The sequence below is a fragment of the Lissotriton vulgaris genome, chromosome 10 (assembly GCF_964263255.1).
Source record: "Lissotriton vulgaris chromosome 10, aLisVul1.2, whole genome shotgun sequence".
Lineage (NCBI taxonomy): Eukaryota > Metazoa > Chordata > Amphibia > Caudata > Salamandridae > Lissotriton > Lissotriton vulgaris.
The window spans coordinates 1,128,081,002-1,128,369,359 of NC_141698.1; the positions used below are offsets into that span (position 1 = coordinate 1,128,081,002).

Consider the following 288,358-nt stretch of genomic DNA (forward strand, 5'->3'; position numbering starts at 1 on the left):
TCCGTCACTCCGCAAACTTCGGCATTTCTTCAAAGCCACCTCCGTCCAAGCTCCACCAGGGCCCTCGGCAGGGTGTCGTCGCCTCGCTCAACCGAATTCGGGGTCTGGGGTGCCCCTCAGCCTCCGATGTTCAGGATAATTTCGGGCTTAGTCCCGGAGCCGAGCTCTCAGGCGACCATCGCCATCGGCGCCCAAGCCACGCCCCCCACAAGTAATCAAATGCATGTGATAAAACACAAGCAGATAATAATGATAAAACACATGCAAATAAAAATAATGAAACACTCACGACAAAAAGTAATAATGGAACATTCACAAATCAAATGCAAGGAAATAGAACATAAGCAAATAATAATGGAACATTCACAAGTAAAAGTCAAGGGAGCAAAACATAAGCAGGTAATAATAATGGACGTCCAATGGAAGAGGCAGGGTCTTTGGTGTTCGCATGGACAATACCACGAGCATGCACTACATGAACAAACAAGAGGGCACAAGATCACTGTCGCTGTCCAGGGAAGCTGGAGCTGGCTAATAACACACAAGATAACTCTTCGGGTGGAACATGTTCCCGGGACAAGCAAACTCTTAGCAGACATCTCAAGTAGAACCAGGAACAGCTGCCACGAGCAGGAGCGCAACAGGATCTTCCGACTCTGGGGCAAACCGGCACTAGATCTCTGCAACAAAGAACCGCAAATGCAAGTTCTATGCAAACTGGTATCCCCATTCAAGATCGTCGGAGAATGCTGATCAGATGGTTCAGGATCTATCCCTACTCTTTTCCCCCGATCCTGCTGATACCAAAGGTTGTCAGCAAGATGAAAGTGAGCAGTGTTACCTCATCTCATCTCGGTAGCTTCCAGGTGGCCAAGGCAGCATTGGTTCACCGAGCTTCTCTTACTATCGGAATCCTACTACATTCACCTAGAAACAACCTGAACACTTTTGATGATGAACCAAGGCCAGGTCCTTCATCCAGACCCTACTACTCTCCACTTATGTGCATGGCTTCTAAATTGGATGAAGTCAAAGTTCTGAATATGCCTCAGAACTGCAGGGATATTCTCCATAAGGCAAGGGTGGAAGCAACAATAAAAACAGATACGCTGAAATGGAAACGTTTCTGCCAATGGTGCCAGAAATCGAACTTACATCCTATAAAAGCATCACCTGAGCAGATACTACCCCATCTCCTCTCCTCAGCTCAGTCAGGGTTGGTGCATGCATCTGTTAAGGTGTATAATGGAGCAATATCAAGACGCTCATCACGTTCTTTCTCTTTATGCTTGAGCAGAATCATCAAACAGTTCATGAAAGGATTGTTCAAAGTCTTTCTTCCTGTATCAGCTCCTCCTCCGGACTAGCACCTGAACATAGTTCAATCTGAACTCATGAAGAGTCCATTTGAACCCATACACAGAGCAGACCCAAAATGTCTGACAATGAAGGTTGCCTTATTGCTAGAGCTCACTTTGACCAGGAGGGTAACTTAGATGCAGGCTTTCACACCTCAATAGCCCTTCTTGCGCTTCACAGACAATTCGGTAATTCTCAGAACCAATCTAAAATGAATTCCCAAGGTCCCTTTGATTTTCACCTCAAAGAACATATAATATTGCGCACTTTCTTCCTGGTTCCAATATCATCAGCTGACAGGTCTATTCATATGCTGGGAATCAAACGATATCTAAAATCTAGATTACGTCATACTAAACACCTCAGGAGAACTGACCAACTGTTAGTCTCATGTGAGCACACTAGTAAGGGTGCTTTAGTCATGGAGCAACCATCGCTCGATAGATCCCAGATGCAGTCCAGTTCAGCCGCTCATAGTCTGGCAAGCCTCTCACAGCAAACCAAGGGCACACTCAACTAGGGCAGTTTCCATCTCAACTGCTTTGGTTGCAGGAGTGCCGCTGGAGAACATATGTCATGCTGTGACTTGGAAGAGTGTGCATACATTCACGCAACATTATTGCATGGAATGAGCGCAGATCACTGATGCAGCGTTTGGACAGGCTGTACCACACCACTTATATCAATGAGGTGAGCGTCTTTTGGTTCTATCGGTTTCCTTATGTATATATGCACATTTTAATGTGTGAGGTATATTTATTGAATGGCATATGAATATCTTATGTATATATTTTTTGCTATTTGTGCAAATACAATAAGGTATACAAATACAGTAACTGCTTTCTGTTCTGATTCAAGCATTTGAATCTATGAAAGATCCAATACTGGATAAGAAAATGAGTTACTTACCTGTAACTGTAACTCTCCAATAGTGATATATTTCATAGATGCACATGCAACCCACCCTCCCCACCTGAGAGGCTCCCCTTATAGCTTGGGATTATTATCCCCTCTTGTGTTTGAAAATCTGAGGGACTCAGCCTCTCTCTAAAGGGTGCTATTAACTGATTGGCTGAAATGTGTTCCTTTTTTAAAAGGACATAGATAGGATATTAAAGTGATTGTTTATTGCCTTTATTACCCTAGGATAATGATACATACTACTTTATTATGTTACCGTGGTACTCCCACTTGGACAACGGGGAATGATTCAAGCATGTGAATCTATGAAAGATACCAATACTGGAGAAACACAGTTACAGATAAGTAACTAATTTTTGTATCCCAGAAGATAAGCAGAGTGTTTCATGGAAATGCCATTTTATTTAAAAACCTAAATATCTTGCTCAGAATATTTTAATTGAGGTTGATGGCTAGATTCAATGATCAGAATGCAGTTCCCATTTCCAAACTCCAGCTAATGTTTTTGTTAACTTCTTGGTTTTTATTTGCCACAGAGATGATGAGCTTTAAGGGGACGAGGAAGCCTGTAAAAATAAATCTAATCCAGCTCAGGGATATTTCTGTCTGACACGCCAAACTGTGCCATGAAAACATTTACTTTGTAATGCTAGTTTCCCTGTCGTCTTCACTAAAACAATCTTCTGTTCTGAGACTTAAAATTGGAATGGTGGAGAGGATGGCATGTACTTGTTGGGAACTATCTGTAGATGAGCACATCTTAAGTCTTAGCTGTTGAGTATCTGGGTTTGTGTCACAAGGCCTTCATTCTTCATTGTTGCTGAAGCCTTCGTTGATGCGCCAAACTGGTAGGTTGCGGGGATATGTTTGGTGTGTGGCAGAGATAGAAAGTTGCTGGCAAACTATCTGTCCAGTAAGATCCCTTGTGGAAGTGGTAGTCTCGGAGAACGTTGTCTGCCTTCTCTGTATCACCTCTAATACGTGCTGCACCTGCCGATAAAATGAGAAATACAATGCTGATAGTACTTTTTTTTAAACATGTTTTATTAGTTTCATGTCTAATACAAAACATTACAGTAGAATGAAATCCCGATGAAGCCACATAATTATTAACACTGCAGTAGGTAATATAAGGTACAGAAGTATAGTGTCTAGGCGTCCCTGCAGGCACAAGAATAGTGAAATCTGTTACAAACCGACATGAACGTCCATATCGGGTAGGGCAATTGTGCAGTTCCGCACTATGCATAGTGTATCTGCAATATTACTATAATGAAAGGAAAAGGAAATTTTAATCTTAATTAAATAACAAACAAACAAAATAAGATAAAACTATCCCTCTTAAAAAAAAAACCCCGCCACCCTTCCTCCACAAGGTCACGGTCGGCGATGCCGTTGTACATATACTGTTGGAACTACTAGAAGGGCGGGCAACGCCACAAGTTAACAGGGTGAGAATACGTTCAGTGGCATACCGCAGTGTGGATTTGTATTGCATCTCATAGCCATGACACCAACTCCCAGTACTGTACCAACCTGGATGAAACCTATGTCCCTTCTGCTTGTGCTCTTAATCCTTCCAACATTACTTCCCATTCAAGAGAGATCGGTGTCTTTCTAAATCCCTTTGCCTCTTCCCTACAGAATGCGGCGCCCTCTGCCGCAGCCCAGCGCAGGACCTCCTCTCCAGATGTGTACCTCAGGAGGGAGACGGGATTTCCATTTTCTAGTTATGTTACGTATTGCTATTATGCATGCCAAATTTATAAAGCGGTATTGCACTTTGTTAGTGGTTATCCGGGCATGTAGCCCTAGAATGCATTCAGCCGCTGTGTTTGTGATAGCATTGTGTGTGGAGGTTTCCAGTAGATGTCGCACCAATTCCCAATAATGTCTTAGTTTAGGACAATCCCATACCATGTGTTGGAATCCCGCCCCGCTTAGTAGACAACGCAGGCAGTGGTGCTGCGTCTGGGGAAACATCTTGTCTAGTCTACGAGATGTGAGGTATGCGCGGTGTAAAATCATCGTCTGTATAAACTTAAATCTAGCATTCCTTGGGATTTTTTTGGGGTGTTCTTGCACTATCGCCCATTCCTTATCTGAGAGGTCCTTCACCAACTCCTCCTCCCATTGGGTCTTCAATATGTGGAGGGTGAGCCTCGTGTGCGTACTAATGCCATTATACAACCATTTTGCCAAGTGTCTCCCTCTTCCCATGTAGTACATCATCTTTTTCAAATCATTGTCAGGGGGGGGGGATATACCCCGCGGGGCCCAGGTTTTCTTTACAAATATGGCCAGCGCCATGTGTGTGAGAAACATAGAAGTCGGAGCACCAGTGCATTGTACAAATGTATCATGGTCCATAAGTGTCCCGTCGTCAAATAAATCTGCAAGTGTACTCACACCTACCTCCAGCCAAGGGGATAGGATACGCCTCGTCAGTCTGCCCGTAGCCAGTGGAATCCCCAACAGTGGAATATTTCCGGAATATCCACCACCCGAACGAGTGTATCTCAGTGCCGCTTTCCAGCATCGTAGGGCTGTCTGTAGTAGAGGGGGGAGGATTGCAGGGGCACTACTCCCCGGAAGTAGAAGAGCGTTCAATCTGCCTCTTTCTATGTCATCTAATGTGTAATCTATTTCATGCAGGTTACGTCCTGCAGTCCAGTAGGATAACCCTTGCAGCTGACAAGCATAATAATATGCACGGAAATCCGGCACTCCCAAACCGCCAGCAGTAGAGCAGATCTGAAGTTTTTTAAGGCTAATGTGCCTTCTACCCGTACCCCAGATAAGATCGGTCAATAGCGTGTTAAGCAATGCAAAAGTGCTTTGTGGTGCCGGTATAGGAAGGTTTGTAAAATAGTAGAGCAAGCGAGGTAGCATAACGATTTTCGCTATTGCAGCCCTGCCAAGGACGGAGAGTGGTAGCGTCGTCCAGAACGTGAAGCTAGACCTCAACGCCCTGATAGCCTTATTCAGATTCCCGTCTAGCATATCCACGGATGTCCAATAAATTTAGATGCCTAAATAGCGGAACGACGTGGGTGTAACCTGTATTGTAGAGCCCCCAATGTCTAGTTCCTCAACATGCGCCTCCTCCATAAAGAAAAAGGCATGCGTCTTGGACGTGTTTAAAGCCAGCCCAGATACGTCCTCAAATCCGCGAAACGCTTCTAACAGTGGAGCCAGCGGGGAGTAGAGGTCTGATAAATACAATAAAATATTGTCAGTGTAGGCGGAGAATAGGTGTGTGGTGTTACCCAAACGGATCCCCAAATCTGTAAAATCACGGCGCAGCTGTATAGCCAAGGGTTCGAGCGCCAATATTAAGAGGAGGGGGGACAACGGGCAGCCCTGACGAGTGCCTTTGTGTATAGTATACGCTGCCAAGATGTGGCCCCGGGTCCTATTCCGCGCCGTTGGCGCCTCATACAGTATCCTCACCCATTCAATATATTCCATCGGAATGCCAAATTTCTCCAGTGCACGGAGCATGTACCCCCACTGAATGGAGTCAAAGGCCTGGCGTAAGTCCAGGGAAACACATCCGGCAAGCGGGTAGGTCCTCGGGGCTTCGGTCAATAAATAGTGTAATTTCCGGATGTTAAGGGATGTACTTCGAGCTGGTAAGAATCCAGTTTGGTCATCGTGAATTAATCTTGGCAAGTGCGGGACTAGTCTGTTAGCGAGTATCTTACTCAGAATCTTGTATTCTGTGGTCAATACTGACAACGGATGATAGTTAGCCATATTAGTGTGGTCTCTGCCCGGTTTTGGGAGTGCAATGACCAGTGCCTGTGCAGATGTTTGGGGCAGTGAGCGCCTGTTCCATATTTCTTTATATAATCTCACCAGTTGCGGCACCAACAACTCCGCATTCGTGTCATAGAACTCTACGGGCAGGCCGTCAATACCAGGTGTTTTGTTGCGAGGTAGATCCCTTATAGCCTGTTTAATCTCGTGCATTGTAATGTGACCGGTCATACCCTTGCGGAGTGTTTCCGGTATCGTCGGGTATGTCAAATCCGATAAATACTCATATATCTGTGAGTTCGTCTGGCCCACTAGAGGGCCATACAAGGTGGCGTAATAATCACGGAACGGGGAGTTAATTTCCCCCTGTGTAGTAAGCATGCCGCCTGTGCTAGACAGAATGCGGGGTATTGCCACAGGCGGGGGGGCATCTCGCAATATTCTAGCCAGCAAGGCTCCTGCTCTATCTGACTCACCATGTACACGTTGTATGAATGCCGTATGATCAATCACTCTCATTGTCTCCAGCAGTTCTGCATGTTGTACACGCGTTTCCTGCAATGGCTCTTTCTTCGTCCCATCCACAATTGCAGCCTTCTCTAGATCGCCCATACGGTTTTCCACCTCCACTAGCAACTTGTGAAGTTCTTGGCGTGCCCCTACCGTTGTACCTATGGCCCTACCCCGCACCACTACCTTGAATGCGTTCCATTCGATTAATGCATTAGACGCTGTATGGCTGTTTTCTGCAAAGTAGTGAGCTATGGTGTCAGAAAGAGTATGCCGGAAGACCTGGTCTTCTAATAGTTGCGGCCATAGCCTCCATGTGGGAATTGGAGCAGGAATCCTGCCCCATGTGATGGTAGTTTCCAAGGGGTTATGGTCTGAAATTGTCTTTGGTAAATAAGTGGAGTCTAACAGCTGATTGACTATACTACCCGTGTAAAGGAATCTGTCAATTCTTGTATGAAGGCCGTGCACACCAGAGTAATATGAGTATTCCCTGTCAAAAGGATGTCCTAAGTGCCACACGTCCCTCAGGTCCCAGCCTAACAGCCAATTAGTGAAAGCGTCTGCTTGTTTCAATACAGAGGTGCCCTGCAGTGGGGGGTGTGATCTATCTAGCACCACATCCATGACTACATTACAGTCTCCTCCCAGGAGCCAGGGGCACCCCTCCCAACCAGCTAGGGCCCCACTTAGCATGGGCCAGAATTGATCCTGTTCGTAGTTGGGGGCATAAAAAGTACCCAACACCACCAAGTGGCCATCCAAAGACCCTTTTATAAACACATATCGACCCTGCTTGTCAATTCTTTGATCTTGGGCTATGAAGGGTAAACCGTGTCTGATCCAAACTGTGGCACCCCGGGCATAGTTAGAATATCCAGTGGAGAACACTTGGCCTCTCCATTTTTTCTTAAGCTTCGCTATCCCACTGTCTATCAGGTGTGATTCTTGAAAATAGGCTATGTGTACTTTGCGGCGTTGTAATTGAGCATGAATCCTGTGCCTCTTGTGGACCTTGCCCAAACCCCTTACGTTCCAAATGATAAGTTTATACTTTCCCGGTGTTTGCATTTGGCAATGTAAAAGAGCAAGTAACAGCAGTACAACATATACCTACAGGTGTCCAATCTCAAGGTAATAAACAAACCCAGACCATGACCAGACCCACCCCCCTTAATACCAGGTCCAAACAAAAACAAGCATCGGACCATAACTCCCGCTAACATATCCAACAGTGTTAGAAAACTTTGCATTGTAGGAATAACAAGCATAATCACATCAAACAGGATATGCAAAGAAAGTACATTACGCCTTCGCCATATGGGGGTTGCGGCGCCGCCTTGCTTATGGTAGCACTTAATGGGCAGTTGTCGAAACAAGCTACTACCGCCCCTGAGCATAGTATGATCGCCAATATATAGTATAAAAGGAACTGTACTACACCTCACATAAAGGAGTAAGAAACAAGAGTTACAATACATGAGTGAGTCCGTCAGCCAAACAGGTTAGTTATCAGCTGTGGCGTTGCCGAAGGAAACAGAGCCACGCTGCCCTCAGAGACTAAACCTTGAGTGTCGATGACGAATGAAGTGGTTGTCTCGTCGCATTCGTGAGAGTGGCCGTGGCCAGCACCGCCTGCTGCTTGTTCTGTTAGGCCTGTTGCTGAGGAATCCTTACAGTGTCTCTGGTACTCTGCTGTTTTCGGCCTCGGCGCATGGACGAAGAGGCCACCGATAAGCTCTTCCGCTCCTCCGCAAGCAGGGTCCGCTCTTCCGCGTTGGTAAGTTCCATAACTTCCAGCCAGTCCTCGACATCGCCCGGGCTCTCAAAAAAATAAGACTTCTGGTCGTGTATGACTTTGAGTTGAGCAGGAAACAGGAGCGCATATTGGAGTTGTAAATCCCGGAGACGTCGTTTCACTGCCAGGAAGGGAGCTCTCTGTTTTTGTACCATCACAGTGTAATCCGGGAACAGCGAGATCCGGGCGTTTTCAAAGTTGATCGGTGCGGCCGTTCTAGCTTTCTGCAGCAAGATGTCATGATCGCGAAAGTTCAAAAATTTAACGATCAGGGGCCTCGGGGGGACTCCGGGCCTCGGGCGACCTGTTGGGATTCTGTGCGCCCTTTCTATGCAATATAGCAGAGACAAGCCCTCAGTCGTGATGTTGTCCTTGAACCATTGTTCCATAAACGCAACCGCGTCCGGTTCCTCGCTCTGTTCCGGAAGGCCAATGACGCGGACATTATTTCTGCGCGCCCATGCCTTCCGCGTCCTCCACCCTGTCCATCAAGGTGGCCACCTGCGTCTGGAGCCTTTTAACGTCTGAATCCGTCTGCTTCTGTTGGGCACCAAATCAGCCAGAGTCAACCCCTGTTCCTTAACAGTATCCACTGTTTTGGCATGGTCAGCACGAAGCAAATTTAGCCCGTGGACAGTGAACCAATTTGCGTCTCTAGTGCCTTGCGAGTGTCCAGCAGCTCATATAAGATGGTATCAAGCTCATCTTCCTGGGCGGGCGCCGCAGTCGGGGGCACATAGCCAGAACCTGTTGCCTCATCCGAACTCACCAGATCTCTGGGAGTGGTGCGCATTGTTGGAATCAGGCATCTTCAGTTTAGGGCGCCCCACCTTGCCATTGTCTCACCACCCAGCGACACCAAGGGGAGGCAGAAAATAGAGGAGTGGTTCGCGTTGCGAGGGCAAACCAACAAAGCGGGCACCTGTATGTCAATGTGTTCGTGTATGGGGGGAAGGGCGGGCAGCTCCACTCCGCAGGGAAGGTACAGACAAGCAGATGTATCCCCTCAGGGCCCCGGTGATATGGTGGGCCCTCTGGTTGGACCGGGCCCAGTCACCGATGGCGCCGATGGCAGCAAGAGAGGGGATGGGCAGTGTGGGAAGCCCAATAGAGGAAATGAAAAGCCCAAGCAAGACGCTCACAGCGAGGGAGCTCTCACCGCCCCTCACCGCGTGGAGGTATGTAGCAGGGCAGACAGCGTCACCGGTCACCTCAGGGAAGCCACAGCGGGAGGTTACAGCCTCGTGGAGTCCGTCAACGTCCTTCTTTCACACCATCAGGAAGGCCGCAGGGGATCCCCAGGCTCGCGTAGTAATGCGATCCGGGCGACAGGCAGGCAGCATGTCCGGACACCGATCGCGTTCACCGTTCCGGGGCGGACAATCCCAGCTTCACACCTGACCGCCAGTCCTCGCGCCCACCTCCAACTCCTGTATCAGCTGCCCGTGGTCCCACAGTATCAGCGCCATCTCGGAAGCTCCACGCAGCAGCCGATGCGGCCTGACTCACAGCCGCAGCGTCCACCCGATCACGAGCCGTAATTCACCACCATCGGGCCGCTCCGCAAGGTAGAACCCGGTTCCATGAAAATTGGTTTGTGCACCTTGCTCCGCTCCACCCTGGCAACACAGCACAGGCAATTATGGGCGCATTAGATCAGGATTTCGAGCGCTCTAGGCCGGAGCTCGCTTACTTAGCGTCCGCCATGCTCGGCAGTTGGCCACGCCCCCCCAATGCTGATAGTACTTAAAGAAAGAAATCCTGTCAAAGGTCTAGCAAAGTCTTGTGGTGAGGTAATATAAATTTTATGGTCAAGTTGTGTTCCCTAGCGAGTACCCCACCGACTCCATGTACGAGTTAAAGTGCATGTAACTTCCCTCCTGTACCAGCTATGAAGACGCAAATACATTTGCGTCCAACGTTAACTTGTCCTCTTTCAGACCCACCATGAATGGGTTGGATGGTCCGTTCCTAAGTATGCTATGCCAACGTCTTTTTGTAGTGTACTCCTACGTTTTTCAGCCCTGGCTGAAGTAGGCCCTGAATCTCTGCCACCGAGCCTCTTCTCTGGCTTCTGACTCCGAGAAATCTCTGCCCAGGCAGCCCCCGTATCCGTGAACTCTGACTTACTTCTAGCGCGGCCCTCCGTGCTCAGCTCAGCCTGCTGCCTGCCAAGATTAACTATAACCTTCGAGTTATCTGTTTCCCTCCCCGAAAATACATTCCTTCCTGCTAGCTTCAGTAAACATCCTTCCTCAGCTACAGGGCTAAAGGGCCGACCTGTCTCTATGCAAGTAATTCATAGCCTCTGTTGCCATGCTTCCATGGAAGGCCCCTTGCCCCACGCTTCTCATACAGACACCCAGGCGCTTATACACGCACTCACAGCAAGTATAGAATAGCTTCTGCCCTAGAGACCTTTCTGCCCAGATAGCTTAGTTCCTAAACATCAGATATCAGATATGATAGAAGCACAAGTTGATCTGACATGCCAGACTTCTGTCTCTTTCCGTCAGTGTAAATGTCAAGTCCCCTGCACCCCTCCAGTTACACGTCATCCAGCTGCGCGCGCATCCAAGCTTCCGATTTCTGCTGACATTGCAACATTCTGTTAGCACCACCCCTTGGTGCCACCCACTTGTGTCACCTATCAGTGACGTTTCCAGAACACACCTCTAGTTCACGCCTCTTGATTACGTACATGTGACACGTGTATATTGTTATCTTGTCTTCTCTCAGCTGTTACGCCTCTTGCACTGTTACTAATGGAATGAAATAAGTATATAAGCTATGTACTGTTAATAAAATGTAGCGCTCTATCCCTTCTGACACCCTGTGTGGTGGTCAGAACATGATATCCTGATTCCTTTATGAGGAATAAAACCCTTAGAAACTCTTACACCACGGACTCTGTTTTCCTTCATTCTGATTGAGTTATTATTGGTTAAGTACTTACCTGCATAGAAATTAAGAGAGTAAATTAATTATTTACGTCATTTTGGCGCCCGAATAGGGACCCCTCCCCCACCTCACGCGCCGGTTGGCGCGTTGCATACTGTGTCCCCTGCCATCAGTTAGATGGAACACACGTGTACTGGCAGGATTTCCTGCATCTCCCTCTGACCCACGGAGGTGACGAAGACTGCAATCAGTGCCCAGACGAGGCGGTGAGGAGTGCGGAGGATCCCGACCAGAGCCCAGCCGAAAGAAGCAAGGTCCGAGGTGTGAAGAGGCCCACCAGTTTTCCGAAGTTTTCCGAAGTTTTCCGAAGTTTTTCCGAAGTTTTCCGAAGTTCCGAGTCGAGTCCAGTCGAGTTTTCCGAGGCCTTCTGTTTTCCGTGCTTCCCGGTGAGTACCATTGCTGGGTCGTATCTAGACGGGTTTGGGTACGCAAGTCCGGTCTGCACTGTTTTTAGGCAGTGTATCTGTACTGTTTAGCAGTATATCTAGTATTCCGAATTTCTGAATTTTTGCACTGTTACCACAGTGTATCTGTACTGTTTAGCAGTACATCTAGTATAGTAGGGTAGTCATCTATGTTTTAAATGTTTTTGTAATTAATGTCGTGGTATGAATGTGATTGTTTTTGTGCATTATTGTGTTTTCTTGTATAAATAGTTACAGTCGAAATTAAGTATCAAGGATCGAGCATTTCAGTATCAAGTAGGCACAATGCCGTTTTTCAACAAGTTAAAGCAGATAGGAACTAGGAAAGGGATATTAGAGGAAGAGATTCCAATCCCCCCTAGGGACACTCCAGGTAATTTCATGTATAATAAGCATGGCATAGACGCCATCCTGTATCTAGAGTTATGGACCGATTATACCAAGCACCTAGAGGAAAGATACCGATGGCCAGTTAACGGAACCTGGGATGCCGAGTGCATCATAAAGGTAGAAGAAGTATTACGGAAAAAGAAAGCCAGACAATCTCAGAAAGACGCCATAGAATTTTGGCGTAAGGAATCACGTAAACGTGCTGAAAGAGCACTCCGTAGAGAAGACAGACTTAAAGAATCAGAAAAGGCCCAAGAAAACGAATTAGTTACTGAAGGAATTCGAGTAAAATCAGAACAAATAGATCGCATCCGAAATAGCCAAGTGAACAACATGTATCTTTTGGCCGAAGGTACCCCTGACGCCATTTCAGAAATACCGAAAAATTTGCCGTCACCATTAGTTCCAACTAAAGTAATGCACAAGACTACTAAAGACATATTCCTAAATTCCTATCTAGACGATGTAGCACCAGCTTACACCAATCTGCCTGTTCGTGCCCTGCCTACAGACAGGGACGGGGGTGGTATTCCGCCCCCAGGTCACGTTCCGCCGGTACCACAACAGACTTCTCCTGTTCCGCCAGCCCCGCCACTTCCCGTACTCAAAACTGACCTACCGAAACCACGTTTGCCTGATCCACCTAAACGACAAGTTCACGTTCAGATACAGACTCCCCAGGGAGGTAATGTACAAGCGTCCGCTTCAGGAGGTGCGACCGCGGGTCCTCAGACCCCGCCACCAACTCACAGATTCAATGTCAAAGATATGCAGAGTCCTCTCACGTACAGGTCTCCCCACTCCTCTAACTCATCCCGCCTTGACGCATTAAAAGAAAATATGTCAGTCTGCAGATATGATCCAGTACCCGGAAAGGACGATTTAATGATATTGGCATCATTACGGTTAAGATCCGCTACTGATAGCTTGTTATGCTATGCAGGAATGAAGGATCGTCTAGACAGAATATATGAGTTCGTTCAGACAGGAAAGGACTCTGACAGTATTAAGGATGCCATGGAGAAACAGAAAGTTGGCATGCAAGCACTGGTACTACGATTTTTCATAAATTGTCTAATAAGAGAACGAGACAGGCCCGGAACAGATCAGAGTGAATTAGACGCATTGAACAAGTGGGGTCAAAATATAGCTGATGGAAAACATGACAGACAAAATTGCATAGACTCTATGTACAAGAAGATTAAGAAAGCAGTGATAGCAGTACACCAGAAAGAGAAAGAAAAGGCTTCCTCCGAGGAGGAAGAAGTACCGGAAGAATCCGAAAGAAATATAGGAACAATAGCATATGTAGGTAAGGGAACTTACCTTAGGAAGGGTATCCGTCCGGAGAGCAAGAGAGCTTTCTTCTCTGCCTTAACAAATCCGAATTCTGCTGAGCATCAGTTCCAGGAAACTGATAAAAGGCTTCGAGATCGAGTTGGGTACCATGTACTCAATTCTATGGATGAACAAGAACTAGCCCGATCAGCTGTATCATGGGCCGAAAATGCAGACATATATAACGATGACACAGTGGCGCAGACATTTCTGAATCTCTCCCCCGACGAACAGAAATTAGCAGGTGTATACATGATTCAGCACCTTCTCATTAAATACAGAAAACACTATTCTGATCCAGGTCCCTTACACGAGACACTAGAAGCACTACTGATGGATAGATGGAGAGGCCTAAGCACTAAATTAATTCAAATAATTCTAGAACAACGACACAGATATGATACCTTTGTAAGCTCTGAATACGTTCCCGCCCCACCTCCAGAAAGGAAAATGTACCATATGCAATGCGGGGGTGGCATTGAAAGTCAGAACCCCTTACGAGAAGTGCACCCTGTTATGGGTGAGGATAAAACTTTGAAACGCGTGTATGTACACACGCCTCTGACTAAATTAGAACTGTTAGAAATGAAGAAACTAGTACCATGCCATGATAAAGACCCTGCAGGTTTTCACAGAGAGCTTAAAGACATGTTACTGATGGGAGATTACACGTATGATGACATCATGAAAATGTTGAAAGTATTATTGCCTACGGGAATATTCGAGAAATTAAAGGAAAAGGAATGGGAGGTGGGAGACACAAAGATAGCATGGGCAGAAATAGAGGAAGAGGAAAAGAAACGGGTTCCAGGGTTAGGCCTTGGGGACAAAACTAAAGCATTACCAGGTTTGATAGTACAGGTCCTGCCCAGATTATTGACAACTAGAAAGGAGGATTGGGATGCAATCTCGTCCTGTAAACAGAAACATGATGAAGATACTAGTGACTTCTATTCAAGATTCGAGAAATGTTTTATTATTAATAGTGGCCTCCAGCCAAGTAGCGAGTCGTACCCACATCTTTTTGTATCAAAGTTAGTAGAGAATTCCCTACCGTTAGTTAAAAATCGAGTGTACAAGGTTGAGAGTACATGGCAAGCAAATACGCCATCTCAGATGTTACAAATGTTACAATATCACCAGAACAGAATTAGAGAAGAACAAGATCAGGAACAGAAACGTATGAAAGACACAAAGATGAAAATGTTAGTAGCTCAGACAGTCCCATCCGACGGACACAGAAAAGGTACGACCCAGACAAGTCACACTACGGCTCCCGTTAAAGGGACATGTAACTACTGCAAGCAGCCAGGTCACTACGTACACGAATGCCCAGTTCTGAAACATAACATAGCGACAGGTAAAACTAAAGAAAGACCGCATCCGCCTAGACAAGACCATAACCAGCATCAGTCTACACAGAATACACAGCCTATGCATGCATCCGCACAGACAGCACAGACCGTAGCAGTACCACAGCCACAGCCCATCGCCGCAACTCAGCAAGTTTCACAGCAGATGTACCAGTATGCCCAGTCTGCTTACCCTGAATATTCCCGATATACATGAAACAGCCTAGAGAGGGAAGGTGGCTTGCCTCTTATTGAGATTCCTGTAGATCAAGAAGGTCCTTATGTACACAGTCAAGTATTGGGAAAAGACAGAAAGTTTTTAATTGACACAGGGGCAAGTCGCACTACAATAAGTCATGATGAAGTTCCAGGGGCACCCCTCTCAGGCTCACAGAATGTTTCCCTGGGTTTTTCAGGACAGCCTATTGTAAATGAAGTATCCGAACCAGTTCCCCTGGCTGTGGGTCCATTATCACGCGTTACAGACTTATTACTCACGAAATCATGTCCAGAAAATCTATTAGGAATTAAAACATTGAAGGCTCTAGGAGCTATAATCTGCTGTTCCCCGGAGGGAGTTAGACTCTTTCTGCGGGATTTCAAGGGTCACTATGTTCTGCGTGAGTTTGACGTCAGATTGAAAAATGTACCTGATTACTTGTGGGCAAAAGGCCCAACTGATGTAGGATGTATGCACATTACACCATACCGCGTTACACTCAAGGCAGGTGTTGTATTACCCAGAATCAGACAATACAAGTTACCACCCGATGCTGTAGTGGCTTTACTGAAAATCATTGAAGAGCTCATTGCCCAAGGAGTGGTCGTCGAGACCGACTCCAATATCTGTAACTCGCCCATCATTCCGATTCTTAAACGTACAGATCCCAATGCACCGCCAGTATATCGGCTGGTGATTGATCTTCGAGAATTGAATAAATGCATTATCCCACAGTATCCTGTGGTCCCCGATATCTCATCCTTATTGACTGCTATTGATTCAGAAGCAACGTTCTTTACTGTAATTGATCTCAAGAACGCCTTCTTCAGCGTGCCTATTGATCCAGAGAGCCAATATCTCTTCGGATTCTGTTTAAATGGACGCAGTTTCAAATTTTCGCGCGCACCTCAAGGATTCACAGAAAGCCCCAGCATCTATAGTCAAGCACTGAAAAGACAACTAGATTGTATTCAAATGCCAGTTAACACCGCTTTACTGCAATACGTCGATGATCTGCTGATCACCGCACGAAGTGAGCCCGAATGTGAAAAAGCATCATTAACAGTTCTACACTTTCTGGCCGACAAGGGACACAAGGTGTCTCCTTCGAAGCTACAATTCTGTGTTCAGCAAGTTGTGTACTTGGGTCACTTGCTGTCCAAAGTGGGGAGACAGCTCACTCCCGATCGCATTCAGTTAATTGCAAATATGCCACAACCGCAGACACAAAAGGAAGTGCGGGCCTTCATAGGCCTCACCTCGTACTGCAGACAATGGATTCCCCAGTATGCATTTCTAGCCAAGCCACTCATCCAGTTAACGACACAGGAGGCAGCGATTTCGACTGCCCTCCCTTGGACTCAGGAACACACACAAGCTTTTGAAGACTTAAAGAAAGCCTTATGTCAAGCACCAGTTTTAGCGACACCATGTTACAACAAACCGTTTACACTTTTTGTTACAGAACGTGATGGTACAGCGTTGTCTGTCCTCACCCAAGACCAAGCAGGTTCACATAAGCCTTGTGCTTATTTTTCTAGTACATTGGATTCAGTAGCCCAAGCACTCCCTGCGTGCTTAAAGTCAGTAGCAGCAACAGCGTTAGCAATCAGACAGAGCGATTCAATTGTTCTAGGTCATCAGTTAACAGTACAAGTTCCACATTCTGTAGAGGTTTTGTTAAACAGAACCCAGACTCAACACTTGACTATAGCACGATTGACAGGTTATGAATTAACACTATTCCAGCCACACATAGAAATCAGACGCTGCAGTATCTTGAACCCCGCAACACTATTACCAACAGTTATGACAGATCCAGCCCCACATGATTGTATAGAAATCATTAATGCAGTAACAAAGCCACGACGAGACTTAACAGATGTTCCATTGAAAAATCCAGACCTGACACTTTATGTGGACGGTTCATGCATGAGAACAAGTACAGGAGAATTAGTGGCCGCGTATGCCGTGACCACTGAAACTGAAGTTAAAGAAACACACCGTATTGACACACTGTCTGCTCAAGCAGCAGAGCTCATCGCTCTGACCCGAGCTTGTATTCTAGCCAAGAACAGAAATGTTAACATATACACTGATTCCCGTTATGCCTTCGGAGTTGTACACGACTTCGGAGTCCTCTGGCAAGAACGAGGTTTCCTGACCTCTCATGGGGCCAAGATTCAACATGGTCCCCTCATTCAAGCACTGTTAGAAGCAATACATTTGCCCTCGGGCATATCAGTCATGAAGTGTAAGGCACATACTAAAATTACAGATTCTGTTTCCCAGGGTAACGACCTGGCAGACCAGACAGCAAAACATACAGCACTAACTCACACCCAGATTACTGACATAACAAAAACAATAGTACCAACAAAGTGTATGGCAGTTAGAGATCCCGCCCTAGACGTAATTGATATCCAGACACATGCTACTCCAGAGGAGATAAAGAAATGGACTGAACTAGGAGGGATTCAGACAGATCAAGGTTGGGTGACGAAGGGAAAATCTATATGGTTTCTCCCTGACTCGATGGTTCAAGTCATGATAAATACAGCACATAGCCCGGCACATCTAGGAGAGAAGGCGATGTTAGACAGTTTACAGAATCTCTGGTACAACAAACACTTACGAGCAGCAGCAAAACAGAAAGTGCGTACTTGCATGATCTGTTGTCAGTTCAATCCAGGTAAAAGCGTCCCTGTAGAGCAAGGAGGATTTCATCCTCCCGATCACCCTTTTGAAGTCCTCCAGATGGATTATATCCAGATGAATAGCTGTCGAGGTTTCAAATATGTCCTTGTAATTGTTTGTGCTCTGTCCCGCTGGACCGAAGCATACCCAGTCCCAGACTACACTGCTCCGACCACTGCCAGACAGTTGGTTCGTGAATTCTTCCCACGGTACGGTTTGCCCCGTGTCGTGTATTCAGATAACGGACAGCCGTTCTCGTCCGAGTTGATGAAACAGGTTTCCCTTTTGCTAGGATATCAGTGGAGGTTCCACTGTGTCCGACATCCCGAAGCAGCAGGCCTTGTAGAAAGGCATAATCAGACACTAAAAATCCGCCTTGCCAAGATCTGTCAGGAAAAAGGGGTCGACTGGATAGTCGCCCTGCCCGTGGCACTATTCTACATGAGAATGGTCGCCCATTCTAGATCAGGGCTATCCCCGTACGAAGTGGTCTTTGGCAGACCACCGAATATGTGGGGGACGCCCATTCCGAAGAAAATCACTGATGTTGATTGTAATATGTTGACAGATTACCTTGCCTCCTTGATGTCTGCACTCCAATCATGTCGTTCACAGGTTGCCGCAGCCTTCCCTGACAACACCGATGTAAAGGCGCATGAGGTCCGTCCTGGGGACCTGGTACTCGTCCGGAATTTCGACCGGAAAAGTCCGCTGGAGCCCCGTTGGAAGTCTCCGAAGACCGTCCTCCTTACAACTAGGACCGCTGTGAAAATCGAGGGGAGAAAGGGGTGGGTCCATACGAGTCACATCAAACTTTGCAATGAACTAAAAAACGGACTGAAACAGGACTCTGACTCGTCCACCCCCACCAAAGACTGTGCTGAAACGAAAGACTTTACCGTTACCGAACGAGAAAAGACTCCCCAAGAACTATATCGAATGAAACTCAGATCTAGCAAGTCAGACAGTTTAATTGTTTAAGTCCTCCCCTAGGTGAATCGGTTAAATAGTTTCTGACATGTATCCCCTAGATCGAGATAGAGAGAGAGAAGCAAAGAAACGTACATACCGTAAATCACTGCGTAGTCACTGTATAGTGACGTTGTTAATAATGTTTTTTCTAAGTATTCTAATTATTATTGCCAGCATTCTGCTACCTATATATTGGCCTATTTTCAGGCGTGAACAATCTGCTTACAATGTCTCTGCTGAACACACTTTTAGTGAACTTCCTGCACACGAACTCTCTTACAGACTTGCGCTGCGCAACAATACATTCATTAGTATGTTACATCACTCCCATCAGACAAATAATGCTACCGACTGCTGGATATGTGGCCGACTCCCTCCCTACCAGAATTACAAGGGAGCTCTGCCCCTCTTTCCGTACCCGTTCACTCACAATGGCTCCTGTGGAGCATGGTTTAAAATAATTAATTCCTTAGATCCTGATATTGCTGTTTTCGATGGGGGCTGGGTTTGGGGAAACTTGAACTTAGTCCTGCTCAACGTCTGTTACCCTGATAAAGAGGGACTTCCCACTCGAATAGGAACTGATCTAGAAAATGAAGTATATGGATTAGGTAATTACACAATTAGCCTTATGATCCTTACTGTTGAATCCGAAGCTGCTCCAGTTCTGCCCCATATGTTAGTATTACCAGTCACAGGTGAATTATGTGTTAGCAAGAAAGGTTCAGTACACGTAGGACATAGTAAATGCACTACTGTGGTCGAGTTCAGTGACCATGGTAAATCATCCTTTAAGGCTACCAGTCATTCCTACTTTGTTTGTGGTCATACCGCATACCTTCGTCTACCTCCAGATTGGGATGGTACCTGTTACATTGCATTCCTTCTGCCACCTGTTTTTCTAGCTCCCCCTGATTACCATAGAAATACGAATCTAGCACCGAATAGACCCAAAAGAGATATTCCCCTTGTCGACTACACAGAAACGGCATGGGAACAGTACACTGATTTCAATAAAGGATTCTTTTTCTTCCTAGGACCTGTCCAAAACAGTAAATTGATACGCAGATTAACCAGAACACTTGAAGCAGTAGTACATGAAACTGCCTCCGCCTTAGGTAACTTAACAGAGGAGCAATCTGCTATGCGGGTTGTTGTCCTTCAAAATCGTCTTGTAATTGACGTCATCTTGGCAGATAGAGGTGGAGCCTGTAAGGTCATCGGGTCAAGTTGCTGTGTTTTCATCCCACAAAATGCACCATCTGTCTATCAAGCTATTACCCGTCTGCATAAAATTGCAAAACAGATACATCAGGATCCAGGCACCTGGACTTGGTCCGGTTGGTTCTGGACAACGTTAACAGCTTGGGGATGGAAGATCTTATCCTTCCTAGGCATTGGCCTCGTTATAGTATTCAGCTGCTGCCTGTGCCTACAGTGTGGGCCAGCGATATGTGGACTGTGTGCCACATCGTGCATTGAACATTCCAGTTGTCTCTCAAATAGTCAAAGAAAGAAAGATGAACATATAATGTTACAAGAACAAACTGATCGATTTATGAGGATCGATATATCATGAAGGGTCCGTAGGGAACAAGGAGGGAATGAGGTAATATAAATTTTATGGTCAAGTTGTGTTCCCTAGCGAGTACCCCACCGACTCCATGTACGAGTTAAAGTGCATGTAACTTCCCTCCTGTACCAGCTATGAAGACGCAAATACATTTGCGTCCAACGTTAACTTGTCCTCTTTCAGACCCACCATGAATGGGTTGGATGGTCCGTTCCTAAGTATGCTATGCCAACGTCTTTTTGTAGTGTACTCCTACGTTTTTCAGCCCTGGCTGAAGTAGGCCCTGAATCTCTGCCACCGAGCCTCTTCTCTGGCTTCTGACTCCGAGAAATCTCTGCCCAGGCAGCCCCCGTATCCGTGAACTCTGACTTACTTCTAGCGCGGCCCTCCGTGCTCAGCTCAGCCTGCTGCCTGCCAAGATTGACTATAACCTTCGAGTTATCTGTTTCCCTCCCCGAAAATACATTCCTTCCTGCTAGCTTCAGTAAACATCCTTCCTCAGCTACAGGGCTAAAGGGCCGACCTGTCTCTATGCAAGTAATTCATAGCCTCTGTTGCCATGCTTCCATGGAAGGCCCCTTGCCCCACGCTTCTCATACAGACACCCAGGCGCTTATACACGCACTCACAGCAAGTATAGAATAGCTTCTGCCCTAGAGACCTTTCTGCCCAGATAGCTTAGTTCCTAAACATCAGATATCAGATATGATAGAAGCACAAGTTGATCTGACATGCCAGACTTCTGTCTCTTTCCGTCAGTGTAAATGTCAAGTCCCCTGCACCCCTCCAGTTACACGTCATCCAGCTGCGCGCGCATCCAAGCTTCCGATTTCTGCTGACATTGCAACATTCTGTTAGCACCACCCCTTGGTGCCACCCACTTGTGTCACCTATCAGTGACGTTTCCAGAACACACCTCTAGTTCACGCCTCTTGATTACGTACATGTGACACGTGTATATTGTTATCTTGTCTTCTCTCAGCTGTTACGCCTCTTGCACTGTTACTAATGGAATGAAATAAGTATATAAGCTATGTACTGTTAATAAAATGTAGCGCTCTATCCCTTCTGACACCCTGTGTGGTGGTCAGAACATGATATCCTGATTCCTTTATGAGGAATAAAACCCTTAGAAACTCTTACACCACGGACTCTGTTTTCCTTCATTCTGATTGAGTTATTATTGGTTAAGTACTTACCTGCATAGAAATTAAGAGAGTAAATTAATTATTTACGTCAGTGGCAAGATAGATAAAGGCAAGAGAATAAAGGTAACAGAGCCAGTCAAGTCCACATAGAAGGTGAAATGATAATAGGGGTCCAATGGTTAAGCTCTAAAGTAAGAAACCAAAGAAAGACCAGGCATATAGGAACAGACGCTCAAACTCCAGCATTGCTGAATAACGTTCATGCACATTTCTAAACTTCTCTAGCGGTGGTGGCACATAGGCTTCTGTCTGTTTTGTGGCTCCCAACTGTCAGTCCCCATACGCCAGCGAATCTCCTTTAAAGCTTTGAACATTGTTTATAAAGTGATATACAGAACTCCCTTAGTTTTCTGGTCTAGAAGTGTATTTTGTCTTGCTCAAACCTGACTGCAAATGAAGTTCCTCTTGTGGTTACAGAAGCACAATATTGACCTGAGGTAAACACGCTTTCTCTGCTAAACTTTGGAACTCACTACTTTGCAAATTGCAAGCTGAGCCCAATTTGAGCTCTTGTAATCTTGAGCTTCTGGAAATATGGCTTTTCCATAGTTTTTCTTTCTCTAGCTCCTTTCTGACTAGCTGTCCTCCTGCTGCTGTAATTTTTTTGCTGTGCATTTTAATACCTCACCCTTCTTGCGCTCCACCTGTTTTTTTTTTCATCCACTTGTATTTGATTACTTAGTGTGAGAAAGTGCCCTCTTTCTGCATGGTAGCCCCAACTTTTTGCTGAACTGCTGATGTGCTTTGAGTGAGTGTGCCTGGGGCTCCTGCCATTCGGGTGCCCAGGGCCTATGTTCTTTCCCTAAATCTGCATTAAAAACAAAACCTAATTGGTATCTCTGGCCACAGGCCAGCCCCTGGTAAATGGTACCACAGGTACCCAGGGTACTGTGACCAGGGAAGACCTCTAAGGGCTGCAGCACTTATTGTGCCACCATTAGAGGCCTTGTACCTTTACACACACACACTGCCATTGCAAGCTGTATGTCTTGGTGCAGAACAAAGTGAAGAGCCAACATGGCACACATCCCTGTGTGCAATGCCTAAAACCACTACCCCGGCATAGGTCAGTCATCCCTCTAGCTGAGTGCCCTATACCAGTGGTGAGGGTACAGGTGCATGAGCCCTGAACCCTTGCAGTGTCTAAGTCCATTCTTAGACATTGTAAGTGCAGTGCTGCCATTAAGAGTATATAGTGCTGGGAGTTTGTCAGTACGAACTCCACAGCACCATAATGGCTGCACTGAAAACTGAGAAGTTTGTTATCAAACTTCTCAGCACATTAAACCCACACTGATGCCAGTGTGGGATTTAATTAAAAATGCACAGAGAGGGCATCCTAGAGATGCCACCTGAAAAACGACCTACTACTAGTGTCCAGGCTGAGTGGTTGCTTTCAGCTGCCACCACCAGACATGTTTCTGGACCCCTGGGTCGAGAGCCTACTGCTCTTGGGGGCCTGAAACAATGCACATCCTGGAACTAGGTGCTAAGCCTCCTCCCCCAGGATGGGCAGGGTCCACGATGGGGAAACTTCAAAGGCTTTCCGCCTTTTTGAGCTTCCCCAAGCCACTTGTTGCTTTCAGCAACTGGTCCCCATTGGTTCTAGCCCCCACTTTGGGTGGGAGAACCGGTGGGAAAAACAAGTGAGGAAGAGAGGTGTGCCAACCTCTACCAACACCACCCCTCAGATGGGGGAGGCAAGGTGATATACTACTCTCAGTCCCCGTCATCTTGCAGATGGGGGGACCCAGCCAACCAGGGAAACGCTCATGCCCCCTCCCACTGGAAGGTGGCATAATTAGGGGTGTTGCCACCCTAGGGAAGGCACCCAATAGTCCCAACCTTTTACCTACCTGTAACAACCCTACATCTAGTGTTTAGGGGCACTCCTGAACCTTGCTTCCTCAGACAGGAAACTACAAGAAGAAAAGAAGAAGGAGGACCGAACAGCCATCCCAAAGCCTACAAGAGGAGTATGCCCACTGACTTGGCCCCAGCCCTACCAGCCTGTCCCTCACCTCGAACCTGCTCCAGCGAAATCCCTGTGTGTCCTGCAGCCAGCAACCTCGAGAAACCCGGAGGACCTGCCTGCCTTCAATCCCGAAAATTCTGTCTCCTGTGAACACCGGATTTGTTCAACAACAGACTTCAGCTCAACAAGGATCCACGGGTATGCACCACTCTACACCCGATGCCTACGGCCGAGTTCGAGTGGCCCAATACCGAGAGGAGGTCTCCCCGGCGATGCTGACCCATGATCCCTGACCTGCCTCAAGCCTCCAGCCGACGCCTGCAGCCTCAAACCAGAAGGTCCCCTCCAACCGCGACCAGGAGCTGGTAAGAAGATCCGAAGGCACCCCTGCTTCCGACGCCTCGCGGCCTTGGTTGGCCCGACCGACAGTGCCTAACCAACATCCAACTTACCTCTCTAAGTAGTGGTCACCCCCAGAAGACCGTCGTCCCTGAGCCTGCAGTGCTTTTGCAAACTGGAGACTCCCCATTGAAAGCTACAGGGCACCAGATGCCAAAACAGCACTCTGCACCCACCCTTCCCAGTGCCGCTGAGGGTGCATCTTTTGTGCTGGCCTAAACCCCCATTTGCCCTGAGCTTAAGTCCAGGAGCTTTGCTCCCACAACCCAGTGGCCTGCTCATCAGCAGCCACCAACCAGAGGCCCCCTATCACTCATTGAATAACATTGGGCCTCAGCACTCCCTAGTGCTGCTGAGGGTGTAACAAGAGTGCATCCTTGACCCTGGAAGACCCCTGAGTCTAACCCCAGAATACCAACTCCCACAACATAGTACTTAACCTTTGAACCAATAACACTATTTTCCTTCCATAGGATAACATTGACTGTTTTTCTATAAAAAGTTTCTAAGTGTGGAGTTGGAAAATCCTTGATAACCTTTTACAACTGTACTAAATTACAAAAACGCTTTTACACCTGTTTACAGGAAATGTCCCAGTGTAGTATCAAGGTATACTACACTGTGTAAGAAAAGTAATGTACTGGTCATTTCACTAAAAAGCCCATTCAAAGTAAATGTACTGTATTTACAAAGCATTGCATTTCTCAGTAACAGACTGTAAATCAAAACAAAGTGCATTTACAATTACAATCCAAACTGTGTTACAACTGTATATTTACTGCAAAGTATTTATCACTTACCCGTGCCAGGCTTGCTTGGTTCTAGGAAATAAAATAACTAAAATAATATTTTTATACAAACACAATTGGTCTGAAGTTCAATCTTTGAATGTGTGAATTCAATTGCTGAGTGTGTACAAAAAATGCTTAATACTGTCCTCTTATAAAGCCTTACTGTTTGACCACACTTCCACAAATAGAGAATGAGGTGCTATCTACGTTGCCTCTGCCTACCTTTTGGGTTCCACTGGACTCTATGCACACTATACCTCACTTTGGTATAGTGTATACAAAACCAGCTTCCTACACTTAGCAGCAGTTCTCCTGTGCGGCATATATACATTTAACCTGACATCATTTTTGGTATGTGTAGCTGTAAATACAAATGCCTGCATACTCCTGCCATCTAGTGTTGTCCTTGGATGCTTACAATTTGTTTTCGTTCTAGGAAGTCTTTCGAATGACGAGATGTGACTCCTCCCTTAGTTGGCTGTGCACATTATGAGAAGCTGGCTTGGTATTAGGGGTACACTTACATAAGTGGGCACCTTACACCAATCCAGACAACCCTTATGGTGATTCTAGTGGTCTTAGACAACCGTAGAAAGCTTTCTAAGTGGTAGCTGTGGAGAGCAGCCTTCAGGCTTAGTCCAGAAGGAGTGAAAAGCAGCGTGTTTTACCAGAACTTAATCTTATGGGTATAGATTAAGTGAAAACGAATCACACTGTGTATTTATAAAAATATGTATTTATTATAAGACACTTACTAACACTTACAGATATCTCCTAGCTGGAGATATACGCAATGAACACACACTTTGCAATAGAAACAGGCGAGTAGCACAAAATACACAGTGGTCACCAGGGGAGACCAAACTATATACTAAAATAGTGGTATGCGAACCATGACTCAAGCCAAGACTATACTCAGAAGACATAGAAGTGCAAGGACCAAGGGCTCCACGGAGGCCGTGTGCAGAGTGGGAACATGACTGCGTGCTCAATGTAAGTCAGTAGGTAAGTCGCAGTTGCAATTTTAAAGAGGGACCCTTCCCAGTGCACCCTGAAGAAACACAGTCGAAGACAGAAGGTTGGAGATCCTCCCCACCATGGATACCTTAGGAACCAGGATAACTAGACCGGGGATGCCAGGTGCATAGGTGTGAAGTGGCATTGGAAACTGCCATCAAACTCAATGGAGGACTTCAGAAAGATGCCGCTGTTGGAGAAGGTGTAAGTGTCCGGTGTAACCCAAAGGTGGATTTAAGATGTGAACAACCTGCAAGTAGAAAGGACAGAGTCTATGCCACTCAGGAGTGACCAGGGGGCACAAAAGATGAATGCCCACCGATGTGGAGTGTTGCGGGAGATCTGACGGTGACCTCAAAACTGCAGTTGTGTGGACCAGGTGGCGCTATGGAAGACCAAGAGCCCTACACGAGCTGTCCCATGTCGGATGTCGAGAGCTGAGCAGTCGGTGTCAGGCGGGAGCACCAACAAGCCTTGGCAACTGCAACCAACATGGAAGTTGAAGAAGGTGCAATGTCGGGACCAGCAAGGTCCAGGAAACTCGCCACAAGCAGGGGAGTACAAAGAATTCGAAGGAGAACCTCAAGAGGACCCACAGGCTGGAGGCACTGGAGTCGCGAGAGGACTTTGAGCAGCTCACCAAGAATGTAGGCCCACGGTGCAAGTGATTGCGGTGAGGATGAAGATCTTGGTCACTGGAGATGTTAGAGGTTGGGGCTACTTGGAGCCTGAAGATCTTAGTGGAAGGAAGCCAACAAGCCTTTGAAAGTGCAAGTCAACTCAGTGCACAGGGGTTCGGTTCCTGCGGCTCCGACGAAGGATACTGGTCTCAAGCTTGATGAGAGGACACGGCAGGCCTCGAGGGATGTGAAGAACCATCACCTGTCTTACTGAACCTTTCGGAATCCGTGGAAGGCCAGCATCAGTAGAAAGGTCAGCTTAGTTGTGGTGCCTGCAGATGCCAGGAAGTGACTCCTTCACTTCAAGGGAGATTCCTGCAGGTGTCTTGGATGCCGACAGGCCTTGAAAGGTTTCTGTATGGTGCACATGCACAGAGGTTGCAGCAAACGAGCAGGGAGATGAGATCAGGAGCAGCAAGAATCTTCCCAGTTGCAGCTTTGATGCCCAGAGCAAAGTCCAGAGTGCCAAGATGGTTGAAGAAGAAGTGGTGTCTGAAGTTAATCTTGTCCCACGAGGAACCTGGGGACCCACCCACAGGTAAACCCTTAAATACCCTAAGGAAAGGGGTTGAACGATTCAGGGGTCCCTTTCTAAGGAGGGGCTTAACAAGGGGGAGGCTACTCCCCTGTCCTTTGCCCAGGTTCGAGACAGAGCGGGAGCCAATGACTCCTTCAACTGGTTTGAACTGGACTATGCATGGAGTGCCCCCATCCTTCCCAAAACACTAAACCCTGTCTGGGAGGTGGTGACAGGAAACTTATTTTCCTGCCTTCACCTGCTCGAGCTTGGCTCAGCAGCAGGAGGGCAGAATCAGGTCTCTGGCCGGCAGCATCCCTAGCTAGCTGTCCAGGTCTGCAAGATTGGTACCGGGAGCACACGTTTACAGTGTGGGGGTATGATTCCAACATGTTTGATACCAAACATGATAGGATTTGTTACAACCAGTTTCGAGATGGTCACTGCGTAATGACTCGGTGTCCCTCTATATGTTTTAGGGCTGTCTCACTTACAACCCAGAAGAATGGACTCTGTAGGCTGGAGAGGTGTCCTGCTCATGCAGTGGTACCCTCCCACGTAGAAACGACCACCCTGCCTTCAGGATTGTAAGGCCTGTCTTAGGGGTGACTTATAGGCTTTAAGTGCTGTGACCTTAGATATAGATAAACCTATATCTTTCGTAAATGGTGCTAGCACCAGCTTACACAGGCTACAATGGCAGGCCCGTAGTTACAAATTGAGTGGTCTCCCATGGCTGGCACAATACATGCTTCAGCCCATGTGGGACCTCTGCTGTACCTATGCCCTGGGTACCTTAGTACCATATACTAGGGACTTATAAAGAGGTTGCATCAGTGTCCAATCAGTACTTACCAAACCAATTTGGGGGGAAAGCAGAGACTGGGGTCCTGATCAGCAGAATCTCAGTCAGACTAGTCAGAAACCACATTACATCAAGCAAAAAGTGGGGGTATCCATAAAAGCAGATCCTACTTTCCTACAGGCATGGACGTCAACTCCATATTTTGGTTGTTTTCTTCTGCCTTCTGGTTGGGGTCTGCTTTGTCAGGACTCTGAGTGGATGCAGCGTGGCGACCTTTGTCTGGGCCTCTTGTAGTTCTTTCTCAACATTGTGTTCGACTGCTTCGTTGCAGAAGCCGATCCTCTCGCCCACGTGGGGTTTCTGCCCTGGTTGGGCCCTTGGCCCCTTTCGGGCTCTTTTCCACAGATCTCACATATGGAAATTGTCTCAGAGTGATGGGAAAAACAACTTTGATACTGTCTACAGAATCCCATCTGTAACTGTTGGCTCGCCATGGAACAGCAGCGAAACAAGACCTCTGGTATCTTAAGAGAGGGCATCAACCTGAAGGCCCTCAAGGAGGATGTCAATGCCGGGCAAGTAACAGCTTTTAGTCAAGAACCTGAGTCACTGTCTGACTCAGAGGACCCACATCGGCAGCTGACACCGGCCCAATGCCAGGACATACACGCTGTGAGTACCACATTCCAACAAGCCACTCACCCACACGCGGAGAGCAGGGCGTTCAGCCTTTATTTGGAGTCACAGCCTCATGGGCCATCACTGCACTCCAGCAATGGTTGGCACCGATATAAGGCTTGGGATACGACTTTGGTTTGCCTTATGGCACAGAGTCACCTGCAGAAGATCGGCCTTCCTCAACGCAGACAACCTCTTCAGTGGCCACCATTGGGTCGGCATCAAAGGACATTTGGAGCCAAAACAAGCATCAATGTCAAACTACTTTGTAGCCAAAACAAGCATTGACATTGAAAGTGACTTCGTAGCTGATACACACGTTAATGGCGAAAACGACTTTGGAGCCGAAACACGCGTTCATGTCCAAAGCGACTTCAAGACCCAAAAAAAATCGGAGCCCAGTCGGGCATCCACAGCAGACTCCAATAACATGGTGCTCCCTATCCTTCAGCAGGAACTAGACTCTCAGCAGTGGCGCATGTTTATCCACCCCCACATAGACAAGATCATTGCCAAGCCTCTAGCTCAAGAGCAGCAGACTCTCCCTCGCAATAGGTAATTGTAGGAAGCTGGCTCTGAATATGCCATACCAAAGTAAGGTATAGTGTGCACAGAGTCCAGGGAGTCCCCAGAGGTGTAGCAGAGGCTAAATTAGGTACGTACTAACAGCTCTCTTTGTGGTAGTGTGGGCGAGCAGGCTTGTTAGGCTTATCCAAAGGGTGTGTTAAGCATTTATTGTTTTCACTCACTCAAGAACTGATTACACATACTCAGAGACTGAATCCAGACCAATTGGGTAAGCATAAAAAAGTATACTTAAGTTTTGTTTGTAGAACCAAGCAGGACTTGGCACTAGTAAGTGAAATATAATCGCAAATGCATGACTTTACATGGAAATGCAGTTGCAGTTGAATTTGCAAACATGACAGGTTTGTATATGATTTAAAAACTGTTTAAATTAAACTCTAATTACTTTTGGAATACTTTTAGATTACTTTTGGATTACATCTACTATTCAGGGTGGTATGCCTAGATGCCACACCCGGGCTCTCACAATACAAGATTAGTGAGACTTTTTAAGGTTTGCAGTTTAGTTACTTTTTCTTTCATACAAAAGTTCAGCTCTACAACATTTTTAGGAACAACACTCGTAATATTGGTTCCTATGGGAGAAAAAGGGTTAACAGTTCTCAGATAAATAAGCAACTTACGAATGGGAGTTTTGGCGGTTAGGACCAAGGTTCTCCAAGGTCTGGGTAGGCACTCGGGGGCAGATTTAGAAGCCCCTTGCTCCACTTTTGCGTCACTTTTCCCATGTTACAAATGACGCAAAAGTGGCGCAAGGGGCTTATAAATCTGACCCTCAATTCACACCATCAGCGGCACTGGAACAGCAGGGTGCAGAGTGCTGGGACCAATGTTAGCCAGTGGGGCTAAGGGAGCCTTTGGTCATAGCCTGCTTATGTACACGCCACTCGGGTATGGGTGCAAAGCTCCTGGGGTTACGGTCAGCAATCGGCACTATAGCTGCACCATCAGCGGCACTGGGGTGGTCGGGTGCAGGGTGCCAAGGAGACGTCGAGGACACTGTGGGTTCCTAGAGAGATCTTTGGTTTGGCAAAGACGTTGCTGGCTCGGGCAGGGAGACTTCCTGAAGGTGACCACCAGCAAGAGAGGTAAGTTGGGTTCTTGGAGGATGACTGGACACTGTTGGTTGGGGCACCCAAGGCTGTGGGACGTAGGTTGCAGGGGTCTTTTGGCGTCAGGTCCTTCTTACCAGCTCCGATCTCCTTTGGGAGGACCCTTTCAGGTTGAGGCTACAGGCATCGTCTTGAAGCTTGAGGGAGGTCGGGGATCTCCAGGGTCAGGATCACTGGGGAGACCTCCTCGTGGTATTGGGCCACTCTAACTTGGGTTGGGATGTCGGGTGCAGAGTGGTGCAAAATCGCGGCGGCACCAGGATCCGGATTCTGTGGATGAGTCTTTGCTTGAACAAATCCAGTCCTCATGGGAGAAAGAGTCAATTAGATGAGTGCAGGGCAGGTCTTCCGGGCTCTGGGGAGTTGCCGGCTGCTGAACACTCTGGGGTTCTCACTGTAGGCAGGTTGAAGTCAGCACAGGCAGGTAGTGGCTGGGGCCAAAGCATTAGGTATCCTCTTCTTCCTGTGTGAGCATGGTTCTTCGATCCTTCTCCTTTATTCCTCGAATCTGAGGAGGCAAGGTTCAGGGTCACCCCTAAATACTAAATTTAGGGGTGTTAAAGGGGTGGGCAGGTCGAGACTAATGGGTCCCTTCCTTTGGGTGGGTACACCCCCTGATATGCCACCCTCCAGTGGGGAGTCGGGGTCAGAACCAAGGGAGCCAGTTGCTGGGCCAGCAGAAGGCAGGGACAGCTTACAAAAGTGGAAGGCCTTTGAAGCTTCCCCTCTCGTGGATCGAGCCCATCCCGGGGGAGTAGACATGACACCTCTGCCCAGGATGGGCTTTACTTCTGGACCCCGAGAGCAGAGGCTCCCTACCCTTCTACCCAGGGGTCCAGAAACCTGTCTGGTGGTGGCAAATTGCAGGCAGCCATTCAGGAACCACACCAGGGCTGGTTGTTTTTCAGGGGGCATCTCTAAGATGCCCTTTGTGTGCATTTTACATTAAATCCCACACTGGTATCAGTGTGGATTTAATGTGTGTGAAGTTTGCTACCAAGCTACCCAGGTTTTGGTAAAGCCGTTATGGAGCTATGGAGTTCGTAATGACCAACTCCCAGACAATATACTCTTTATGTCCTAAAATGGACATAAACACTGTAACGGCACAAGGCTCATGCCACTGTACCATCACATGGGGGATAGTGCACCCTGCTAGAGGGGTGACTTACCCAGGCCCCAGGCAGTGGGTTGAGGTATGGCACACAGGGTTGTGAGCCATGTTGACTCTTCAGTTTTCTCTGCACCAAAACACGCAGCCTGGAATGGCAGGCGGTGGACGTTACGGTGCAGGGCTTCTAAGGATGGCACAATAAGTGCTGCAGCCCTTAGAGGCCTTCCCTGGTCACAGTGCCCTTGGTACCCATGGTACCTTTTACAAGGGGCTTCCTGTGGCCAGAGACGTGCTAATTATGGGCAAAACATTCAGCTTTGGGAAAGAACACGGACCTTGGGAACCTAATCGGCAGGGACCCAGGGTACACCAAGTCAATGTGCATCATTTGTCGGGCAAAAAGTGTGTGTGTGGGGGGTAACCATTAAAAAAGGGGCACTTTCCGACAGTAATTCACTAGATTTATATGAGGTCCCATACATCCAAGACCCACAGGATGACCTATGGGATGATCCTGAGGTGATCCCTCCAGGGTCCGACGACCCTGACCTGTACCCTACCAAGCCTTGTCCTCCTGATGACACCACATCATATCATGAGGTTTTCCAGAAAGCAGCTAACTTTCACAAGGTGGGCTTGCATTCCATAACTGAGGAGGAGGCTTTCCTAGTGGAAATATTATGCATTATCATACAGAGCAGGCAACTCATTTCCAGCCAATGCTTAGGCCTGAATTGTCACCCCAAGGGTCGACAAGAAGCACAAACCTTTACTCTCTGATTCCCTATACATCACACGCCAATTTCCACCCAACTCATTTGCAGTACATGCTTCCCGTAAGAGGGAGAATGCCTAAGGTACTCGGGATACCCCGCCCCTGATAAAAAATAGGATGCAGAAGGGAAAAGTGTTGCCAGCCACGCCCATTGGGATGAAATGGGGGCACTTATAAGCACCTACCAGATCAGTATAAGCAAAGGGCTCAGGAGATTGTGTTGGTAGGGCAGACCATCTCTAATACTTCTATCAGATGGCCCTTGATAGGCACTTCCGTCCTCTCAACTTCCTGAATCCCTTTACGATGTCATGCTTATCTACCGCCCTAAACCTGATGGGAACCCCACAGCATGCCTCAAGATGTGTCCCTTGTAGTGCTCCGCCAGCGGCGAGGACAGATTGCAGGAGAACTACGAGGGACGCACCTGAGGCAAGTGTGACTACATGGGCCCCTCATTTCCACCCTTCCTATAGGACATCCCAACCCCTAACCTGGGGTTTCAAGTTTTCACAGTAGAGTTTGACAAAGGCCAACCTACCAGGTGGAATTATCTTACCTGATGAATGCCATGGACCCTCCTGGCCACTTTGGCAGAAACATGTCGACATCACTGATGGGGATGGGGTACTGAACCCCCGTTTCCTCACTCAAGCTTTTTATGTTAAGCAAACCCCATATAAATAAAACTACATGCGGACATTAATTTTTTTAATCACTCACTTCTTTGTACGGGCCCCCACTTAGTTGTAGAAGTCTCTCCAGGTGAAGGCCCGCTCTCTATCAAAAGCGGTTTTTAGAGAGTGAGGCCTGCCGATGATGAAGCACTTGGTAGTGTGTGAGGACAGTGCTTCCAATTTTTTTGATATTCCTAACACCCCACAGAAGAAGGCCTTTTTCCGCCAGGTTCACCATCTGATTTCTCCTGAGTGCTTAGAACTGGCTAATTTGTCGCTTAGGTCAGCCATAGTCCCTCGGGCATGGAAACATGCCAAAGTTATTCCATTACAAAAAAAATCCTCTCTGGATCCGGGGGAACCTAGCAACTACCGGACAATTTCCCAACTCCTCTTTCTAACTAAACTAGTGGAATCCCACGTGAATTCTACTCTTGCTAATTTTATTGAGCAGAATGCCATTTTTGACCTGTTACAGCATGGTTTCCGAAAGAGGCATAGAACTGAGTCTGCGCTACTGGTTGTGTCGGAGGCTATTCGCAGCAGCTTGGGTGTTGGGGACTCGGCGCCACTGGTCCTTTTGGACTTAAGTGCTGCGTTTGACACAGTTTCCCATGACCTACTCCTGAAACGCCTCCTGGAAGTTGAAATTGGGGACGTGTCTTTGGCCTGGATTCGGTCCTTTCTGGAAGATAGGTCTTTCCAGGTTTCAGTTCCTCCATTTAACTCACAGAAGTTTGTCTTCCAATGGGGGGGTGCCACAGGGCTCGGTCCTAAGTCCTCTCTTGTTCAATCTGTATGTTAGACCCCTGGCAGAGGTGGCAAGAGGCAGGGGGCTTTCCCTGGTATCGTATGCGGACGATACCCAGCTGGTGATTGCTTTCTCTAAGAAATGCAACGCCAGCTTGGGGAAGTTTAAAGATGATCTCCTGGCCATCTCCGACTGGATGGCAGCAAATTGTTTGCAGTTAAATGCCAGCAAGTCGGAGATCCTGTTGTTCGGCAAGGACCGGGAGCTTTGGTCTGAGCAGTGCTGGCCGGATCATTTAAAACCTGCCCTACTACCCAAGGAGGCTGTGAAGAACTTAGGTGTTTGGTTGGATAATGATCTGACCTTCGATAAACAAACAAAAGCCGTGGCCGGGGTTTGCTTTGGCTGTTGCGAGGTCTAAGACCGCTGCTGGGTTTTTTTCCTCCCAAGATGCGCCAGACCATTGTACAGGCCTCTATCTTGTCCAGATTGGATTATAGTAATTCTCTGTACTTGGGGACTAACAAGGCAAGTATCAAGCGATTGCAGAGGGTTCAGAACGTGGCGGCCCAGCTCATGGGGGCGCTGCCTAGGTCCTGCTCGGTGGCGCATGTACTCCCCAAACTCCATTGGCTGCCGGTTGAAAAGCGCATCGAGTTTAAGGTGTTGTGTTTTTCTCATAAGATTTTGACACATCAGGCCCCAGCAGGGCAACTTCATCGGCTGGCGCCCTATGAGCCGGGGCGTCTATTGCGCTCCGCTGATCTTGCGGAGCGTCCATTGCGCTCCGCTGATCTTGCGCTGGCTCGCGTTCCGTGAGTATGGAAAGCGAGGGCTGGAGGTCGCTCCTTTTGTTTCCTGGCAGCATAGCTTTGGAATTTGCTTCCGGTCTTTACGAGAAACACTTTGAATCATCTGGCCTTTCGCAAAACCTTAAAGACCTGGCATTTCCCTATATCGGCCGTCTAATTCGTTACCCTGCTCCCCTTGGTTCTTCTGTCCTGTGGTTTCTGGTTGCGCTGGGACACCTCATTGCTGGGGCAGCCATGCGCATTATAAATTAAATAAATAAATAAATAAATAAGTATTGCGCCTTTTTCCATCTTAGAATCAGACACTTATTCAGGGTGGCTTTTTTTGTGTGTATCTGTCTTACTTGGAGGCCAGCTCACCCTGAATACCCCGTAGCCTCTTGTTACCTCCCCTAGTAATCAACAGGGTTAGTAGTGTGTGTATATGTTCTGGACACATGCACAGCGGGTTAATGGCAAATACCAATAGAAATAACCCAGAGGGGAAAGTATCACCTGCCCAATTCAAGGCAGACCATCCTGTGCAAACCGCAGAAGACTCTGTGCGATAAGTAGCTAAAATTAACAACAATGCAATCCCCTAGACGTTTTTGGGCTGCGAGCCAGCCCAGCCTACTTGAAGCAAAAGCAGAATGCCATCAGAATTACGACTTTTACCATCTAAATGTGCATTACTCCAGTGAGTAACTTTATTTTTCAGTGGCTCTGTGGTCTTAGAAACCCAAGGACCTAGCTGGGGGACCTTGGCCAACATGACAACTTATGGGGTGGCTGCTGTTGGTAGCAAGTTGTGGTGCATACCCTGCCATGCCCCGAAACGGCTGGCATCTGGGCCGTAGGTTGCCCATCCTCTTGACAGCCCCTTCTCGCCATCCCTCCCTTACCATATGAATTAAACAGATTCTTAGAATTATCTGGCTCAGCTTAAGGAACCTGGACAGAGAGCAAGGGTCGTCATGGCTGAGGTAGTGTTCACCCCATAAGCTGCCAAACACTTGCATGCTGCATCCATACCATCGTAAAGTGGTTAAAGGTTTGCACCCAGGAGCTGACTGAACATGTCACACATTAATTTGACCCTGTCCGATAAGGCATCCAAATAAACAGGCTCGGTAGTGGTCTGTCGATGTCGGTATAGTCCCTTCCACTGGAGCCTTCAATCTAAGAAGGCGTCTGCAGCCCATTACTGCTGGGTCCAGGTCTGGTGACGAGGGACTGGAGGACAACACACGTGAATCTAAAACAGGAACTTGGCAAACCCAGGGAATTAGATCAGAAACCCACCCATGGTCAGAGTAAGTGCAGTCTGTGCTAGGCTGTACAAAAGAGGGTGGTGCTGGATCAGCTATATTAGGTGGAGATGAAAGGCGCCGCTCCTCCAGTACAATTGCCTTCGCGAAGACCTACACAGCTCTCTGAAGGAAGCCATCGATTGTTGTTTTTAACCATATTTTGTTGGCATTTAATTCTCATTATCACAAACATTACTTTATGACAAATAAGTTCTTGACATATATAATAATTGGTCTGTGAACAATCGCAAATCCTTGCGCTCAAGAAAGATAAAACTGTTCCCGCCTCCCCCCGCCCCCCCACATCCCCCCCGGGTTGCATTGGAACAAGTAAAATATTGTGGCAGCCTGTTAGTAGCTGCATATAAATGTGGGGCTCAGCGGCCGCACACAGTGATAGCCGGGATTGTGTGTGTTAAATTTGGTGTTCTCCTAGGCCATTGCCTTGGGCCGCGTCAGCGGCTCTAGGGGAGACCCCTCTTCCGTATCTTCCTGCCCAGAGGCTCTCAGTTCATCCACTAAGGTTCCCCAGGCTTTGGCCCTGTCCATCTTGCCAATCCCCTGACTGGCTTCCCTAAACAGCAGTCTGCTTTCTGCACCCACCCATCTTTCTAATTCTCTTCTCCAGGTGGTGGTCAGTGGACCTCTTGGGGCCTTCCAGTTTCTATCTATCTCCTTCTTGGCTAGGACGTAAGCAAGGTCCTGAAACTTCCCCATCACCTTATTCTTGGCCGTATGTGGAACCCATCCCAAGAGGAAATGCTCTGGTGATTGTGGTAGCTCCTTATCAATCAAATCGCCTATAACCTGTCGTATGTCTCCTCAGAAAGTCTGCAGTGGGGGGCAGTCCCAAAACACGTGGAATATGTGTGCCTCCCTCTCCCCACATCTTGGGCAGGCTGCTGTTTCTGCACCAAAGTATTTCCTGATGCGGGCCGACGTTAAATAGGCTCTATGCAAGACATAAGAGGTAATTCATTTAAAACGTGCGTTCCTGGACGCCTTTGGTAAGCGTTCTAGAATTTGTTCCCAGTCCTTCTCTGGTATTTGCTTACCTAGGTCCTCCCATTGTAGCTTTAGGCCCTCTAGAGGCCTCTGCTCATCTGTCTGTATGGCCTTGAATAGGCAAGACACCGTTTTAATTCTACCCGCTTAGAGTGCCACATATCTGCACCCCACCAGTGCCCACGGCTCCATGCCCCTGCCCCTCCTATGTTCCCTAATCTTGTGAGTCAAGGCCAGGTGCTTCAGGAAGTGACCACCAGGGAGGTCAAATGTAGCCTGCAGGTCCTCGAAGGGTATGAGTGCGGAGTCCCTGTACAGGTCTCCCATGTCCCTCAGTCCCGCTTCTACCCAGTCCTCCAGCCCCGCCCAAGAAAGAAGCCATCGATTGTTGACACATTTTATGTAGGATTAGTCTCCGCTGACTCCAGAGCCCCCTTCTTGTGCTTCCTCATAATTTGAATGAAATACAATAAGTCAAAGCTAAAGGGACTAGCAAATTACAGTTAATCCATGCACTTGAGGAAGCCACAAGCCTAAGGCTCAGATAAGCAAATGTTTATCAAAGCAACTCCAAGAGAAGTAGGAAACCTTTCCCATACATAAAGTACAGTATCTGCAAAAAGATGGGATCAAGAGAGTGGGCCCAACCAGGCTTCTTCCAGTTCAGGACTGGCAAATAAAGGTCCCGCCTTGGTCCGAGCTTTGCCCAGGTGTGTCCCATGCTGAGGGGTCTCAAAGTGTGCTCCGCCCTCTCCTGTGAGGATTGTGAGACCTGTAGCCCACAGGAGACAAGCCATAGCACGCTCCTTTAGGCATTGGTGTGCCAGCACAGCAGGATCTCAAAGTGTGCTAGATTTTGCTGATGAAGTCTCCCCACCCCCCTTCTGAGAGGGTTCTGGTACCTGTTGCTCCCCCATGCATCAAGGCAAAGCAGGCTCCTCCAGGCGTTGGTCTCCCCTATCAGAAAATCACTCAGTACCAACCCACAAAACATTTGACAGGTCGAAAGGACAAATGTGGTCTTTTTTATGACTACATTACATCCTAAACCCTCATGTGATGCAGTAGATAACCCTTTAGCAGATTCAGTCTGGACATTTACAATACAGATCAGTCAGATTCTTTTGAATTTTAGCCAGTATAAACTACTCTGGTTGCCCTCTATATGGGTCGAAACCTGCAAGCCCTTGTTGCCCGAAGTAGCAGAAGCGTTTACTGACAGAATCACAATTTCAAAGTCTGTGGCTAGCAGTAGGTTAGTAGTTAGTGAGAGCCTTCCAATTCCTCTCCTTATCTATTGTAATGAGTATCTATTCATTAACACCAGATGGAGTCCTCGCATCCTTTTTTTTACAATTTTACTCTAACCTTTATACTATTTGTAAGAGAACTGTGACTACCCATCCCAAGGAACAAAAAACCTTGTCAGGGTGAACCCTCAAGTCACTAAATTAACCTGAGCTCACCCCCTGGTTGCTGCGACACAAAGCAGACAGGCTTAACTTAGGGCATTGTATAAAGTATTTATGCAGTCCCAAAACAGTAATAAAGTCAAAGTGCAAAAGAATAAAAATCCCAAACCAAATTAGAAAACAAAATGACAAAAATCCAATAAAGGGATAAAAAATATAAGTTTTTAACAATCTAAGAAAATAGTGCCAAAAAGCACAAAACGGCAAAGACAGTCTATGGTTGCTGTTGAGCAGGACCTGAATGCAATTTCAGGCTGACTGTGATGGAGCGTGGGTCGGATGAACCAACCATGATTGTCTCGATCAAAGATTTTACCTTCTGACTTAAGGCCTGATATAATAGGCTGCCCTCCAAAGTGAATTGCTGGTGGACCTTAAGTGTGGCCAAACTTCTCTAAACATCTGTGTAGAGGAAGGGCCATTGGAGAAAAGGCTGCAGGCCACCAGCTCAATTTAGTTGGGCAGACATGTAGTTGTTTGTTTTACTGTTTCTTACCGCCAGATAAAACCGCTGGTAAGGAACAGTAAAACATTATAATGCTCCTCCAGGGGGAAGGGGACTCCTACCCATGCCCAGTGGAGCATTCTTTTTTTTCTTTTCAAGAAAATTGTGTTCCTGGATTTTCTTTTTGAAAAGAAATAAGAATACTGTTTACTACAGGGCTGCGTCCTTCTGATGCAGCCCTGCAGCAAACAATAAAATGCACTGGCAAAAGATCTGTGGCAGGATCTGAGTAAACAATTGTAGCGCCTGCAAATCTAGTAAAACATATGGGAGCGAAGTATCTCCTGCTGCACCAACAAAAACAATAGGCACACCAGTAAAAGAATGATCTAGGACAGTGTTACCAGTAAAAGAATGATCTAGGACAGTGTTAGCAGGAAAAGAATGATCTAGGACAGTGTTACCAGTAAAAGAATGATCTAGGACAGTGTTACCTGTAAAAGAATGATCTAGGACAGTGTTACCAGTACAAAAAGGATCTAGGACAGCGCTACCAGGAAAGGAAGGATCAAGGACAGTGTTACCAGGAAAGGAAGGATCTAGGACAGTGTTACCAGTAAAATAAGGATCACCAGTAAAAGAATGATCTAAGACAGTGTTAGCAGTAAAACAATGATATTGGACAGTGTTAGCAGTAATAGAAGGATCGAGTACAGTGTTACCAGTGAAGGAAGGATCTAGGACAGTGTTAGCAGTACAAGAATGATATAGGACAGTGTTAGCAGTAAAATAATGATCGAGGACAGTGTTAGCAGTAATAGAAGGATCAAGAACAGTGTTAGCCGTAATAGAAGGATCGAGTACCGTGTTACCAGTGAAGGAAGGATCTAGGACAGTGTTAGCAGTACAAGAATGATATAGGACAGTGCTAGCAGTAAAATAATGATCGAGGACAGTGTTAGCAATATAAAATAATGATCGAGGACAGTGTTACCAGTAAAAGAATGATCGAGGACAGTGTTAGCAGTAAAAGAATGATCTAGGACAGCGTTACCAGTAAAAGAATGATCTAGGACAGCGTTAACAGTAAAAGAATGATCTAGGAAAGCGTTAGCAGTTAAAGAATTGTCTAGGGCAGCGTTACGAGTAAAAGAATGATCGAGGACAGCGTTACCAGTAAAAGAATGACAGAGGACAGCATTGCCAGTAAAAGAATGATCGAGCACAGTGTTAGCAGTAAAAGAATGAGCTAGGACAGTGTTGCCAGTAAAAGAATGATCGAGGACAGTGTTAGCAGTAAAAGAATGATCTAGGACAGTGTTACCAGTAAAAGAATGATCTAGGACAGTGTTACCAATAAAAGAATAATCTAGGACAGCGTTAGCAGTAAAAGAATGATCTAGGACAGCGTTACTAGTAAAAGGTTGATCTAGGACAGTGTTACCAGTACACAAAGGATCTAGGACCGCGTTACCAGGAAAGGAAGGATCTAGGACAGTGTTACCAGGAAAGGAAGGGTCTAGGACAGTGTTACCAGTAAAGGAAGGATCACCAGTAAACTAATGATCTAGGACAGTGTTAGCAGTAAAATAATGATCTAGGACAGTGTTAGGAGTAAAAGAAGGATTGAGAACTGTGTTACCAGTGAAAGAATGATCTAGGACAGTGTTACCAGTTCAAGAATGATCCAGGACAGTGTTAGAAGTAAAAGAAAGATCTAGGACAGTGTTACAGTAAACAAATGATCTAGGACAGTGTTACCAGTAAAAGAAGGATCACCAGCAAAAGAATGATCTAAGACAGTGTTAGCAGTAAAACAATGATCTAGGTCAGTGTTAGCAGTAAAAGAAGGATCAAGGGCAGTGTTAGCAGTAATAGAAGGATCGAGGACAGTATTACCAGTGAAGGAAGAATCTAGGACAGTGTTAGTAGTAAAAGAATGATATAGGACAGTGTTAGCAGTAAAATAATGATTGAGGACAGAGTTAGCAATATAAAATAATGATTGAGGACAGTGTTACCAGTAAAAGAATGATCGAGGACAGTGTTAGCAGTAAAAGAATGATCTAGGACAGCATTACCAGTAAAAGAATGATCTAGGAAAGCGTTAGCAGTAAAAGAATTGTCTAGGGCAGCGTTACGAGTAAAAGAATGATCAAGGGCAGCGTTACCAGTAAAAGAATGACCGAGGACAGCATTGCCAGTAAAAGAATGATCGAGCACAGTGTTAGCAGTAAAAGAATGATCGAGGACAGCGTTAGCAGTAAAAGAATGATCTAGGACAGTGTTACCAGTAAAAGAATGATCTAGGATAGTTTTACCAGTAAAAGAATGATCTAGGACAGCGTTAGCAGTAAAAGAATGATCTAGGACAGCGTTACTAGTAAAAAAAGGATCTAGGACAGTGTTACCAGTACACAAAGGATCTAGGACAGCGTTACCAGGAAAGGAAGGATCTAGGACAGTGTTACCAGGAAAGGAAGGGTCTAGGACAGTGTTACCAGTAAAGGAAGGATCACCAGTAAGCTAATGATCTAGGACAGTGTTAGCAGTAAAATAATGATCTAGGACAGTGTTAGGAGTAAAAGAAGGATCGAGAACTGTGTTACCAGTGAAAGAATGATCTAGGACAGTGTTACCAGTACAAGAATGATCCAGGACAGTGTTAGAAGTAAAAGAAAGATCCAGGACAGTGTTACAGTAAACAAATGATCTAGGACAGTGTTACCAGTAAAATAATGATCGAGGACAGTTTTACCAGTAAAAGAATGATCGAGGACAGTGTTAGCAGTAAAAGAATGATCTAGGACAGCGTTACAAGTAAAAGAATGTCTAGGACAGTGTTAGCAGTAAAAGAAAGATCTAGGACAGCTTTACCAGTTCACAAAGGATCTAGGACAGTGCTACCAGGAAAGGGAGTATCTAGGACAGTGTTACCAGTAAAAGAAAGATTGCCAGTAAAAGAATGATCTAGGACAGTGTTAGCAGTAAAAGAAGGATCGAGGACTGTGTTACCAGTGAAAGAATGATCTAGAACAGTGTTACAAGTAAAAGAATGATCCAGGACAGTGTTAAAAGTGAAAGAAAGATCTAGGACAGTGTTACAGTAAATGAATGATCTAGGACAGTGTTACCAGTAAAAGAAGGATTTAAGACTGTGTTAGCAGTAAAATAATGAACTAGGACAATGTTGGCAGTAAAATAATGATCCATGACAATGTTAGCAGTACAAGAAGAATTAAGGACAGTGTTAGCAGTAATAGAAGGATCAAGGACAGTGGTACCAGTGAAGAAAGGATCTAGGACAGAGTTAGCTGTAAAATAATGATCTAGGACAGTGTTAGCAGTAAAATAATGATCTAGGACAGTGTTACCAGTAAAAGAAGGATCGAAGACAGTGTTACCAGTGAAAGGATGATCTCGGACAGTGTTAGCAGTCAAAGAATGATCTAGGACAATGTTACCAGTAAAATAATGATCTAGGACAGTGTTAACAGTAAAAGAATGATCTAGGACAGTGTTAGCAGTAAATTAATGATCAAGGACAGTGTTAGCAGTAAAAGAAGGACAGAGGACAGTGTTACCAGTGAAGGAATGATCTAGGACAGTGTTTTCCAAACTGTGGGTCACCAGCTGTTTTTTTATGGTGGGTCGCAAAAGTCAAAGCAATAAATAAAGATGCCTTTATATTCTGTATTTATCTTGTCACATTTGCTGTACTTCAATTACAGAGGTCAAAGGTCAGGCCATGCTGCTGACAAATTGGTGTTTATATTTTTACCGTGGGTATTGGTGCTGACAAGCTCCTCTCACTTTTCAGTTAAAGAAAGAAAAGCAAAGTGGATTATGGGACAGTGTTGAAAGGTGTCCGGAAGTGTGGAATGAAAGGCTGTAGGATGTCATTTTTTGTAACACACAGCAAAATGTAAATACTTGCAAATGAACTGTACCCATTCAGGAGTTTGGAACCCCAAACATTAAGCACATTTTTTGTCATTTGAAAGTGTGCTGGAAACAAAGATTTTATTGGGATCAAAAGAAATCTAGGCGCTTTACTTGGTGTTGCACACTTCATAAATATTGACTGAACCACAATCTCAACACATCATTTGTGTGCAATATAGTTTTATCAGTAAAACTGCATGTCTGTGCAAATCTAGTGACCCTTTCAGTGGAAAATGTGCTGTCTGTAAATGACAGTGGTCTACCACACAATGCGGGGTGCCTCGACCCCCAGTAATGTCTGCCAGGCTCGGATCTACCTCGGCTGAGCTGGTGTCAGACATGGAAAGGGGCTGCATCTAGCTGGAAAGAACATGATGCCTTGAATGAGTGCTGATGCGCCTAGGATTTTTCAGAAACTTCTGTTTACATCTTTCCTCCTGCTCCAGTCTCACTTCTTTTTTGTTTTTACTGAGTTTTATACAGCGCAAACTTGACCCGAAGTTATCGGGTATCAGATCGCTGTATACGAGCACCAGTTGCGTTACATGAGGACACATTCATTTTTGTTAGGCACGGGGAGATTACGTGATTTGCCCAGAATCACACGATATTGCGCGTCCCTACCGAGACTCAAACCTGATTCCCCAGCTCCGAGGTCGACCGCCCTAGCCGTTAGGCCAACTCTTCTCCCCTTCCCATTGCAAAGAATGATAGGTGGCGATGTTTACCTGAGATGGCTGGACTGTCCCAATGTCAGAGATCCAAATGTTCCCGTTATCGATCTCGGTGCAGTCCACGGTGGTAGCAGCGACACTGTCCCGTGACCGCCCATTGCAAAGAATGGCGTCCGCCTAGAAAACAGTGACAGAGGATGTGATTAGCTGATTGGCAGCCGGGCCCATTCCATGAACTGGATGAAGGAGTGAGTGTTGATCCATTCTGTGTCCAGCAGCCCCGAGGCGTACAACTACCAGATCCCTAGGCGAGACAGGAGGGTATGACATCTAAGGAAGAGGACTGGGATTCAGGAGCAGAGTGCCCAGGGAGATGGGAGATGGGATGGCCATGCAGTGCAGATTAAATGTGCTTTTAGTAAATAGAGAATAGAAAGTTGGCCGTGGGGAGATTAGTGCCAGCAGGATGAAGGTTCCATAGTTTGGGTGCATTTGCTAAAAGTTTAGATTTCTTGTAAGCGACTGGAAGTATGTTGGGATGGGACTGTCCTCTGTTTGGTATGGGTATATGTGCCTCTGCCCTAAGTACCTGATGGAGTTTTTATCTGGTACCATAAACATCATTTTCGGCATTGGTATCATTCTAATGGGAAACATCCTTAACATCGCGGTCAGTACACCACGATGCTGATATATCACGGTCGTTACAACAACCACGATGTAACCACGCAATGCCATTACAGCGCAAGTCTTTACATCGACTTGCGCTAGATGGCGTGCTAACATTACTTATAGTGTAGTTTACTATCCCAACATCTTCCCTACTGTTAATTGGACTGGAGTTGGAATAGTAAATTACACTGTTCTAATGTTAGCACGCCATCTAGCGCAAGTTGATGTAAAGACTTGCGTTGTAATGGCATAGCGAGCTAACATCGCATTCATTGTACCGACCGTGATGTAACGGCAGGCGTTGTAGTAACTCACATTGTACCTTCATACATCCATTCTAATCTGGTGTGTGAATATTGGCCTCTGTCAGTCCCTGACCATGTGAGGTCCAGGACCTGTAATGTGACCGGGAGAGGTGCACCAACCACGCCCTTACCGTGGATAGAGGATTGCAGTCACCCTCAATGGGAACTCTTTGCCGGAGATCATCTTGTCCGCCGTTTGGTGAAGTGCGGATGTGAGGGCTTAAGGAGTAGATTGGTGTTGTGTGAAGGTGTGAGGTTAAAAATAGGGCAAGAGGTACTTCTCAGGAAAAACTTAAATGAACAAGTTCTCTTACCTATATTAAAATTGTGTGGTGATATCTAATAGACTTTAGTTATCTTAGATAGCTAAAGGTCAACGTGTTTCTAGCTTCCATGTAGTCATAATAATGTTGTAGTAGCTATTCATCAGGACCAAAATCAACCTAATCTACTTAGTGATTTGATTTTTAATGTATGGGTTCATTGATTTTCTCTCAAGCACAAATACCTTGGTCAGTTATCTGTTCACAGGATTTTTAGACACCAGGTATGCTAAAATAACTATGATAAAAATAACAAGTGAAAATGTAAAAAGTAAGAATAACTATTTAAGTCAAATAATTCCTGTCTCGTAAAGCAAGTCAATAGGAAACATGCATTATTGTTTAATGTTGAGATTAATGGCAGTTGAGATGTTGGGAATGGAAATTTTTGTAGAGTAAACAATGTATTGTGATTTTTACAATTGATTTGGTTTTAAATGTAGCCATCTGTTATGTTGATTGACAGCCCAGACGAAACAATTATATCGCAAAACACATGTTGGTTGAATGTCTACTTTTTTTGAGTCATGCAATATTTGTGAAAACAATTGAAATAATACCACCAGAAAGTTGAATTGTACCAAAATTTGGACAATTGAATGAAATAAATGTTATCTGAAGCAGCTAAATTGATGGACGTCTTTGATCTATTTTCTCTAAGAGAATTTTGAATTAGTTCAAGCCCAAAAATACACTTGATGGTAACCAGTGTTCTGGGAGGATCGCTCGGCATTTTTCCTTTTAACTTGTGTCAAACTGTGCAATACATACATTTTAACCCCTTGCATGCTGATGACGGCCCCCAGCCGTCATGCACTACGGCGCTCGTGTGTTGATGATGGCTGGGGCCGTCATAAACCCGCCCACTTGCGATTTTGTCGCACAGGCGCAGAATTGCGTCCGCATGCAATGGGTTAAACCTTAATATCTCAAAAACTACTGAACTGATTTGCACCAAATCACAAAAACCATGCTTTCAGGACCAAGACCTAGCTTATTGACAAATTTGAGTTAATTCTGTTCAGCCTTTGTTGTGGTATTGCTGTTTGATTTTCCTTTGGAAAATTGCACAGGGAACGCTCTATTTCTTGTTACATCTTTTCCTCCACAATAGTCAATCGTGCGTTGTTAATAGCGTTGTCACCTGGGCAATCATGTCAAGGGCATTAAAACAGTGGAAAACCCTCAGCAAAAGCAGATTTGTTTTTCACAAATAAAATATGACTTTAAAAGAGCAGGTAGTGGTAAAAAGTACTGCCTAACTATTTCTAAATAACCCCTCATTCAGAAATAGAACTTTAGCATACACAAGTATTTTTCATTTTGAAAAAAAAACCAAAGCAATATGCTGTGCAAATTCCTGTTCAAATTACGCCTCCTGGGACTTTCAGAATAATATTGCTAATGAGTTCCCAAAGCTTCCCTGAGTGCATGGTTACTAACCTCAGGCATTTGTTGATGAAATGAGCTCGCAGTTTGAAAATATGTAGAGGTCAGAAAAAGTATTGGATGTGTTGATATTGTCTGCACAAGAAATGAGCATTAGATCTACAAACGCTGTCTTGGAGTGTTCCAGATATAAAGGGGGTTTGCAGGGTGTATAGCAGTTACCCTGGAATGTTCCAGTCATGAAGGACATTGTCGGGTATGTGCAGGTTCTCTTGGAGAGTTCCAGACATGACATGAGATGCAGGGTATAGAGGTGTTGCTTTGGAGCTCCTGGTATAGAGTGCGTTGTAGGGTGTCTCAGAGTGTTCCAGACATGAAGGAAGTTGTTAGGTGTACTGATGGGGCTTTGGCATGATCCAGACTTGAAATGTGAAGTACAGTGTTTTGATGTGGTCTATTTGTCTTTCAGACAAGAAAGAGTTGCAGAGCCTACTGATGCTGTCTTTCGAGTGTTCCAGATAGAAAACAATGTGTAGGATGTATAGATGATGCAGAGTGGGTGTTCCAGACAATATTGGAGCTGTTGGGTGCATTGGTGTTGTCATGGAGTGTTCCAGGCAAGAAACAAGCTGTGAGATATGCAGATGTTGTCTTAAAGTGTTCCAGAGATGAAACAACGTGTAGTGTGTATGCTTTGGTGTTTAAGACATAAAAAAAATAAGGTTCAGGGAGTGCAGTTGTTGAATTGGAACATTTCAGACACGGTAGGGCGTATAAGTTGAAATTTGGAGTGGCAAGGAATAAAAGAACTTGTTGTGCTTATACATGTTATCTTGGCGTGTACCGGACCTGAAACGAGTGTAGGGTGCCCAGGTGTTCTCTTGGAGTATGCGAAGCATTTTTCCCAGAATTTTTGGATCTCCATTACCCCTTGTCGATTAATGGCCCTAGGGCTGGCTCTGGGTTTACCAGTGTTTTGGTACAAACTGAAGACTGTATCCAAGAGGCAGACAGCCAGGTTAGGAATGAGACGGCTTTGCGGTATTGATGTCTGAAGCAACGCAGGGCTGTCACTTGATGCAATGTCCACAAGTTCTTTTCCAAGTCCTGGGGAAAGAAGAAGCTCGCTGCAGAGCAGCCCCACTAATGCAGTCCTGGACTTACAAGATGGCTCAAGGAAGGGGACAATGACAAGTAAGACCTGGATTATCAGAATTAGCCATAAGAAAACCAGACCCAAGCTGCCTTCTGTAAGATCAATCATGTTACACAAAAGCAGATGAGGTTTAGAGTGTCACAACACTACTTTAAACAAAGTATCAATGTCAGAGACAGTCACTTGTGTAGCAAATCTCTCCCTTGGCACCTGGAGTTGCATTACAGTGTATACAAAGAGAAATATTCCCATCATGTGTTGATATATGCTTTATAGGCTGTATGGCCTGTGCAGTCACCTGGTCTTCCAGCTGGGTGCAGAGTTTGCTGTGGTGAGTCGTGTCCGCTTCCCTGTGACAAGCCTCCAGGGCTACAATGGGACCCACCTGAGAGAGGACAGAGGGGAAAAATCGGGTCACAAGTGTGTGTGAGATTGTTCGGTGTTATCTCCTTGTGGAATGAGAGAGTGAATCTCACCTCCACACCCCTTACTTCTCTCCCTCAGTATCCACACATTCCATCTGAAACACCATTGCTCCTGTGATCTCAGACTCCCACAAACCTCTTGCAACACTTGACACCTTTACCACACTCGCACCACTGGCACCAGCCATCACCATATGGCACCAGCAACCTAGAATGAGCAGATGGGCAACAAACTGGAACAGACATCCCCAAGCACCTCCCTCCCTTATAGACTTTGTAAAACTGAGGTGATTTTTTTAAAAAACAGGCACGAGCTCAATGTGAATGGTCATACCACATGGTATTATGTCCAACCCAAATGCACTGAAAGACCACAAAAAACGACCCTAGACATTATTCAGATCAACAAGAAACATACCTGGGCACAGGTACCAACCCCACCCTAATTGTATGGCAACACTCCTAGCTAGACACATGCCCCATGCCCAATCCACCATCCAGATGAAATTGAAACATGTCCAAACTAAGGTATCAAATCACATTTTAACTGTAGGGACATTTTTTTTCTTTTGCAGGACACTATATTTTTGCCGGCTCTCTGTGCACTTTGACCCTACTAACCAATGATGCAGCTCTTGAGCTCCTCATTTAAAGATGATTAAGTTGGCATATCTTTAACTTGCCTATAAATCCCTAATATAAGGTACAACATATTCCCAAGGGCCTTGAGGTTAAATGCCACTAGTGGACTGCACACCTACTGCCTCGGGCCGGGCATAAATGTGCCACATTCAGGCACCCACTTCAGAACACTTGCTGGACCTGCGTAAGATCAGAAGAGAACTGGACCTGGGTCAGTGATCGGAGAGGAGCCCTGAAGGAGCAGACCTGCTCCCTCTTGTACGCAGCTCAAAGAAGTGGACTCCAAGGTTCATTAGCTGGAGCTCACCTTCAAGCTACAGGGATACAACAAGCGGTAAGAACCCTTTACCTGGAACTTGGGGAGAGGATGTGTCCTAATGGCTCGGGCGGTCAACCTCAAATCTGGGGAACCGGGTTCAAGTCTCGGCAATGATGCTGAACATCCTGTGATTCTGGGCAAATCAATGAATCTCCCTGTGCCTAACAAAAATGAATGTGTCCGACTCTAACAAAACTGGTGCTTATGTAAAACGCTCTCATACTCGATACCTTTGGGTCACGTTTGCGCTATATAGAACTCCGGGGCAAAAAATCTACCCAGCTTACGGTGACTACTGGACCCTGCTGTTTGCCTCAGTGACTCACTACTCACAGGTTTATAGACAAAGTGCATCCCCAGAGGTCTTGGGGAGCTTTAGAAGTGTACTCCTGTGGGCGGCTGGAACTTAGAAGTCTGAGGGTAAAATCTTTGACCACGACGAACCTTGTTGATGTGTCCGACCCGCCCTTCATCACAGTCAGCATCAGACTGCACAATGTTTGCAGTAGACTGGAACCCATCACGGGTGCTATGTGCTTTTTGGCACTTTTTCTACATAAAACTTTAAAAAACCCCCATATCTCCAGTTCCCCATACTGTATTATTGTCAGTTTTGTGTCATTTATTACATTTTATTCGATTTTTCTAAATTGTTCTTTGTTTTTTATTGCTTTGAAGTTTAACTTTATTACTGTTTTGGTACTGCATAAATACACATTGCATAAGTTTTGCGTGTCTGGTCTGTACGGTAGCTACCAGGTGGTGGAGCTTAGGTTAATTTAGTAACTTTGAGGGTTTACCTTAACGAAGATTGTGATTTGTCCACCTACCTCAAACAATCCAATTTCCTACCATATACCCAGATAGATTTTCCAGACCGCATACCGATGAAATAGAAACAAGTCACCGGTTTCAGACCATCGCAATTACATCGAAAGCCATACCCAGACACAGATACCAAACCCAATCCTTGCAAAATGGAAACATACACATTCTAAGGATATGGAAACTTACAGTCCTTATGCTAGAAAAAACGACACCGGCCCAAATACAGGTCCAAGACTGCAATCAAATGACTCAGACATCATTCTAACAAAATCGAAACAAACCCAGAAATCCAACCCCATTCCAATGGCATGGCAACAGTCGAACACATAGGTGCCACATCCCATCCTTAAGTAATGGAATCCAACTCAAAGATGCCAAACTCCATCCTTGCAAACTGAGAAATACCCAAATACAGGCTTGACACCTCATCTAGATGAAACGGAAACCAGGCTGGACACAGGTCTTGCCCCGCATCGTAATGGCATGCCGTTCCATACCCAGACACCGGTACCAAACCCATCCTAACAAAATGGAAGCAAACACAGGTAACCAAACCTACGCTAAAAAAGGAAACATACCCATATGCATATGCCAAACCCCATCCTAATGATATGGAACCATACCAAGACACAGGTCCCAGAGACCATACTAGTGAAATGGAAAGGCGCCTAGCCACAGGTTCCACTTCTGCTCTAAAGGAATGGAAACGCACAAGGCACAGGTGGCAAACTCCCTTCGTTACAAAATGAAAATATTCCCAGGTTCCGATGGACCACCCCATCTTAACATAATGGAAACATTTGAAAACATGTCCCACAATCCATTCTAACAAAATGTAAATTTACCACACTCAATAAACATTATTTAATGTTTAGAAAATATATAAAAACAGTACATATTTATTATTTAATTTTAATGATAAAATATTTTAGTTCCCTATTATGAATTAAAATAATTATGTAATATTCTTAGTAAAATATAACGAACTTATGTTTAATTCTATTAATAACTTTTATAATTATTAATGCATTATCAGTTATTTTTCTTTCGGTGGGAATTTATTCTTTACTTTTAAGTTCAGAAAAATATTTTTAGATTAACACTTTTCATTAAAGATATTTAATACTTAATTGTATAACATTTTAAATAGATGTACTTTTTTTTAGAAATGTGTAACCTTAAATTATAATGATTTATATTTTTATCTATTTTAAATAATTTAATTTAACATGCTTCCCTGTGGGATTTTATTTTAATTCCCTACCTCATCTATTTTCTACGGGAGGCTGTTGCAGTGCAGCACTAATTATTGGCCATGTGTGGTGCTTGGTTTACTAGGTTTTTTTTCGTAACAACTTCCTTTTGAATTTTGTGAATAGGCAAAATTAGTATACTCCTCAAAAGTGTAAATTACTCAAACGTGTAAGTAACCTTTGTGAATCTGGCTCTTAGTCTCTGCCCAGTCAGGGCATGAGGAGGTAAAATATGTATTTGAAGTTGTGCCACCCCAGGACTTATGATTGCTGTGGTGTATATGCTAGTGATTTGAGTGGTATGTTTCACCAGTTTTAATTGATCAGTTGCAGTTAGATCTCTCACTCACTACACTCCTCCAGAGGCATATTTGCTTTTGTTTGAAACAATCTTTTGCTACTCCCCTGTACCATGTGTCCAGTCTCACCCTCATTTTTCTGCATGCCAAAATGATTCTCTGTGCTCCATGATTGTCTGCCTGGAGGCGCGGGTGGGCTTCTACGTCCCTTCCCATCGCTCCCCTCTGACGCTCACCATGGTCGCTGTCATGACTTTCTTGATGATATCAGAGAGGTCCCCTGTGCATCTTCAGTTGTGTAAAGTCCTTCAGCTGTTACTTCCAAAGACCCAATTTCCTTCCTTAAACTTGTTTTGTTTGAACTGTTTAAGGGTGTTTTTCTGTGCTCTTCCTCTTCTCTCATGGTGTCCAACCTGCATCTATTAATGCCACCTGATGACGTGGTCTGCAACTCTTTTCATTGCCCAACTTCTGCTCCGGGGTTGGGTCATGAGTATTCTTGAATAGATCGCCTTTGCCTTGTGTTTTCCAAATGGCTTCTCACCGACCTATGACAGTTCTTTGCACTATTTAGCATATGCTCTAAGTAAAGGACACCAGGGTTTGACATACATTCTCTTCTCCCTGCACCTTCCCAAGTGAAGTCTCACCACGGCCACCCGGCCGATACCCTCCTCCCCGGGCAGTTTTCTTCCTGTGCATTCCTTTTAACGCCAGACTTTCTGGATGGATTTTCATCCTGAACTTCTGCACTGTCCTGTCTGCTGCTTGATAGCTGTGGCATGTCCAGATTTCTCACCCTTATTTACAAGAGTCACAGACCTTGGGACAGAATCTGGGTTCTGTGCACTATTTGCTGGTCAGAGGGGGGCGTGGGACCCTCTGAAGCAAAAAAGAATCTAGTGTTAAGAGAAATGAATCCCCGCTTGCAGTTACTATTTTCTTGAGCCTTGAGAATCCTCTCCTCTCCTTCAGCGTACCATCACACAGGGATAGGTGCGCTAATACCACCACGATTGGCCCTAGAGTTGACGCTCCGCTCTTCTCCATCACCTACATCATTTCCCTGCTCACTTAGCCTTGCATCTTTGGGGCTGTATTTTCCTTCTGTCCGCGGTGGCGCTCTTCACTTGTAGACCACTCTTATGAACTCTTTGGTGGTCCCCAGCCTCTCCTACGCGCCTCCTCACTTGCTTGGCATCCGTCTCATCGCTCTTGACAGGAGTACTCTTGACAACATTTGTTGGCTTCCCAGAACATGACCTTGGATGTGCCGATGATGGGCATTGGTTAGGTGGACATGAACCCTTTGATACAATAGGGGGATACCTTTGCTCTGAAGAAGTCTGGCTTTCAAGAGAGGTCTGTTGGTTTCGCACAGGAGATACTGCTATAGCCTTGATGAACGATCGTGTTTCTTTCGGTCAAAGGGGCTGAACTGTCAGGGATGTCCCTGATCTCTCCATTATTATTTGGCCTGCCTCTGGAGTTGAGTCAGTTCAGCAAGATAGGCTTATGGAAGGGATAGGATAAGAAGATTGCACCTATAAGTTCTTGAAATACTCTGAGAACATTCCACTCTTTGAGTCAACTCCTCCCTGGTCCAGGCTTTTACAATCCCGAGGTTAATTGCAGTGTCACTGGCTGCAAAATTAACATTTGCTAAACGGGTGCTTCCCTGTTTGAAGGGCTTGCCATCGACACCTACAACATTTCAGAATTAAATGGTCAGAAAAGGGGACATGATATTAAGGTATAGAGCGTTGAGGGTGGGTCAACAGAATTAGGAACAATGACAAGTTGGATAGTAATGAAAAATCCTCCAATCTAGAATAAATGTCTCTCTGGAATTCCCTCCACTGTAGGGTTAATAAGAGGGAGGAATTTCCCCCAGGGGATTCTACTCCAAATGTAGCATTTCCTCCAGAAATGTGAGGATTTCCAGTTGTCAACCAACTTCAAATCATGATCTGGAGGAGAATATTGTTGGTAGATGGAATAAAGAGCGATTCTTGCTTCGGAGCAGAATAAACATAACAAATCAATGCCCTGCTAGGTTTTAGATATGTTTGAATGCATCCCATACAATTTGTTTAAAAACACATGACTCCTAAAAATAGATTGTTAGGAGAAATACTTTGGGGGTGCTAAAAGTAAACCTTCATTTTCATGTGAAGCTCGAAAAAGGTAAAACTGGAAGGGTGAGACTTTCTTATTTTCATATACACGGGCCAAACGAAACCGCAATTATAAGTAAAGCAATGGCTTGTTTATATATATTTTTTTACTTGATCAATCAATCAATCAAAACATTTGTATAGCGCGCTACTCACCCTGAAGGGTCTCAAGGCGCTGGGGGAGAGGGGTGCGTTACTGCTCGAAAAGCCAGGTCTTGAGTTGCTTCCTGAAGGAGAGATGGTCTTGGGTTCGCCGAAGGTGGGCGGGGAGGGAGTTCCAAGTCTTGGCTGCCAGGTAGGAGAAGGATCTTCCCCCGGCGGTGGTTCTGCGAATGCGTGGGACGGTGGCGAGGGCGTGGCTGGTCGATCGTAGCTGGCGGGTGGGCGTGTAGAATGTCAGGCGGTTGTTGAGGTACTTGGGGCCCAGGTCGTGGAGAGCCTTGTGTGCGTGGGTGAGGAGTCTGAACATGATCCTCTTGCTGACGGGGAGCCAGTGCAGGTCTCTCAGGTGGCCGGAGATGTGGCTGTGTCGGGGGATGTCCAGGACACAGTTATTGTAGGCTGTTTGCAGATACCTGGAGCTGGTTGTATGTCAATATAGGACAAAAACACGACCTACACAAATACCTGCTCTAAAATATAGACTACCACTATGTAGCCAAGGTAAGCATACTTGCAGAAGTGTAGATTTACTATTGTAACTCCACAGAGGTGTGGCGCAGTGGCCAGAACGGCTGACTTTGGAGCATGGGCTCAAGGTGCGATCCCCTGCGCCGGCAGCAGTTTCGTTCAGCATCATGTTACTCTGGGCAATAGCTCACTTACGGCCAGATTCATCAAAGTAAAATCGGCTCGGGGGCATGGCCAAGAGCCGATCATGGCGGACGTGTAGTTGAAGAGCTCCGTCCTTAGCCCTCGAAACTAGCAAATTATCCTGCCTGCCTGAAGTGCGACCCACCTAGATATTGTGCCCGGAGCCTCGGGAGGTGAGCGGCGAGCAGCGACGGAAAGCCGCCCCCCTCGGACACCACCGGAGACACTGGGAGACTGCGGCGACTGCTGAGGCCTACTGCATCGTCGTGAGCCGCGGCCTCGATTGGCCCAGTGACCGAGCTGCCGCCAGGTATCGGCGTACTGCGAGGGGGACCCCGGACGGAGACGGGACACAAAGCCCGCAGGCAAGCCCATGGTCAGTGGCGGGCGCCTGCTCCAGCTATCACCATACTACTTCCCCCCCTGAGCTGAAAACCTCAGACGGACCCGTCTTGACCGGGCTACCCCGCCCGCAGCCGAAGGAGACACCGGGACCGGCCCAGCGCCTGCCTGCACGACGCAGAGGCGCTCATGCTCACCTGAGAGCCGGTGAGGAGAGTGGGGCCAGGGGAGCGGGAGGAAGATCATTGGCACCCGGGGACCCGAGGCCGCTGCCTGAGCCACGCATCAACAGCGCGGTGCGATCCGGCGCCGCGGCGGTGCCACAGTCGCCATCTTGTCTTCCCTCTGGGCCCCGGATTCCCAGAGTGACTGGTGCGGCGCCCTACCCTGCCTGGAACGCGCTGCGCCAACCAGGGAACAGAGGCGCTGAGGACACACTGCAACACCGACACGGCCCCTGCACTCGTTACCAGGGTGGGGGCCCCCGAGCACCATCACGGGGTCCAACCACACGACGGCCCGCGGGCGGGCCACTGACCACGAGATCCCTGCTGCTGGATGGGGCGTGTGGCGCTTCCCTTCCTTTCAGCCTCTGCCGTGACCCCCCCACCTGCGGTCTGTGGCCCTTCCTCATCACCTCGCCGAGGTCAGGACTTTCGCCATACGCAGGACCCTTCGCAGGGCGCCACCACACCCATCAGAGGCGCTACCATAACCACAGCACCATTGACTCTGTTTGATCTGGGGACTTGCCCAGCACTTGCCTCCTCCACGTTGGCTCAAGTGACTGCATAAACGCCCTGCAACACTGTGTGTGGACAGCTGTACAGGCCGGGAACGGTGGGTGCACTTTCTACAACGCCACCCTGCATACTAGATTGATGGGCAGGCACAGGGGCAGGGCCCAAGACCACAGCGCACTGACGGACATGCAATCCACGGGCTCGGAGGACCCACTAGCCTCCTCAAATGTGGACATTATCCCACCGACAGGGAAAGGATCGCAGGACGCCAAACTGGATCTTATCCTCAACGAAATACATGCCACACGTGAGGCACTAGAATCATGCATAGACAGCATGGCGACGGGCCTCTCCTTGCTCCGAGCAGATCATAACAAACTGGCAGAGCGAGTCTCGGAGCAAAAAATAGCGCTGAACGATCTCATACCTCAGCAGACGGAACACTCTGCGAAGCTGGAAGGCATGGAGAAACAACTCAAACAGCTGTGGGAAAAGGTGGACGATGCGGAAGGACGAGCCCACCGCAACAACGTCCGCATCCTAGGCATTCCGGAGCGAAGCGAGGGGAGAAACCCTACCCAATTCGTGGAAGACTGGCTAAGGAAAATGGTGGGCCCGGAAGATCTTACCGCCCTGTACAGTGTGGAACGGGCTCATAGGATGCCGTCGAGACCTCCGCAACTGGGAGCGCCCCCTCGTTCCTTGATTGCGCGCCTTCTTCACTACAAGGACCATGACACTGTGCTGAGGGTGGCCCGAGAGAAAGCGCCAATACGCTATGAGGACAAGAATGTCTCCGTATATCCTGACTTCACGCCCACAGTACAACGAGCCAGATCCACCTTCATGGGGGTGAAGCGCACATTGCGAGAGAGAGACTTGAAATATGCACTCCTGTTCCCCGCACGCCTCAAGATCCTACATGGTAACAAATCTCACTTCTTCGACTCGCCAGATGAGGCGGAGGAATGGATGGAGGTAACGCTAACACCACCGGCCTCGCAGGACCCATTTGCCGACGCCAGGAGCGACAGACATCGGAGTCCGCCGGACCAGAGGGACACCGCTTCCAACACCAGATGAACCCCCTCGACGGGGTCATCGCCGAGGGCACAGCTTGCAGAGGACCGGCTAGCAGATCAATCATCAGTAGTGCAGCTGACAGAGCAGGCGCTCGCCGCTCACGTCGCGGGCACGGCCAGGGACCGGACCAACACCTCTGACACACACACCGAAGTGTCAGGATCGGCGGACAGCCTGCAATTGTTCCCTAAGATCACGGCTCAGATGGCAGCAGAATTTTGAGCAGCAGCACGTTGAACGATCTCCGGGTGGTAATGTATGAACGATCTCACTCTCTGCACAAGGTGGGTTGCCAGAGGGCCTAGTTTACGGAGGGCTACCATGCCATCGCAGGCCTATAAGAGACAGGCACGAGTGGTCTACTCCCCCCACCACATGCACATGGAACTGGTTGACTTATGCCCACGTTGGGCATCTTGGTTCGGCTCCCGAGCCCGTTGGCCTGGGGACCTTAATGTTAAGGGGTTAACTGTTTGCATGACACTCCTCTCCTGTAGTACGACGTATTTGGCATGGACACCCATGAGCTCAACATTACTGCATTGCACGGTCAGTCATGGGGCCACTTAATGTTTACAACTTGTGCACCTGGAATGTACGGGGCATGGGCTCGGTTCACAAAAGGCACAGGATACTGGCCCAACTAAACCGTAGGGGAATCATGATAGCTTGCCTGCAGGAGACACACTTGAACAGCTCCGAAAACATGAAACTGCACAAGAAATGGAGAGGGCAACTCTTCGCTACGTCCTATTCAGCGTTCTTTAGGGGGGCAGCTATTTGGCTTCGTAATTCTGTCCCCTTTAAACTGATAGAGCAGAGAATCGACAAAGAGGGTAGATATGTGTTTGTAAGGGGTTTATTGGATGGGGATGCAGTCGTGCTTGATTGTGTGTATTCACCGAATTCAGGTCAATCGGAGTTTTTGGTAAATGTGAACGGGGTCCTTGCGGATTGGGCAGATCATCACTGGGTGATTGGAGGGGATTTCAACGCTGTGTTAGATGTTGCTCTGGACAGGTCACACCCCCCACTGCATGCCACCGAAAGCAGGAGACAGGCGGACGCACTGGCACAATGGGCAGAGGGTTGGGACTTGGCGGATGCATGGAGCAGCACACATCTACTGGACAGGGAATATACCTTTTTCTCCCCACCGCACCAACTACACACCAGAATAGACCATATATTTTGCTCCCGTTCCCTGATGGGGTCGATTGTCCAGGATCAGCACATGGGAAAGACCCTTTCGGATCATAACCCTGTCGAGCTTACTTGGCAATGGGGCCGACTACTGGCTCCCATCCCGACTTGAAGATTGCCCACGGAACTGCTTGAAGACACGGTCTTCAGGTCGTCCTTGTCAGACGCCATTGAATCCTACTTCGACACTAACGCAAATACCGCCAGCACCCGACAAATAGAGTGGGACACCTTCAAAGTCTTCCTCAGAGGAGAGGCGATGACCACCCGGGTGGCCAGGAGACAGGAGGTGATCGATAATTTAAAAGAGGTGGAGGGTAAATTGGCGACCCTAGAGAGTGAAGCTGCGGGCACGAATGCACACTTCACACCACTGCAGGACGCACATATAAAACACGCCGAGCTGCTAGAAGACCTGAGATTATTAGATTACTGGGAATACACCAATAGACAGCACACGCAGGCGGATAGATCTGGCCCCCTGCTGGCCGTATTATACGAGACTCTCCAGTGTACCATCCGATTTTGGAAATATTAGACCAGGCAGGGATACTGACTTCGACTCAAGTAGGAATCAACACTGCATTCAAAGACTACTACACCACACTCTATGGCCCCCACCAACGCCTCTCAGAGGCTGCACTTGAGGGATTTATGGGGGATTTAGAACTACCCCAACTCACTGACAGGCAATGCAAGGACTTGAAGCGTAACATTACGATCACGGAGATTAGGCAAGCGATACACGCTCTTCCGAGGAGCAAGGCCCCTGGGACGGACGGCCTACCGGCCGAGTTCTATGCAACGTTCGTAGATCTCCTAGCCCCGCGCTTACACGCTATTTATCTGGAAGCATTGCGGACTACCTCCTTGCCGCAGTCATCCCTACAAGCATTAATAACTTCCCTCTTAAAACCGGGTAAAGATGGGATGCACCTGGCTAACTACATACCCTTATCTCTCCTCAACATCGATTATAAGATACTGAGCAAGGTGCTAGCGACGCGATTGGCACAATTCATTCCGCAACTGATCCATCCCGACCAGATTCACCTTTGCGGACACTGGCTCGTCCGCTCCTTTACCCTTCGCACCACACACATTCCAAATGGCAGACACCACCTTCCGATATCTCGGGATACACATTTATAGGGATGCCGAAGTAATGATTGATGGCAACCTCGGAAGGGCCATGAGAGCACTGAAAATACAAATCCAATTTTGGCTGTCATTGCCCCTATCGGTGGCCGGCAGAGTGGCCATCTCCAAAATGGTAATACTTCCCCGCCTCATTTACTACTTCACCAACCTGCCATTCCTGATCCCTGCGGCGACATTTAAAACACTAGACACACTCCTCACGGAACTCGTATGGGGACCAGGGCGCAGGCGCATAGGCCTTGCTAAACTACAGCTCACCTCCGGATCCGGAGGCATGGGAGTACCAGACTTCAGGGCCTACAACTACGCATGTCAACTGCAATGGCTGGCCTATTGGCTAGCGGGTTGGAACCTCCACGAGAATCACATGACAGAGGAAGATCAAGCTAAAGGGAAAATTCATGCATTGCTCTTACCCCGCTCGGATCTACCGAGAGACACCCCACCGCTTCTCCGACTTGCAGTACTATACTGGCGGAAGGCGTTGAAAAACACGTCCCCGACGACGTCCTATGGCCCCACAATTCCACTTTTGGGTAGCCCACTAGAGTCGGGACTGCTCACAACACACAAACTTATGTCCTGGCACGACGCAGGGGTGACACATATAGGAGACCTTTTTACCGAAGGACAACTGCTGTCCTTTGAAGACTTCAGGGCCACGCATGGTGTCCCCTGGGGCTTGTTCCTCCTGCATGCTGGCCTTCGCCATTTTGTAACAAATAGGTGGGCACACGAGGGAAGGGAACCACCCACAAACCCCTTGCCAACGATGCAGTACCTCATGGGCCTAACTAAGTGGCTCACCGCTAGCATCAGAACAGGGAGAGCGGTCACACTATCGCCTCTCAGAACGAAGTGGGAAGGAGATATAGGGAGGACGCTAAGGGACAAGGAATGGGAACGTATCATCCAATTTCCCAAAAAGGTAGCCAGAAACCCCAAGTTCAAGTTCATCCAGCTGATGTTACTACATAGAGCCTACTTAACGGCACACCGCATACACGTAATGGTTCCTAACGCTGTTGAGGCATGCCCCCGATGCGCCACGGATGACGCATCACTAGTACACATGTTGTGGCACTGCCCCAAACTAGGTTATTATTGGACCACTATTAATGAACTGCTCAAAGGAGCTGGCGCTTTGCCACAAACGCTCACTCTAGAATATGCACTCCTGGGGCTGGGACCAACGGCACGTACAAGGAGCGTGGCAACACGTTTTACTGACATGGCCTTATTGCTAGCGAAACGAGCAATCACGATGAGGTGGAAATCACCAAGGCCACCTGATCCTGATTTATGGAAAGCAGAAGTGACACATTGGGGCAAAGCAAAGGGTGAAGCACTGCAGCGAGAGGAACGTAGAGGCCTTAGGAAAACACTGATTTCACTGGACTGGTTTGCCATATTGGGAATGTTTGAAACAGGGGACGATAGGGATTCTAATGATTCGTTACACATGCATTAAATGCGTCCTGCCATTATTGAGATTTCATGTACCATTTCAAAATGTGGTGCACTAGACAATAGTACGGGAGATCCCGTGTTGTTCATGATTATGCCCCTTACTGACTGTATGGATTCACACTGCTGGGGTAAACTGTAATATGCAGAGCCGGTCCTAGGGTGAAGCTAATGTACAATCTGATGTTTACGCGCATGCAGTAGTGTCGGGAGGGATTTTTGAGGGTGGAGGGAGGGTTTATTTTGGTTCTTATGGGATTGGTACACTCATTCAGAGAGGATAATAAACAAAATCACAATGTACTATGTAACTATTATTACCGTGCAAACGGGAGCATGTCCCATTCTGATTCATTAATACAATAATGACTCTATATTTTTGCTCTGATCACTATGCTAATAAACAGATTTTCAAAAAAAATAAAAATCAAAGTAAAATCGGCTTTCAAAGGGCCAGATTCTGAGAATCCCGCCCTTTGCGATCGCAATTTCTGCATTTGGGATTCATCATCCCAAATGCAAAAATCGCAATTACAGAACTCGCTAAATTGCAAAGAATCCCATTTAAGGAATCTCAATTATAGATGCCTTAAATGCTATTCATGAACCTTTTAAAAATTGCGAATTCGCAATATGGGGCCGCTATTTACCACGAAGTTTAACTTCGTGGTATATAGCGAAAACTTAGAAAAATTCACTTTAGTGCATTTTTCTAAGTTGTATGTTACTCACACACATGTCCTTTGGACATGTGTGTGCGCAACACCTGTGTACATTTGCATTTCAGGGGTGCTACAGGATGTCTTTTGGACAACCTGGCACCCTTGAAATCGCATCCTTATTTGCGATTCGCAAATTGCTAATCGCAAATAAGGATTGACTCCCCATTCATTCCTATGGGCCTTTAGGCCCATAGGAATGAATGGGAAATCACATCCTTATTTGCGATTAGCAATTTGCAAATCGCAAATAAGGAAGCAGTAGAAATCGCAAAAAATATTGCGATTTTTACATGCATCCCGTTTAGCGAGTCTGTAATAGCGATCCTTAATAAACGCTAATACAGACTCGCAAAAGGGGACTTTGATGAATCTATATGTTAATCTCCCCAACGGCCCCCAACACCTTAAAACCTTAAGGGGTGATATGTTTATAAATATGGATTATTGTTATTGATATCTAATTGCCTTGATAATTTAGTACAAGTCGATGTAGGTCTATATTAAAAATTCAATATTTTAGTATCATATCTTGGCTATATCTGAGCTGCAATATTCACACTGCCTTTTTAGGTCCCACCTACAGACAGTCCTTTCTGTTGATGAAGACTGTTATGTCATGCTATGTCTCCCAAGGGCCCTCACTCAGCCCAATCCTTTTTAATCTCCATGTCACAGAACTAGCTTCTCTGATTCAATCATTTGGTTTCTCTCTCACCTCCTACGCAGACAACGCATAAATTGTGCTGTTAGCCTTCAATGATGTAAACCACACAAGCTCTCAGTTACACAATTGCCTGAGAGAAAGTGGTATTTGGACGGGCAATCATTGTCTGAAACTGAACTCGGACAAAACCGAGGTTATCCTTTTTGGGAATAGCCCTCAATTTTGGATCCCATTCAGCAGGCCTTAAGACATGGGCCGTCTCCCTTTGCCAACCTCGAAAACCAAGAGCTTAGGGGTGATAATCGATGACAAATTAAACCTCAGCAAGCAAGTTAATTCTTTCTTCTCCCCTTCATTTAACACCCTTAGAATAATAAAAAAGAGTTTCCAGTACCTTCCTATTAACACCAAGAAAACAGTAATCTAATCACGAGTTTTATCCAAGATGCATTACTGTAACTGACTGTATCTCAATATACAGGAACAATATTTGAAAAAAACTTCAAGTCCTACAAAACGCTGCTGCCAGATTACCCGTAGGCTTTTCCCAAATATCACTCGGTCTCTCAAGCTTTCAAATATGTTCATTTGCTGATGGTCAGGAACCGTATCAAGTGCTTAACATTTAAGACCTTGCACAATTCAGGCCCAGAATTCCTCAAACAGGCCTTCTCCTGGTATGTACCTAGTGGAAACCTCCAATCAAAGGGAGCAAAAACAGTCACAGCTTTTAGGTTTAAGAACATTAAATGAGGAGGAAGCGGCTTCATCTTGGAAGCCCCTAACCACTGGAATCTCCTACCGATAAACAACAGGTCTGCTCCCTCCGATAAACATCAGGTCTGCTCCCTCCGATAAACATCAGGTTTGCTCCCTCCGATAAACATCAGGTTTGCTTCCTCCGATAAACATCAGGTCTGCTCCCTCCGATAAACATCAGGTTTGCTCCCTCCGATAAACATCAGGTCTGCTCCCTCCATTAAACATCAGGTCTGCCCCCTCCGGTAAACATCAGGTCTGCTCCCTCCGATAAAAATCAGGTTTGCTCCCTCCGATAAACATCAGGTCTGCTCCCTCCGATAAACACCAGGTCTGCTCCCATCGATAAACATCACATCTGTTCCCTCTGATAAACATCAGGTTTGCTCCCTCCGAGAAACATCAGATCTGCTCCCTCAAATAAACATCAGGTCTGCTTCCTCCGATAAACATCAAGTCTGCTCCCTCCGATAAACATAAGGTTTGCTCCCTCCGATAAACATCAGGTCTTCTCCCTCCGATAAACATCAGGTCTGTTCCCTCCATTAAACATCAGGTTTGCTCCCTCCAATAAACATCAGTTTTGCTCCCTCCATTAAACATCAGGTCTGCTCCCTCAAATAAACATCAGGTCTGCTTCCTCCGATAAACATCAGGTCTGCTCCCTCCAATAAACATAAGGTTTGCTCCCTACGATAAACATCAGGTCTGCTCCCGCCGATAAACATCAGATCTGTTCCCTCTGATAAACATCAGGCCTGCTCCCTCCGATAAACATCAGGTCTGCTCCCTCCAATAAACATCAGGTCTGCTCCCTCCGATAAACATAAGGTTTGCTCCCTCCGATAAACATCAGGTCTTCTACCTCCGCTTAACATCAGGTCTGCTCCCTCCATTAAACATCAGGTTTGCTCCCTACAATAAACATCAGGTTTGCTCCCTCCATTAAACATCAGGTCTGCTCCCTCTGATAAACATCAAGTCAGCTTCTTCCGATAAACATCAGGTCTGCTCCCTCCGATAAACATCAGGTTTGCTCCCTCCGATAAACATCAGGTCTGTTCCCACAGATAAACATCAGGTCTGCTCCCTCCGATAAACATCAGGTCTGCTCCCTCCGATAAACATCAGGTCTGCTCCCTCTGATAAACATCAGGTCTGCTCCCTCCGATAAACAGCAGGTTTGCTCACTCCGATTAACATCAGGTCTGCTCCCTCCGATAAACATCAGGTTTGCTCCCTCCGATAAACATCAGGTCTGCTCCCTTCGATAAACATCAGGTCTGCCCCCTCCGATAAACATCAGGTCTGCTCCCTCCGATAAACATCAGGTCTGCTCCCTTCGATAAACATCAGGTCTGCTGCCTCCGATAAACATCAGATTTGCTCCCTCCAATAAACATTAGGTCTGCTCCCTCCATTAAACATCAGGTTTGCTCCCTCCGATAAACATCAGGCCTGCTCCCTCCGATAAACATCAGGTTTGCTCCCTCCAATAAACATCAGGACTGCTCCCTCCGATAAACATCAGGACTGCTCCCTCCGATAATCATCAGGTCTGCTTCCAACGATAAACATCAGGTCTGCTCCCTCCGATTAACATCAGGTCTAAACATCAGGTCTAAACATCAGATCTGTTCCCACCAATAAACATCAGGTCTGCTCCCTCCGATAAACATCAGATCTGCTCCTTCCGATAAAAATCAGGTCTGCTCCCTCAGATAAACATCAGGTCTGCTCCCTCCATTAAACATCAGGTCTGCCCCCTCCGGTAAACATCAGGTCTGCTCCCTCCGATAAAAATCAGGTTTGCTCCCTCCGATAAACATCAGGTCTGCTCCCTCCGATAAACACCAAGTCTGCTCCCATCGATAAACATCAGATCTGTTCCCTCTGATAAACATCAGGTTTGCTCCCTCCGATAAACATCAGATCTGCTACCTCAAATAAACATCAGGTCTGCTTCCTCCGATAAACATCAGGTCTGCTCCCTCCGATAAACATAAGGTTTGCTCCCTCCGATAAACATCAGGTCTGCTCCCTCCATTAAACATCAGGTCTGCCCCCTCCGGTAAACATCAGGTCTGCTCCCTCCGATAAAAATCAGGTTTGCTCCCTCCGATAAACATCAGGTCTGCTCCCTCCGATAAACACCAGGTCTGCTCCCATCGATAAACATCAGATCTGTTCCCTCTGATAAACATCAGGTTTGCTCCCTCCGATAAACATCAGATCTGCTCCCTCAAATAAACATCAGGTCTGCTTCCTCCGATAAACATCAGGTCTGCTCCCTCCGATAAACATAAGGTTTGCTCCCTCCGATAAACATCAGGTCTGCTCCCTCCGATAAACATCAGGTCTGCTCCCTCCATTAAACATCAGGTTTGCTCCCTCCAATAAACATCAGTTTTGCTCCCTCCATTAAAGATCAGGTCTGCTCCCTCAAATAAACATCAGGTCTGCTTCCTCCGATAAACATCAGGTCTGCTCCCTACAATAAACATAAGGTTTGCTCCCTACGATAAACATCAGGTCTGCTCCCGCCGATAAACATCAGATCTGTTCCCTCTGATAAACATCAGGTCTGCTCCCTCCGATAAACATCAGGTCTGCTCCCTCCAATAAACATCAGGTTTGCTCCCTCCGATAAACATAAGGTTTGCTCCCTCGGATAAACATCAGGTCTTCTCCCTCCGATAAACATCAGGTCTGCTCCCTCCATTAAACATCAGGTTTGCTCCCTACAATAAACATCAGGTTTGCTCCCTCCATTAAACATCAGGTCTGCTCCCTCTGATAAACATCAAGTCAGCTTTCTCCAATAAACATCAGGTCTGCTCCCTCCTATAAACATCAGGTTTGCTCCCTCCGATAAACATCAGGTCTGTTCCCACAGATAAACATCAGGTCTGCTCCCTCCGATAAACATCAGGTCTGCTCCCTCCGATAAACATCTGGTCTGCTCCCTCTGATAAACATCAGGTCTGCTCCCTCTGATAAACATAAGGTTTGCTCCCTCCGATAAACAGCAGGTTTGCTCACTCCGATTAACATCAGGTCTGCTCCCTCCGATAAACATCAGGTTTGCTCCCTCCGATAAACATCAGGTCTGCTCCCTTCGATAAACATCAGGTCTGCCCCCTCCGATAAACATCAGGTCTGCTCCTTCCGATAAACATCAGGTCTGCTCCCTTCGATAAACATCAGGTCTGCTGCCTCCGATAAACATTAGGTCTGCTCCCTCCATTAAACATCAGGTCTGCTCCCACCGATAAACATCAGGTCTGCCCCCTCTTCGCTCTCTTATGTTTTCTGCTGAGTCAGCACCATGACATCCGAGGATATATAAGCACTTTAAAAATGGATTACCATAACATATGTTACGCCTATTTGTGTGGTGCACTAATTACCCATGAGGGTATCCAGGAGCTCTGCAGGTGGTTAAGGGGAAGACTCCCAGGATTTTGTTTGAAGAGTCAGGTCTTCAGCTTCTTGTTGAAATCAAGAAGTGATGAGGAGGCTTTGGTGTTCTGTGGTAGGTCATTCCAAGCTTTGGGCAGATGGACGTCAAGGCGCATCCGCTTGCTCTGCTATTGTGTATGCAGGGTAGGTGTTCAAGTGAGAATCTGGCCAAGCGGAGACATCTGGAGGGATGGTGGAAGTGTATGCCGCTGATGAGGTATGTAGGCTGATGTTTTTTTTAAACTTGTTTTTATTGTTGCATCATCGACCAAGGGTACAGAATGGATCATCTGCTGGCGTGGCGTCAACATTCAGCCATGTTCAGCCGTGCGTGCAACATTTCCGTATATAAACCTGTATAATTTGGCATTTCCTCCATTGAACAGTACAGACCAATCAGACAAGTATTCAGGCTGGGACACAAGAAACGTTCTCCGTAAGGGGGAAAGGAGATTAACAATGGGCAAGTGAATTCCCGCCTTGGGGGTGTGGGATCGGGGTCTGTACAGTTTGCATAGCAGTTGTATCAGGTAACTAGGGGGACAGAACTGTGGGGGGGAGCATGTAGGCGTTAGCAAGAGCCCAGCAGAAGGAAACAGGCGTTGGGCTTCAGGAGGCAAGGGGTTCCCCAGTATGCACTCACAGTGAGGCAGAACGGCCAGAGGGTGGAGGCGTCCCGTGCATGTGAGTAGTGGGACGGTTGACATGAGGGCGGGGCCCTGACTAGGGGGTGTGGAGCACCTGGGTCCGGTACTGGGAACAAGGGTAATAGTCAAGGATTATGGGCTCACTCGGGTGGGGGAGGGGGTGTGTAGGTGGGTCTTCTGTGGACAAGGACTGCCGGAAACTATGAAGGAGCATGGCCCATTCCAGAGAGATGGGATGTTTACGTGCACCCCTGGCCTCCTCCTCCCTGAGGGCATCCTCCTCTGCCGCCGCCCACTTACAGACCGCCCCTGTCCATGTCGCTATGGGGGGACCTTCCGGAGAACGCCAATGCATGGCTATACATCTTTTTGCTAGCAGCAGCGCCAAGGACACAAAGCGTCTGTGTACCGGGTCCTGTTTAGGGACGTGAAAAATGCCTACTGCGCTGGATTCCCAGGAGGCTAGGGTTGTGAGGCCTGTGAGATCTGTCAGTGTGTCGTGCACCGATTGCCACAGGGAGCGGAGGTCGGGGCAGCTCTAAAACATGTGGCGGAAATCTGCATCGGGGGAACGACATCTGGGGCTTAGGAATTGTGTTGAAGGATAAAACTTTTGCAGTCGCGCCGGAGTGAGGTATGCCCTGTGTAGTATATAGTATTGGATGTTTTTGAAACGGGCATTCCTAGAGACGCGTTTCGGGGCTTCGAGCGCCTTGGTCCACTCTGAGTCATGTAATGCGCGCCCAATGTCCTCCTCCCATGTGGCCCGTAGGGTCGCCAGGGGAGCGTGCAAGAGTTCCTGGATCGATTTATACAGCCAGGTGACCAAGTGGCGTCCCACTCCCATGTCTAGACTAGTGTGTATGACTGGATGCGTGTCAGGTTCGCCGGTCTGGAGATTATGGTAAGGACGGAAACCCTCGAGTAGCTGTCGGTATCTGAGGAATTGACCCAGGGGGAGTTCGAACTCAGCGACCAGCCGGTCGATCGGTTTCAGCTGACCTTCCTCAAAAAGCGACTCCATGTCCGTGATGGCACAGTGCGTCCAGTCAGCGAGCATTGGAGCCGAGAAGTAGGAGTCCCGTCTGGGGCAGCCTACCAACGGTAGTAACGGGGAGTATGGGGTTCTACCGGGGGACACCCGGTGGATCCGCATCATGCATCGATGCGCTATCGCGACTTGAAGGGGGTATGTACGCCAGGGTTTGGTGCCCGGGAGGAGAAGACGGGTGAGTTCGGGGATCGTGACTCTGCCGGTCGGGGTAGAAGTCTCCTGGGTGTAACGGTCCGCCGTCCAATACGACAGCCATTGGAGTTGCGCCACTAGGAAATAGGACTCAAAGGAGGGAGCTCCTAGCCCGCCTCGTGTTGTGGGGAGTTGGAGGGTTTTCAAGGCAACCCTGTGTCAGCCTGCGCCCCATATAAGGGTGCCAAGGAGAGTGTTGAGGTCCCGCAAGAAGGACCTGGGCGGCACCACCGGGAGGTTAGTGAAGTGATAGAGAAGCCGGGAAAGCATCACCATTTTAGCCAGGGCTATCCGCCCTATCGGGGCTAGTAGGAGCTTATTCCAGAAGGCAACAGTTGGGCGAAGGCTAGCGAGCACTTTACGGTGATTACCGTCAAAGATGTCTGCCGGAGAGAGGTACAGGCGGACACCGAGGTACCGGGGGGCCTCCGCGGACCATGAGAGTCTATGAGTCCCCAGCCGAATGTCACGGGGTGGAAGTCCAGGGTGGAAGGGATAGATCGTGGATTTGTCCCAGTTCACTTGGAGTCCCGAGGCGTCTGCGAACTCAGCAAGCGCCATCCCTATGGGGGTAAGGTCCGTCTCGATGTCCCGGACGTATATGAGCAGGTCATCCGCGTACATAGAGACGCAGTGCGTGACGTCCGCGAGTGGGATGCCCCAGTGTATTCCCTCCTGGCGCAGTCTGACCGCCAGCGGCTCGACGGCCAGAGCAAAGAGAAGAGATGAAAAGGGTCACCCCTGTCTCGTGCCTCGTTGAACATCAAATGCAGATGAAATGTGTTTCCCAATCCGAACTCGCGTTGTCAGATCGGTGTACAGAAGGCGTGTGTACGCCATGAGTATCGGGCCAACGTTGAGACGACGTAGGACCGAGAAAAGGTACGGCCAGGTGAGGGTATCGACCGCCTTTTCCAGATCTAAAATGAGGCAGGCGGCGCGGGGGAATCTGTCTCGTACCTGGTCCTGGACATGGAAGACTCGGCGGATGTTCTGCGAGGTGTTCCTTCCGGGAACGAATCCGCATTGGTCAGGGTGGATCAGCGGGCATATGATCTCAGCATACCTGCCCGCCAGTATCTTCTCGAGGATCTTGCGAGGATCTTGCAGTCTGCCGATAGGGCGATATGAACCCATATGGAGTGGGTCCCTGTGTGGTTTGGGAAAGGTAACAATCACGGATTCTCAAAGTGAACGGGGTAGTATTCCCAGATAAAGGGCCGCTGCGAACATCCGAGTCAGGCGAGGGACCACCAGGGGAGAAAACGTCAAGTAGTATTCTAGCGGGAGGCCGTCGAGCCCCTGGCTTTATTCCGAGACAGGGCACGCAGTGCTTGGGTAATATCTGAGGGTGCTATTTTAGCGTCGAGCGTACGCTTGTCAGCATCCGATATCGTGGGCAACATCAGTGGGTCGAGGAAATGGTCCACGAAAGATGGAGAGTACCGGGTTGGGGCCCCGTACACCGTAGCGTAATAGTGTTGGAACGCCAGGAGGATCTCAACTTGAGATCGCACTAGCACACCCTCCAGGTTGATGATGTCCGTGATTGGTTTGATCTCAGTGTCCTGCCTCGCCATCCAGGCAAGCAGCGCTCCTGTTTTGTCCCTGTCTTTATGGACTCTGGAGGCATAGGCCCTGAAATTATATTTCCTGAGATCAGCACAGGCAACCTGGTAGATTGACTTCGCCTCGGCTGTGAGCGCGGCGTGCTCCTCCGAGTCATCGGTTTGTTTAGTGAGTGTGGCTAGGCGCTGTTCCGAGGCTAGGAGTGTCTGTTCTAACGTGCGGTGAACCCCTGTGATCTGTTTGATGCATTCCCCCCGTGCCACTACCTTAAATGCATCCCATTCCACCAGCGCCGATAATGCTGTGTTCGCGTTGTGTGAAAAGTAGTCTTGTATGCTGGTTTTGTGTGTGTCCCTAAAGACCGGGTCTGACAAGCAGTCTTTAGGGAGACGCCAAGTGGGAACGGGTGGGTGTGGGGGGCGCCAGGTCAATGGCAATATGTGAGCGTCATGATCCGAGAGGATTCGACCTAGGTAGTCGGAAGAGGTTACCCTAGGGAGGATTGGTGCAGAACATAAGAATCTGTCCAGGTGGACCCGAAGGTTGTGGGGTATCGAGTGGAATGAGTATATGCGGGCCTGAGGATGTAAGTGTCACCATGCATCAGTGAGCGCCCAGTGTGTGGTCCATGCACTAAAGAGTTCCGCTTGCCGGGGGACTGGGGAATGTGCGGGGGCGGTGTGATCGGTCCAGAGTGGGGTCCAACGTGCAATTGTAGCCACCCCCTAAGACCCATGGAACTGTAGTGAACTGGGCTAAGACTCTTGTGAGGTGGTCCCAGAATTTATCCTGCTCAGTATTGGGGGCGTAAATACTGCCCAGGAGGATCCCCTGTCCATCTAGGAGTCCCTCCAGTAGTGCATATCTGCCCTCTCTGTCTACCACCCGCCTGAGTGCTCGGAAAGGGGTGCCCGGCCTAACCCAAATCAAGGCGCCGCGCGCCAATGCCGAGTATGTCGTGGCACAAAAGGTCCCCCGCCATTTGGTCTGTAACCGGCCTAATTCAGTGGCATTAATATGTGTCTCTTGTAAAAGAGCAATATTAGCTGACATGCGTAGGAGTAGACGGAATAGCGTTTACTGGGTGTGTGAAGGCCCCATACATTGAGTGTGAGGACATTAACATCCGACCGTGGAACCGCCATTACTAAGGGATCGTGGATGTGATCGGGGCCCCCTTGCAGTCCCCGAGGGCCATGAGGTCATGTGTTTTGCATGTGCTCCTGCGCGCCATGCTCCATAAGTGTGGGGAGGGGAACTGACGGGGATAACAACAAGTAGAACCAAGGGTGGGAAACAGTCCCAATACCGGGGATATATACCGGGGATATATCACCGGGCGTGTCATATCCAAACTAGTGTCCCACTAGGGGAGAAATATAACAGAATTCTGCGGGGGTGGCAGCATGTGTCACCGCCGGGCTTGTGCGCGGATCGGGCTGTTGTAGGAGAAATGCCTATCGCACGCGAGCGCATACAGTTAACTGGTTATGTATTTTAGGCTCACAACCAGCACATAGCACATAGAACGATCAGTAAAAGAGGATACAGCAGTTGTCTGTCCGTCCATCATGAAGAGGTGCCGGGTTGTCCAGCCAGGGTAGCGTCCATTGTGTGTGCTGCAATGAGGGGGGAAGAGATTGGGCCAAACCCCGGCATTGTGCCATCACTGTCTCGGTCTTTCTCAGGGGTGAACAGGTGCGGTTGGCATTCCAGGTCCGGTGCGAGGGGAGATATGTGCTGTTCAGCTACCGCTCGTAAGGCGTCTCGCCTCTCCTGTATGATTTGCGTAAGGTCGAGTGAACCCGAGGGGGAGGATGCTTGGCTTTTGGATGGGCCCGTCTGGGTACGTTTCGTGCCCCGGCTCCTGGATCGTCGCGAATCGCTGTTATGCACCCATTGGGGTCCGGCCTTAGGGATCAGCGGACAATGGAACTCAGCCCAGTCCTGTGCCTCATCTGCCGTGGTGAAGAATATGGCCTTTCCTTTGTGCAGCACTTTGAGGCGGTGTCTCTTAACCTCCAAAAAGGTAGATCGCTGCTGCTGGACTTCTCGGGCATAGTCCGGGAACTCCATGATCTGTTGGTCCTCCACCTGCAGGGGGCCCGCCGTCCGGGCCGCACGGAGCACCGCATCGCGGTCTCGGAAGTGTAGGAACTTAGCCAGCATGGGACGTGGAGGGAGACCCGGCTTGGGTTTCCGGGCGGGGACCCTGTGGGCTCTTTCAATAGAGAAGAATGCCAAGCGCTCTGACTCGGGGGTGAACGATCTGGTCCATGATTCCATGTAGGTCAGGGGGCCCGAGTTCTCAATCCCTTCTGGCAGACCCAGGACGCGGATGTTGCATCGCCTCGAGCGTCCTTCCAAATCAACCGTGCGTTCCTCGAGGGCCGCCACGCGGTGCAGGTCCTCCTTCAGGTCTGCTTCCTGCGTTTTCACCGTGGGTTGTAGCGTGGCCACAATTTGTTCCCCCTCTTTCACTCTATCCGCCAGTTTACGATGGTCATCGCGAATCAGGCTGATGTCCGTCGTCAAGACACCCAATCGTTCCTCCATTGAGAGTCGAGATAGTTCAATAGCTGCCAACACCTGGTCCAGTTTCGCAGATAATGTGGGGTCAGTATATGGCGTGTTGGCTTGCATCCAGGTCCGCGTGTGCGGCATGTTCTCAATGGCCGTTTCAGGGACGGCAGTCGCCTGCGAGCCCCTCTGTTTCCCCATGGACCCGGAGAAGAGGGCATCGCGCCTCTATGGATTCCGGGAGCAGTGGGCCGTCAACTACCAGTTCGTTGGGGTAGACGACAACCCGGTGGGGGTTGGTTACTCAGTCTTCATTGGTGCTAGGGTGGTTATGGGCTCACCAGGGGGTTCCTAGGTCCGGAGCGCGCCGGCGGTCCGCAGCCGCTGGTGGTTTCAGTGGTGCAGCAGGGGGCCGTGCGGGCATCCGCGGGCACGCACCAGCATGGAACTCTCCTCCATTGTAAGGGTTTTCCAAAGGAAGGGGGCCCCCCTCGCCGTCCGCAGTGTGGCAGTGTGAGGATGGCTGGTTTCCGCCCCCCCCTCTCGGCGCTCGGATCAGTCTATGTGCGGTCGCTGGGGCCGAGGGTCAAGCGGCAGGGTCCTGGGGGTCCGGGGCAGTGGTAGGTCGTCCTCGGCGTGGCGTGCGGTCGCCGCAGATCTGGGGGAGCTCTCAGAGTGGGGCTCGCGCCGAGCTCAGTGCCCGGGTCCCCGCAGGCGCCATGTTAGGGTCAGGCACCCCGACCTGTAGAGCCGCCCGTGGTGTTAGGAGCGTCTAGGCCCGTCCGCTCAGGGGATGATGAGGGGGATGTCCTCCGGTGGGCCCCAGAGAGGGCGGGAGGCCACTGGGGTACTGAAGCTGGGATCCCCGGGGGGGGAAACAGGCACTCACCGCCTGGAGGAGGAGCTGCGGTCGTCAGGAGGGTCCAGCGTTCGCGGGCTCTTGTCAATCCGCGACGGCCGGTGAGGTCGGTGCAGGGGTCGGGTCAGACTCCTGGCTGAGAAGGAGCGCTGGTGGTGTAGAGCTTCGGAATGGCGGCTGCCATCTTGCGCGCCAATGTGCGGCTGCGGGAGAGAACCCGGTCCCGATTCCACCCTTGTGGGCTGGTTACGCTACACAGCCCGGATCTCCACAGCGGCCGGCTGATTGCACCTCGCAGGGCCTCCGATCGAGGTTCAGGCGCTCAGCGGTACAGGTATCTGTGAGACGGAGCCGCGATCGCCATTTTGTGACTCGGCGCGCGGCTCCAGCAGGAGATGTTTTCTATAGATGCCGCTCGTGAACGACATCCGTGGCCCACCAGGAGGATGTCTCTTGAAGTGGGGGCACCACGGGTGCCTATTCTGGAAGATGAGGCTCCCGGCGATCACTGGAACTGGGCAGGATGCTAGCCCGATCGCGGAGCCTCAGCAGAACACAGCCGCCATCGTGGCTTGCTAAGCCACGCCCCCCAGGTATGTAGGCCGATGTTGTGTAGTGCTTTGTATGTGTGCATGAGGAGTTTGAATTGAGTGGATTTGTGTATGGTGAGCCAGTGGCATTCTCTGAGCTGTGATGTGATCTAGGGGTGAGGTGGTAGTTTGTGGAGGAGTCTTGCAGCTACATTCTGAATGGTTAAGGCGCTGTTTGGTAATTGCGGCAGAGAGCGCGTTTCCGTAGTGAAGTCTGCTGTAAATGTGTGACAGTATTTCTGGTGTTCTCTGGTAGCCACTTGAAGTTTTTCCACAGCATCCTCAGGATGAAAACGGGGGAAGATCACAGAACTTATCTGGGCTGTCATGTTGAGTGTGTTGTCTATGATGATTCCTAGGTTTCTAGCGTGGGTGGTGGTGGGGGGTAGTAGTCCTAGGTCTGCTGGCCACCAGATGGAGTCTCAGGTAAAGGTATTCTTTCTGAAAATCACAACTTCTGACTTGTCCGTGCTAAGCTCGAGTCAGTTTGATCACATCTAAGTGGCTACTTTGGTCATGAAGGCAGTGAAGTTGATTCTCATCACATATATCTAGTCCGTGTATAAGGTTCCTGGTGTCTGAAATGTAGGGTGGCATGGTGACTTTCTGGGTTCTTCCAGTTAGGAAGGACCAGTTCCAGTTGAGGGCTGGCCTTTGGGTTCCCTCCTTGTGGAGTCTTCTGACCGGGACGGAGTGAGACTGTGTCGAAGGCCGCCAAGGAGTCGAGCAGGATGAGGGTATCTGTTTCCCCACGGTCGAGGATCATTCTGATGTTGTCAATTGCTACAATGAGGGCTATCTCAGTGCTGTGATTGGGTCTGAAACCTGATGAGGTGATGTCCTGGATCTGAGGTTCTGTAAAGTCTGAACCTGGGTCATAAAGGTCATGGTTCTGTTACGAATTTGGTAACAGCGAACCGTAAACAGTGAGCTCAGCAAGTATGAGTGTTTTCGTCATGTTACACCGATGGATTCACTGTGTATTTGAAGATTTCGTTCTGAACCCTTGGGTTCCATTTTGTGCATGGCAGCCATTTTGTGGTTGCCCTCACATAGGCCGATGACTTTAGCTGACTTTTGGATGACCTGAGTGAACTGACCCTGTTGCCTGAAGCTGACCTTGTTAGACCAGTTTCTTGCCCAGTAGCTGATCAAGATTAAGGATCAGAGCACAGGAGATTGTAAAGTTTGGTATGCACACACACACCCCTTATCCTACTTCTCATCTGTTTCTGTTCCTCCTTTTATGGCTTGTTTACGATATGGGTTGTGGTCTTTTATTATGGGTTTGTCCGGCTTGTGTGAGAAGGAATGTTGGGCTTTTTGCTTGCTTGCAAAAGCTAGGACTGCCCCCTTCTTTTATGCTGAGTTTTGTAACCCTAAGCATATAAAAGGCCTCTGTTCTCTGTATTCCTCAGACTGCCTCATTCAGTTGCTAAGGCAGCTGGGTGACGTGGCCTCACTTATTGTAAGTTTAATAAAGATGTCTTTTCATATTTCAGCTTCTGTGCCAAGTTCTTTATTGATATTAGTAAGACCCCTGAGAATGAAGAGTTTCCATTTCCTCAGATCTGGTCTGAGTTGTGGTGGTTGGTCAGTCACTTGTTGATTGCTTTTTCCATGACCTTGGCCGGGAATGGTAGTAGGGAGATCAGGGGGTAATTTGCTAGCTGGGTTGGGTCGGCTAAAGGTTTTTCTAGTAGTGCGTTGACCGCTGCACATTTTTAGGCTTCTGGAAAGGTGTGTATGGAGGTGTTCAGGATACTGGTAAGTGCTTGGCTGATTGGGAAGGTGCTCATCTTATGGATGTCAACCATTATAGTAATGGGGTAACCCTAGAGGTACTGGACCTGGGTAATAAGTAATATAAACAAACAATGGTCCGAGACCCAATTTTGTTGAAAGCGAGAGATCAAGATTTTAGTAGTTCAAGGTGTGTATAAAATAAATTCACAGACCTAAACACAATTAATGAAAAACAAAAGAATAGGCAACAGCAACAACCTCAGACTCTTTCATAGCATTTAATGCATTTTCTGAAACAAGATTCAATCTACAGTTATTTTACATTTTATATACAGTGCCCCGTATCTAGAGCGTGCAGTAAAGGAAAAGAAGGTGTTGAAAGGGCGTGATCGTGAAAAGGTGAAAAGGAGAGGTTTCACACAGAGTATACAAAAAATTTATTTTATATTATTCAAGGAAACACCAGTCAAAAAAGAACTGGAACAGTAGATCCTGGCCACTTACGTAAATCAATATGTAATCCTTCTAGTTATTCAAGAGACATCAGATGAGTCAATGTCTGCACTGGGGGGGGGGGGAATAACATTAGTGGTCCAGGTATTATTGGATGTCGACGTTTCGACTCGTCTTGCGGCCTTCCGGTTAGTTATGCCTGGGCCATGCGAGTCTTCCTCAGGACAGGTGCAACGGGGCAAGGGATCTGGCAGATGACCCTATGGAAAATACAAATAACCATGAGGGTTGGGGCTGTTGCCTATTTACTTTAAAACTATGGGAAGGGGACCAATTTGCTTACCCTTCACAGGATGAAGTAGGCGTAATGTCTTCCAAGGTAACTTGGTCCAAGTAATTCAAATGGGGGTATTGAACAGATCCTCTGAAAAAATCAATGAGGAACCTATGTTTTACAATAATGTATACTTAGTAGGATTGATATCAGGATAAATAATGTAAAATTATTACCTTGTTCTGTGCGTGGGGGGTTCCTATCAAGATACTGAGACCATATAGCACTATATGTCTCCTCAAACACAATCCATAGTCAATTGTGCTGCTTAGAGAAATCTTCACGTTTGAATTTAGCCTGAAAAATTAAGGACCAAGCTGTGGTAAGTATCAGCACAATAGTGTACCCTAAATACTTAGAGAAATGGCCAAAAAGGAGAAAAAAGGAGCCATTTACCTTGATTAGGCAGATTATCAATGCTGCAATTGAAGGAAATCTCCTCGCCGATCGAAAAACTTTAACCGGCAGCTAAAGGCAAAGAAACAAGGATGAGTCCCCCTATTTGAATTGGTCCGCGTGAGTGTTCATAGAGTAGTCCGGTTTACTCACATTTTCAGGACAGACAGGGTGCTTCAAAGTAGACACGCGTCGGTAACCCCTGGACAGAGTAGACTAACACCGAGTTTGGTGACTCTGTTGTAGCGCGTTCAGGGAGTAGAACGCGACGACGGACTAACCGATACCCAACCACTTCCGGATCGGAGAGGGCGAGAAAGGACCCTTCGCCCAAGTCATTATTGCAATTAAAAAACCTTCAGAGGACATTAAAAAGGAAGGGGGCAACCAAGGCCCTGATAATACTCAATGCTATGAATTCTAATGCGACCAATTACGCAATTATGTTGTGCCGGACATTACGGCGATTTATGTTCGGAATTGATAGTAATTATCATTTTTAACATGCTTAGTGCATAGACCGTCGGTGTGGTGGACATAGGCCAATTCTAAGTACATTGGTCATAGGAGAATCAGTATGAAAGTGAAGGACCGTGGCGGCCATTTTGAGTAGGGGAGACAAAGATCGAGCCCCAATGATCCTCATGATACACAGTTAAAAAACCATATTTACACATGAAAAAAGAACAGGCAATATTTACAAGTTACATACATACAGCGCATAGTAGACATATTGAAAGTCAGTCATATTGAATATACAAAATATGAAAGTCATAACTGATTAACACTTAGAACAAAAGGAAAGGGTGATGGTTAGAGGATTCCCACTTGTCTATTGATCTCCTCCAATTCATTCAGCCCTTTGTGTGCCGTGTCAAGGAGATGTATCCAACGGCATTCCCTCCTGCTTAGGATACTTTGTACATCACCTCCTCGTGGGTTAGCTTGTACTTTTTCCACAACCCACCATTTGATACTCTCCGGGGGATGCGAAAAGGTAGTGAAATGCTGTACCAGTGGAGCCCCTGCTGTTTTACATCGTATCCGGCTAACATGCTGGAGGATCCTACACCTAACTCTTTGGATAGTTTGACCCACATACATGAAGCCACAGGGGCAAAGGATGGCATAAATCACCCCTGTGGTATTACAGTTGCTGTGAACTTTTAGTGAATGTGTTTGGTCGTTATGTGTAAAAGTGGTGCATTCCACGGACATGGGGCAGGCTTTACAATTCCCGCATTTCTTATGCCCGATTACCGGTGGTAAACCCCAAAGTGTGGTTTGAGAAGGTGCAGATGTTGGGAGGAGTGATTTTACGAGGTGATCTCTGATGCTTTTCCCTTTTCTAAAAGTATGTAAGGGGGTCGAAAGTCCCCCTACCTCATCCTGTACCAAATGCCAATGTCGGTTGATGGCTTTATTTATCTGGTTGCTATTTGTGTTGTACGTAGTAACGCAGACTAGCCTTTCCTCGTTCTTATCCTTCTCTTGTGTCATGAGCAATTGGTCCCTGTGATTATGCCAGGCTCGTTTCCGTGCCCTCTTGAGTAGGCGGATGGGGTAGCCTCTCTCACTGAGTCTGGCAATCAAGAGAGAAGACTCATCGAAAAAATCTTCCTTCTTAGTACAATTCCTTCGGAGCCTCAGGAACTGCCCAAAGGGAAGGTTGTCCCTGAGGTTCCGAGGGTGGTGACTTGAGTACCTAAGTAGTGTGTTACGTTCACTGCTCTTCCTGAAGAGAGTAGTATACAAGTATCCTTGTTCTGATTTGATTTGTATGTCCAGAAAACTAATCATATATTTGTCACATTCTAGGGTAAATTGAATGTCCGCCAGTTGTTGGTTAAGCCAGTCATGGAAGTCATTCAATGATGATTTACAACCGTTCCAAATTAGGAGGACATCATCGATGTACCTGGCCCAAAGTTGGATTCGGTCTCGAAAGGGTTTTTTTTGGTTCAACACAAACGTCTGTTCATACTCATTCATAAAAATGATAGCTAGGTTAGGGGCAAAGCTTGCCCCCATAGCCACGCCCTTCGTTTGTATATAAAATTTGCCCTGAAATGTAAAGAAATTTTGGGTCATCGCTATATTCAAGAGTCTAAGGATAAACTCCGTAGGAACCCTGTGTGGGGCTGGTCTGCGGTTCAGAACTGTTTCTATACATTCTAGAGCAGCCTGTTGCGGGATGTTAGTGTAAAGGGCAGTGATGTCCATGGTAGCAAGCAGGCTAACCTCCGGATCATATTGGAGTCCATCCACCAACTGTATGGTTGCCGTGGTGTCCCTCAGATAGGTGGGGGTAGAGATTGCTATGGGTTTTAAGAATATATCTATATATTTACACAGTGGCTCCAAAACTGAGCCACATCCTGAAATGATGGGTCTCCCCGGTGGATCTTCCAGGCGTTTGTGCACTTTAGGGAGTGTGTAAATGGTAGGCATCCGTGGATGTTTGTTATTAAGGAATTCGAATTCGTGTTTGGTGATAATTCCTTCCTGGAATGCAAGGCTGGTCACGGTGTTCACTATTTGACAAATGGTCTTGGTCGGGTCTTTTTTGAGGAGTTTGCTCTCAAAAGGGCTTTCCTTTGTCGCCCTCTCCGATCCGGAAGTGGTTGGGTATCGGTTAGTCCGTCGTCGCGTTCTACTCCCTGAACGCGCTACAACAGAGTCACCAAACTCGGTGTTAGTCTACTCTGTCCAGGGGTTACCGACGCGTGTCTACTTTGAAGCACCCTGTCTGTCCTGAAAATGTGAGTAAACCGGACTACTCTATGAACACTCACGCGGACCAATTCAAATAGGGGGACTCATCCTTGTTTCTTTGCCTTTAGCTGCCGGTTAAAGTTTTTCGATCGGCGAGGAGATTTCCTTCAATTGCAGCATTGATAATCTGCCTAATCAAGGTAAATGGCTCCTTTTTTCTCCTTTTTGGCCATTTCTCTAAGTATTTAGGGTACACTATTGTGCTGATACTTACCACAGCTTGGTCCTTAATTTTTCAGGCTAAATTCAAACGTGAAGATTTCTCTAAGCAGCACAATTGACTATGGATTGTGTTTGAGGAGACATATAGTGCTATATGGTCTCAGTATCTTGATAGGAACCCCCCACGCACAGAACAAGGTAATAATTTTACATTATTTATCCTGATATCAATCCTACTAAGTATACATTATTGTAAAACATAGGTTCCTCATTGATTTTTTCAGAGGATCTGTTCAATACCCCCATTTGAATTACTTGGACCAAGTTACCTTGGAAGACATTACGCCTACTTCATCCTGTGAAGGGTAAGCAAATTGGTCCCCTTCCCATAGTTTTAAAGTAAATAGGCAACAGCCCCAACCCTCATGGTTATTTGTATTTTCCATAGGGTCATCTGCCAGATCCCTTGCCCCGTTGCACCTGTCCTGAGGAAGACTCGCATGGCCCAGGCATAACTAACCGGAAGGCCGCAAGACGAGTCGAAACGTCGACATCCAATAATACCTGGACCACTAATGTTATTCCCCCCCCCCCCAGTGCAGACATTGACTCATCTGATGTCTCTTGAATAACTAGAAGGATTACATATTGATTTACTTAAGTGGCCAGGATCTACTGTTCCAGTTCTTTTTTGACTGGTGTTTCCTTGAATAATATAGAATAAATTTTTTGTATACTCTGTGTGAAACCTCTCCTTTTCACCTTTTCACGATCACGCCCTTTCAACACCTTCTTTTCCTTTACTGCACGCTCTAGATACGGGGCACTGTATATAAAATGTAAAATAACTGTAGATTGAATCTTGTTTCAGAAAATGCATTAAATGCTATGAAAGAGTCTGAGGTTGTTGCTGTTGCCTATTCTTTTGTTTTTCATTAATTGTGTTTAGGTCTGTGAATTTATTTTATACACACCTTGAACTACTAAAATCTTGATCTCTCGCTTTCAACAAAATTGGGTCTCGGACCATTGTTTGTTCATCTTATGGATGTGGTTGGGACATGGGTCAGTCAGGGCCCTGACGTAGATGGTTCTCATGATGTTGGCTGTTTCATTCGTCGTGAAAAGTAGTCATGGCGTTGCCTAAGCTTTCTATAAGTAGGATGGAGGGGCAGCTACTGTGGTTCAGTTGAGGGTCGAAGTTTGGTGTAGATGGTTTTGATTTTATTACTGAAGAATTCCGATAGGTTGTCACATAGGTCTTGGGAGGGGTGATGCTGTTGGTGGTGGATGCTGGTGCAGTGAAGTCCTTGACGATATTGAAGCTCTCTTTGCTGCTGTTGGAGCTATGTTCTGCGTGCTAGGGTAGGGCCATATTGGTTTTCTGATTTGTAGGCAGTTATATCTTTGGGCAGCTTTGAAGGTGGTCTTGTTGGGTTCTTTCTGACTGGTTCTTCATTTCTCTACTTCCCTATTGAAGCTTCCCCCCTCCCTGTACTCTCTACATTAGTCTACCACTCACAGCTCATTTATTGCACCCCCCACTGCATTCTTCCTTGTCCCTCTTTTCTGTCTCTTAATAACCTCCCCTTGTTCCTCTCCCCCCTCTGTGCTTGCACCTTCTGGCATTGCTTCCCCAGACACCACACATCTCTTTTGCTGCCCTGCACTTCTGTTTTTTTAATTTATTTTTAAACAATTTAGGAGGGCATGGAACCTGTAATAAGCTTCTTTGTAAAAACACTCTTTTGTGCACCTTCGATTTTTGTATTATATTTATTGATCCCAAATGCATCTGGTATCTTGAAATGGTAAATTTAAAAAACCGGCTGCTGCTTCAATAGGTATGCAAATGTGTGTGGTGATGCATGGGAGCATATACCTCATGGAGTAGCTAGAATACATGTGCATGCATGATGGTGCATGTGCACATATGACCCATTGCATTTTAAACTTACGTTTTTTGTTTCAAAATCTGCAAAAACCATTGACAAATCAAATAGGTCTGCATTGCCAAAGCCATAAGGCAAGGACTATTGGCTTTACCAGTGCTTGTTTATAGAGCTACTAACCTGAAGCCAAGTTCAGAATTCTCTTCACTGTACATAATGGGGAGAAGGAAAAGATAGTTTCAAAAACTGGAACTCCTCCTTGTCCTGTACAGGATCCTGTGCTCAGAGACGACTGACCTGATAACCTAGCAAGCGTTGGACCTTTGACGCCACGGTCCCTAGGCGGTGTGAAGCCTTGTACTCAATCTAGAAGGTAGAACCCAACAAGGTGTGTGTTCAGCAAGGACCTGAATACTGAACTGTTCAGGCTGCTGTATAACTGAACTCCCTGCACGTGGTTGTAATGAATAAATAATTCTGAACTGGGACATACCTTTCAACTCCCACTAACTCCATACCCATCTAGACATAGTCGTGTGACGTCTACAGCTTCTGAGAAACCCACAGGTGGTGCACAGCCCTCTCTGAAACGTTATAAATATATTCATAAATAAAGTCTGGGCAGGTATGTGGGGGCGTTAGCCCTATGCTAAGGTCTGGTGTGCCCAAATATAAATACCAAGTACTGTGCACACCCGTGAGCAATCAGATGACCCTGATGTCCACCCACACTCATGCATCCATTCATCTTTAGCCATTTGTCTCTCTGTCGCGTCCATACTTGCATCCATCGTTCATCCATATGCCCAGCCACAGTATATGAACCTGATCCACAGACACCCCCCAGCAGCCAGTCTGCCACCTGACAGTGCATTGATGCCTGTTTGTGCACACATGGGTTCCTCCCTTCAGTAATACTTAGCTCCCCAGGAGGATGCTCTTAGATTGACACTCTCAGACCTCTTGGTGCCTGAAGCCTTGGAGCAGAGCAGGCATCTCTGTGCAGAGCAGGCATCTCTGAGCAGAGCAGGCATCTCTGTGCAGAGCAGGCAGCTCTGTGCAGAGCAGGCATCTCTGTGCAGAGCAGGCAGCTCTGTGCAGAGCAGGCAGCTCTGTGCAGAGCAGGCATCTTTGTGTGGTTACTCACCAGGTCTATCAGGTAGGTGGTGATGGAGCAATCTGGGACCCGGATGGTGACTCTCTTACCAGCGCCAAGGTACTGTGCCGATTCCTTCAAGCCAAGACAGTTCAGCCAATCCCCTGCAGGAGAGAGACGCAAGATGAGCAATACATGTATGTAGTATGTATGTGCAGAGCATGCTGGCAGAGAAAGAACAGGTGGGCTGCAGGTGAGCCCATAGATGGAGGTCTGTCAGAGGCCCCAGCCTTCCCTTCAGCTCTGTCGATGAGTGTGCTGCATAGCAGAGTTGGAGGCGATCCAGAGCTGGGGACCTATCAGAGGCCCTGCTCTTCCTTCCCTCATCCCTGAAGGCCATGCTGGCAGAGGAAGGACAGGCGTTCTGCATGTGGTCCCACAGCTGAGAGTCTAACAGAGGCTCACCTTGCCTTCCCTTACCTCTAGGGATGACCATGCTGGCAGAGAAAGAACAGGTGGACTGAGGGTGACCCCATAAATGGAGGTCTGTCAGAAGTCCCAGCCTTCTCTCACCTCTGGGGATGAGTGTGCTGGTACAGGTAGGACAGGTGGTCTGCATGAGGTCCCACAGCTGAGGGTCTAACAGAGGCCCTACCTTGTCTTCCCTTACCTCTGTTGATGACCATGCTGGCAGAGGAAGGACAGGTGGTCTGCATGAGGCCCCACAGCTGGGGGTCTATCAGAGGCCTTGCCGGCTCCAGCTGCTCCAGGCTTGAGATCCACAGCACCATCTGACTTCTCCGGGGCTCAGACTTGGATCTAGAAATACAGCATGAAACCTGGTCAGACAATTTATTTATTTGTCGGATTTGTAATGCGCATAGCTGCCCCAGCGACGGGGCGTCCCAGCGCAACCACAGACTCCAGGACAAGAACCAGAAAGAAGACCGGTTACACAGGGAAAAGCCAGGTCTTCATGGCTTTCCGGAAAGCAAGATGATTCTGGATGGCTCTGATGGAAACAGGGAGCGAATTCCAAAATTGCGCAGCCAAACTACGAAAGGAACGGCCACCCGCTCTGGCTTTCAAGACACGCGGAGTACAGACCAGCGCTAAGTCGGCAGCTCTCAATGGACGCCGTGGCACGGAGGACTCTAACAGACCAGCCCACCCCAAGGGTGCCTGAAGCGTCAGGATCCTATGCGCCACACAAGAGAGCTTTAACCCCGACTGGCTCTCTGCGCTACTGCTAGAGCGCGCAGTTTTCCCCAGGTCACCCGGGTTACCAATTCTCTAACACGCACTGGGCCCTTGGCGTGAAGAACACATTAACTTCGTTTGGGTGAAACTGGGTGAGGATTTCTCCTCCTGCACGCTGCTAGGAGTAATCAGGTTTGGATTTACCTCTGCTTACCATGCACCCGACTTACCACAGGCGCAATTCTTTGACGGACCTGGAGCTGTTAAGGAAAAGTAGACAGGCCTAACATCCAATACACCTTAAAATCCGTACTATACTTTCCACAGTTTTTGTAAAATGACCACAGACACCTGATTAAGTTCGAGTTTTTATATAAGAATTCAAAGTGAAGAAGCCAAAATAATAAGCGATACACAAAGTAATATATCAAACATCAAAATCAGTACCAAAAGGTAACCTTGCACAAAAAATATGACCATTTAGAATATATGGGAAACTACTGGGAGAAGTTTAGCACATACTATTCACTGCCACGTTATACTAGAACATAGGAATGGGATTGGACCTAGAACATGTACTTAACCTAAGTGTTCAGATTATTCTTGCTACTTTCACTGCAATCCACTAAAGGAAAGGGAAAAACGGGAACATGCTATAGTTTATAAAATCAATGAATTTCTAAAGGAGAGGGGGAGAGAAGGAACCAACTAAAATTCAGGCACATATAAGTTCAATGGCAATACGGCAATAACACAGGTAAGAATGTTTGACAGATCAGAGAGAGAGAGAGAGAGAGAGAAAGAAAAAGAGATACGCAAACCCACAATCTATATTTACCTAATTCAGATTGAAGACCAACCCTGGCCACGGGTCAGTGGGGAAGACGGGGACAGGGACCCTCAGAAAAGGAATGCCAGACTGTGAGCAGGTACAGCTCACGGAGAATAAGGACAGGATACCCCTCAGGTTCGGATCAAGGACTGGGCCTCCCAGGGTACGACCAACACCCACAGCTTCGGACAGCAACGCCTGCGTTACCCCCTCCTGCAAGTAATCCGCCAGAAACCCCGATTGGATTTTCGAATTCCCCAGCAAAGTGCTTCGCCAGCACTTAGGATTTTCCACCCCTTGGGAGTTTGTGGAAAGTATGGACAAAGTGCTCCGCAGCACTTTCAGAATGAGCACCTATTGAGATCGTAGGGTCAGTGACAGGTCTGCTACTCGGACAAGTCGGACAATTTTCCTAAGCTAAACTAGGGTAATTATACAATTTTGGGGACCCTCAGACCACCCCCTAATGTTGCAAGTGACAGTTTTCCATATTATGATTGGTCAGGAGAGGTGGTGTGGTCTTCACCACCTCCTAGAATTCAGTTTCACATGATTAATATGCAATTTTGAATACCCGCCCCTCAGGTTCACGTTCCCATGCATAGAATACAGCAGTACAGGACAGTTTTCAATAGGTAGCAACAGTATTGCTATTTCCAAGGTGAGGTGCCGTATTCCCAGCGACGTTCCCAGGCGCATTGTGCTTCAGGTGCCAGCTGGCTAGGTTTAGCTTCTGCGCAGTTGGAACTTTCTCCGGTCATGTGACGGTGCCCAGCAGAGCTTCAAGCATGGCTCCGCTCATGATTACCCAGCCCACAAAGACGCGGTACATGAAAAGTAAGCGAAAACAAATTAAAATCATACATAAAACTGATCGCACTGTATACCATGATAAGAGACAACCAACCCTTACTTTTACAATGACTATAGCATTAAGGATTAATGCGAAAGAATAGATAGGCTGAAAGCTGCTGCAGTAAGCAGAGAGCGTGGTGAGAGACAAGCAGCCATATTTAGCATCAATGCGCATGAGCACAGAATCCCTCCAGAATGCGAGTGCGTCACATCACATGGGTATGACCGACGCATGCGCAGACTGAATTGTGGCAAAGCAGCCATTTTCAGTGCAAGCTTCGTTAGTACGTGAAAAGACAAACAAGCAAGCATCCTAGGGACACCCGCGTGTAGGGGAAAACTTTATAAATGACGAACAATGGTGTTAATATTATTATGCAGTGTAGACAAGGGTTTTGCATACGAGCAAGGCGCTATACGTGCGAATCCTTGCTCCATCAATCCCCTCTTTGATGATATTTACTATCATCACTACATGAAGGAAACAGATGCCAACTTTTCTCATTCATTCATATCGTCCATTTCGATTTCAATAAACTTATTGTTTAGTTTTCTTTCAGCTTCCTTATGAGAGTGGTGATTTTTCGCCTTTTTATAAATTGCACTCTTCAGCTCCTCTAATTCTAATTCATCAATGTTTCTTTTCACCCCCCTCGGATTGACTGTATATTTCTTCTTACACTTCTGACATTTGCAGCAGATAAAAATGATCAATACAATCACACCTATTATGACTATTGGCATCAGTATTTTCCACAAAATATTTCTACCTAGATTAGTAAACCAACTACCTATAGAGGAGAGACCTCCAGTCAGTCTCGTCCAGGCACTGTCAACCTCCAATGGTTTGAGTTCCTTTTCCAAATTAGTTATGTTCCTCACATATTGTTTTAATTCGATACTTTTATCAGGAATGTAGGTGCAACAATGTTGCGCTCTCAGCATTCTACAGACTCCGCCCTCTTTTGCTAATAGGGTGTCAAGGGCAAGACGGTTTTGTAAAACCATTGATCTGATCGCAACCATTTCAGTATTGACCAGCAGGAAACCAGCAGCAGTGTCCGTTGATAACCGGTCCACTACTGTAGACAATTTGCAGATTCTATGGGTGTTCAGAACTACCCCCATTCCAGGTATCAGTGCACTAAAAATATCACCTACAATTTCGCCTACACTTTCGCGTCTACTACGCACTAAGCCATTAGTTTCATCATCGCTTCCAGCTGCATTGTTCACATGGTATATTTTCGGGAAAACAATGCCAAAGTAGCAGCTTCCATACCAGTGATCCGGCAATTTGAAATAAGCCTTGTTCCCACATATATAATATATTCCGGGAAACACAGGTTCTGACCCATTTTTGAAACCCCAACCTCCAATTACCTTATAATTATGTTCACACTCGCTGGAACCGATGAATACATTGTTATAGTACTCTGTCCTTTCCCTATGAATACAAAGTTTCCCCTTTCCTTCAAAATCCAGCAACAAGGCAGGACTGGCTTCGCCTCCTGAGGTGTTATCCATGTGCTCAGCCCACCTAGGGACTCTATCCTTCTCGTCATTTGCCTTCTTCTGAAACTTTTCTCTCCTTCTGTCCGCCATCTTTATAAACATCTTTTCCTGCTCTTGCAGTGAACAGGTCAGATTGTCTTCTCTTGCTTGATCTAAGTCTATGTTACCTATAGTCAGGAAATATTCTCCCATATAGCGGGTCACGTCACTTGTAGTATGTACACGGTTCAAATGTCCTCTAACAGGAAGTTCAGAAAATACTACGTCATCATTTGAATAATAGTACTGCAATGTGCTTCTATAGAACAAGCTAGCTAATATACTACAGGATATTCCATAGGTCAAAGGTAGGTGGTGGTATGTCACGCCTTCAGCTACTGAAGTTGGCAGCTTCATGCAGACATAACAGTCCTCTATTTCCATAGCTTCTACATAATGCACTAACAAGTTAGCAAAAACATTTAAGTGCGTCCTGTTCTTCATTTTGTGAAAGTGTAGTCCATCCTCATCTGGTGCTTCTAAATCAGGTCGTGTGTGTGTCAGTCCTACTCTTTTGTCGCGTCTTTCTAGTCTTCGTGGTGTTTCTGCAGTCTGTACAACCCCTACATCTACTGCTTCGGGTTCAGTAGGGGACAAGTTAGGATTCTTACTTATCATAAAAGGTAGAAAAACTGTTAGTCCTATCCACATTACTATTAGCATAGCTACACTACACAAGCATATCTTACAACAGGTTTTGAGACACCCACAGCGGGATCTCCCAGAGACACTCGGATCAGACATATTTAGCTTACAGGTGGCTTTTGCTACCCCTCTTCGTTTCTCTGCACCAAAGGCTCACTTCGGGGCTCTCTTAAGGAGGGTCTTCGTCCGAACTCCGATCAGCAATGGACTCGTGGTCACTGTTGCCACTGTGGTGAGGCTCGTCAATCTCTTCCAACACAAAGTACGTCCACTCAGGGCTCCGATACAGTCGGTTCTGTTTCTTTATTCTGTCGCTCTTTCTCAGCGATTTGCCTTGGGCTGCACTCCTTTCACTTAAAGCCCTTTTTCGGTCTTTATCGTTTTCTTCGACTGTTTTTAGTCTGAGCCTTAGTCTCTTGACGTATCGAGGTGTACTTCTTCCTCCGTGCCTCCCAGTGGTTGAGGAGACTTCTCCTTCTTCGTGCACTCTTTTCACCTTTTGTTGTGGCACTTCTGTTTTCCTGCCTGCCTGACTAGTTCCAGGTCTTTCGTCTATTTCTTCTGCCTGGTCGCTAATCTGTCCCTGCTCAGATTCAAATCGCACTTTCTTTTTACTTTTTGTTACTATTGTTTCCGTTGTCTGAGCACTTTGATCTAGTTCTATCTGTTCCTGTTCATGCTCTCCGATCTCTTCGTTTTCTTCTGCATGAACGTCAGCCCTAATTTCTAACTGTCCCTTTCTCGGCTCCGGAGTTTCAGGAGGAGTCTCGAGATCTTGATCTGACCCTACTTGGCCTATGTCCTGATCAGGTGTGTTGTGGCTTTCGTTGACCTGACCTGCTTCTTCTATTTCTGACTCACCTGGACTATCCCACTCACTGTCTAGGTAAGAATATTTCCGGGTTCGTATTGGATCATGAACCGGTTCGTCGGCGGGATACCATTCAACGTCTCGACTTGTGCTCGGCAGTTCGATGTCAGCTAGCTCCGGACTCTCTTCCTCGGAGGTCTCTTCAGCTGTGCTGCCTTCAGCTCCAGTCGCGTTCTCTCCAGATACCCGCTTTGTGTGGCTGGCGTGGATCCACTTCGGTACACCAGCGCACTTCACAGCAGTGGTAGTGACGAGGATCACTTGTCGTCGCTTTCCCCACCTTGGCTTCAAGCAGCTGCTTCGGGTGTGTTTCTTTAACACCACCCAGTCTCCTGGCTGCAGGTTGTGTGCTGGAGTCTTTGGCCACTCGTCTTCAGTCTCTCCAATCTGCTGAGAGAGAGAACGCACTTGGTCACCCAACTGCTTGCAGTATTCTAGCACCATATCATCAGAAATGCTTAGCAGTTTGTTTCCGGGTACCCATGCCTGGCGCATCACTCTTCCCATCAACACTTCATGGGGACTCAGGCCAGTCTTTCGATTTGGGATACTTCTCAAACTCATCAGCACCAGGGGTAAAGCTTCTATCCAGTTCATTTTTGTGGAATCACACATTTTTCCCAGTCTGGACTTCAGAGTGCCATTTATTTGTTCCACTACCCCAGAAGCCTCTGGGTGGTAGGCGCAGTGCAATCTTTGCTTCATTTTGAATGCTCTACAGAGTTCCAATAGGACATCGTTGGCAAAATGCCCACCTTGGTCCGTTTCGATCGTCTCTGGGATCCCATACCTAGGTATCAACTCCCTGAGCAATAGTTTGGCTGTGGTGATAGCGTCATTTTTCTTAGCTGGATATGCTTCCACCCACCTGGAGAATAGACATACTATGACTAAGACATATCTATATCCGTTGCATCTGGGCATGGTTATGAAGTCTGCCTGTATTCTTACGAAGGGACCTACTGCCTTTCCAATAGTACTCTGTTTCACTACAGTCTTCTTTCCTGCATTGAATTGCTGACACACTAGGCACCTCTGGCAAAACCTGTCCGCCTGGTCCCTGAACCTTGAATTGCAGAACACCTGTTCAAACACCCGACACATCGCATCTCTTCCCATATGTGTTGGCTCATGTATCATTCTGACCATGGGGTCGATCAAGCTATCAGGCAGTACAGGCACCCCATCCGGATTTACCACCACACCATCTTCTCGCAACTCGCATTCCTTTGCGGCCCACCTGCCTTTTTCTTGCCTGTCTGTGGCTTGTTGTATCTCTCTTAACTCTTCCCACGTTGACACATTATCAAACAACATAAGTTGGCAGCTGGTTCCATCCCACCGGGCAATTTGTAGGGACATCTGGTGTCGGGCACAAAACTGTGCAATTTTGTCAGCGTACCTATTACCGGCAGTCACGTCGTCATTTCCAGACCTGTGAGCCGCACACTTGACCACAGCCAATTCTTTGGGTAATTGGATAGCTTCCAGTAAGTTATGCACTACTTTCCCATTTCGGATAGGTGTGCCAGAGGAAGTCATGAATTCTCTTTGCAACCACAATTGGCCGAAGTCATGAACAACCCCGAAACAGTACTGACTGTCGGTGTAAACAGTAATTCTTTTGTTTTTTCCCCTCTTGCATGCTCGAGTTAACGCGATAAGCTCCGCCACTTGTGCAGATTTCACCTCGCGCATGTAAGATGCCTCGACGACTCCTGTCAGAGTAACCACAGCATAGGCAGCACTCAGACTCCCACTCTCATGTCTCAAACACGAGCCATCCACAAACATTGTTTTATCCCCGTCCCGTAGTGCTATTTCACGAATGTCAGGACGGGGCTTGGTGCTATATTCAGTCAGATCAATGCAATTATGTTCCCCACCCTCATCCGATTCTGCATCCAGAGGGACAGGTAACAGTGTCGCAGGATTTAGGACATTGCACCGGGAGATAGTTATATTTTCAGCACCAATCAAAATTCTCTCATACTTAGTCAGCCGACTAGGTGTGAGGTACTGGGTCCTAGTTCTAGTCAGTAGGATGACAACAGAGTGAGGAACATAGACAGTGACGGGATGTCCCATGACAATGCTCTCGCTCTGTTCTAGACTGACGCAAGTAGCAGCAACGGCTTTTAAGCAGCCAGGCAGTCCAGCCGCCACTGGATCTAGGGTGGCCGAAAAGTAGGCGACTGGCCTTCTGACTGATCCGTGCTCCTGGGTCAGGACTGAAAGAGCACAATTTTCTCTGGTGTCACAGAACAGTTCAAAGGGTCTATTGTACTCAGCCATACCCAATGCAGGTGCGGTACACAGACAGTTTCTCAGAGTTACCCAAGCATTCATACTCTCACTGTCCCAATGGACGGGGTCTTCCACTCCTTTCTTTGTCATATTTATCAGGGGTCGGGCTAGAGCCGCAAATCCTGCAATCCATTGCCTGCAGTAACCCACAACTCCCAAGAACATTCTCACTTCTTTCTGAGTTTTGGGCAGTTCCATTGCTCTAATTATTTTGATTCTTTCAGTAGTTACTTTCCTGATTCCTTTTTCTATCTGGTGCCCCAGATACTTCACTGAGTTTTTACAAAACTGCAATTTGTCAGGCGACACTTTATGTCCTCCCTTTCCTAGGTGATTCAGCAAGGCAATGGTGTCAGTGACACAGTCAGTTTGGGTTTTAGATGCCACCAACAGGTCATCTATGTACTGCACCAAAACAGACTCTCTTGGCAGCACTAGGGATTCAAGGCACTTTTTCAGTATCTGGTTGAAAATCGATGGACTTTCAGTGTACCCCTGGGGGACACGATTCCAGACATAGATATGGCTGTCGAATTCAAAACTGAAAAGGAATTTGCTTTCAGGGTGCAATGGGATGGAAAAGAATGCGTGGCACAGATCGATGACAGTGAACCATTCGGCATTCCAAGGAATCTGGTAGAGTATTACTGCAGGGTTGGGTACAATAGGACAGCAAGGCACAACAAATTGGTTTACCTTGCGCAAATCTTGCACTACCCTGTACTTCCCACTAGGCTTTTTGATCCCAATGATAGGCGAGTTACAGGGGCTGCTCATCACTTCTTCTATTATTTCTGCTTCTAGCAGCCTCGTTATTTCAGTCGCTACTCCTGCCTTCACTTCTGCACTCATTTTGTACTGTCTTGTTTTGGGGTATACAGCATTTGTTTTTATTGCTATTTTAACCGGGTCCACATTTGCCATCAGGCCTACATCTTTTCCCGTGAAATCCCACACTTCGGGTACGACTCTTAGCTGGAGTTCCTCAGGTAAATCCTCAATTGTCAAAGGCTTGATATCAGCATCTTGTCTGACTAACATTAGTTTGTACAGGCCATCTTCATCGGGGGTCTGAATTTCAACGCCATTTGGTGTGCAGTAAATGGTACAACGCATTTTGCACAACAAATCACGTCCCAGTAGGTTTACAGGACTGGAATCACAGACCACAAATCTGTGCATTTCCTTGAAATTTCCTATGGAAATCTCCATTGGTTCAGTTACAGGGGTACGTATTATCTGATTTGATACGCCCACTACTTGGATCGCTTCTCCCGAGAGGGGTAGGTTAGGAACATCTACTGTTCTTACAGTAGATCTGGTAGCACCAGTGTCCAACAGAAAGGTGACGTCTTTGCCTTCAACCTTTCCTTCAATGTATGGTCCAGTCTGGTCTACCGGTAAGGAGGCGCCAAGTACGCACTCCTCATCCTCCCCTCTCAGGCCCCGTCAATCTTGATCTTCACAAAGGAAGGTATCACTTAGCAAGTACTGCGGAATGACTGCATTTCTTTCACTCTCAACCTCCCATACTTCCGCCCTCTCATTCTGCTGACCCTGACTCTTAAAATTCTGTCTAGGAGCGCGAGGTACTGGAGGTAATTTTACCTGTTGCTGGGTTTTCCTTGTCCCCTCTTTCGGCACCTGTGGATTTAAACCATTTACAGGGGCATTACCAGCCTGTAGGTGTGGACACTCGTCTCTCCAATGCCCCATCTGGCCGCACCCATGGCACTGAAACTTTTTCATGGCCTCCTCACGACTCATTTTAGGTCTGGGCTTTCCTCCCCCCCCAGAATTGGTATTCGGGACATTATTATCAGAAGGCATTTTACTTAACTGTTTTTCTTGCTGTTCAGCTAATTTCACCTGTGCCCACATCACTTTCTCCTTTAGGGCTTTCTTTTTATTTTCAATTTCGTCTTCGCAGTATTTTGCATATTTCAGGACATCATCTATGGGCTTTCCCTGCCAACTGATTTTGTTATCTCGAATCCATTGTGATATTTCAGGCCTTAATCCTAGCACAAATCTGTAACTGAAATGGGTCATGTCTTTCATGTCCACATTATCAATACCACTGTAAGTTTTGAATACCTGTAGTAACCTTTCGTAAAATGAATGCACTGTCTCATCACGTTCTTGGGTTGTTCTATCTATTCGGGTCCAATCTGTCTCTTTGGCTGGCACCTTTTTCTTAAGATACTGTATGACCTGGTCATATTTCCTCATTACATCCGGTGAAGGGGCTCCCGTTCTCTCATCTCTGGGATATTCATCATTAGGCCAATCAATCTCTATTTTACAGTCTGTCCACAGATCTACAGGGACCACAATATCGAAAAACCCATCCAGGTCTTTCAGCAGGCATTTCTGAACTTTTATGAAACGCTCTACCTGTCGGTACCAGTCAACTGGTTTCTCACGTAATTTTGGGAAGTCATTTGTAAATGACACAATGTCTTGTCTGGACCAAGGGACATGGACATATTTTCCTCCCGGGACCTCCCTCATGGGACACAATTTTTCTGTTGGGGTTACTTCCTTTAATACAAATTCTGAAGTTACTGACCCAGCCCTGCTGCCTTCCTTTTTCTTTGCCCACCTGGTTCTCCACTTCCCCACTTCGCCCCATTTCTGCAGGAGTTTCAACAATTCCTTTACTTGGATCTGTTTCCCCATCACATTCAGGCTTTCTAAGTCTTTGTCTGAAAAGTCCACTCTGTAGGGTTTCTGAAGAATTTTGGAGCGACTAACATCAACTCCCATTTCTGCAGCGGCATCCATTATCTTTTCGTGGAGCACCCTAGCACTCCGGGTAAGATTTTTACTGATGAATAGTAACTCTTCTTCATTATACGAGCTCAGGCGCTCAACTCCCACGTTCCCAGCCATCATTTCTTCTATCTCTATTCTTAATTTATATATTTCCAATGTTTTAGGTTGAGAAGTAGTCTCTTTCTCTATCTCCTTTGTCCACCGGTCTAATTCTTCAGGGGAAACTAAAGAGGCGTTCCTAACTCCAGATGCACTTTCGATCACCACTTCCTTTTGTCTGGGCTGACTTCTTGTCCCTATTACACTGGCCCTCGACTCCCTTATGGGCAAATCCATTAAACTTCCAGATTCACACTCACTTTCCTGATCCTCATCTATGAATACTTCTTTCCTCGGGGTCTGGAAGCTAGGAGTAGGCAGTATTGGGGTGATGACAGGAGGAAGGGGACTAATCAAGTCATTTTTATACATTGGGATAGCAGGACCAATAGTTACCGGAATGGTCAAGGCCTCAGGATGGGGATGCATCTGTGCAATGGTTCTGGCTAAGTCCTCTCGCTGTCTCGTCAGGACTTCTCTCTCTTTTTCCTGCAACCCCCTTTCAGCAGAATTGCCATGTAATACCTGGGGTACTAAGGATGGATAAATACTCGGGGCAGTCGGGGCAACCAATCGAGGGGGACTTTCCCCGAATGGCTGATAATTCGGGACGGTGGACTTAGGTCTGCAAAACTCATCCCTTCCACTATGTTTACTGCTTGTAGCTGTCCTGTCTGTATCACCTTCCCTCCTACTCCCGGGGTAATTGGTAACAGAACTTTGAGAATGCACCGAATCTGATTCTGCCACATAGGGAGGTGGATCCTTCATTAACAAGTCCTCCAGGTGTTCATCTTCTACATCCCCCATAGGTGCTAGGTGATGGGTTTTTGCTTTACATTTTCCTTTTTTCTCCTCCAATACTCCCATCATGGGAAACAGCCCTTCAGTTAACATAGACTGCCTCCACTGTTTCATTTTCTGCTCTTTGGTTGGCGTTGGAAGTCTGGGATACCACTTACTCACTCCTTTCTCCATTCGGGGTTTATCTCGCTCTGCAGCCTCAATCTCCCATTCCTCCAAAGCTTCGTACTGGGTCAACCTAGGTCTAGGGTGTAATTCATTCATGCGGGTCCTTAAGTTAAACAGGATCCGACCATTAAATGTACCTTCAACAGGGAATGCCAGGACTCCGTCATCTATAGTATACTTTGCCCAATTTTCTAGCCAGACACAAGTATGATACCCTTTATCAAACAACATAAAAGAGGCAGGGGTATTTGGCGGGGGAATGAGTACACCTTCTCTCGTTCTAATGGGCTTGTCAGTTTTGAAAAAATTCTTTACTTTATCCGAAAATGACAATTTTCTCTTTATTCCATACATCATGTGCGGTCTACCTCGTATAAGCTGATCCTTATGAAATCCTAGGTACTTTGGATTCGGTATGAAGTCTGGATACCACATACAACTCTCCAGACTCGCTTCTAACTCGGCTTGATTAATTTTGTTTACTTTCGTGCTTCCAATGCTAGCGCGACTTTTATTTCGCGCCACCCAATCAGGTCAGAGAATACAACTACGGTCAACCAACGGGTGCGCGGCCTTTTCGCAAGACAGAGTCTCCCGCTTCGGCACTCACCCCTCCTTCACAAATTCAGCTCCGCTACACGCCCGCTGTCCTGACCAATACCAGCGCGGCACGAAGTGACGTCAGAGCAGTTCTCCGACTGACTCCCGCCTTCACAAGGTAACGGAAACTTTTTACTCTCTCTAAAGTGCGAGTGCACGTTTTAGTTAACAATACGCAACGTTTGCCACTATGTCTGAGTGTTCTAAAAAGAGAAAAGACTTTTCTTTCGCTACTAGTAAACCACTTCTGTCTACTTTTCATTCACTCTGGATAGACTTCTTTGCCTGTCCCTTCACACTAGTAACATAGAACCCGTTATTCTTCTGGCTCATCCACCTTAGTCGGGGATATGTACTGAGCCAGGATTTCACCAGCGAACTATTTTACTTACCAGACAAGCCTCGGAGACCCTACTACTCCTTCCGTATGCGACCCTTACTAGGTGATATCGCAATGAAAGTTTTATAATGGACTCGTAGCTATCATTCACTCCAGAAACAAAGGTCCTAATTAGTGCTTCCAGTTATTCCTTTAACCCTGCACTAATGATTCAAACTTAGTGACTTCAACAGCTAATCGGATTCTACTCACCGTCAGCTAAAATACTTCCCCGGGGATTCAGACTACACTGAACACTTACAAACAATTCTGGGTTAATTCAACATGCAGTATTTATAACAGCAAATGCAAATTCATGAACATTTACATATACAAACACATTTCAAAACATTTTAAAAATACAGTAACAATCAGCAGCACGTTTTTGTATTCACGGTTTGTTTATGACTATCCTGTCTACCTAATCTAACTAGTCCAAACCATCCTCTGCTACCAGAAATTACTGCTAGAGCGCGCAGTTTTCCCCAGGTCACCCGGGTTACCAATTCTCTAACACGCACTGGGCCCTTGGCGTGAAGAACACATTAACTTCGTTTGGGTGAAACTGGGTGAGGATTTCTCCTCCTGCACGCTGCTAGGAGTAATCAGGTTTGGATTTACCTCTGCTTACCATGCACCCGACTTACCACAGGCGCAATTCTTTGACGGACCTGGAGCTGTTAAGGAAAAGTAGACAGGCCTAACATCCAATACACCTTAAAATCCGTACTATACTTTCCACAGTTTTTGTAAAATGACCACAGACACCTGATTAAGTTCGAGTTTTTATATAAGAATTCAAAGTGAAGAAGCCAAAATAATAAGCGATACACAAAGTAATATATCAAACATCAAAATCAGTACCAAAAGGTAACCTTGCACAAAAAATATGACCATTTAGAATATATGGGAAACTACTGGGAGAAGTTTAGCACATACTATTCACTGCCACGTTATACTAGAACATAGGAATGGGATTGGACCTAGAACATGTACTTAACCTAAGTGTTCAGATTATTCTTGCTACTTTCACTGCAATCCACTAAAGGAAAGGGAAAAACGGGAACATGCTATAGTTTATAAAATCAATGAATTTCTAAAGGAGAGGGGGAGAGAAGGAACCAACTAAAATTCAGGCACATATAAGTTCAATGGCAATACGGCAATAACACAGGTAAGAATGTTTGACAGATCAGAGAGAGAGAGAGAGAGAGAGAAAGAAAAAGAGATACGCAAACCCACAATCTATATTTACCTAATTCAGATTGAAGACCAACCCTGGCCACGGGTCAGTGGGGAAGACGGGGACAGGGACCCTCAGAAAAGGAATGCCAGACTGTGAGCAGGTACAGCTCACGGAGAATAAGGACAGGATACCCCTCAGGTTCGGATCAAGGACTGGGCCTCCCAGGGTACGACCAACACCCACAGCTTCGGACAGCAACGCCTGCGTTACCCCCTCCTGCAAGTAATCCGCCAGAAACCCCGATTGGATTTTCGAATTCCCCAGCAAAGTGCTTCGCCAGCACTTAGGATTTTCCACCCCTTGGGAGTTTGTGGAAAGTATGGACAAAGTGCTCCGCAGCACTTTCAGAATGAGCACCTATTGAGATCGTAGGGTCAGTGACAGGTCTGCTACTCGGACAAGTCGGACAATTTTCCTAAGCTAAACTAGGGTAATTATACAATTTTGGGGACCCTCAGACCACCCCCTAATGTTGCAAGTGACAGTTTTCCATATTATGGGGGTCATTAGGATCGCGGACGGACTTGAGTCCGTCCGCGACCCCAGAGCATGAGGGAACGTCCGCATGGGCTGCGGCGTTCCCTCTGTGCAGATTAGGATGTGACCGCCAGGGTGGCGGTCACATCCTCTATTTTTAACATTGCTGCGGGTGGAGCTTCAAGCTGCACCCGCAGCAATGTTAAAAATGCATGCACAGCATTTGCGTGCACAAAGCGGCAGGCACCGCGCGGTGCCTGCTGCATTGTGCACGCAAATGCAGGGGGGTACCATAGGTACCCCCCATGTGCACCCCCACCCCCCACTACACCTAGGGGGCCCGCAATGGGCCCCTGCAGTGCAGTTACACATGCTTTTCCTCGGCGGAAAAGCCACCGCGGAAAAGCATGTTCCCAAGCACATCCTAATCTGGCTGACGGTGTCTAAGAGACACCTTCACCATTTTAGTGCTTTTCCGCCGCGGTTGTAAGCCAGCCGCGGCGGAAAAACTGCGGACCTAAACCATGACCCACCAGCCATCCTAATGTGGCGGTGGGTCCTGGTGGGTCCGCAGAGGATTTTCCGCATCCTCCGGGCCGGCGGTGGCTTCCGCCGGCCCGGAGGATGCGGAAAATCCTCCATCCTAATGACCCCCTAAGATTGGTCAGGAGAGGTGGTGTGGTCTTCACCACCTCCTAGAATTCAGTTTCACATGATTAATATGCAATTTTGAATACCCGCCCCTCAGGTTCACGTTCCCATGCATAGAATACAGCAGTACAGGACAGTTTTCAATAGGTAGCAACAGTATTGCTATTTCCAAGGTGAGGTGCCGTATTCCCAGCGACGTTCCCAGGCGCATTGTGCTTCAGGTGCCAGCTGGCTAGGTTTAGCTTCTGCGCAGTTGGAACTTTCTCCGGTCATGTGACGGTGCCCAGCAGAGCTTCAAGCATGGCTCCGCTCATGATTACCCAGCCCACAAAGACGCGGTACATGAAAAGTAAGCGAAAACAAATTAAAATCATACATAAAACTGATCGCACTGTATACCATGATAAGAGACAACCAACCCTTACTTTTACAATGACTATAGCATTAAGGATTAATGCGAAAGAATAGATAGGCTGAAAGCTGCTGCAGTAAGCAGAGAGCGTGGTGAGAGACAAGCGGCCATATTTAGCATCAATGCGCATGAGCACAGAATCCCTCCAGAATGCGAGTGCGTCACATCACATGGGTATGACCGACGCATGCGCAGACTGAATTGTGGCAAAGCAGCCATTTTCAGTGCAAGCTTCGTTAGTACGTGAAAAGACAAACAAGCAAGCATCCTAGGGACACCCGCGTGTAGGGGAAAACTTTATAAATGACGAACAATGGTGTTAATATTATTATGCAGTGTAGACAAGGGTTTTGCATACGAGCAAGGCGCTATACGTGCGAATCCTTGCTCCATCAATACGACTGCAAGCAGTGGAAGGCAGGGGCGGCTCACCAGTGAACACCCTCCATGGTGGCGCAGTGATTTAAACACTCGCTGCTGGCGTTTGCTGTGATGGACAGATAACCAGTATGCACCCCCTCAGTAGGCCATCCTTTCTAATCCTTACAGGTTCTCGCCTTGAATTAGTGATTATTTCCACTTCTTATTTAAAGTGCTTCGAAAGGGCACTGCTGCTAACACAGGTAACCACAGGACACATGACAAATATTCCATCCCTGGTAGAACTCCTTGGTGAAAGGTGTCCCACCTACTAAGCCTATTGCTCAACAAACTCCTTTGCAATAAGCAATGTCGTGAAGCAGTGCATAAAGTACTAAGGGGCCGATTACGGTTGGATGCCGAGGGAGCATCTATGGTGCCCCCCTGTTGATCCCTGCACCCCGTGGCAGGCACCTTCATGGGGTGCAAGGATGAACTGAACCTCCTATTTTACAATGGGAGCATACATTCCGGTCAGAATACATGCTACTATTGTAAAGTATAGGAATGGCGACTGAACAGTGTTTGGTCGTATCCTAATTAGTTGGTCGGGACCTCCGACTGGGTGTTGGTCGGTCCCATGACTGAGACAGTGTTGGGTGGAGGGAACTCCGCCCGGCATCGTAATAGGGCCCTAAGTATCAATAGACTTTTTAAACCCAAGGTCATAGAAAAATTACTGGAGTACATAAAGACAATGTGTAAAACAGAGCACTGCTAAAGTAAGTATTAAGGGTCACCAGGGCACAACTCTTAAAAAAAAGTAGGGGAGACTAACCAAGTTAAGCTGGATCCAAGTGACATCATGGCACGTGACATCATGGTGTGTGGAATTGCACTGAGCAGCTCAGGAAATGTCCTCACAAACCTTGACCTCACTGGAATTTACATCATATATAAATACCTCACACAAATACTCTTGCAGAACTATCATGAGTACTTTTGAGGGCATTACAGTATTTAACAAATTAGATTTTCCCTTGCGGATGTGCCAAAAAAGTGACGCAACCCTAATGCAAAATAAAGGCATTTAAAAAAAAATCAAACTCTGGCACCAACAAATTGGCAACAAGGAGAAATGTGGCAGTAAAACTGTTCTGCATAACTGTTTGTAAAGTCTGCATTTTTAAATATCTTATGGAGTTAAGGCAACTGCTGCAGAGATCTTTTTGTGCCCAGTAAAGCTCAGGAAGTAATAATAATGGTAGGATAACTCTGGAGGCTGACGTATTTGCTGGAGCAATCTGCGCTTTGTCTAGTCCCAGTTTCGAATCAAAGTAGCATGGAGGGTTAATGTGTCTTCTTCAAAGCGTATCAAGTAACATACAGATGACGAGTGTTATTTTATATTTTAACGCTGAGATCTTTTTGTTACTTGCAATTGATCAACTGTAATCCTTCTAGTATAGCACAGTGAGCTATGAAGGACATGACTTCTACAACTTGTAACCCTCACTGCCTTATGTAACACATCCTGTACATTGATTTACATACACATTTATTGTCAATTTATAATGTGTACATGTGATGTAAAGCACTGCATTGGGATGAGTAAAACAAAATAGTGGTATTTATTTATGTAAATACTGGTACAGACCAACACATCTGACATTCCTACAGTGCATGCATATCTCTTGTATACAGGGAATGAATAAAGTAAAAAGTATGCCTCTCTTAAGTACCTGTGAAGTAATAACAAGCTGTGTGCCTTTGTTATCCTCCATTGCATTTGCATTCAGGAGTGAGGCTCCAGATAGCTTCCAACCAGGATACTCCAACAAAAGGAGGCCTGAAGGCTCCTTAACTTCAGCCTTTGTTTTGGGCCCAGGTGAAATTTACAATTAACAAAAACCCCCTCACCACCTGCCCATTGCTGCTCAGAAGAAAGCAGACAACTTGTAGGGCTGCTGAATATCTCCAGGTGTCTGAAAATTACACAGGGACGAGTTCAGACTGTTTTTGTGGGATCCAGCGCCTTGACTGGGTACACAGTGTCCACCCTGTGAAAAGAGTTGGTGGACGCTCTGTACCCCCAACTTGTCACCACTTCACAGGGTTTCTCTTTAAAGGCAGACAAATGCAGAAGCATGTAGACATGACATTACAAACTGACTATAGGGGCGCCTAGTATATCCCCATATCTCTGCAATAATTGTGAGAGGGGGTGAGAAATAAAATGCAATATTGGAAAACACATGTTTAATCTAGGTCCTTGCTTTTCTTTTGAGATTGTGATGCTCCGGTTATTTAAAATAAATGAAGTTTAAATAGCACAACCTTCAACCAACTGGCACCCACAACAAATTCTACCACCACGGACCATCCCACCAACAGCCACGGCGAGGGGGGGGCCCATGAGGAAGCACGCCGTGGAGGGTGGGCGAGGGCCACTATCCTTTATGGAGAAATGTCTAGGACAGGGGTTCTTAACCTTATTACTTCTGAGTCCCCCCACTCACTACTGGAAGCCAGGGGCCCTCAAGCCTTCTCCCTGCATCAGTCTGAAAACCCCCCTTTTCATCTTTAACTCCTCATTGCTCTCTTCCCCTGCAGCTTCTCTTCACTGTCTCCTTGTACATGTACAGCCACCCCACCGACAACAAAACAGAGCAATTATATTTCTATAGCGCTTACTTCTACTGGTGAGGTGTTGATGCGCTTTCGACGAGTAGCACGCTGCTACAGAACGCAAAGTGGACTAGTGGTGGATTCGTGTAGGGAAATATAAGTTGTTAATTTGAGCGGTGGACATGTGCGTCTGTGTGCATGAATGGGATTAAGAAGGGATGGAGGAGCGAAGAGTCTAGAAGGGCTTCTCTTGATGCACTCATTCTTCTGTGTTACAGTTAAGGAAAGGCCTACTTCAAAGAGACTTCACCCTGCTGGGCGTCCAAACCTGCCGCCAGGCTGTAATTGCAGGCCTGACCTCAGAGAACACCACGCTAAATGGTAAGTTTGTCTTGTTTTTAAAGCTGCAGCAGCGAAGCTCAGCGCAGCCAAGAATAGCACTGATTTGGAAGCTGGATTCAAAAATGGATTTAACTTTAGCCTTGGTGCCCATTGAAGCAAGACCTCTACTCTAGGGGCCACCTGGGTCCCCATCTTTCAGATCCAAAGAGCTCCTGTGTCTAGACACTTTAATTTGGAGTTTGATTTACCAATTTAGTTTAGTCCAGAGTCCTGACTAAGCCTGGATGGAGTTTCGTGTACGCAGCGTTCCGCAAGCGGTGGAGTGCTTTAGATAAATGCCGTTTTGCACTGATTTTCAGTGCCAGATGCTTGTCCACACTGTGCAATCATCACAAACGGGACCATGCACAGAGCAAGTGGGCGTTGCTTCCTTTCTGCCACGCGAGTGGATTTTTACTCGAGCGGCAGCTTTCTCAACAAGAACGGACAGTTCTCAACACGAGTGGCCGCAAGCATACGCAACCACTCGCAATGAGAAATCTGACCACCCGCGTTGAGAAATCTCGCTGGGAGTTTGATTTTCGACGCTCACGCTCGCCAACTTTATGGTGACGATTGCGAACAAGGAAAAATGTAGCCAGGAGGTGGATTTTCCTAGCTCGCGCTCACCAACTTGACGTTGATGAACGCCAGCAAGGAAAAAACTCAGCTTCACGAGTTTTTGGAAACTTTGCATGCGCCACGTAATGCTGAGGGCAGAAAACTCTTGACACCCTGTTTATGGAGTACACAGTGATGCAGCGTTGCCATAACACCTACCTGTGCAATCTCCGCACTGCGTCGGGCCGGGAAGAGGATGCTGTCAACACGTACCCCGCATCGGATGGGACCCCGCAGACCCCTCCAGTCCTCAGCATGTCTTCAAAAGAAGAGAACATTCTTGTCAATCTGGAAAAACTTGGGTGATCCACCAGTTTACATTCCAATCGCCAGATCCCACCTAAATTTAGGAAAAGCAAGCAGGCGCCAAACCTTCAGGAAGAGCAGGATGGCTGCCAGTGTTGGGAACAGAAAGAGTTTATGGTCAGATCTAATAAATTGTGTCCAGCAGAAAGAGGAGGGAGCCCGAGGGGGGGGAGTCATGATGTCACTGGGTGATTCTGGCCCCATCTGGGGATCCTGGCCTTGGTGGCGATTCTGGCCCCGCCTGGTGATTCTGGCCCCACCTGGTGATTCTGGCCCCACCTGGTGATTCTTGCCTCGCCTGGTAATACTGGCCTGCCTGGTAATACTGGCCTGCCTGGTAATCTGGCCTTTGTGGTGAGTCTGCCTCTGCCTGATGATTCTGGCCCCGCCTGGTGATAATGGCCCAGCTTTGTGATTCTGGCCCCACCTGGTAATACTGGCCTTGGTGGTGATTCTGGCCCTGCCTGCTTGCTCCAGCCCCGCCTGGTGATTCTGGCCCTGCCTGGTTGATCCAGCCCCGCCTGGTGATACTGACCTTGGTGGTGATTCAGGCCCTGCTTGATTATTCTGGCCCCGCCTGGTGAGTCTGCTCCCGCTTGATGATTCTGGCCCCGCCTGGTGATGTACAGTTCTCATGGCCCAATCCTGCATCACTATCAATCAACAACAATAGGAGTTCATACACTTATTTGATGATGTCAGACGGGGTTTGAAATCTTTTGTGACATCATTCAAAGTATGGCCCCTTTAATAAAGCTGGTAAAATATGGGCCATATTCACAGTTTCACTGTGCGAATTCTAGCTTCTGTGGACTTCCTGCATATTTATTAAGACTTCTCCAGGGGGCATATTATCAAGAACGGCGTTATAATTATCGCTGCATTAGCGGCAGGAAACTGCCGCTAAAACGGCGATAATGGGCTTGATAATACGCCCTTGAGAATTCCCATAGAAGCCCATGTTCTGGTGTGAACCTGGGCTGCTATGGGAATTCTCTATGGCATATTATGAAGCCCATTATCGCCGCTTTAGCGGCAGTTTCCTGCCGTAAAGGGGCGATAATTTTAACGCCGTTCTTGATAAATATGCCCCCAGGTCCTTCCGAAGCAATGGGCGGGACTGATTCTGGGTGGTGATAAATACTGCCCTCCTCACTGTCTTCTATTACCTCTTCCCCGGCCACAGACCCGTGAGACTCCCAGGTTTAGGGTTCTACGGGGCTTATTTACAAGCTCCTAGGTTTATTCAGAAAGGATTCTTCTTCATAGATCCTTTACTGCTTTGAGACCTGCCTCTGCTACCTCATTGACTGGCCCTGGATTGAATACGACGAGCATGGGATGTCGCAGATTCTCCATTCACCTGCAAGGGAGTGAAGTACGTCACCTGATAGATTGAGACATATTGATCGATTGGCGGCATTTAGGAAAGACCTCAAGACTTGCTTTGCCTCCAAGGCTTATCCAGGCCTCGCCTAGCTGGATCCTGGATATCTATCGGGGCATCTCTCTTTCAGTGTTGCGCCAAGAAACCCCTGAAATATGAGCGCTCTAAAAATATCAAATAACATTGCATCACTATTTGGACCATTATCCATTTTTTGGGAGGCGGATTATCCTGTATCCGACCCGGGGCACCACTGAGGCGATTAAGAATCCATCGGTTTGGTCTCTCCTATTGGGCAATTTGTAGCGGGTAATTACGCTACCCTACTGGTACACGTTTGTAGCCACTACTGTTCAGTGCTGCCCTTCACGTCATCTATGTTTTAAAAGTTATGACTGAGAAAGATGATCCTCTGAAAGCATATTTCCCACCAGCCTCTTCCTCCTCCTCCTAACCCCCCGTCTCCAGGTACCACCTTCGATCTGTCCCTCGGGTTTTTGTTCTTGATACAGACCTCTCACGTGTCCCAGGTTCGTGTGGGCGAACGTCAAACACACAAAAAGGGATGGAATCTTGCTTGCAATAAGTCTAACCACTGGCAGTCACCCGGGGTAGCATTCCAACCCAGCGCTCTTTTGCCCACCATGCCCCATCAGATTAGACCTTGTCATATGCAAATCAGCCTGGGTCCTGCTCCAATAGAAAAAAGACAAGCGAACGACCAAGCCAAGTCCTCTCTGAACTGGAACACAAGCAACCCAGGACCTGTCTCAGACTGGCTGGGCCTTTTCAGCAGGTGTAGCTTGTCACATGTGAGCGGTGTAAGTGTCACTCATTGACACACTGAAAACATAGAGCTGCCACTCATGTACACATTGAAAACGGCATAGCTGCGTGACTGAAACCAGGTCAGGTATGTGGAGTCTTTTGTGATCACCTGCTTATCCACTGAAAGCAGTCACTGCCAGAGCTGAGGGATTTATGCTATTCTAGTTTCCCTCCCAGGAGTGAATCTTCACAGATCTGAAACCTGCTATTACTTCTAGCAGATACACACACTAAAGTTTGCGGCAGACAAATGTTACCATATGGCTCGCAGGAGAACTCTCTTTTTTATAATTTGGCATAGATAACGAGCAGTCAACAACAGCGACACAACATTTTCAGCAAATACTCCTTAGCGAGCAGCGACGGCATGCAACACACATTTCAGATCTCTCCTCACAGCCTTTTTTAAAGGTAAAATTAGCCAGACCCCTACCGCTGGCTGTCCCGGCGTGTCTTACAAAATGGCGCCCACCTCCCTTACCATCATCCTAATACATTTCGGAGACATTCCCCACACAAGCCTGCGACCGTTGCCATCCATGATGGGTCAATTCTCTGTTGGGAGCCAACCCTCTTTTCTGCCGTCACATCTACGTCTACATCTCCCACGGCCTGCGTGTCTTGTCTGTCAGGTGAGTCCAGCCCACTTGGGGCCAGTATGGGGGAGTTAGCCTCTTCCGTGGTCACCAGACTCTGCAGTATCACCGCCCAGTCTAAAAAGTTGTCCTTTGCCTGCTCATTTCCCTCTTGCGTCTCTCCTCAGCCAATGCCCACTCAAACATAGCTCCTGTCCATCCTGGTAAGGTAGGACAAGAGGCAGGCATTCATCGAATAGCAATCCGCCTCTCAGCCAACAATAGCCCCAGCTGTGCAAACCTTCACACCTTCCCGCTTTTACGACATGGGATTACCCCCACAAACAATGCTGTATGGTGATATCTAGTCCGATACCCGTTACCCACCTTAGAGGTTGGACTGTGTCCATTCAATATTGGGTTACCGCAACACAATTCTAAATCGTGTATATAAACCCCACACCTTTCTGCGTACACCTGGGACATCTATCCGGGTGGCTCAGGTATATCTTACATATTGTTAAGCGCAGTGGTGAAACATGGCTCAATATCGCCTGTTGTTTTGGCCAGTTTAGCAAACTGCAGGAATTCCCCCATCCCCAGCCAAGTCTCTCGTGCCTCTTCAAAGGTGATACAGCTATCACCTGGAGAGAGATCCTCCAATCTCTCACAAACCCCCACTCTCCGTTCACTCCTTGAAATAACTTTTATGATTTTTAAAAACCGCAGCAGCCGCCATATTGGAAGCTCCCTAGAGAAGAACCATTTGTGCATTACCATCTTCACTGTGTATCCCATGGCCTGGATACCTGGTGTCCTATATAGGAGCAAAACATCAATCTCACGGGCAGATCCTCCACTCCAGGGACCCTTGCAAGCAAACGTTGTCCCAGTTACCTCCATCCGCACACCATCAGCATGCTGAGAAAACTCATCCAATTAGTACATCTCCAGATCAGGAAGGCCGAGACCTCCATCAGCTACATCCAGCTCTAAAATCCCCAACCTACTTTGCTAACCTGACCATTTTAAGAAGATCAAAATACTGTTTGTTTCTTTAAGCGTGTGTCTGTGGAGCAGGCATTGTGAGTTGAGGACATACAAGCAGCGAGGAAGGGATACTATTTTGCTTCTGAGATCCTGCCCGCCTTCAAAAGTGGTACAAAAGGGGGTGGTGATGGACAGAGCATCTGAACCAATCAAACACTCACACCCAGTCAACAGATCTGGGTTTAATCCATCACCATTCTTTATCCCACTCTGCCACCCCAGTTCAGACATGGCCACATGCAAATCAGTCTGACCCCGTGCCTCATGGGTCCAGCCCGAACTGCCAAGCCATGCCTTCCCTGGACCGGAAACAAGCTTCCGAGGACCGGTTTCTGGCATTTCAGCCATCTTCAGACGGAGTCAAGCAAGCCTGGCTGAAGACGGCTGGAATGCCAGAAACCGGTCCTGGGAAGCTTGATTCCGGTCCAGGGAAGACATAGCTTGGCAGTTCGGGCTGGACTGTTCCCATGAGGCACAGGGTCAGACTGATTTGCATATCGCCATGTCTGAACTGGGGTGGCGGAGTGAGCTAAAGAACGGTGATGGATTAAACCCAGATCAGTTGACTGGGGGTGAATGTTTGTATTGTCAACGCTCAGTCCATCACCACCTTTGGTTTTTCTTCGCCTCCAAAAATGTCAGTTGATTCCAAAACCCAACTAAAGCAGTCCTGCCCATCAACACTTTACCCAACTGTATTGTTTAGCTGCCGTGTGCGCCACCTGCATCCACAGGTATCAGAATTTCTTCTATTTTATCCTAATTCCCATGTTCTGTAGGTGCTCTGAGCCTTGTATGCTCCGCCCTGCAAGTGGGAATAGCAGAGAATTCTTTTGGTTCACCTGGAGACCAGAGGCTCTGCAAAATCAGTGCAGTTCCGCCAATAACGTCGGCACTGGGGTCTGTTGTTGTTACAGATATACAAGAGGGTCATCCCCATACACTAAGACAACATGTTCCATGTCCCCAACACAAACACTCCATCGCCCCATCAAGGCCTGAAGATGGAGCGACAAGGGCTTCATTGCTAGAGCTAATAGGAGTGGGGAGAGTGGGCAGCGCTGCCTTCAACCCCTTTCGACAGCCCACCTATCTGATATATAACCGTCTGACCTGACCCTAGCTGTAGGACCCGCACATTGTATGGAAACCCAGCTGAGAAAACCTGGGCTGAATCCCATGCGCTACAATACCTCCCATAGATACCCCCAATCCACCGTATCAAATGCCTTTTCAATATCCAGGGCAACCAGCACCCCCTCTAAGTCTATGCTACGAGAGGCATGCATTTTATGTGTGACCCGACGGATATTCATGAGAATGCTTCCCTCCGGGATCAAGCCACACTCGTCTTCATGGACCAAGGCATTAACCAACCCTGCAGCCTGGTGGTCATTACTTTTGACAGAACTTTGACATTGACATTCACATTGATCATTGACAACAGCCTATAAGAGCCAAGTTGCATAAGATCCCTGTCTGGCTTGGGCAGCATGACTATAAGCGCCTCTTGCACTTGGGCAAAGTTGCCCTTGGTTCTTTCCTCCTGGAAAACCTGTAACAACCCATCTGTGAAAGTTGTTATCTTCACCTGTTAAAATTTAGGTAGGAGCAGAAGAACTTTCATAATTAATAATCATATTGCCCTATCATTTTCAAAGGGCTGCATTGATACCACCAGAGACATCTTCTCATTGAAGAACTTCAGCGATTGGCTGTAGAGCAAGCTTATTGATTATTGGAAGAGCGCTGTAGTGACGCTTGTCGATCCATTCACCCGCGGTGTTATCTAAGCACAGTCAAAGGATGAAGAAGTGACGTCGCAAATGAACTTGAAGAGATCAAAGGAAGTTACATCACATGAACTTTAGTCCTCTCGGTGGGCCATCATATATTTCATTTAAGCGATCTTTTTGAAATCTTGATGCAGCAGCTTGTTGATCATCAGTTATTGATGAGAAGCAGCTTTATTCATGAAGGCATCTGTACTCTCACAATATAAAACCTCACAGATCACAGGGATTCAGAACTGTCCTCAGGGGTGGGATCAAGAGCCCAGCGGCAGCGATGTCTACCTCCTGCTCACCTCAAATGATGCACCTGGCAGTCACTCGTGACCTGTAAAGATATCAAAGAGAAAGAGCGCGAGAGAAAGACCACATGCACCATCTCTTACATGGTGTATCTAAGGGTACCGTGTGCCCTGAACATGAAAAGACACTTTAAGTTTGCCGTTGGATAGAGTTGTATTTTGACATTTAACAAAGGGATTTGCTTAATTTGTTATCTGATTTGTTAGAAAGGTGCTGCGCTTGAAATACCACTTGTAAATACAACACATTTTGCATTTTTTTTAAATATATCTTATGGATTGAAAATACAAGAAATTGCCCAATGTTGTTTTTTCCCCACATATCTGTTGCAGCCTAAGGATTTGTTTCAAGATACCCTGATTTAGTGCGGCTGGAATCATCAATGGAAACATAATGCAAAAATAGAATGTTCCCGTAAGAGTCTTACCTGCGACCTGCTTGACGGATGTGGCCCTCCTTGCAGGAAGATGGGTGCACTTTGAGGACCCTCCATGATAACCCTGAAGCTTTATGATGGGGCGACCCATGGGCAGCTGAGGCTCTTCAAAAGTACTGTTGACCAGTCCAGAGAGAAAGCAGTAAAAGCTGACCATGCCAAAGATGATGGAGGCAGCGATGTCATAGCCAGCTGGCAGGACTCCAAGGGCATCCAACATGAAGCTTATGAGGATGAGTTCAAAGGTAAGGCAGTAAATGAACCAGGCCTTGCTCAGGAAGAGGGTACAGATGACAATGATGCCATTCAGGACCATGAAGCAGATGACGCCCACTGCCAAGTGGAAACCCCTGGTTGAGCCGTACAGGCCACCATACCTGGAGGTACCCCAGATGATCCACACCACGCCATAGAGTATGAAGGTGATGCTCTCCAGGGTCTTGCCACGTGAGAAGGACACAGAGCCACATACAAGCTTTAGGAACCCCGCTGTGACAAGAATGCATGGGAGGATCATATGGGCATAAGAGTCTGTTGGGTCCACAACCGGTGTGATGGCAAAGGACGTCAGAACGCTGCATGCGTGGCCCAGCACCTCCCCACTGGTGAATTTGGAGAAGCCATGCGTGGGAACATGCTCCTCTTTTTCTTGTTGCAGCTTGAAAAATCTGGTGCGTATCAACAGGTTCTTAATGGCCCACTTCTCCATTGGGATCTTGGTGGTCGCTTTCATGTTGTAAAGTTTAGCCAATGCCATAAGAGCCGAGGCCACATAAAGAGCCACGTTCACCCCTTGAAAGCCACTGTGGAAGAAACCACTGGGATGACAGGCCACCGAGACGCAATAGGCCACAAACAACAGTACGTAAAGGCCTTCCACCAGGCTCTTCGCTGCCATGAAAAACGCTAGGACCAAAAACAGGAGAGCAAAAACCGCAAAGAATGGGAGAGGGAACAGGGGCTCAGCTGGCTGCCAGACTTGGCACAGGAGAGAATAACCCTCTGCAAACTTCAGGATGGAGGTGAAACCGAACAGGGTAGCAGTCAGGGAGTCGAAGGAGCGGTATGACAAGATGCAAACCCCAACCTGAAAGAATCCAGCCATCCAGAGCCAGGGCACCTGCCCCACACAGAAACCGGTGGTTAGCCCAAGGATCTTGCAGCCAAAGACGCTAGCCGAGGCGCAGCTCACGATCAGTCCGATCACCACCACGTCATTTCTGCTGGAGTCTATGAGGAGGGAAGCCATCTTGGCTTTAGCGTTTGGCAATTCCGCACCAGGGAGGGCGATTTTCTTCCGGCTGAAGAAACTAAGGGACCTTGCTCCCACCAGGTACAGGCTGACAATGGTGACAATTAGGTAGTTACAAGCAACGGCGGAGGAGCCGAACGTGCTGTCACAGTACATGGCAATCCCATGCATGCTGGCATAGGAAATGGCAAACGCCATCAAAGCGATAGGAACCTCATCATAAAGCACTCCGACGACTCCAATGACAAAAAAGCCCGCAGTGAAGGCGGCGAACCCAGGCACCATGGCATTGCGTAGATCGTCAGCTCCTTTCAGGACCCCCTGGCCAACTAAGACTTGGATCAGTCCGACACCCCACCACAGCGCGGAGACTGAGAGGCTGAAGGACACAACCACTGGGGTGTTATGTAGGCTTTTCCTGTATCCTGTGGTAAAAGAAAAAACAGAAAGATTTATTAAGGAAAGTTTATTATCAGGCCCATAAGATCACTACAGAAACGATTATATTCGTCTATCAATTCAAATGAAGTCACATGAAACCTGGCGCAGTCCTGGTGTGTTTGGCCACTGGCGCTTCCGATTGAACCGCCTTCTGTATTTGTAATTGCGGTTCATTTGTTTCTACTCGCCCGACCCTCCAGTTCAGCTTGAGCAATGCCTCATTTTCTGGGAGTCAAGAGTACACAAAATCCCTTTAACTCCGGATCGTCAACACCATCACCATCCAAGATGGCTGCTGCCTGCAGACTCTCCTGCTAATATGAATAACTCCTTTGCTATCGCCAACCCTCCCAGCAGCTTCTAACTTGTGTAACTTCAAAATGGCTTCTGCTATAAATGGGTCCAACTGCCTGGTCTATAGGTGCTGCAAGTGGGGGTGCTGCAGTACCCCCCAAAATATCCATGCTGGACTCCAGAAGCTGAATGAGCAATAAAGATGCCTTTCATTTATATCTGGCGACTATTGCTGTGCTGCAAAGCCAAAGGTAAAATGTCGGGCTATAACTTCTGGCAAATGGATGTTTATTCTTTTAAAATGGAGATTGTTTTTTATCTTTTCTAACTGCCAAGCAAGAGGATTTTGCAAAGAGAACTGTGTTGCAATCTTGGCGGGTTCCCGCAGCTGTTAAATATCTGCAAATAATGTGCCCAATTCGCAGAAGTAACTTAATACAAAGTCTTAAACTTACTACCATTTTATTATTCACAGAAGGCACTTACTCATTGATGAGTAAGTGCCTTCTGTGAATACCAAAATGAGTAAGTGCCTTCTGTGAATACCAAAATAAGTAAGTGCCTTCTGTGAATACCAAAATGAGTAAGTGCCTTCTGTGAATACCAAAATAAGTAAGTGCCTTCTGTGAATACCAAAATGAGTAAGTGCCTTCTGTGAATACCAAAATGAGTAAGTGCCTTCTGTGAATACCAAAATAAGTAAGTGCCTTCTGTGAATACCAAAATGAGTAAGTGCCTTCTGTGAATACCAAAATAAGTAAGTGCCTTCTGTGAATACCAAAATGAATAAGTGCCTTCTGTGAATACCAAAATGGTAGTAAGTTTAGGATTTTGTCTTAATTTAGTTCTGTGAATCGGGCTCAATCTGTTTCACACAGCATCAGCAGTTTAGAAAGCACAAATTAATCCCAATTGTTTGTAATTCTGGCATGCGATGTTAACAAAGATTTTAATAGAATTGCAATGAAACAAGACATACTGATTTCCTAAAACCCTATTTTCACAAGTTATCGTTTGTGCACTTTTTAATCAGTAAAAACTGTGGGCCTTTTTATGAGCCCCTTGTGAGAATTGTGCGCTGCCATTGCGTCACTTTTTGTGACACAGAGGCGGCGTGAACAATGCATCACATTGCTGCATATTTACAAAGTGACGCATCTAGGCAGACGCGTCACTTTGTAAAGCCCTGCGCCACGTTATACCTGTGTCAGGTATAATGTATGCAGCATGGGCGTTCCCCAGCAAGAAAGCTTCGTAGAATTGGTGCAGTGAAATCTCTCAAATTTCACTGCGCCACTTCTAGGACGCCACTGTGTCAAATCCCTACGCCTGCCTCATGGCTGGGCTTCAGAAATAAGGCCAAGTGTCTGCGTTTCCTGGTTACGCATTCATATTCTTGATACATTAGAGCGAGCAGTGGTATTTGGAAATGCTGTTTTCAGAAAGGTTCTATTTTTTGATTTGAGTTATTAACCCATTCCTCATTCTTTAATTTATTTCAAAAAAATTTTTTGGGGGAAAACCTTTATTTACAACACAATAGTACACAGCTATTCAGCCATACATCCCGAAGGCTTGGCAGCAAGACTCTCTGCAGTGTAAAGTGGTGCACACAGAAAACAATACAGAATCACTTGAGGTTTATTTTATATTATGAAATAAAGAAAGGAAACAGTATAACAACGGAAAAGCACCTATAACGGTGCGAATGGCAAGGCAAAAGAAATGAGTACGGCATCGCCCTACTTCAGGGCAGGATGGGCCTATATAGAAAATAGGATACAGGAACAGGTCACATGCTTGGGTTTCGAGGGGAGGGAGGATTCAGGACATTGTGTATAGCTAAGCAGCTGGAATCAGGGGCTAAGGGGACAGTCGCTCCTCCAAGGGCGCTGCGTCCGGCGGGAGGCAAATGTCACCTCTATACTCATTCCAGGGCCCCCAAATCTTATTCCACTTTTTGGGCCTACCCCTGGCAACATATACAGTTTTTTCCTGGAACATGCACCAGTCCATGTTAGCCTTCCACATCTCTACCGTAGGGGGCAGAGCCGCTCCCCATTTCTGTGCAATGTTCCTTTTAGCCACCATGTTGCCCAGGGTGACCCATTGAGTTTGTGAACTGGTGTAGTCTGTAGGGACCCATACATTCAATAGACAGCGCCGGGCTTCCGCAGGCAAGTCAACTCCCGTCACTTCACTCATCACTGTGTGTATACGCCTCCAATATGCAGCCACCGCCCTACATTCCCATATGATGTGCATGAATGTCGCTAAGGAACCACACCCCCGTCTACAGAGACCATCCTCCGAGTGACCCATGTGAATCAGTCGGGGGCCAGTGACGTAAATTCTATGCAAGATTTTCAGTTGCACGAGTCGCAGTCTGGCCGGGATCGCCACCTCCTTCGGGGACGAGACCGCGCACTGCCAATCCTCGTCGTCCAGCTCAATCCCATCCCGGGTCCACTGATCTCTCACCCCTAACAGAAGGTCCGTACGAACATTAATGAGTTTTTTATAGGTCAGGGAGATAGCGCTGTCGGGCATGTAGCCGTCCAACAACCTGTCCTCCAGTGGGGAAGATTCGGGGATCTTTTCACCTTCCGGTGTAACCGCCAGGAGGGCATGTTTTAACTGAGCGTACCTGAAGAACTCCCTTTCCCCCAGCTGAAATTCTCTCTGAAGTGCCTCAAATGTCTTGATCTGACCCCTGGTCATCATGTCTTCCACCCTGGAGATGCCTATCAGGTCCCATCAGTCAAACCCCTTTGTGTGCCACAAGTTGCCCAACAGATCTGAATCGTAGAGTGGAGTCTCCATTGTAGGTTTGCCCTTCCATCCCTGTGCCTTCGTCACCGCTCTCCAAATGTGAACCGACGTTTTAGTGGGACCTGTCATTCTCCCATCCAGAGACCTAGAGTACAGAGCCCTGTAGTATTTCCCATCACCCAGGAGCCATCGGTCCATGGCAAAGCCCGGATTTACGGCTGGCCCATAGAATCCGTGATTAATGGCCACCAATTGAGACGCCCAATAATACCTACGGATGTCAGGCAGCGCAATCCCTCCGTCGTACCACGGGAGAGTCAGTTTGGAAATAGCGATGCGTGGCCTGCCATCCCAGAGCAGGGCCCGCTGGAGGCCTTCAACCTCTCTGAAGTATCCAGACGGGACCAAATCCTGGGTATTCTGAAGTACGTACAGAAACCGGGGTAGGGACATCATTTTAAACAATGCCGCCCGTCCGAGCAAGGAAAGCGGCAACTTCCGCCATCCCTCCACATCACGCCGAAGGCGTGCAAGAGGGGGGAGCAAGTTGTTCATGTAGCGCACCGTGGGGTCAGCAGAGATGTAGATGCCCAGGTATTTGAACCCCTGTCTCGCAACCTGTATGTTACAGTCCCGCAGGAGTCTCGGGACCTCTCCCCTCAGGACATATAAATGGGACTTCGACCAGTTAATAACGAGTCCCGAGTGTCTACCAAAGGTACCCAGGACGTCACACACAACAATAAGGGACATACACGGCGAGGTGAGGTACAGGAGAATGTCGTCTGCGTACCGAGACACTCTGTCCTCAAAACCCGGGGACCACTTGATTCCCCTTATGTCCGGATGCCCTCTCAACCACGCCGCCAAAGGTTCCAGTGCCAGTGCAAACAAAAGAGGGGACAGGGGGCACCCCTGCCTGGTGCCTCTACTAAGGGCAAATGGAGCCGATGCGCGACCGTTAACCGCCATCCTGGCAAGCGGGTTGGCATACAGGAGCTTAACCCATCCAATAAACCCCGGAACAAACCCGAACTTCTCCAGCACCGCCCACAAGTATGGCCACTCAAGGGAGCTCAAGGCCATCGTGGCGTCAAGGGACGCCAAGATGGCCGGCTCCCGGAGGGTGCGGACCCTCGCAAGCGCTCCGTGAAGTCTTCTCAGATTGAGAGTGGTGTTACGGTGTGGAATAAAACCCGACTGGTCCGGGTGCACCAAATTGGCTATTGCTCCAACCAGCCGGTTGGCTAGCGCTTTAGCCAAGATCTTGGGCTCAGCATTCAGTAGCGAGATAGGACGGTATGACCGACACAAATCTCTGGGCTTTCCTTCCTTGTGAATGACCACAATGGTGGCCAGCCTCTGGTCGGGGGGAAGGGCACCAGACTCCCATGCCTCAAGGAACATAGCCCGCAATGACGAAGCGACGAGGTCCGGCTTAATCTTGTACAGCTCCACTGGGATACCGTTGGGGCCTGGAGCCTTGCCGGATCGCAGGGAGCGTATCGCCTGAGTGATCTCGTCTACCGCAATGTCTCTATCCAAATCTTCCTTCTCAGTATCCGATAGGCACGGGACCTCTATGTCTCGCAATAAGGCATCAGAGTCCTCTTTTGACATCTCGGAGGTTGAGGTATAAACGGACGAGAAGTAGTCCGCGAAGGCAAGGGCAATGGCGCTGGGGTCGGTGACAGCCACGCCACCTTCCCCCAACACTTCAGGGACAACGCGGCTAGCCCTCTCCTTCTTGTGTAGCCAGGCAATAAGTTTACCGGCTTTGTCCCCGACCTCATAGATCCGCCCCTGCTGCTCCTTACCCATGGCCTTCGCCGCCTCCGTAACAGTGGCGCGATACTCTGACTGTTTAGGCGAGAGCGCGTGAAGGAGATCCGGCGTCGGGCCTGCCTCCAACTGAGTATCTATCGCCGCTATGTCGGACTCGATAGTCACCACATCCACGTCCCTGCGTCTCCGCACTTCAGCAATAAGGGAGAACACCTCCCCCCTCAGGACAGTCTTGAATGCCTCCCATAAGGAGACAGTGGAGGCGACCGAGCCCGTGTTTTCGGAGATATAGAGCTCCATGGCTTTGGCCAGGAGTCCACGAGTCTTGGGATCACGAAAGTACCACGAGTTTATCGGAGCCACCCTTTCGGCCGACCCAAAATCAAAATCAAAGGACACCCAGACAGGAGAGTGGTCCGAGATGCCCCGCGCCATCAATCTGGCCTCCGAGACCGCCGATGAGTGGGCCGCTAGCGTAAGAACATAGTCAATCCTGGAGAGGCTACCGTGAGCCCCTGAATGGAACGAGTATTGGCGCTGGGTGGGATGCCGCAGTCTGCGCAGTCAACAAGTCCTAGGGTGTCAAGGAAGTCAGGAAGCCAGGTCTGCGCACCTCGAAGGTCTCTGGATGGGTGCCGATCTAACGTCCCCGAACCCACTGCATTGAAGTCGCCCCCCAAGAAAAGCAACCCCTCGGGAAGACCTAAAATGGCGCCCCCAAGATCTCTGAAGGTGTCCGTCTGTAACCCAGGGGCGACATAAATCGAAACTAGAGCCAAGTTACGCCCCTCCCACCTCCCCGTGCCTGCAACGTAACGTCCTCGCTCATCGACCACCTTCGAGTCAATCTCCAGGGAAAGGGTCGAGCGCACCATTATCCCCATCCCCCGGGAGCCCGAGGAGAACCCCGAGTGTGCCACCCTCTTGAAACCCTTTCTATTAAGTGTGTAGCATGTGTTCCCCACCAAATGCGTTTCTTGCAACAGTATAACATACGGCACACACCTCTTGAACATTTGCAGTACAATACCCCTCTTAATACGGTTCCCCAGCCCGTTGACATTCCAGCTTAGAACATTCAATTTCCTACCCCCCATCATCGAAATCCCCACCCATCCCGCCCTCGACGAGCACTGCCATTATGTGAACGGAAACACACAGCCAATTGCCTTGCCAAAAGGGAAACAGAGAATAAGAAAAGTCAACCCATGAACAAAAACAAGGAACCCGTCCACCCCCCACCGTGCACCCCTGCATCAGACTAAATAGCCCACCCAACTCGCAGTGTGGCTGTCGCCCCTAGAAAACGAATCTAGGAAAAGCCCCCGAGGAGAAAGGAGGTAATCCTATCCCCCCCCCATCCTCCAAATAGAAAAGTACAGGGGAAGCCCCCTTATGAGTACAGGATTACCAAACCAGACAGCTGATGGTAAACCCGTTGTCCAAAAAGAATGCTATAGCAAATCGACATTCCTGCCGGTCTTGACCGCCAGTGGCTTCTTCCGATCGTTCCTCGGTGTCTTCACGTTGCTGGGGCAAGGTATCAAGCCAGTCCGAGACCACCTCCGGCAACTCAAAGAACAAAGTCCTGCCACCTTGTTCGATACGCAGTTTAGCAGGAAACAACATAGCGTTCTTCATACCCATGTCCGCAGCCTTCGTTTCACTCCCATGAAACTTTGTCTCCGTTTCTGCACGGACTGGGTGAAGTCCGGAAAGAAGTTGATGGCAGCGTTCTGGAACTGCAGAGGCCCACCACTCCTCGAGGCCTGTAAAATGGAGTCACGGTTCCTAAAGTTAAGCACACGGGCGATGATAGGCCTTGGGGGGGCACCTTCCTTAGGCCGACCCCCAGGCATCCTGTGCGCCCGCTCCATGGAAAAGAACTTACTAAGTCCCTTAGGGGCTAGATGGTTCTGGACCAGGTCTTCAACAAAGAGGTCCACTGCTGAGTCTTCGGCCCCCTCCGGCACACCAATAATGCGGACGTTCTGCCGCCTAGCCCGACCCTCATAATCCTCGAGCCTCCTCGCAAAAAGGTCGTTGGTCGACTTCAAGTTGCGGACCTCAGTTTGCAAATCCGAGACCTCCGTGGTTAGGCTAGAGGTCTTAATGTCGAGCGACTTAACTCGCTCGTTCGTTTTGCCCAGGTCCGCTCTGATTAGGTTGACGTCAATCGCCAGAGTGTCCACCTTGTGCGCCATCACTTCGTGCTGCTGGTGCATCTCGGCCTTCATGCCTTCAATGGCGCCCATTATGTTGCGGAGCGTGGGTTCTTGAACCTCGGGCGACACCACCCGATGCAGGTCCTTGGGTCTCGTCGAGGCACCAGGCGAGCCCCTCGGCTGAGCGTAGCGCTCCATGTTGTTCGACTGCGAATACGTAGTCTTCCTACTGACCCGAGGCTGTGCTTTGTCAGCGCCACCCTTGCCAGCCATTGTTGATCTCTGGGCCACCTCGCCAGTCAACACAACGGGCCTCACCAGTTCACCTGCGTTTGGGACGATCAAACCCGCACTCCATCCAGTATGCGCTCACTACGCTAGCTCCGTTGGGAGCCGGAGCAGCCAGATCCGTGCCTCGTCACCTCCGTCTGGCACTGTCGCAATCACAGGCCCTGGCTCATGTTACGGTCCCCTGCAGTCTGCAAACTTCCACACGGTGTAACTGCACCTAGGAATGTCGGATTTGGAATTGGACAACGGGATCCGTGTCAGCGTCGGTTCATCTTCAATATCTCACGAAACTCTGAGAGGATGTGTGACAGGATTAGTACGGAGGATCGGAGGGTCTTCGGAGCTCCCAGCTCACGTGGCCATCTTGGTTGCCCGCGAAGCTCCTCCTCCATTCTTTAATTCTTGATAATCTATTTCTAAATTCAGTTTGGGAACCAATCCATGCATTGCCCTTGAAGGAATGCTCCTTCCCAATCCAATATGGTGGCATGTGATTCCTGTTTGCTTTCACTTCCTGTTCCGAGTCATAAGACTCTTCATCATACAAGCGCAGCCTCTCTTACCTGCTTTGCTGGCTCTAGAAGCTTCCAGTCTTCCTTGTGGTTGGGCCAATCTGCACTTACATTCTCCATCCATCACGTGCTATTCATCTGCAAGTGGGTGTGCGCCAGGCAATGAAGTCCAAGATACGCTTCTTGTAACAAACAGGTCTTCATTTCACATCAATATTTCGTATACAGTAATAGAACATTCAGCTCAGCCAACGCGTTTCGATGTCTCTTGGAGAACTTCACCAGGGCTTAAGTAAATTGAGGCGAAATGTCAAGATAATCATAGAAGGTCGTCCAAAGTAGATACTTCAGTGTATTGCGCTGGACGCAAACGGGAATTCCCAGGGCTAAGTCAAGCCCGGAAGAGAAGATCGTGGTAGTAACAACTGGGTCCATCTGTATGTATCGGTCAACGAAACGCGTTGGCTTTGCTGAATGTATAAGAAATACTGATTTGAAATAAAGACCTTTTCGTTACAACAAGTGTATCTTGGACTACATTGCCTGGCGCACACCCACTTGCAGCTGCATGTTTCAGGATCTGGGATACAGAGGCATCACGTATCGGCTGGTGCCTGGGTTTCGATGCGCAGGACTTTGTAAGTTAAGGGAACGTGCATGAGGAGCAGAACCAATAGTCCGCTGTTGAAGCTTTGTTTCTCTGAATCGTGCTATTCATCTGCCTGTTTTTCCGTACAGGTTTTTTGCTAGATCCAAATGTATTCCTTTAAAAAAACTGAGGTGTTCTTCAGGCTGCTTCTCTTTTTTCTTCTCCCTCTCCTGTTTCAGCTCAGGATTCAGAGGAGGAAGGGAAGCGACTGATCCCTGCGTCAAGAAACAGCGGTCAGTAGTGCTGAAAAGACCTGTCATTGGCAGATATTACCCGCTATGGCAGAGTGCACCAGGCTGGAGAAGCACTCTTGACACATGGGGGCGGATTTACAAGCCCCTTGTGACACATTTACATCGCCGTTGCGTCACTTTTGTGACGCATCAGCGGCGTAAAACATGAGCCACGTTGCGCCTTATTTACAACATGACGCATCTAGGGATATGCATCACATTGTGAAGCCCTTCGCCACATGAAACCTGCGTCAGGTTTCATGTGGGCGTTCCGGTGCAGGGGGGCATTTCGTCGAAAGGAACGCCACGTACAAGTGACGTAGTGAAATCTACAAGATTTCACTGAGTCATTTTTACGGCCATGCTGCGTCAAGACCCTGCGCCTGCTTGAAGCAGGCGTAAGGAGTGATGCAGCATGTTAGGCATAGGTCGCTCCTGAGCCTCGCTGGAGCCGCGTCACGCTTGACATGACTCCAGCAATGCGCTGCCGTTACGCCACAGGATGCGAGACGCATCTGCCTATCAGTGCGCCACGGCGCACCGCATTGTAAATGCAGCGCATCAGTGGTGGCGCACGGGTGGCTTTGCTTGTCGCAAGTGTTCTGGCGCTTCCATGCTGATTTGCAGAGAGGCGCCAGAACTTGTAAATCTGCCCCGTAGTATAATAAAGGCATCACAGCATCGAACGTATTCTCTCCCTCTTTTAACACAACCTTTCCTTGCACTTCAATTTTAATTAAACGTTTGAGAACATTTGTGAGATAGATTTGCACACAGCTGAACCTCAGCTCACAGCCGGCGGTGCCAGCACTGGGGAAGTTTCTGTGACTTCCTGTGAGTTTCAAATCTTTTTATTGAGTTCCAAACGAGTTCACCTCGCTTTATCTTGACATGAATCTTCCTTTTCATCTAATGTTTGTTTTGTTCCTTAATCTTACAAATTAAATCTAAAACCGGGCCCTGAAATCTGAGACACTCAAGTAAACTACAAGGATAAAACTGACGATATCTCATTTTTCTGTCTAACCAGTTCTGAGTCACCTCCCTGGCTCTCTTTATGTGGGTGACAAGTCAGGAGCGGCTTTATTAATGAATAGATACAGAACGAACAGACGATGAGGTGCTGGTGATAAGGGCGCGACACAGGGCTCCGGTGTGTGAGAGCGAGGAAGCTTCATGTGTGCTCATGCCTCTCCCCACACACACAGGATGGGTGCACTGGGCCCTAAGAGGGTAAAATCTGGCAAGACACTGGAAGATTGTGCCCCAAAAATTCTGACACTCATAATGAGTGCATTAATTGTTGTTTTTGGTCCACAAGTATGTGGGTGACACATGAAGGATGAATCTAGCAGCAAAGCAGCACCCTCCTGGACGGCTTCGGTGCTAAGATTGGGGTCCCCCTACAGACGGGGGCGCTCTTCCAGGAACCCCCCTCTTTGAGTTACAGTTACACTCTAGCATGCAATCAGATTATATATTTTTGGTTTCTCATATGACACTAAAACCATAAGTGTACGAAAGTGCCCCTTTTTTGCACGGTTTCCCCCCGCTTTTTGCCTGACACTTGATGCAATTTGACTTGATGTGCCTTGGGTCCCTGCCAATCAGGTTCCTGGGGCATGTGTTCCTTCCCAAAACTGTACATTTGTACCCACAATTGGCACATCTCTGGCCTCAGGTAAGCCCCTCGTAAAAGGTACCAAGGGCTGCAGCAGCTATTGTGCCACCTTAGAGACCCTGCACCTTAAAACAAATGCACTGCCATTGCAGGCTGCTTGTTGTGGTGCAGATATGCCTACCACCCACTGCCTGTGGCCTAGGTAAGTCTCCCCTCTAGCAGGGTGCACTAGACCGCAGGTGAGGGTGGAGTTGCATGAGCCCTGTACCCCTACAGTGTCTACGTCCATTCTTAGACATTGGAAATGGAATAAAGCCATTAAGAGTATATGGTCTAGGGGTTTCTCATCACAAACTCCACAGCTCCATAATGGCTTTACTGAATCCCGGGAAGTTTGGTATTAAACTTCCCAGCACATTAAACCCACACCGATGCCAGTGTGGGATTTAATATAAAATGCACTTAGAGGGCATCTTAGAGATGGCCCCTGAAAATAGACCAGCACTGGTGTGGTTCCTGAATGGCTGCCTGCCGTTTGCCAACACCAGACAGGTTTCTGGACCCCTGGGTAGAGAGACGCCACTCTGTGGGTTCAGAAACAAAGCACGTCCTGGGCAGAAGTGTCATTTATCCCTCCTCCCCAGGATGGGCTGGATCCACGAAAGGATCTTCCTTACAAAGAGGTTCACTGGATTTTTTCAGAAAAGGCAGACCAGGAGGGCTTGAACGATTCCATTGAGTGGCATAAGGTGGTTAAATAATACCAGTGACTCTATTCTGGCTGTGAGGCGTGTATGTACATAACAGAGATTTGTTTACCGTTGTTTGACAGCTTGGGAGGAACACACTGGCCGGTGTTTACTATCACCTATTGTTAATAAGGAATGGACCGTTATGGGGTTGATAATCTGTGGTACACTTTGAAATTTATTATGTGGCTCCTTTCATAATGGTTTGACCTTTGGTGCTACCAGGATTTTAACAGGGCCCTATTAATAGGCTTAAAATGACCCTGGCCTATGGATGCCATGTGCCATAAAATGTGGACTGCGGATAGTTTGTCCATCTGATACAGGCTTAACCTTGTTTCATTAGCCAGGTTTTTTAGCCCATTAGATAGATCAATATGTTAGTTTTCATATCTTTGTTCATGGATTGGTTGCTAATTAAATATGCTGTCTTAATTAAATATGCTGTCTAGCTGCATCCAACACTACTAGAAGATGTAGCCCGTTTTTGCTCGGTGCGATTTGACAAATTAAGATTGCATTAAAATCCTTCCAAGATGGCCCCGAGTTGGGGATCAAGTCAACTGCTGGATCACTTTTGCTGTCTATTGCCGGCCCGCGAGCATGGCTCAAGAGCTTCTTTTGAGTTCTTCTGGCTGCGAAGGGGGAGGCTTCTACCCCCCTTCCGGGTTGGGCTTGGCTGATCGGCATTTTAAACGCGACCGACCCTGCTGGTACTGTTGAAGATTACAATGTGCGCACCCGGCGTTGAGTTAGTATGATGTCCAAGGACATCAGAATGCTCTATTTGTGTGTTTTTAAGTGTGGGTTTTAAGTACTGTTTGACCAAGAAGTGTGGATATTGGTGCAGTGAGTTCTCAACTTTTTCTCGAGGGCACCAGTAAGGGGCCGGTCAAGGATCCTTTGTACATTCAAGCCAGTGTTGGGCGCACATGTGTGAACTGCAAGGTCCAGCAATCATAGAAAGAACTGGGAGAGTAAATGGGAATGTTCTCTCCTTTTCCTTATGGTACTCTGCCTGTATCTATTCGCAGGCCTGTGTTCGTGGCTGCATTGAGATGTGGGGGTAGTCACCCTCTGGGTCCACTCCCGGTGAGTTGCTGGTAGGAGTCCACCTGGCAATCACTCGGTAACTATGTTACATATGTTAAAGGGTTGAAATGAGCATGAGGCTCTCAAAATTTGAAGCTGTTGACTGATTTAGAGTTATTTTAAATGTGTTTTTTCTTTTGTCTCTGGCACCATCTTTCCTTCTCTTTTTCATCAACCATTGCAGGACCAATGTATTTTGAGGTGGAGATGTGTCCCCGTGCCCTGATAAAATTGCTGCAAAATTATTTTTACGGCAATGAAACATGTTGGCCGTTCAGGTTAAAATGGTCTAAACATGCTGTCTTTTTAATTAAGTGCGAACACTGGTAAAAACGAGAAAAATATCTGTGATAAATGTTCACAACTCCTTTATCTTATGGAGTTCAGTTTACTCTTTTTTTCACATTACGGGGCGTAGATGGTAGAAAGATGTCACCTTCACTTATACACCTTAGGTGACTGTATCCCACTTTGTGACACAGGACAGGGATCTCCCTGTTGTAGAAGGACCTCACTCACCACTGTGTCACAAAGTGGGATACAGTCACCTAGTTGTAGTCACAACCTGACTGGTGAGGTGGGTGCCACTCCTGTGAAACACTTTTGTTGGTACTGTCCTTTCTTGACATATGGTGTTTTGTAGTTTATTAGTTTATTATTTGATTAAGTACACTGTGGTTTACTCACTCCAGTTGTTGTTACAGGTTTGAATAGGGGCATAGGGTGCTATCGCAAGCCCTTTCTCTTGTTGTTATAGTATGGTACATTTTGAGTGCCAACTTGAACCTTGGGGATCCTTGTCTCTACCCCCAAAAAGCTATTCTTACAGGCCGTTTACTTACCTGCAAATTAATAACACTCTTTCCTTCCATTGGAACCCATGTTATGATTTTTCTTTCAAAAATGTTGGCAAAGTGACTTTTGTTTGGAAACCAAAGTAATTTTGCTTTGAACCTAAACCTGTCTTACTTACCTGTGTTTTGTAAGGTCCACTGTGTGATATCCAGGCATATCACCCTGAGCAGTCCAAGTGACTGAAAAGAAATCTAAAGTAATTTAAAGTAATTTCATGTATTTTGAACTGTTTTAAAAGCAAATACAAACCTGTAACAAATCCAATTTCAACCACTATTGCATTTTCTGGTAAAGTTTGCATTTGAAGGCATATTCTTACTTACCTGTACCAAGTCCTGCCTGGTTCTAAAAATAGAACATAAGTATATATACCTTTTTTATACTTACCTAATTGGTCTGGATTCTGTCTCTGAGTGTGTGTCATCAGTCCTTGATCGAGTGAATACAATAAATGATTAACACACCCTCTGATAAGCCTAACTGCTCGACCAAACTACCACTAAGAGAGCTATTAGTGATGATCTAATTTACCCTCTGCTATACCTCTGGGGATCCATTGGGCTCTGTGCACCCTATACCTTACTTTGGTGTAGTATATACAGAGTCAGCTTCCTACAATGAGGTACCAGGCACTTTACCTTGGGTAACACGTGGGTTACTCAGTCATGTGACGTGAATGAGTTTTAGCTGGTGTTTGTTTAAACTTCAGAAGTACTTCCGTACTACTTGTGTACCTATAATTAGTTGTAACATGCAATGTAAAAGATCCTTCTAACTACCTAGATATGATTTGGTTTCTCACATGACACTAAAACCCTGACGTACCAGGCACTTTAACTAGAATATACCATTGGTGCCCGGACATTCATTCGTGTGACATGAATGAGTTTTATCTGGTGTTTGTTTGAACTGCAGAAGAACGTCTCTACTACTTGTACCTATAGTCAGTTGTAATATACATTGTAAAAGACCATTCCATGTACATAGATATGATTCGGTTTTGTCAGACAGCATATTGGGTATGCTACCTTCACTTTGATTCATTTACATAGACTTACATTTACATTGCATTTTTCACAATGTTAGTCATTTACCTAGACTTACATTTACATTTAATTTTCTATAATGCGTTGTAATTTCATGCTTAGTTTTCATTACATGCTTTCACCGTCAGTATTTTTTAAAACTGTGTTTGAGTTCTATGTAAGGGAGAAATGCCATTGGTTTATTATTTTCTAATAAATGTTCTAACTTATGTTAAGAATATTGTTTATTTTAGACTAAGGTTCAAAAAGTTATACAGGGGCAAAGGGTGAGAAGGAATTTAGTAAAATTTAGTTAGATTAAGTAAATTATTTTAATATTTATTAGATCACCATTCTGTATTAGACCGGGTAATTCATTTAATTTATGTTTGAATTTTGTGCACTATAAGAAGAGGTAATTTAAATGAAATAGGGGAAAGGGTGGATAGCATTTACTTAGAAAGCAATCAGTAGAATAACATTAAAATAACCTTCAATTTCTAAGTAACATTATTTTTTTATTACATTCTATTTATGAACATTTTGATTAAGACATATTGGTGCAAAGGGTGGGTAGTAACTTAAATGGAAAACATTAATTATATTGTATTTCATAAATATAATTATTTTTAACAACTTAATTTAATTTGAATAATGCTCACATTTTTTAAAATTATTTTTGGATCTTTTAGTAATAACGATAAAGGGGGAGTACTAAATTAATTTATAATACATTCATTATATTTTAATTATAAAATAGAATTCTAAAATAAGATTTTTGTTAAAAATAGGATTGTTAAATTTTGGATCAGGGTAACATATACACCATTAGATGATAATGAATTAAAGATTAACATTGCATTTACAATAATAAAAAAAACAGTAGATGAGTGTTGTTGTTTTTTAAATATCTGTCTGTAAAACGCACTGCTTATTTAGTGCGGGCACAGCCACAGAATGCACTAATAGAATGTTTTCAACATTGAACCTCAAATGCGATGTATATGTAATTTACACAGAGAAACATTAAAATGCGAGTTAAATATAATTTACAGAGAGGAAGATTAAAATGTGATGTAAATATGATCACTGTAATGGATGCATTGCAGTGTTCCTCTCATCTTGTTTTATCTGCTCCTAGGTGTTTGTCTGCTTCTAAGTGCACATTAAGGGGTCGGCTTTGGGTTATCAGACGTTTCAACAAAAACATTTACAAGCACAATGCACCAATCACAATGATAACAAAGCCGTCCCTTCAATGTGCATTTAGAAGCAGAGGTGACACCCATGAGCAGACAAAGCAAGGCAGCAGATACACCATCAGCTAACAAAGGTTCAAGCACTCAGGACTGGGCATCCAGCGGCGAAGTGGGCAGAAGACTGTAGGACCCCAAGAATTCACAGGGTGTTTGCTCAGAAGTGTGTCATGGGTGAAAAGGGGGTCACAATTTCCCAGGCCCCGCAATCATTTCTTTATAGATTTTACAGAAAGGCTGCCCCATTTATTATGGACTATGCAGCTAGCACCACCAGATAGCTCCAGATGTTAGCTCTGGCTTGTGTTCCCTGTTTTTTAGGTCAAAGCCTAGCAGACATCGCAGCTGTCTGGTTTGCTAACAACATCTTGGGGACCTTTTGGAAAGCTTCCCTGGGAATGCATTTCACCCTTTGCTTACCATTGGCTTTGCGATCTGTAATTCAGATTTGCTTTCTTTCTATTTTCTGGCTCTATTTATTTTAGGCTGTCCAGCTTGAGTTTGTCCCTTTCCTTGCCCGAAGCCTATTTACTGTATTCTTCCACCAGTACTACATTTCTGTAAACAGACCTTTGAGTCTTGCTCTTATCTTGTCACATTTGCTGTGCATTCAAAGACAGAGGTCAAATCTCAGGCTCTCTCTTCCAGGAAGCTTGGTGTTTACTTCACTTTCTCTGGCTTCAAAGTGAGAGGATTTATGTGACAATAATGCTGGCTACTCGGGATGTGCTGAAAGATATATATTTTTATATAAAATTACTTTTACCTGTGTGCCACGCCGCCCCTGAGCACTCCCCCCTGACTTCGAGTCGCTGTATACACGCCGCGCAGCCGATCTGAACGCTGCTGTGGGTGTAATCAATTAGTTGCCGCCAATTAAGAGGACAGTGAGGTCACGCCCACCGCCCTGAGGCCATGCCCCCTCCACACGGTATATAAGACGCGTCAAATACCAAACGCGCCATTACCGAAAGACAGCTCTTGAGGCGGAAAGCCGGGAGCATTGCTCATTTTAAAAAATGTATTCTGTTGCAAAAATTACTTTTACCTGTGTGCCACGCCGCCCCTGAGCACTCCCCCCTGACTTCGAGTCGCCGTATACACGCCGCGCAGCTGATCTGAATGCTGCTGCGGGTGCAAACAATTAGTTGCCGCCAATTACGAGGACAGTGAGGCCACGCCCACTGCTCTGAGGCCACACCCCCTCCCCTCCATTACAAAACATGTGCCTGGGCAGGACGCGCAGCGGACGAGCGCAGCGGTCACGCCACCAGCGTGTTGAAGGCGCGCCAAAGGTAAGCCCGTCTGCGCCTGTCCGCGACCAGCCGGGGGTAGGGGCTACACCCCCTGCTGGTTTCACCCAAAACCCATCCACGCCCATCCGCTACTCACGCAGCGAGTTACTAGCCTTTCATAAAGATAACAAGGGTATTAAAACACATCTATGCACCCAAACGGGGCCAGGATTATCCTATGGACCTATCTCCTGCCTCGCTTGTCGCTGGTCCAGCATGGGTCAAACCCCATCTGGCAACCACACAATCCTTGAAAAAAACCACTTGACACTGAACTGCTTATATTTTAATGCTAGATCCTTACCTAGACACACCCTAGACATTTGGGATCTACTCATATCTAAGACCCCGGACCTGGTTTTCGTTACCGAAACCTGGCTATCCGAGACCAGTGCTCCAGACTTAGCAAACGCCCTCCCCTCCAACTACAAAATCATTATGCAAGATAGACCTGGTAAAGGGGGGGTTGCCGTGATATTCAGGGAACATCTAACATGCTTTGCTGAACCAACAACTGCCCACATCGAATATTAGACCTTACCTTTCAAAGTACTCTTCGAGGGCCTTACCATCCTAGCTGGTGCAGTTATTTACAACCCCCCTGGACAACAAGCTAGCCTTGGCGCCAAATTATTGAATCAACTCTTGCCACTTTGCCTAAAACACAAAAACTATATGATTGTTGGCGACTTCAACATTCACTATGAGAAAATGGATGCCCCGGGTACCTCCCAACTGGAATCCGACATGGGAATTCTCCAACTTAGGCAGTGGATAGTGGGCCCCACGCATACAGCTGGACATACACTAGGCCTACTATTCACCAACATCGAATCCACCAACATAAGTGAGGTCCACCCCTTATCCTGGTCGGACCACTCCCTTATATCTTTTCTCACTTAACCTTCCCGGCAAACCTATGAAATCCAAGACAGCCCCTCACATCTCCAAACAAGCTTGGAGGCTAATCAACGAATCCAATTTTGAGAAAGGTTTTCAAAAGGGTAATGTCAAACTCACAGATGACTCCCCTGTCTGTAATGACGTTGCCTTACTAGATGCTGGAATACTGCACACATTAAACAAACTAGCCCCGGTGCGGGAATCTAGAAAAAAAAACATAACAGAGAAATGGTATACCCCCCACCTAAAAAATCTCAAAAAGGAATGCCAAAAAAACGAACACCTATGGAGACAGTCCAAAGAGAGTGAAGCGAGACAAAACTACGTCCACAAACGGAAGCAGTATATTCTCGCCATCAAAAACGCAAAGAAGAATCACTTTTCTCAGCGCATTCAAGAAAACAGCAATTCAGCGAAAGAACTGTTTAAATTAGTGAAGGAGCTCAGCAAACTATCCAGCACTTCACAAACACTCACCCCCTCGACCGAGGCTTGTGAGCGTATCAGCACCTTCTTTTCTGAAAAGATCAAGAAAATATATTCTACCTTCACCCCCCAAAACACCCACAGCAACTCAGACAACCCATTCAAGACTGCAATGTCACCAGAAGTACCCACAGACCCACCAGACTGAGGAAATGCACCCTGCCTAACCAGTTTCGAACCACTCTCTGCAGACGAGGTCCTAGCAGTTTTGAACACAGTTAAATCTGGATCCCCCTCGGACCCCTGTCCCCACTTTGTGTTCTCAAAAATTGCACCCACGCTCTGTCCCCTGATCACTCAACTTTTTAACAAATCGTTAGTCACTGCCATCTTCCCTGAGGCATGGAAACACGCCTCTGTGACCCCCCTTCTGAAGAAAGCGGGATCTGACATTCTCAACCCAGAGAACTACAGACCCATCTCCCAGCTTCCCTACCTCTCTAAAGCTCTGGAGAAATTGGTCAATGTACAGCTAACTAGGTACCTAGAAAGTAATTCCCTTTTGGATGCCTCCCAGACCGGTTTTAGAGTCAATAACAGCACAGAGGCAACGTTGCTGGCAGTGTCGGACAGTATCAGATCCTCCACCGACCAAGGTGGAGCGGTGGCGCTGATACTGCTTGACCTGTCAGCGGCGTTCGACACGGTATCCCACGACTGTCTGCTGAACATACTCTGGAGCAAGGGAGTCCAATCCACAGCATTGAACTGGCTACACTCTTTCCTGAGTAACTGCACCCAGGCAGTACACATGGGTCAGTTCCACTCAAGACCCAACCCCATCGGCTGCGGGGTCCCCAGGGCGCCTCACTGAGCCCCACCCTTTTCAATGTCTATATTTCATCTCTGGCCGACAGTGGAAGGAAGTGGGGCATTGGCATCTGCTCTTATGCGGATGATACGCAGCTGATGGTGGCCATGAACGAAGGGCCCGATGTAACCAAAACCAAGCTTCATAACTGCTTCTCCGAAATGGCCCAATGGATGCACAATCACTGCCTAAAACTGAATGCAGGCAAATCAGAGATTCTTCTGTTCGGTGGAGCCAAACGTGTGTGGGACGCCACATGGTGGCCACCTTCACTGGGATTGGCCCCCACCCCTAAACAACATGCCAGGAACTTAGGAATCATCGTGGATGATGCCCTGTCCATGAAGGACCACGTCCGATCCCTTTGTGGCAAGGGCTTTGCCATACTAAAACTTCTCGCCAAGATATTTCCCTGGATACCCCTGGACTGCAGACGCTCAGTCACACAGGCCCTATTGGTCAGTCGCCTAGACTATGGCAATGCACTATTTGAAGGGATGAACGAACAGCTATTCTCCCGCCTACAGGTTCTGCAAAACCTGGCGGCCAAACTCATCCTCAACAAAGGTAAACGAGACTCGGCATCGGAGTGCCTAAGGAAACTTCATTGGCTCCCGATAGGCCAGAGGGATGCCTTCAAACTGCTTAGCCATGCCCACAGGGCTTTACATAAAACTGGCCCCACAATTCTCCAAGGGAAGATCGAATTCTATGTGCCCAACAGGAACCTACGCTCATGTCAATCAGCCCTGGCTAAAACCAAACGCATCTACAAAGTCAGAACAGGCGGTCGCTCCTTTTCCTACCTTGCAGCAAAAAGGTGGAATGAGCTCCCTTCTGACCTAAGACATACCACAAACTACCTCCAGTTTTGGAAAAAATTGAAAACCCACCTCTTCCCTAATCCTTAAACTTCTCAGCACACGCCTTCAGCAGTCCTTTTGGTACTTAGCGCCGTGATATCCCTAGGGATGAGTGTTGCGCTCTATAAAAACCGCAAAATAAAAATACACTCTACTCCACTGCACTCTACGTCTGTCTATTCTAAACCACTGAACTGTACACCACAATACTCTACAACACGCTGCTCCACTTCACTCTACTCTACTCCACTGCACTCTATGTCACTTTAATCTGTACCACTCTAAGCCACTTCACTCTACAGTAATGCACTCTGCACCACTCTATACCACTGCCCTCTGACACTCTACTCTGCAGTACTGCATTCTCTGCCACTCAACTCTGCGCTACTCTACTCCAGGCCACTGCACTCTTTGCCACTGTGCTGTACTCTGCGCTACTCTACTCTATGCCTCTGCACTCCATGCCACTGCACTCTAGGCTAATCCAATCTACGTCAATCCACTCTATGCCTCTCTAATGTACTGTGCACCACTTCACCACTGCACAACTGTACTCTGTATTGCTCTGCGCCAATGCACTCTATGCCAATGTGCTCTATGGCACTGCACTCAATACCACTGCACTCTACGCTACTGCACGCTACGCCACTGTACTTTACTCTACACCACTCAACTCGATGCCACTATTGCAATCTACCCCAATGCACTGTATGCCACTACACATTACGCCACTCTACTCTGCAATACTCTACGCCACTACACTGCGCTCCACGTCACTGCACTCTGTGTTACTCTTCTCTACACCGCTGCACTCTATCCTGCACCACTTCAGTCTACGCCACTCTACTGTACACCTCTGCACTCTACCCTGTACCTCACTGCTCTCGAAACACCACTCTCAACACACCACTCTCAACATACCACTCTCAAATTTCCACTCTTGACACACCACTCTGGCGGTCTACTCCAATAAATTCTACTCCACTCTATTCCACTCCATGACACTACTCCACTCTACGACGCTCTATGCAACTCCCTCTACACCATTCCATGCCATGTTACTCCACTCTATTCAATGACTCACTATTCCATTGTACACCACTCTATTCTATGACTACGACACACACTACTCTACTGTACTCAACTGTATGCCACTCACTCTACAACACTCTACTAGACTTTATATCCCTCTACTCTCCTACACCACTCCACTCTACAACAATCTACTTTGCTCTACATCACTCTACTCTACAACACTCTACTACACTCTATGTAACACCCTCTACGCCTCCTCCGCTTTGCTCTATACCACTCCACAACACTTTATGCCACTCCAGTGTACAACACTCTACTCCACTCAACTCCACTGACACTGTACTCCACTCTACACCACTCAACTCTACTCCACTCTGTCTTTCTGCTCTACGACACTCTACTCCCTCCATTGCACTCTGCACAACTCTACACCACTCCACGCCACTCCATGACACTCCACGCCGCTCAACTCTACACCACTCTACGTCATTCCATGCCACTCTTAACACTCAACTTTATGACACTCCTTTCACCTTTACCACCCTGACTTGTAGCCATACTGAACAGAAGCCACGCTGGCGTACAACATGGCTAAAACACATTGGCAAAGCCAATAGATCTTGATTAGGCGAGGCCTATTGACTTTGCCAATGCTCGTTTTTTAGGGCATTTAAATACACTTTAAATAAGTCTGGCGAAGCGGCCCGCTTCACTGTGTTGGCAAAGGCCCCTCAAAAACTCCTGACATGCTTGAGTTTACATCCAATGGTCCTTAGCGGGCAGATGTGGGAGTGTTTGAGTGTAGACATGCGGGTAGGAGTGTGAAAAGAGGGGACATTTTAGGGGGTCTTGTATTCCAGAGGGTAGAGAGATGGTGAGACCTGCACTGTAGGGGGCAGTATCAATAGCATTAGAAGTCGGCTGAGTAGTGGCAGAGCGAGGCTAGCTGATATTTATGAACAGCAGTAGTGAGCAGGGCTGGAGCTGTAGTAGTCGCTGCCGCTTTAAGATACTGGAAGCCATGGACGGAGGTGGACTCTCATTCCTGAGAAGAGATTCTCCTAGGTAAGGGCACTGCAGAGGGAAGGAGCCAGGCCTGGATGGAGATATGGAGGCTTTAAGGGGACTGGATCCAGGGGGATAGTAAGAGCACACGTCTCCACAGGAGTATGGAGCGGTCTACACACTCATTCCAGTGCTTAATTTGTGCCAGGGCTCTAGTCAGGAGACCTCTGCAGCTTGCACCCCCCATTGCCACTGCTGTCCTTGCCAGTGACAGTACCTACACAATGACTACTAACCAGCACACTACAAGTGTGACAATTCAGCCTATTCCAGGCCCCCAAAGCTATAAGAATAGCTTGGGTGGCAGGTATTAGTTGTTTTTAATGCATACTGAATTAATAAACAATTGCTCTTCTGCTAATTTCTATTTTATGCAAACAGCGCCACCATGTGGCAGGTGTAAAAAGTGCCAGTTTTGACAATTAAGTGCTGGTGCCAACAATGAAATGCTGGTGCGGAGTTCCGGAAACCACTGGCTCAAATTAAACACTGGCGCATTCCCTGTACAGTGACGTTCACTGTAAAACTGTTGCGTTTGATGTCTCATTGCATGAGTCGAGGTGAGCATTGTGTGAGGCAACTTGAGGATCAGCCCACTACAGCAGCGTCGGATTGGGAAGGCGGGCATTCGGCCCGTGCCCGGGGCAGATCTGCACAGACTGCCGATCCACCCACTTGCCACACACAGACTGACAGGGGCCAGCACGAGCAGGCACAGCATGTGCTGCGCCTCCTCTTGGAGATGCTGCTTCTAAGCAGAAAAGTTCATGCTCACCTCTCAAGGGGAAATGGTCGTGGGGGCATGGGGTGCGGCGTTGAGAGAGTTCTGCTTTTGTCCAGGGGCGCGCTAGCACTGGTGCAACCTGTGCAGTGCACCAGGGCCTCAGGGAATAGTCCTACCATTCATCCTGCAAGGCCTGTTTTTAGGTCGAGCTATTTATAGCTCTGAACTATTGCCGGGTGTTAGACCTGTCTGCCCTTTGGGTAGTCCCTCCTAATTAATTATTTATTTTGTCCCCTTTCTGGCCCCTCAAACCTTTTTATCTTTTTATGTCCACTAGATTTTTGAGGTGTTGACCTAGGGGTTAGATGCTCTTTGGCCCTTATAGTCCTTTTTCCTGAGGCCTAGGTGCCTTTTCTGACAAAAAATTAGGAGATACTCAAAATGGTGGCCATTAACTGCCATAACTGCCACCCTAGGAGAAAGACCCATAGGTAAGCATAGGGTGCTTCCAAAAGCTTCTGTACCCTGCTGGACCCTTGGTGGTCAGCCTATAAAAGGCCAGGGACAGGGTAGCCATTTTGTGAAGTCCAGAGAGCTTGAGGAGTGAGGCAGTGGCGTGGGGAGGCGGGCGCGCAAGAAGTAGTTAGTTTATCTGTAAGGTAGACACCTTCTTCGTGAGGACGACCCCCCCCTCACTCTTGACCGAGCCCTGTCGTTGGTTTATGATCTGAGGGAAGCGGCTTCGTAATTCCTGCTGGCCCCCCTCGGGTCCCCTTCGTCCCCTTCCTTCTTAGACACTGCCTGCTGACTTTGGCAAGCCCCGCTGGTCCGCCTTACCGGTTCCCATGAGAAGGAGTCAGGAATAAGTTAGGCGACTTGTGCTGCCCGGAGAGTCACTGGTGAAGAGGATAGTGTCTGCAGAGGTGGCGCTGTCCTGTGCGCAGTCCCAGGGGTAGCGTGGCCGACTGTTGTGGAAGAGCGAGGTAGTGCCGATCAGCGCGCAGGCTCAGAAGCGGTGTGCCTGACTGCCGGAGGGAAGGAAGAGAGGCGGCGCCTTGCCGAGACACTGCTCCCCGCGCCTGCTCAGTGGCGCGATCATCGGGAGAGCTGGGGAGACGGCGCGAGCGGTCGAATCACCGCTAGTCCCAGGCAGGCCTCCCCTCGGTGCCGGTTTGGAGCTCAAGTGACCCGGCCCACGAGGGAGGAGCCGCTGGGAAAGGAGATCTGGTGGCTAAGGGCTGGTTTGCTGAAACGGCTCATTACTCAACTGGCCCCCAAGCAAGGTGGAGACAGGGGGAGGGTTGTTGTAGGACTGGGGAACAACCGTGAAACCGAAAGAGAGATCTTTCTTGCCCCCTAACACCTTGGATAACTGAGAGGCCAGCCCTGACAGATTTGGGGAAGATTGAGACTAAAAGTTATCAGGATTATGAGTAAAGAAGAATAAGTGAAGCGAGGGAAAACAACTGAACTGAAGAAGAGAACTGAACCCCTGTGGCTGATAAAGATGGGGATTGTGGTCTAATATTGTATTCTCTTTCAGTGGTAGAAGGGGAGGAAAAACCTTGACCTTGTCTTATTCAAACACCTGAGTCAGCTATAAATGAGCTGATTGCAGCATTGAACCTGGCATCTGAAACTCTGGGGTTACTCACCTGATTGTAGGGAAAGTGTCACACAGTGGGTACCAACGTATCATTCCAGGTTCCTATTGCCTGGATATTCCCAGGGTGTTAAGCCAGGGTGTATTGTGAATTAATGATTGAAACTGTTTTAATGTAAAGCCAGATATGTAAAAGTAACTTAAGAAGGAGGGAGTGAGGAAGTTTACAGAAACAAGAAGCGTAAATGCACTGAATTCATTGTAACTGTGGTACTGATTTAGCCTTTGAACACAAAGTGAGAAGTTAATAACAAAAGAGATCATAAAGCTTTTCTACTTTTATAAAAAATTGGTGTAGTGTTGTTTTTGAGTGGATGGGACGTTGAGTTACTGCAGGGTGTGACACAAACTTAACGCATGTGCCTTTGAATAACGCCTTCCCATTTAGTGCCAAGCTACCCTATGTGACTTGGAGATCCCAGGTCCAACACAGGGGAAACAACACTCTTAAACAAGCGGATTCCTCCCAATGCATGTTGTCTACTGAAGCATGACGCTTCGCCAGGCACGCGCTTGGCCTCATCCCTCCCACTCGCTTGCTCCCCTGCTCCCCCACACCCCCACCCCCATCCGACTTGTTTTACATTGCTAGCGGCACTCTTCAAGCGCGATCACTTTCACTTTTTCCTGTTCCCGCACGAGCGCGCATCACTAACGTGATTCTAAATCTGATGCCGGTTCTCTTATTACAAGCTTCCCGCGTCGCGCCCATCCTTCGCTCATCTTCCTTCTCAGCCCCGCCTTGTTTTCACTGCCGCCCATACACCTCGGGGTCTCTCTGCTATAGTAAAGAAGTTACTCTGCGTTCAGTATTTGTAAGCTCTCGCCCATCTATTAGTTTTAAGTTCAGCTTTGTCCAAAAACAGGTACGTTTCAGAGGACTCTTTCTCACGACTCTCAAAGTTAAAAGAAAATACGCGTGCGTGGTTTACAAAGTGCCCTTCCTTTATCATATTCCCCTGCTCCGACATTTACCACAGCAGACCGGAGCCTGCCATGGCAGGCTCCCTCCCGCACCCCTTCCTCTCTTTTGGATGCCCCTCCCCCGTGCGTTCCTCAGCTCTGTGTTTTCATGCCCACCTCCTTCGCAGCACTTTCTCCTCTTTCCTGTGGTCGGTGCTGCCAGGCCCGCCCCCTACACTTCCTCTGTTGCTATTACGACCATCCCCCACACATGTTGTCATTGCCCTCTCGCCCCAGGACCATCTGGCAGCCATGCTGACACACTCCTCTGGGCATACCATTTGTTAACCCTTGCCCTTCTATACACTTTCAATGACTTGATCAGCTGAGCTTTCCCGGGCTTGCCCTCCCCTTCCAGACTTTTCATTTAATAAATGCTCTGCTATCCTGATCACGTTTGTTTCAGCACTACGCAGGTCAGCCTATACTGTGAAGTGGAGTGGCTTTCTTATCAGCACCTTTCTGCGGTCCATATGTTTTAGAAAACCCTTTTGTATATTATCTCCATTACATACATGCTCCATGTTCACCAAGTCTATTTGTATATTGTTTTCCATGGAAGCTCGCAACTATTTCTGCTTCTGTAAATATCACGTCAAGCCTCTGGTGCGCAGAAAGGCAATCTGAAAAGCACAAGGGCATTTAACAAGAGAGGCCCGCCCTGGATGACTAACCAAGGGTTCGGCGCAGACAAATACATATTGTGCCAACCTGCACCTTAATTTCCGTTTGGAAACTGGATGCTAGCTCCAGTAGCAAAATTATCCTCTCTGTCTATCGAATTCCTTTAACCTCATTCTCTGGCTCATGCTTTTTAGGTCGAGCAGTAAGAGGGGATCTTAAAAGTGCAACCCAGCGCGGCCATCTGCCTTTCACTTGTTATGGGTAATTAAGCACCTCTCTCCGGGCACCCTTTCATGTCCGGCAGCAGGCTGTTAAAATCTAGTTTGCAGCGTGAACATTATCGGCGCCATCTTGTCCCTTTTCTAGGCCCATACGTGTGCGTAAGTGGCAGCCATTTTGAGTACCATGGCCTCTCTGCCCATTGCCGATCGCCAGCGCCTCTCTCTGACCTCGCAAGCATCCCCCGCGCACTGACAGCCCCCGCACTCACATGCCCAGGCCATAAACCACCCCTTCAGCCCAGCCCTGCCTCGAAGCCACATCCCGTGCCAAACCCACACCTCCCTCCATCCCTTTCATGACCACGGATCCTTTGATAACCCCCTTCCTGCGTGCCCAATTGCCTGAACTGATCCCAGGCCATCACCTAGCCCTGCGGATGTAGTTTATTCCTGCTACTGTAAAACTCACCCCTCTTCAAAGGAGTTAAGATGAATCAATGTCTCCACCCCATGAGATCTGATCGATCGCACACATTCCGGGAACCGGCGGAATGTCCAGCTGCGCGATAGTCATCACCTGCTGAGATTGGGGTGGGGACTTCTACTGTAGATGTGTGTGGGAACGGGCCTGAAGCGGGGATTCCGAGGATGTCTTTCCTTACATCAAAGTATTTCCAAGAATGTGTCATATGTAATAAACTGCAATAAAAGTCATAAACCTGTGTATAAGAGGCCAGGGCCTCGGAGATGCGGTTAGAGCACCTCGAGACGATACCCTGTTTGTCTGATCTGACGTGTTCTGTTCCGACGGAATTAAACTTTGTTTCCTGCTTTTCCAGTTTCCAGCGCCAGCCTCTTTATTTGTTAAATCCTCGAATGGTATGAGAGGTGACTAACGCCAAGCAGCATCTAAAGGTTATCTATAAGAACTGCTTTTTCCACAAGGCCAATGCCCCCATGCTGTTGCAATAACAGACTCACCCGGCCCTCGTACCACTACAGGAGACGCAACTTAACTTTTCCAGAGTCACCATCATTTAAAATAAGACTTATTAGAACATTGGAATGTTGGGAGCTCCATTGCAGACAATGGAGTGCTCCCTGCTTCTATGGGCCGGTAAAGGCCCGCAGAGCAACATTCCAATGTTCTACAAAGGCTTCTCGAAGCTCGATTGGATTTATATCCCCTCGAGCTTCGAGGACCCTTTGTTTAATTTGTTAGAACATTCTGCCCTCTAGTGGCAGAATGTTCTAATAGCCTTATAGCCCTTCGTAGCAGGGCTGTACCGGCTATTAAAGTCCAGCTGTCTCGTTAAAGTCCCTCGCCTTCGGCTCAGGCCTTTAACGATTCAGCGGGCCTTTAATAGCCGGTATAGCCCGCTACGGCGGGCTCTAAGGCTATATTAAATATGCTGTTTGTGTGTGTGCATTTTTTATCTGCTTGTGTAACAGGAAATTAGCAAATTATATTCACTCCTGGGCAAAGCACAAGCTGCGTCTGTTTATATAATAATAAAATATATAATTAGTAGGCAATGAGGCAAAACTTTTTTTTAATGCACCATTGGAAATATTCTATTATGTATCCCGTAGTTGACCTTTGCCTGATAACATTTTACCAGCCTTTTATTTTTATTTTAAAGTGAGAACAGTCAGTATCTACAGCTTGTGCGCAGATCATGACACCTCATTATATTTCCGCCTGCCCTTTAAAACCGGTTAACGCCACACCCCTCTCTGTGGGCTTGTGAACTTTTCATCCCACTGAAAGCACTAATGCTTAGGACTGCCAAAGAGACTCTTTTCCTCAGACCCTGCGCTTTGGCAGCACCGGTGCTTGTGCTTAAAATTTATGTATGCATAGGTTTCAAAGCTAGCATTTTGTATTTTTTCATGTCAGATGATGCATTTGGAATGATTAGTTGGTGGCGTAGACTGCAGCTACTGTGTTTCCTCTTTCCCATAACACTTTATTTTAAAAGTTCAGAACAAGCTCTTGTGACTTGGGGCCCAGCATAGTTAATTAAGGAAGTGCAATGAATAAGTCATCTTAGATAAAGGACCTCCTTAACTCTCTCTACACCCCTCTCTCTACACCTCTCTCTCGCTACACCCCCTCTCTCTGCACACCCCCTCTCTACACCCCCCCTCTCTACACCCCCCTCTCTCTACACACCCCCTCTCTACACTCCCCTCTCCACACCCCCTCTCTCTTCACCCCCCTCTCTCTACACCCCTCTCTCTCTACACCCCTCTCCCTCTACACCCCTCTCCCTCTACACCACTCTCTCTCTCTACATCCCTCTTTCTCTACCCCTCTCTCTCTACCCCTCTCTCTACCTCTCTCTCTCTATACACCCCTCTCTCTCCACACCCCTCTCTCTCTACACCCCTCTCTCTCTACCCCTCTCTCTCTACACCCCTCTCTCTACACCTCTCTCTCTACACCCCTCTCTCTACACCCCTCTCTCTCTTCACCTCTCTCTCTACACCCCTCTCTCTCTACACCCCTCTCTCTACACCCCTCTCTCTCTACACCCCACTCTCTCTACACCCCTCTCCCTCTACACCCCACACTCTCTACACCCCACTCTCTCTACATCTCTCTCTACACCCCTCTCTCTCTACACCCCACTCTCTCTACACCCCTCTCTCTCTACACCCCTCTCTCTCTACACCCCTCTCTCTCTACACCCAATCGCTACCTCTCTCTCTACACCTCCATCTATCTATTGCCCTCACTCTATCTATCTATCTATCTATCTATCTATCTATCTATCTATCTATCTATCTATCTATCTATCTATCTATCTATCTATCTATCTATCTATCTATCTATCTATTACCTGGTCCGACCACTACATTGTAGAATTTAACATCCTGACTAGTGCTGTTGTCGGTCCACCAGTTTACATCCAGACCCTCAGACCGAATAGAAACTGGAAAAAACTCAATCTGCAACAACTGAATCGCCACCTTGCCACAACCCTACCCTCTCTACCCAATAATATCACTACCAAAGATGAAAATTTAATTAACACATGGCTTTCTTCAGCCATTGACATCTGTCTTCCGGCCCGAAATGGAAAACAAAACTTTACCCACCCCCCTGCCCCTTGGTTTAATGACCAACTTAAATGCGCTAAATCCAAGTGCAAGAAACTTGAACGCAGATGGAGATCTGAGTATTCCCCCAATGATAAAGAAATTTATAAAACAGAACTTCGATATTATCACTCCCTGTGCAAAAATGCTAGAGCAAATTATGTAAACACCTCTATTCTATCTGCCCAAAACCGTCCAAAAGCTCTTTTTAGAGCAGTCCAAGAACTTTCTGGACAATCTAACCTGCCAAAAGCTCCCTGTTTGGACACAGATCAATGCAATACACTTGCTGATTTTTTCAGAGAGAAAATAGACCGCATTTATGCCGGTTTTGATGCCCCCCCACGAGCATTGGACAATCCCCTCAGTACAGACCCTGATACCATCGTCCCCCTGGACACTATTACTCCTGCCCATCACACTTCCATTGACAAATGGGACCCAATCTCGTTAGAACTCTTTTTTAAACTCATGGCTAAAATCAAATCTGGCTCCCCACTTGATGCCATGCCCCCTCAAATTCTAAGCACCCTAGACACTCCCGCTCTTTTACCCATCCTAGCCCTCCTGAACGCATCCTTGTCGGAAGCCACCGTTCCTGCAGCTTGGAAACACGCTATGGTGGTTCCCCTTCTTAAAAAAACTAACGCTGATCCCAATAACCCTTCTAATTTCCGACCCATATCTCTACTCCCCTGCCTGTCCAAGGTATTAGAAAAACACATCAATCTCTGCCTTTCCTCTCATATTGAGGACACGAAATTCCTACACCCATCCCAGTCTGGCTTCAGGGCTGGATTCTCCACTGAATCCACCCTTTTAGGTGTCACAGAGACTATTAGACAGCAGGTGGACAGAGGGGAGACGGTGGCGCTTATCCTGTTGGACTTGAGCGCTGCGTTTGACACCATCTCCCATGACATCCTCCTCTCCACCCTAAAGGCTGCTGGTATCCACGGCACGGCTTTAGCCCTGGATCGCTAGTTTTCTGTCCGCACGCACCTTTCAGGTCTTTTCCTCCACTTCTGCCTCCACTGCCCTCCCGTCCCCACACGGTGTACCCCAAGGCTCTATCTTAAGCCCCCTTTTCTTTAATATTTATGTCAGTCCTCTCGCTTCTTTGGCAGAACAATCTGGTCTCTCTATATTTTCATACGCGGACGACACCCAAATCATTTTTTCTCTCTCCTCAAATAAACACGCCTCCACTTCATCTCTCCGATCTGGGCTCACTAATATTGCCAACTGGATGCAGACCAACAAATTAAAACTAAACGGCGACAAAACCGAACTCCTTTTATTCGGTCCTGACACCTCTCTCTGGGGCCCTAAGCACTGGCCTCAGCAAATGGGTCCCCTGCCGATTCCATCCACCAAGGCTCGCAACCTGGGAGTTACATTTGATAACCAACTGTCCATGAAGCAGTATGTTGTGAAAGTCTCAGCCACCTGTACTAATATCATGCGGTGGCTGAGAAAAATAGCATGGATGCTTCCGCCAGACACCCAAAGAACTGTGGTCCAGGCTTTAGTAACCTCCAGGTTAGATTACGGCAACGTACTCCTCCTTGGGGCTAGCAAGGAGGTTATACGTAAACTACAGGTGGTGCAAAACATGGCAGCTCGACTGCTCTGCAACCTGCCTAGAACTGCCTCTGCCACTGTTTCCCTGCGCAGCCTTCACTGGCTGCGCATCGAATCAAGAGCAAAATTCAAAGCCCTCTGCTATATGCACCGGATTAAAACAGGCAACTCCCCCCCCCTACCTCTCCAGTCTAGTTCACCCGTACTGTCCAGTTCGTACCCTCAGATCCTCCTCTCTTGGCACCTTCTCCGTGCCCCGTTTCAAACGCACCAGAGCTGGTGGTCGCTCCTTTTCTTATCTGGCGCCATCACTCTGGAACACACTCCCCATCTCTTTGCGCTTTGAATCTTGCTACCTGAAATTCAGGAAAGGCCTGAAAACCTGGCTTTTCTCTGTCTAATTGTCTCCCACCTTTGTCTCCCTGCCTCTTTTTCTCTGTTAGCGCCGGGAAACCCTAGGGTATCTGTGCGCTTTACAAACTCAAATATAATAATAATAATAATAATAATCTATCTATCTATATATCTTTCTATCTATCTCACTCACTCCTATCTATCTATCTTTCTATCTATCGCCATTACTCTATCTATTGCCCTCATTCTGCCTATCTATCTATCTATCTATCTATCTATCTATCTATCTATCTATCTATCTATCTATCTATCTAACGCCCTCTCTCTATCTATCGCCCTCACTCTATCTATCGGTCTGTCTGTCTATCTATCGCCCTCACTCTATCTGTCTATCTATCGCCCTCACTATATCTATCTATCTATCGCCCTCACTATATCTATCTATCTATCGATCGCCCTCACTCTATCTATCCCCCTCACTCTGTCTATCGCCCTCACTCTGTCTATATATCGCACTCACTATATCTATCTATCGCCCTCACTCTATCTATCGCCCTCACTCTATCTGTCTATCTATCGCCCTCTCTATATCTATCTATCTATCACCCTCACTATATCTATCTATTTATCTATCGATCGCCCTCACTCTATCTATCGCCCTCCCTCTATCTATCGCCCTCACTCTGTCTATCGCCCTCACTCTGTCTGTCTATCGCACTCACTATATCTATCTATCGCCCTCACTCTATCTATCGCCCTCACTCTATCTATCGCCCTCACTCTATCTATCTCCCTCACTCTATCTATCTCCCTCACTCTATCTATCTATCACCCTCACTCTATCTATCGCCCTCACTCTATCTATCTATCGCCCTCACTCTATCTATCTATCGCCTTCACTCTATCTATCTATCGCCCTCACTCTATCTATTGCCATCACTCTATCTATCGCCCTCACTCTATCTATCGCCCTCTCTCTATCTATCGCCCTCATCTGTCTATTTATCGCCCTCACTCTATCTATCTATCGCCCTCACTCTATCTATTTATCGCCCTCACTCTATCTATCGCCCTCACTCTATCTATCACCCTCACTCTATTTATCGCCCTCACTCTGTCTCTTGCCCTCACTCAGTCTATCTATCGCACTCACTATATCTATCTATCGGCCTCACTCTATCTATCGCCCTCACTCTATCTATCGCCCTCACTCTATCTATCTCCCTCACTCTATCTATCTCCCTCACTCTATCTATCTATCGCCCTCACTCTATCTATCGCCCTCATTCTATCTATCGCCCTCACTCTATCTGTCTATCTATCCCCCTCACTATATCTATCTATCTATCACCCTCACTATATCTATCTATTTATCTATCGATCGCCCTCACTCTATCTATCGCCCTCCCTCTATCTATCGCCCTCACTCTGTCTATCGCCCTCACTCTGTCTATCGCCCTCACTCTGTCTATCTATCGCACTCACTATATCTATCTATCGCCCTCACTCTATCTATCGCCCTCACTCTATCTATCTCCCTCACTCTATCTATCTCCCTCACTCTATCTATCTATCGCCCTCACTCTATCTATCGCCCTCACTCTATCTATCGCCCTCACTCTATCTATCTATCGCCTTCACTCTATCTATCTATCGGCCTCACTCTATCTATCGCCATCACTCTATCTATCGCCCTCACTCTATCTATCGCCCTCTCTCTATCTATCGCCCTCTCTCTATCCATTGCCCTCTCTCTATCTATTGCCCTCACTCTATCTATTTATCGCCCTCACTCTATCTATCTATCGCCCTCACTCTATCTATCGCACTCACTATATCTATCTATCGCCCTCACTCTATCTATCGCCCTCACTCTATCTATCTCCCTCACTCTATCTATCTCCCTCACTCTATCTATCAATCGCTCTCACTCTATCTATCGCCCTCACTCTATCAATTTATCGCCCTCACTCTATCTATCGCCCTCACTCTATCTATCACCCTCACTCTATCTATCGCCCTCACTCTATCTATCGCCCTCACTCTATCGCCCTCACTCTATCGCCCTCACTCTATCTATCTATCGCCCTCACTCTATCGCCCTCACTCTATCTATCTATCGCCCTCACTCTATCTATCGGCCTCACTCTATCTATCGCCCTCCCTCTATCTATCGCATCACCACAGCATCACTCAGCACCACCACAACATCACTCTGCGCTACCACAGCATCAATGAACGCCACAGCATCACTCGTCGCCACCACAACATCACTCAGCGCCACCACAACATCACTCAGCGCCACCACAGCATCAATCTGTGCAACCATTCAACAACAACTGGTTCAAATATGTTCTCTCAATGTATCAAGCTTTATTACAAATGTCACAAGAAGATGTTATTATTTCACTTCTGTTCTTGGATTTTCGTCACAATAAAATACACTGAACATAATCTTTGTGAGAAGTTGGCCTGATATATAATGTTCACTATTCTAGTGAGCACTTTGTATCAGTCCAAACAACCCTTATGGTGATTGTTTGTAAGTCAACCTTATAGACCAGCTATCCTAGTAGCGTGGATACGAGCAGTCTTCGGGCTAAACTCTAGAGGGCGTGTTAAGCCAGCTGTTATACCATCACATATACCCCTTGAACACCAAGTGAAAGGACACCACACAAGTGTTATGAAAATAAACAGTGTATTTATTAGAATCACAACAGCCCTGTACTCTTTATGAGGACAGGGTACTAAGCACACAACAAAACTCTTATGAAAATACTTTAAGTTGCACAATTTACACAAATGCCCGAGGGGCACGGAAAACCATATACTATGGAAGTGGAATGCGAAATTACTAGCAGGTAAGTACTGGACTAATAGGCTTTGGAATCGCTAGGACTACGTTACTGAACCTTCAGATTACTAGTAGGAGGCCTAGGGGACTCGGGTGCAGAGTGTGCACTCTCACGCGGGATGCAGGACAAAGTCTATGGGAGCTAGTAAAGACAAAGTTAGTGTTCTCGGGCGAACCCGATAAGGTAGATCGAAAACGACAGTGGATCCTGACCCTTAGATAGTGAGGCTAAGCTGGGGCACCGAAATGCCAAAGTTACCTAGCCCAGGGGCTGCAGCTGCATATGTCTCAAAAGACGTCGGGAATCCTCGTTGACGAACCAGGAGCCTGAAGAAAGAAGTTGCTGGCAGGCGACCAGTGAAGATTGTTTGAGTGATCCAAGCCTGGATCGAAGATGGATGACACCTGAAAGCAGAGGGGACCAAGTTCGTGACTACTAGCCAGTAGTCAGGTGGCACCAGGAGGGCACCGGATGGTAGTCACCTCGACTAGGTGAGTGGGCGACGCTGGACTCTGCAGTCTCACGGACCAGGAGGCGTTGTCGGCGACCAGGATGGAGGTGCGAGCTGTCCCACGATGGATGATGCTGTCGACGTCGCTGGACCCAGGATTGGGGCAACAAGTCTTGGCAAATTCAAGCCCACGCGGTGGACCTAAAATGGCGTCTGGAGTGGACCAGGAGGGTCCGGGGGGCTCCTCTTTTGGAAGGGAGCAAGGGCCAGTCTGGAGCAACCAGACCAGCAGCGGTGATGTCGTCGGGCGTCGTTAGGAAGGCCACAAGTCAGCGGGCTAGTAGCCAAACAACGCGGTGAGCAGCAAAAAGTAGAGGGGCCCCACGCAGATCGTGGAGATGCTGGGAGGCTGGACTTCGGTGCTGGAGCTGCTCAGGGTCGGGGCTTCTCGGACCCCAAAGCACTCACCAGAGGATCCCTCGGCGGTCGTGCTGGATAGAAGTCGTGCAGTTCTGATGATGGCCGGTCCCTCGAGGTCTCGTCGCACCTACGGTTCTCAGCTTAGCTGTAGAGGTAGGTAGAGGTCAGAGGTGCCAGGGAAGCCGGGTCTCGTCGTGCTGGTCGGTCGGATTCCTGAGGAAGGACGTGCAGCAAACCGCAGAGTTCTTAGATGGTGCCTGCGGATGCAGGGTGACTACTCCTTAGTCACAAGGGAGAAATCTTGAGAAGAAGTCTTGAGTTCCTTTCGTAGAAAGTAGTTTCAGGATTCAAAGATGATCTAATTTGGAAGGGTCTCCGCTCCTGCCTTTATCCTAAAGAAAGGGGTGGGTACGCGACTAGGTCCTGCCCTAGGGGTGGGACCAGGAAGGGGGGTGGTTACACCCCTCTCTCATGCCGGACTTTCCCCAGGCCAGGGGCTGGTGTACCCCTGGAACTGGTTCTAGCCGGCAGATGCGTAGTGAGCACCGGGGTGCCACTCTGCAGTCACCTTCCTGTAAAGCCCTGCCTACCCAGGATACACAAAACCCTGTCTAGGATGGTGCTAGCACCGCCCCTGACAGGAAACCCTTTGTCCAAGCTCTCCTCGCTGGAAGGACTCCCAGCAGCAGGAGGTCAGACTCGTGTCTGTGGTGGCAGCATCCATTTTGTGGAGCTGAGGCTTCAGTTAACTTTAACCGGGGTTCACAGTTACATACATGTCGTGTCCCTCTAGAAGGGTGGAATGCTAACCCCATCGCCAGAATTGGCGAGGGGTTAGTATTCCAATTCGTTTGACACCCTACTCGACATGTTTTGATAAAGCAATACCAGAGATAGCATTTAACCGCGAGGATTATAATGCACTTAAGAGTATATGGTATGCGTTATCATGGAACAGCTATTAGGACTTGGTTCCGCAAGCTGCCAACGGGCTCAGCTCATGCCAGAGCACCATTTCACACGATTCCAAGCACTCTGCCTTCAGGATTGTCAAGGCCTGCCATAGGAGTGACTGATAGGAATCTGTGTGTCCATTTTTAGGGTTAGATATAGGTATACTATATCTAAAGCAAAGGGTGAGTACACCACCTTGCCCCAGCTGTCGTGCAGCCAGTTGTGTCAGATTTAGATGGCCATCCAGGGGTGGCATAATACATGCTTCAGCCCCTGGTAGGCCCTGGGTACACCTATGCCCTGAGTTACAGGGTCTGATAAGGTGGCCCAGTCCCAATTGGATAATGCACCTCAGGTACACATGTCAATTTAGTGAGAGGATAGCTAGGCTGTGGGTCTGATTGGCAGGCCCACAGCCAGGGAAAGTCGTAAACCAGTGAAACAAAAGCAAAAAATCTGGGTGATCATAGGATTGCAGACCCTACTCTCCTACATGACCCCCCCCCCCAAACTTTGGGACAATAAACTAACCTTGACCAGGTGAGTCTTCTTGCTCTAAGTGGAAATACCTGGAGAGCCCATCTGCATTGCCATGATCAGTGCCAGGTCTATGCTCCACTGTAAAATCCATCCCCTGTAGGGAAATAGACCACCTAAGCAGTTTGGGGTTTTCACCCTTCATCTGATTTAGCCATAAGAGGGGCTTATGGTCGGTCTGAATCAATCTTGAAATGAGTGCCAAACAAGTATGGCCTCAATTTCTTCAGGGCCCAAACAACAGCAAAGGCCTCCCTCTCAAAAGCTGACCAATTTTTCTCTCTGGGGGTCAGCCTTCTGCTTATAAAAGCAATGGGTTGGTCTTGACCATCAAAATTCAGTTGAGATAGAACAGCTCCCACACCCAACTCAGAAGCATCTGTTTGGACAATGAATGGTTTGGAGTAGTCTGGACTCTTGAGGATAGGTGCTGGGCACATGGCCTGCTTTAGGTCATCGAATGCTTTTTGACAGCCTGCTGTCCACTAAACTTTCTTTGGCATTTTCTTACTTGTCAGTTCATTGAGTGGAGTCACAATTGATCCATAATTCCTGACAAACTTTCTGTAGTAACCAGTCAGGCCCAAGAAAGCTCGAACCTGAGTCTGGGTGGTTGGAGGAGCCCAGTCCCTGATTGACTGTATTTTGCTCTCCAGTGGTTGAACTTGGCCTCCACCTACAAGGGGGCCCAAGTATACAACCTGTGTCTGCCCTATCTGGCACTTGGTGGCCTTGATAGTGAGACCTGCTGCTTGCAGTGCCTCTAACACTTTCCTCAGGTGGACCAGGTGATCCTCCCAGGTGGAGCTAAAGACAGCAATATCATCAAGATATGCTGCACAGAAGTCATCCAGCCCAGTGAGAACATGATTCACCAACCTTTGGAAGGTGGCAGGTGCATTTTTCAAACCAAAGGGCATTACCACAAATTGGTAATGCCCACCAGGGGTAGAAAATGCTGTCTTGGGCTTGGCATCCTCAGCTAACCTGATTTGCCAATACCCAGCTGTCAGGTCAAATGTACTTAAGTAGTTGGCAGAAGCCAATCTATCTATAAGTTCATCTGCCCTTGGTATTGGGTGGGCATCAGTCTTAGTGACTGCATTGAGACCCCTGTAGTCTACGCAAAACCTCATCTCTCTCTTACCACCCTGGGTGTGAGGCTTTGGCACTAGAACTACTGGACTAGCCCAAGGGCTACCTGAGGGTTCAATGACTCCCAACTCCAACATTTTCTGCACTTCTGTTTTGATGCAGTCTCTAACATGATCAGGCTGCCTGTAGATTTTACTCTTGACTGGCAAGCTGTCACCAGTGTCAACCTCATGGGTACACCAATTGGTCTGACTGGGTGTTAGAGAGAACATATGCCTGAAGGATTGAAGAACTTGTTTGCAATCCTTATGTTGATGTTCAGAGAGGCTGCCACAAAAGACAACACCATCTACTGATCCATCATCAGGATTCTGAGTGAGCAGGTCTGGGAGAGGGTCACTCTCCTGCTCCTGTCCCTCATCTATGGCCATGAGCAAGCTCATGTCCTTCCTGTCGACATATGCTTTGAGCCTGTTAACATGGAGCACCCTGTGGGGGCTCCTGGGAGTTCCAAGGTCCACCAGGTAGGTGATGACCTCTCCCTTTTGCTCAAGAATTGTGTGGGGCCCAGACCATTTGTCTTTGAGTGCTGCTGGGGCCACTGGCTCCAGCACCCACACCTTCTGTCCAGGCTGATACACAGTCAGGACAACCTTTTGGTCATGCCAAGCTTTTTGGAGTTCTTGGCTGGCCTTAAGGTTTTCAGATGCCTTTTCCATATACTTATCCATCCTGGAGCGGAGACCAAGTACATAGTCCACTATGCTGGTTGTAGGCTTTTTGAGAGGTCTCTCCCATCCTTCCTTAACCAAACACAGGGGTCCTCTCACAGGATGCCCATCAGAAGTTCAAAAGGGCTGAAGCCAACCCCCTTCTGTGGGACCTCTCTGTAAGCAAACAAAAGGCAGGGAATCAGGACATCCCATCTACGCCTGAGCTTTTCAGGTAGTCCATGAATCATCCCTTTTAGGGTCCTGTTGAACCTTTCAACAAGCCCATTGCATTGTGGATGATAGGGTGTAGTGAACTTGTAGTTGACACCACATTCCTTCCACATAGCAGTTAAGTAGCTTGAAGTTTGCACCTCTGTCAGAGACAACCTCCTTAGGGAAGCCCACTCTGGAGAACACTCCAACTAGGGATCTTGCCACAACAGGTGCTGTAGTGGTCCTAAGGGGAATAGCTTCAGGATACCTGGTGGCATGATCCACTACCACCAGTATAAACATGTGCCCTGATGCTGTCTGGGGTTCCATTGGACCAACAATGTCAATCCCCACTCTTTCAAAGGGCACCCCCACCACAGGCATTGGTATAAGGGGGGCCTTTGTTGTGCCACCTGACTTACCACTGGCTTGGCAAGTGACACAGGAGCGACAAAACTCCTTGGTATCCTCATTCATGTGAGGCCAGTGAAAGTGTGAGACAAGTCTGCCCCAAGTCTTTGTCTGGCCTAAGTGACCTGCTAAGGGAATCTCATGGGCCAAGGTAAGAAGGAAACCTCTCTGAGACAAGGGGATAACCAGCCTCCTGGTCATGCCAGGCTTGGGGTCTCTTGCCTCAGTGTACAGGAGTCCATCCTCCCAGTATACCTTGTGGGTACCTGTGGCGTTCCCAGCAGCCTCAGCAGCAGCCTGCTGTCTGAGGGGTTCAAGGGAAGGGCAGTCTAATTGTTCCTTCCCCAGGTCTTCTCTTGAGGGTCCCCCTGAGCCCAGAAATTCAACTTGATCAAGTTCAAATTCTTTAGGCTCAGTTTCCCTCAATTCCTGTAGGTCAGCCTCCTCTGAGACTTGATTCTCAATCTGGGGCAAGGGGGAAGGCAATGCCTTAACCCTACTGCTCTTCTTCTTGGAAGGTGTCTGGTCCATTGTTCCAGGATCCAGCACCTGTTCAGTGGGGCATCTTCTGGCCTGTGACCTAGTCACAGCAAGCACATGTGCTGGCAAGCCTAACATCTCCATGTGAGTCCTATGCTCCACTTCTGACCATTGTGATGACTCCAAATCATTGCCCAACAAACAATCCACTGGGAGGTCTGAACTAACTACAACCTTCTTTTGGCCATTTACCCCTCCCCAGGAGAAAGCAACAATTGCCATACTATGACTGGTAGTGACATTGCTTGCATTGGTCCCCAGGAAATCTGTACCTGGCATGATCTGTCCAGGGTCCACAAAGTTAGGTGTCACCATTGTGACACTGGCACAAGTGTCCCTATAGGCCTGAGCCATTTTTCCATTTATCAAAGGTGTCTGCCTGTATTTGGCCAAAGTATTGGGACTGACATCAGGGGATATATCCACATCCCCTGTACAGACAAGGACAGCCTGAGTGAGTGTGCCAACTAAGTTGTCATACCCCTCGGAACCCAAGGTTAACCCAACTAATCCCTTGGGAGGTGCACTACTACTGCTGGCTGTACTAGGGGGCACAGGTGCCTTAGGGGCTGCAGTAGCAGTAGTCTGCCCTCCTTTCTTGGTGCACTCACTAAACCAGTGAGTTTTACTTTTACAGTACTGGCACCACCTTTTTGACTGGCCTTCTTGATTCTTCTTTTTCTGGGAAGCCTGACCCCCACCCTCTTTGGGTTGTTGGGGACCTGTCGAAGACTTCTGGTCATTTTGTTCACCTTTAGAATCTTTACCCTTCTGGTCTGCTTTCTTCTGACCACCCTGGTTCTGGCCCTGGTTCTGCTTAACTCTTGTTCTGACCCATCTGTCTGCCTTCTTTCCCAATTCTTGGGGAGAGGTCAGATCTGAATCAACAAGATGCTGATGCAACAACTGGTTCTGACAATTGTTTAAAATCTGTTCTCTCATGATCAAACTATACAATCCTGTGTAATCAGTAACCTTACTGCCCAGCAACCAGCCCTCCAAAGCCTTAGTGGCACAATCTACAAAATCAGACCAATCCTGAGACTGAGTTTTCTGGGTATCCCTGAACAGCAACCTGTACTGCTCAGTGGTTAGGCCAAACCCACCAATCAGTGTATTCTTCAGGACTTGGTAATTGTTAGCATCCTCAGCTCTAGTAGTGAGGAGCTTATCTCTACCTTTACCTTCAAAGGAGAGCAACAAGATAGCTGCCCACTGACTCTGGGGGACACACTGTACAGTGCAAGCCCTCTCCAAAGCAGTTATCCATTTGTGGATATCATCCCCTTGCTTAAAGGGGGGCACTATCTTACTCAGGTGTCTAGTGTTTAAACTCCTGTTTTCCCTTGGGGGAATGCTGCCACCAGTGAGATCTAACCCACTTAACTTTTGCTCTCTAGCAAAGGCAAGTCTCTCTTTGGCCAGGGCAAGTTCTTCCCTTTCAATCCTCAGATTGACTTCCCTCACTTTAGCTTCATACACTCTCCTCTGAGGGGATGTCATCCCTTTTTGAGAAGAGGCCTGAGAGCCATTGGTTTGAATGGATCTGTTAGAGCCTCTGGATAGAGACCTAACTCGTCCATTCCCAATGTTAAGCTGGCCTGAGAGGGGTCCCAGGGGTCTCCTAGTACCATTCTCATGCCTGCTTAAGTTGTCCCTAGTTAGCTGACTAACTACTTCTGGACCTTTGTCTGCCTCATCCTCAGATGGCTCTAGATCCTCATCCTCCTCTTCACCTTCTGCAGAGAGATGGATAAGGTCAGGGTCACCTGTGGTTCCCTCTAGGGGAGGAATGTTCCCATCTGGATGAGAAGGTTCTGTGTTACCAGCCCTCCTAGCATCATAAGTCTCTAAGAGACCAATCAGAAAAGGAATGGTAGGGTTTGCACCCTGTTTTAGCTTCCTGGATGTACAGATTTGTCTCATCTCCTGGAAGCTAAGTGCAGCATATCTGGACATGACCTGTGGAGGGTCGACTGACACAAGGGGAGACTCAGAGTTTCCTCCTTTGTCTGACATGCTGCTTCTAGTGTGGTGTAAGTGATGCACCTACCTACACTATATGTTTGCCTACTGATCCCTTGCTAAGAGTTGTAGCCAAGGTGTGCTAAGCCTTGAGGAGCTACAACAGCTGGTTCAGTAGAACTCAGAGTATTCTAAGCTAAGTTATATGTACCTGGAGTACTTATGTGATCTTTCACAAGATATTCTTAGGATACGTGTGGTAAAACAACAGCAAGCTCAAATCACAACCGCTGCTCACCAATGTGAGAAGTTGGCCTGATATATAATGTTCACTATTCTAGTGAGCACTTTGTATCAGTCCAAACAACCCTTATGGTGATTGGTTGTAAGTCAACCTTATAGACCAGCTATCCTAGTAGCGTGGATACGAGCAGTCTTCGGGCTAAACTCTAGAGGGCGTGTTAAGCCAGCTGTTATACCATCACATATACCCCTTGAACACCAAGTGAAAGGACACCACACAAGTGTTATGAAAATAAACAGTGTATTTATTAGAATCACAACAGCCCTGTACTCTTTATGAGGACAGGGTACTAAGCACACAACAAAAATCTTATGAAAATACTTTAAGTTGCACAATTTACACAAATGCCCGAGGGGCACGGAAAACCATATACTATGGAAGTGGAATGCGAAATTACTAGCAGGTAAGTACTGGACTAATAGGCTTTGGAATCGCTAGGACTACGTTACTGAACCTTCAGATTACTAGTAGGAGGCCTAGGGGACTCGGGTGCAGAGTGTGCACTCTCACGCGGGATGCGGGACAAAGTCTATGGGAGCTAGTAAAGACAAAGTTAGTGTTCTCGGGCGAACCCGATAAGGTAGATCGAAAACGACAGTGGATCCTGACCCTTGGATAGTGTGGCTATGCTGGGGCACCTAAATGCCGAAGTTACCTAGCCCAGGGGCTGCAGCTGCATATGTCTCAAAAGACGTCGGGAATCCTCGTTGACGAACCAGGAGCCTGAAGAAAGAAGTTGCTGGCAGGCGACCAGTGAAGATTGTTCGAGTGATCCAAGCCTGGATCGAAGATGGATGACACCTGAAAGCAGAGGGGACCAAGTTCGTGACTACTAGCCAGTAGTCAGGTGGCACCAGGAGGGCACCGGATGGTAGTCACCTCGACTAGGTGAGTTGGCGACGCTGGACTCTGCAGTCTCACGGACCAGGAGGCGTTGTCGGCAACCAGGATGGAGGTGCGAGCTGTCCCATGATGAATGATGCTGTCGACGTCGCTGGACCCAGGATTGGGGCAACAAGTCTTGGCAAATTCAAGCCCACGCGGTGGACCTAAAATGGCGTCTGGAGTGGACCAGGAGGGTCCGGGGTGCTCCTCTTTTGGAAGGGAGCAAGGGCCAGTCTGGAGCAACCAGACCAGCAGCGGTGATGTCGTCGGGCGTCGTTAGGAAGGCCACAAGCCAGCGGGCTAGTAGCCGAACAACGCAGCGAGCAGCAAAAAGCAGAAGGGCCCCACGCAGATCGTGGAGATGCTGGGAGGCTGGACTTCGATGCTGGAGCTGCTCAGGGTCGGGTCTTCTCGGACCCCAAAGCACTCACCAGAGGATCCCTCGGCGGTCGTGCTGGATAGAAGTCGTGCAGTTCTGATGATGGCCGGTCCCTCGAGGTCTCGTCGCACCTACGGTTCTCAGCTTAGCTGTAGAGGTAGGTAGAGGTCAGAGGTGCCAGGGAAGCCGGGTCTCATCGTGCTGGCCGGTCGGATTCCTGAGGAAGGACGTGCAGCAAACCGCAGAGTTCTTAGATGGTGCCTGCGGATGCAGGGTGACTACTCCTTAGTCACAAGGGAGAAATCTTGAGAAGAAGTCTTGAGTTCCTTTCGTAGAAAGTAGTTTCAGGATTCAAAGATGATCTAATTTAGAAGGGTCCCCGATCCTGCCTTTATCCTAAAGAAAGGGGTGGGTACGCGACTAGGTCTTGCCCTAGGGGTGGGACCAGGAAGGGGGGTGGTTACACCTCTCTCCCATGCCGGACTTTCCCCAGGCCAGGGGCTGGTGTGCCCCTGGAACTGGTTCTAGCCGGCAGATGCGTAGTGAGCACCGGGGTGCCACTCTGCAGTCACCTTCCTGTAAAGCCCTGCCTACCCAGGATACACAAAACCCTGTCTGGGATGGTGCTAGCACCGCCCCTGACAGGAAACCCTTTGTCCAAGCTCTCGTCGCTGGAAGGACTCCCAGCAGCAGGAGGTCAGACTCGTGTCTGTGGTGGCAGCATCCATTTTGTGGAGCTGAGGCTTCAGTTAACTTTAACCGGGGTTCACAGTTACATACATGTCGTGTCCCTCTAGAAGGGTGGAATGCTAACCCCGTCGCCAGAATTGGCGAGGGGTTAGTATTCCAATTCGTATGACACCTTACTCGACATGTTTTGATAAAGCAATACCAGAGATAGCATTTAACCGCGAGGATTATAATGCACTTAAGAGTATATGGTATGCGTTATCATGGAACAGCTATTAGGACTTGGTTCCGCAAGCTGCCAACGGGCTCAGCTCATGCCAGAGCACCATTTCACACGATTCCAAGCACTCTGCCTTCAGGATTGTCAAGGCCTGCCATAGGAGTGACTGATAGGAATCTGTGTGTCCATTTTTAGGGTTAGATATAGGTATACTATATCTAAAGCAAAGGGTGAGTACACCACTTTGCCCCAGCTGTCGTGCAGCCAGTTGTGTCAGATTTAGATGGCCATCCAGGGGTGGCATAATACATGCTTCAGCCCCTGGTAGGCCCTGGGAACACCTATGCCCTGAGTTACAGGGTCTGATAAGGTGGCCCAGTCCCAATTGGATAATGCACCTCAGGTACACATGTCAATTTAGTGAGAGAACAGCTAGGCTGTGGGTCTGATTGGCCGGCCCACAGCCAGGGAAAGTCGTAAACCAGTGAAACAAAAGCAAAAAATCTGGGTGATCATAGGATTGCAGACCCTACTCTCCTACAATCTTCACAAAAGTTATTTAAAGAAGTTTAAGCTATTACTATTATAAATTACAATAACTTTTATTTAAGTATTAATTATTAAAAATAAAAGCCATTGTTATTTGTAATATCAATACATCTAAGTCACGCAAATACAACACATATTGCATTACAAATGCTATAGGTGTCACATTTGCGAAAGTTAAAACTATTGGCATTGTAAATAACAAAGCTATTAATTTAGCTCTTTTCAAAACCAACATATAAATACAAGATTTGTCATTTACAAGACCAATAGCTCAAACTTTCCTAATGCGAGACCTATTGCTTTGCAAATGCTTGTTCCTTCTTTAGCCGCTGCGGACACCCCTCAAACCGACCTTTTAAATAAATGATTTAATGGGGAATGCAAGTGTCAGTGCTGCAGAAGCAGATGTGTGACAGATTGCTAGGAAGGCGGAGGCTGTGGAGGATTTTTATTTATTGTAATGCGAGGTTGAGCAAGGAAAAAGGGAGGCCAGGGACCCAAAGATAGACTTCAGTGGACCAGTGGGTGAGATGCAGTGGAATTAAAGGGCCTTATTTATGAGAAGTGACGCATCACTACGTGAAAGTAGTGATGCGTCACTTTTCATTGCGCCCTCCTTGCAACATGATTGATGCGTCATATTTACTGTATGACGCATCATGTCACAAGGAGTTACAGATACATCAGTATTTCTGACGTATCTGTATGGCGCAAAAGTGGCGCATTGCTGGAGTGTGTCACATAAGTGACGTAACTCTAGCAATTATGTGTCCTTTCACATAGGGCAAGCCCCATGTGAAAGGGACTGCGTCAGTCGTACGCCTGCTGTGAGGCAGGCGTAAGATATTGATGCATTTGCATCTTAGAGGTAGCGCAGTGAAATCTTATAGATTTCACTGCATCACTTCTATGACCCTTTCTTGCATCGGAACGCCCCCCCCTGCATACATTGGGACAGATTTACAAGCCCCATGCGACACATTTACGTCGCCGTTGTGTCACTTCTGTGACGCTTCGGCCGCATAAACCATGCGCCACGTTGCGCCTAATTTACAACGTTTCGGTTTCGCTTTCGGTGAGTACTAACTCACCACAATGAATTTCTCATTCCAATCTCACTCTGTTGCAGCCCAAACCCGCCTGGCATAGACGATCCTTCACTCTAACAGGAGCCACTTGGGACAATAAATAAAAGGTATGCCGCACACTGATGCGTGTATTGTTTATTAGCACAATTGGCTAGAGGACCAAGTTCGCTAAACAAAATCCCCCTTTCTTTTTTCATAAACAGTTCTCATGGACTAGAATCATACCGCCCTGATGAGAATCCTGTAAATAACGCAACAGGATTCGAAACGCGTCGGCACTCTATTTGACATTAGAGGTCAATGTCATTTATGCCAAAAATTTGCTTTTCTCCTGAATAAGAGACTGAATCCGTTTCACGAGTTGGGAGTTGACTTTTCAAAAAACTTCTTCCCCCTGCTCCCCCTACGATTGTGATTTTCTATTGTGAATTGTTTATTTTTCGCACTATGTTTATGACTTATTTTGTCCATGTATAGATTGTATATGTATGACTAAATGTTTTTTCTTTAAATGTTTTCTATTGAACCCTTGCACTGTACATATGCACAAATTGTTTTTTGATTCATAGATGGCTAGATATGAAGTTGATGGCGATTCAATGTCTGTTGTTGTAGAATGCAGAAAATTGTTTAACTAAGTAATGATTCAAAGACATAAATCAATGTTAGGGTAAACTAATAAAGTGTTGTTTATCCGCAATCAATCAGTGCTTAATTTAAAATTCGGAGGCATAGGCAAAATTCTCTTTTTTCACGATACTGTGGCCCTGCCTACCCTCTCTCCCATTGGGCCCAGCCACCCCTGTTTGTTTAGCTTTTCTGAGCGGGCAACTGCCCGAGTGGTTTGGGAGTGACGCAAGTAGCGTCTTCTTCAGATCTTTGTCAGCATTAAGTCTGTTGCAAGGGTCTTCACTCTTGCGTAGCATGGCAGACAACGATACGCTGTCCTTCACGGAAAGCCATATCCAAAATCTCATTGAGTCCTCGCCATTCTCGTCTATTACTCTTAGCACCTCAGCCAAACAACAAAATGAGGCAGATAAATTGACTAGGCTTCAGAAGAAGCACATCAGAACCGAACTTCACGGTTACTTTCTACTTAAACACCTAAAAGCAGGTACTATTCCTTGGGGCCTCCAGGTTAAGAACATTCCTGTCATCTTCACAGAGGATGCAGATTACAAGAAAGGCTTTAGCCAAATCAACACCAAATGCAGTAGAGATTTAATGGTACACACCATAGAGACAGCTCAACGCATCTGTAGCCAGGAAGAGAAGGAAATTGAAGATCTAATTAAAAACATCAATGACAATCAGACTACTAGTGAAGCAAAGGCACTCCTTGAAAAAATAGAAAAGGAAATTGCATCATTCAAAGATTACACTTTGAATATCAAATCAGCTCAATTTGATAAAGACTCCAAAACATTCCGACTAGAACAGGTATATCCTTTCCTCAGAGAAGACTTTTACACTTCGGGGGAGTCGAGAGGGGCCTTAAACACATTTCAAGGTAGATCTAGAAATAGATTTATAACATTCTCTGACACTACTTCATCCGATTCTTCCTCTGACTCTAGACAGTCCAATTCCAAAACACGAGGCGCTGGAAGGGGATCGACTCCTTTTTTATCCAGGGGCGGCCAAACACGTCCTCGCTTCAAGCAACCATGGCAAATGCGCACTCGCAACAAAAATTACAACAATTAAATTTGTCTACCATAGTGAATCTTTCTGACAAAGAATTATCTAAAGATGAGGAAATGCTTCTGAACCTGGGTCTCAAATTTGTTCCGACCAAAAGAACAGATTTTACAAAACTGAAATTGGAGGCACTTGACTTCTGCCGCAAAGTTAGGCTGAAAACTTACTTCGCTGGGGCCGAAATGACGTCGACACAGGAAACTACTGGACTTAGGGTCAAATCTAGGTTCACTCCAACAATAAACATTCCGAAACAAATTATTGCTTTTGAACAAGCGGTTCTGTCCTCCCTCACTAAACTTGAGAAGAAAAGTAGCTTTGTCAAAAACAATATCAGTAAAGGAATTCAAAAAGCAATTGGTGATTTGAAATCTGACACATTGATTGTTATAAAGCAGGCGGATAAAGGCGGAGCGGTGGTTTTATCCGCCTCGTCCAATGTACCTCACTGAAGGTCAACTACATGTGAATAATCGGGAGTGGTACAGACCGTCAAAAGAAGATCCCGTCCTTGCTATTCAGGACAAAATAGCTAAAATCACACAGACAGCCTTAGACGAAGGCTATCTAGGGTCCAAAGAGTATGAATTCTTGAACAAAAAGTCACCAAGAACGCCAATCCTCTACTTTTTACCTAAGATTCATAAAAATGATAAGGCACCACCAGGGAGACCCATAGTGTCCGGATGCGATTCTGTGTTAGAACCGATATCAAAATACATTGATTTCTTTTTAAAACCATGTATAGCACAAGTGAAATCGCACCTGAGGGACACCACAGACTTCATCACCCGTATTGAGGGGCGCACATTCAATGAATTGACTGATTTGATGGTGACATTGGATGTCGCTTCGCTGTACACTCAAATACCGCAGGATGAGGCACTTGAGGTTATCGAACTTTATCTAGAACAACGAGAAAGACCCCACCGGGTGCCTTCTTCATTCATTTTAGCATTGGCTGAAATTACTCTTCGGAGCAATTATTTCAAGTTCGAGAGTGATTTTTTCATACAAATCAAGGGGACAGCCATGGGCTGTCCTTATGCGCCGGAGCTGGCGGTGCTGTACATGGCACAATATGAGGAGAGATTTATTTACAAGGACAACCCCTTCTCAGAACATATCATTCAATGGCTGAGATATATAGATGACGTCTGGCTCCTGTGGCAGGGGAGCCAGATGGAACTTGACCAATTCTATGTATGGCTAAACTCCAGGCACCCTGACATCAAATTCACGTTGAACTCCAGTTCCAAAGAAATGACTTTCCTTGACGTCACAGTAGGCACCAGCGATTCTAAGTTGACAACCTCTTTGCATAAGAAGGAAACAGACAGGAATACAATCCTTCACTATACCAGCTCACATCCACAAAGCTTAAAGGACAACTTACCTTATGGTCAACTGCTTAGAATCAGACGCAATTGCACAAACTTGAACGATTTTGATTCACACGCAACAAGATTCTGCAGTGAGATGGCTGAAAGAGGGTACCCCAAAAAACTGCTGAAACATGCAAAAAACAGGGCCAAATTTACCCCGAGAGATACACTTCTGCAGGTAAAAGAGAAGAAGGAATTGGATAAATTGGTGTGTGTGACAACATTTGGTCAACACACAAACAAATTAAAAAATATCATTAGAAAGAATTGGCACTTACTAGAATCACTTGAGTACCCTCTTTCTAAACCCATCTTTGCAATGCGCAAAAACACGAGCATTGGACAACAACTGATTAAAGCAGACAGCTACATTCCCCCACCTAAAAGTGACCTTATAGCCCAGTGGAATTTGAAACCTTTAAGTGGGCACCACAAATGTGGTAACTGTGTATCATGTTCCACAACATTAGAAGGTGATACTTTCATCAATCATGGCATCAAGTGGAAACACGAGGCTTTTACGAACTGTAAAACCCGAAATATCGTCTATGCAGTGGTTTGTCCATGCGACAGAGTTTACATTGGTAAAACAAATCAACCCATTAATGCCAGAATAACACAACACCGTTCTCGCATAAAGAGAAAAGTCATGTCTGCACCAATGGTGGAACACTTTCTAAACAATAATCATACTGAATATGATTTCAAATGGACATCACTGGTTTGGATAGACCCCAAACGCTATCCAGATGTCGAAACTATGCTACTACGCAAGGAGGCATATCTGATTCTAAGATTTGACAGTGTGAATAAGGGCCTCAACACCCTCAGTGAAATTAATCGGGCATAAATCCGAATCCTGGACTTCATTTCCCATAAGGCATCAGAAACCACTCTGGCTCTGATTGGATGAGAGCTCATCACATGTTTCATATTGGTGAGAACCGGCACTGCTCCGGACAACCAAAAACAGAGTATGCCGGTTTGAAGTAGGATGTACAAGCGGAGTCCTCCGCGACGATTTATGGTAAGACCAAGACCCCTTCACACTTTAACTCGTTTTTTAACTGCAGTCTCTTTTTTTAAAGAAACGAAACGAGAATAGTGATATCCGTTTTCCTCCATGCCCCGCAGATTTGACACCAGGCAGTTCCCAATACCGGTGAGGACCTTTCCCGCCCGTGCAGAACCGTCCAAAAGTAAGTTCCCCTGCGAGGCGTCACCGCCTCTGTGCATGGCTAAGCTATTGAGATCGATTCCAACCTTTTTCTCAATCTCCCTTTTCCCAGAGAGACAAACACGCCAGCAATGAGAATTAATTTCTGACACCGGCACACCAGCCGAAGGGTTGCGAACACTGAAGGTAACTTTTAAACCTACGCACCCCGCTTTCGGTGAGTACTAACTCACCACAAGGAATTTCTCATTCCAATCTCACTCTGTTGCAGCCCAAACCCGCCTGGCATAGACGATCCTTCACTCTAACAGGAGCCACTTGGGACAATAAATAAAAGGTATGCCGCACACTGATGCGTGTATTGTTTATTAGCACAATTGGCTAGAGGACCAAGTTCGCTAAACAAAATCCCCCTTTCTTTTTTCATAAACAGTTCTCATGGACTAGAATCATACCGCCCTGATGAGAATCCTGTAAATAATGCAACAGGATTCGAAACGCGTCGGCACTCTATTTGACATTAGAGGTCAATGTCATTTATGCAAAAAATGGGCTTTTCTCCTGAATAAGAGACTGAATCCGTTTCACGAGTTGGGAGTTGACTTTTCAAAAAACTTCTTCCCCCTGCTCCCCCTACGATTGTGATTTTCTATTGTGAATTGTTTATTTTTCGCACTATGTTTATGACTTATTTTGTCCATGTATAGATTGTATATGTATGACTAAATGTTTTTTCTTTAAATGTTTTCTATTGAACCCTTGCACTGTACATATGCACAAATTGTTTTTTGATTCATAGATGGCTAGATATGAAGTTGATGGCGATTCAATGTCTGTTGTTGTAGAATGCAGAAAATTGTTTAACTAAGTAACGATTCAAAGACATAAATCAATGTCAGGGTAAACTAATAAAGTGTTGTTTATCCGCAATCAATCAGTGCTTAATTTAAAATTCGGAGGCATAGGCAAAATTCTCTTTTTTCATAATTTACAACGTGGCGCATCTAGGGAGATGCGTCACGTTGTAAAGCCCTGCACCACATTAAGCCTGCATCAGGTTTATTGTATGCAGAATGGGCGTTCCGTTGGAAAAAGCCTCGGAAAAGTGACGCAGTGAAATCTACAAGATTTCATGGAGTTACTTTTCCGACGCCGCTGCGTCAAAACCCTGCGTCTGAAGCAGGCGTAAGGCGTGACGTAGCATGTTAGGTATGGGCAGCCCCTGAGCATTGCTGGAGTTGCGTCGTGCTTGTGATACGATTCCAGCATTGCGCCGCCCTTATGCCATCAGATACGTCACGCATCTGTTTATCATTGTGCCACGATGCGCCGCATTGTAAATGCGGCGCATCTGTGGTGGTGCAAGGGTAAACTTGTGTGACGCATCTTCCTGGCGCATCCCTGCTGATATGCAGAGATGCGCCAGTCCTTGTAAATCTGCCCTTACATACCTGGCGCAGGCATAATGTGGCGCAGGGGTTTACAAAGTGACTTATCTACCTAGATGCGTCAGTTTGTGAATATGGTGCAACAAGGCTGGTGCGTCACTAAAAGCGACGCTCCGGCTGCGTAAAAGTGACGCAAGGCCTCATAAATAAGGCCCCTTGAGTTTTTTTTCCTATCCAATTTTACTAGCTATAAAAGACTTTATTTACCACAATGTTCTCACAAAATTAGCCTCTGATACTAACCAAGTAATGCTTCAAAAAGGGTACCGTGGGCCACTTTTGTTTTTTGCCGTTCCTACGCCTATATCCCAATCCGACTCTGCCCGGCAGAGAGGCTCACGGTGAAAGTGGAACAGAATATTACAGGGGACCAAAACAGGCCCAAGAATAAGATGTTCTCTCAGGCCACAAAAGATAATCGCTGATAAATATCCACTTTTGAGATGTCCGAGCTGGACCACTCTACACATTCTTGAGTTTTCAGTGGACCTCCCTTGGTCCCAGGGACCATCCAGGGCTCTTTGGCTGTCACCCGAGGGTCCACTTTGGAAATGGCATCAGTAACATTGCCCAAAATACCTGTACCCTGGGAGGGGCCTCGGCTCTTACCTGTGTAGACCAGGATGGATGCAAAGATGAGGAGCAGGGCTCCCAGGGCGGTGCTCGGGATGAGGGGTGTGACCCGGGTGGAGCTGTAAGTGGTCACTGCCAGCAGGAAAGAGCCTGGAAACAGAGACAAGAGTCAGAGGTTTCAAATGTCAGAGGAAGAGAGAGGGGTGACGTGTGCAGAGATGGCAGTGACAGGAGGTGGCATTTTTAATCACAGGCCCAATGATCAAACAGAATAAAGGTCAATCCCCAGTAAGAGCCATGTCTTCTGAAAATGTGCTCATCCTAGTTGTAAATATGTCTTGGGTAAGAGGCCCCTGTGCACCTGCCCTGTGTCTTTGACTTCCTGTCCCAGGGATGGAGCCTGCCTCCCTGTCTAGTGTCAGTATGTGCGTCTCCCTGCCAGTGTCTGTGTTCATATGTCCTCGGTTCAATGACTTTCTGTGACAGTGACAGAGTGTGTGTCTCCTCCTTTCCCATGTCTCCCTCTCAGTGTTCTTTCCACCTTCACCCAGATGGGCTCCTGCCAGCACCCCCAAACTTCACTTGTTACTCACTACTGAAGAAGGACAACAATCCTGAAACACGTGTCTAGAGATACACAGCACTGGCTGCACCAACAAGGGCGAATACTGAAGTCTTTGTGGAGAAGTGTGGCTCACTGGTTAGAGGAGGCAGACCTGGAAGCAGAGGTCAGCCCGGGACCAGGGTTCAATTCCCGGCTCGGCGGGGTCTTGAGTCCTAAAATGTCCATGGACTCGACAATTCTCGCTCCGGTGCCTACTCGATTCACGGGTTCACACTCTGCGACTCTGGGCAATAGCTTGCTTAATCTCCACAACGGCCCCTCGCGGTGGGATGCCTGGCTTTCACCTTGCGGATACCCTGCCGGGGTATCTCACAGGGGAATACCAGGACGGGTTCCCTAAGCAAGCGCCTTGATGCCTTCGGGTGATACGTGCGCTATATAAATCGCAATACATACATACATACATTTCAACTGAAGCGAGTGTTGTCATGCACTGCATTTACCACAATGCATCTGGGCTGATTGTGTCCCGGTGTGCCAGGTAGTGTGCTCCCTCCTCCTTCTGTGATTGGCTCCTTGCTGAGTTATTAGGCTGATGAGCTCTAGGACGACCCTGTGCTCTTGGGAGTGGTACTAAACCTGAGAAAACTGAGAGCAGCATGGCCGCCACCCCCATACCCAGCACTGACTGCACCAACAGTGGCGAATAGTATAGACTTCAACTGATGTGAGTGCTGTCATGCACTGCATTTACCACAATGCATCTGGGCTGTCTGCTGGTGTGCCTGGCAGTGAGCTCCCTCCTCCTTCTGTGGTTGGAGCCTCACCCAGTGTCAGTGTCTCGCTGGTACTATTCCCACCTCCCTCTCACACTCAGTTTGTGTCTTTCCTGCCAGTGTCAGTGACTGTGTCCCTGTCCCAGTGTCACTGAATGTGCTTCTGTGGCCCGGTGTCTCTTTGTGCCAGTGTTTAAGTCTGTATGTACCACGGTCCGTGTTTGTGTCCTTGTTTTAGTACCCCCTGTCCCAATATCATCATCTCTCTGTCCAGATATCAGTGAGTCTCCTTGCCCCATTGGCACTGTCTCTCTGCTCCTGTGTGAGTGTCACCCGGTCCCAGTGCGAGTATTTCTGCCCCTCAGTGCCAATGCGCCTTGTTTTCCCCTGACATTAACTCTCAGAACGTGTAAGTGCCAGTTGTTGTATTTGCTTGCCCAGGTGTTAGTGGCTGTAGTTTTGTCATTGCCCATACTTTCATAGTGCCATCCTATGACGGTGACGGAGATGATTGTACTACTAAATATCGACAAATCAAGGACAGAATATCGAATGGAAAGTGCATATAGGGAAGTATAGATTTGCTATTCCTAAATCCACATCTTTGTACCTTGAAGATGTATGCAGCGCATGAGCACATGTGTGTGGAGTTCGGGATAGAAAATCTAGAATTACCTGTCGATATTTAATTTTCAATATTTTGTCCTCAATATTCTGTCCCATCGATGTTGTTGATTCGATATTCAGGGGGAAGACCACATGAAGATATTTTTCCTTCCTTTCCCAGAGGCAGTGTGGAACTTCTTTCATCGGGGTGAATACTCTCCCCATGACCGTGCCACAAGATGGCTGAAGGCTGGAGCATCTGATCTAAAGTTTTAAGGAATTACACTATTTTACTCTCCACTCTTTGACCAGTTGTGCTGGTATTAGGATTGTGTGCGCTGTGACACTACCTTTCATTGTCATGGTCCTTCTAAACATCCTATGTGCAACCAAGCACGGGTGTGGTGCCTATACAGTAGGTAACACAACTTCTGTTATTCCCTCAGGAGAGGTAAAACACTCTCGTGTCTTTTGCCATCCATGTTTGCACATGTTCTTCGTCATGAGACTAATTGTGCCTGTGCTTGTGTCAGACAGCCTGAGGTTTGTGCTCTATTTCAAGCTGTACACGTGTCCATGTGACAAATATAAACCTGAAGTCTGACCCGCACCCAGGGACGTTTACCGCTGACTTGGTACAATATTACACATCAGCATGACTACAATGTGAGTGACATGTGATTAACAGTGAGCACTGAAAGGTGTGACCAGCGCTCATTGTGACCTTGTAATATTGACGGGCATGGCCAAGAAGTCAGCAGACAGCACAGTATTGACACTGCAAAGTCACACGACATGAGTGATGTGTGCATCCTGCCACATGATGTCTGCTCTAATGAATATTTCTCATTCTGTCTGACAATAGACAACATTCTGTCCCTGCAGTGTTGCTGGTTCTGGCAGATACTGTCAGCCTCAGTCAACCATTCATGGCCACACGGCACTTCAGACGGTACGCGCAGGTGGTTGTGCTTGTGGGGTACATGCACTTACAAGTGATAGGTTTAAGTAAAAAGCACGCTTCACCACAGCAAAGGTACACGTTTAAAGAACGGTCATGTCACTAAAGTCTACAAGACCCCAGTAATGTCAGCTTTTAACCTGGCGGGGTCACCTGATACCCAAATACTGCATGAACTTTCCGCTGCAGAGCACCAGACTGGGTGAGCTTTTGGGATTTCTGTTTTAGTCATCTGTCTGCTTTATCCAGGATATGTTATGCTATGTTACAAGGAATTTCTAAAGCGCACATTCAACAACCGGTTTCGTGGCGCTGAGAGCACAAGCAGCAGAATGCCAGTGCAGTTAGTCGTACGCCTGTCTGAAAAGCCATGTTTCCAGCAGGGTTCTGAACTGCTCGTAGGAGGTAGCGGATCTTATGTTATCCAGGAAGCAGTTCCAAACACCGGGAGCCAGCACAGCAAACTTGGGGGCATATTATCAAGACAGGCGATAAAAGTATCGCCGTTTTAGCGGCTGAAAACTGCCGGTAAAACGGCGATAATGGGCTTGATAATATGCTCCAAGGAATTCCAATTGAAGCCCATATTAAATGTGAAGACATCTAACATGGGCTTCAATTGGAATTCCATAGAACATATTATCAAGCCCATTATCGCCGTTTTCGCCTGCCTTGATAATATGCCCCTTGGTTTCCCCCAGACTGTTCCTATTGAACTTGGGAACCCCTAAGAGATTGGGGTGTGCTGATCTGAGATTGTGCCGGGGGATTTAGTTCCATGTTATAAAAGACACAAAGGAGGGCTTTTACCATGATGGACTTTGAAGATCATACATCCCATTTTAAACAGGGTTCTCTGAGCAACAGGGAGCCGTGTAATTCCTTTAACAAAGGTTTCATATGGACGTATCTAGGTTGGTGATAGACCAATCTGGCTGCTTGATTTTGGACTAGCTGCAGTCTTTGACTCAAACCCTTGGGAAGACCTAAGTAAAGAGCGTTGGCGTAATCGATACAGGACTTCATAAGTGCAATTACAAACTGGATGATGGCCTCGGGCGAGAAAAATTGGCTGATTTTTTCTGATTTGCAGAGCTGAAAGAAGCAGGAGGAAGTCACTGCTCCAATCTGAGGCTTCATTGAGAGATCTTCTTCAGCAAGTATGCCGAGGCTCTTGATCACTTTTTTTGGAATAGGAGGAGGGCCTAGCTCCTGAGGCCAAAAAAAGGGCCCTGGCGATGCAATTTGTTTTTGAACATCACCACCTCGGTTTTAACTGAATTCAGTTTCAATTGATTGAAGTTAATCCAGTCCCGGATAAAGATCATAGTGTCCTAGAAGAATTCTATAGAGTCAGTAGAGTCCTCTAAGTTGACCAATAGCTGCATGTCAGCAACATAGTTACATATTTTTACTTTCCATCTTTGTAGAGAGTTTACCAATGGGCAGATGTAAATATTGAATAAAAGGGGAAATAAAGAGAGCCCTGTGGTACTCGACAGCTAAGATTGGCCTTGGATGAGCAGAAAGGGGACAGACGGACCGATTGCGAGCAGTCCGATAAAAAAATACTTTATCCAATCCAGAACATAGCCCTGCCCTGGTGACATCAACACAATCAAAGAATGCCATGATCCACTGTGTCGAAGGTCACCAATTGATCCAGGAGGACCAATGCCTGGGCTTTGCCTTCATCCACCTCCTCTCGCATGTCGTTGACTACGGAAAGTATGACTGATTCCATAAAGTGAGTGGGTCGAAAGCCCTCCTGATGGGGATCCTTGAAGGAGGAGCGGAAGGAACCAAGATGTTGGGCGATATGGTCCTTCAGAATCTTGGCTTGGTAAGGGAGAAGGGAGATTGGGTGATAGTTCTTTAGATTGGGGAAATCCTCCACCGTTTTGTTAAAGAGGGGAGGACCACTGCCTCCTTAAAAGCAAGGGGAACCAAGTCCTGACCTAATGATATATTGAGCATGTCTCAGAATCCAATGGCAAGGAGGCAGCTCCATGGGTTAAGGCGCTGGTTGCTGAAGTCTCCGGGTAGCTTGTATCTCACAGTTTTATTTAGCTGAGTGCGTTGAGTGCTAGCTGCAAAGGCAAGTGTGTAAATGTGTGTTTGATATGAAAATGGCAGCTGCACACTCTGCAAATGAGGCTGTGTGGGGTCAGAGTTAAGTTTACCTTTAACTTTATTTATTTATTTAAAGTATTTACAGAGCTCCCAATCAACCCCTAATGGATATCTCTGCGCATTGTAAATGCGGCGCATCTGTGGTGGCGCAAGGGTAAACTTGCGTGACGCATCTTACCTGGTGCATCATCCCTGCTGATATGCTGAGATGCGCCAGTCCTTGTAAATCTGCCCCTTAATGCGGGGCCTGCTGAATCTTGATAAAACTACTAGCATTCCATGCATAAACTCGTTGGTTAGTTGCCTGGGATGGTTAGGCTGCAACGAAGCGTCTGGGGCTCGAGAGAGGGTTTAGGGCCCAGTTTAAATTTTGACAGACTTGGTTTAACCCGCTGGCCGCCTGCCTCCTTTAGAGAGGGGTGAACCAGGCGTATTCCATCGACTGAGTCTCCACTGGCTTCACTGATAAGCAGGGCCTTGGAGGAAGAACACTACAGCCCCCTCCCTAAAGGCTGGACGGTGTAATGCCTCTTTTTTCCTGCCCGTCACCTCCAGAGGAACAGGGGGGAAGTATAACCCCCACACGCTGGGAGTAAACTCGTGGTACTGAGACTTTGACTTAAATGTGGAAATAAACTGAAGAGCAAGATATGTAGCATGAACAGAAAATAGAAATGCCGCCTTTGCATAGCATTCAATACCGCAGTTTCACTGTTTCTAGGCGCTGTAGGTGAGGAGGACTGGAGGCTCTTACCTGCAATCCTTGCCGTGGAAATGTTGAGGAACCCCACGGAGAGGTTGAGCCCCTCGCCCCCTCTCCTCCTTGGCACCATGGCGGACTGGCACACGCCTTTAGCGGATCACAAGTTGGGGTTACAGACTCCCTGCGGTGTGCCCTTCTGCTTGCTGGGTGTTATCTGGGTCTTGGCTCTTGAGCACAGCTCTCTCCTCAGCGGTCTGGGTGTTGTGTGATCCTGCTCTGCTCTGCTGCTGTCTCAGTATTGAACTTACTTTGCACACAGCTCTCTCTTCAGTATCGGGTGCTGTGTAGCTCTTTCACACAGCTCTCTCTCTTCAGTATCGGGTGCTGTGTAGCTCTTTCACACAGCTCTCTCTCTTCAGTATCGGGTGCTGTGTAGCTCTTTCACACAGCTCTCTCTCTTAAGTTGTTGGGGTGTTGTGTAGTTCTGCAACACAGCACTTTCTCCAGCTGTTGGGTGTTGTGTAGCTCTTTCGCACAGCTCTCTCTCTTAAGTTGTTGGGGTGTTGTGTAGTTCTGGCACACAGCTCTTTCTTAAGTTGTTTGGGTGGTGAGTAGCTCTTGCACACAGCACTTTCTCCAGCTGTTGGGTGTTGTGTAGCTCTTTCGCACAGCTCTCTCTCTTAAGTTGTTGGGGTGTTGTGTAGTTCTGGCACACAGCTCTTTCTTAAGTTGTTGGGGTGTTGTGTAGCTCTTGAACACAGCACTCTCTTCAGCTGTTGGGTGTTGTGTAGCTCTTTCACACAGCTCTCTCTCTTAAGTTGTTGGGGTGTTGTGTAGCTCTTGAACACAGCACTCTCTTCAGTTGTTAAGTTGTTATATAGCTTTTGCACACCGCTCTCTTGGATTGTCTGGGTGGTGACTGTTCTGTTCTAGTTGCTTCTTGCACTAGTGACTCTCACGTGTGTATGAAAGCCTGCTCTAGCTTGCCTCACTCCCAGCGCTCTCTTCCATTGTCTGACTGTTGTGTGCTCTTCTGCGCACCGCTCTCTTCAGTTGTCACACGGTCGCTCACCCGGCACTCTCTGTCTCGGTGTAGGTTCCCCTCGAGCGCAGCGGTCTAATGTCCTCCTCCAGACCCTCCCTACGCTCGTAGACAGCTGGGCATCTGGCCAGGTGTGTCACTGAGAACCACACATGCCAAGACTCCCTGGACTTTACTGGCTGCCTGTAAAATGTTATCATCGGTTCCTCGTCCTGGGCTTCAGGGACGGCTCCGAGGTGGCCCCTGGGGAGAGCTGGGCCCCGAGACTGACGGAAGTGAAGTCAGCACTCACAGAAGTAAAGACAACCCTCACTGAGACCGAAGGAAGTGAGGCCGGCCCTCACTGAGGCTGAAGGAAGTGAAGTCAGCACTCACTGAGAATGAAGGAAGTGAGGCTGGCCCTCAATGAGAATGAAGGAAGTGAGGCCAACCCTCACTGAGACCGAAGGAAGTGAGGCCGGCCCTCACTGAGGCTGAAGGAAGTGAAGTCAGCCCTCACTGAGAATGAAGGAAGTGAGGCCGGCCCTCACTGAGACTGAAAGAAATGAGGCCGGCCCTCACTGAGACTGAAGGAAGTGTGGCTAGCCCTCACTGAGACTGAAGGAAGTGAGGCCGGCCCTCACTAAAACTGAAGGAAGTGAGGCCGGCCCTCACTGAGGCCGAAGGAAGTGAAGCCAGCCCTCACTGAGAATGAAGGAAGTGAGGCCAGCCCTCACTGAGGCTGAAGGAAGTGTGGCTAACCCTCACTGAGGCTGAAGGAAGTGAGGCTGGCCCTCACTGAGGCTGAAGGAAGTAAAGTCAGCCCTCACTGCGACTGAGGGAAGTGAGGCCAGCCCTCACTGAGACTGAAGGAAGTGATGCCGGCCCTCACTGAGAATGAGGGAAGTGAGGCCAACCCTCACTGAGACTGAAGGAAGTGAGGCCGACCCTCACTGAGACCGAAGGAAGTGAGGCCAGCCCTCACTGAGACTGAAGGAAGTGAGGCTGGCCCTCCCTGAGACTGAAGGAAGTGAGGCCAGCCCTCACTGCGACTGAGGGAAGTGAGGCCAGCCCTCACTGAGACTGAGGAAGTGAGGCTGGCCCTCACTGAGACTGAGGAAGTGAGGCTGGCCCTCACTGAGACTGAAGGAAGTGAGGCCAGCCCTTACTGCGACTGAGGGAAGTGAGGCCAGCCCTCACTGAGACTGAAGGAAGTGAGGCCGGCCCTTACTGAGAATGAGGGAAGTGAGGCCAGCCCTCAGTGAGACTGAGGGAAGTGAGGCCAGCCCTCACTGAGACTGAAGGAAGTGAGGCCGGCCCTCACTGAGAATGAGGGAAGTGAGGCCAGCCCTCACTGAGACTGAAGGAAGTGAGGCCGGCCCTCACTGAGAATGAGGGAAGTGGGGCCAGCCCTCAGTGAGACTGAAGGAAGTGAGGCCGGCCCTCACTGCGACTGAGGGAAGTGAGGCCAGCCCTCACTGCGACTGAGGGAAGTGAGGCCAGCCCTCACTGAGACTGAAGGAAGTGAGGCCGGCCCTCACTGAGACTGAAGGAAGTGAGACCGGCCCTCACTGTGACTGAGGGAAGTGAGGCCGGCCCTCACTGCGACTGAGGGAAGTGAGGCCAGCCCTCATTGAGACTGAAGGAAGTGAGGCCAGCCCTCAGTGATACTGAGGGAAGTGAGGCCAGCCCTCACTGAGACTGAAGGAAGTGAGGCCGGCCCTCACTGAGACTGAGGAAGTGAGGCCAGCCCTCCCTGAGACTCATGGAAATGAGACCGGCCCTCACTGAGAATGAAGGAAGTGAGGCCAGCCCTCATTGCGACTGAGGGAAGTGAGGCCAGCCCTCACTGAGACTGAAGGAAGTGAGGCCGGCCCTTACTGAGAATGAGGGAAGTGAGGCCAGCCCTCAGTGAGACTGAGGGAAGTGAGGCCAGCCCTCACTGAGACTGAAGGAAGTGAGGCCAGCCCTCACTGAGACTGAGGAAGTGAGGCTGGCCCTCCCTGAGACTGAAGGAAGTGAGGCCAGCCCTCACTGCGACTGAGGGAAGTGAGGCCAGCCCTCACTGAGACTGAAGGAAGTGAGGCCGGCCCTTACTGAGAATGAGGGAAGTGAGGCCAGCCCTCAGTGAGACTGAGGGAAGTGAGGCCAGCCCTCACTGAGACTGAAGGAAGTGATGCCGGCCCTCACTGATAATGAGGGAAGTAAGGCCAGCCCTCCCTGAGACTCATGGAAATGAGACCGGCCCTCACTGAGAATGAAGGAAGTGAGGCCAGCGCTCACTGAGACTGAAGGAAGTGAGGCCAGCGCTCACTGAGACTGAAGGAACTGAGGCCGGCCCCCACTGAGACTGAAGGAAGTGAGGCCAGCCCTCACTGCGACTGAGGGAAGGGAGGCCGGCCCTCACTGAGAATGAAGGAAGTGAGGTCGGCCCTCACTGAGACTGAAGGAAGTGAGACCGCCCATCACTGAGACTGAAGGAAGTGAGACCGGCCGTAATTAAGACTGAAGAAAGTGAGGCAGGCCCTTACTGAGAGTGAAAGAAGTGAGGCGGGCCCTCACCGAGACAGAGGAAGTGAGACCGGCCCTCACTGAGACTGAAGGAAGTGAAGTCGGCCCTCGCTGAGACTGAAGAAAGTGAGGCCAGCCCTCACTGAGACTGAAGGAAGTGAGGCCAGTCCTCACTGAGGCTGAAGAAGTGAGGCCAGCGCTCACTGCGACTTAGGGGAGTTAGGCCGGCCCTCACTGAGACTGAAGGAAGTGAGGCCAGCCCTCACTGAGACTGGAGAAAGTGAGGCCAGCCCTCACTGAGACTGAAGGAAGTGAGGCCGGCCCTCACTGAGACTGAAGGAAGTGAGACCGGCCCTCACTGCGACTGAGGGAAGTGAGGCCAGCCCTCACTGAGACTGAAGGAAGTGAGGCCGGCCCTCACTGAGAATGAGGGAAGTGAGGCCAGCCCTCAGTGAGACTGAGGGAAGTGAGTCCAGCCCTCACTGAGACTGAAGGAAGTGAGGCCGGCCCTCACTGAGACTGAGGAAGTGAGGCCAGCCCTCCCTGAGACTCATGGAAATGAGACCGGCCCTCACTGAGAATGAAGGAAGTGAGGCCAGCCCTCACTGCGACTGAGGGAAGTGAGGCCAGCCCTCACTGAGACTGAAGGAAGTGAGGCCGGCCCTTACTGAGAATGAGGGAAGTGAGGCCAGCCCTCAGTGAGACTGAGGGAAGTGAGGCCAGCCCTCACTGAGACTGAAGGAAGTGAGGCCAGCCCTCACTGAGACTGAGGAAGTGAGGCTTGGCCTCCCTGAGACTGAAGGAAGTGAGGCCAGCCCTCACTGCGACTGAGGGAAGTGAGGTCAGCCCTCACTGAGACTGAAGGAAGTGAGGCTGGCCCTTACTGAGAATGAGGGAAGTGAGGCCAGCCCTCAGTGAGACTGAGGGAAGTCAGGCCAGCCCTCACTGAGACTGAAGGAAGTGATGCCGGCCCTCACTGTTAATGAGGGAAGTGAGGCCAGCCCTCCCTGAGACTCATGGAAATGAGACCGGCCCTCACTGAGAATGAAGGAAGTGAGGCCAGCGCTCACTGAGACTGAAGGAAGTGAGGCCAGCGCTCACTGAGACTGAAGGAACTGAGGCCGGCCCCCACTGAGACTGAAGGAAGTGAGGCCAGCCCTCACTGCGACTGAGGGAAGGGAGGCCGGCCCTCACTGAGAATGAAGGAAGTGAGGTCGGCCCTCACTGAGACTGAAGGATGTGAGGCAGGCCCTCACTGAGACTGAAAGAAGTGAGGCCGGCCCTCACTGAGACTGAAGGAAGTGAGACCGCCCATCACTGAGACTGAAGGAAGTGAGACCGGTCGTAATTAAGACTGAAGAAAGTGAGGCAGGCCCTTACTGAGAGTGAAAGAAGTGAGGCGGGCCCTCACTGAGACAGAGGAAGTGAGACCGGCCCTCACTGAGACTGAAGGAAGTGAAGTCGGCCCTCGCTGAGACTGAAGAAAGTGAGGCCAGCCCTCACTGAGACTGAAGGAAGTGAGGCCAGTCCTCACTGAGGCTGAAGAAGTGAGGCCAGCGCTCACTGCGACTTAGGGAAGTTAGGCCGGCCCTCACTGAGACTGAAGGAAGTGAGGCTGTTCCTCACTGAGACTGAAGGAAGTGAGGCCAGCCCTCACTGAGACTGGAGGAAGTGAGGCCAGCCCTCACTAAGACTGAAGGAAGTGAGGCCGTCCCTCACTGAGAATGAGGGAAGTGAGGCCAGCCCTCACTGAGACTGAGGAAGTGAGGCTGGCCCTCACTGATACTGAAGAAAGTGAGGCCGGCCCTCACTGTGACTGAGGGAAGTGAGGCCGGCCCTCACTGCGACTAAGGGAAGTGAGGCCAGCCCTCACTGCGACTGAGGGAAGTGAGGCCGGCCCTCACTTAGACTGAAGGAAGTGAGGCCAGCGCTCACTGAGACTGAAGGAACTGAGGCCGGCCCTCACTGAGACTGAAGGAAGTGAGGCCAGCCCTCACTGAGACTGAAGGAAGTGAGGCCGGCCCTCACTGAGACTGTAGGAAGTGAATCCAGCCCTCACTGAGACTGAAGGAAGTGAGGCCAGCCCTCACTGAGACTGAAGGAAGTGAGGCCGGCCCTCACTGAGACTGAAGGAAGATGAGGCCGGCCCTCACTGAGAATGAAGGAAGTGAGGCCAGCCCTCACTGAGAATGACGGAAGTGAGGCCGGCCCTCACTGAGACCGAAGAAAGTGTGGTCTGCCCTCACTGAGACCGAAGGAAGTGAGGCCGGCCCTCACTGAGACCGGAGGAAGTGAGGCCGACCCTCACTGAAACTGAAAGAAGTGAGGCCAGCCCTCCCAGAGAGTGAAGGAAGTGAGGCCGGCCCTAATTGAGACTGAAGGAAGTGAGGCCGGCCCTCACTGAGACTGAAAGAAGTGAGGCCGGCCCTCACCGAGACTGAGGAAGTGAGGCCGGCCCTCACTGAGACTGAAGGAAGTGAGGCCAGCCCTCTCTGAGACTGAAGGAAGATGAGGCCGGCCCTCACTGAGAATGAAGGAAGTGAGGCCAGCCCTCACTGAGACTGAAGGAAGTGAGGCCAGCGCTCACTGAGACTGAAGGAAGTGAGGTCGGCCCCCACTGAGACTGAAGGAAGTGAGGCCGGCCCTCACTGAGACTGAAGGAAGTGAGGTCGGGCCTCACTGAGACTGAAGGAAGTGAGACCGCCCGTCACTGAGACTGAAGGAAGTGAGGCCGGCCATAATTGAGACTGAAGAAAGTGAGGCAGGCCCTTACTGAGAGCGAAAGAAGTGAGGCGGGCCCTCACCGAGACAGAGGATGTGAGACCGGCCCTCACTGAGACTGAAGGAAGTGAAGTCGGCCCTCGCTGAGACTGGAGGAAGTGAGGCCAGCCCTCAATAAGACTGAAGGAAGTGAGGCCGTCCCTCACTGAGAATGAGGGAAGTGAGGCCAGCCCTCACTGAGACTGAGGAAGTGAGGCTGGCCCTCACTGAGACTGAAGGAAGTGAGGCCGGCCCTCACTGTGACTGAGGGAAGTGAGGCCGGCCCTCACTGCGACTGAGGGAAGTGAGGCCAGCCCTCACTGCGACTGAGGGAAGTGAGGCCGGCCCTCACTTAGACTGAAGGAAGTGAGGCGGACCGTCACTGAGACTGAAGGAAGTGAGGCCAGCCCTCACTGAGACTGAAGGAAGTGAGGCCAGCGCTCACTGAGACTGAAGGAACTGAGGCTGGCCCTCACTGAGACTGAAGGAAGTGAGGCCTGCCCTCACTGAGACTGAAAGAAGTGAGGCCAGTACTCACTAATACTGAGAGAGTGAGGCCTGCCCTCACTGAGACTGTAGAAAGTGAATCCAGCCCTCACTGAGACTGAAGGAAGTGAGGCCGGCCCTCACTGAGACTGAAGGAAGAGAGACTGGTCCTCACCGAGAGAGAAGGAAGTGAGGCCAGCCCTCACTGAGACTGAAGAAAGTGAGGCCAGCCCTCACTGAGACTGAAGGAAGTGAGGCCGGCCCTACCTGAGACCAAAGGAAGTGAGGGCAGACCTCACTGAGAATGAGGGAAGGGAGGCCGGTCCTCATTGAGACAGAAGGAAGTGAGGCCATCCCTCACTGAAACGGAAGGATGTGAGGACTTCCCTCACTGAGACTGAAGGAAGTGAGTTCAGCCCTCTCTGAGAGTGAACAAAGTGTGAGGCCAGCCCTCACTGTGACTGAAGAAGACTTGCTCGGATGCAAGTTATTAACACAGTTTTGGGGAAACTAATATGCATTCACACAAACATTTTTGGGTTGAAGAAGCTTGTGTATGGATGTACTAACGCAGATAACATTGAAGAAGGACTAATACCGCATTAAACATGAAATCTGTTTTGCGCATGCGTCAACTACATCTACATAGGATGACGAGTAACACTTCCCAGTATAAGAATTGGCTTGGTAGTTTGGTCTGCCCTGTTCCCATGATGCACTGGGCCAGGGACAGACTAATTTGCATGTAGCCAGGTTCTGAGCTGGGATGGTGCAGTGAGCTAAAAAACGGTGATGGATCAAGCCCTGATCTTTGGACTGGGTAGGAGTGTTCTGCTTAAATCAGATACTCTGTCCATCACCACCCCCTTTTCTGAATCGTTTTGTCCACCATAAGCGTGGAAGGGTATACTCAGATGTGAGTCCCTTGCTCACTGCACCATCAGGATTCAAGCAAGCCGGGCCGAAGACGGCTGAAATGTCAGAAACCGGTCCCCGGAAGCTTGTTTCCTTCCCAGTATAAGAATTGGCTTGGTAGTTTGGTCTGCCCTGTTCCCATGATGCACTGGGCCAGGGACAGACTAATTTGCATGTAGCCAGGTTCTGAGCTGGGATGGTGCATGAGCTAAAAAACGGTGATGGATCAAGCCCTGATCTTTGGACTGGGTAGGAGTGTTCTGCTTAATTCAGATACTCTGTCCATCACCACCCCCTTTTCTGAATCGTTTTGTCCACCATAAGCGTGGAAGGGTATACTCAGATGTGAGTCCCTTGCTCACTGCACCATCAGGATTCAAGCAAGCCGGGCCGAAGACGGCTGAAATGCCAGAAACCGGTCCCCGGAAGCTTGTTTCCTTCCCAGTATAAGAATTGGCTTGGTAGTTTGGTCTGCCCTGTTCCCATGATGCACTGGGCCAGGGACAGACTAATTTGCATGTAGCCAGGTTCTGAGCTGGGTCGGTGCAGTGAGCTAAAAACGGTGATGGATCAAGCCCTGATCTTTGGACTGGGTAGGAGTGTTCTGCTTAATTCAGATACTCTGTCCATCACCACCCCCTTTTCTGAATCGACGAGTAACACTTGGGGGTAAATTCTAGCGCATGAGCAGAAGCTACTAATAAGACGCCTTGAAGACTCGCATGCATGGCACCTGCTTATTTGAAATTAGAGCATGCTATTATACTAAAGCTAACACGGGAATAAGTCTAATAAATAAAATGGGAATAGAGTAATGGTGGGAGGTATACAGTGCATACACTTTATTTGAGAAATTAACATCTGTCTTGTGACTTTTATCATTCATGCGTATTTGGGCCTTTCTCGCAAAACTGAATGAGCGGAGTGACGCAAAGTCTGGGCATGCCCACTGAGGTAGGCCATGAAGGTCATGACAAAGCAGTTGAACGGAAGCCAGAAACGGGTCCACAGTCTGGGAACGGATGGTGCAGAGCTCAGCAGTGAAATGTTCTATTCATTGTAATGTTTTAATGTTGTCATGTAGTATATGGGAATAACATTTATGAATAAAAAGTAAGGGGTTGGCTTTGCGAACAATGGTGTGACTGAATTTTGGGACATGTACGCATGATGTGATGAAGACCCCCCTTTGCCGGACCAATCACATTTAGTATTTTCTCGATATTGAAACATTAATGGGTGGAACATGCAGAACGAAAGGTATAATTAAGATAGCATTAGTTAGTTAGTGAGAGCAGAGACCTGAGAATGCAGGGAAGAGAAGCTGATGCTGTGAGATGCTGAATTGCTGACGAAGAATCGATTGCAGAACCTGAAGCAGAACTTTCTATCCTAAATTAATTTGGGATAGATTCAAAGATTGCGGAAGAATCTCGAGGAGGAAGAGAGTGTCAGAGAGGAGTGCAGTGCAACCGTTGGTATCTTAGAGAGGGTAGCTATCCTGTCCATATTCTTGTCCTGAAGTCTTGGTCTCCTGAATCTGTCTCAGGGGACCCCACCAGCCCTTTGGCCAGGGGGCTGGTCTTCCACACCATCCTTGGTCATTATAAATTTCAGTTATTTGTAAATGTTTTGATCTTTTCTCTCTGTCCTCTTCCTTTCCGGCATTGATTATTGTTTGAGTCAGTGATAAATACATTGTGTTTTTTGATTGAATTTTTCTCTCCCAGAAATGATGGTGACTGCACTGTATTGAGACTGTTCACAAGCACTTATCATTTTAGATAAAGATTTTTAAAACTTATTGAGCCTGTGGTGATTTACTTAAAGTATAGAAAAGTTAGTTTATGTTAATTATCGCCATCAACGATATTCAACTAATGGACCATTGACCAGAGGGAAGAACTTGTTGATCTGCGAAGGGTTCATTGAAAATTGAACTGAGGTATTGTATAAACTAATCCTAAACAGGTTGTGAAGGTTTTTAATAAAACTTGACTCCCCAAACCCCCCCCCCCCCCCCCCCCCACCCAGCGGTTTATCCACATTGTGAGCTTATGGGCCCAGGTGAGTATATGGTAGTGGAGTATCTGTTGTTGGTAAACCGCTGGATCAGAGTGGAAGGGTGTGTGCTCATGAGTGTGAATGAGAGTGAAAGTGAGAGTCAGGGTTTGAGAGTGAGTACGAATACGTGAAAGTGAAGGAGTGTGAGTGCATTAGACTGGGTGAGTGATTGGAGATTGTAAGAGGCAATTAAAGTGTGTCTGTGGGGTAGCTATCAATGGTGCAGCAGGTGCAGTTGCACCAGGGACCAGTCAGTGAGTGTGAAAGGGTGAATGTGTGTAAGTGTATTTGTAAGTGAAAACGAGACCAGTGAGTAGGAGTTTTTTTTCTGTAACAGTGAGTGGGCGTATAAGTGGAAATGGGTACGTGAGAGAATATGTGTTAGAGTGAAATGTAAATGTAAATGTATGTGTCTTGTAAAGCGCACTGCTGCCCTGAGGCGTCGTGGCGCTGTAGACTGCTGGGGAACCCGTCCTGGCTATCCCTGTGAGATGGTCCCTACTGGGTATCTCCAAGGTGAAACCAGGCATCCCCGGCGAATGTGGAGGGCCGTTGTAGAGATGAGGCAAGCTAATGCCCAGAGTTGCCGAGTGTGATCCCTGGTTAGAGTAGGCACCGAGGCGAAAATTATCGAGTCCGCTGACCCTGGTCCACGACCCTGCCGCATCAGGAATTGAACCCTGGTCCCGGGCCGTTCTCTGCTTCCGGGTCTACCGCCTCTAACCAGTGAGCCACACCACTCCAGTGAGTGAGTGAGTGAGAGGCAAGAGAGTAAATGTGAGAGTGAAGGAGAACGAGAGGCAAATTGGGGGCACACCTGGCAGGATCACCACTTTCAAAGATCACCAGCCGCCACTGGAAACAACATGATATAAAGTAACCATATTCACAAATGTCTTGCTTAATGAAAACTTTGAGTGCATGGTGCACCAAGGGGCACAAGAAACAGATCACACAATATTAATTCTACAAAAAAGAAGTTTACTCAGGTCTCTTCATATTCCAAAACTAACATTCATGGCAAGGAAGCAAAGGGTTCTTGGGGTGGCATAAATTAGTGAAGAAAATAGAGGGTGCAATGTTTAAGTAAAGTGTAAGTGAAAACTTGCAAAAACACAAGGGCAAAGAAGAAGAACCCGTATTTTCAACAGGGGTATATATATTAGACAACAAGGAAAGGTAAAGTCCAATTGAACCACAGTCCAGGAGATTGAAATCATGAATAAATGTACTCCAACCAGGCAGAATGGGGGGGTGATGGACCCACGACAACACTGGCCAGGCTGTTGAGCCCACAGTGGTCATCAGGTGATTTCCTGCAGGTGGAGGGCAGGCAGAGTGTGGCTTGCAGCAGAAATATCCCTGCTGATTTTAAAACATTTATGGGTTAATACATCCTGCTCTACACAACGAATAGTTGCTGCCCTGAGACGGATGTTATTAATAATGTCTTTTTAATAAGAATCATGGTGGTTTGGTTGTGAGATGCAGAGACAGTGTACAGTCCTGGTGCGACGTCAGAGATCCGCCCCAGTTATATCTACCCAAAGCTCCGGGCGGTGATGGGCTACCAGCTGAGTTCTATAAAGAACACAGGGAGGTGTTAGGCACACACCAACTACATATGTGTGGAGAGGGGGGATGCTCCCACCAGCTCTGTGCCTGGCTGTTTTTGGCACACTGAAAGGCCCACTGTTTAGGTCGAGCCTCGCGTTGCAGCGCATCGTGCATGGTAAAGGCTGGCTTCTGATTGATAACGAGGCTTCTTAGTCCCTCCTTGTTACCGCTCTGTCTCCTTTTGTGCCTGCCCATCAGGACTGGATCTTTTACTTGCGACGTTACATTGTCTCCTTCGTAAGTGGGTAAGCACTATTTTTTTCAGCCGGCTTTGCATATGGTGGCCACGTGTATATTTTTGCATCGCGCTTTCATTTTAACAATAATAAACAAATATAAACAAGCGGCTGCCTTTGCACAATGGCCACAGCTGGGCGACCCCTGACCCTCCTGGTAGGTCGCTCCCCCTCCACGCAGCTCCGACTGTGTGCTCCTTCTGCCGCGGCCGCTGGTAAGTGTCCTCCGTCCTTTTTGCTTCTGTGCCACTGTCTCCCCCTTTTGTGCCTCGTTTTCTGCCCTCTGTTCCATCCGTTCTTCCTTTGTTTTTTGTGTCTTTCTGCCCTCTGTTCCACCCGTTTTTCCCTCTTTTTTTGTACCTTTCTGCCCTCTGTCCCACCCGTTTTCCCTCATTTTTTGTGCAGTTCTGCCCTCTGTTCCATCCGTTTTTTCTTCGTTTTTTGTGCCTTTCTGCCCTCTGTTCCACCCATTTTTCCCTCATTTTTTGTGCAGTTCTGCCCTCTGTTCCATCCATTTTTTCTTCGTTTTTTGTGCCTTTCTGCCCTCTGTTCCACCCATTTTTCCCTCATTTTTGTGCCTTTCTGCCCTATGTTCCACCCGTTTTTCCTTCATTTTTTGTGCCTTTCTGCCCTCTGTTCCACCCGTTCTTCCCTCGTTTTTTGTGCCTTTCTGCCCACTGTTCCAATTGTTTTTTGTGCCCTTCTGCCCTCTGTGCCACCCGTTTTTACCTCGTTTTTTGTGCCCTTCTGCCCTCTGTTCCACTCGTTTTTTTGTGCCCCTCTTGTCTTCTGTTGCACTCGTTTCCCCCTCTGTTGTGCCCCCTACAGCCCTGCCCCCTGACAAATCACTGCTCCCGCCTCCCAGCTGCTCCTCCCTCCCACCTCCCCATATATACCGGCTGCTGCGCGGTGAGGTGAGCGACCCCTGACCCTCCTGGTAGGTCGCTCCCCCTCCACGCAGCTCCGACTGTGTGCTCCTGCTGCCGCTGCCGCTGTTAAGTGTCCTCCGTCCTTTTTGCTTCTGTGCCACTGTCTCCCCCTCTTGTGCCTCGTTTTCTGCCCTCTGTTCCATCCGTTTTTCCTTTGTTTTTTGTGTCTTTCTGCCCTCTGTTCCACCCGTTTTTCCCTGTTTTTTTTGTACCTTTCTGCCCTCTGTTCCACCCGTTTTCCCTCGTTTTTTGTGCAGTTCTGCCCTCTGTTCCATCCGTTTTTCCTTCGTTTTTTGTGCCTTTCTGCCCTCTGTTCCACCCATTTTTACCTTGTTTTTGTGCCTTTCTGCCCTCTGTTCCACCCGTTTTTCCCTCGTTTTTTGTGCCTTTCTGCCCACTGTTCCACTCTTTTTTTTGTGCCCTTCTGCCCTCTGTGCCACCCGTTTTTACCTCGTTTTTTGTGCCCTTCTGCCCTCTGTTCCACTCGTTTTTTTGTGCCCCTCTTGTCTTCTGTTGCACTCGTTTCCCCCTCTGTTGTGCCCCCTACAGCCCTGCCCCCTGACTGCCCAATCGCTGCTCCCGCCTCCCAGCTGCTCCTCCCTCCCACATCCCCATATATGCCGAACACTGAGCGGTGAGGTGAGCGACCCCTGACCCTCCTGGTAGGTCGCTCCCCCTCCACGCAGCTCTGACTGTGTGCTCCTGCTGCCGCTGCCACTGCCGATGGTAAGTGCCCTCCGTCCCTTTTGCTTCTATGCCACTGTCTCCCCCTCTTGTGTGCTCGTTTTCTGCTCTGTGCCACTCATTTTCCCCCCTTGTGCTCCATTTTGGCTTCTGTACCACTGTTTCCCCCTCTTTGTGCCTCGTTTTTCTGCTCTGTGCCACTTGTTTCCCCCCCCTTTTGCCTCATTTTGCCTTCTGTACCACTGTTTCCCCATCTTCGTGCCTCGTTTTCTGCTCTGTGCCACTCGTTTCCCCCCCTTGTGCTCCATTTTGCTTTCTGTACCACTGTTTCCCCGCCGCTGTGCCCCCTGGGGCCTCGGCCCTGCCCACTCACTGCTCCTGCCTCCCAGCTGCTCCTCCCTCCCACCTCCCCATATATGCCGGACGCTGCACAGCCGCGCAGCGGACGCGCGCAGAGGGCGTGCCGCTGGCACGCCGAAGGCACGCCTAAGGCAAGCACGTCTGCGCCCGTCCGCGCCTGGACCGCGCCCAGCGCCAGAACCCCCGGACCCCGTGAATGCCACGTCACCAGACTCCACTACGACGCCAGCACCCTCCACGCACTCAACGCCGGCTGAAACCACACCTGCTTCCAGGCCAACCCGAAACAGACCCACAAACCATTCTCCTGCCGCACCTGCAGCTTCACCTGCGACAGAGCCCCCAAACCTCCAAGGACTGGACCCAACCACCTCTGCTGCATACTCCTCAACACCAGCTCCGCATGCAAACACACAGTCGAGCTCTGGAATCTGCTCAACACCTCTGCCCCAGACGTGGCCTTCCTGACTGAGACCTGGTGGAATGACTCCTTGGCGCCCGACATCGCCATAGCCATCCCGGACGGCTACAAGATCACCTGCAGGGATCGCGCCAACGGAATTGGAGGAGGAATAGCCATCGTCCACAAGTCCACCCTCAAGGTTGCCACCCACGCAGACAACACCCTGAACACCGCCGAACACCTCCACTTCCGGATCCACACTGACCCCAACACCACCCTCAGAGGAACACTCATCTACAGACCCCGGGCTCAGTTCAGCGACTCCATCATCAACCTCGCCAGCACCCACGCACTCACCTCCATGGACTATATCCTCTTTGGGGACCTGCACTTCCACCTCTAGAACAACAACGACGCCAACTCCGCCACCCTGATCGACAACCTCGCTAACCTTGGCCTCAGACAACTCGTCACTGCACCCACCCATGCAACCGGCCACACGCTGGACCCCGTCTTCTCCTCAGGCACCCACGTCGCCTTTGACCACACCACCGAACTCCACTGGACTGACCACCACTGCATCCATTTCACCTTCAAGAAACCAACCACCGCATCCAACAGCTGCCTCGCTGCTGCTGGAGCAAAGTCACCGAAGACCAACTGATCACCACCCTCACCCAGAACCCACCCGCCGACCCCACCAACCTTGGCGCCGCAGCTCGCAACCTCAGACAGTGGATCAAAGACTGCACCAACACCCTCGCCCCACTCAAGAAACCCTCCAACAGCCACGCCAGCAAGAGAGCCACCTGGTTCACCTATGAGCTCCAGACCTCCAAACGCGCATGCCGGAAACTGGAGAAGATATGGCTCCACAAACTCACACCGGACAACCACACAGCCCACAAGGACGCCACCCGCAGACATCACCACCTCATCAGATTAGCCAAGAGATCCTCCTTCAAAGACCGCTTGGATAACAACTGACCCGACAGGAAGGAGCTCTTCAGCACCGTAAAGGAACTCTCCAACCCCAGCGCCAACGACATCCCGCCCTCACAAGAACTGTGCGACTCACTAGCAATCTTCTTCCACCGCAATATCACTGACATCCACGACAGCTTCAACACCACAATCACCCCGACTACGCCAGACTCCACCTCCCCAGTGAACACTACCAGCGCCAACCGCCTGACCTCCTGGTCCAACGTCAACGACGACGAGACACGCAAGGTCATGAACTCCATCCACTCAGGATCTCTGTCAGACCAGTGCCCACACCACGTATTCAACAAAGCAGACGCAGCCATCGCACCCCAACTACAGAAGGTCATCAACATCTCCTTCAAAACAGCGATATTCCCGGAAAGCTGGAAGCACGCCGAAATCAACGCCCTCCTCAATAGTACAAGGCGGACCTCAAGAACTTCCGGCCCATCTCCCTGCTCCCTGCTCCCATTCCTGGCAAAGGTCATCGAGAAAATCATCAACATGCAATTGGCCCGCCACATGGAAGACAACAATATCTTGGACCTGTCCCAGTCCGGATTCAGACGAAACCACAGCACCGAGACAGCCCTCATCGCTGCCACGGACAACATAAGGCACCAACTAGACAACGGCGAAACATCAGCCCTCATCCTCCTGGACCTGTCAGCCGCCTTCGACATGGTCTGCCATCGCACTCTAAAGACATGCCTCCTAGAAGCTGGAATCCAAGAGAAGGCCCTTGACTGAACCACGTCCTTCCTCTCCGGCAGAACCCAGAGCTTCCGCCTCCCACCCTCCCGATCCGAAGCCACCAACATCATCTGCGGCGTCTCCCAGGGCTCATCTCTCAGCCCGACGCTGTTCAATGTCTACATGGCCCCCCTCGCACAAGTGGCCCGCCATCACAACCTCAACATCATCTCCTACTCCGACGACACCCAGCTCATCCTCTCTCTCACCAAGGACCCACACACCGCCAAAACCAACCTCCATGAGGGAATGAAGGCCGTCGCCGACTGGATGAGGAGCAGCCGTCTGAAGCTGAACTCAGACAAGACGGAGGTCCTCATCCTCGGACCCACCCCCTCAGCCTGGGATGACTCCTGGTGGCCGGCCACACTGGGAACAGCACCAACACCCACTGACCATGCACGCAACCTAGGATTCATCCTCGACTCCTCCCTCTCCATGGCTAAGCAGGTCAACGCCGTCTCCTCCTCCTGCTACAACACCCTCCGCATGCTCCGCAGGATCTACAAGTGGATCCCGACCAAAACAAGAAGAACGGTAACACAGGCCCTCGTCAGCACAAGACTGGACTACGGCAACACACTCTACGCAGGAATCCCAGCCAAACACCTACGACGCATCCAAAACGCCTCCCCCGACTGATCATCAACGTCCCCCGCCGCAGCCACATCACCCCCCACCTGAGAGACCTACACTGGCTCCCAGTTGACAAGAGGATCACCTTCAAGCTAATCACCCATGCACACAAAGCACTCCACAATGCCGGACCAGCCTACCTGAACAGCAGACTCAGCTTCTACACCCCCACTCGCCAGCTCCGCTCCGCCAGCCTTGACCTCGCTGATGTCCCCCGCATCCAACGAACGACCTCCGGCGGCAAATTCTTCTTCTATCTCGCCGCCAAGACCTGGAACACCCTCCCTACCCACATACAGCAGACCCAAGACCTACTCGCCTTCAGAAGACTCCTCAAGACCTGGCTCTTCGAGCAGTAGCAGCACCCCCCCCCCCCCCCCCCCTCCTCCCCATAGCGACTTGAGACCTTCACGGGTAAGTCGCGCGCTTTACAAGTACTCTGATTGATTGATTGATTGATTTTCTATTTGCAGCGCACTGTGCGCGCTTTCACTTTTAGATAGCCATAAATATATAAGATATAAAAAAGCGGCTGCCTTTGCGAAATGGCCAAAGCCAGGGCTTTTGTGGGATGAAAAAACTGGGGGGTCTCTCAAAGGGGTTTGGCCGATGTAATTAAGGACGTGGCTTAGAAACACGTAAGTTACAAAACTGTGCTCAGCAAAGTGTGCTGCCCGACTTGAATTTTGCTGTTTCTGTCATTGCATCCAGATATATGATACAACAAGTAACATCATACCTACAAGTCAGGACTATTGACTTTGTCAATGGTTGTTAGTTGCATAAGATAAATAAGCAGTAACTATGGCTTGTATATAATACAACCTCGCTAACCTTGGCCTCAGACAACTCGTCACTGCACCCACCCATGCAACCGGCCACACGCTGGACCCCGTCTTCTCCTCAGGCACCCACGTCGCCTTTGACCACACCACCGAACTCCACTGGACTGACCACCGCTGCATCCATTTCACCTTCAAGAAACCAACCACCGCATCCAACAGCTGCCTCGCCGCTGCTGGAGCAAAGTCACCGAAGACCAACTGATCACCACCCTCACCCAGAACCCACCCGCCGACCCCACCAACCTTGGCGCCGCAGCTCGCAACCTCAGACAGTGGATCAAAGACTGCACCAACACCCTCGCCCCACTCAAGAAACCCTCCAACAGCCACGCCAGCAAGAGAGCCACCTGGTTCACCTATGAGCTCCAGACCTCCAAACGCGCATGCCGGAAACTGGAGAAGATATGGCTCCACAAACTCACACCGGACAACCACACAGCCCACAAGGACGCCACCCGCAGACATCACCACCTCATCAGATTAGCCAAGAGATCCTCCTTCAAAGACCGCTTGGATAACAACTGACCCGACAGGAAGGAGCTCTTCAGCACCGTAAAGGAACTCTCCAACCCCAGCGCCAACGACATCCCGCCCTCACAAGAACTGTGCGACTCACTAGCAATCTTCTTCCACCGCAAAATCACTGACATCCACGACAGCTTCAACACCACAATCACCCCGACTACGCCAGACTCCACCTCCCCAGTGAACACTACCAGCGCCAACCGCCTGACCTCCTGGTCCAACGTCAACGACGACGAGACACGCAAGGTCATGAACTCCATCCACTCAGGATCTCTGTCAGACCAGTGCCCACACCACGTATTCAACAAAGCAGACGCAGCCATCGCACCCCAACTACAGAAGGTCATGAACATCTCCTTCAAAACAGCGATATTCCCGGAAAGCTGGAAGCACGCCGAAATCAACGCCCTCCTCAATAGTACAAGGCGGACCTCAAGAACTTCCGGCCCATCTCCCTACTCCCGTTCCTGGCAAAGGTCATCGAGAAAATCATCAACATGCAATTGGCCCGCCACATGGAAGACAACAATATCTTGGACCTGTCCCAGTCCGGATTCAGACGAAACCACAGCACCGAGACAGCCCTCATCGCTGCCACGGACAACATAAGGCACCAACTAGACAACGGCGAAACATCAGCCCTCATCCTCCTGGACCTGTCAGCCGTTTTCGACACGGTCTGCCATCGCACTCTAAAGACATGCCTCCTAGAAGCTGGAATCCAAGAGAAGGCCCTTGACTGAACCACGTCCTTCCTCTCCGGCAGAACCCAGAGCTTCCGCCTCCCACCCTCCCGATCCGAAGCCACCGACATCATCTGCGGCGTCGCCCAGGGCTCATCTCTCAGCCCGACGCTGTTCAATGTCTACATGGCCCCCCTCGCACAAGTGGCCCGCCATCACAACCTCAACATCATCTCCTACTCCGACGACACCCAGCTCATCCTCTCTCTCACCAAGGACCCACACACCGCCAAAACCAACCTCCATGAGGGAATGAAGGCCGTCGCCGACTGGATGAGGAGCAGCCGTCTGAAGCTGAACTCAGACAAGACGGAGGTCCTCATCCTCGGACCCGCCCCCTCAGCCTGGGATGACTCCTGGTGGCCGGCCACACTGGGAACAGAACCAACACCCACTGACCATGCACGCAACCTAGGATTCATCCTCGACTCCTCCCTCTCCATGGCTAAGCAGGTCAACGCCGTCTCCTCCTCCTGCTACAACACCCTCCGCATGCTCCGCAGGATCTACAAGTGGATCCCGACCAAAACAAGAAGAACGGTGACACAGGCCCTCGTCAGCACAAGACTGGACTACGGCAACACACTCTACGCAGGAATCCCAGCCAAACACCTACGACGCATCCAAAACGCCTCCCCCCGACTGATCATCAACGTCCCCCGCCGCAGCCACATCACCCCCCACCTGAGAGACCTACACTGGCTCCCAGTTGACAAGAGGATCACCTTCAAGCTAATCACCCATGCACACAAAGCACTCCACAATGCCGGACCAGCCTAACTGAACAGCAGACTCAGCTTCTACACCCCCACCCGCCAGCTCCGCTCCGCCAGCCTTGCCCTCGTTGATGTCCCCAGCATCCAACGAACGACCTCCGGTGGCAAATTCTTCTTCTATCTCGCCGCCAAGACCTGGAACACCCTCCCTACCCACATACAGCAGACCCAAGACCTACTCGCCTTCAGAAGACTCCTCAAGACCTGGCTCTTCGAGCAGTAGCAGCACCCCCCCCCCCTCCCCATAGCGACTTGAGACCTTCACGGGTAAGTCGCGTGCTTTACAAGTACTCTGATTGATTGATTGATTGATTTTCTATTTGCAGCGCACTGTGCGCGCTTTCACTTTTAGATAGCCATAAATATATAAGATATAAAAAAGCGGCTGCCTTTGCGAAATGGCCAAAGCCAGGGCTTTAAGTGGGATGAAAAAACTGGGGGTCTCTCAAAGGGGCATGGCCGATGTAATTAAGGACGTGGCTTAGAAACACGTAAGTTACAAAACTGTGCTCAGCAAAGTGTGCTGCCCGACTTGAATTTTGCTGTTTCTGTCATTGCATCCAGATATATGATACAACAAGTAACATCATACCTACAAGTCAGGACTATTGACTTTGTCAATGGTTGTTAGATGTATAAGATAAATAAGCAGTAACTATGGCTTGTATATAATATTGAAAAAGCTTCCCCTTAAAGCCCTGGTGACACCACAACAATGTTGCTGCTCCTGAGTTTCAAAAATAGAAGGGAAATCCAGAGAGAAAATGATTCTCTTTAAGGATGTCCTGTCCCCTACCACACTCACCTGGCATGACGTCATGCAGTCACTGCTCCACTAGTGAGAAGAGAGCAGTGTGAGAAGTGATTAGTGCGAGCAGTGCACATTGATATGCCGCTGTCACTGCAGTCCGGAATAAAACCGACCACCTGTGCCAGGGCACAAAACGGAGCCCGAAAGAGACCCGTTTCGAGGCCTCCTTAAAACAAGCCTTTGCAATGCAATAGGTCTTGCATTAGGAAAGTTTGAGCTATTGGTATTGTAAATAACACATTTTTTAATTATGTGTTGGTTTTGAAAATAGCGAAATTAATAGCTTTGTCATTTACAATGCCAATAGTTATAACTTTCCCAAATGTGACACCTATAGCATTTGTAATGCAATATGTGAACACCAAGATAAGAAGTTTTTTGTTTTTTTATTCTTTTTATTAATTCACACAAAAAATAAATCAAAAACACAAACAATAAAATACACTGGGTTGCATCCAAGCAAACAATAAATGATTTCACATCCTCCTAATTACAAAAATACAATACAAAGAGCAACCAGCGGTTCAGGGATCCTCCGACCGTGCCAGATCGTCCGGTGCGGCGGGGGTAACACAGATACCACCTCTATACACATTCCAGGCCACCCAAATTTTCCCCCACTTCTTGGGTCTCCCACTGGCCACATACACAGCTCGCTCTCTAAACATGCACCAGTCCAGGTCTTCCCTCCATTTCCCAATAGTATAGGGTGACCAGACGTCCCGGTTTTCCCCGGACGGTCCCCGTTTTTGGAGAAGTGTCCCCGTGTCCCAACACTTTTCTCCAAATGAGTCAAATGTCCCCGTTTTCGAAAGGTGTCCGAGTTAAACACACAAATGTCCCGGTTGTTCATTGCCTGTGACGTCACTGAGATGAGCGCTGAAATCCTTTGAAGAGACGTTTTCTCTGGGGATTTCCCTTCTTTGTCCAGCAGCGCCACCTACACTTTTGCTGACTTCCAAGAGGTGCCCGCACAGGCGTGTTCAAGGATGTTAATCAGGCCTCATGTGCACATTAGAGGAGGGGGGAATCAACAAATGTCTAGTCAAACCTGTAAATACACTGCTCCGCCATTGTCCGTTTTTAGGAGAAAAAAGTCAGATTTAATTTACTGGAACGAGTAGGTGTTGCCTTTTTTGGAATATACAGGCACATGCATCAAGCGATTTGGGAATCGCAAACGGTGCGAATCGCAAAAATCGGCCGTTTGCGATTCCCAAATCACTATTTGGGATGCATCAACTTAAAAGTGAATAAATCGCTATTTTAGCGATTTTTTCAAGTGCGATTGCTTTTAAGGAATCGCAAATTTGCGATTCCTCAAAAGCAATGCATGAAACTAAAATAAATTGCGAATTCGCAATTAGAGAGAGAAAATTACCATGAGGTTGGACCTCATGGTAATTTTGCGAAATGTAACAAAAATGCAATTTTTTGCATTTTTTTAACTTTCATGTTGTGCACCCACATGCCCTTAGGGCATGTGTGTACACAACATATGTGCATTGTTTGATTTCAGGGGTGCAACAGGGTGTCCTTTGGACACCCCTGCACCCTTGAAATCGCAATCTCAATTTGCGATTAGCTAATTGCGAATCGCAAATTGAGATTGTCTTCCCATTCATTCCTATGGGCCTCTAGGCCCATAGGAATGAATGGGAAGGGATTCCTTAATTGCGATTTGCAAAATGCTAATCGCAATTAAGGAATTCTAAGAAATCGCAATTTATTTAGCGATTTCTTGATGCATAGGCATTTGCAATTCCTTAATTGCGATTCCTTAAAAATCGCAATTAAGGAATCGCAAATGCCGAGTTTGATGCATGTACCTGTATCGTCTTTCAAACAGCAGGCCGCTACTGAGTACACTAATGTTCCCCTTTAAACGTATACTTGCTCAGCTTAAGGGATGTTCGGGGAGGTACTCTGCAGCCCCACAAATGACTTTCATCTGCTCGACCTGAATAAAGTGATGATTTGAAGTGCTATAAAAAAAAGTGCTGCAAACTGATGCTCCTTTTAAAGTTGTGTGCATCTTCCTTTGGACATTTACCAAAATCGTATTTTACGAATTCAACCTAAACATGGTTACCACCTGAGGAATGTATATGCACATTAATATAAGGCCTGAGGGATCCACCAGTGGGGACACTCTGGAGCCGAGGCGTACACCTGTATGGAGAACACCCTGCAAGGTAATGAGTGCACCTTCTGTGACACCGAGACAGACTGGCTTTCTTTCTTACATATCCTGTATACGGGACACCAATGAATTCCCTTTGTGACATGCAGTGTAAACCTCTTGAATTAATGAATTAATGTTCTCGAGTAGCCCACATTGTAAACTGAGGCACAGAAAAGGAAATGAAGTTACATTTGTCAGCGCCAGTCTTCTGCTTCCAAAGTATGCGCGAGGAATTAGATTGCGTCTTGTATAATTTCCATCACGCTTATTTTCAAACGCTGTGCCTGATCACATCCTTCCCTTTTCTTGAAAAGTGCGTAAGAGCAAGTCATGCGTAGGATCCCACAATCCGGCCCAGTGAGGACATCCAGGATAACAACACAGGTCTTCTTAATCCTACAGGTGGCATATCCAGTAAGCCCCCTCACCTGAGGAGCATTCGTGAGAACTACGCTGATACCCCCCCTCCCCCCCCCCCCTCAGGCTGCGACACACCACATACACACACCAGCGAAAGAGCACAGGCAGTGATAGGGCAAAATCCTGCCTTGTAGAGAGCAGGTATAATGCACGCAGCACCAATGCAAGCGTCACACACACGCACACTTGCCTGGCAGCATGTGCTGTGGCAGTGCGTGTTTCTCTTATACAGTACAGGCTCGGCACAGACAGTGGCACCGTAAGCTTCCTTCACAGATGTATGTACACCCAGGGTCCTGCTCAAGCAGCCTCTGACAGTGTGAGTTTCCTTCACAACCTACAGGTTCTGCATAGCTAGTGCCCACTCGGTCTGTGGAGGGACCTGACATTGTAGTCCCCTTTCTATGTCTATGACAGCTGTCTAATAGTCCTACTTTTATGTCGATGGTTACTGCAAACCGTAGTCCTACTTCTATGTCTATGACCTGTCCCCGTTTTTTGTTTTGAGTATCTGGTCACACTACAATAGTAGGCGGCTGATTCGCCCCCCATTATTGAGCGATTTTATGTTTGGCGATAGCACATGCCAGCGTGACCCACACCTTTCCGTGAGACGTAAGATCAGTTGGTTCCCAGACATTCAAGAGACAACGACGTGCCTCCAACTCAAAGCCCACTCCTCACACCTTGCGCACCTTACCATGAACTGCGGCCCAGTACCCCCGGATGAGGGTACAGTCCCATAACATATGCATGAACGTTCCAGCCTCAGGGGGCGTGGCTTGGATGCCGAGGAGGTAGGCAGCGTGAGCTCGGAGCTCCGTGCCCGATCCCGGAAAATATCCTGAAAATTCATTCGAACCCCGAGATAAAGGACACTATCCGGTACTGGACGGTACTGCGGAGGGTCCGGGACCCACGGAGGACGACGCCGAGCCTTCCCACAGCAGTATCTCAACTTTGAAAGCTGAACTCAGCCGAGAAATCGCGGACCCCAAAATGGCGGCGAGGGCACGAGATCGCTTGTGACGGAGATATCTGCCCGGAGACCCACTGAAGACCGCTCCCGGACACGCTAGAGGTGTTGGCGGCCGCGTCGCGCCTCTCCCCAGGTGCCGGATGGACTTTGGGCACGCCCTTGGGCGGTGGTTGAGGACTGTCTCCTGATTAGGGCGACAACGGTGCGACAGTGACCCGGAGACGAGAACCCCGGACCTCTGGCGCATCTGACGCTGGCCGGGCCGCGACCGCTCGGTGCTTCCTGCTTCTTGGTGACATTCCTGAGCCTGAGAACCCGGCCGGAAGACGGTGCCCGGCGACGGTCAGAGGGCGACCAAGAACACACTTGAGGACCACCGCCCATCCCGGCCCAGATGGGGAAGCCGAAGGGGAAGGGAGATGGCGCGACCGACACTGAGGCGGCGGAAGGAGCGGAGAGAGACCAAGCGGCGTTACAGCGGATGCAGGATCGTATCCTGGAAGCCATCGCCACCACAAAGGATGCCCTGCAGCAAGATATAGCTCAGGTGGCGACGGGTTTGGGCCTCCTGAAGGCCGACCACGACAAACTTAAGGACAGGGTGAAATCCGTGGAGACCACGGTTAAGGACTTAGCCCCGGCCCAGGCAACGGTGAAGGCCCAGATGGCCGACGTGATGGACCGTCTGAAGGTGCTGGAAAGGAGGGCCGAGGATGCAGAAAACAGGAACAGGCGCAACAACGTACGCCTAGTGGGCCTGCCGGAGAAAATTGAAGGCGACGACATGGTGGGCTACTTGGATAACTGGCTGCGGGCGGAGGTGGCTCCAGAAGGTCTGTCCCCCTTCTTCTCCCTGGAGCGGGCACATAGAGTTCCGGCGCGTCCGCCGGCCTTGGGCCTTCCTCCTCGCCCGGTGGTGTTCCGGTTGCTCCATTACCGGGACAGGGACTGGCTTTTGCAGAGGGCGAGAGAGGCAGGGCCCTTTCAAGTGGAAAACAACAGAGTCACCATGTTCCCGGACTACACGTTTGAGACTCAGCGACTCCGGGCAAACTTCCTGTCCCTCAAGCGGGAGCTCCGCCAGGAAGGCATCAAGTACTCCCTGTTGTTTCCTGCCAAGCTAAGAGTGGTGGTGGATGAGAAGTCTTTATTCTTCACGACCTCCGCGGATGCATGGGACTGGTGGGACACTTATAAGGCAGGAACGGACGGTGCTAAGGTCAGGGAGGAAGAGGCTAAGGTGGCGAAGCCGATCAGGCAGTCCCAACGGATCAGAAGGAACCGCAAGAGGACCGGGAAACCTTCGATGTCGCAGACGGAAGCGGAGAGGCAGGCGGCCCTACAGGCGGTGGTGGACTTATCCAGTACCGCCAGGACTCAGTCTGGGAAGGGTACGGATTCGGAGGACCCGGGCACGGGCTCAGAGACAGGACAATCGGAATTTGGTGGAGCCCGGGGCCCTATTGTGACGCCGCAGACCTCGGGAGAGATACTGGAGGCGTGTTGAACTGGTTTGGCGGAATGGACTCGCCGGTTGGACACCGGGGCGATGGACCCGCAGCAGTGGAACGATATTGATTGAGGTTTTGGGGAGCTGTAATGTGGGGATTGTGGTGTGGAGCGCGCAGGGCTGATTTGTTGGAGGTCTTATAGCATTGAGCCGCGCCTTACTGGCCCCTAAGGTCATCGCAGTGGGGACTGCGAATATTACCACCTTTCCTTGAGGGGTGGTCGGGAGTGTTGGTTTGGATGGGGGTACTTCCAGTTGCGGGGGGGCCTGTCCTGGGGGGGTGGGAGTTGCGAGCAGTTGGGGTTGCTCAGGGGGTTGTAGTTGTTGGAGGGGTTTGGCTTCCTGTTTGGAGAGGGTGGGGGGGGGGGCCCGTGGTCGCGGGACTTAGGCGAACACTGTTCTCTGCTGTATGGTCCGGTTGTGTAGGGGGGAATGGCTAGTACTGGAGCGTTGAAATGTGTGACCTGGAATGTGCGGGGTATGCAGTCCATGGCGCGCAGACATAAGGTTCAGGCGTACCTCAAGCGTAGGGGGGTTCATATAGCGTTTCTGCAGGAGACGCACCTCAATAAGCAGGAAGGGGCGGCTCTACAAAGGCGCTGGAGGGGGCAGTTATTCTACACGACATTTTCAGCATTTGCGAGGGGGGCATTGATTTGGATACGGGCGGGGGTCCCCTTCCAGGTCTCGAAGTCGTCGATAGACCCAGAGGGCAGGTATGTGGCGGTGGAAGGAAGGCTGAGAGGCAGGATGATTTCTCTCTGTAATGTGTATGCTCCTAATGTAGACCTGCCTGCTTTCTTGTCTAACATCTCGGGCAAATTGGCGGGTTATTTGGCAGGGCCGGTCCTCATGGGGGGGGACTTCAACTCAGTTGAGGATGTGCTACTAGATAGGTCCCATCCCCCGCTGCGCGCGTCCCCAGTACATAGGATCGCCAAGCGTAGATTAGAATGGCAGGAGAGCTGGGCCCTCTCGGATGCATGGAGGGCGTTGCACCCCACCACTAGGGACTACTCCTTTCACTCGCACCTGCATGATTTACATGTACGGCTGGATGCGTTTCTTTGTTCGGAATGTGTGCTCCCTGCGGTGGGAGGGGCGGAATACTTGGCCAGGACGATATCGGACCACAACCCCTTGTTGATGTCTCTGGAATGGATGGTGACTGTTAACTGCGTGCCAACATGGCGCCTGCAACCTGACACCCTGGACGACTTGTTGTTCAGGGAGGCCCTGAGTGAACGTATTGAGAGGTATTTTGAGGAGAACAGTGGCTCGGCTTCCACGAGGGCGGTTGAATGGGATGCTTTCAAGGTGGTGGTGCGGGGGCACTGTATTGGGCACACGGCAGGGGCGCGGAAGACTCTGTTGGATGACTTAGATAAGGCTGAGACACGGCTGAGGGATCTCGAGAGGAGGCGCCCGAATCACCCTGAACTGCAGGAGGGGCTTAGCGGGGCACGGGAGGGGCTGGCGGTAGAGCTAGAGCGGCTGCGTAGCTTCGACCACAAGGCGTACGTGACGAGGGCGCATGCGGAAGGTGATAAGGCGGGGGCGATGTTGGCTTGGCTTGCTAACCCTATCCGGGGGGGAGGGCCGATCATGAGGATCCAGGAGCCAGGGGAGGAGCCTTGCCACTCCCAACCCGGGATCCTGAACAAGTTCCGAGCTTATTATGAGGGGCTCTATCTGAGTGGGGATACGGGAGGGACGGAGGAGCTTGAGGAGTTCTTGGACGGGCTAGAGTTGCCGCGAGTGGAGGACTCGGAGGCAGAAGAGTTAGGGCGACCCATCTCCCTCGGAGAAATAGGTTGTGCTGTAAAGCAGATGGCTAGAAACAAGACCCCGGGCCTTGACGGTCTACCGATCGAATTTTATGGCAAATACCTAGAGCATCTTGCTCCGCGGCTGCACGAGGTATACAATGAGGCGCAGGAGAAGGGCCGACTCCCGGGCTCTATGTGCGAGGCCCTTATGATCCCACTCTTGAAGCCGGGCAGAGAGGGTGCGGCGCTGTCCTCGTATCGTCCGTTGTCTATGTTGACGACGGACTACAAGATCCTCAGTAAAATTCTGGCCAACAGATTGCTAGTGCACATGACGGGCCTGGTTCATGGTGACCAGTGCGGTTTCATACCGACACGTAATACCACTCATAACATCCGTAGACTCACGAGACTGATGGGTGCGGACTGGCCAGACACCGTCTCCCCATTTGTCCTGTCCATTGACATTGAGAAGGCATTTGACAGCCTCGAATGGGGGTACCTGTATGAGGTGATGCGTCGCTTCGGGTTGGGAGACGGATATATACAGTGGACCAAGGTCCTCTACACTGAGGCGGTAGCGAGGGTCCGGGTGGGCGCACTGATCTCAAGACAATATCCGATTAGGCGTGGCACTAGACAGGGTTGTTCCCTATCCCCGCTACTGTTTGCGTTGGCAATGGAACCCTTCGCTGCGGTAGCCAGACTGGGCCGCCACTACGCAGGTTTGCCTTTTAGGGGGAGGCCACACCTCATCTCCCTATATGCGGATGACTTGTTGATGTTTTTGGCCGATGCCGGCGCCGAACTTCAGGGAGCGCGGAGGCTACTGGAGCAGTTCGGTAGGCTATCGGGCCTGAGGGTCAACTGGCCTAAATCCTGTCTGTTTCCCCTGAGGCAGGGAGAACTGTGCCCACTCACTGCTCAGGAACTCCGGTGGGAGCCGCGCTGCCTACATTATCTAGGGGTTTATGTTTACCACGCCCCGTCCGACCTGCTGGACGGCAACATAACTCGCTGTATTAACGCCCTGCGTGGATCTATGGACTTCTGGGCGACACTACCGCTCTCCCTGGCTGGTAGAATTTCCCTGCTTAAAATGATAGCCCTGCCCAGGCTTTTGTATTATTTTAGGACACTGCCAGTATGGATCCCGAGCTCGGTTTTCAAACGCCTGAGGTCACTGATCATAGCGTTCCTGTGGGGCACGGGTAGGAGGCGCATAGCGCTCGACACGCTGTTCCGCCCCAAGGATGAGGGAGGTATGGCAGTGCCAGACTTCGAAGGATATTACCTAGCCGCGCAGCTGCAGACTTTTACTCAGGAGGTGGCGAGAGTATATAGAGGTCCCGAGGACGCGAGAGTCGAAGGCACCCCGAGACACGTTCTGGCCTATATTACGCTGCACCAGAAACTCCGAGTGGGAGACCTGACGGTCGAGGAGCAGACTTTCCGGCTATGTTGGGACCGGGCCCGTAAGCGGGCGGGTGTCCGCCTTATGTATGCCCCCGAAATACCGCTGGGAATGGTCACTGCCCTCCCACATGGAGGTGACTGGTCACGCTTGCTAGGGTGGGAGGAGGCGGGAATACACGTGCTGGGTGACCTCTACGAAGATGGGGTGTTGCTGCCGTTTCGAGACCTGCAGGAGAGATTTGACCTACCGAGGGGTGACTACCTGCTGCACGCGGCAGTCACGGGCGCCATGCGAGCCCACTGGGGGGAAGGGCTGCAGGAACCAGGCACCTCGATGGCTTGCCAGTACGCCATGATGGCGGCGGGAACCTTTAAGGCCGTCACGTGCCTGTACTCGAGGATGCAGCGGGAGGCCTTGCAACCTTTGGCAGCCCTGAAGGCCAAGTGGGAGCTGGACCTCCAGGTGGAGATACCAGACACGACCTGGGGCCAACTGCTGAGACGGGCGCGGAAGAGCTCGAGGAATGACAGGTTCCAATTGATCCACTTTTATGTTATCCACAGGGCATACCTCACGCCCGGGAAAATCCAACAGTACTTTGGGACGGCCGACGCTGCTTGCCCCAGATGTAATACAGCGGGGGCGGATCTGTGTCATATGCTGTGGGATTGCCCCTCTTTAGGCGACTATTGGCAGGAAGTTGGGCGGGCCCTTAACGGCGCGACGGACAGGGATATCCAGTATACTAAAGCAGTTGGCATCCTTCACTGGTTCCCACACACGCCTAGAAATACGATGTCAAGTAAATTTATAGATTTAGGGCTTGTCTTGGCCAAGCGGGAGATCACACGAAATTGGAAGTCCAGAGTGGGGCCCACGTATAAAAGGTGGTATGGGGAGTGTCTGAGATGGGCCGCGTGTGATAGTACCCTACGATACCAGATGGCCTGGAGGTCGAATGACGAGAAAGCACTGGAAAGGGCGACTGCATGGGAGGTGATGGTGCAGGCGCTCAGGGATGTGGACGACGAGGGGCAGGATGGCGAGAGCGAACTAGCTGGAGCAGACCCAAACACTATACAGGAGAACACACCTTAGCGATTGTTTGCTTCCTCCTACAACACACCGGGCACTAATACATGGTTACTCAAGCGCAGCGCGACCACGGGGGAGGGCGGGTAGGAAGCTGGTTTGGAGGGATGTTGGGGCACCGAAATTTGGGGAGGGGGAGGGGCGTAAATTACAAAAGCATTCCAGGGTTATGTGCAAAATGAAGCGGTCGGACAATGTAAGAAGTACGAGACCAAGACAGAGATGAAGATACCCGCGTCAAGAGCGGGGTGGCCCCTCCGGATGAAGATCGAATGTCTCCAATTGAATCAGTTCCTGTCATGCCATCTGTACTGAATATCTTGTCTGTACATTTATATTGGTGATGCAATAAAAATGATGTTAAAAAAAAAATGAACGTTCCAGCCTCACCACATCCCCTTCTGCACTCACCACTTGCAGCCAAACCCATACGCACCAATCGTGGGCTGGTAACATACCAGCGGTGGAGGACCTTCAATTGCACCAACCGGAGTCTCATTTGGACAGCAATGACCCTTGGAGAAGCCACCGCCTCCCTCCAATCTTCATCGTCAAGGATCAGCCAGTCTGCAGTCCATTGGTCTCTAAGAGCCCCAAGGGGATCCTCCATGTGATTAACTAGCTTTCTATAAATCAAGGAGATCGTTTTTGTCGGAATATGACCGTCCAAAACCCGATCCTCCAACGGGGAAGCCTCCGGGGTTGTCACTCCCCGGGGAATACCAGCTAGCAGTGCGTGTCTAATCTGCAAGTAACGGAACCGGTCACTCCCCTGCAATTGATGCTGTTCCTGCAGAGTCTCAAATGTAAGGTTCCCATCTTTGCCCCACATATCTCCTACCCGGGAAATCCCAATGAGGTCCCATTTGTCAAAACCTTTAGACTTCCATAAACTACCGAGGCATTCAGCATTCCATAGTGGCGTAGCCAAAGTTATCTTCTCATCCCATTTAAGGGAACGAGTAGCCTCATGCCAGACCTGAGCAGCAACCGCCGTAGGCCCGACCAGGGGAAAGCGCCCCCGTCTGGCATACAATGCCCTGGAGAACTCTCCACCGGGTATCTGGCAGTGATCCATAGCATAGCCGGGATCCAGCGGCGATCCATAAATGGCATGATTAACTGCCGCCAGCTGAGACGCCCAATAATACCTCCGGATATTTGGTAAGCCGATCCCCCCGTCATACCACGGCAACGTCGGTTTAGTAAACGCGATTCGCGGCCTACCATCCCAAAGGAGTTGCCTCTGGAGAGATTCAATCTCCTTGAAGTACGACGGGGGAACCGGGTCCATAGAGTTCTGGTGCGCGTACAAGAAAAGGGGAAGAGCCATCATCTTAAACAGGACAGCGCGTCCCAGCAGGGAGAGCGGAAGCGACTTCCACCGCACCACATCCCTCCGGAGTCTGGCCAGTGGCGGCAACAGGTTATTGGTATACCTACTCTGGGGATCTAAGGACACAAAAAAATGCCAAGAATCTTGAACCCCGCCATTTCCAATCTAACCGGGCAGCCCGCAGGGACATCTGGGGGATCACCACTTAAGACAAAAAGGACTGCCTTCGCCCAATTAATGGCGAAACCGGAAAATCTTCCAAATACCACCAGGACGTCCAAAAACACTATCAGCGAAGTCCGAGGGGTGGACAAATATAGTAAAATGTCATCAGCGTAGAATGATATCTTATCCTCCCACTTATACCCCTGTCCACCTAAGCCCCCTAATCGATCTGTCCCAACGAACCCACGCCACAAGCGGCTCCAGCGCTAAGGCAAATAACAGCGAGGAGAGAGGACATCCCTGCCTGGTGCCCCTCCCCAAGGCAAAATCATCAGATCTATGATTATTTACTACAACCCGAGCTAGGGGGTCGGAATACAAAAAGACGGACCCAGGAAGCAAACTCCGGACCAATGCCCAACTTGTTCAAGACGGCAAAGAGATAGGGCCACTCCACTCTATCAAATGCCATGGTGGCATCCAGGGACAACAAGACTGTCGGCTCGTGTATTTGTGAAGCACCACCCAGGACCCCATGCAGTCTGCGCAAGTTAAGGGCCATATTGCCGTGGGGCATAAAACCTGACTGATCCGGATGGATCAGTGTCATGATGCTCTTAACCAGCCGAGTCGCAAGCAGCTTTGCTAAGACCTTCGGCTCAGCATTCAATAAGGAGATCGGCCGGTATGAAGAACATTCCGTCTTCGGTTTGCCCTCCTTGTGCAGGACTACGATATTCGCGACACGCTGATTGTAAGGAAGCTGGCCCCTCTCCCTGCTCTCGCTAAACATATCCTTAACAAAGGGAGCCAGTTTGTTTGCATTTACTTTATAAAGCGCTATGGGGAGCCCATTGGGGCCAGAGACCTTTCAAGACCGAACCCCTCTAATGGCCTGCCACTTCGTCATTCGTAAATTGAGAGTCTAGGTAATCCCTGTCTTCATCGGAGAAAATGTGCATTGGAATATCTCAAATCATTTCTGCATTTTCGGACTCCATGTACTTACAATCGGCCGCGTACACCTCGGTGTAGTAGCCAGCAAATTCGTCCACAATCTCCTGTGGGTGTATCCGAGCCGACGGGCTGCAGTACCGGTATCAACCGCGACGCCCATTCCCCCTTTTCCAGCCAGGCTATCAACTTCCCGGCCATATCTCCATGCTCGTACACCCTGCTCTGGGTGTCCGCCAGTTGTGTCTTCGCCCTATCACGAGCCAAGCTCCTACACTCATCTCTAAGGAGGCGCAGGCGGTGCAATCCCTCCAGGGTGGAGTCAAGCGACACCTCCCGTTCTAGCGCTAACAGATGTGCTTCCACTCTGTCAACCCCAGCACGGCCCTCCCTCTTCTTCCTGGAGATAAACAATAGTAATTTCCCTCTGAGGACAGTTTTGTAGGCTTATTTATTTATTTTATTTATTTATTTAGCTTATATAGCGCAACAGCTACCCAACAAAGCGTTTCTCGGCGCTATGATTCAATAGTAAATGATAGGACAAGCAATTTAGATGTTGAATAGCCAAGTTTTTAAGGCTTTCCTGAATTTCATATAGCTCACCTCAGAGCGCAGAGCATGTGGCATAGTATTCCACAGTGAGGGTCCAAGGAAAGCAAATGATTTACCACCCATGCGTGATAGTTTTATTTTAGGGATAACAAAATTGTTGGCTGTTGTAGATCTTAAAGCCCGAGAAGGGTGGTAAGGGCGGACTAGATTTTGTAAGTACTTGGGGGCTTTTTTGGTGGAGATCTTGTGCATGAAGCATAGGGATTTGAATTTGATCCGGTTCTCTATTCTTAGCCAATGCAGCTCTCGGATGAATTTGGAGGTGGATAAGAAGATGGGAATTTTCCCTAACAGTCTCGTCGCTGCATTCTGCACTGTTTGCAGTCTGCGGATCGTTGCCTTTTTTGCCCCCAGATATAACACATTGCCGTAATCAAGCCTGGATGTTATTAAGGCATTGACAACCGTTTTTTTGGTTTGTTCTGGTAGCATCCAGCAGATTTTTTTTTAGCCATTTTAGAATTGCAAAACAAGTGGCCGATGTTTTCACAGCTTGCTGGTGCATATTCAACGAGTCATCCACAATGAAACCTAGATTACGAGCCTGTGTGGTTGGATTCGGGGGAGTACCCATTTCTGATGGCCAATGTTGGGGCCCCCAAAGTTCTTTATTTTTTCCCAGGACAATTAACTCGGTTTTATCACCGTTTAATTTGAGGACGTTTTCTTGCATCCACCCTGCAATCTTTCCCAATCCTAGATTTAAGGTAGAGGGATTATCGCTTTCCGCAGAGGAAAGAGAGAAGAGAAGCTGAGAATCGTCAGCATAAGAGAACATCAGCAATCCAGTCTCTTCTACTACTTTTGCGAGCGGACTCATGTACAAGGTAAAAAGTAGCGGGCTTAAAATCGAGCCTTGTGGTACTCCGTGTTTGAAGGTCAGGGTATCTGAGCAGGCAGATTAAGAGAAGACTTGGAACGTTATATTCTCTAGCAATGATTTGATCCAATTTAAGGCAGCGCCACGAATGCCTATCGAATGGAGTATCTGCATTAGTACCGCAAGTGACACCGTATCAAATGCGGCACTGACGTCAAGAAGCACAAGTGCCACAGTTTCTCCTCTATCTATCAAAGCTCGGATACTCTCTGTAACACCTAACAAGGTAGTCTCAGTAGAGAAGCCTGAGCGAAAGCCTGACTGATGGGAGGGCAACAGGTCGTGCGTGGTTATAAAATCCGTGAGAGATCGGTGAACGTGTTTCTCCAGATTCTTAGCAAAAATGGGGAGGAGAGAAATTGGCCGGAAGTTAGAAGGCAAGTTTGGATCAGCGTCAGCTTTTTTTTAGCAATGGATGGATCATTGCATGTTTCCATTCATCTGGCACATGTTCTTCCTGCAGGGATGTATTTAAAAGGTCGGTGATAATAGACATAGCTTTCCTACTAAGTTGTTTTAGGATAGAGCATGGTAACGGGTCTCTTGGTGAGCCCGATTTGATCGTATTGATTAGGTCAATAACAGTATCGATATTGAGCATAGGCCAGTTTTCTAGTGAGGCGATATGAATGTCGCAGACACTAGGGCCAAGTATGTCAGTAAGATTGCTCGGTCTGTCAAGGGAGGAATTATGAACATCCATATTAGCTTTATTTTGTTCATTCTGTGCTTGTTCGATGCTCTGATATATTTTACCCACTTTGTTTACAAAGAAGGTAGCTAGTTGGTCACATTGTGTTTTATTGAGGTCAGGTGGGGTTTGTGAAGTATTTGAGGCAGCCAGCTCTTTCACTATTTTAAAGAGAGTTTTAGATTGATTTAAGGCTTCTGTAATTTTGGTGCATACAAATTCTGCTTTAGCTTTGCTACACATCATTTGATAGTGTGTTAGTTTTATTTTATATTCCTTCTTGGTTTTCAGGAAGTAAGTCTTCCTCCACTGACGTTCAGCATTTTTACATTTGGTTTTTTCTTGCTTTAAAGATTCATTGAACCATGGGGCAGGGGGGCACTGATTTTGACCTGTTAGCTTCGTTTTGGGAAGACATGAGTCGATGGCTGTCATGAGCCATGTTTGGACGGATGTCGAAAGATTTTGCACTCTTGATTTAGTGCAGGGTGTAGTGTCTTCTAAAAAAGTATTCAGAATGTTAATATCTGATCTTTTCCATTTTCTAACAACATGGGTTGGAACCGATGATATGTCCTTATTTGACAGTTGTACTCGAAATGAGAATTTAATGGGAAAGTGGTCTGACCAAGGAATGGGTAAGGCAGGGGAAGTGTCCATATTAGTAATATTGGAAAAAATTGGATCCAATAAGTGACCGGTGATGTGCGTGGGACCAGAGTTTTTCAAGGTTAGGTTAAGAGACGCAAGATCAGCAATAAGTTCGGCGGCATTTATACAGTGATCTTTGTCCAGATGTAGATTCAAATCACCAATAATTGTGAAGTTAGCAGCCTTCATTACTAAGGGGCCAATAAGTTCTGACATATTGGTCAACCAGTTTGATGCCGCACCTGGCGGTCGATAAATAAGTGCTCCTGAAAAGGTGAAATTTGGGGCAAGTATAATTTTAAAAATGGCACCTTCGCATCCGGCGCATGGGAGTTTTTTGAAATCACAGTTGTAGATTTTTTTTAAATGATGGCTATGCCTCCTCCTAATTTATTTTTCCGGTCAAGTCGTGTAATCGCATATGAATCAGGGAGAGCCATGACAACATCAGGTCCGGAGCTTTCCTGAAGCCAGGTTTCAGTTACGAACAAGGCGTCAGGAGCCTCATCTATTAGTAGGTTAAATATCTCCATCTTGTGTTTTGGTAGGGAACGGCAATTCAGGCTAAGAAATGTAAATAATCCTGAATCAAGATTAGGATATTTCTTATTGATTCTATCCTCCATATTTTTTGTCCCAACAGAGTTTATAGCAAGAGTACAATTGTGGCAAACATTATTCTCCCTGTCTAACTCAAAAAGACAGCAGGACAGTTGTTTAGGGGATCTCAGAGCCATTAATTGCTCGGAACTATATTTTATGAGACGAGGAGTTGTAGAGAGTATATTTATTACTCTACTAGTTGGTACCTGTGATAAATATCTGGGATGCAAAAGAGTATAAGGCATGGCCGTCGGGCTCGTCCGAGGCGCGGACGGGCGCAGACGGGCTGACTCTGGCGTGACTCCGGCGCTGAAGAAGGCGCGTCCACAAATCGCGTCCGCTAACGTGGAGGATTACCGTTTCCTTATGTAGGGATGGCTAGAGCGCTGTCGAAGCTCACGCCTCCCACCTAAGATGTCTGCCGTTTGGGGGTATTTTCCCTTGAACTCGGTACTCAGCCCGAAAATCGGCAGTTACCGTCAATGTGCAGGGAAAGGGTATAATGAGGGGAGAATTCTAGGTAGATGCAGTAAATGAAAATAAGTTTTTAAAAATCGCCGTTTAAAAATGCAGTTAACATACGCTCGCATTCAGCCAGTTAACAAACAAAATTCAGTAGCAGTCTACCTCCCTAGGCTTCCCACAGGGAACATTTTGAGTCCACCATACCGACGTTTTCTTGAAAATAACTATCAGCAACACGCACAATCTCCTTTTTAGCTGCAGGGTCCCGCAACCGCCAAGCGCTAATAGGTGCAACTCTAGCCACGCCACGCCCGCCGTGGTCCAAACCAATCCAGACCGACGAGTGATCCGAGACTCCCGTAGCCAAGTGCCACACCTCCTGGATCCAAACCGCCTGGGCCGCCGGCACCAAGACATAATCTATTCTGGAAAGGGACTTGGGTGCTGTTGAAACGTGTGTATATTGAGATTCACCGGGATTTTTAAGCCTCCACCCATCAATCAGACCAGTAGTCTCCACAAAGTCGGTCAACCATCTCCGGGACGGCAACAAAGCCAGAGCCGGACACCTATCAGCTTCACCATTCATAACTGCATTGAAATCACCGCCAACAACCAACACCCCAACAGGCAACGTCAAAAAACATCTTGCACAGGTCCTGAAAAGTATCGGTCTGAAGGGCCGGTGGGACATAAACAGACAAAAAGGTCACAGTCCTCCCTTCCCATAGCCCCGAAATCCCAGCATATCTACCCCTTTTATCGGTCCATGTGGCCTGGATGGCCAGCGGGAAGGAGTTCTTGACCAAAATCCCAACCCCTCTCGACCCAGTTGTGAAACCAGCATGAGCGACCAATTTGTATCCCCGTCTGTGTAGTGCCATGCATCGCTTTCCCATGAGGTGAGTCTCCTGCAATAACACCACATCTGAGGAGTGCCTCCGGATCAACTGGCCAACCATACCTCTCTTGATCTCATCCCCAAGCCCATTCACACTCCAACTCAGTGCGGAAATCCCAACCACCCTTTTAACGGAGGACATCACAATACCAAGACGTTACAGAATCGACTGACGGCACCCAGTGTAAAAAAAACAACATACAATAAAACATAAACAAACCCGGAAAACCCCCTCCATCCCGCCTCCCTGCACCCCTGCATACAGCTTACGCTCATCACCAACTAGCAGTGTGCCTGTCGCCCCCAGCTAATCTACAAAAATCTAAAAGTAGAAAACAGAGGAGGGATTACGAGCAGGCCCACCATCTCCCCCTCCCCAAACTCTTTGTGGATATACCCGCACCATAAAGCATCCCCAAAACAATATAAGCACAGATCTGCAGGAACTCCTATCTCTTTCCCCCGCTGAAACGTCCCCTGAAACAACTATCTACAGCCCCCAGATGACCTCACGCTAAACCAAGTCATTGTTCATCGGCTTCCCCCTGATCACGGGACTACCGGTCCGCCCGCTGAACACTATCCAACCTGTCCGCAGCCACATCAAGATTATCAGAGAACCAGGCCTTCCCATCAAGTTCCACTCGAAGGCGGGCAGGAAACATCATGGTGTACCTCATGCCTTTGTCTCTCAGTTTCTTCTTGATCGATAAGAACCTCTGCCTTTGCTTCTGCACCGCCTGAGTAAAGTCCGGAAAGAACAGAAGCGTCGCATTCTCGAATTCCAGGGGATCCGCTGCATGAGCCGCTTGCAGGATAGCATCCAGGTCACGAAAGTTAAGGACTCAAGCAATGATCGGTCTTGGGTTCGCCCCAACCCGGTGCCTGCCACCTGGTACCCTGTGGGCACGTTCCACCATAAAAAACTTACTGAGGCCCTTAGGTTTAAGATGATTGAGGATGAGGTTCTCCATAAACAGATCCGTTGCCTGCCCCTCTGCCTTCTCCGGCACTCCCAGGATGCGAACATTGTTGCGTCGAGCCCGCCCTTTGTATTCATCAAGCCAACGATCAGTAGACTCCCTAGAGGACCTAAGATCACGCACCTCCTGCTGCAGCTGGTTCACATCATCAATAAGGCTTGTTGTTTTGACTTCCAGCGATTTAACTTTCTTGTTCGCCTTCGAAAGGTCTGCCCTGATCAGCCCCATTTCTATTGAAAAAGTGTCCAGCTTGTTATTAAGAGTCTCCATCTTCTGGCCCAGGGACGTCCGGACCCCAGTGATAGCCGCCATGAGGTCTTTTAATGTAAGTTCCTCCCCCGCAGAACGATCGTCGGAGCCTCCGCCCGGACCCTTCTTAGACTCAAGCGGTGACCCCTTAGGCAGAGTATACCTGTCTAACTTATTGGACTGCACCTGCCTAGCTCTCCTGGTGGTCTTGGGCAACTGTTTCCCCGAGTCTGTCTTCGTCGCAATCCTGCCCCACTCAAGGCGTCCGCCGTCGCGTTCCGGAATTAACAATGGGAAGTGCCCGATGACACGCGGGACCCAGCCGGAGAATGAGGAGCCCGCCGCCCCCTCACGGAGCAGACACGATCCTGGGACCCAGATTGGGTCTCTCAGCAGCCGCAACAACCTGGGCAAGTAGCGTCACAGGCCCACACAATGCACTCCTCTGCCCCACCAGCCGGCAACCAGAAGGGAGAAGGTCCACCAGAGGTGCAGGGCAGCCAAGGATAGAAAGCTGAGCGCTGTATGGGCCCCACCTCAATCACAAGGGCCCAGCGTAAGATTACTCTCTTCCTAACGAGCAGCCAGTGCAGGGACTGCAGCAGGGGACGGGACGGGGTACGTCTGGGCTTCTTCAGAGCCATTCTTGCGGCAGTATTTTGCAATATCTGGAGCCTAGAGAAAAGTTCTTCATGGAACGTTTTGTTTTGCACCTGAAGGACTGGGTTTTTCTAAGACCCAGCGGTGCCAGGGATAACACCTGAAACCTTCGTGGGTTACCTGTTCCGGCGTACAAATGACAGCGACACGGGACACTTCCTTCGGCGTCAAAGATTTGAGGTTTATTTACTGCAGGGAACACAGAAGTCACGAGAAGTACATAACATGTATGTTCACGGAGACTGCTTCAAATTGTATCTGTGGATCGCTCCTTTTATACAGTTTTTCATCATATGGTAACATGGCAAACAAAAGGTTACAACCCGGTTCCCACAGTAAATTTCATAGGGGGTCGCTTTCATGTATTTCAGGGCCCGGAACATAATTACAGTAGCATTTGCCGGTTCCCAACTGTAAAAGTACATCTTCCTACCATTAGTGCATTCCATTCGGCTGTAAATGAATCCAGGAAGAGTCAGAAACAGGTGCAGAGGAAGACGAGGATAGCGAACAGATCGAAAAGAGTGTAAAGGGGGTGGTATCAGGAAACACGATTGCAGGGATCAAAGGAGACGTGCCTAGTGAATGCACAACTGAGACAATAGACCGGGATGGCAAGATGAGCCTCGAGCAGGGCCATCTACCTTACAGTATCACCCCCCTCGTCATAAAGACACCCTCAAAGGAACACGTGTCTTCAGCAAGAGTTTGGGAATCCCAGGGTCACGAAGCGGACAGTGTCCGTTCGCTGGCTACTTGAGGGCAAGGAACAAAATGGATGCCGTATCTAAGATGGAACCCGTGGGTTCAGATGAAGAAACCCACGAAACAGACGAACGGTTTATGCTAGCACAGCGAAAACGCGTACACCCACTAAACCCGTCATTTGCGGTTCATAGATACCAGACTCGACCATATTCGGGCGAGTCGAAAACACCACTTATATTTGTCACGGAACCTCAGACGCTCCTTTTGCCCTCATGTAGGCAAGCACTAGTCGAAATCAGAATCGATCTCAATATTCATCAGACCATCCAGATGTTGCTGCAACATTATTCTATCCAGCAGTGCTTCCTTGGTAACAGGTGGCCGTCTTATACACGTCGTAGCACAGAGGCCACATAAGGCAGGACCACACAGTACACAAAGACAACACGTGAACAGAAATGCGACAACAACCCCAATGATCATCAGAATCTTCCAACCCCACGTCGACATCAGGCCCCAAAACCACCCTAGTAGCGTCCAATCCCCTACGTCCACGTGTATGGACTCGGAGATCTTATGCAACTTTGAGATGGCTTGATAGACAGTTGGAGCGTTGTCAGGAATGAAAATGCAGCAACTCGAATGGATCACCTTACATACTCCACCTCTATCTGCAAGGACAACGTCTAAGACCATACGATTTTGTAACGTCATAAGCCTGTCCGACTGAAGCTCTGCTGTAATGTTGCCAAGGGCGCTCGCATTGATATTAGCGGTCGATTCCACCACTCGAGTCAACTGTCTCAGGTTCCAACTATTGATCATAGGTCCCCAAAACGGCAAGAAACCCTTAAAGAAGTCTCCTGCTTCTTGACCGGCAGTGTCCTCTTCGCTAATCACGCCTCTCACAACTCTGGTCTTGTGATAATCCGACCCAACAGTAAAGGTCGGCGGCAACAAATTCGCAATATAACATGTGCCTGAGAAGTCACGAGGCAACCATGTATATGCGCGGTCGTAACAAACAAAGTAAGTACCCTTGGCAGTCAGAAGAACCGGGGAAGAGGCCGTCGGCAAAACATACGTTTCGGTACAGGCACTCTTCCCAAGCTGAGCTCGCGGGCTTCGGCCAAGGCCTTTCAGACAGAAATTACCGAGATGGGGTACGATCCAGATCGGAGACAAGCTTTTAAGCTGCCGATCACCCACTGACATGCTATACTCAGCCTCACTCAGATCTCTGTATGCTCGCACCTCTTCCTCTGGGATAAGCGATGCGTCGAAGATATCCCTATCTAAATCGGCAATCGCTCTTGCCAAAGGCTTGTGGTACGGGCCAGGACCATGATCTGCAGTGCCTGGCTCTCGATGGGGGTAGGAATCTAGTGCGCTACGAAACATTGTTTGGAATGCTCGAGCTGAACGCTGGGAACTGTAAGGAAGGACCAAGTACGGAATTCCCCTATCGGTGGTATGTGCCATTAACCCACACACCCAACAGTTGGTAGTGTTCATCACCAACTGATGCTGATGAAGGAGCTGAACGAAGGAATTGTTCATAAATTTCGCACGTCTAACCTGCTCGTGTTGGGGTAAGATATGGAAGGAATGAGGAGAAACAGTGGAAGTAGGTTTAGGTTCAGAAGAAGGGGTAGGTGAAGCAGAAGGCAATAATGACTGTATCGCATAATACACTCCGCCCACCAATAACGAGGAAACAGTTAGGAACAGAAGGAACACCTGAAACATAAAGCATTTAGTACGTACAATCCTATGCAATTCGAATCTTTGTGCTTGAGTCTTCTCCACTTCCAACAACTTTGAGAAAGCCATCCTCTAAAACCGTCTGCAACGTTCTTGACGCACTTCGTTCTGTGTAGCAATAGTCAATCCCCAGGAGTTCCTAGGAATCAACGGCCTCCAACCTAATGTCAGGACCTACTAAACAGAAGGAAGTACCCGAACGGCCCTACGGTCCACCCGGATGTAAGGTTCTTTTAATTAAACAATATATACAAAATCTCCTAGCTGTGGAAACGAACGCACATATGTGGAAAAGAACTCAGAATTCAAACAGAAACCACAGTTGTTCAAAAATGTCCAGAGTGATAATGGGGGTAACGTGGATTTCAAAAGAAAAAAGCAAAAATCATTTTATTAGTCTCTAGTATTGGAACGAAGAAAATATCTGCTTCTTCCAGGACGAGTCTGCTCTTCAAACAATTGGTCATATGATGAAACAGAGTCCTGTTGGTCAGACAATAGTTCAGATCTTGAATTCTCCAATGACAAATGTTCAATAATATTATCTGGCTGCACTGAAGTATTTCCCACAGGCTGAGCGTCACTGAACGGCACAAAGTTCGGCAAAGCTTCGGTTTCAGATGAGGCGATGCCTGTCCTCACCCACGAATCCGCTGGTAAAGGTATCGGTGCCTTTTTGGTGTGGGTGGCGTGCACCCAATGCTTGCGGCCCTCCAAACGAACAGCAGTTCTCGTGGCGAGGAGCACTTGGAAGGGTCCAATGAACCTCGGCTCAAGGTTTCGCTTTCGGCCAAAATTCCTGGTAACCACCCAGTCTCCGGGTTGGAGCTGGTGGCCTGGACCCTCCGTCTGCGCCGGCAGTGCTTCAAAGACCTGTTGATGAATTAACCTCAGTTTTGCAGTCAGATCATGAAGGTAATCAATCAGCATTGGATATTCAAGATTTGTGAATGCACTGGGTCTAGGAACCCCCCAAATATTTGCAGGACGGACGAACACAATCTCATATGGGCTGAGCCCTACTCGAGAGTGTACAGTCGCCCTAGTTGACAGAAGAGCCAGAGGCAAAGCGTCGGGCCACGAGAGACCAGTCGTAGCCTGAATCTTTGCGAGTTTTAGGTTTAGAGTACCATTGTCAACCAAACCTGCTGACTGGGGATGGTTGGCGCTATGGAATTTTTGTGTAATTCCAAGGCCCTTACACACACTCTTCATCACACTCCCCACAAACTCACTTCCGTTATCAGACCATACAATCCGTGGCATTCCATACTGAGGAAAGTATTCCTTCAGTAGGACTTTCGCTGTGGACAAGGCAGTATTGTCTTTGAGAGGGTAAGCTTCGATCCATCGGGAGAATGCGCAAACCACAACTAAAACGTATTTTAGGTTATTACATCGCTCCATATGGATGAAGTCCAACTGAATTACCTCAAAGGGACATGTGGGAGGAGCAAAGTGGCCGGGGGGTGTAGGAGTGCCCTTACCAGGATTGTACATCATACATATCATGCAATTCTTGACCAATCTCTCAGCACACTTAGCGATACTATCATTCTTCCATACAGGGGACAACAACTTGCAGATACCTTTCGCACTAATATGTGACAAACCGTGTGCCATGGTCACAACAGCTAGCACATACGCATCCGCAACATCCACCTTTTATTCTCCGACAAATCAATCCAACAGCCATTCGCATCCAATTTTCCTGTGCTCTCCTTCCACTTGGTCTTTTCAGTCTCGGTGGCCTCATTCTGAATCGCTTTCACACTTTCAATAGTGTCCCCACACATACCAGTTTCTGCAGGCCACCTTACCGAACTCGTCACATACATTCTAGTTGTAAGATTTCTCGCAGTCTCCTTAGCGATCTCATCAGCAAACGCATTGCCACGACCAACATCATCCGTCACCTTACGGTGTGCACTACATTTAATAATCGCCACCTGCTTGGGCAATGTAAGTGCATCTAAAAGATCATTCACAAGCTGTCCATGCTGGATCTTCGTACCATGCGACGTCATAAAACCTCACTCTCTCCACAAACGTCCAAAGCTATGGGCGACTCCAAAAGCATACTGGCTGTCGGTAAACACATTCACCCTCTTTCCTTTTGACAAAACACACGCTCTGGTTAAGGCAATTAACTCTGCCGCCTGTGCAGAGTTCTGATCAGTCTTGCAGTTTCCACAACCGTACTCAACGTTACCACAGCATACACAGTCGTCACATCACCATTCGGCAACTTAAAACACGAACCATCCACATACAAAGTACCATCGGGTTCTTCCAATGGAGTGTTTTTTAGGTCAACACGACCCTTCGTTTCTTCCTCAGTTCGTAGATAACAATCGTGTGGTGGTACCTCGTCTGATTCCATATTGGTTGGCAACAAAGTCGACGGGTTTAGAACATTGCAGCGCTTTATTTGAATGTGACTTGCCAAAAGCGTCAACTCATAACCAGACAACCTTGCGCTCGTCAAGTGTTGGGTTTTCGTACGATTCAAGAGAGTGTCAACTGCATGCGGAACCATCACCGTAATCATATTATCCATGACCAAGCCTGCAGATTGTCGGATGGACACCGCAGCTGCCGCTGTTGCTCTTAAACAACTTGGCAATGCTCTAGCTACTGGGTCCAAGGTCGAGGAAAAATATGCACATGGACGCTGCTTACCGCCAAATTGTTGAGTCAAAACACTCAACACACAACCTTCCCTCTCGTGAACGTATAGTGTAAACGGCTTACTGTAGTCAGGAGTACCCAACACAGGGGCCGAACACAACGCATCACGCAGTTCAGAAAAACTTTTCTGACACTCTTCCGTCCATGGCAAAGGAGTTGGAACATCCTTGCACGTAAGAGCTACCAATGGTTTCGCTAGCAATGAAAAATTTGGAATCCATTGCCTGCAGTATGACGTGATACCTAGAAAGGCACGCACATCTCTCTGAGTTGTTGGCACAGTCATTCGAGCGATCGCTGCAATTCTCTCTGGGGTCAACCTTCTTCCCTCCTTTGACAATAAGTGACCTAGATAGGTTACTTCTTGGCAACAATATTGCAGTTTAGAAGGTGACACCTTGTGATGTAAGTCACAGAGATGTTGCAACAAAGACACCGTAGCAGTTTTGCAAATGTCTCGTGCGTCCGCAGCCACCAATAAGTCATCGACATATTGGATCAAGGCCGCACCAGCCGGTAACACAAACGCGTCAAGTTGACTCTTCAGGGCTTGGCTATATATCGATGGACTCTCACAATAGCCCTGAGGAGCGCGTTTAAACCTAAAGCTGCGGCCACCTAAAGAGAAACCGAACAAGTCCCTGCTCTCCTCAGCAATCGGAATGCTAAAGAAAGCATTCTTCAGATCGATCACAGAGAACCAGGACGCAGATGCTGGAATCAGAGTCAGTAAAGCCGTAATGTCAGGCACCACAGGGAACTGAGGAACAACAATTTTGTTCACCTCCCGTAAATCAATGACAAAACGATAAACAGGAGGCTTAGATGGATCAGTGCGTTTCAGAATAGGTAACACAGGACTATTACACACGTTTCCCCGAGTCTCCTCGATAACATCTTTCTCGATCAAATCATAAATGATCGCTAACAGCGCTCGCTCACCATCAAGGGAGATGCGATATTGGGGAATACGTGGTAACCGCACATTCGATTTCAATTGAACAACATAAGGGGAGATGTCAAGCAGGCCCACATCATTGGGACCTGTTGCCCACAAAGATGCAGGAAGAGAACTCAATCCGGTGGGAGCTTATCAATGGACAAGTACATAGGAGAGATTACTCTCTCACCCAATGTAAGCTTTACTCCCACAGGAGAACAATACAAAGTCGCATACAGACGTTTCAGACGCGTACAGACTACTCCCTCTCCTTGTCCATGGCTGTCCTAGTAATTACCGTCGTCAGTACCCTGATCGACGTAATAATCGTCCACATTGTACTGCGCAGATCTACCTGACGATGATCCATGCTGATCAAAACAATTATTGGAATCAGAGGAATTATTAGAACGCTCATTTTGATTTTGATTAACACCACAACCTCTACCTCGTGAAGCCTGTTGAGGACCACTGCGGCCTCCTCTAGATGAATTGCCACTATTTCGATCGCGCAAAACCGGACAATCAAATTTCAAATGACCCTCACCTCTACAATAGGCACACTGATTGTACCCAAGCATAGATCTCTGCGAAGTAGAGTCATTTCGCGACTGTGACCTAGCGGGCTGTGATTGCGATCTATTCCGCTGCTGAGAATCATTTTGATTCGAGCGCGGAGGATATGTTTGTTGCAACAAAACTTTCGTTTTGAGCTCTTTCGTCTTTTTGTCTGCACGATCTTTTTCCTCTTTCTCTCTATTTTCATAATATTGAGCCGTAGCCAATATCTGGGCAGGAGTAGAAACAGCCACGCGCCTTCTGAATTTTTTAATTTATTGCTAAGGTCAGGCAACAAATTCGACACAAATGTGTCCACAAACAATCTCTGACCTACCTCAGTGCCCATATCCTGACCACTATGATCGATGAATGCCTCCTCAAATCTCGTAAAGAAATCGGAGACACTCTCATTCTTCTTTTGCTTACAAGCAGACAATTTGTCCCAGTTAACTTTCATTGCTGGCATAAGTGTTTTCATAAGAGTAATTATTCTCTGGGGAAGATCGGTAATGAGCTGTTCAGGCTTAGCCCCACCAACTTGTCGTACATCAGCCGCTGTAAGCGCAGCCCAGTCACCACCTAATTCAGCTACATGATCTTCGTGACGCATTTTCGCCCATACCGGTTGCGGTACGACATTGCCGAACAACATATCGATGTCGGCAAGATTCATTATCGTAGCATCCACTAACTGAGACAATTCTTTATAATACCCCGCAGGATTTTTGCGAGGGTCAGGCAAAGTCTGCTTAACCTGTAAAACTTCTGATCGTTTCCATGGAAGGTGTATCCACACTCTCTGGAAGTGTGGCAGAATAGCAGGATTAGCAGCAGGATTACCTGGCATCCACACTGGTGGAACTTCTTGCATGGGAAACTGACCAGGTGTCGACATCCATTCCTCATGCTCGTCTTTAAACAAAGCACGAGGCATTATAGTGGGACGGAAAGATAGTAGATGCTCGACAGCACGTCTAACATTGCTACCCACAATCATACCACTCGAGAACTGAAGCTGAAGTTCAGTTAGAGCAGCCAATACATCATCTGCTGCATCAACTGATATTTCGTCACGTAAGAGTTTGCACATTTCCTCAAACACGAACCTCTGTGTTGGCTCATTAAATTGGGAGAAGGTATCAACAACTATATGTGGAGGATTTTTAAGGGGATACCTAATCCAATTTTTCGCCATTTTAAATAGCGTATCACGTTCCCTACCACCAGGAAGCTGACTTCGTCTCTGGGGAGCATCAGAATCAGCAGACCCAAGAATCGGTCCGAGAGGAGAGTTGAAGTTGGCAACAATATTAGGAATACGTCGCCGAACAGACGGGGAAGAAGAGAGAAGTAAAGGGGTAACAACAGGAGGACCAAAAACAGAAGGAGCAGGAGTAGCCACAAGAGTGGAAGTAGCAGGAACAGTAGCTTGAGAAGGTATAGACGGTGGAGCAGTAGGGACAGGAGCAGGTAGAGGAATAGGAACAAAATGATTTGCAATGGCAGGACCAGCAACAGGCTGATTAACAGCTGCCGGAACAGCAGGTTGAGGAACAGGAGGAACCACGGGAGCTGCGGTATCCTGTGCATATGGAGGTGGCGACTTCAGTAGATAGGACAACAAAGGGTCCTCTACTGCTTCCTCTCCCTTCTTATCGTACCCATCGGTAAAGCGGGATAACATTTATCCACTGTCATACGTTGTAATCTATCAAAAATTTCCTTTTCCTTCTCTTCTTTGTCTTTTTGAAACTGTTCTGCGTTTCTCATCGTTGTAACGATACCTTCCCTCTTATTACGTTTAAGCTGCTTGATTTCTTTCTGCTTGGCTTCTTTACGCCATAACCGAAAGGAATCAAACATGGCCGGCCTTGCTTTCTTTTGAAACAACTTAGCTTCAAGATTATCTAAAATCAGGGTCTCAAAACTACCATGAGGTGGCCAACTAAGGACACCGTCATTTTTAGTGTAACAAACCCAATAATCATTGAATGTGATAGGCCCCACACCATGTCGACTATATAATTCATAAATTGGAGTTCCAACTGGAGGTATCGGACACGATTCCTCCAATCGGGAATCCGCACCACAACCTCTAAAGCAACTGAACAAAGTACTACAGCCAGGCATCGTGCACACTAACCGAGTTTCACAAACGTCAAGAGTTATTGGATTACAATGTCCCCGCAAAAGTGCAAAAACCCTCGGTTTTTGGCGACTGCAGACGTCAAATAGAACAACTAAGAGCAAAATACAAAGAACCACAAATGCAATGGAACCATGCAACAACTAAGCACCCACAACAACTAAGGATTTTGGGAGCGACCCACAAATGCTTAACTCAAAGAACAATGGCGTCACCAGGAAGGCCCGTCAATCGTCTCGCTGTACCAAGGTCTACGCCAGGCGCCAAAACAGGTCTACAGTCAGGGCAGCAGTCCGTCGCAGCCGTCAGGAGGCGGGGATCTTCACGGGAAAAGTCTTCGGGCCACTTATTTCGACAACAGGATCGATGAAGCGGGGTGCACCTTCCCTCTGAGATTTCACACGAAGTTCCTCACGATCGTCGGGCTTTGGACCGGTACCGCTGATGCAGCCCCACGTTGGGCGCCAACTGAAGGACTGGGTTTTTCTAAGACCCAGCGGTGCCAGGGATAACACCTGAAACCTTCGTGGGTTACCTGTTCCGGCGTACAAATGACAGAGACACGGGACACTTCCTTCGGCGTCAAAGATTCGAGGTTTATTTACTGCAGGGAACACAGAAGTCACGAGAAGTACATAACATGTATGTTCACGGAGACTGCTTCAAATTGTATCTGTGGATCGCTCCTTTTATACAGTTTTTCGTCATATGGTAACATGGCAAACAAAAGGTTACAACCCGGTTCCCACAGTAAATTTCATAGGGGGTCGCTTTCATGTATTTCAGGGCCCGGAACATAATTACAGTAGCATTTGCCGGTTCCCAACTGTAAAAGTACATCTTCCTACCATTAGTGCATTCCATTCGGCTGTAAATGAATCAAGGAAGAGTCAGAAACAGGTGCAGAGGAAGACGAGGATAGCGAACAGATCGAAAAGAGTGTAAAGGGGGTGGTATCAGGAAACACGATTGCAGGGATCAAAGGAGACGTGCCTAGTGAATGCACAACTGAGACAATAGACCGGGACGGCAAGATGAGCCTCGAGCAGGGCCATCTGCCTTACAGTATCATCCCCCTTGTCATAAAGACACCCTCAAAGGAACATGTGTCTTCCGCAAGAGTTTGGGAATCCCAGGGTCACGAAGCGGACAGTGTCCGTTCGCTGGCTACTTGAGGGCAAGGAACAAAATGGATGCCGTATCTAAGATGGAACCCGTGGGTTCAGATGAAGAAACCCACGAAACAGACGAACGGTTTAGGCTAGCACAGCGAAAACGCGTACACCCACTAAACCCGTCATTTGCGGTTCATAGATACCAGACTCGACCATATTCGGGCGAGTCGAAAACACCACTTATATTTGTCACGGAACCTCACACCATATACCTACGTATCTACGATAAGGTGTTAACACCATCATTGACTAGCATTGAGCTTTATGTTATTTTCCTTGTACCTGTGTATCTAAGACACTTACCTTGTAAAGCGCTCTGATACCCGCAAGGGTCTTGTTCGCGGTATATAAAACTTTCTAAATAAATAAATGTGTTGTATTTACGTGACTTAGATGTATCGCTATTACAAATAACAATGGCTTTTAATTTTTTTTAATAATTAATACTTAAATAAAAGTTATTGTAATTTACAATGGCATTAGCTTAAACTTTTGTAAATAACTTTTGTGAAGGTTATGTTGAGTGTATTTTATTGTGACAAAAATCCAAGAACAGAAGTGAAATATTTACATCTTTTTGTGACATTTGTAATAAAGATTGAAACTTTCAGAGAACATATTTGAACTAGTTGTTGTTGAATGGTTGCACAGATTGATGCTGTGGTGGCACTGAGTGATGTTGTGGTGGCGCTGAGTGATGTTGTGGTGGCGCTGAGTGATGTTGTGTTTGCGACGAGTGATGCTGTCGCGTTCAGGGATGCTGTGGAAGCGCATACTGATGTTGTGGTGCCACTGAGTGATGCTATAGAGTGAGTGCGATATATAGATAGAGTGAGGACGATAGATAGAAAGAGTGAGGGCGATAGATAGAAAGAGTGAGGGCGATAGATAGACAGAGTGAGGGCGATAGATAGAGTGAGGGCAATAGATAGAGTGAGGGCGATAGACAGAGTGAAGGCGATACAGTGAGGGGGATAGATAGATAGAGTGAGGGCGATAGATAGAAAGAGTGAGGGTGATAGAAAGAGTGAGGGCGATAGATAGAGTGAGGGCGATAGATAGAGTGAAGGTGATAGAGTGAGGGGGATAGATAGAGTGAGGGCGATAGATAGAAAGAGTGAGGGCGATAGATAAAGTGAGGGCGATAGATATAGTGAGGGCGATAGATAGAGTGAGTGGGATAGATAGATAGAGTGAGGGCGATAGATGGATAGATAGTGTGAGGGCAATAGATAGAGTGAGGGTGATAGATAGCTAGAGTGAGGGCGATAGATAGATAGAGTGAGGGCGATAGATAGAGTGAGGGTGATAGATAGATAGAATGAGGGCGATAGATAGAATAAGGACGATAGATAGAGTGAGGGCAATAGATAGAGTGAGGGCGATAGATAGAGGGCGCTAGAGTGAGGGCAATAGATGGATGTTATGTTATGTTATGTTATGCTAGTGATATTTATAGAGCGCACTGCTGCCCAAGGGCTTCCTGGCACTATGTAAGATATCCTCCTAAGGCCTAATCACAGGGTTAAATAGCCACGTTTTCAGGGCTTTCCTAAAGGCAAGCAGCTCTGTGATGCCTCTGATAGTGATGCCTAAATAGAATGAGGGCAATAGATAGATAGTGTGAGGGCAATAGATAGATTGAGTGAGGGCAATAGATAGATAGAGTGAGGGCGATAGATAGATAGAGTGAGGGCGATAGATAGATAGAGTGAGGGTGATTGATAGAGTGAGGGCGATTTATAGAGTGAGGGCGATAGATAGATTGAGTGAGAGCGATAGATTGAGTGTGGGCAATAGATAGATAGAGTGAGGCCGATAGAGTAAGGGCAATAGATAGAGTGTGGGAGATAGATAGATAGAGTGAGGGCGAACTGCCAAGTCATGCCTTCCCTGGACTGGAAACAAGCATCCTGGGCTAGCACAAAGTATGAGAGTTCCACTCTTCATAACCCGTACTTTGTGCACACACCTAACACTGCAAGTTTCGGTACTTCGGTGTCATGACAAGTCTGATTGCCTAACCTAGAAAGAAAATCTTAGTTGTGCAGATGTCAAGACACATTGCAAGTTGCTACACTGTAGGAGATGTATTTCACACAGTACAAATCAAGTTTTGCATTTTTACTGCTAATAGCCTCAAAAGGTAAGTCAATATATTTTCAAATGTGGCGCATAGCAGAGTTCATACTGTGCTCAGCCGAAGATCAAGTGAGCAAACAGAGCCTCATTCTCAGAGCATGTCCAGAGAATGAGCAAAAGGAGTGACAGTGGGGAGCCAGGCACAGATGGGAGGAGAAGAGTGTGGAGGGCTGAACAAGCAGACAGAAGGAATCAAGAGTCACACAGTAGTGAAAGAAAACACAGACCACCGAGGCGGGTGGGGGGTGTTTAAGTGCAACAACCTGTTGAGCATACACAGGCGATGGCGAGCGAAAGAATGAGCATAGAAAGGGAATGAATGTACAGTATGTGAGAAGTTGGCCTGGTATATGATGTTCACTATTCTAGTGAGCACCTTGCACCAGTCCAAACAACCCTTATGGTGATGGTTGTAAAGTCAACCTTATAGACCAGCTATCCTAGTGGTAGCATGTCTTAGGTCTTAGGCTAAACTCAAGAGGGCATGTGAAGCCAGCTGTTTTACCATATATAACCCCTTTAATACCAAATGAAAGGACACCACACAGGATATATATAAAATATATATGTTATTTATTACTAGACCAACCTTCTGAACTCTTTATGAGGTCAGAGGCACAAGCACAATACAAGATATTCAATTAAAATACAATAAGTTGCACAAAATACAGTAGGGCCCTAGGGGCACGCTAAACCATATACTAAAGTAGTGGTATAAGGACCACCACACGGAAAGTGAATAGGCCTAGGGAATCGCTGGGGCTATGCTGAGCTACCAAGAGTTAGGAAGCAGGAGACCCATGGGATGCGTGTGCAGTGTCTAAACTCACACGCACGTTACCATAGAGAATGAATGGGAACGTAAAAGAAGAAAACTAGTTCTTTTAGGGCCCTTCTAACTGGACTTGGTGAAAGTTACTTAAAACCTAGACAGTTGGATAGTCAATACCCACAGGAGCACCGAAGTACTCGCGTTACCTCACCCACAGGAAGCGGGTGCATAGGTGTCAAAGTGTGTCGGGTTTCGTTGACGAATCCTATGGAGCCTGGACGAAGGATGCTGCAGGCGACCAGGAGAGAAGTGTCCGGGTGGATCCAAGGGTGGATCGAAGATGAAGAGGACCTGAAAGCAGAGGGGACAGACACTAAACCATATACTAAAATAGTGGTATAAGGGAGCGGCAGCCTTTGAAGTCTGATGCCGAGGCACAGACAAATGGTGGTGTGCTATGTGCACGCGGGGGGCGGGGGGCGGGGGAGCGGCAGCCTTTGAAGTCTGATGCCGAGGCACAGACAAATGGTGGTGCGCTATGTGGCTGGTGATGGCGTGCACGTGCATAGATCAAGGGTAGGAGGGAACGAGCATATGGGGTGTGAGCGATAACACAAGTAAGAGGGGGAGCAGGAAGTGAGGCCGAGCGCGCGCTGCCGAAAGCAGACTGCTGCTTTCAAGTCGATGTCAGATGCAAGCTTCGCGCTTGAATGCCTCACATGCACTGGCCATAAACCGCATTCCAAAGGTCTTTGGTAGACTTTTCTTTTCCCCTTACTATAATCTCGCCAGGAATGTGCAAGCGCATTGGCTCAGCGAGACCTAAAAATTGCCGGTGCTCAGCACCAATCAGACCAGGCCCACTTAAAGCCCTGGCCACAGCTTGTTTTGTATTTGCAGCGCGCTATGCTCGTTTTCACTTTTAGATGCCATCTTGTTTTTGGCAGGCATGGGTAGATTCAATGATTTACCCAGAATCACGGGATGCCGCCACCGAGGCTCAAACCCAGTTCCCCAGCTCCAACGTCGGCAGCTTTAGCCATAAGGCCATATCCTCTCCCTATTGCATTTTCAATGCTTGTTTTATCATGGCAACAGCATTCCCTTTCCGATTGCTGCTGGCTTATGGTAGCGAGTGGTAACAGGAACCCCCCGCCCAGCAGCAGCATTTTGCACGCCTTTCAACTGAAACATTTCCTTAAAAAGAAAGCAGGGTCGCCGTTCATAGCCACTCGATCGATCACCCAGATCAGCCTCTTCGGGACTGACGTCACGGCATCAATAGCGTGTTATACCAGATCCATGTTACAACCAATGAAAAGCAAGAAGCGCCCTCTGCAGGGGGTTTGGGTTGTGGAGTGAGAACCTTTCTACAACAAGTTTGGAGGGAATACGCCCCAAGGCAGCCAGGGGGGTTTCCACTGTACCCCAGAGAGGAAGTGTCCCTTCCCTGCAGGTGTAAACCCCCCCCACACTGCAGCAGCCACGGGGAAGTCCCACTCGCCACTGTGGCCATGGCACCCCGGGGCTCTATTCTGGGGGACCCCTCCCCTGTTAATAGCAGGCAGAGGTGGCTAATTGTTTCACTCCGTTGCTATCACAATGGACATTACCAGCAGGAAACAACACCCAGCCTTGAACCCGGACAGTGGCGAGTGCCCCCAGGCGGTTCACAGCACATCTGTCTCGAGCAATGGATGCCTCGACTCTGCCCCTCCCCTGGGCCAGGCCTTACTGGCACTGGGGTCAAGTTTACAGCCCCCACTGGCTGGGGAGATGCGTGTCTCGCATTCCTCCATCGGTTGAAGGGTTACTTGATGGACGCGGTGTTCCTGTTCTTGGAATGTTTGTGTATTTATGACAAGGATGAGGCGTAACGGCCAGAGTTGCCGACTACGGAGCTGGGGAACCAGGCTCGAGTCTCGGCGTTGGCTCGGCATCCTGTGATTCTGGGCAGATCACTGAACCTCACTGTGCCTCCCAAAAATGAATGCGTCCTCCGGTGAGGTATCTGGTGCTCATGGAGAAGGCTCCAATATCTTGTGTCGAGTTCGCGCTATATCAAACTGCAACAAAAAAGGTCAGGCGCCTATATGTAATGACAACACTTTCCACGTGTCTCACACCTCCTGTGCGCGAGGTTCCCTCTGCACCTCCAAGCAACCTACTTTTGTGTATCCCCAGAATTGCTGTATCTGCTTTATGTTGCTTGTATCTTGTGTCTGGTGGCTGTATCTGATTTATGTTGCTTGTATCTTGTGTCTGGTAGCTGTATCTGATTTATGTTGCTTGTATCTTGTGTCTGGAGGCTGTGTCTCCTTTATGTTGCTTGGATCTTGTGTCTGGTGGCTGTATCTGCTTTATGTTGCTTGTATCTTGTGTCTGGTGGCTGTATCTGATTTATGTTGCTTGTGTCTTGTGTCTGGAGGCTGTATCTGATTTATGTTGCTTGTGTCTTGTGTCTGGAGGCTGTATCTGATTTATGTTGCTTGTATCTTGCGTCTGGTGGCTGTATCTGATTTATGTTGCTTGTATCTTGTGTCTGGTGGCTGTATCTGATTTATGTTGCTTGTATCTTGTGTCTGGTGGCTGTATCTGATTTATGTTGCTTGTATCTTGTGTCTGGTGGCTGTATCTGCTTTATGTTGTTGTGTCTTGTGTCTGGAGGCTGTATCTGCTTTATGTTGCTTGTATCTTGTGTCTGGTGGCTGTATCTGATTTATGTTGCTTGTATCTTGTGTCTGGTGGCTGTATCTGATTTATGTTGCTTGTATCTTGTGTCTGGTAGCTGTATCTGATTTATGTTGCTTGTATCTTGTGTCTGGAGGCTGTGTCTCCTTTATGTTGCTTGGATCTTGTGTCTGGTGGCTGTATCTGCTTTATGTTGCTTGTATCTTGTGTCTGGTGGCTGTATCTGATTTATGTTGCTTGTATCTTGTGTCTGGTGGCTGTATCTGATTTATGTTGCTTGTGTCTTGTGTCTGGAGGCTGTATCTGATTTATGTTGCTTGTGTCTTGTGTCTGGAGGCTGTATCTGATTTATGTTGCTTGTATCTTGCGTCTGGTGGCTGTATCTGATTTATGTTGCTTGTATCTTGTGTCTGGTGGCTGTATCTGATTTATGTTGCTTGTATCTTGTGTCTGGTGGCTGTATCTGATTTATGTTGCTTGTATCTTGTGTCTGGTGGCTGTATCTGCTTTATGTTGTTGTGTCTTGTGTCTGGAGGCTGTATCTGCTTTATGTTGCTTGTATCTTGTGTCTGGTGGCTGTATCTGATTTATGTTGCTTGTATCTTGTGTCTGGTGGCTGTATCTGATTTATGTTGCTTGTATCTTGTGTCTGGTAGCTGTATCTGATTTATGTTGCTTGTATCTTGTGTCTGGAGGCTGTATCTGATTTATGTTGCTTGTGTCTTGTGTCTGGAGGCTGTATCTGATTTATGTTGCTTGTGTCTTGTGTCTGGAGGCTGTATCTGATTTATGTTGCTTGTGTCTTGTGTCTGGAGGCTGTATCTGCTTTATGTTGCTTGTATCTTGTGTCTGGTGGCTGTATCTGATTTATGTTGCTTGTATCTTGTGTCTGGTAGCTGTATCTGATTTATGTTGCTTGTATCTTGTGTCTGGAGGCTGTGTCTCCTTTATGTTGCTTGGATCTTGTGTCTGGTGGCTGTATCTGCTTTATGTTGCTTGTATCTTGTGTCTGGTGGCTGTATCTGATTTATGTTGCTTGTATCTTGTGTCTGGTAGCTGTATCTGATTTATGTTGCTTGTATCTTGTGTCTGGAGGCTGTATCTGCTTTATGTTGCTTGTATCTTGTGTCTGGTGGCTGTATCTGATTTATGTTGCTTGTGTCTTGTATCTGGTGGCTGTATCTGATTTATGTTGTTGTATCTTGTGTCTGGTGGCTGTATCTGATTTATGTTGTTTTATCTTGTGTCTGGTGCTGTATCTGCTTTATGTTGCTTGTATCTTGTGTATGATGGCTGTATCTGCTTTATGTTGTTGTCTCTTGTGTCTGGTGACTGTATCTGCTTTATGTTGCTTGTATCTTGCGTCTGGTGGCTGTATCTGCTTTATGTTGTTGTATCTTGTGTCTGGTGGCTGTATCTGATTTATGTTGCTTGTATCTTGTGTCTGGTAGCTGTATCTGATTTATGTTGCTTGTATCTTGTGTCTGGTGGCTGTATCTGCTTTAAGTTGCTTGTATCTTGTGTCTGGTGGCTGTATCTGATTTATGTTGCTTGTGTCTTGTATCTGGTGGCTGTATCTGATTTATGTTGCTTGTATCTTGTGTCTGGTGGCTGTATCTGATTTATGTTGTTGTATCTTGTGTCTGGTGGCTGTATCTGCTTTATGTTGCTTGTATCTTGTGTATGATGGCTGTATCTGCTTTATGTTGTTGTCTCTTGTGTCTGGTGGCTGTATTTGCTTTATGTTGCTTGTATCTTGTGTCTGGTGGCTGTATCTGCTTTATGTTGCTTGTATCTTGCGTCTGGTGGCTGTATCTGCTTTATGTTGTTGTATCTTGCGTCTGGTGGCTGTATCTGCTTTATGTTGTTGTCTCTTGTGTCTGGTGGCTGTATTTGCTTTATGTTGCTTGTATCTTGTGTCTGGTGGCTGTATCTGCTTTATGTTGCTTGTATCTTGCGTCTGGTGGCTGTATCTGCTTTATGTTGTTGTATCTTGCGTCTGGTGGCTGTATCTGCTTTATGTTGTTGTCTCTTGTGTCTGGTGGTTGTATTTGCTTTATGTTGCTTGTATCTTGCGTCTGGTGGCTGTATCTGCTTTATGTTGTTGTATCTTGTGTCTGGTGGCTGTATTTTCCATATGAGGCCTGCTTCAAACGTCAGAGGGCTGCACCATGGTGTATCCGGATATGCTTGGTGTATTATGGCTGTTTTTCGGTGTGATGGCTGGATTCCATGTATAAAGGCAGCATCCTTCATATGAAGAATCCATTCTGTGCATACACGTATGTAGCCTATGAGGGGGGAACTCTGTAGTTCGGACGCCTGGACACCTGAACCTACTCGTGGGGAACCGCACCTGGGACGCTGCTCCCTCTGTATCCTGGACAGGAGCCCCTTTGCCACATCTTGCCGCACCCGCTTCGCGGGTGCCGCTGCGCGGTGTGTAACGCCGCCCGGGGCCATCGCTTTCTTGAATTTCTGCACTGCTTGGGGAGAGAGAGGTGAGAGGGAATCAGGGGTGGAGCACTGCAGGGACTCGCATTCCCAGGAGTCCCTGCTTGACCTTTGTCATCTGGTCTGCGCCCCCTGACTGCCCCGCCTCTCGGACGCCATTTACCACCTATAATACAAGCTCTTCGCCACGCTGCGCGAGAGCGCCGGGCTAAGCCCAGGCAAAGGGCGGGCCCTCTGCGACCCCCAGAGGCCAGAGGAGACCAGACCGGGCCCGTCCCTTGGTTTTTGACTGTAAGGTAAAAGGTCTCACTTGCTCTTTCTAAAGCCCTCGATATTTATATATTTCATTTAGAGACTGTTCCGTGGATCTACTACCACCATGTCACCTAAGCTGGCTTCTAAGAGCTGTGGTACGCAGAGGAGCGAGGTCACTGGGCCCATGGATTGCTATCTAGAAAGGGTAACCTCAACTATCACTCATGAATTAGACAGATTAGAGCAACGCTTGCCCACAGATAACGTGCTTTGCAATCTCCCTGCCACACAGACGTCTGATGTAGTATATGGATCCACCTTGCTTGACGAACTGAATGCCCTTTGTAAGACCCAGTATGTCGCTACAGACTATGTAACCGAGACACTCCACGCCCTGGTTAGCCCCCCAGTAACCTCAAATACCCAGTCCACTACGCCATTATTGATAGACTGTAACACATCAGATGCTCTCTCCCCATCTCCGTCTGTAAAAGTTAACAGTAATCATGCAGAGCCCCTCCATATCCCACCCGCCAAAAGGAAGCGACACGGGACTACACGCTTGGGGGATGGAGCCAAACAACGAAAACTGTGTCCAAGCTCTCTAGCAACGACTACACCTACCCCGTCAGTGGCCAAGAGACATAATAGTGCAGATTCTCCTGTTCCTACTTCCCAGGCAATTTTATTGGACCTCATAGAACGGCTTGTTACTTCTATTATATCCCCAATGATAGCAAGAATAAATAGTCTGGGAGAAAAGCTCAGCGAAATTGAGACGAAAATTAGTCCCAGTACATCACTAATAAAGAACATGGCAGAATCCAGCCAGGAATCCGTTCTACCTGCCACTGTGGTGCACGAATCGGCTACTCAAAGCAATAACTGTGGGAATAAAACAATGGCTGAATATAGGGCAAATCGGAAAAATCAAAATGGAGGTAGCCGATCCATTACAACCCAGAGGATCAGCCCCAAAGTAAGGTCGACTTTAGCCCCAATCCCTCACACTGTCATAGCCGACAACAAAGGTATCAACTCCGGCAAAAGTGAACATATAAATTTACCCCCTATAGCCGCCCCTTTTGTATGTGTTCTCTCGGGCGTACCAGTACTTAAGAAAGGAATACCTGAGAGACAGCACGACTTAAGAAATAAAGTCATCTTTTGGCTAACGAAAAATAGACCCTTGCCACGTAATATTGACGGCTCGATAGTAAGCGTCAGAAGGGTCGGTTGGTTGGGACCGCTCCCTAAGAACATTAAAGGGGACCTTATCCTGGTAAGATTTAGAAATGAAAATGTCGTCCCCTATCTACAATCCTGGCAGCCCCAACTGGGAGATGGCCCTATATCCACATGGCAATTACATGACTTTTATTTCATTTTTCATTTTGGAATTTTGTAAAGCGCTTGGTAACGCACACCGGCGTGTCCCCGCGCTGAAGAGAACCTGGAAGAGAGTCAGAGGATTATAACAATGCTAGGCGGAAGAGATAGGTTTTGAGGGTTTTGCGAAATTTAGTCTCAGAAGGTTCGAGACGCATTTCAGTGGGGAGCAAATTCCAATTCTTGGCTGCAAGGAGCCTGAAAGATCTACCTCCCATCCGAGATTTACGGATTTTGGGGACAACAGCCAGACCCATCCCAGAGGATCTGAGCAGCCGCTCAGGTCTGTAGGGAGTAATAAGGCTGTTCAGCGGGCCGGGTGCTTTGCCTCCAAAGATGCGATGGCACATGCAGAGAGCCTTGAAGGTAATCCTTTCCCGGTTAGGAAGCCAGTGAAGGGACCTCAAGGCAGCTTTAGAGGGTGCTCTCCTGGGGAGTCTCAGTACCAGCCGGGCTGTGGCGTTTTGTAGAACTTGGAGACGGTTGAGACTTTTGGCCGTAATACCCAGATATAATAGGTTGGCATAGTCAAGTCTCGATGTGACCAAAGCATGCACAAGAGTTTGTCTGGCACCAATCGGTAATAGGTCAAGGACCTTGCGAAGGCTCTTCAGTATCCCGAAGCACATTCCAACCACCCGGTTAACCTGGGGAGCAAAGGATAGATCAGAGTCGAATAGAACCCCAAGATTTTTCGCCTGGTGGCTCGGCGTGGGGGTAGAGCCCAGAGAGTCAGGCCACCACGCTGAGGACCACACAGACGGGCCTCCCCCTACCACGAGCACTTCCGTTTTGGACCCATTCAACTTCAGGCAGTTGTTGGACATCCAGGAAGCAAGTTCCTGCATGCAGGCCCTGAAGTTGAGTGCCGCAGTATCGGGTGCCCGTGACAACGAGATGACCAGCTGTGTGTCGTCAGCGTACGACACCAGCTGGATGCCATGCCTTTCCACAATGGTGGCAACAGGGGAGGCGTAGAGGTTAAACAGGGTGGGGCTGAGGGCCGAGCCCTGGGGAACCCCTTGTTCGAGATTGAACACCCGAGAGTAGTGTTCCCCCTGCCTGACCTGAAAGCCCCTCTCAGACAGGAAGGACTGCATCCAGCTGAGTGCCATCCCGTTTACCCCGCCATTGTTCAGACACTGCAGCAAGGTGGAGTGTGCTACAGTGTCAAATGCGGCACTTAGGTCGAGTAAGATGAGAGCCATGGTATGCCCCTCATCTACACCCTGCCTAATGGTCTCAGTTGCCAGGAGCATCGCAGATTCCGTAGAGTGACGCGCCCGAAATCCAAACTGGGTCGGATGGAGAAGGTTGGCATCTTCCACAAAGGTCATCAATTGGAGATTGGCGATCTTCTCTGCCACTTTGGCCATATAGGGAAGGAGGGAGATAGGTCGAAGATTGTCTAGCCTATCCCAACTGAGGTTAGGTTTCTTTTGGAGCGGGAGCACAATCGCTTGCTTCCATTTTTTAGGTACGGTGCCGCTCATAAAAGAGAGATCCAAAACCTCTCTAATGTAAGGCGCAAGAGCTTCCATACTCCCTCCAAGGAGTTTAGGTGATGCCGGGTCGCGAGGGGAGCCTGACTTAATCGAGCAGCAGATTTGCTGAAGCTCATTAGGTGGTGGAGTAACGAATTTGCTTAGGTTATTTGCGCCTTCTTCTGATGGTAAATTTCCACTGAACTCTATTGCCTTCTCCTTACCCCCTGTGAAGGCGGAATAGATAGTAGCCACTTTCTCAAAGAAGTAAGTGGCGATGCGATTACAGGATTCCTCTGAAACCAAGGAAGGATCAACAGAAGAGCTACTTAGGGAGATTTCTTTATATATTTTAAAAAGCTCTTTCGTGGAGTTGTGAGCTTCACCAATCTTATCAGAAAAATAGTTGGTTTTGGCGCGCCTAATTAGCTTATGATATTCCCTGCGTTTGTCTATGTAGCTCAGTTTAGCTTGGTCGAGGTAGGCCACCCTCCATTGTCTTTCCAATTGCTTGCATTTAGTTTTGGCTAAGCGAAGTTCTGCATTAAACCAGGGGGCAGATTTGCGAGGTCTGCTCCCGGGTTTCTTATAGCAACGAGGGGCTGTGCCATCCAGGGCGTTGATAATGCGTTCATCAAGTCTATCAGATGCTGTGGCAGCATCCTCCCCTCCTGGGCTGCCACCGTTGATAAGGGCGGCATCAAACCCGGCTTTAGAAAATGCAGCCCATCTACGACTCAGATATTTAGTATTGTAAAATTTTTGGACGTTGCTGGCAGGAATAGTTATAGTAAAAGGTACTAAAAAGTGGTCAGTCCATGGGAGAGGAACTGGAGCCTGGACTTCTACGTCTGCCCAGTTTGCAAAAATTGGGTCTAGCAGATGGCCCTTGATATGGGTAGGGGCTCTAGATCCAATAGATAATTGGAGGGATTGAAGCTGCTGGTAGAAATCGGTGATATCTTTGTCTGCCAGGTTGTCCAGATGGATGTTGAGATCACCCAAGAGCAGAAACTTATCCCTACGCAGGGCTGTCTCCGTAATGCCTTCAGTCAGGCTGGTGACAAACTGGGTGGAGGGACCAGGCGGGCGGTATATTAATAAGCCATTCACCGTGTTTCCTGTATTAACCTTGATGGAAAACGCTCCTGTCTCGCTATCCGTGATATCGAGAGGTTCTATCAAGCAGCTCAGTGGCTTTTTAAAAATTATCCCTATCCCCCCACCTCTGCCTAGCAGTCTGTTCAAGTGCACCAGATTGTAATCAGTAGGAAGAGAAGCAACTATGTCTGGTTCTGAATTAGAATCCAGCCATGTCTCCGTGAGGAACAATAGATCAAGTTCCATGTCGGAGAGCATATCATAAATATCAAGGCTGTGTTTCCTCAGGGATCTAGTGTTGAGTAGCCCACATTTGAGCTTCGTATGTTCAGCCCTGGCAGGGGGTCTGATCTGCCAGTTGTATTGACATACCTTACAGCAGGTGGTATCTTCTACGTTCAGGCTATGGAGACAGGCTTTGGCATAGTTGGGGCGCAAGGCATGGAGTTGTTGTGCGCTCCAGCATATCAGGGTCCCATTTTGGCCAGGACTTATGGCCCCTGGTCCCGTATGGGCGCGGACGGGCGCAGACGGGCTTGCCTTTGGCGCGCCTTCGGCGCGCTGACGGCGCGCCCGCTGCACTCGTCCGCTGCGCTTCCGGTAGATGCACATTGGTAAATAGCAGAGGTGGGCGTGGCCTAAAAGTGGGCGTGGCCCGGGGATCGAGCGCGCGATGGCGGCGATGCTTGTTCCCTGTTGCAGCAGCGCTGTACACGGCTGTGCAAGGGACTCAAAGGCAGCTCAGGGAGGTGCTCAGGGTAAGTGAAGAGGGTAAATTTTAAAAGCAACAACAATTCGTAATTAAAAGTCACAGGGCTTACTCTCCCGGCTTCCGCCTCAGGAGTAGATCAGGAAGGTTCTGGCGCGCTCGTAATCCTCGCGCCTTTTTGATGGTTTGGTGGGCGTGGCCTAAAAGTGGGCGTGGCCCGGGGATCGAGCGCGCGATGGCGGCGATGCTTGTTCCCTGTTGCAGCAGCGCTGTACACGGCTGTGCAAGGGACTCAAAGGCAGCTCAGGGAGGTGCTCAGGGTAAGTGAAGAGGGTACATTTTAAAAGCAACAACAATTCGTAATTAAAAGTCACAGGGCTTACTCTCCCGGCTTCCGCCTCACGAGTAGATCAGGAAGGTTATCCTAGGGCCTGTTATCTCACCCCGTCAAGACCAATAGTAGAGAGTAATCATCAGAGGGTCAGAAATGTATACGTACAATATGGTTATAAAATGCCGACTTCAAACCATTTTTACTTGCCCCGAATATATTAATTTAGACAGGGGAAGCCCCTAACTGATTTGATGTTAAAACTTTGTAAAAAAACTGTTTCTTTTTAACTGTGTAAATAATTATTTTTAGCGAGATGTAATTATTGTGACTGTTTTTAATAATCTGTATGCTTTTATGATTTATATTTTTTAAATCGAATAAAGCTTAATAAATTGAAATTGAAATGTAGCCTATGACGAGTGTATCCCACATGTGAGGCTCTGCATCGTGTGTGTGATGTCTGTATCTGGCCTGTCAGCCGTGGTGTCTGCGCCTGGTGTCTGTATTTGGGGTGTGGGCGCTGCACTTATGCTGGGGTCAGTATACCCCTTTCACGTCATGGCTTCACCTCTTGTCACGTCATTGTGGCAAAGCCTTTGTGACGTCACTTCCTCATCTTCTCGTATTTTGGAGAAGAATTGACGTCACTTCCCGTGAGGTCAGATGTACTTTCCCGTCTTTCACTGCTGCGTTTACTGACCTGTTCTTTTCAGGTCTGGCCTAGACCCGTCTTTAGCTCTCGGGAGCCCCTCGGACCGCTAACACCCCGATACTGGCTTCAGTGTAAATAAGGAATGTTTATTTATTCATACATACTTCAAAGTCCCTTAATTTGGGGGTATCACTGTACGACTCTCGCGGCCCCCTTGGACCACCAGGAAACGTCCGAGCTGGCGTCTGCAGTGCCTCCCCCCTGACTCCGCTGCGGACATGCCCAGGATTACACAATGCCAGGCAGCCTGGGGTCATGAGCTGGGATTAATGGGAAAACCCGTAAGCAGCCCCCGGCTGTGGTGACGTCATGGGAGTGCAGCCCCGGGGCGGGGGCGGGTCTGAGCGGCGCTACATAATCTGCCGAGGCAGAGGAGGGTGGACAGCAGCGGCAGTGACCCCCAGCAACACCTGGAGCTCCAGCACTGCACGGGGCAGGAGGAAACACTCACATCTGGAGCTCTTGAATAGCAGGGTACAGAATCTCCAGCACCTGGGGAGCCACAGGGCCACATCTGGAGCACCTGCGTCTTGGGAGCCAGAAGAACACGCCTGGAGCATCAGCACCTCTGGAGGTGAAGGACAACATCTGGAGCCCGGTGCCAGAGGAACATATCCACATCTGGGGCTCAGCTCTCAGGAGCCCGGCGGCAGACCCCATCCCTGGCACAAGAAGCGGGGTCCGAGTCCTCACCCTCATCATGGAGGCAGACCCTCAGCACATGAAGACCCTTTATGATGCCCGGGGCTTCCTGACGGCGGTGCCAGTGCTGGACCCGGAGGAGCTGGAGGGCGCCAGGAGGGCCTTCGAGGAGCTGGAGCAGGAGTTTGGTAGGTGCAGGGAGGGCAGCCTTATCTCTCGGGCTTAATTATGAGGGCCTTGCGTCATGCTTGCGCCATGCTAAGTGGTACATGCACGAGGCAAAGCCCCAAGCCAAATTTATGAAGCGCCGCAAAGCCACTCTGCGTGGCCCTGCGCGGCTTCACAAATATGGAGAAAGGCAACGCAGCGTATCTTGCGTCTGGTGGCTGTATCTGCTTTATGTTGCTTGTATCTTGCGTCTGGTGGCTGTATCTCCTTTATTTTGCTTGTATTTTGTGTCTGGAGGCTGTATCTGCTTTATGTTGCTTGTATCTTGTGTCTGGTGGATGTATCTGCTTTATGTTGCTTGTATCTTGTGTCTGGTGGATGTATCTGTTTATGTTGCTTGTATCTTGTGTATGGTGGCTGTATCTGCTTTATGTTGCTTGTATCTTGTGTCTGGTGGCAGTATCTGCTTTATGTTGGTTATATCTTGTGTCTGGTGGCTGTATCTCCTTTATGTTGCTTGTATCTTGTGTATGGTGGCTGTATCTGCTTTATGTTGCTTGTATCTTGCGTCTGGTGGCTGTATCTGCTTTATGTTGCTTGTATCTTGCGTCTGGTGGCTGTATCTGCTTTATGTTGCTTGTATCTTGCGTCTGGTGGCTGTATCTGCTTTATGTTGCTTGTATCTTGTGTCTGGTGGCTGTATCTGCTTTATGTTGCTTGTATCTTGTGTATGGTGGCTGTATCTGCTTTATGTTGCTTGTATCTTGTGTATGATGGCAGTATCTGCTTTATGTTGCTTGTATCTTGCGTCTGGTGGCTGTATCTGCTTTATGTTGCTTGTATCTTGCGTCTGGTGGCTGTATCTCCTTTATGTTGCTTGTATCTTGTGTATGGTGGCTGTATCTGCTTTATGTTGCTTGTATCTTGCGTCTGGTGGCTGTATCTGCTTTATGTTGCTTGTATCTTGCGTCTGGTGGCTGTATCTGCTTTATGTTGCTTGTATCTTGTGTCTGGTGGCTGTATCTGCTTTATGTTGCTTGTATCTTGTGTATGGTGGCTGTATCTGCTTTATGTTGCTTGTATCTTGTGTCTGGAGGCTGTGTCTCCTTTATGTTGCTTGGATCTTGTGTCTGGTGGCTGTATCTGCTTTATGTTGCTTGTATCTTGTGTCTGGTGGCTGTATCTGCTTTATGTTGCTTGTATCTTGTGTATGGTGGCTGTATCTGCTTTATGTTGCTTGTATCTTGCGTCTGGTGGCTGTATCTGATTTATGTTGGTTGTATCTTGCGTCTGATGGCTGTATCTGCTTTATGTTGCTTGTATCTTGTGTCTGGTGGCTGTATCAAGAGTGTGATTGCTGTATCTGCATTATGTTGGTTATATCTTGTGTCTGGTGGCTGTATCTGCTTTATGTTGCTTGTATCTTGTGTCTGGAGGCTGTATCTCCTTCATGTTGCTTGTATCTTGTGTATGGTGGCTGTATCTGATTTATGTTGCTTGTATCTTGCGTCTGGTGGCTGTATCTGCTTTATGTTGCTTGTATCTTGTGTCTGGTGGCTGTATCTGCTTTATGTTGCTTGTATCTTGTGTATGGTGGCTGTATCTGCTTTATGTTGCTTGTATCTTGTGTATGGTGGCTGTATCTGATTTATGTTGCTTGTATCGTGTGTCTGGTGGCTGTATCAAGAGTATGATTGCTGTATCTGCATTATGTTGGTTGTATCTTGTGTCTGGTGGCTGTATCTGCTTTATGTTGCTTGTATCTTGCACCTGGTGGCTGTATCTCCTTGATGTTGGTTGTATCTTGTGTCTGGTGGCTGTATCTGCTTTATGTTGCTTGTATCTTGTGTCTGGCGGCTGTATCTGCTTTATGTTGGTTGTATCTTGTGTATGGTGGCTGTATCTGTTTTTTGCTGCGCTGCTCGGTGCCACCATTCCCATATATAAGCCCCTCGGTTTAGAGTCCTCTCGGTGTAGAGACTAACCCCCCCTCCTTGTGTCTCCTGCAGGCTGGGTCTAAACTGGGGTGGCAAGGTGAGCGAAAGAACGATGGATTGAACCCAGACCTCTTGACTGGGGGTGAATGTTTGATTTGCTTTGCATTCCGTCCATCATCTGTGTGTCTTTTGCTTTCTTACCTGCAGGGAAGGAGCACGCCCAGTACAGCCTGCACAACGCCCACCTGCGCCTGCCGTGGGTGCTGGGCCTCGCCACCCACCCGCACACCCTCCAGGCCATCACCGCCGTGCTGGGGCCCCACGTGGTCCTGCTGGACTCCAGGTTCATCTGTAAATACCCGGCTTCCGACGTGCCCCACCGAGGGAACAGCGCCCCCTACGTGGCCTGGCACCAGGACATCAAGTAAGTCAGACTGCGGGGTGCTGGCTCCAGGGTGGGGGAGGGGAGGGCTCAGCAGGGGTGATGTGTCTGTTTGCACTTCAAGGGTAAGGCCAAAGGATGGCATTCCTGCCCCTGAGCCTGGTGAGGTCTGATTAACAGGTTACCTGGTGGGCACCATGTGGTGTTTAATGCACAGGCGATGCGGGGGGCACACACAGAGTAGATTACAGCATCTTTCATCTAGGCAGTACATGACGGCATAGGGCTGGCTGCACTACCAGGCACACATCACCCTGTTTCATCCTGTGCCCTCATGTGGCTTATTATGCCCTCATGCACCATTCTTTGCCATCATCTGCCATCCTGTCCCGTCATGTGTTATCCTATGCCCTTTGTATGCCATCCTGTGCCATCATGTGCTATCCTGTGCTCTCATGTGTCACCCTCTGCTCTCATGTGCTATTGTGTGTCCTCTTGTGCCATTCGGTGCCATCATATGCCATCCTGTGCCCTCATGTGTCAAAATGTGCCATCCATGCATTGATGTGCCATCCTGTGTCATCTGCCATCTTGTGCCCTCATGTGTCAACCTGTTCCCTCATGTGCTATGATGTGCCTCATGTGCCATCCTGTGCCCTCATTTGCCATCCTGAGCCCTCATGTGCCATCCTACGTCCTCATGGGCCATCCTGTGCCCTCATGTGCTATCCTGTGCCCTCATGTGCCATCCTGTGCCCTCATGTGCTATCCTGTGCCCTCATGTGCCATCCTGTGCCATCATTTTTCATCCTGTGCCCTCATTTGCCATTCTATGCCCTCATGTGCCATCCTGTGCCCTCATGTGCCATCCTGTGCCCTCGTGTGCTATCCTGTGCCCTCAGGTGCCATCCTGTGCCCTCGTGTGCTATCCTGTGCCCTCAGGTGCCATCCTGTGCCCTCAGGTGTCATCCTGAGCCCTCATGTGCCATCCTGAGCCCTCATGTGCTATCCTGTGCCCTCATGTGCCATCCTGAGCCCTCATGTGCCATCCTGTGCCCTCATGTGCTATCCAGTGCCCTCATATGCTCTCCTGTGTCCTCATGCCCCGGGGTTTGCGGATGTTTGGCTGACAGTGTCCTCCTCCTTTTACTTCCAGGTATTGGGGCTTCGAGGGGGGCCCGGTGGCCTCAGTGTGGCTTGCCCTGGATGACGTAGACGCAGAGAATGGTGTCCTGCAGGTTATTCCAGGTATGGATAAACTCCCATAGTCAAAACATGCATCACAACAGCCTGGAGCTTTAACACTGATTGGCTGAGAATGGGGGATGGGCTAATACTCTACTGGTGAGCCCCAATGTAATCACTTAGGAATCTAGGACAGGGCTCCACAGCATGGGAGATAGATAGGCCATCTCTTTACCTTGAGCCCCAGTGTCGTGACATAGGGATCTGGGACAGGACTACACAGCAGGGGAGGCCATCTGTTAACCAAGGAGCCTCAATGTCGCGACATAGGGACGTGGGAGAGAGTTATATGAATGGAAGACGGTGCCAGGGCCGGCTCTAGGCATGTGCAAGCTGTGCACCTGCACAGGGCCACCAAACCCCAGGGGCCACCACGCCAATATATATCCTTAATATAATAATCCTCTGAGGATGGATACATATTTGCGTGGTGGCCCCTGGCAGGGATTTGGCGGCCTCCGGCTCTGTTCCACTTCTAAACTCCCTGACCCCCTCCCCTCTTTACTGGCCTGCGCGTTCGGCCCCGCCCGGACCCCCTCTTCCGGGCCCCCTACCTACGCTCCCTGCCCAGGGCCACCATGAGCCTAGAGCCGGCCCTGATGGTGCATTCATTCACAATGAGCCCCAGTGTCGTGACATAGGATCTGGGACAGGACTATACAGCAGGGGAGGCCATCTGTTAACCAAGGAGCCTCAATGTCGCGACATAGGGATGTGGGAGAGAGTTATATGAATGGAGGACGGTGCATTCATTCACAATGAGTCAGAGTCCAGACAAGCAGGGGGTGCAGCAGGCTGATATTGTTGAAGCCCTTACCACGCAGATGCCTTTACCACGCAGTCTTTTCAAGCATGCCTTTACCGCGCTTCTTTTACCACCCAGATGCCTTTACCACACAGTCATTTCCACGCATCCTTTACCATGCTTGTTTTACCATGCAAATGCCTTTACCACGCAGTCTTTTCCACGCATGCCTTTACCGCGCTTCCTTTACCACGCAGATGCCTTTACCACACAGTCTTTTCCATGCATGCCTTTACCACGCAGAGGCCTTTACCACGCGTCTTTTCCATTCATGCCTTTACCACGCAGATGCCTTTACTACGCAGTCTTTTCCACGCATCCTTTACCACCCTTCCTTTACCACACAGATGCCTTTACCACACAGTCTTTTCCACGCATCTTTACCACGCAGATGCCTTTTCCACGCATGATAAATAAAGGTAAATGTGTGTATAATTATTGTGGGTGTGGCCCGTGCTGACACCTCATTTTAGACAGAGGCGGGGACTGCATGAGTACCCAGGCCAGGAATCAGTGCCCCCCTCACTCTAATCCTCCTTTCTTCTGCAGGAAGTCACAAACAAGGTGTCCTGGAGCACCGTACAGCAATGACCCCGGGGAACATGCTGTCCACCAATCAGGAGATTCCGCGGCACCTGGTGGATGCAGAGAAGGCGGTGGAGTGTCCTCTTCAGGCTGGGCAGATGTCGGTGAGTTCACACCGCTCTGTCGTTTCCTGGACTCATGTCTCCCAGATGTGGTTATTCCCACAGGCAAACAAGCAATGGGTTACTGCAACGTTACGAAGTAACATGAAAAACCATGATACTCGAGCCCGGTGCATTGTGGGTGTCAGGCAGACCAGTGATTCCCCCACTTATAAATGAGGCAGCCGGGAAGTGGGTGGGGCCAAGACATCCATCAATTTAGGGCACCGCCCTTCCCATAACGAGCCTTTTGTCTCCATTACTGTGTACTCACAACCCCCCTTAAAGGTGCCCCAGAACTGTGTACTCACGACCCCCCTTAAAGGTGCCCCAAAAATGTGTACTCACTACCCCCCCCTTTAGGGTGCCCATGTACTGTGTACTCACTACCCCCCCCTTAAGGGTGCCCATGTCCTGTACCTCCCAGTACTTACAGCTTCCTTTGAGGGTGCGCCAGCACTGTGTACTCACAGCTCTCCATGGCGGTGCACCAACCTGTGTACTCACAGCTCCCACTGGGCATGCACCCGCACTGTGTACCCACAGCTCCCCTTGGGGTGCACCCGCACCATGTACTCACTGCTCTCCCATTGGGGGTGCTCCAGCACTGTGTACTCACAGCTCCCCTTGGGGTGCACCCGCACTGTGTACTCACTGCTCTCCCATTGGGGGTGCTCCAGCGCTGTGTAGTCACAGCTCCCCTTGGGGTGCACCCGCACTGTGTACTCACAGCTCCCCCGGAGGTGCACCAGCACTGTGTACTCACTGCTCTCCCATTGGGGGTGCTCCAGCGCTGCGCACTCACAGCTTTCCTTGGGGTGCCTCAAGACTATGTACTCCGTTTCCCCTTGAGGTGCACCTCAGGTGGCTGCCTCTCTTTTCTCTCTTGCAAATAATACAGGGACATGACACTATAACTAAGTAGCACGCATTAAGGAGTACGCAAGAAAAACTGACATTAAAAAGTGTGAACAGGTGTGCATTCCATACACCCCCTGTATTATTTGCATGATGTAATTGCCCAACCGTGGGAGTGCACCCGCTGAATTAAAAAAATGACAAGTAAAACTTTAAATTGGTTCCCCAAAAGACATTTGAAACATCAGGTTCGTGTTGAAACAGTGTGGAAAATTGGACAAAATAAACTCTGAATTATGGGACTGTGGATACATTGAAAACCATTGAAAATCATATGAATACATTGTTCATTGTTACATCTATTTGACTAGTATTATGTTGCATCATGGTATCAGCAGTTTTACACTCGTTGTTGTAGTTTGCCTGAATGAGGGTAATGAAAGACGGATAGTTTGTGGGAAGCAGTTTAAAAACGCAAGGGATTGTGGGAGGGAAAATAATTGTTTGTGAGCACGGAGGAAAACGGACGGTTTTTAACGTTACTCGGCAGGTATGTGCATATAGATTAACACGAACTAAGGTGAATAATGAAACATAATTCATTTTTAAGATGTGAAGCACGAAGTGGGCTGAGAAAGTTAGCGAGCGAGCAAAGAGTAACACGGAGTTGTACTGCTATATTTGATTGTTGGCTGTTGAAACAGGAGAGGGAGGGCAAGCTATCATACTAAGGAAAAGCATGTATTGACAACGGGGAGAGGGAGAGGAGAAAACTGTTTTAGCAAAGATTAATATGCTAGACAAAGAAATGTTAATGTTGACTTTAACTTGAAGATGCAAAACAAAACACATAGATGGGATGGTGTTATTTCATACACATTATTTTGTTGTTTATCTACAGTGACCCCCGAAGAAGGGCAATGTCAGCCCGAAATGCATTGGGTATTAATTAAACACTGCTTTTTACGAAACCCTGCAACAATCGTGTTCTTTCAAGAGGCCCCGAGTGGCACAGGCAGAACATTAGAAACCTGGGAAAAGGGCAAAAAAAAAACAGTCTTAAGGGAACTATAATGAAAAATGGCGATAAACAGAAGAGAATAAAAATGAACAAAAGTCTAAATGAATGAAAAAAGAGAGAAAGCAGCGCCGAAGATGGCATATGTCGCAGTGCATTTGGTTTGGGCCGAAGATGCGGCCCAGTTGTCTTGTGATTCTCTTTTCTCTCTCCCATATCCAGTGCTTAATTTGCACCTGTGTTTTCCGGTGCTTATCTGTAAACACAGGCACACATGTCTGAGAAACCACCACATAGGCGGCACTCTAGTGTATAAGCCCCTGGGGTCAGCCAATGCTTTCTTAAAAGCACTTGATGACTTAATCATACCAAGAGTCCCTCAATACTCAAAATATCTTTTATTGGGGGACTTTAACATACATTGGGATCATCCTGAATATGAGGAGACCACGGCTCTTGCAGGATCTTTAGCTCTGTCAGATTTGACCCAATGCGTCGTCCATCCCACTCATAATGGTGGACACATTCTGGACCTGATCTGCACTAATATCCCCTTGGCCACCTGTGTTCCCCTACAAACGGTTTAGTCGGATCACTCCTTAGTTGCCTTCACCTGGAATTTACCTACAACAAGGTCCACACGCTCAGCTTTGTCCGGCAAGCCTTCACACAGAATCTCCTCCTCGAAGCTGATTGAGACCCTGGAAGCGTTGCGTCTCCCTTTAGATGACTCATTGGAGAAGGCTTTAGCCAGCTTCTCCAACTGGATCTCAGGAGTCTGTGCACTCCCTCCAAACGGACCCGATGTTCTCTTTCCAGACCATGGTATAGTGCCAAGCTCAAAGAACATAAACATGCTTGCAAAGTGCTCGAGCCCAAGTGGCGCTCCGATTATTGCCCTTTAGCAAAAAGAACACTCAGGCAGGCACAAAAAGAATTTTATGCCTCCATTAAGGAAGCCAAAAGTAATTTTTTCACTGAGGTCAAAAAACAATGCCAAGGAGATCTATGCAATTGTCAAAAGCTTTTTAAAACCGTGCGCCGAAAGCTCAGATACCCCTGCTTCTCTGGACTGGTGCGAAGAACTTTCGCACTATTTCGTTGATAAAATAAAGGTCATTTCTGATAGCTTTAGCAGCTCTCCTCAGGTTCCGGACACTGCAATCATTCACTTGGACGACCAGTCTAAATTTTCCTGCTACCGACTGATAGGAGATGAGGACACCCTGGCCATTCTTAGCTCGTTGAAATCAGATTCTCCAGACAATCCATGTTTAGCCCGCACCTTGGCAGAATCAGCCACGGCAGTTGTGTCTGAAGTCACCAATATCATTAATTTGTCTCTGTCATCAGGAACCGTGCCCCCCAACTGGAACAGGCCAAAGTGTTGCCACTTATCAAAAGACCCCAAGCTTTTGGCTAACTACCGCCCCATTTCGCTTCTCCCAGTCCTGTCCAAAGTTTGTGAAAAGGCCGTGCACAGGCAACTAGATACCTTTGTGGAATCCACCGGTGCTCTTCATTCTGCTCAGTCCGGCTTTAGAAAGACATACAGCCCTGAAACAGCGCTGGTGGAAACCTCTGAAGCTATAAGAGAATGTCTTGACGGTGGTGGAAGAGCAGCCCTGATTCTCTTGGATCTCGCAGCCGCTTTTGATACGGTTCCTCACCACCTTCTTCTAGAGCGGCTGATGGAGATCGGCATTTCAGATGAGGTACTGTGCTGGTGTAGATCCTTTCTCAACAATAGATCTCAACAGGTCTCGATACCACTGTATTGCTCTGACCCTAAAATTGTGGAAATGGGAGTTCCCCAAGGCTCGTCCCTAAGTCCCCTTCTGTTCAATGTTTATATTACTCCACTTATTTATATTGCAGAAGCCTTAGGGGCGAAGATAGTGGCCTATGCTGATGACACTCAGCTTCTGTTCACATGGAGAAAACAAGATCTCTCCCCAGTCGCTGCGAGGCTCTGCCTCTCGACTGTCTTTGCTTGGTTAGCTGCAGCCCAACTTAAATGCAATGAGGCTAAATCTGAAGTCCTCCTGTATGGCTCATTTCCCGACAACTTAAGGCAAGATCTCTGGCCCCCTAATATTCCCTACCCAGACGCCGCTAGCTATTCTGCAAAAAATCTGGGTGTCTGGTTTAATGAGGATCTTCGTTTCCCTACCCAGATAACCAAGCTTGTAGGTTCCTGTTTCGGAATCTTGAAATCACTCAGGACCTTCCTGCCGCTCCTTCCAAAAGGCGCAAGAGAGATGGTGACCAGAGCACTTATACTTTCACGCCTGGATTACGCTAACACCCTTTATATGGGCCTTCCTGCCTATCAATTCCAAAAGCTGCAAGTTGTCCAAAACTCAGCTGCGCGACTGCTGTTAGGCACTCATAGATCCTGCAGCGCCTCTCCTCTTCGGAGAGAGCTTCACTGGCTCCCCGTTGCCCAATGCATTCAATTCAAAGCTCTCACAATTGCTCACAGAGCTCTGTTTGATGAGGGCCCATCTTATTTGAGAACACGTTTTAATTTTTATGCCCTTAGCAGACATCTGAGATCTTCCAACCAGTTTTTGGCAATCGTTCCTCTGTTCCGGCTCTCTAGGATGGGAGGCTGCTCCCTCTCGGTTAAGGCTGCATCTACCTGGAACACTCTACCTCTTTATCTGAGGCGAAACCAAGACCACAGGCTCTTCAAGAAGAGACTCAAAACTTGGCTTTTCTCTTAACTCACTGGTTCCCATTTCAGCTCCTCCTGCTATTTTGTTTTCGCGCCGGGACACTCCTGAGTAGCTGTGCGCGCTACAAATCTTTTTAACATAACATAACATGGTGGCAGTGTGTGTGTATTTTTAACTAACGTTCATTAGTATAGATCTGAATTATTTAATATAGCTTTAAAAAAATGACAAAACTTAAAGGTAAAAAAGTGACGCGGGCAGTGCCAGCTGTAGTGGACCAGTGAGTAACACATTGGACCCTGGCACTTACATTTTGGCAGATAAGCTCGGCTCATATCCTACATTTCTCTCGCCAGATCCACGACGGGCTGACAGTCCACGCCAGTGAACTGAATACCTCCCACAGACGCAGATGTGGCTTCGTTATTCGCTACGTCCCCACCACAGCCTACCCCGTGGAGGTGAGTACAATCCTCTCCTTCAGACTGTCTGAGTATGGTTGTGTGTCAGTGGGTTTATTAGACGACAAGAGTGACAGTGTTGTGTATGTGCTTGTGTGTGTGCATCCATGCACGTGTGTTTGTGTGCGTGCATTTCTACTTGCAACTGTGTGTGCTTGGGGATTTAGATAGTTTAGGTTGTTAGTTATGTAAGAGAGGCAGGTTTGAAGGTTCAATAGTTTGGGGATTTAGATAGTTTTGGTTGTTAGTTATATAAGAGAGGCAGGTTTGAAGGTTCAATAGTTTGGGGAGTTTGATAGTTATGGTCGTTAGTTATATAAGAGAGGCGGGTTTGAAGGTTCAATAGTTTGGGGTGTGAGATAGTTTTAGTTGTTAGTTATATAAGAGAGGCAGGTTTGAAGGTTCAATAGTTTGGGGAGTTTGATAGTTTTGGTTGTTAGTTAAATGAGAGACGAAGGTTTGAAGGTTCAATAGTTTGGGGAGTTTGATAGTTTTGATTATTAGTTATATAAGAGAGGCAGGTTTGAAGGTTCAATAGTTTGGGGATTTAGATAGTTTTGATTATTAGTTATATAAGAGAGGCAGGTTTGAAGGTTCAATAGTTTGGGGAGTTTGATAGTTATGGTCGTTAGTTATATAATAGAGAGGCAGGTTTCAAGGTTAAATAGTTTGGGGTGTGAGATAGTTTTGGTCGTTAGTTATGTAAGAGAGGCAGGTTTGAAGGTTAAATAGTTTGGGGATTTAGATAGTTTTGGTTGTTAGTTATATAAGAGAGGCAGATTTGAAGGTTCAATAGTTTGGGGATTTAGATAGTTTGGGTCGTTAGTTATATAAGAGAGGCAGGTTTGAAGGTTCAATAGTTTGGGGAGTTTGATAGTTTTGGTTGTTAGTTATATAAGAGAGGCAGGTTTGAAGGTTCAATAGTTTGGGGTGTGAGATAGTTTTGGTCGTTAGTTATGTAAGAGAGGCAGGTTTGAAGGTTAAATAGTTTGGGGAGTTTGATAGTTTTGGTTGTTAGTTATATAAGAGAGGCAGGTTTGAAGGTTCAATAGTTTTGGGAGTTTGATAGTTATGGTCGTTAGTTATATAAGAGAGGCAGGTTTGAAGGTTCAATAGTTTGGGGAGTTTGATAGTTTTAGTCGTTAGTTATATAAGAGAGGCAGGTTTGAAGGTTCAATAGTTTGGGGAGTTTGATAGTTATGGTCGTTAGTTATATAAGAGAGGCAGGTTTGAAGGTTCAATAGTTTGGGGTGTGAGATAGTTTTGGTCGTTAGTTATGTAAGAGAGGCAGGTTTGAAGGTTAAATAGTTTGGGGAGTTTGATAGTTATGGTCGTTAGTTATATAAGAGAGGCAGGTTTGAAGGTTCAATATTTTGGGGATTTAGATAGTTTGGGTAGTTAGGTTGCTCTATAAGAGAGGCAGGTTTGAATGCTAGATAGTTTGGGGATTTAGCTAGCGTTGGTTCTTAGGCTGTTTTGAAAGAGAGGGAAGGTTTCTGGTTAGTTATTGTTGTAGAGTACACGTTTTAGAGATTCGGTTGATCATGCCCTTTTCTCCCTCACTACATGACACCAGTGTAGGTCCTCTATGATACGGTCTTGTATTCTCCCACGTCTGAATGCCCTCATTCTAATGCACTTCTCTCCTCTCTGATTCCAGGACCCCGAGCGCCCCCGCTCCTTCCCCGCCACCTTGCTTGTTGCAGGAACAGATGAATTCCAGCACTTTACAGATCATGCACCCAACTTTTTCTCCAAGACCTTCTGACACCTCTGCAGAGCATCATCAGGAGACACCTTCCTCTCTTCATGTAGTTCATAACTGCCAGTAACATGCTGCTGCATGGTGCAGGTTCATTCCTGATCTCAGATGGAGCCCTATATGTTCAAATATGTATTTCCTCTTTTTTAGCATCTTGCAGTGAGCCTCAATATTGTCTACAATAATGTTCGGATGGTAGGCCAAAAGGTGCTGCAACTGTTACCGTAAAACAAACAATTGCGGTTTCAGAAATTGATCATGTGAATTCCTTTTTGCACTGCACTGCACTTTCATTAGAAAACACAAGCCTACATCCTGTTTTGGAATCTCAGCGGCCTGACTATATGTAATTCTATTTTATTAATGTTTATTTATTGAGCTAAACATACAGCTGGAAGACATATTTACAGTCAAAAGTGCAAATGTCTTTTTGTATTCTTTTTCTGCAAAAGTAAAATAAAAATGTATGAATACATTTTGGATAAGAGTACCACTTTTGATTTTCAACACATCTAGATGATTCCAGCTTGAGAAATATGTAACGAGGAGGCTCGTCTCATTTTAAGCATGAATTTGGATACATGCCGGTACATAAGGAACTCTAGATCAATTTACTTCGATCTAGAAGTCTAGGGGACGTCCCACTAGGACCATCTTCAGCCTTCCTCATCGCCACTGGTCTCACTAACAAGCCCGCATTGTTACATATCGATCATTGAGTGACTATATATATACATATGATATGATTGACATAAAAGAGGAGATATATCCTGTGGTAATGTAGCAGTTTTCATGCAGGATACCTCTGACAAAGAGCTCGAGGCCCGAAACGCGTCCGCACTGGACTACTGGGTACATGTGATTCACTAAAGTTTTGCTTTTTAGAAATAAATCTCCGATTGCTGGCTAATTCATGAATAATAACGAGCTTGTGCAGAGAACGGCATAACTGATTGGGGCTGCCAACACTTCAACCAGAAAGTGTTAACAGCCATCTTGGGACTCTGCTTCTGCCGAGTCCCCCCCAAAAAAGTTAAAAAAAGAAAAAGAAAAGGGGGCTGGGTAGGGATACCATGACCTCCAAGCCTTGCTCTTGGGGTCCCAGAGAGACCCTGCAGGGTAAAAAAGCATTTTTTTTAAAATGTGTTGCGAATTTATAGCAAATATGGCAAAAAAAAGTGGGGGCTCCAGCGCTTGTTCATACAGCAGGAAGCCAGGAGCCAGCCGGGAACGCGGGGGCCTTGAGGTTCCCCTCGCGATCCCCATTGTGCCCACTGTGTGCCAGGGCACCCAGGTGACATGGCCACGCCCAGGGGGATGGGGAGCTTGTGCCAATAATTGGTCTGAGGAAAGGGTCCTGCAGCCCACCTTCCCCATTTGTTTATGGCTGGGGAATGGGGTCCCCAGGGCCTAAATTGGCCCAGGGAGGGGGGCCGTGCAGACCCCCGCCCCCATTAAAAATGTATATATTTATATCTCTCCCAATCCCAAGTAGCTGGGGAAACATTTATCGGTTACTCAATAATGACAATAGCATGGATACTCTTAATCCTTACATCCGTGCATATTATTTACTCATGAACCATTACTGTTGTGCAGGCCTGCAAGCATTTCTATGAATTTCCACCATAATTTTCTATCTTCTGTGTCCATTCCCTTTACGTTCTTGATTGCGTCAAGAAATCTAATATCTATCAATTATATAATTTGTCAAATTCAAACCGGCTCCTTCGGCAAAAACTTGTCGTTGTAAACTAAATCCCGTTGAGCTATATTTTCTTCAAGGTCTGCTAACTACAAAAAGTGTGATGTGCTATTATCATGGGCATACAGGTACCCTTCCTAGCTATTGTTTACCATAAAGTACACATGCTAAGCATTGTTCCATCCTGTCAATGTTCCTTACTTTTAGCTAAACATTTCGACTTCAGTACCCATTCAGCAGGGCTTACTACAACATTCCTTTTACTTTAGTTCAAATAATTTTTTATAAACATTATTCTGGTTACTGCATTATCCTTTACAATCTAGCTACTGCATTAGTTAATGAAGGACTTGCGATGTCCATACAACTTATATGTACGGCGACCAGAATCTTAAAGTTGAAACAACCAGGGACATTATACAAAATTGGAAGAAGGACTACGATCTTACTTCAAGCGATGAGCGCGCTCCTTAGCAGAGAGTTACAGAACGGTCAGTAAGAACTTACATAAATTGCGATTTTTAGGTCGAGCCTATGACATTCCACAGGAATGTAAATAGGGGAGAATTCAAGTGGCCAAAAAAGATCTCAAACCATCGGAGAATTTCAGGCGGATATCCAACAGTTCACGTGAAGACAAGCACACAAGCACGCGCATTTCCCCACAGGCTTCCCCATTGCATCACCACATCAAAGCCAGCCATCTGTTGCTTCCCCAGCAGCTTTACTTCAGGCATCCACTCCCCCGCCCCCTACTTCACACTTCTCACGGCCGCCAGGCCATGTCTCGGTTTTCCCCCTCCCTCCTGTTTATGCTTCCCCCATCCCTTTACTACTCTGCCATCTGCAGGCAGTTTTCGACGTAGTTGACAATATCTGCTTCCGCGTGCAAACCACGGCCAGTTTGTGTTTGTCTTATCAGCACTCTCTACTGAGTGCTGGGCCCTGGCATTGCCTTCACTCCGTCGAGGCTCTTTTACCTCACAGACAGCCCTGGCCAGTTTGACAATGTCCTTACACCCCGATCACTTTAATAAGTAGTACCTTATCACCCGATACTGCTGAGCATTTTTTAACCTGGAGTTTTTCGCCACATTAAAACTCCTTGCTGTGCTTCATTCTCTGGTATGTTTTACTTTCTCATCGAAAAGTTAGGGCTCAAACAATAACAGACAGCACACCCTATCTGCGTACCTTTTTTAGATTATTTACATACCGCTGGACACTGCTGAGGTTTTTGCGGTGCCGCATATTAGTTCACCGGACACTGCTGAACTATTCGCAGTGCTATGTTCTCCATGATCCCCGTGCTGTGCCCTGGGACTGTGCATCTACCCCTGCAGAGAGCAAAGCTTGAGCTGCCGGTCACAGCTCCACGGGGTGGGGGCTCAGTGGTGCATCCAGGACGTCCTCTGGGCCTCCCCTTCCAGCAGGCAGTGTGTCTAACAACCCCAATAACGCATACATGCACACACAGGCACGCTGCATGCTCGTGTTTTTTGTCTCTGTCAATATTTTAACAGCTGTGACTTTTACACACTTTCCCATGACTCTCAGTCTTTCCGCTGAAGTTAAACAGCGGAAAGACTGAGATCATGATCCTGGGCAATCAATCCCACTTTCGCCCGGAGTCCCTATGGCCCCCATGTATGGGACCTCCTCCAACTCCTAAGAATGAAATCAAGAGCTTGGGGATCTGGTTGGATGAGGGTCTCACCTTCTCCTCCCAAGCCCGGAAAACAGCGGGTACTTGCTATGGTCTCTTACGGACCGCCAGTAAAATCTTACCACTGCTGCCTCCCCAATCCCAAAAACTCCTGATCCAAGGATTAATATTGTCTCGCTTGGATTGTGGTAACACCTTGTACCTCGGGGCCCCTAAAAAGGTGGTCTCACAACTCCAGGCCGTGCAAAACACGGCGGCCTGTCTCCTTACGGGTACGCGCAGCCATTGTTCAGCCAAACCCTCCCTTAAGGCTCTCCATTGGCTGCCCATTCAACAAAGAGTGCACTTTAAGGCCTTATGTACCACACACAACATTTTGCACAAAAAGGCCCCTCCTATCCTGAAGGATCTTATCACGCCCCACACATCCAACAGAGCCCTCCGATCATCTCACCTTCACCTCACCTCAGTACCTAGGATCAAGAGAACCCGTTCCGGTGGCCGTCTTTTTTCCTATAACGCCTCCAAATTGTGGAACTCTCTCCCACTGGACATTCGGGCTCAACCGAACCTACTTTCTTTTCGTAAGCTTCTCAAGACATGGCTGTTTCCCTAACTCACTTCCCCCCACTTACTTCTTCTTTCACTAGCGCTGGGACGCTTACGTGCAGCCATGCGCTTTACAAATCAGTAAACATAAACATAAACATGAGGCCCTGATAGCAGTAGGCACAACTGCGCATCATTCTTTGGGTTCGACAAAGAGGCCAAGGACTGGATGAGCCGGTAGTGTGAATGCCTTTATTACAGTGACTGGCAATGTAAGACACTTGACCACTTTTAAGTTCAACTCCAGGGCTCGCTCTCTATGTACGTGCCCCCATGCACAGTGCGAACTGATGCAGGCACCCTGAGGCCTCCGCTGACTTGAATTACTTTCAGGATTCTTTGCAGTTTGTTTAGAGAGAGATCATTCTTTTTAGGTGTAAATTTCAGGACATACATTTAGAGCTTTAATATATTACTATTTACTGTCCCTGTTGGGGCCCGCTGAGCGCAAGACAGACAGATTTAATTAGTTGTGTGTACTTAGAACACATTAAATTAACACTGCAAGCTTCAGTAGGATGACATCACAAGAAAAGGCAAGCACATCCTGTGATTCTGGGCAAATCAGTTAATTGCTCCGTGACTATGTGTGGTTGTGTAATGTGACATTATCGGTACAGCAGTCGCGCAGTTAATTTAATTTAAAATGCGTTTACCGGAGGATACATTTCTTTTGCTGCAACAAGGGCACGTGAATGACAGGAGGAAAAACTGGAAGGTTGTCAAATATGCAAAGCCGGCCTGCAGAACGCAATACAGGCAGATTTAATTAGTTGTGTGTACTTTGAACACATTAAATTAACACTGCAAGCTTCGGTAGGATGATGTCACAAGAAAAGGCGAGCACGTCCTGTGATTCTGAGCAAATCAGTTAATCGCTCCGTGAACCTTTCTGAAGTCTGCCGGCTGATTCCCTCACACTCATCTATTTTCTACAAACAGCGCCGGGACGCCCCTTTGCTGGGGCAGCTGAGCGCTTTACAAGATTATTTAACATAACACATAACATAACATTAATGTGTTGTTGTGTAATGTGACTGGTGTTTATGTAAAACGCTCCAATACATTCTGGTCGAGTTAGCGCAATATAAACAAGCATTTGCAATGCAATAGGTCTCACATTTTCGAAACTTTGACCTATTGGTATTGTAAATGACAATGCCTTTTATTATTGCAGGTTATTTAAACAAAAATAAAGGGCATAGTCATTTACAATGCGAATAGCTCAAAATCTCACCAATGCGAGACCTATTGCATTGCAAATGCTTGTTAAACCTGGTAGCTTGCTTGTTAATTACATTTTTTCTTGAAACAACTGCTAACTCCTACCAATTTTAGTCGATTTACCTTTAAAAACCGGGACATGAGCTACATTTCTTGAAATTTTCTGGGACAGCTGGTACAAAACTGGGACCATTCTGGCAAAACGGAGACGTTTTGGTCACTCTACTTATGTGCAATGTGCGTGGTAACATGAACGATGATGGTTGTGCCACTAAGGCACTAAAAACAAAAAGCCACTGACATATAGTTCCTTTTTAAGGGCCAGATTTGGGGACATCAGTCGTCTTACCCGTCCTTTCATTTTCAGCCAATTAAATTCCATCATTTTACAGAAAGGAGGGGTAGTAATATGGCAAAATATGGTATTTTGTCTCTGTCAATTTGTTCAAACACTGTTGTCTTTAAAGCCAATTAAACGTTTACCTGTGAGGTACCGTGTCGTCATTTATTCAAAAGTGAATTCACAGCATTCGGTTAAGTGAACGGCTAAGGGTGAGTCCACCCAGCTGTCTTATGTGATTGATTCCAGCATGATCATTCCTGGACAGCATAGGTAGGCTCACAGAGAGAGAGAGAGTGTGTGCACAACAATAGGTTATTCAGTACACGTACAACATAGAGAGAGAGAGAGCGTGTGTGCATGTATAATAATAGGCTATTCAGTACACGTACAACATAGAACAGTACAGGACGATTTACATATTAAACACACAAGCCAAGGGAAAACATAAATGCACAGTTTACATACACACAATACCAAATAGGACGCGACAATACATACACCAAGTACAAAAACCGAAGACAAAGACGCTGGGTTAGTTTGGACAAAAGGGTTTTTTCATGTACGTTGCGCATTTCATAGTTCGTTTAATTTACTCGGGGGCCAGGCTCCTTCCTTCCCTCCTTCCTAACAGTTGAGCAAGTGACTTCTTTTGAAAATACTTACTCCCTTTAATGATCGGATACTAGTCCAGTCGTACTGATACTCACGGTGGGGTCCCACAACATCTAGCAATGATGGTCCAAGTTGAGGTACGGGTGTAAATGAGGGACGCAAGTCAGACGTGCAACAGTACAATTCTTATCTTTCTATGTGGATGGAAGAAGAAGGGGTAAATCTAAAACATGACAATATCTCTAACTTCTGGATGGAGGAGGATTTGGATGAACCCCAACCCGGGGGTCTCTTCATTTCTCTATCTGGTCAGTACATAAATCAACTCACTGGTGCACATTACTTTGGTCTAAACAGGATAGAAAGTGTTCCTAGAAAAGGTCGCACACTTGGGGTATCGGTTGGAGTCGGCTTGTTGTACTGCAATAATCCTTCAAGCTCCTGATGTAGGCTACCCTCCCATTCACTGGCTTCAGAGAGACTCATTTCTAAGTAAGGAATGTGCTATATTTAAAAAAATGCTATTCGTCTTTCGCATGTGGGCACCATGCTCAGGCCAATTTTTCGCATCCCATTGACCGCTCGATCAGCACCTCAGTCATACAAAAAAGCGTTCTCACATTGACTCAGGCGCACAGGACACAAACGCATTCATACTATACAAATCATGACACATACGCATTCATACCATACAAATATTTCACGCGCCCAGAGATAGCCTCTGCATACAACGTACCATCTCACAATACTAGCCTATTTTTCGCGTGGAATACAATGTGTTTAGGCCTTCTCCATTCTTCAGCTGAAATTCGGATGTAACCTAAAGAAAAAGAAAAGAGGGGGAGGTGCAGCATTTGAAGCACATCAACGCGCGTTATAATGAAAATATTTTTACTTACCATGTATCTGACTTATTTCTCGGGATGCAGTTATTGGCATCTCAGCATTGAAGATTCAGAAAAGGGGGTGGTGATGAACAGAGTGTCTGAATTAAGCAGACCACTCTTACCCAGTCCAAAGATCAGGGCTTGATCCATCACCGTTATTTATCTCACTGCACCATCCCAGCTCAGAACCTGGCTATATGCAAATCAGTCTGTCCCTGGCCCAGTGCATCATGGGAACAGGGCAGACTAAACTACCAAGCCAGTTCTTCACCAGAAAGGAGACAAGCTACCGGGGACCGGTTTCTGGCATTTCAGCCGTCGTCGGCCCGGCTTGCTTGAATCCTGATGGTGCAGTGAGAAAGGGACTCATGTCTGAGTATACCCTGCCACACCTATAGTGGCCAAAAACGATTCAGAAAAGGGGGTGGTGATGAACAGAGTGTCTGAATTAAGCAGACCACTCTTACCCAGTCCAAAGATCAGGGCTTGATCCATCACCGTTATTTATCTCACTGCACCATCCCAGCTCAGAACCTGGCTATATGCAAATCAGTCTGTCCCTGGCCCAGTGCATCATGGGAACAGGGCAGACTAAACTACCAAGCCAGTTCTTCACCAGAAAGGAGACAAGCTACCGGGGACCGGTTTCTGGCATTTCAGCCGTCGTCGGCCCGGCTTGCTTGAATCCTGATGGTGCAGTGAGAAAGGGACTCATGTCTGAGTATACCCTGCCACACCTATAGTGGCCAAAAACGATTCAGAAAAGGGGGTGGTGATGAACAGAGTGTCTGAATTAAGCAGACCACTCTTACCCAGTCCAAAGATCAGGGCTTGATCCATCACCGTTATTTATCTCACTGCACCATCCCAGCTCAGAACCTGGCTATATGCAAATCAGTCTGTCCCTGGCCCAGTGCATCATGGGAACAGGGCAGACTAAACTACCAAGCCAGTTCTTCACCAGAAAGGAGACAAGCTACCGGGGACCGGTTTCTGGCATTTCAGCCGTCGTCGGCCCGGCTTGCTTGAATCCTGATGGTGCAGTGAGAAAGGGACTCATGTCTGAGTATACCCTGCCACACCTATAGTGGCCAAAAACGATTCAGAAAAGGGGGTGGTGATGAACAGAGTGTCTGAATTAAGCAGACCACTCTTACCCAGTCCAAAGATCAGGGCTTGATCCATCACCGTTATTTATCTCACTGCACCATCCCAGCTCAGAACCTGGCTATATGCAAATCAGTCTGTCCCTGGCCCAGTGCATCATGGGAACAGGGCAGACTAAACTACCAAGCCAGTTCTTCACCAGAAAGGAGACAAGCTACCGGGGACCGGTTTCTGGCATTTCAGCCGTCGTCGGCCCGGCTTGCTTGAATCCTGATGGTGCAGTGAGAAAGGGACTCATGTCTGAGTATACCCTGCCACACCTATAGTGGCCAAAAACGATTCAGAAAAGGGGGTGGTGATGAACAGAGTGTCTGAATTAAGCAGACCACTCTTACCCAGTCCAAAGATCAGGGCTTGATCCATCACCGTTATTTATCTCACTGCACCATCCCAGCTCAGAACCTGGCTATATGCAAATCAGTCTGTCCCTGGCCCAGTGCATCATGGGAACAGGGCAGACTAAACTACCAAGCCATTGAAGCCCAGAAGAACTGTTAGTGCGGCAAAGATAACTAATGGTAGGACGCTCACTACATAGATCGTTTTAGTGCAGTATTACAGACCGTGTGTGGAAAAAGGGGGTCAAATGCCAGAGGTACTCAGTATAAGGCGAGGGGGATGATGGATCAATACTTTTACTAAAGAAAACAATCTACAGTGGCCTGGGGCTGTTCCTATTTGCAGAGCAGGGAAACTATAGGAGGTGGCGAGTTTCATTGGGTGCATTCGGGTTTCCAACGGTATGCATTTTTGCTGCACCGTAAGACCACTAACAGACTTGTCTAATGTATGCATGGAGATCAGTTTTGCGGGCGGGTTCACAGATCACAGATTAGTAATTGCCAAGGCTGGCAGACCTGTTCATGGGGTCCACAAACACGGACTAGGCCATGCCTGAAATGTTTGTGTAAGGCGTACCAATCTATAACACACAAAATAAACTGTGCCTTTCTAAAACCGGTAATATGCATTTTGTGCCTGACTGCTAAAATACAGTATCTAGAAATGTTTTCCCATATATAATCTAAACAGATGACTGCTGCTTTAGGAGGTTACGAGGGGTTAAAACAGAGTCGGACTTTCCTAAAAATGCTCATTCCAATCACGCAACTTGTGCGAGGACATCAAACGCTAACATTTAAAACAAGCTCTCTTGCGATGTTTTTCAAACCCTGGCTTTGGACTTGCAGGCAACTAGGTTTAGAGAAGATTTGTCTCTCCTTTTTATTTAATACGCTTATAACTCACTTCTGTCTAATGTTAGACTGGATGGCATTCCCTTGGTGAGGCTCCGGAGCATTTGAAAAACTCCTCTGAAACACATGGTGCACGAAAATAAAGATTACGATGTATAGGACTCCAAGAACCAGAATGCACTTGGGGTTCATAGCTAACCAATTTCGGGCTAATGTACTTCCTTGGGAACCTTACAACTGTAATATAGGCAAAAATTCCTAATGTGAAAAAGGTGTGCTTTTGCTCCTCCGAGGGAGCTTCTAAGTAAAAGAGGTTCGATCTACTGTCCTCTTCATTGATATATCTAAACGTCAGTATCTTTACCAATTGCTCATGTTGTAAGAGTGCTAAATAAAACAGATCTTGACTAATCTTTTGACGTTGTTTCTGTGTACTGTATCTTTTCAACTTTTTAGAATTGAGTTACTCATTCTACCAGCCATTGAAATTCGAGTTTCTTCTTTGCATATTTGTTTCACAACGAGTCATACATTAGGGGACAAATACCATACTTTTTATTTGACAAACCATCTAGGTTTAAACAACCATTTTCCAATAACTTCAGAAAAGACTGGCATGATGGATATTGGTTAAAACAAATCCGCAATTAATCCTAAATTCAGACAAGAAGTCTACATTACCTGTCCTTTACTATTTGCAAATAGTAACCATTGTTCAAAACTACCAATCAATCAATATTTACGATGCTAATTCCAGGTTTCTTGTGACGGGCTATTCCTAGCGCTTCCATTTTAACGGGGTCGAAAAGATCCCATCAGTGGCATACTGATTTACCCGGTCTTTTCCTAGCACGTTTTATGCCATTGTTCGCTGTACATTACAGTGGCTAATCCATATTTCACATACATGTCCTTATTAGGGGTGCCTTCCGGCGGTGCCGGATGACTGACCTTTAATAAATGGTCCGGCCAAAACAATCAATCAATTTTGAAAAGACAGGCATGACGTAACAAGCGGTCAACAAAAAATCTCAATAGGTCATGGACAAAGGTCCGCACTACCTGCCATTCGCTGCCTGCACAGAAAGAGAGGATTTCTAATCTCTGTTTGTTTGCACGTAGGGAATGTCTCAACTAAGGGGAATACGAGTATTCGGTCGAACTTATTCAACCAGTCAAACAATCAATAACAAGTAAGAATCGATCTTTCACGACCTTACCCGGACCGTTGTGGACAGTTCCTTCGTCGTCCCCTTTCAGCGCCCGTTTATCCTCTCACTCTAAAAATGCGGCGTTCCTGTCAGGTCCCAGTCAGGACCGTAGATCACTCGAGAGAGAGGTCCGTTCGGAACTGGTGAAGTTCAGGTTGATCGGCAGCCAGACGAGGGTCCTCTCAAGGCAGGTATACTCCAATCGGCTAGTTGTTCACTCCGCCGTTAGGACCTCTCTCACTGTACCAAGGTGTCTCTAATGGGCCCGACGTTGGTGCGACAATTGTAAAAAGCAGCTGTGACTCCCAAGACTTTTGATGCCGCTTGGTGCAAACCACCTCTAATTTACCTTAATATTAGCTACCAAAATAACGAGGCAGGCGCTGGAAAGTGGAAAAGCGAAGAACAGGTTTATTACTCCAGGAGGTGAACACATCACATCAGACACCGGGGCTATCCTCAGGAGGTGCTCTAACTGCATCTCTGTGGCATGGCCTTTTATACATTTCTTTCGTCAGTTTATTGCATGGTCAAACATCCTTGGAATCCCCACCTTAAGCTAGTTCCCACACAAATCCAGCAACAAATGTCCCCCCACCTAGATGTAACAGATGATAGCTATCTCGCAGCTGGACATTCTGACAGGATCTAAAAACATGTGGGATCGGTCATATCTAAGGGTTTTGGGTTATTGATTAAGTCAGGCCCCTTTGTTGGTGAAACAAGCCCTGCCATGTGTAGGCAATAAACAAGGTCCACAGGGCTTGGTTAGTGCCTGGGACCGGACTGAGTGGCCAGGTGCAGGGAAGGAGGTTATAAAATGGGGCTTGCCTATGCATGGAGGATGAAAGGACAAGTGGTTTTGGCGCGGGAAGTGACTCCGGGGCATTGTCAGGCTGACAAGGTTTTTACGACCCTAGTACGTGTGTTCAGGCTTAGTCAGGGTGCTGGGGATGATTGCGAGGTCAGGGTGAATCATGGGTGACTAGCAGGGAATTAAAATGGCTGTGATATCTAAGATGGTTGTTGCTTACGCGCACGTAGAGGCCCTTGCTACGCAAGATGATGCAGACAATGTTTCACGATCTTCACTCTGCTCTCAACAGTCACTGTGGCGAACATAAATGGTTACCGTTTATGTATACTTAAGGTTTATCAATTTCCACAGTTGCATTGGTCTTTAAGTGGATGTGTGAGTGGGTGTGTGAGTGGTTGTGTAGGGGTGTCAGTGGGTGTGTGAGGGTTTGTGTGAGTGGGTGTGCTAAGTGTTATATGGGTGTAACTGGGTTTGTGAGTGGTTGTATGGGTGTAACTGGGTGTGTGAATGGTTGTGTGGGTGTGCGACTGGGTTTGTGAATGGATCTATGGATGATGTCATTAGTAATGTAATATGTGAGGTCATAAGCAGTGCATTGCGGGGGCGTAACTTATGGTTTTGTACGAGAGAAATCTGAGCCCAATTGTAATGTTCTACCTTTGTTTTTTTAGTGAATTTCTAAGGGTTTTGAAAATGTTATATCCTATGTCTCTATAAATTCAGTTTTTTTTATTGTGAATTTCGAAGGTACTTTTTTTAACTTATTTTCCTGATGGAAACTGTATCGTTTGAGAGTGGGTGACCGTATAGGTCAGTGAGTAGCTGTATGGGCCTGTGAGTGGATGTGTGAGTGGCTGTATGGGTCTGTGAGGTGAGTGGGTGTGTGAGTAGCTGTAGGGGTCTGAGTGGGTGTGTGAGTAGCTATATGGGTCGGGTTGTGGGTGTGGGTGTGACTGTTTGGGTGTATGAGTAGTTTGATGATGTGTGCGTGAATTTGATTTGGTGAGTGGCTCTATGGGTGTATGAGTGGGTATGTGAGTAGTTTTGACGGGGTGTGAGTGGGTGTGTGAGTGGCTGTAAGGGTCTGTGAGTAACTATATGGGTCAGGTACAGGCTGTATGAGTGTGGCTGTGTGGTCTGTGAGTGGGTGGGTGTGTCAGTGTGAGTGAGTCTGTGAGTAGTTTTGAGGGTGTGTGAATGGATATGCGAGTAGGTGAGTGGGTGTGTGAGTGGCTATATGGATCTGTGAATGTGTGCCAGTAGCTCTGTGGGTTTGTCAGTAGCTCTGTGAGTGACTGGGCCAGAACTGAACCTCACCTGCCCCTTTATCCAACAAGAGTCCACAGTTTTGCACAAAATATGTACCCAACTGGAGTACTTTCAATTGGTTAATTAGTAAGTGCTAACTCGCTGGGTATATGTCTAGTGTATATTCTACACTACATCTGCCTAATAGACCACAAGGAAATGCAATGTGATTGCTCCTAATGTGTCTTTACCCAAAAATCTGTGATAACATGAACCTTCCTATAGAGAAGACAAGACTACAATGAGGTAGATCTCCAACAAACAAGGGTACTTCTATTTAACTAGATAAAGTGACTGCTTCTTTGTATGCTGGAGATAACCTCATATTCTTTGGCATCAAGAATGCATAACCAAAAGCTGTCAGAAACGCACTGGGGGACCTTTTTGTAAGCTGTCCATCCTACTGGAAAAACGCGGGTAGACCGTTGCAGACTTCTATGGTGAACGGGGTGGGGCCAAATGAGCAAGACTTCCAGGTGATTTGCACATTTTCATATTCATAGTAATTTAAAGGGAAAACCATGGACTCTGCTCTCACCAGGAGAAGACAAGAAAGAACCCACTTGTCACAGTCACTAAAGATTGCGCTCTGATAAATCAATGATGCATCCACCTTCACAAAGTTTTTTAGATCGTTTCACAATGTGGAATTGCCAAGAAAACATGCTTGCTCAGCCTTTGCAAAGCCCAGAAAGTTTCTCTACAGTAGGGGATGGAGGCAACATGGCCCCAATCGCTGGACCAATTTTGTCCCTGGGATCCCATCCCCCGGAGCCCGGCATCCTGATCTTTGGTGCCCTGGAGCGCACCCAGTTTACTATGTTGGGGACTGCGGTCGAGCCTGAATTTCCCTGCGGCCCTGCTGGCTCCTGCCTCCAGCGGGAGCCAATTCTGCTCTAACACGTAGGGAGCAGCCACAAATGCTGCTCCCTGCGTGTGGGAGCAATTCTTTCATCTGTTTTCCTGGCTGCTTGACAGTGGGCAGGAAAATAGATGAAAAGACTGTTCCCAGCAGGTGGGAGCAGTTTTCCTGCTCCCTTCCGCTGGGAGCAGACTTACTGTTTTCTCTGTCTTGGTGGAAGCTGTCAAAGCTCCAGCCAAGCAGGAGCAAACAGCTCCATTTTAATAATAAAGCCCCGGGGAGTTGGTGGTCCCCAGGGCTCATAAGAGTTTCAGAAGGGCGGCCATGGGCCCTCCTCCTCTTTTTATTTTTTTACTATTGGCTTGCCCCGAGTAGGTGACAGTCCCCAGGGCCAAGATTGGCCCTGGGGCTGGAGGCCTTGGGCACCTCCTCTATGTATTTAAATAATAAAGCCCCCGGGACCTGACCCACCTGGGAGCACATGTTTAAACAATCATGTGAGACTGTGCTTTTTTGGCAGCAAATACATGAAACTGCCATGATGTTTGCTATGAAAATGCTAAAAGAAATGCTTTTTGGGCCAGGCGAGGTCCCTGATGGACCCCAGCATCAGGGCTAGAGGGTTACAGTATTCCTACCATGCCCCCTTGTCTTTCTTTTAAATGCTTTTTTTTTGGACTCGGCTGAGTCTCAAAAAGGCTGCCAACACATCCTGGTTGAAGTGTTGGCAACCAAGCAGATCACTGCATCAGATCGGGAGGATTCACGGTTGGTTTGCGTCCCTGGATATACAAATTTGTTTTCCCTTTCTTATCTCAAAAACTGCTGAACAGATTTACCCCAAGTCACAAAAAGGCAATTTTCTGGGCCAAGATCTAGCTTTCTGCCAAATTTGGTGTCATTTTGTTCAGCGGTTCGGACTGCAGTCGTGTCTAAAATCTCTATGGGAATTACCATCGGAAACACACTTTGTTTACACCCCCCCCGTTTCTCTGCCCCATTTGATGGATCACCCCAAAACTTACCAACCTATGTTTTTTTCAGTGAATATATATATATATATATGTGATCAAGGGCTCAAGGGCCCGAAACGCGTCATGGCGGCAATTGGGATATATGTCGTTACAACGCGCGCGTTACAACGACCTACCATTACAACGCGGTTGTAACAACGCAAGTCGTTACAACGACTTGCGTTGGGGGGGCGCAAATTTAAAACATTTAAATTACTATTCCAACACCAGTCCCCGTGGATAGCAGGGAAGGTGTTGGGATAGTAAATTAAATGATTTACTATCCTCGAGCGCCCCCCAGCGCAATGCGTTGTAACAACTTTCGTTGTTACAACCGCGTGGTAATAGTAGGTCGTGGTAACGCGCGCGTTGTAAACGTTGCGCACCCGGCAATTGTGTTGTACACAGAATAAATTGATGCAAAGTACCTGACTGGGTCCGTGTCTGTTTCTTACCAGCGGAAAACTGGAGGAGTGAAACGGAGATCTTCATATATATATATATATATATATATATATATATATATATATGTATATATATATATATATCGCCACACACTTCCAAAATGCTCGGATGTGAAAAATAGACGGCACTCCAAGTCAGCGTTTTTTACCAAAGATGATTTATTTGGCAGACCCCCCTGCCCCCTTGACAAACGCGTTTCACCCCCAAAAAAAAAAAAAAAATATATATATATATATTCACTGAAAAAACCATAGGTTATACACCATATATAGTTAGGAATTCGCATTTACAAAACCTTATTTTACTCACTTAAAACCATTGAAATTCCATATATAGTTAGTTGCACTAACTATATATCGCGCACCCGCAATCCACTGCTGATGATGTCACATATTACATCATTCATGACATGGTCAGTGACATCACTGATGACATCACTGATGACATCTCAAATGACATCACTGATGACATCTCAAATGACATCACTGATGACATCACTGATGACATCTCATTTGACATTACTGATCACATCACTGATGATATCATTCATGTGATAATACGATGAACCTCTTCAGACTCTAATATAACCTTAGATACAATCAGTGTAAACAGACACTCACAGACTGTCAATCATCCATGGAGTTGCTCACACACCTAGTCAGTCATGCAAAGAATCAATCACATCTCCATTTCCTCAACTATACAGTTATATAAACTTTACTTATTCAAACATATACTAACACATATTTACTCTCTTATACAATCCCTGATACAAGTTCACAATGATCCATACAGCCACTCACACATTCACTGGCTCTTATGCACAGTTATTTATATATGTCAACTCTCACATGTACTGTGTTTTACATATGTACTTACTTTGACATGTAGCACTGAGATATCCATTCACTCACCAATACACTCATGCACACAGTCAACCGCCCATACAGCTGTTTCCACATGCACTTTTGAAACCATACATCTAGTGAATCAACTGCTCACACATCTACGCACGGAGTCATACACCTCCCAGCCACCCACACACACACTCAGTCTCTCATACAAATACTTGGGCAACCAATCAATAACCCATATATTTACTCATATAGCTACTTATCAACACATGCAACAGTTTACAGAACAACAGACATAATGATGCACAAATTAAGACAGTTTAGTCACTAACCCATGCACTCAGTGAGACACATTTAATCACTCACTCATACAGTCAGTCATGCACCTACTAAATCCTTCATCCAGACACTTAAACATCCACTCATTCTTCAATATGTAAGACATATTTTAACTTTACAGAAACATACAGTCACTGGATGTTGTCATCAGTGATGTCATCAGTGATGTTATTTGAGATGTCATCAGTGATGTCATCAGTGATGTCACTGACCATGTCATGAATGATGTAATATGTGACATTATCAGCAGTGGATTGCGGGTGCGCGATATATAGTTAGTGCAACTAACTATATATGGAATTTCAATGGTTTTAAGTGAGTAAAATAAGGTTTTGTAAATGCGAATTCCTAACTATATATGGTGTATAACCTATGGTTTTTTCAGTGAATTTTCAAGGTTTTGTAAATGCTAATTCCTAACTATATATGGTCTATAGCCTATGGTTTTTTCAGTGAATATATATATATATACATACATATATAAACATATATCATCTGTATATCTATATAAATACAAACATAAATGCATGCATACATATACTTATATGCATACAGATGCATGTTATTTACATGAAAGTTGAAAAAACACTAATAAAAGCAAAGCTAAAAAGCCACCTCATTACAAACAGAATGGATTTAACTTAAACGAGGGTGAGATCTATTGCATTTTCAATGCTTGTTTACTTTGGTTCCATCAAGAAGGCATTCAGATGTGTCACACATTTGCCATAAATTCCGAATGTTAGCACTCTAGTTGCACATTAGATCACTGTAGTAAAGCTACTGCTCACCAGGGACGGCTGCTGCTGGTATTCAAAGTGCATGTTTCAGTCTGCATGTCAGAATTTTTTTAATGAAATAGAAGAGGATTTGAGAAGTCACTCAAAATGTGCCCTAATTTTTCTTTCTGCAGCACTAATAATACCTTTTATTGCATAATATACCCCCTCATTTTGTTCCTTTTTAAATTAAATGTTTTAAGAGTTACCACTTTATTCCCATCACGATGGCTCCAGGTGTGCTATACCTTTGTAATAAGTAGGACTGTTAGCGCTCTAGTTGTTCTTTAGGATACTCTGGGACATTCTGTCATTGGGCTATACTTGGGCTACATCTGGGTGATATTTGGGCTACATTTGGGCTCTTTTGTCTCTGGTGGCCATTTTGGGAGACTGCATGTCAGAATGTTTTAATGAAATAGAAAAGGATTTGAGAAGTCACTCAAAATGTGCCCTAATTTTTCATTCTGCAGCACTAATCATACTTTCTATGGCAAAATATACCCCCTCAAGTTGTTTCTTTTTAAATTAAATGTTTTAAGAGTTACCACTTTATTCCAATCAAGATGGCTTCAGGTGTGCCATACCTTTGTAATAAGTAGGACTGTTAGCGCTCTAGTTGTTCTTTAGAACACTCTGGGACATTCTGTCATTGGGCTATACTTGGGCTACATCTGGGTGATATTTGGGCTACATTTGGGCTCTTTTGTCTCTGGTGGCCATTTTGGGAGACTGCATGTCAGAATGTTTTAATGAAATAGAAAAGGATTTGAGAAGTCACTCAAAATGTGCCCTAATTTTTCATTCTGCAGCACTAATCATACTTTCTATGGCAAAATATACCCCCTCATGTTGTTTCTTTTTAAATTAAATGTTTTAAGAGTTACCACTTTATTCCAATCAAGATGGCTTCAGGTGTGCCATATCTTTGTAATAAGTAGGACTGTTAGCGCTCTAGTTGTTCTTTAGAACACTCTAGGAGGCTGCAGTAGAACACAAAGGAATCAACTGACAGTCTCTGTCCTTGTTGGATGTACATGTTTTACTGAGAATGTCAGACTTCATTTTCACATGACTGAGAAAGATAATGTGAATTTACAGAAAATATGCTTTCAGTTTAGCTTATTGATCCCCTTCCAAACCACTGTGGGAAAATCATGAGATATTAGTTTTCTTTCAAACAATATTCATGATATCACAGCAGAAGGTTTTTTCACATGGTAAAATCACCTTAGAACCCACCACAATTCCTAAAACGAGTATGGTACCATCAACAAATGATTTATAATGTAACTAAAGTCCTAAAACCCTCTATTAACTACAATGCTTTTTAATGAGGTGCTATCATGTATATTGGTCCCAAGATGGCTGCCAACACTTCTTGGATGAAGTGCTGACAGCCAATCAGATCAGATGTGTGGTTAGGCTCCGCCCAAATATATATCTTTTTTTTAACCTAAATTACTCAAAATCCACTGGAGCACATATATTGAGACCTAGCAAAGGCACATCGGGCTAACAGTCCCTACAATTTTGCCAAGTTTCGTGCAAATCCATTCAGCCGTTCGAGCTAAAAGTGAGGCCAACCGCCCTATGGAAATTAACATGGGAAAAACGCGTTTTGGGACCCCCCTTTTTTCTCGGCCCCCCCTTGATGAAACCCCCCCAAATTGTCAGGGGCTGCTCAGAAACAAAATGTTCCATTTTCCTGAAAATTTCAGACAATTCCGTCCACAAACGCCAAAGTTATTAGACATAGAATTTTCAAAAATCCCATAGAGAAAAAATCCTAACTATATATACCTACTGGCGACCGCCAGTAGGTAATATATATATATATATATATATATAGTGAAAAATGCTTTTCCTATGGAAACTAGGTCCTAACTATAACTGGTGACTGCCAGTAGGAGAAAAATCTCCTACTGACAGTCACCAGTTATAGTTAGAACCTAGTTTCCATAGGAAAAGCATTTTTTGACTTGCTTATAACTGTCTGGAAAATTTTATGAAAATCTGTCAAACGGCGCCAAAGTTTCCATAGGAAAAGCATTTTTCACTATATATGCCCCTATAATTTTAGATAAAGATTTTTAAAACTTAATGAGCCTGTGGTGATTTACTTAAAGTTTAGAAAATCTAATTTATGTTAATTATCGCCATCATCTATATTCAACTAATGGTCCATCGACCAAAGGGAAGAACTTGTTGATCTGCAAAGGGTTCATTGAAAATTGAACTGAGGTGTTGTATAAACTAACCCTAAACAGGTTGTGAAGGTTTTTAATAAAACTTGACTCCCAAAAACCCCCACCACCCAGCGGTTTATCCACATTGTGAGCTTATGGGCCCAGGTGAGCTTATGGTAGTGGAGTATCTGTTGTTGGTGAACCGCTGGATCAGAGTGGAAGGGTGTGTGTGCTTATGAGTGCGAATGAGAGTGAAAGTGAGAGAGAGTCAGGGTTTGAGAGTGAGTATGAATACGTGAAAGTGAAGGAGTGTGAGTGCATTAGACGGGGTGAGTGATTGGAGATTGTAAGAGGCAATTAAAGTGTGTCTGTGGTGTAGCTATCAATGGTGCAGCGGGTGCAGTTGCCCTAGGCCTCGGTGAGTGAGTGTGAAAGGGTGAGTGTGTGTAAGTGTATTTGTAAGTAAGAACGAGACCAGTGAGTAGGAGTTTTTTTCTGTGAGTAACAGTGAGTGGGCGTATGAGTGGAAATGTGTTAGAGTGAGTGAGGGGCAAGAGAGTAAATGTGAGAGTGAGGGAGAACGAGAGGCAAATTTTGAAAACAAATTGGGGGCACACCTGGCAGGATCACCACTTTCAAAGATCGCCAGCCGCCACTGGGAACAACATGACATAAAGTAACTGTATTCACAAATGTCTTGCTTAATGAAAACGTTGAGTGCATGGTGCGCCAAGGGGCGCAAGAAACAGATCACACAATATTAATTCAACAAAAAAGAAGTTTACTCAAGTCTGTTCATATTCCCAAACTCACATTCATGAACAGTGCAAGGAAGCCAAGGGGTCTTGGGGCGCCATAAATTAGTGAAGAAAATAGAGGGCGCTCTGTTTAAGTAAAGTGTAAGTGAAAACTTGCAAAAACACAAGTGCAAAGAAGAAGAAGACGTAGTTTCAACAGGGGTTTATATATATATTACACAACAAGGCAATGTAAAGTCCAATTGAACCACAGTCCAGGAGATTGAAATCATGAATAAATGTACTCCAACCAGGCAGTATGGGGGGTGATGGACCCACGAGGACACTGGCCAGGCTGTTGAGCCCACAGTGGGCATCAGGTGACTTCCTGCGGGTGGAGGGCAGGCAGAGTGTGGCTTGCAGCAGAAATATCCCTGCTGTTTTTTAAACAGGGTTAATATATCCTGCTCTACACAACGAGTAGTCGCTGTCTGAGACTGACCTATACTTTTGTTTTTTTTGAAAGAATCACAGTGGTTTGGTTGTGAGATGCTGAGACTCTATCCGGCCCTGGTGCGACGTCAGAGATCCGCCCCAGTTACATCTACCCAAAGCTCCGGGCGGTGATGGGCTACCAGCTGAGTTCTATAAGGAACACAGGGAGGTGTTAGGCACACACCAACTACATATGTGTGGAGGGGCACAGGAGAGGGCATGCTCCCACCAGCTCTGTGCCTGGCTGTTGTTGGCACCTTGAAAGGCCCACTTTTTAGGTCGAGCCTCGCGTTGCAGCGCATCGTCCATGGTAAACGCTGGCTTCCGATTGATAATGAGGCTTCTTAGTCCCTGCTTGTTACCGCCCTGTCTCCTTTTGTGCCTGTCCATCAGGACTGGATCTTTTACTTGTGACGTTACATGGTCTCCTTCATAAGTGCGTAAGCACTATTTTTTTCAGCCGGCTTTGCAAATGGTGGCCGCGTGTATATATTTTTGCATTGTGCTTTCACTTTAACAATAATAAACAAATATAAACAAGCAGCTGCCTTTGCGAAATGGCCGCAGCCAGGGCTTTAAGTAGGATGAAAAAACTGGGGGGTCTCTCAAAGGGGCATGGCCGATGTAATTAAGGGCGTGGCTTAGAAACACGTAAGTTACAAAACTGTGCTCAGCAAAGTGTGCTGCCCGACTTGAATTTTGCTGTTTCTGTCATTGCATCCAGATATATGATACAACAAGGAACATCATACCTACAAGTCAGGACTATTGGCTTTGTCAATGGTTGTTAGTTGCATAAGATAAATAAGCAGTAACTATGGCTTGTATATAATATTGAAAAAGCTTCCACTTAAAGCCCTGGTGACACCACAACAATGTTGCTGCTCCTGAGTTTCAAAAATAGAAGGGAAATCCAGAGAGAAAATGATTCTCTTTAAAGGATGTCCTGTCCCCTACCACACTCACCTGGCATGACGTCATGCAGTAACTGCTCCACTAGTGAGAAGAGAGCAGTGTGAGAAGTGATTAGTGCGAGCAGTGCACATTGATATGCCGCTGTCACTGCAGTCCGGATTAAAACCGACCACCTGTGCCAGGGCACAAAACAGAGCCCGAAAGAGACCCGTTTTGAGACCTCCTTAAAACAAGCATTTGCAATGCAATAGGTCTCGCATTAGGAAAGTTTGATCTATTGGTATTGTAAATGACACTTTTTTTATTTATGTGTTGGTTTTGAAAATACCGAAATTAATAGCTTTGTCATTTACAATGGCAATAGTTATAACTTTCCCAAATGTGACACCTATAGCATTTGTAATGCAATATGTGAACACCAAGATAAGACGTTTTTTGTTTTTTTTAAATTCTTTTTATTAATTCACACAATAAATAAATCAAAAACACAAACAATAAAATACACTGGGTTGCGTCCAAGCAAACAAAAAGGATTTCACATCCTCCTAATTACAAAAATATAATACAAAGAGCAACCTGCGGGTTCAGGGATCCTCCGACCATGCCGGATCCTCCGGTGCGGCGCGGAAAACACAGATACCACCTCTATACACATTCCAGGCCCCCCAAATTTTCCCCCACTTCTTGGGTCTCCACCTGGCCACATACACAGCTCTCTCTCTAAACATGCACCAGTCCAGGTCTTCCATCCATTTCCCAATAGTATAGGGTGACCAGACGTCCCGTTTTCCCCGGACGGTCCCCGTTTTTAGGTCTCGACCTCTGCCAATGCCTCTGGCATTGCAAATGCCGAGACATATAGCGGTGAAACAGTAAAGCTGAACCAGGCGGATTACGCCGAGTGCATGTGCCCATGCACGCGCTTGCCGTTTGCTGCCACAGCAATGCCGAGAGCTTCACACTTCAAAGGAATGTTCTCCCCCGCCCCCTTTTGTGCAATGCCTCTTCTCTCACCCTTTCGCTACTCCCCCGCCCTCCCACCTTCAGCCTCTTCCTCTGCAGTGCACTCTCTCCCCCCTCCCTCCTCCTCATCCCAACATTTGTCTCTCACACCACAGGCTGCTGCTATGTAATTTGGGGCATAGCTTTAAACCTGTTAACTAAAATCTTGTGCATCAAACGTGCCACTTGAGCTGTATTTGAATGCTCCTTTGAGCTGTCTGTTGTATCTAGACGTATCACATAACTACAACATATGCGTATATTAAAACAGGCAGACCTATTGTCTTTGCCAGTCCTTGTTAGCAGTGTCTGCCTTTCTGATTGGGCCTGGGATCAGGCATTTTTTGCTGAACACTTAAGATATTCTGCAGCTTTAACAAGTTCATTGTATTTTTCTGGATCATTAAATTAACTGACATCCCACGTTTGGGCAATTCATTTTACTCTCCTGCACCCCCTAGCCTGTGCTCGGCAGTAGCCTAAGATGACCGTAAAACCAATTGCGCCATATTTGGCAGAAACATTATCTGCACTGTATTTTATTGACAAACTGAACAGTGAAAAGACTACCCCAAGAGTAAGGTTCTAGGATCTGCACTTGTACTTGTACTGCGGTTTACAGACCTAAAACTACTGTGGTAGAAATTGCTCTTGTGGAACATTGCTGGGAAGCAGAGGCAAAGGTGGTAGATGTCTCACTTCTTAGCTTTTGCAGTTTAATTTGTTTGCAGGAAACCTTTACAACATAATGAATTTTGAGCTTTCAAAGATTTTGCATTATTTTCAGCTAAAGGAAGTGTAAAAGGTGGCATAATGACAGAGTTCACTAAACATGGGATTCTGGAACACAGCATAGTAGTGTCCAAGGACTAAGCATCCACAAGCATCACCTATCAGACATCCACAAGCGTCAGGCATCCAAAAAGGGTCTGGCATGCACAAGCATCAGGCATTCACAAGCTTCAGGCATCAACAAGCGTCAGCCATCCACAAGTGTCAGGCATCTACAAGCGTCAGACATCCACAAGCGTCAGACATCCACAAGCGTCTGCCATCCACAAACATCAGGCATCCACAAGCATCAGGCATCCACAAGCGTCAGGCATCCACAAGCGCCAGGTATCCAAAAAGGGTCTGGCATGCACAAGCATCAGGCATTCACAAGCTTCAGGCATCCACAAGCGTTAGCCATCCACAAACGTCAGCCATCCACAAGCGTCAGTCATCCACAAGCGTCAGCTATCCGCAAGCGTCAGGCATTCACAAGCGTCAGACATCCACGAGCATCAGACATCCAAAGGCATCAGGCATCCACAAGCGTCAGGCATCCACAAGCGTCAAACATCCACAAACCTCAGACATAACAGCTCTTCTGCCGGGCCTTCCTTCCCCGTCCATTCTCGTCTCTGAGCCAACAGCAGAAGGCATGCAGTGTGTTTTATGTATTTCACTGTACATTTCAAACTGACTTTGTTGGTCAAAAAAGGATAAACTTCTAACTCGCCCCGACTGGAATCAGACCCCAGATACTTCTTGTTGCACGCAGAAATATGTGGTGTAGTTAACTTGCTGAGATGCCTTCACTTCATGGCTGGATAGAAAACAAGACGGAGGGAAGGCAGAGAAGGGGAGGGAGGAGGAGAAATGCGACACGGCGGGCAGGGGAGGGTGCCGAGTGGGGAGAGCGGTGAAAAAAATGTGAACAAATGCGTGCGCCGGGAAACTGAGCCATGAGTAATTAGGGGAGGAGAAGCCGAGAAGCCGCAGAGCACACGCTGGGCGAAGCCCTTTGATGTGCTGTGCGGCTGTTAAAAAAAATGCAATTAGGAGGGAGGGAGGCTGATGCGCGTGCTTGTTTGGTCACGTGATTCACGTGATCTTAAACAAAACCGCACGAAAGAAACCCTTGGTTTCACGAGCGTTTTGAGGACATGAATTCTTGCTACGATCAATGCGCTTGCGCGCATTGATAGGTCGCAAGACCTAAAAAACTGTAAGGAGGCAGTCAAAACAATGAGCACACTGGTAGTCCAGCTTCTCAGCACTCACTGTGCCCGCCCGCTCAGAAAGCACAAAACTGCCAGATAAGACGCTTTGCCTATGTGCAGGAACTAAGATCTGATCTCAGGTTTTGTGCCTTTGAAGCCAGAGGCCACATGTCCGCCTCCTTTTGTTTGGTTACCGTGATTAACATCTGTGAATTCATTTATATTAGTAGCATAACACAGGTGCTCGAAGGAACGCATTGAAACGTTGAATCAAAATTAAAATTGCATGCAGTAAATTCCTCGAATACGGGATATTTACTGTCGCCCTCTATCAAACCATCTATCTATCTATATATCTATTGCCCTCACTCTATCTATCTAACGCCCTCACTCTATCTATCTATCTATCCATCTATCGCCCTCACTCTATCTATCGCCCTCACTCTATCACCCTCACTCTATCTATCTATCGCCCTCACTCTATCTATCGCCCTCACTCTATCTATCTATCTCCCTCACTCTATCTTTCTATCGCCCATACTTAATCTATCTATCGCCCTCTATCTATCGCCCTCACTCTATCTGTCTATCGCCCTCACTCTGTCTATCTGTCTGTCTATCGCCCTCACTCTATCTGTCCATCGCACTCACTCTAGCTATCTCTCTATCGATCGCCCTCACTCTACCTGTCTATCTATCGATCGTCCTCAGTCTATCTATCTATCTATTGCCCTCACTCTATCTATCTATCTGTCTATCTATCTATCGATCGCCCTCACTCTATCTATCTATCGCCCTCACTCTATCGTCCTCACTCTATCTATCTACCGCACTCATTCTATCTATCTATCGTCCTCCCTCTATCTATCTATCGCACTCACTCTATCTATTGCATCACCACAGCATCACTCAGCCCCACCACAGCATCACCACTCAGGGGCACCACAACATCACTATGCGCTACCACAGCATCACTGAATTCCACAGCAGCACTCGTCGCCACCACAACATCACTCAGCGCTAACACAGCATCAATCTGTGCAACCATTCAACAACAACTGGTTCAAATATGTCCTCTCAATGTTTCAAGCTTTATTACAAATGTCATAAAAAAATGTTAATATTTCACTTCTGTTCTTGGATTTTCGTCACAATAAAGTACATTGAACATAATCTTCACAAAAGTTATTTACAAAAGTTTAAGCTATTGCCATTATAAATTACAATAACTTTTATTTAAGTATTAATTATTAAAAACAATTAAAAGCCATTGTTATTTGTAATATCAATACATGTAAGTCATGTAAATACAACACATATTGCATTACAAATGCTACATGTGTCACATTTGCAAAAGTTAAAACTATTAGCATTGTAAATGACAAAGCTACTAATTTCGCTATTTTCAAAACCAAACACATAAATAAAAAATGTGTAATTTACAATACCAATAGCCAGGGCCGGCGCTAGGCATGGGCAGCATGGGCAGCTGCCCAGGGCCTCGCACTCAGCCCGCCAGCATGGGGCCACGCACTGGTGATGTGTCCTGTCTGTTCCCTGGCGATCCATTTCAAAGAAAGGTGTCACCTTTCTTTGAAATGGAGGGGCCCCCCTCCCCTGGCCTCTCAGGGATGGTATCTGGATACATAAGGGAGGGAGACGCTCCCTTCAATTGAAAGGAGACCCATTCACAGACACTGAGGGAGGCCCATTGTCCATCATTTTGGCGCCCCCATAGTTTTAACTTTTAGCCCAGTGAGAAATGCTTGTGAGCTCAAAGTTAAAACTGTGGGGGGCGACAAAATGTTGGACAATAGGCCTCCCACAGTGTCTGTGAATGGTCTCCTTGCAAGGGGCCACTTATCGACATTAGAGGGGCCTTGCACATTCCCTTTTAGCCCAGGGCCTCGCAAATCCTAGAACCGGCCCTGCCAATAGCTCAAACTTTCCTAATGCGAGACCTATTGCATTGCAAATGCTTGTTTGGAGAAGTGTCCCGACACTTTTTTCCAAATAAGTCAAATGTCCCCGTTTTCGAAAGGTGTCCGAGTTAAACACACAAATGTCCCGGTTGTTCATTGCGTGTGACGTCACTGAGATGAGCGCTGTCGCAGGAAGGGAAATCCTTTGAAGAGACGTTTTCTCTGGGGATTTCCCTTCTTTGTCCAGCAGCGCCACCTACACTTTTGCTGACTTCCAAGAGGTGCCCGCACAGGCGTGTTCAAGGATGTTAATCAGGCCTCATGTGCACATTAGAGGAAGGGGAAATCGACAAATGTCTAGTCAAACCTGTAAATACACTGCTCAGCCATTCTCCGTTTTTAGGAGAAAAAAGTCAGATTTCATTTACTGGAAGGAGTAGGTGTTGCCTTTTTTGGAATATAGTCTTTCAAACAGCAGGCCGCTACTGAGTACACTAATGTTCCCCCTTTAACTGTATACTTGCTCAGCTTAAGGGATGTTCGGGGAGGTACTCTGCAGCCCCACAAATGACTTTCATCTGGTCGAACTGAATAAAGTGATGATTTAAAGTGCTTTAAAAAAAAGTGCTGCAAACTGATGCTCCTTTTAAAGTTTTGTGCATCTTCCTTTGGACATTTACCAAAATCGTATTTTACGAATTCAACCTAAACATGGTTACCACCTGAGGAATGTATATGCACATTAATATAAGGCCTGAGGGATCCACCAGTGGGGACACTCTGGAGCCGAGGCGTACACCTGTATGGAGCACACCCTGCAAGGTCATGAGTGCACCTTCTGTGACACCGAGACAAACTGGCTTTCTTTCTTACATATCCTGTATACGGAACACCCATGAATTCCCTATGTGACATGCAGTGTAAACCTCTTGAATTAATGAATTAATGTTCTCGAGTAGCCCACATTGTGAACTGAGGCACAGAAAAGGAAATGAACTTACATTTGTCAGCGCCAGTCTTCTGCTTCCAAAGTATGCGGGAGGAATTAGATTGCATCTTGTATAATTTCCATCACGCTTATTTTCAAATGCTGTGCCTGCTCACATCCTTTTCTTGAAAAGTGCGTAAGAGCAAGTCATGCGTAGGATCCCACAATCCGGTCCCGTGAGGACAGCCAGGATAACAACACAGGTCTTCTTAATCCTACAGGTGACATATCCAGTAAACCCCATCACCTGAGGTGCATTCGTGAGAACTACGCTGATACCCCCACCTCAGGCTGCGACACACCACATACACACACCAGCGAAAGAGCACAGGCAGTGATAGGGCAAAATCCTGTCTTGTAGAGAGCAGGTATAATGCACGCAGCACCAATGCAAGCGTCACACACACGCACACTTGCCTGGCAGCATGTGCTGTGGCAGTGCGGGTTTCTCTTATACAGTACAGGCTCAGCACAGACAGTGGCACCGTAAGCTTCCTTCACAGATGTATGTACACCCAGGGTCCTGCTCAAGCAGCCTGTGACAGTGTGAGTTTCCTTCACAACCTACAGGTTCTGCATGGCTAGTGCCCACTCGGTCTGTGGAGGGACCTGACATTGTAGTCCCCTTTCTATGTCTATGACAGCTGTCAAATAGTCCTACTTTTATGTCGATGGTTACTGCAAACCGTAGTCCTACTTTTATGTCTATGACCTGTCCCTGTTTTTTGTTTTGAGAATCTGGTCACAATAGAATAGTAGGCTGCTGATTCACCCCCCATAATTGAGCGATATTACGCTTGGCGATAGCAAATGCCAGCGTGACCCACATCTTTCCGTGAGACGTAAGATCAGTTGGTTCCCAGACATTCAAGAGACAATGACGTGCCTCCAACTCAAAGCCCACTCCCCACACCCTGCGCACCTTACCATGAACTGCGGCCCAATACCCCCGGATGAGGGTACAGTCCCATAACATATGCATGAAAGTTCCAGCCTCACCACATCCCCTTCTGCACTCACCACTTGCAGCCAAACCCATACGCACAAATCGTGGGCCGGTAACATAGCAGCGGTGGAGGACCTTCAATTGCACCAACTGGAGTCTCATTTGGATTGCAATGACCCTTGGAGAAGCCACCGCCTCCCTCCAATCTTCATCGTCAAGGATCAGCCCGTCTGCAGTCCATTGGTCTCTAAGAACCCTAAGGGGATCCTCCATGTGATTAACTAGCTTTCTATAAATCAAGGAGATCGTTTTTGTCGGAATATGACCGTTCAACACCCGATCCTCCAACGGGGAAGCCTCCGGGGGTGTCGCTCCCTGGGGAATACCAGCTAGCAGTGCGTGTCTAATCTGCAAGTAACGAAACCAGTCACTCCCCTGCAATTGATACCGTTCCTGCAGCGTCTCAAACGTAAGGATCCCGTCTTTACCCCACATATCTCCTACCCGGGAAATCCCAATGAGGTCCCATTTGTCAAAACCTTTAGACTTCCATAAACTACCCAGGCATTCAGCATTCCATAGTGGCGTAGCCAAAGTTATCTTCCCATCCCATTTAAGGGAACGAGTAGCCTCATGCCAGACCTGAACAGCAACGACCATGGAAAGCGCCCCCGTCTGGCATACAATGCCCTCTCCACCGGGTATCTGGCCGAGATCCATAGCATAGCCGGGATCCAGCAGCGATCCATAAATGGCATGATTAACTGCCGCCAGCTGAGACGCCCAATAATACTTCCAGATATTTGGTAAGCCGATCACGCCGTCATACCACGGCAACGTCAGTTTAGTAAACACGATTCAGGGCCTACCATCCCAAAGGAGTTGCCTCTGGAGAGACTCAATCTCCTTGAAGTACGACGGGGAACCGGGTCCATAGAGTTCTGGAGCGCGTACAAGAAAAGGGGAAGAGCCATCATCTTAAACAGGACAGCGTGTCCCAGCAGGGAGAGCGGAAGCGACTTCCACCGCACCACATCCCTCCGGAGTCTGCCCAGCGGCAGCAACAGGTTATTGGTATACCTACTCTGGGGATCTAAGGACACAAAAATGCCAAGATACTTCAACCCCGCCGTTTCCAATCTAACCGGGCAACCCGCAGGGATATCTGGGGGATCACCACTTAAGACAAAAAGGACCGACTTCGCCCAATTAATGGCGAAAGGGGAATATCTTCCAAACACCTCCAGGACGTCTAAAAACACTATCAGCGAAGTCCGAGGGGTGGACAAATATAGTAAAATGTCATCAGCGTATATATCTTATCCTCCCAATCGGCCGGGTACACCTTGGTGTAGTCGCCAGTAAATACGTCCACAATCTCCTGCAGGTCCGTTATTTTATCCGAGCCGACGGGCTGCAGTACCGGTACCAACCGCGACGCCCATTCCCCCTTTTCCATCCAGGCTATCAACTTCCCGGCCATATCTCCATGCTCGTACACCCTGCTCTGGGTGCCCGCCAGTTTTGTCTTCGCCCTATCACGAGCCAAGCTCCTATACTCATCTCTAAAGAGGCGCAGGCGGTGCAATCCCTCCGGGGTGGAGTCAAGTGACACCTCCCGTTCTAGCACTAACAGATGTGCTTCCACTCTGTCAACCTCAGCACGGCCCTCCCTCTTCTTCCCGGAAATAAACGATAGTAATTTCCCTCTGAGGACAGTTTTGTAGGCTTCCCACAGGGAACATTTTGAGTCCACCGTACCGACGTTTTCTTGAAAATAACTATCAGCAACACGCACAATCTCCTTTTTAGCTGCAGGGTCCCGCAACCGCCAAGCGCTAATAGGTGCAACTCTAGCCACGTCACGCCCGCCGAGGTCCAAACCAATCCAGACCGGCGAGTGATCCGAGACCCCGTAGCCAAGTGCCACACCTCCCTGATCCAAACCGCCTGTGCCGCCAGCACCAAGACATAATCTATCCTGGAAAGGGACTTGTGTGCTGTCGAACGTGTGTATATTGAGATTCACCGGGATTTTTAAGCCTCCACCCATCAATCAGACCAGTAGTCTCCACAAAGTCGGTCAACCATCCCCGGGACGGCAATAAAGCCAGAGCCGGACACCTATCAGCTTCACCATTCATAACTGCATTGAAATCACCGCCAACAACCAACACCCGAACAGGCAACGTCCAAAAACATCTTGCACAGGTCCTGAAAAGTATCGGTCTGAAGGGCCGGTGGGACATAAACAGACAAAAAGGTCACAGTCCTCCCTTCCCATAGCCCCGAAATCCCAGCATATCTACCCCTATTATCGGTCCATGTGGCCTGGATGGCCAGCGGGAAGGAGTTCTTGACCAAAATCCCAACCCCTCTCGACCCAGTTGTGCAACCAGCATGAGCGACCAATTTGTATCCCCCTCTGTGTAGTGCCATGCATCGCTTTCCCATGAGGTGAGTCTCCTGCAATAACACCACATCTGGGGAGTGCCTCCAGATCAGCTGGCCAACCATACCTCTCTTGATCTCATCCCCAAGCCCATTCACATTCCAACTCAGTGCAGAAATCCCAACCACCCTTTTAACGGAGGACATCACAATACCAAGACGTTACAGAATCGACTGACGGCACCCAGTGTAAAAAAAAACAACATACAATAAAACAAAAACAAACCCCAAAACCCCCCCCATCCCCCCTCCCTGCACCCCTGCATACAGCTTACGCTCATCCCCAACTAGCAGTGTGCCTGTCGCCGCCAGCTAATCTACAAAAATCTAAAAGTAGAAAACAGAGGAGGGATTACGAGCGGGCCCACCATCTCCCCCTCCCCAAACCCTTTGTGGATATACCCGCACCATAAAGCATCCCCAAAACAATATAAGCACAGATCAGCAGGAACTCCTATCGCTAGCCCCCGCTGAAACGTCCCCCGAAACAACTATCTACAGCACCCAGATGACCTCACGCTAAACCAAGTCATTGTTCATCGGCTTCCCCCTGATCGCGGGGCTCCCGGTCCGGCTGCTGAACACTATCCAACCAGTCCGCAGCCACATCAAGATTATCAGAGAACCAGGCCTTCCCATCAAGTTCCACTCGAAGGCGGGCAGGAAACATCATGGCGTACCTCATGCCTTTGTCTCTCAGTTTCTTCTTGATCGATAAGAACCTCTGCCTTTGCTTCTGCACCGCCTAAGTAAAGTCCGGAAAGAACAGAAGCGTCGCATTTTCGAATTCCAGGGGATCCGCTGCACGAGCCGCTTACAGGATAGCATCCAGGTCACGAAAGTTAAGGACTCAAGCAATGATCAGTCTTGGGTTCGCCCCAACCCGGGGCCTGCCACCCGGTACCTTGTGGGCACGTTCCACCATAAAAAACTTACTGAGGCCCTTAGGTTTAAGATGATTGAGGATGAGGTTCGCCATAAACAGATCCATTGCTGCCCCTCCGCCTTCTCCGGCACTCCCAGGATGCGAACATAGTTGCGTCGAGCCCGCCCTTCGTATTCATCAAGCCGACGATCAGTAGACTCCCTAGAGGACCTTAGATCACGCACCTCCGGCTGCAGCTGGTTCACATCATCAATAAGGATTGTTGTTTTGACTTCCAGCGATTTAACTTTCTTGTTCGCCTTCGAAAGGTCTGCCCTGATCAGCCCCATTTCTATTGAAACAGTGTCCAGCTTGTTATTAAGTGTCTCCGTCTTCCGGCCCAGGGACATCCGGACCCCAGTGATAGCCGCCATGAGGTCTTTTAATGTCGGTTCCTCCCCCGCGGAACGATCGTCGAAGCCTCCGCCCGGACCCTTCTTAGACTCAAGCGGTGACCCCTTAGGCAGAGTATACCTGTATAACTTATTGGACTGCACCTGCCTAGCTCTCCTGGTGGTCTTGGGCAACTGTTTGCCCGAGTCTGTCTTCGTCGCCATCCTGCCCCACTCAAGGCGTCCGCCGTCGCGCTCCGGAATTAACAATGGGAAGTGCCCGATGATACGCGGGACCCAGCTGGAGAATGAGGAGCCCGCCGCCCCCTCAAGGAGCAGACACAATCCAGGGACCCAGACCGGGTCTCTCAGCAGCCGCAATAACCTGGGCAAGTAGCATCACAGGCCCACACAAAGCACTCCTCTGCCCCACCAGCCGGCAACCAGAAGGGAGAAGGTCCACCAGGGGTGCAGGGCAGCCAAGAATAGAAAGATGCGCGCTGTCCGGGCCCCACCTCAATCACAAGGGCCCAGCGTAAGATTGCTCTCTTCCTAACGGGCAGCCAGTGCAGGGACTGCAGCAGGGGACGGGACGGGGTACGTCTGGGCTTATTCAGAGCCATTCTTGCGGCACTATTTTGCAATATCTGGAGCCTAGAGAAAAGTTCTTCATGGAACGTTTTGTTTTGCACCATATACCTACGTATCTACGATAGGGTGTTTACACCATCATTGACTAGCATTGAACTTTATGTTATTTACCTTGTACCTATGTATCAAAGGGCCATATGTATCAAGCAAATTCGCATTCGCAAAGGCCGAAATTCGGCCTTTGCGAATGCGAATTTGCTAAATGGTATGTATTAGGCAAAATGTGGTGCAAAACAAGGAATCGCAAAGTTACAATTCCTTATTTTGCAATTGCATTTAAGGAATCACAAATTTTGCGATCCCTTAAATGCAATGTATGAATCCAAAAAAATTTGCAAAATGTCCTTAAGGAATCGCAAATTACCACCAACTTCTAGTTGGTGGTAAGTTGCAAATTCCGTGAAATATGCATATTTTTGCATTTTTCAGGGCATGTATGTGCGCCACATGTGCACCCATGCATATTTCAGGGGTGCAACAGGGTGTCCTTTGGACACCCCTGCACCCTTGAAATTATTCTCAATTTGCGATTCGCAAATTGCGAATCGAAAATTGAGAATAACTTCCCATTCATTCCTATGGTCCTCCTGACCATAGAAATGAATGGGAAAGAATTCCTTAATTGCGATTTGCAATTTGCTAATCTCAATTAAGGAATTTTCAGAAATTTATTAAAAATCGATATTTGGGAATCGCAAATCAGGTTGATGATACATATAACCCTAAGACGCTTACCTTGTAAAGCGCTCTGATACCCGCAAGGGTCTTGTTCGCGCTATATAAAACTTTCTAAATAAATAAATAAATGTGTTGTATTTATGTGACTTAGATGTATTGCTATTACAAATAACAATGCCCATTTTTTTCAATAATTAATACTTAAATAAAAGTTATTGTCATTTACAATGGCAATAGCTTAAACTTTTGTAAATAACTTTTGTGAAGGTTATGTTCAGTGTATTTTATTGTGACGAAAATCCAAGAACAGAAGTGAAATATTAACTATTTTTGTGACATTTGTAATAAAGATTGAAACATTGAGAGAACATATTTGAACCAGTTGTTGTTGAATGGTTGCACAGATTGATGCTGTGGTGGCGCTGAGTGATGTTGTGGTGGCGCTGAGTGATGTTGTGGTGGCGACGAGTGATGCTGTGGCGTTCAGTGATGCTGTGGTAGCGCATAGTGATGTTGTGGTGCCCCTAAGTGATGCTGTGGTGGTGCTGAGTGATGCTGTGGTGATGCGATAGGGTGAGTGCGATAGATAGATAGAGTGAGGGCGATAGATAGAGTGAGGGCGATAGATAGAGTGAGGGCGATAGATAGATAGAGTGAGGGCGATAGAAAGAGTGAGGGTGATAGAGTGAGGGGGATAGATAGATAGAGTGAGGGCGATAGATGGATAGATAGTGTGAGGGGAATAGATAGAGTGAGGGCGATAGATAGCGTGAGGGTGATATATAGAGGGCGATAGAGTGAGGGCAATAGATAGAGGGCGATAGAGTGAGGGCAATAGATAGATAGAATGAGGGCAATAGATAGATAGAGTGAGGGCAATAGATACATTGAGTGAGGGTAGTAGATAGAGTGAGGGTGATAGAGAGATAGAGAGATAGAATGAGGGCCATAGATAGATAGAGTGAGGGTGATAGATAGACAGAGTGAGGGCGATAGATAGAGTGAGGGCGATATATAGAGTGAGGGCGATAGATAGATAGAGTGAGGGCAATATACAGAGTGAGTGCAATAGATAGAGTGTGGGAGATAGATAGAGTGAGGGCGAACTGCCAAGCCATGTCTTCCCTGGACTGGAAACAAGCATCCTGGGCTAGCACAAAGTATGAGAGTTCCACTGTTCATAACCCGTTTTGTTATGTTATGTTATTAAGTTATTTAATAAAGCGCACTAACACTGATTAGTTTCTTGGCGCTGATCTGATGAAACACAACAAGGTGGAGAGGAAGAAAAAAAAAAAAAAAGTTAAAAAGCTTGTCTGAAGAGCCACGTCTTCAGGGCCTTCCGGAAAGGTAGGAGATCCTGACAGAGCCGAATTTCTAATGGGAGGGTGTTCCAGAAATGAGGAGCAAGTATAGCAAATCTGCGTCCGCCAGAACGTTTGAGCTTAAACGAGGGAATCTGAAGGAGACCCAAGTGGAGAGAACGTAAACTGCGGGAGGGGACGTATCTAATGACCAATTGATTGATAAATTCGGGGCTTCTGCCATGCAGCGATTTAAACATCATACAGCCAGCCTTAAAGGCACAGCGTTGAATGACAGGGAGCCAGTGCAGTTCAGTAAGGAGGGGGGTCGCTGCTTGCCACCCGTACTTTGTGCACACACCTAACACTGCAAGGTTCTGTACTTCGGTGTCCCGACAAGTCTGATTGGCTAACCTAGAAAGAAAAGCGTAGTTGTGCAGATGTCAAGACACATTGCGAGTTGATACACTGTAGGAGACGTATTTCACACAGTACAAATCAAGTTTTGCATTTTTACTGCTAATAGCCTCAAAAGGTAAGTCAATATATTTTCAAATGTGGCGCATAGCAGAGTTCATACTGTGCGCAGCCGAAGATCAAGTGAGCAAACAGAGCCTCACTCTCAGAGCATGTGCAGATAAAAAGCAAAAGGAGTGACCGTGGTGAGCCAGGCACAGATGGGAGGAGAAGAGTGTGGAGGGCTGAACAAGCAGACAGAAGGAGTCAAGAGTCACACAGTCGTGAAAGAAAACACAGACCACTGAGGCGGGTGCGGGGTGTTTAAGTGCAACAGCCTGTTAAGCATACACAGGCAATGGCGAGCGAAAGGATGAGCATAGAAAGGGAATGAATTAACAGAAAACATCGGAAAACCCATGGCCTATTTCAATATAGCTACTTGCACGAGACAGAGCAAATGATGAAAGGCGGTAAGAAGGCAAACTCGCAGAGACAAAGGAGGATCATGAGGGCAGTAAGATGAGTCACCATACCATGCACCCAAGACAGAGTCCGCTAAGCACCACAGACATGAGGTGCCCAGGGAGAGAGTGCGAACACTCCTGTGTGCATGCAGAGAGGACAGACCATGTATGTACAATGAATGGCCTTGTCACTGCCCAGGCTCCACGGAGCAGGCTTGGTTATTGCTTTCAATAAAATCCTGCATACTGGTGTACGGTACCAGCATGGAGCTTCTCGGGGGACTCACTGCAGCTTTCGCATGACTAAGATATTTTGCCCTGGGGGCGCTGCTACCACAAACAATGTGTATTTGGGATTCGGTCAGAGCAGCGGATATCTCATTGACAGAACCAGGTCTTCAATATTCCTTTACAACAATATTTAAATGCCATGATCACCATGACTGTGGACGAATCGTTTAAAAAAATATATTATCAAGGCGCCGTGTTTAATAGACACTGGCGTTCCGTAATTTGAAGCACTGTTAGCCATGGCCACTGGGTGTTGCATGTCCTGCAATGATAGAGAAATGCATGAAAGTGACAGCAACTCACCTATGATCCACGCTACAAGACCCGCTGATAAAATTGATACAAAAACGTTTTGTCCAATAGGCCTTTATTTATGAGTTGCTTTTATGGTGAGCTATGTTTGTTTGAGCTGGAAATGACGCTATTCTAAAGTTACTTCCTAGCGAAAAAATCAATGCTCGGGACACACAATTACACGTTATGTAGGGAACACGTGTAAACCACCCTGGATCGGGTGAACAAACGTGGAGCATTAAAAATACAAATGCCACTTAAAGCCGAAGCTGGAGAGGGAAGTGCACTGAAAAGATGCCCATGTACCGCTTTGATGAAAGTAAACAAACAAATGCTGGTGGAAAGCCATAGCGGAAGGGGGAATTGCACGGAAGACGCAAGGCCGTCATTGCTAATAAAAATAATGCAATGGAGGGCGAGGCGCGTATTTTGTAAATAAAGGCAAGCGTTATTCACAGAGCTTATAAATGCATAGTGAGAAAAAAAGGAATATTAATCATCCCCGGAGTACGGATCCATTATCGTGATACAAAAAATTACACACGATGTAGGGAATGCCTGTAAACCATCCAGGATCGGGTGATCACGTTGTGGAGCATTTAAAACGAAGTGCAAATGTCGCTCAAGTGGGAGGGGAAAGAGCACGGAACAGGCACCCTTATACCGCTCTGATAAAAGTAAGCAAAGACATGCAAATGCTGGTGGAAAGCCAAAGCGGGAGGGAGACGTTCACGAAAGACGCAAGGCCGCCATTGCTAATAAAAAATAAATGAAGCGCTGGAGTGGGGGGAGGAGCGCATTTGTAAATAAAGGTGAACGGCCACCAGTGGCTGCTACTCTGACAAAAAAAAGCATGCTGCTGCTATTGGTCACATGTGCCGCCCAAAAAAAATGCTTTATCGATGAAAAGGTGCAAGTAGGGCGAGCTGCGCATTTTGTAAATATCACATGCGGCCACCATTGCTATTAACAAGCTCTCGGCATTGCTGTGGCGGGGGGGTGGCAAGGGGAACGGCAGCCTTTGAAGTCTGATGCCGAGGCACAGACAAATGGTGGTGCGCTATGTCACACATCAATAAGACAACCTAAACAGCGACTAAAAAAACTCGAAATGAATGTGGAGTAATGGGGCTACTGCCTCGGTATCCAAAACTCATCACTGTCAGAAGGAATCTGACAGACGAAAACAAGACAGACGCTTGGGTGGACACCACAGATCAATAAGGAAACCGAAAACAGCAACTATAACATTCATAAAAAAGAATGTGGAGTAATGCGGCAAATGCCTCGGTATCCAAAACACACAAATGTCAGAAGCCATCTGACAGACGAAGAGAAGACCCAGACTTGAGGGTGGACAGCAGCGGCAGTGACCCCCAGCAACACCTGGAGCTCCAGCACTGCAAGGGGCAGGAGGAAACACTCACATCTGGAGCTCTTGAATACCAGGGTACAGAATCTCCAGCACCTGGGGAGCCACAGGGCCACATCTGGAACACCTGCGTCTTGGGAGCCAGAAGAACACGCCTGGAGCATCAGCAACATCTGGAGTCCGGTGCCATCCCTGGCACAAGAAGCGGGGCCTGAGTCCTCGCACTCATCATGGAGGCGGACCCTCAGCAGATTAAGACCCTTTATGATGCCCGGGGCTTCCTGAAGTCGGTGCCAGTGCTGGACCCGGAGGAGCTGGAGGGCGCCAGGAGTGCCTTCGAGGAGCTGGAGCAGGAGTTTGGTAGGTGCAAAGAGAGCAGCCTTATCTCTCGGGGCTTATTTAAGAGGGCCTTGCGTCATGCTTGCACCATGCTAAGTGGTACATGCACGAGGCAAAGCCCCAAGCCAAATTTATGAAGCTCCGCAAAGCCACTCTGCGTGGCCCTGCGCGGCTTCACAAATATGGAGAAAGGCAACGCAGCACAAATCGCTGCATTGTTTTACACTGCGCCCAGAAGGCGTTCCATGGGCGTTGCGTGGGTGTCGCAACTCATCGTTTTTGACGCAGTCCCAGATTTACAAGGACTTGTGAATCTAGGAATGCGTTAAAATATTATGGCTCCCAAGGTGAGGCCTAACGAGGAGAAATATCTTTATTTGGTTGTATCTTGTGTCTGGTGGCTGTATCAAGAGTATGATTGCAGTATCTGATTTATGTTGCTTGTATCTTGTGTATGGTGGCTGTATCAGGAGTATAATTGCTGTATCTGTTTATGTTGGTTGTATCTTGTGTATGGGGCCTGTATCAAGAGTATAATTGCTGTATCTGTTTATGTTGCTTGTATCTTGTGTCTGGTGGCAGAATCTGCTTTATGTTGCTTGTATCTTGTGTATGGTGGCTGTATCTGCTTTATGTTGCTTGTTTCTTGTGTCTGGTGGCTGTATCTGCTTTATGATGCTTGTATCTTGTGTATGGTGGCTGTATCTGCTTTATGTTGCTTGTATCTTGTTACCATATATAAGCCCCTCGGTTTAGAGGCCTCTCGGTGTAGAGACTAACCCCCCCCCCCCCTCCTTGTGTCCCCTGCAGGCTGGGTCTAAACTGGGGTGGCAAGGTGAGCAAAAGAACGATGGATTGAACCCAGACCTCTTGACTGGGGGTGAATGTTTGATTTGCTTTGCATTCCGTCCATCATCTGTGTGTCTTTTGCTTTCTCACCCTGCAGAGAAGGAGCACGCCCAGTACAGCCTGCACAATGCCCACCTGCGCCTGCCGTGGGTGCTGGGCCTCGCCACCCACCCGCACACCCTCCAGGCCATCACCGCTGTGCTGGGGCCCCACGTGGTCCTGCTGGACTCCAGGTTCATCTGTAAATACTCGGCCTCCGACTTGCCCCGCCGAGGGAACAGCCTGGCACCAGGACATCAAGTAAGTCAGACTGCTGGGTGCTGGCTCCAGGGTGGGTGAGGGGAGGGCTCAGCAGGGGTGATGTGTATGTTTGTACATCAAAGGGTATGGCCAAAGGATGACATTCCTGCCCCCTGAGCCTGGTGAGGTCTGATTAACAGGCTACCTGGTGGGCACCATGTGGTGTTTAATACACAGGGCGGTGCGGGTGTGCCACAAGTCAACAGAAGATATAACAACAGGTCTTACAGACAGCGCATGCGCTGTCTAGGCTTGACCTAAAAATGAAGCAGGAGAGAAGAGGGAAGCACAGCATAAGCAGCACGGACTGAATAATTCACACACTTTATTCTTTAGTACCTGGATATTTCCTTGTTATTACAGCGCTTGCAGCTCACTGAAACAGCTCAGGCAGCAGAGGTGAGAAACACTACAGTGAAGAATGCTTACACGAAAAGACATCACTGATCAAGACTTGGGGGAATAGACTCTGAGTTTAGAGATTAATAAACAGAAAGAAGACATATTCATCATTAGTATAAAACACTCAACAGAAATGTGAATATAAAGGATGCTCAGAAAGGTGAGAGAGCGCAATTTGAGTAAAATGTAGAAGTGCACCATATTTACAAGCACATTGCACGAGTTTAGTTAAAAGAACATAAGAGTGTCGAATATATATAGAGTGCATACACATGAGTGTTTAATTAATATAGAATGCATATATTAGAGTGTGAAGCTAATGTTGTAATGTTTAGAAATGTTAGAATGCTGTTAGATTCCATGTTATGTAGCTGTTGCAGAAGAGAATGTAATGCTGCCAAACGTAGAAATGTGTAGGCCTCATGGCAATGTATTAAGAACGAAAACGTGCCTTTACATTTTCACATAAGATGGATTACTATTATTCAAAGTATTATTGATCATAGATTGAAATTGTGTTTTAGAAGTGTTTCCTATAATCAGAGTGTAATAAGTTAGAATACTGTTTTGGGCTGAGAAATAAAGGTTCATAGAGTACACAGGCCGTTTCATGTAATTTAGTAGGCCTGGAAAGATAAAGTCGTTTCTTTGATCTGCATGTGCTAGTTAAAATCGGGTCTTGTTAAGCATAAATTGTGGACCATGTTCGAAGTTTTACGACTTGTGAGATAAGCTGGAGGCCGGAATTTGGGGCCCACTTCATGGGTGTCTGTTTGCAGGTGTGAGGGGCTTCCAATCAAGAGAGTGATGAATAGAGCTCTGTTCTGGGAGACAGGCACAGGCCTGGAGGAGGCTTCAGGAATTTCTTGGGGGTACCGGCGTGCCGAGAAGAGCCTGAGAAGCAAGGTCAACGCTAACGAGAAGCCCAGAGGAGTATCAGCATGTTAAAAGCCAGAACCGACACCACGTGAGAGGTGTACGTGAGGAGCGTCTCTGAGGGGCGTTTCAACTGTAATTGTGATTTTGTATTAGGGACAGCACCCTTGGGTGGAGTTAGAGCAGATGGCCTGAGGAACCTTAGAGAGCGGATGGGTAGGCAGAGAGGGCATGACTGCGATGCACAGATTTACAACAGAGACTAAGGGAAAGTGAGTGCACTTCTTTGGAAGTCACCACGGCTGACACCTTTTTAGGTTAAGATTCTGCTAAGTAGGGATGTCACTTAGTCTAGTGTAGGGACAGTCTAATCTGAATATTTCTTCTTTTTGTAAATGACGCTCAATTTACAACTTGTGTCTATTCTTGCAAATTTGCTGGTCTTTGAATTAGTCTTGGTGATATTCTTCTGTCGCCTAAGAGCATTTAGAGAATTCATGTTTGTATTGATGCCAGTATATCTTTTGAACCTTATATTGAGATGTTTGTATCTCCAGTTATCTTTGGCTTTGTAATAAAACTTTAAAACTTATTCATGGTAAGTGGTTCTTCAGAGTTGTGCAAATTACTGAGCTGATTAACCTGGTAGTGGATTGCTTTTTACTCTATGACAGGCAACAAAGGTTCAGTCGACCTGAGTGGGGATCTAGATCTATAGCAATCAGATAAGAGATCAAAAATCCTGCCGTATCAGTTGGTAGCAGAGGATGGTTGCCTTCTAGAGGAAGGTGATCTAGACTAGGTTAAGATTACCCCGAGGCCCCTAGAGATCGAGAGATGAGCAGCAGAATAATCGCCTGCCGAAGAAGGTGCTAACGGTGTGAGAGAAAAGCAGCAGAGTCGGTCGAGAGTGAGTAAGGGTCATGCGTTGTCAGATTGCGGTGTTTTGTGTTGTATTTGTGTTGTAATGTCATGCGGAGTTGAATGCCTGTAGAGTGATTGAGGCAGGGTTGTGAGCGCGCGCAACGTGGTAAAAATCTTAAGTTCAGAGAAGAGCTTAAGTGGTTCGGGTGTATCGGACATCCAGAGTAATTGTCGACCATTGTAAAGGGGGTCATGAGGTACCATTGATCGCCCGCAGGACCGAGATAGGGGGAACGCAAGAGTGTGTTTATGGGTAACGGACGCTGGTCGGAAGTTGCCGTGTGTAAGTAACCTATCAGTTAAGGCGAGTGTCTAGACGTACACGGAAAGACATTTCGTCAGTTAAGGTGACAATTACAGTTAGACTGTGGGCGTACAGTCAAGGAAAGTGATCGCTTGGTCGGAAGTAATCATTTTTCAGAGTATGAATGGGACGCATGCATGACCGGGAGACGAGCTGAGAAAGGAGGGGAACTGCTGCAAAGGGAGACGAGTGACGTCAGAGAGAGCCGCGCTGTGATAGGCCGGTTGGTGTGAAGCCGCGCTGTGATAGGTCGGTTAGCAAGAACTGCGCTGAGATTGGTGGATTGTCATCAGGAAGTAAACGAACGCAGGGAATTAAGGAAAATTGTAGATTCTGAACATGAAGTGTTTTAAATGCTTGAGAGCGATCTTTAAGAGAGAAAGGAGAGAATCTTATGACGGGGAAGAGGCCCCGCCAGAGGGTACACCAGCTCATTATAAGGCTACGAATGTTGGGTTGCATACTATACTGTGGCTTAGTACTTGGAGTAAGATTACAGAAGGGAACGAGGAACTGACTTTTCCGAAATACGGAACGTTTAGATTAGAAGTGTTGCACCAGTTAAAAGCAGTTATGTCTGCATCGAGACCTTTGCCTAGACCAACACAGTTTGAAGCCCTCAATGCGTGGATTAGAGCGGCGCACGACAGGAATCAGAACAGGCGTCAAGAAAGGGTGAGACGATCGGTATGAGCAGTGCAAGGCGCCAAATGGGATGCGAAAGCCAAGAAATGGAGAGTGCAGACTATTGTAGTAGATAAATTGTACCCAGTGATAGAAGTTACAGGAGACAAAAGACCACCAGAGGAGGATGATGAGAAAGAGACAGAGGATAGCCTGATAAATAGGTTGTTGCTAGATAGACCGCCTCCGTACAATAGAGAGATGGAAGGTGCCGAGCTCCCACGGCAAGATAGGGTTGGCATAGGGGAGTATAGATCACTCCCTATAACGGATGAAAACCCACCAAAGGTGAGGAAACACCTCAACCTAGTCCAGTACAGAGAGTAGTCGGAAGGTTCGTGGTACAAAAGGTGCCAGAAACGAGCGTGCTAAGTCCTATCAATTGCCAGATGCTCTTCAAGTACCCATTACCATAGGTCCTATAGTATCGATTTATGACCCAGAGAAAGTACGAGAGGAGGAACAGGTACGACTAGACAGAGAAAGAGCAGAAATGGAAAGAAGGAACAATATGACCAATGCCCGAAGGCAGTTGCCAGGACCAAGAGATCGGAGCACCCTTTTAAATTCAGCAGTGGATCCCATAATAGATCAGGGGGGTCAGAGAGGACCGATGGATCTGAGAGGACCACGGCCGAAATCCTTTAAGGAGTTGAGGGCTGATTTGAGAGAGTGGGATGCTACCACAGGAACACAGAGTAACAGGTCAGGAGCGGAAGCTGAATGGGGAAGTCGAGGCGATGGGACATTGTCTCACTGCGGGGCTAGCGAAAGCGGTCAGGAGTTTGATGGCAAGAGTCAGGAGAGTAGAGGAGCTACACGTCATATCCAAAGTGGAAGTAGACAGGAGCCAGAAGATAGAAGTACAGAGTGTGGAAGGGCGTCTCGTCTCATTCTCAGTGAGGGAGACCGAAGGACGCAAGAATACAGGGATAGCTTTAAGTGTACCCACCATACACCTGGTGATAACGTACAGCATTGGAATCGCGGAAACATGGGGAGCCACGAGGCGCCTCGCCATGCGTCAGGCGATCATAGGCAGGAGCGGGATCGCGGGAACATGGGGAGCTGCGAAGGGTCTTACCAATACCATGTGTTGAGTGATACTAGACAGCAGGGGAATTGCGAAAGCATGGGGAATAATGGAGAGTCTTATCATGCATTTAGAGAAACCAAGCAGAATGGGCAGTGTGGGACTGTGGGGAATAGAGCATTGTTTCACCACACACCAAGAGGGGATGGAACTGCATGGGACCTGGAGAGATGGGAGCATGGGAGGACTCCCCATAACTCGCCTGAGCCCAGGCGTAGGGCTCAGAGCTGGGATGGGAGAGATGTCAATGGGCTCTCTAGAGACAACACACGGAAAGCTGAGATAAAGGCAAAAAGGCTCGATGTAACCAGTTTAAAATCTGATCTGGACGAGATAATAATAATAGATGGTATGTTGCCTTTGGAAAGGATTGACATGTACGAACAAGATGAGGTGTTGTTTATAGCAAAGGATATTACTCGGAAGGCGAGAGCCATTCACGAGAAATTATCTGAACTGGCTGACAAGTATATGGTAGACTTGTCGAGAACAAAGGCATTACAGGGTAACCATAGGTTGCATTATTCAGATCAGGACCTTGATGAGAGGAGGACAATTGGATTAAAAACACACATAAGGGAACTGATCACAGGAATAAGGACATGGAGAGATTTAGATAAGTGGGAAGAAAGGTGGTCCAAGAAAGGGACTGTCAGGCAGAGCACGATTGTGATGTCCCCAGAAGGAGGGCCACTGCGGATGGAGGCACACCCTTTGCGAGAAATAGCGAATGGGAGTTATGTACATGTGCCCTGGAGTAGGGGAGATTTAGCTGCATTTACCAATTCATTTCCTAAGTTAAGAGAAAATCCCGTGGAGTGGTACAAACAGGAAGAGTGGTTCGTGAAAATCTCGAAGGTACTGTGGATTGACTTGAACACCTTATTTGATATTGTGGTCCCAGGAGACTTGTGGACAGCATGCAAAGTTAGTGTCGAATGGCCCACAGCAGAACCAGAAAGAAATGATCATACTAATGGACCGTCAGAAAGAGTAATGGAAAAATATGAAAGGGTAATTACATGGCTGAAAGAGAAGGTGCCACCGCAGGATATAGATTGGGTGAAAATAGACCGAACTAGACAGGAACCCAAGGAGACAGTCCATGAATTTTATGAGCGATTGCTGAAAACGTTCAAACAATACAGTGGACTAGATGTAATGGATCCCAAAGACATAGGACAGTTCGTATCGAAATTCGTTTTGGGATTGAGACCTGATATTTGTTTGATGATTCAGCAACATTTAATTTGCTGTCAAAACAAGCCATTAGATGAAATTTTGAGATACGCAAGGTATTGCAGTGATGAAATAGATTCCAAAGCAAAGAAACTTAAGGAGAAGTTGATGATGGTTCAGATGCAGTCGGCTGGAAAGGGTGGACAGCAGCAACAGGGAACAGGGACAATGGGAAGGAGATCAAATAATCAGAATAGGGACAACGAGGAAAATCCGAGACCTAAAGTAGACCTTGCTACCTTGAAAAGGACGACAAAGTGTCACCAGTGTCACCAGGTGGGACATTGGAAACGCGAGTGTCCCTATAATCCTGAGAACATAGAACTGGAAGTAGAGGAGGAAGAAGTTCAGACCATTCCAGTAAAGGGGGTGACAATACCTAAGGGTAAGGTGGTCAAAGGGGGGACCTTGGCTCCTCGAGCCCAGTTCCCTCAACCACCAAAGATTGCGATAGGAGGAAAGGCCTATAGACAAATGCCTCTTTTAGTAGGAGGAGAAGAGTGTTACTACGTTGATCCACTAACTGGACAGTGAGTGAGTGGAGAGGAGGACTGTACCCTCGGGGCAGTTCTAGAGGTGGACCAAAGGGGACCATTTGTTGAGGCCGAAGTGGCAGGGTGTCCTACGACATTCTTGGTAGATACTGGGGCCACTCGATCAACTTTGAGATCAGCAGTGGTTCCGGACCTGCCAATGTCGGGGGAAACCATCCAAGTGGTAGGGGTCGCAAATAGGAGAATGACTAACCCTTTGACGGAACCAGTGCTAGTGAGAATAGGAAAATACAGAGATGAACATCAGTTTGTAGTATGTGATTCTAGCCCTGTGTGTCTGTTAGGAAGAGACTTATTGTGCAAACTAAATTGCACCATATATTGCACGCCTCAGGGAGTAGAGGTACAGACTAACGACGATGATGCCACCTTTAAGGTTGCAAATTCAAAAGTATGCATAGAACTGTATCTTACCCTGACGGTGGAAGAGCTCCCTCGGGACTTAAGGGATACTGTGTCATCTGAAGTGTGGGATTTCACTGGAGAAGAGATAGGACTGATTAAAGGAGTAGAACCAGTGAAAATCATGATAAGGACGCCTCAATACAAATTGACTCCGGAGACGATTGCAGGAATAAAGCCCGTGATTGACTCCATGATTAAGCAGGGAATACTGAAGGAAATCGTGGGTAGTCCATGTAACTCCCCGATTATGGGTTTGCAGAAACCTAGTGGGAAATTCAGAATAGTTCAGGATCTCCGAAAGATTAATAACATAGTTGTTTCATGTTGTCCAGTGGTACCGAATCCATCAGTGATATTGTTCCAGATACCATTCCAAGCTGAGTGGTTCACAGTGATAGACCTTTGCCAGGCCTTCTTTTCAATTCCATTAGATGAGGAGAGACAGTTTCTTTTCGCATTTAAGCTGGAAAATCGCGTTTTAACATGGTGTCGTATCCCACAGGGGTATACAGAAAGCCCATCGATTTTTAACCAGCTGCTGAAGAAAAATCTTGAAAGTCTAGTACTGCCACAGAACTCGGTTCTAGTTCAGTACATAGACGACCTACTTTTTGCGTCAGAAACAGAGGAAGC

The 288,358-nt window shown here is 47.7% G+C and overlaps 2 protein-coding genes across 2 annotated transcripts; one reads left to right on the plus strand and one right to left on the minus strand.

Annotated features, from left to right (window-relative positions):
* Positions 1-2,665: 2,665 nt before the first annotated feature.
* Positions 2,666-167,206, minus strand: LOC147689438 (uncharacterized). Its single transcript, XM_086942209.1, has 9 exons — positions 167,088-167,206; positions 161,329-161,442; positions 108,037-109,722; positions 101,530-101,629; positions 82,173-82,321; positions 81,554-81,666; positions 47,154-47,240; positions 43,065-43,187; positions 2,666-3,270 (listed from the first exon to the last, which is right to left on the minus strand). The coding sequence occupies exons 1-9, from the start codon at positions 167,164-167,166 to the stop codon at positions 3,085-3,087; spliced, it is 2,637 nt and encodes an 878-aa protein (XP_086798335.1). The 5' UTR covers positions 167,167-167,206; the 3' UTR covers positions 2,666-3,084.
* A 62,824-nt stretch (positions 167,207-230,030) lies between these two features.
* LOC147689439 (phytanoyl-CoA dioxygenase domain-containing protein 1-like) lies at positions 230,031-243,322 on the plus strand. Its single transcript, XM_086940106.1, has 6 exons — positions 230,031-230,481; positions 232,606-232,822; positions 233,937-234,028; positions 235,380-235,519; positions 240,430-240,534; positions 242,195-243,322. Exons 1-6 carry the CDS (start codon positions 230,352-230,354, stop codon positions 242,300-242,302), a joined length of 792 nt encoding a protein of 263 aa, XP_086796232.1. The 5' UTR covers positions 230,031-230,351; the 3' UTR covers positions 242,303-243,322.
* The last annotated feature ends 45,036 nt before the right edge of the window (positions 243,323-288,358 follow it).

Coding starts and splice junctions, on each gene's coding strand:
- LOC147689439 (XM_086940106.1), top strand. CDS start 230,352: ATGGAGGCAGACCCTCAGCACATGAAGACCCTTTATGATGCCCGGGGC. Junction 232,823..233,936: donor GCCTGGCACCAGGACATCAA/GTAAGTCAGACT, acceptor TTTTACTTCCAG/GTATTGGGGCTTCGAGGGGG. Junction 240,535..242,194: donor CCACAGCCTACCCCGTGGAG/GTGAGTACAATC, acceptor CTCTGATTCCAG/GACCCCGAGCGCCCCCGCTC.
- LOC147689438 (XM_086942209.1), bottom strand. CDS start 167,166: ATGGTGCCAAGGAGGAGAGGGGGCGAGGGGCTCAACCTCTCCGTGGGG. Junction 161,443..167,087: donor TTCCACGGCAAGGATTGCAG/GTAAGAGCCTCC, acceptor CTCTGTTTCCAG/GCTCTTTCCTGCTGGCAGTG. Junction 3,271..43,064: donor GGACAGTCCAGCCATCTCAG/GTAAACATCGCC, acceptor TTTTATCGGCAG/GTGCAGCACGTATTAGAGGT.